Genomic DNA, 205412 nt, shown 5'->3' with positions numbered 1-205412 from the left:
ATATTGCAAGGTAGACCCAACAATAATACAACAGAGACCCCAACAATCACACTATATAAATAGCGCTATATAAATCCAATGCATTATTATTATTATTATTATTAACACATTGCAAGTGAGAAAGGTGGCTGAAGAAGAAATACTCAATACATCATGCGAATCCCCCAGCAGCCTACGGCTATTGCAGCATCACTAAGGGAGGATTCAGGGTCAAATGATCCAGCGAAAAGAAAAGTTTTAAGCCTGATCTTAAAAGTAGAGAGAGTGTCTGTCTGCCAAATCCAAATTGGAAGCTGGGCGCCTGAAAGCTGAAGGCTCTGCTTCCCATTCTACTTTTAAATACTCTAAGAACCACAAGTAAGACAGCAGTACAAGAGCAAAGTGCTTCAATGGGATGATACAATATTATAAGGTCATTAAGACAAGATGGAGCCTGATTATTCAAGACCTTGTATGTGAAGAGCAGGATTTTGAATTCAATTCTGGATTTAACAGGGAGCCAATGAAGGGAAGCCAATATAGGAGAAATATGCTTGCTCTTGCTGCAGCAATTAGGTTTATCTGAAGGCTTTTCTGGGAGTTTTTAGGACATCCTGATAATAACAAATTACAGTAATTGAAGACCTAAATGTAGTAAAACAAGACAAGGAAGCGGGATCTTAACGAAAGGCGAACCGATTTATTGGCTGATTCAAGGATAAGAAACAAAGGCATACGGAAACTAAGGCAACACTAACACTGACACTAGGGACAAGAGACAAAAAAAACCCTGAACATGAGATAGATTGAACGTGATACATGATAAAGAGATAAGTTAAGCATTACGAGACATGAGGAAGCAAAACAGAACCCACTAAACACAGCACATGACACTGTCAAAGTAAAACAGGAAACACAAGACGCAGACTAATCACACATCAGGAAGGAAGGAACGCTCAGGGAAACTGGACGGGCTGGGGAGACAACGAGCGGAGACACAAAGAGGGGAACACGGAAAACTGTTAAGGGAGGTGAGAGGTAAAGAGGGACGCGAAGCGAGAGAGACACAAGAAGAGCTGGGGAGAACATACACAAAGGACAAACAAGGAGGGAAACATGCAAACAGGAAGATAAGATAAGATAAGACTTTATTGATCCCACGGTGGGGAAATTTGTGCATTAGGGGAGATGAGACATACCGACAAGACAAAATGAAAACAGAAATATAAATAAACATAAAGGCAAAATCAGAACTAAAGCAATACTAAATAATAGAAAGTAAAACTTTACAGCACAAAGAAATCACAAAAACACCATAACCCAAAATGATGGGTCAAAATGACCCAGAACTATGACATGCAGTTTCTACCTGGAATCTTCATTCCTGCTCAAAATAATGTAACATCATTTATAAGACATATAGGCAAAGAACTCATTTGCAATATTTTAAATACTGCCATTCATTTTTTTGGCAAATAATGGAAATTGCAACCCACCAACAGAGTCTGAACTTAAAGCGGTAACAGAGGTAGTAATGAGCAGTCAGACTGTAGCCTCTGTTTCTACCTGTTTATGTACACAGTCTCTCAAAGTCTCTTTGCCCTCATCTTTGCTTTGATGGTTTTATGTTCATTTGTGTGGTCTTACTAGGACAGGAGTTTGTGTTGGTATGTGGAACTGTTGCCTCAGGTTTATATTGTTAGCTGATTATTATAGGGCCATGTTTCTTAGGTCATGTTATGGAGTAGTAGTGAGAAAGTAATGTAACAAGTTACTTTCTCTGAGTTATTACTCCATTATTGTGAAAAAAATAAACAATTTGTAATAGGTTACTTTTTTGAGCAACTACATCCTTGCCATGGTCGCAGAGATTGAATGTGTTCTTTGCTTAAAATTCTTAGAGAATGTAACTGAGGTTGAGTTGTAGTGTTGGGAGATTTTGACTCTTGTTTCAATTTCTGTATAATTCTTTGATTGTTGTTTTCATCTCTTGGTATCCTGGTATGTTGAACATCAGTTTTACAGTATTATTTGAATCTAGTTTAATGCAGTTTTGTGGAATTTGGGATGTCTGTTTTGATGATTTACCGATTTTGTCTTTCTTTGAGTTGGTTAACTGTGTGTTTGAACCTTTGTGCTTTCTTATTCATGCATCCCCTTTCTTGCATTTATTCACTTTTCTTTCTTGCATTTATTTACCTTTCTTTCTTTCTTTCTTTCTTTCTTTCTTTCTTTCTTTCTTTCTTTCTTTCTTTCTTTCTTTCTTTCTTTCTTTCTTTCTTTCTTATCCATCCATTTATTTTCTTCTGCTTATCCAATTCAGTTTCAATGGAACATTAAAGGAACAGTAAAGTGGAAAATTAAAGTACTTATTGTGTTGTGATGAGATGTAAACGTATTACAGAAAATTGTCATAGTGAACAAACAGGCACTACTACATGCTTTCAACATTCAAATTTAAGAAACTGTGAGCTAAATGGAAAGTGTCCTATAAGAAAAGAACTTCTTCTGTTTACATCTGTTTGCCCAGTCTTTAGGCTAATTAGGAGCAGTTCTCAAGTGTCTCCAGTATGAACCACATGCTGTGGGAATGTTTCACAACATCCTAAGCCCAGAATTAATTACACTCTTGTTATCACACCCCATTCCTCCCTCTATGTCTCTCCAGCTATCATTACTTATCTTCTTCTAACTGCCTCACCATTGTCTGCTTTACAGCTTTTCTGGACACTGTGCTTCCTTCTTTTTGTTTCCCTATCTTCTGATCCTGTTGTTTTGGGGGTACAGTACGAGACTGTTAAAGACAGAAAAGGGACAAAGCCAAATGTCAAACAGTTAAACAACAAAGAATCAAAGCAAACAATTACTTAAGCTTAGAGTGCAATTTAAACTATTTAGAAAGGATTATACGATATACATTTTATAAGTAAAATGTAATCTACGCTGAATGAAGACAGACTGTTTTTTCCATGGAAAGATGGCGCCGGTGTGTGTGGCTTACCATCTACCTCTGTCAATTTTGTTATTGTTTGCTCTGTTTCTGACAATTCTTGTCACCAAAATCAACTCACAACTGGTGCATGAACAACAAAAACTTTTGGATCTTCCATTTTTTGCCATCAGTTTTGAAAGCTCTAATCAGAGGGAACAAAGAACAGGGCATCCTCCACCCCTGGCTGATGTTCCTGATTACTTGCTATGTGGAGCGCCTCCACGCACTACCACAGATGCCGCGGTAAACATGCTGGTTGGATGGTGAAGCTTAAAGCTTGCCTTATTTTTTCTTCAGCAGCTGCTCCAGCTAGTTATGGCCCATCCCAGTGTGTCTCCTTTATCCTGTTATCTCCTGTCTGGTTCCTGTGGTAGGACTATGTGTCCATTACCCTGCTAGCTGCTGTTTTTCACTTCTTGGGAGTCGTGGAATAAAACTTTTCAATTTGCACCCATTAACTTGGGCTTCACAGACAACTTCTACCCAGGCTCTGGCTCCAATGAGGATGGCTCTAATACAGTCCCGATCAAAACTTTAAGACCACTTGAAGAATGGCAAAAATCATATTTTTCATGGTTGGATGTTACCAAGGTTCCAAGTAGAGCTTCAACATGCAACAAGAAGAAATAGGAGTAAGACGAAACATTTTTTGAAGCGTGCAACTTATTGAAAACAACGCTTAAAGTGAAACAGGCTGTTTTACAGCTGATTGAAAGTTTAGGACTGCATGCCTTTAAACGGCTAAATCTGTGCAAAAATGGGGATTCATTGTCATTTTCTGTCAGGTAGTCACACTGTCATGACTTTTTGATGGCAAAGGCAAAAAACCTTTCCCTTTTTGAATATGGTCGAGTTGTTGAACTGCATAAGCAGGGTCACTTGGTAACCTTGATGGCCCTCATGGTTTCCAACATGACAAGCGGATCCCACCTGAGATGATTTCTATGCGCCACAGTGGAGGGGGCACCATAATGGTCTAGAGCAGGGGTGCCCAATCCCAGTCCTCAAGAGCTACTGTCCTGCAGCTTTTAGATGCATCCCTACTCCAACACAGCCGAATCAAATGGTTTGATTACCTCTTCTGTATGCCACCAAGTTTGGCAAAGGCCTGATAACAAGCCATTCATTTGATTCAGGTGTGTCTGACCAAGGATGCATCTAAAAGCTGTAGGACGGTAGCTCTCGAGGACTGGGATTGGGCACCCCTGGTCTAGAGTGCTTTTTTGTCCTCCAGTGGAACAATGGAACTTCAGGAGGATCCCTATAAGGATCCAACCATGCAAAATATCATTTTTTGCCATTTTTTAAGTGGTTTTAAACTTTTAATCGGGGCTGTAAATGTGCAGTCCTTAGCAAATAAAACATTCATTCTTTATGATTAATTTTTGTTTTCTTCTAATGGATTGGATCTCCTTTTTGTGACTGAGACATGGATGAGAGTTGATGAATCTAGCATTATTTATGAAATGTTACTCTCCAACTGCTCATTTCTTAATGCTCCAAGGATGTAGAGGTAGAGGAGGAAGAATATTGACTATTTTTAAATATAACTTTCACCGCAAACTACTCCAGGTGCTGGTTTCCTCCTCCAGCTTTGAACTTGCATATTTGAACGGGGATGCTCTCAACTAGTAGTGTGTACAGAAATCTAATCTAATCAGGTTAACAAACATTTTTTAAATGACTTTCCATGATTTTTGGCTGAAATTGTGCCTAAATATTTTAATAGTTGGTGATTTTAATATTCATGTCAGTTGCCCTGATAAACTGTTAGCTTAGGAGTTTTTAAATCTTATTTAGTGTTTTAACCTTGTATAAAAGGCCCTACACATCAGCAGGGGCACACTCTTGACCTGGTGTTATCATGTTATATGTTTTATCTGTTTTTAATTTGAAAATTGGGGATTCAGTGTTTTCTGATCGCAAACCTGTTTTATTTGACATTTCTCTTGTGCAAGCTTGCGTTCCACCCAGGCTCTGCCGTACGTTTAACTCCGTTTATCTCTTCTACTCCACTTTTATGAAGAAAATCTTTAGGCCAGGCGCCCAAAATGTATTCCTCAGTCCTGGTTAAATTAATCCACCCGAGCAGTCAGGCATCAGTGTAAGAGAGCAGAGTGAAAGTGGAAGAAAGACAAATTGCAGGTTTCTTTTGAAATGTAAATAAAAGAGAAAAACAGAGATTTTTCTCAGATCACTCCGCCAAATTGTCATAATCCCTGTGTTCTTTTTAAGACTATCAGCTCTATTCTAAATGTGCCGCAGTCTACCACCCTGGAAGCCTCTGCTGACTCATGTAATCAATTCCTTTCTTTCTTTGTAAACATGTCGAGGTCAGGTCAGCAATAGTACTTCCAACATATGACCCACCCATGCTTATTCCCTGCTCAGCTGCTTTACATCAGTTTGAGCCTGTTTCATTTACAGTTTTCAAAGAGGTGGTTAGGCAAATGAAACCCTCTGGCTCTCGCAGGATGTTATACCTGCATGGCTCTTTAAAGAGGTTTTTCCCTCGATTGGAACCTCAGTCCATGCCATTATAAATAGCAGTATTACTTCCAGTGTGTTTCCTGATGGTTTTAAACATGCAGTGGTAAATCCTTTTTTTAAAAAAAAAACCTGGCCTTGACACTTCACTTTGCTCAAATTTTAGATCAATCTCAAAACTCCCATTCCTTTCAAAGTTATTAGAGAAAATAGTTTTTACCCAGTTGAATACGTTTTTGGATACTAATGGTATCATTGAGGTTTTTTTAGTCTGGTTCTAAACATTTACATTCCACTGAAACAGCACTCTTATGGGTTTTTAATGACATCCTTATAGCAAATGATTCTGGAAGCTCTGTGATTCTTGTGCTTTTAGATCTTACTGCAGCATTTAATACTATGGATCACAGTATTCTTATCTCATGTTTGGAACACTGGGTTCCAACTGGGTGGCTGAACATTTAGTGTTAATATTGAACATTTTTTATCCACCTCAAGCCTCAGGCCTAACAATACCTGACGCAACCCAGTTTTTAATTATGGTTGGCTTGGGTCATACATCAAACAGCATGTCACAAATCTGGTAGTCATTATGCACTTGGATTTTAAATTTAATAAACAAATCAGTTTTGTGTTGCAAAAAAGCTTTTTCCAGTTAAGGCAAATAGCACAGCTTCAGCCAGTTTTGTCAAGGCATGACTTGGAGAAAATAATACTTGCCTTTATCTCAACTCGGCTTGAGTATTGTAATGCACTTTATGCTGGAGTCAGCCAAGCATCCCTCTCACGTCTTCAGCTTGTTCAACATGCTGCTGCCCGTCTCTTAACTGGTACACACAGGCATGAACATATCCTGTCTTCTCTTCACTGGCTTCCTGTTTATCACAGAATTAATTTCAAAGTCCTAGTGTTGGCTTATAAATGCCTAAATGGTCTTGCTCCTCCATACTTTTCTGATGTACTTCAGCCTTATACTCCCTCCTGGGCCCTTAGATCAGCCAACCGCTGCTTTTGGTTTTCTCCAAAACTAGGCTGGCACTTAGAGGAGTATGATCTTTTTCAGTTGCAGCTCCCAACTTTGGAATATATTGCCTTTAAATATTAGAGAGGCATCTTCACTTCCTGTTTTTAAGTCTCTTTTGAAAACACATCTTTTTTCAAAAGCATTTGGACCAGTGTGAGTTGACATGCTCTTTTTATTCTCTTTGTTTTACTGATGGTTTAGTGGTTTTGTCTTTTGTTTTATCTCGTTTTGTTTTTGTACAACACTTTCGGCAAACTTTCTGTTTTTTAAATGTGCTATATAAATAAATTGGATTTGGATAAAGATGTTGTCAGTATTGCATAATAAATGTCATTTCAGGAAGTTTCAGTTATCTTTAGTGCACAAATTTTTTAGTTGACCACATTTTGAAATAGACTGTGAGTAACAACACATGGGAAATATATTATTCTGAGACAGAAATCATGGTGTTATGATGTGGAAGGCAAACGTCTTCAGTTAACACCACTTTCCTGGTGAGTTTATTGGATGAAAAGTTAATTTCACTTCTTGAGTGAAACAGTAATCTGTTTAGTTTATTTTGTAGGTGAGAGGTCTCATTAAAGTGAGAAGGGGGGTAAAGCACTGGGTGGTATGCTTATTGGTGAATGACTTATCAATGACTTGTCTGCCATTGCAGAGCAGAGTCTTGGTTTTCCACATCTGTGACATCTGAATAATAAAAAAAAATGATGCTCAGCTTGAGGCTTTGAAATGACACTTGACCAACGATGGTTACATCTGTCTTGTATTTACAGCGTACAGTTATCTCTATCCACACTCAACTCTGCTCCAAGGAGCATGAGCACAGTGGGAAGGTAGAGGACGCACCGGTTGTGTTAAGAGATCTGACTGGGCAATCCAGTGTCAGTAATGAAAATGAACAAATGGGCTGCTGTAAGTGCGTATAGGGTAGGTGCGCTGTTCAAGCTGGTCTATAGTCTGCATAAGTATATTGATAAAGAAAAAAATATTATTTTGATCGGCCCACAAGTGCGCTGGCACACCAGGCAAATATCCGGTATTCCAGATAACCAACATCTCTTGACCCAGCTGTCTTAGCTAATTATAGGCCAACCTTTGTTTTATCTCAAAAATTCTTGAAAGAGTAGTTGTAAAACAGAACTAATCCCCACTCCAACCACTCCAAGAAAGGCCAGCAACAAAGCAGGTGAAGGTGCTAAGCAGCAATTTATTTCCTTCAGATGTAAACAGTGTCCAAAAAACAAAGAAAAGGTTTCTCATTTTCCCTAATCTTCCCTATCAGAAAACAAAAGCAAACAAAAGACAATTCTCGAACCTAAACTCCTATCCAAAAACCATGAGAAAGAGGGTTCAACAAAAAGGGCTTCTTACTCCTACTAACCTGCTGCAATGCTCAATATATACAGTGAATAGGAAATTACAAGAAATGTTTACAATAGCTGTTTACAAAAACTCTTAGCTACAACAACATATCTGAATTACAAATGGCTTTCAGTTTACAAAAAAGACCGAAACTCGGGATTCTCACAGTAATGCTCAAAAGTACAAACAACTAGATGGCGCTTTATTGGTAGAGAGGAGACATGGAGAGGAGCAAGGTGGCTGTCAGCTGGAGGTTAACAGGCTGCTGTCCAGTCAATCATCCAATCCCATCTTCCGGAGCTTGCTTGAATCGGCCAATCACACCCAGCCTGGAGTCGAGGAGATAGAAAATACACACACCCACACTCACCCCAGTGGGAGGAGCCACACATCAAAATAGGCGGCATGTGATCACAAACCACAACATTGAATCATAACAGAACAGAAACAGCTTTAGTTAAGGTTAAAAATGATCTTTTTATGGCCTCTGACAGTGGACTCATCTCTGTGCTTGTCCTGCAGTGTTCAATATTGTTGACCATAATATTTTATTACAGTGATTAGAGCATTCTGTAGATATTAGGTATTCAAACCGCTGTACTGCAGTGGATTGGTAAAATGGTAAATGGCCTGTATTTGTGTAGCGCTTTACTTAGTCCCTAAGGACCCCAAAGCACTCTACACTACATTCAGTCATCCACACATTCACACACTGGTGATGGCAAGCTACATTGTAGCCACAGCCACCCTGGGGCGCACTGACAGAGGTGAGGCTGCCGGACACTGGCGCCACCGGGCCCTCTGACCACCACCAGTAGGCAACGGGTGAAATGTCTTGCCCAAGGACACAACGACCGAGACTGTCGGAGCCGGCGCTCAAACCAGCAACCTTCCAATTACAAGACGAACTGCCAACTAATACATAATACAGATAATACACACCAATTAGTTAAACTGTAGGAATACCTTAAATATAAAAAGACCTGGACAACCTAAAATTTTTTGCTCCTAAATTCAGATAAAGCAGAGGTTACTGTAGTCGCCCCTAAAAATCTTAGGAATATGGTATCTAACCAGATACTAACTCTGGATGGCATTACCTTGGCCTCCAGTAACACTGAGAGAAATCTTGGAGTCACTTTTGACCAGGATGTCCTTCAATGCAAATATTATATAGATATGTAAGACTGCTTTATTCCATTTGTGCAATATCTCTAAAATTAAAAAACATTCTGTCTCAGAGTGACGTTGAAAAAACCTAGTTATGTATTTATTACTTCTAGGTTGGACTACTGTAATTTGTTATTATCAGGATGTCGTAAAAACTCCATGAAAAGCCTTCAGTTGATCCAAAATGCTGCAGCAAGAGTACTGATAGGGATTAGAAAGAGAGCATATTTCTCCTATATTGGCTTCTGTTAAATGCAGATTCTAATTCAAAATCCTGATCCCCAGATATAAGGTCTTAAATAATCCGGTCCCATGTTATCTTAAAGACCTTATAGTACCGTATCACCCCTTTGCAGGACTTCGCTCTCAGACTGCGAGATTATTTGTGGTTCCTAGAGTATGTAAAAGTAGAATGGGAGGCAGAGTCAGCTTCTAATTTGGACTTGGGAGACAGACACTGTCTCTAAGATTAGGCTTAAAACTTTCCTTTTGCTAAAGCATATAGTTCGGGCTAGATAAGATGACCCCGAATCCTACCTTAGTTATGCTGCAATAAGTATGGGCTGCTGGGGGATTACCATGATTCATTGAGTATTTCTTTTTCAGTCACCTTTTATACTTAATATGTGTTTATACACCTGTCTGCATTGAATCATTACTTATTATTAATCTCTGGCTCTCTTTCACAGCATGTCTTTTGTCCTGTCTTCCTCCCCTCACCCCAACCTGTTGCAGCAAATGGGCAGCTCTCAGGGAGAGTACTGCCTCTTAGTCGCCAAAGTACTGCCTCTTAGGGGGTTAAATGATTATAGGAGTTTTTTGTGTTGGATTATTGTAGGGTCTTTACCTTACAATATAAAGCGCCTTGAGGCAGCTGTTGTTGTGATTTGACGAACTGTCACTGACATGTTGTTAGGGTGATTCTTGCAGATATAGAGATATTATGGTATGCAAATAGGGCCGATGGTAAAAATATTAATTACATATATAAGTTGCTGTTTATAAGTGTTATAATTGATTATAAAAGCAATACTAGCCAGCAGCTGATAGTGTTTGTACCACACTTAACATGTTAATAATTCTTAACAGTAAAAGCTTTACATCAATAGTGAATGAAAATCTGTTATATTTTTAATATTTACAAAACAGTAATGTCATACCTTTGGTAGGCCCAGTCTCCAGGACTAAATACAGTTGCTTTTTTCCTCTATACATCAACCCATTTCTTCTACCTTTTGAAAACACTCCTGATAACATGTAAAGATCACTTGGTGCACATTGGTCTACCCAATGTTTGATTTATTACTTATTGGTGCCAGAGAATAAGAATATGAGCTACACTTTAGATTAGACAAGTGTATCTTGATTTGCACAGTTTAAAATCACTTTAATAAAAATGTCTAATAGATCACCAAACAGCATACATGACTCAGGACCACATGCAATACATGCTTTAGTGTAGCTCACTCTGCTCAACTTGCATCATTAACTACACCATTATTTGACTTTTCCAGAAGAAGACTTAAGTAATAAAATGTTGTAAGTGTCAGCAGTCAGGCTGTGAGCCGTAACAGCTGAGGAGGAGGTTTGTCAGAGGAAGTAAATCTTGCTCTGAACTTAATGAGTTTTGCTTGGAAAAAGTGCTGTTATCATGTTACAATCAGCGCTTCAGCAAAAACTGTTATTCTTCTGAATAACAAGAATAACAAAAATGAAGCCGGTTTTAAAGGAAACCCACACTGCATCAAAAAATTGAAATGGGCACCCAAAAGTTCTCCCTGTACATTAAAGTGATCTTAAAGGTATTCTTGGTGTCATCATATAACAGCCTCACTTTTCTGATTTCATTCCACCACAGTCATGTCACCATTAAAACTGCTAAACATAACTTTGAAATACATTCATTTCAGCAGTGTAGTAGATTCCCTGGCAAGAACCCCCTGAGGGGTGATGACCCCAACCTGATCTGAACACTACACCTAAGAGACAAGGAAAAATAACTTTTTTGAAAGACTTATAAATATTTCTTAGGCTTGTCAGTTAGAGTGATTACTGTCATATTCCCATGAAAGGAAACTATCAAGACTTTGGAGAACAATTCAAAAGCAAGCAAAACGGTGGCAGATATTACACTGGATTATGGCCTAATAAACGTGTTGTATGTTGAGTGTTATCTAGCCTGGAATACTGACTAGCAACTGACTGTCAGTCATAAAGCCATGCATGTGAGTGTCTTCCTGTATAGACATCCTTTTTTGTGTTTTTAACCTCATAGATTTAAAAAATGTTATTGAAAATCTTTAAGCAAATATTTGGAGTCCAAACAGGATGAAGCTCTTCTGATGTTTGATCTCATTTTCACCATAAATTTATTTGACCTCCTTTGCAAAAAGGACATTGTTGTGGAGTATATATAAAAGATGGATGTAGCTACCATAATATCAACCACAGGTCAGTCCCATTCCATTTTGAAGCCTTGATTCTTGATTTATGAACACCACCAATTCAGCTTTTTGAAAACAGATGTGACAATATTTGGACTAAGAGTGTTGAGTGGCTAACACTAGAAAGTTTTGTTTTCAACCACTCCTCAAAAGTTGTAGATGCTCCACCAGTTTCCTCCTAGTACAGTGAACAGTTAGAAAAAAGTATAATTGGAGAATCTTTGTAACACAAGTAAGAACATACTTATAATTTTAACATGATTACTGAATTTAGTACAGCAATGTGTTTCATTACATTATCATTATTGCTTTACTTGAAAATGTAATGTGATTACAGTATACTGAACACTAACCTCCATAAAGATGAAACTGCTGTGAACCTTTACTGCGTGCATGTGTCAGTGCAACTTGTTAATACAGAATCCTATAGATTTCTATTCAAGTGAGTGCCATATTTTCTGTTAGTCCCTTTGTACTTCCATACTTGCTATTTTAAGTGCTTGTGTATTGACATTAGTTGTATGAAGTACACTGTAAGTATACTGCTGGCGTGCTTAATAAATATACAAATAAGACTGAACTGAACTTGATTTAATATTTTTTTTTAACAGTGAAACATCCATAGCTGACCGCAGTAGACCTTACTAATTTACAGTCAACCCAAAGAGAGCGAATAGACAGAAAGGGCAAAGCTGTCTACATTTTGTATTCCAGTTTGTGATTAACTACTCCAAAAATTCCTCCAAAATACATATATGTCGAGGTGAATTCTGCTAAATCTTACACTGAGGAGTTCAGCGTTAAAACCATCAACAGAAAGGAATAGTTTAATAGGGCAATAAAGTGGAAGTCTCACCACTTTGCAGCTACATTAAAATGATGCTATGTACTTTGTTTTTTCCCCCTGAAAAATGGTACTGTCATTGCTTTTTATTTTATTTTATTTTTTATTTTGTTATTAACCGTATCTAGGCATCTATCTTGTATTGTTGTATTATTCAACCTATTAATGTGAAATACAACTTCAAACTATTTTTTTCTGTGATCTGGTAATGTTTTTAATTGTTTTTTTTTTTTTTCATTTACACAATCCAGTTAATAGTCACCAGCAGTGTGGTGAGCAAAGGCTTCACTACATCAAACACTTTGAATTGCTTAAACTTGAATTTTATCAAAAGTTAAAGTTTGACTGCTATAAGTAATTATAAATATTACTAAATTTATAAAGGTCTGCTGAAAAAGTAATACAGTACACTGTACACTGAAATAGCCCAGGGTTGTGTAAATTCAAGCCTCAGACTCAGTTATCTGTGTATGTAGAGTGGAGTCCTTCAACAAAGCTCCTTTAACCAGAGCTAAGCTTCTGAAAAATGTGAATCAAACTCTGTCCGAGTAGAAACAAGCACTCCTTTCTGAGTCCAGCTCTCTAACCTGCCACTGATGTCTCCATTAGCCTACCTCAGTCAAAGTCAGACACACACACCTACATACATGCACAGGCTGACCGTTTGCTGGTCTGTTTACATAGCATGTGCTTCAAGCGTCACGCTCACATGTGGCTTCTTGAGAAAGCCACCTCTGTGCAGCCTGCTGTTCCTGAATGTGCTTGTTTTATTAGACCTAAAGAACTGGGTTCAAGCATGGAGAGGGGGTATGAAATACAAGCTTGGTCTGAGGCATGGAGGTCTGACACACAAATAGCTACAGTCAAATGCAGTACAGCGCTACTGGTTATTTTTTTTACTGGGCTTCCTCCTCCTGACAAAACTATAACACATCACTGATTGTACTCACCTTCATTTGACAAGTCCAAGTCTTGAGATTTAGACTCTCTTTTGTGAAGACCCATCGAGATAACTAGTGCAACCACTGGGAAAACATCCAGAGTTAACATACTAGAACCCACCATAGGTTCAGTAACAAGCAGCAATCCTAACCACTAATTAAATGGGGATTAATACTCCCAGTTGCTGGTTTCAAGTCTTCTTCAAAATGCATGGCCCTTATGTAAAACATGTGTCCATTAAGAGTAGAATGAATGACTAGAGGTGTGCTTTAAGGCATGTCTGTCATGATCCTTGCTTTTGTACCCACTGTTTTCTGTTTCATATATTCCGTTTGAATTTGTTGTAGTTTTCAGTTTAAAAGTGACCTTTGCTTAGGTTGGGTTATGTTTATTTTTTTCTGTCAAGTTTATGTGTGTAGTCTCAGGCTTTTAGCTTCCTGTTTTATTTTGATAGTCTTTCGTCCTGTTAGCGTTATACTCAGTTTTGCTTCCCCTGTTGTTAGTCAGATTAACGACAGACAATAATTACAGGAGATAATTACCGCCTGTGTATTTTTATGTCTTCTGTCTCCCTCTGTTCCTTGTCATGTTGTTCCCATTTGCTGTGTGTTTCCATGTGTTCAGTGCTTTCTATCAATTTTTCCTCATTCCCAATTTCTCATATTTGGAATTTTGTACTTTTGTATTTCTTTTTAGTCTAGCAGTTACAGAAAATAAATCTGACTCTCTTAGTTACTGCTTTGCTTCTGAGTGCTGTGTTTGCGTCCTACCTCTGCTTGCCACTGCCTGCTATGATGACAGTAACTGACGAGGTGCTACTTTGTTAGCATGTTTTCACATTACAAACTCAAGACCTTAGCTTACAACATCACAGGAAGGAGCCCAAGAATTTTCCATAAATAAAACTGTTAGATCCAACCCTTGTCTGTAAGGTCAAGTTAAAAAAAACAAACAAAAGAGGCAGCTAATCTAAAAATGCCACGCTTCAGTTTTCAGAAGTACATAAACCAGTGAGCGATGCCAATGACCCATCCTTTGGCCAATTTCTCTCATATGCTGTAGGTATTTGTTTTTCCAGACATTACCAAGAGGAGAAGATTTATGGAGGACATGCAGAGGAGGATATTGGAATAGTCATGGCAAGGCAAAATTTTCCAGAATTCTCGGGTAAACAGCCCGGGATTTTTTTTCCTCCAAATACTATTAAAAGCAGTGAAATAAGAACAACTACATGTCCTTTGTGTTTGTAGCTGATCATGTGTTCATGTGTTTTGACTTTTAAGACTGTAATTCATTTGGTCTGCTGTAGTCCATCTGTTATGTTTGTGAAACAATATTTTGCAGCAACAGCCCAATTGAAAGCCTAACAGTGAACTCTGGGTTTTCCACTGTAATGCTGAAACTATTTCTAGATTTGAATACCATTTTTGAAAGCTGCAGTGTCTACAAATTAAAGACCAAGCCACAAATTTCTATGACGATGAACATAAATCTCATAAAACAATAAACCTTCAGAGTTCTCTTAAAATGACAATACATAACGACAATCTATTTTCAATTATCTGAATCAAACACATCTTTAAACTCAACAAATAATTACTGGTCATTTAATCTCACCATGTTCAAACCGATGGAACATCTGTGCAGGAACAGTCGCACCCATCTCTTCTTCAGTATGATGCTTTACTGCACTCGAGGGAGCCCATTCACTGCAGCAGGGTGTAGTTTGGTTATGAGCCGTTTGTCATTTCTGTCATTTTGCTCATGCAAAAGGGAATGAAGCCTCTCTAGGTAGATTTACAAGAACCGTTTACGCCTGGTTGGACATCAGGACATTATCAAGTTAAGAAGAGACTTTGAGGAACAGAGATCCACTTTCTTTCCTGGGTGAGTGAGTGCTTTCCTTCCAGCTTCTATCTCAGCATACACATGTGAAACAGGAGACTCACTTGGAGATAACCAGAGACCCAGTGGCTCCTACTTCACACAGTGCTGTCACTGCCGGTGAGAACTATCTGTAGGAAGTTCATGACAGTGGTAAAGAAAGTCTTTGAAGAGACAACATTCACATGGACTGGAAAGATAAGCAAATCTAGAAAAGTTTTATCTGAAATGTCTGCATTCAGAAGAATTGTCAATGAATGAACCCCAAGCACTCTATACAATAAACGACATTCACCTACTCATACAGCTTTTATTATATGTGCTTAAGTATTTAAACACCTTGCTTCATCTATTGCAAATTTAGAACCAGCAGATAATGGAGGATGCATATTTTTGGCTGTGACTAAAATATCTGAAACACTTGTGATGAGATAAATGACAGAGATCATCTCACAAAAGCTCCCTATCAAGAGTTTTTTCTAATGTTTGATCATTTTACTGATTATACATACTTTCCAGACTTATCAGTCAGGAGAGTGTGTGTCTTGTTTGTTTTGCTTTTTAAGTTTCGAAACTTAAAACTAGTTTGTTAGAGTTAGTCAATAAACACTATGTTTTTAGGTTAATGTTCTGAGAACTACTTGGTTAGGTTTAGGGAAAGATAGTGTTTTGGTTTCATGGACGTTCCCTGCATGCCAAAAGATCATACGCTCCTCACAGCAATCCCATAACTCAGCGTGTCAGAGATCACTGCCAAAAGACACCTTGCACAGAAATGAGCAGTGTCTTTGGCAGAAAAGCATGAATTAACATCCTGGAAAACATGATAGGCGGATACTTATTGCCTTTTGCGCAGATAGTATCTCTTAGAGGGACTGTGTCAATTACATTTTTCAAGTTGGGTTGTATGGGGTAATTTTGTATGGAGTAAACTCTGTGTTTAGTTCATTGGCCTCCCCATTCATTAGGTCTCAGTCTCACAGAACACCTTTGGGAAGCGCTTAAAGATCTGCTTAACTGATGTGATGCAATGACATGCTAGCATATGTTAGCAGATTATCAAAGAAGGTTCACCTTTAATACAGAACTGAGTCTTTCTGAAAGTAAGGAGCCATTCCTAATATAGTGGCCACTGTGTGTAATATATTTGAGCAGTGCAAAATAACTGATGGGAAGCATAGCAAGCATTGGTATGTTTTGTTTCATAGGTGTTTCTCTATTGCTGAAGACAGAGGTGGCTCACATAAGCAGCACAAGAAGCCTCTGTCTGCTGTTCCACAGCTGACTGTTTAAGTTGAACTCAGTTCTACAAGAAACAGACTCAGTGGATGTCCTCAGGTGTGTGTCTCAATTCAGCTCTAACACTCTTAATGAGATGAATTTGTTGCTGTTATACACGGTGTTCCCATGTTTGGCTGACAAAAATAAATAAATAAATAAAGCCTAGTTCAATCTCAGTGAAGTTATTAAAAAGGTAGACCAGTTTTCTAATTTGGTTTGGTTTAATGTATGTGAAATATTAACTGCTTGCCTCAAAACAAATATGCAAATACTTTTTGCTAATGCAAGCTTTTATGGCATTTTATAGAAATTTTGGTAAGGAAAGCAAATCTTGAACCCACAGTGAAAATGCAGGCTACAACATGATGGAGGAAATAAGCATGAGATATCTTCAAGGTGTAAGTAATGTTCATTTGGAGCATAATCACAGCATAATCCCTCTGCTGCCCTAACAAAAGGCTCAGTGAAGAGAGAGGCTTTCTCATCATTATTGCAATACTCAGTTTTAGACAGCAGATGTCTTTATCTAATTTAGAGAAAAGACTGCAGTTTTTATCATAAGTGGTATACACTGTACACTGCTAAATAGAGATATAATAGAGCAATGCAGCTAATGTCTTGTAAGAGAAACTGTAGGTTTTGGCACTTAAAGCGCTGCCTTCATTTTTCATCCCTTGAGGTAATTAATACCTCAGTTATACAGTAATGATGGAGTACTAGGGGGTGGCTATGGCTCAGGCAGAAGAGGAGATTGAGTGCCAAGTTGGAGGTTTGAGTCCCACCTCTATATAGTTATGAAGTACTTAGAGCAGCATAAAGTATTGCATGCATGTGTGTGCCAGTGGGTATATGTGGCTTTTATAAAAGAAAGCTGTAAGTGTTAGAATTGAAAGTGTAGGTGATAGAAAACAGAGAAGCTCATTTGGTTAGCAGGAGAAAGATGCCCATTCAGGAAGTGCTGGGGATGCACCTGCTACTGATATCAAACTCATGTCTGCACCTCATCAACAGGTTCACACTATGATATCTGCAGACAAATAAAGATTCAGATTGAAGATCGTTAAAGTGTATGTATAAAATACATACACTTGAAGTGATCTTCTCAAACAATAATCCATACTTTGCATTTCAGAGAGAAACGGATTTTTCATTGCACAGCATTTATCTTATATGAAGGTAATTGTGTACAAAACACCTTAAAATATGTTAATTAAAAAAATTAATTGTTACAGATTTAAAAGACTCCTGCAGGGTTTCTGTTTGAAGTTGAGAGTTCTTGTTAAAAAGTCAATAAAATCTGAAAAGATTACAAAGAGACACAAATGACTAAAACAGACACAACAAACAAATGAAAAAACAACTACTGATTGCTGAAGAAATAAATAAAATGAAAATGTATTTTTTTATTCAGGTGGAGGAGGTCTAGAGTAGGAAGACCAGAGACATAAAATACACATATGTGAACACGTTAAAAATTTTCATGGTTCTAGATTTTCAAATATGAACATTTTTCATGGTATTCCATTTTCTTTTTGCATTGACTGCAAAGGTCCAGCATCATTTTCTAAATGCTTAGAAAAAAAATCAATAAACTTACCAAGAAAATATCAGCACAACAATATTAAAAATACTTTATTTATCCTACATAGGATATTCTTTTTGTTCAGCAGTTGAAATACTACTACTACTACTACTGCTGCTAAAATAATAATACTGATAATAATAATAATAATAATAATAATAATAATAATAATAATGTCAAGTAAATTTTAAACATTAATTTAAATAGTAATTAGTCACAGCCTCATATAAAATAGGTTTTAAACATAGCTGGCACACAATAAAATGCGCTAAAAAATACTCACAGGATCTTGTTCTATGGTGAATACTGTTCAGAATTATACTTAAATATTTACTACATTTTAGGGACCTTTACGTGTTATAATCCTCGTAGTTTAAATGATTTGTATTGATTTGCAATACACATGTGCACATCTACTGTATTGTTATCCAGTACAGCACACGTGTAGCTGGCGGCGATACTGCTCCGATCCGCTGCGATTGCACTAGAGGAAATATTAAAAAAAAAAAAAAAAAAGCAGCAGAAGAAGAAGAACACTCTAGCCAATCAGAAAGCAATTTGCTGCTGCCTGATGACCAGATACCAATAGGAAATGTGAATGTGAGCGCGGATAAACGGAATTGTTGTGTGTCGGCCTCGGTGAGATTGTGTTTGGTGACAGTAATAAGAGTAATTGTTTCAGGGCCGTTAAATCCCCTCACAATGAGCCTGTCTCTGAGGTAAGCCGGTTTGTCGCAGTTATTCCAACATCCCTCATACCAGCGCACAGAGCTAGTCGCTAGCTCTTTCACATAAGAGGCGCTAGCATGTTAACTTTGCAGCGTGTTTGCTGTGTTTGTTCGGGAGGGATATTGCATAGGAATTAGCTGGAGCTACTAATCAGTGTAGAGTCGACGTTAGCTGCTTACTGTTTTTTTTTTTTTTTTTTGTTTCTCTGAATGTGACTTGGACGACTACAATGCACTGTACTATAGGCCACATTTAGTTGCAAAACTACTGTTCAGATGCCACCCCTGTGCATCGTTTGTCTTTCATCCAATCCACTACAGACGTACACGTTCAGTAAGCATCGACCGCATAGCCACAGCAGAAAGTCATCAGTACCAGTACAAAGGAGCGTTTTTTCTCTTTTTTTTTTTTTTTTTAAACAAATGAGCATTCTTGACCAACATTGTTGCTGATTACATTTTATTCAGTGCACATACACTTTTGTGTATGTGTAGTGGAATTGTAAGGGGGAAACCTTATATTAAATATTATACATGGAGAATCTTGTGTTGAATTGGCACAGAAAGGGGGAAAAGGACCAAAAACAGAGAAAATCTAACCGAGGAAAGTAGCTGTATCAGCTGTCAGCCAAACACTTCACAGTGTTATGTGTATCTGACAATTAATGTTATAATGATACTACAGTCAATTTGTTTTGTTATGTTATTTTGTAATGTTATTGATATTTAGATAAACAGGTGTCAGAGTATTACTCTATCATGTGGTTAAGTTGCTGATAAATTAGATTTTACTGAATAAGTATTTGGTCGTAGATACTTCGTTACATTGCTAACGATATATGTACTGCACTCTGCTTGTGTTGCAAACACAGAGTGTAGATACTTGTAAACTTCAGTCTGTAAATAGTTACAGATTTTAAGTTCGTTTTCTCAGTTGTTAGGGTAAAACTGATCACAAGGCTGTGTACGTTGTCTAAACACTGAGTGCACTGCCTGCGTCTTTGTCTATTGTGTGTTTTGTCAGCCCTTCGCTACCTTCTTCTGTAAAGCTGTGGTGTTCTGCCATATGCTGTACAACATACTCTGTATTGAAGCTTTAATTTGGGGTAACAGCGGATAAATATGTCACTTAAGTTAAAGAAAAAAGTTTGCAGTATGATTGCAGCTGAAACCTGTGTACATTTGTGTAACATATGCTGCATCTGTCTCTCTCCAGAACGGAGCTCATGGCAGACAAAACAAAGCGTAAGAAGAGGAGAGAACTCACTGAGGATCAGAAACATGAAATCAAAGAAGCATTTGAGTTGTTTGACACAGACAAGGACAAAGAAATTGACTACCACGAGCTGAAGGTGAGCACTGGATGATGAGAGGAAAACAAGTTTGACAGCCAAAAATAGTCCAGTGAAGCGGTATTTAATCTGCTGTGTATAGTATGTTAATATGTGCCATATGTCTGTCATAATGAACTCAAAAAGCAGTTTTTCCTCACATGTTTACATCTGCTGTGCTGCTGTAGGAATACAGAAACATCTCACTGTCACAAACTGTCAACAGGTGGCAATGCGTGCACTCGGCTTTGAAGTGAAGAAAGTGGATGTTCTCAAGATCCTTAAGGATTATGACAGAGAGGGAAATGGGAAAATAACATTTGAGGACTTCAGTGAAGTTGGTAAGTTTGCCTTCCCTGCATGTGCCCCTGTGCAGACAGGGACCAAGAGGAAGAAAATCTCTGACATCTTTAACTGAAGTGTTTCAGTAACTCTGATACATGTTATGTATGGTTCTGCAGTGACTGATCGCATCCTAGAGCGAGACCCGAAAGAGGAGATCATGAAAGCCTTTAAGCTGTTTGATGATGACGAATCAGGAAAGATCAGTTTGAGGAACCTGAGACGTGTGGCTCGGGAACTTGGGGAGAATATCAGCGATGAAGAGCTCCGCAGCATGATCGAGGAGTTCGATACTGACGGAGATGGTGAAAGTAAGTCAGCACTTGCTCTTTTCTTCGACATTGACAATTATTGCTATACATTTAATCCCTAGAAGGGAAACGCGTTCAGTTTGTTTAAGTGAGCAGGAGTGGATGAACAGGACTTTTGTTTGTTTTGGTGTACATACAAAAGAGGCCTATGAACTAGGGCTGCCACAAACGATTATTTTGATAGTCGACTAGTCACCGATTAATTTTGCGATTAGTCGACTAATCAGATCATGCATCCGTTGGACGTACAACGCACTAGCATGCATCTGCTCTTATATAACTATTATTAGCTTACAGCTTTAAGTGTTTAAGGTATGTACTAACTAAAAATAAAGATAAGATGATAGTTTATTAAATTTTAGTGAAATTTGCAGATTGTTTCAGATGAAGTTTAATCTAAAATATAACAGGACACCGGAGTATATTCTCGACCATCTCACACTTCTGATAATCAGTTGTCTGCTTGACGTTTATTCAGCTGTGTAAAAACTATAACTTTAATCTCAGCCAAACCGATTTACTCAGGAACAAATAAAATACTGAAAAAAGCCAAACAATAACATTTTTAAGTTTTCTAAGTGACTTATATATCGTTTTTAACCTGAGTAGCGAAAGACGGTGGTGATGTTTGAAAACGATTTGCCGGGAATCTGGTGCTCTCACTGGCTTCAATGAGCCTTGAATCCCGGCTAGCTATCGAGCTGGTGGGTAACAGACGTCTCCGAAAACGTCGGAGCGCTTTTGAAAATATGTGGTGTCTTGATAAACTGAGCAGATATTTGAGGTTTACACAGCTACATTCTCGCCTGAAAATATGTTAAATGTTTATTTTGTGACCCAGAAAGAATAATAAGAGTAATATTAAAACTAACTAGCGGCCGCCATTGTTGGAAACTGAGCAGGGCCGCACTATGAATTCTGGGAGACAGCTTCTTCTTCGGAGTTTAACGGCAGCTGGCATCCTTCTTCATGCAGTGCTGCCATCTTGTGTTTCAGTCCGTTATTGCACTCTTAAATCCTACTACTTATTCCTGTGTCTTTTGGGATCTTACAAAGCTTCAAACGACGCGTCAACTATTAAATTAGTCGTCGACGATTTTGATAGTCGACGTAATCGTGACTCGTCGACTAATCGTGGCAGCCCTACTATGAACACCATTTATAAGGTGCTCGTATGGAGACACGACGTCAGGATACAGCAGTCAGACCTTGGATTGGAGTCACAGAAACGTGTCTGTTGTTTCCATTGCTGAGCTTGAAGGACCAATTTAAATGACAAGGGATTTCTAAAAATCACCCTGCAGTTCTTCAGCTGAGACACCTGAGTTAGAAAACACAAACACTGCAGTTGTCTTTTACTCGCGAGGGCAGTCATAGAGCGCTCGTACTCACAGACTCGCGCTGTATCACTGTCTGCGTTCTTTATTTATACAAGCTTATGTGTGTACAAAGATAACAAAGTTATTCTAAGAACTCAGAGCTGAGGTTCCCCTTTTCTAAGTCTGTATGTTCCAGAAAAGAGGAAGCTGCTAATTGGTAAATAAGTTTATCATCACAAAAGTTATTAGGTACAAAGTTACGTAGACATGTGGTTTACTTAGTGATCCATAAAAAGAGCACATTTCATGTAGCTGATCACACTCTATGTACAATTTTCTTTTAACATATTTATCGTCAAGTAGTTTGGGAAAAATACATATCTTAATAGTTTTTTATCTTTACCGTGTACGACTCTGGCTACTGGAGCTCCTCTGAAAAAGAAAGCCTCAAATCTAAAAAAATTGTTTGTGGTTCTGTTAAGCGCTATTGAGTCAATCATTCTTTAAACTTACTTAATAATGACTTCATGAGATTTTAAGTTAAAGATAGCGCTCTTTCTTTTCTCTTCCCTGTGAAACACAGCAGCTGGACCTGTAGCTAGCAACACACTGTGAGACAAACTGCACATAGTTTGTGTGTTTGTTGGACTGATAGAAACCTTGCATTTGAAATTACCTGACACAAATAGCTCGAACCAAATACATTAAAGCAAAAGTAATGAACCTGTTTTGAGTAAAAGTAAAAAGAAGTTGGAAAGATAAATACTGAAGTAGAGCAAAGATACCTGAAAATTGTACTTAAGCACAGTAATAAAGTATTTTTTACTTTGTTACTACTTCCTACCTTTGGAAGCTAGGTTGCACAGAGAGATGGGGGTGCTGGATTTAAATGCCTGCATGTCAGGAAAATGTGAAGAAACAAGCAAAAATGTAAATTAAGCAGCATCTGGCTGCATTTCAGTGATTTTGTGGACTGCAAAGCTTAGTGCAGAATTGATTAAATGGCTAAAGTGATACCCTTTCCATTTTCATTGTAGGGGGACAAAAGGTTTCAAACTGAATGGCAGAGATGTAGAAATGTCTGCATGTACCACTTTTTTTTTTTTTTTTTAAACCACTACAGTTTAAAACAAACAAACAAAAAAACCATTTGGGCAATCAGCTACCAGAACCTTTTCTCTAATTTTATTTCTTACAATTTAAATCCAAAGACTCTGTTGACAGATTTCTTTCTTTGTCACAGCAGCTGTTTCTTTGTCATGTAAAAGAACATAAATTATGTAACATGTTTACACTGTCAGAAAGAGGAGTTTCACTGCTCCAGCCCACTTAAGGTCAAAGTGGGCTGAACAGAGAAGCTGTAGTCAAAATAAAAGAATTTAAATAAACGAGATAAAAAGATTACAAGAAATTCATATATACACATACATGCAAAAACTAAAGGTTTTTTGTATTTTAGAGAACTGAAACTGTCATTTTTAAAACTTTTTTCTTTTGTTTTTGGTGCTCTCATTGACTGACTGGACTTGTTTACCCCCTTTCCAGTAAACCAGGAGGAGTTCCTTGCAATTATGGGCGGGGACTCCTGATGAGGGATTTCTCTGTTGCTGAGGACTTCTTGGTTGGATTGGTCGTCCAATTTGTGAGCAGTTAAGCGACTTGACTGTCAACAAGGACGCACAGCTTCCTCTGAAGCACCGCAGGTGGACAGAAGTTGTTTCATTGACCCTGAGGGTTGTACTTGAGTCATTCCATAAAAGCACTGAACTGTGTGACAGATTCAACGTCAGCCAAACTCATTTCTTATTGAAGGTGAAAGTTAAAGTATCAATATCATGCTAGTCTTTAAAATTAGCTAATCGTTGTTGAGTTTTTTTGTTGGGTTTTTTCCCCCATGTCATACCATCTTTGTTAAATATGTAATGTGTTTTGCAACCATTTCGCACCTTTCTGTAATTAGATCCTGTAAAAAGATCTTTTCACTCTTTTATAAACACATTAATTTACTGTTGGGGAAAATAGAGACAAGTAGGTGTAAAATGTTGTTGCTTTTATCAGAAGTGTCTGTATATTGTAAAGGACACACATATTTCATAAATGGCTATTTTGAATGGTTGTATTTCCAGTTTACATGTGCATGTTCAAGTGTTCTATTTATTTTTGACACAATAAACTGGTTTCCCAGTAAGTCACACCATTTTTACCATTTTACTTTCTCTGAGTGCTGGTAAGTGTGTCTCTGTTGTGGGACCTAGTTTTTAGTGATGGCCAAATGAAGCCTTGTGAAGTATTGAAGGTTTTATTGAAAAGTGGTTCATTACTCGAACCTTTTCAACACAGTCGTCTTTAGTGACATCTGGTGGGCAAAAATATGATGAACACCTTAAATCTACAACTTACAATGAACTACTTGCGCACTCTACAGAGCTGAATTGACAGCTTCTGTTTGATATCATGTGACAGTTCTGTCTGATATTGGGCTGACATGGTGCTTTGTTTAAACATGTGCCATAGTGTGTTCTGCTTTTGCTTGTGACTTCTTTAAGTTTTTTACTAATAAAAAAAACAAACACTATAAGATGTACAACACAACCTTATAATAGGTGTCTTGTGCTGTGAGGTCCCTGGCTCCACGTGATTATATAATTAGCCAATGGACAAGTACGCTTATATATAATATACTATAACTTCTCTAATTAGAGCTATAGTATGTGTACTTCTTATGTACATTTTAGACCTGGGAGCAGAACTGCTGATAAACTGGTTTTTATTTAGGAATAGGCAGAGCGTCCACTCTTCCTGGCTTTATGTCTGTAATTATGTCACACACTGGTTTGCTATCACACAAAATCACCACCAAAACACAGCATAAATCCCACCAATGATTCAATTCCTTAAAAACCACTAAATCAAGTACTGAAGCAGTTGCATGCCAAATGAAGCTTTGATCATGTCATTGATCATGTGACTCTTTCAGACAAACAAAGCCTCGACACAGTGTTTCTGAAGCAGTGTGTTGATTTTTTTTTTTTTTTTTTTTTTTTTTTTTGACACTTCAGCTTCAAACGCGCCATCACTTCTAGTTGGTGTTCGTATTTGGTACTGGAAGTTAGTGGTAGCTTAGTTGGGGTTCTCTGCCATTTCCTCTTTATGTGAACCTTTTCTTCTGTTTTGTGGCCAGGCACAGGCATAGTACTTTTTCTTTGGTCTTTACCTAGAATTTAGTGTGTTCTTCTTTTTCCAGGAGGAGTGAGGTTTTTGTTTCTTGTTTTGGCCTTGGAGATCCTGAAAATTAATATGCTTCCTTTTCCTCTCCTAGTTAAGTTAAAAGTGTAAAGAATTTGTAAATGTTTTTTTTTGGAAATTGTAAAATCTTTGACACTGTTTCTAGTCTGAGCTTACATATAGCTCGTGCTGTTGCCCTTGTTGTGTTGCACCCCTCATGAACCCTAGACTTTGCAGATAAGGGGGGGCGGTCATAAGGATAACGGCCCTCTGCCGGGGACTCTCTAAACATGTTTTAGCCTGTGGGCTCGGGTGTTCAGTTCAGGTCATACGATACAGAAAGTGGACTCCATTTTCTTAATTTTGGTTGTTTTGCAACCAAGGAAATGAGGGCTATTTTTGATCTTCTCACTGGGTACCAATTTGTGGTTGACAAGCCATTAGCCAATGAGCATGCAGTTTCAGTAAGAGCTGACCCTGTTCATCGCATCTGGTTTCGAAACACCAAAATGATGTCCTGCTAGCTATATCCATACTATACTGTAATGTGACTGGGATGAGCTTTGAACTCTTCTTCACTGATCCAACATGAATGACTGATATGAGGTGTGCATGACTGCACAACCAGTGAGACTGTGGATCTTGATTAAAAGGAAGCAGTGGATATTTAACGTGTGTGAGCAGGGAGCAGGATGTTACATGGTTCAGCTGTGCCCTCCTCTGGAGGGTGGGTGTTGTTCAGCTGCTTAGGGCTGCCGGTAACAGTGAGGGGATTGGTTGTTCATGTATTAAGAGTGGAGGCTTGTTGCATCGCTCGACTTCCAACCAGGGCCTCTTAACTTCATAGTTGAGTGATGCCTTACTCAATTATGTAGAGACTTGCTGTGGGATTTAGGAGGGATTTCACTGTGTTCAACTGAAAAAAAGCTAAGCATTTTCCTTGCATTTTCTGTGGTTGTTTTAATCACCAGTTATTGCAATACTGTCTATGCTCATGAGAGATGACTAATAAAAACAAATTTGGGCATAGATGTCAGTCCATCCATTCTATGTAGCAAAAATAAAGGGCATGTCTACTTATTTTTTATGTAGTTAAATACGGGCTAAAAAGGCAAGGCTTGTGGAGTGGGTACTGAAGACTGTTTCACTCTGGAAATTAAGCATGACATTTTGAGCATCGATTGTTAATCTCTTAACAGTTTATTTCTTTTTTAACCTCTCAGCCTTAAAATGCTGAGGGGGCAGGCGTGGACACCCAAATCTGTGAAAATGAATGGTAAGTGGTTTTTAAAATTTAAGTTTTCTAACATTTAGTGGGAAGTCCTCCTTTACTAGTAGCATATGTGATAGCATGGGATATCAAATATCTCCTGTATCTGTGCTCATGGGAGTGGAGCTGAAAAAGATGGCACAGTCCCTTGTGGAGCTCCTGTATGCACATCAGACATTTACTTGCATACTGTGCAGCTTATCTCTTTAGCAGTGGGTGAGGTGTGGGGTGTACATAGTTTTTCACAGGACTCTGTAGTCCTGTGAAAAACTTTCCACATGGCTGCATAGCAATATTCAAGGTCATGTTAGTTACACTAAATTAGGCCATACCTTTGCCTCGTGTACATTGCCTTGTAGTGGAATAAAATGACAATCAAAGTTAATGGTACACAATATAATTGATGCAGACTAATGTAGCAAAACCACAAATTACTACAAAAAAGCAGAGTATTTGGTATCAGTTACTTAAAATAATATGTAAATCCAATAGGTCTCCTGGCTCAGCAGTTATGAATAAAGCAGACAAAGTGGACTCTAACACAGAATGCACATTCACATGCAGTAGTTTTGTACAGCCTTCCTGCTGTAATTCGGTTGCCCACAAGATGGAGTGACGTGTGACAGCACGTTATGAACCTGATCACTGCATGCACTCTGTGTCCTTCAGGTCTTTGTGAGACAAGTGTGAGCACTGCTTCTGATAAAGTTTACATTTTAATTTTATTGTATACTTTTTATGTAAAAATTGAGATTAAAAAAAGAGGACAGTGGACACATTAAAATTTTAGTTCAGGTGCTTGGCATGAGTGTGATTAACAAACTGGAAATGATGTCATAGCATAAAGGCACTCTTCGCCAAAGCAGCTCATGTTTAAAACAATAAAGGACACCTTCCGTACTGACTATAATAATTAGAGACTGCTAAGAAATCTCATCTCATAATGTGACGTATGTGATAAAATAGTAACGGCAGTTAGTCAAGGCCTTTGTCACACACTGCACTTGTGATGCAGAATACTGCCCACAGAGCTTTTGGGCGGATCCTCATGAACCCCGTCACTTGACTCCCCACAGGCCTTTACATATTGGTTTGAATGAAGGCCTCTGGATAGCATTGCTTTACACTTCATCTGTCCCAGCCCCCATCAAGTACTCAGACGATTAAGAGGATTGGGGTTGAATAACCCAGTTTGCTTTGGTACTACCTTGTGCCAGTGAGTAAAGGATTCTGTGGTTTTTCTCTTGAGCAGTAGAGTTGAAGTCTGTAAATGGGACAAATGTAAGTGATGCTGTAAAAGGCTAAGAAACAAAGTATTGTATGTATGTACACGACTAGGCTGAAGGTCATCACTAATGTTGATTATATGAACGTGCATGTGGTTATCGCAGTGAGGCCCTGAGCTTAGCCTTCCTCTGGTACATGCTCAGCTGTCACGTCCTGGACTGGAGCAGCACATGCTCTAGAAATAACCCAACCTAGTTCCTTCCTAGTTACAACCTCAAAGCCGCCCCCCTGTGGTTTCCACTATATGACATTCTGCACTCACTCTCTTATATTGCTAGTAGTAATCTGTGCTGATGAGAATTTCTAAAGATGCATCAGATGGCAGACCAAGGTCTTATTGCTTTGTGGTTGGGGGTAAAAGCGTAGGTTACCTGTGGTTCCACATGTAGATGGGCTAATGGGCTTGGTTAAAAAGCTTTCTGGTTTCTATGAGAAGTAGATGGTTTAAGATGGTTTAATCTTGCCTTGCTTGAATTCATGTAAATAGTCTGTGAAGTCAGCAAACCATCTGATAAAATGTAATCTTGAAATAATTGCATAGGATCAAATAATTTAGGTCTTTATTCAGTTATTAACTGCATTTGTGAAAAAAAAAGTCTTAGACAATAATGATCGGCCTTACAACATTATTACCAACGAATGAAAATGGGCCTCTTGCACAGCATTCTGTGGTTTTATCTTGTCTACTATGTCTTAATGGTTAAAAACAGATGCTTCGTATGGGACACATCAGTGAGACTAACATGTTAGAATCGTTTTGAGGACTCAAAACAAGTCCTTCACTAGATGCTCCTCCATTTTTGTCTAGTATTTGGTTGTACTGAAATATACTGTATGGCTGTTCAGTTCAGTTGCTTCAGGTGCTCTGCTGGGCTCTTTTTCCATTGGTTCCATCAAGATCGCCAGAGGTCTCTGTTTTACAACAGCCATAGAATTCCGATGTTCATCTGGGTGTTAGGAGATGCCATCAAAAGAGTAAGCAACTGGACTGAAACACTGGCAAATCAGGGGCTTGCTGCAAAAACATGAAACATGTCTGCAATGGATGATATTCTTCTGAGCTAATACTTGATAAATCTTTCTTGTTCCTGTGATGGGTTTCAATGGTTGCATGAGTATGGTGTCATAAGATATAATGATAATGTAGTGTAAGTGTCTGCCATCCACAATGTCCTCACCTCTCAGCACAACGCGGTCTGCACATCTCTTCGCTGTCGCCCCAATGCCATCTGGGGCACCCTTGCCATGGGATGTAGGGAATTCCATGTTGCATTCTTGAATATCAGTTGGAGGAAGGACAGCAAAACTGTTTGCTTCGACCATTAGACCAGAAGTGAATAATGTGGCAATTTGGCATAAATATCTTTCAGGATATGATTCACGTCGGTCCATATGGCTGCTGCATCCTGGTGCTTGGACTCTGAAGTTGTGAAGAACCCTGCCTTTTCATGTTTGGTGTAAAACCTGCCTGTGTGAAGTGTTATCTGTAGGAGGTTTTGTCCACAATGGCAGGGTTGTGCTTCTGAGCTGAATTTACATTTCCAGGCCTCAGAAGTCGACATGCACAATAACTGTTGTTTCATTGCAACTTCTTATGTTCCTGTACTCCTCGTGTTTGATTTTGAAGTAGGTGGACATGGGTGGTTGTTTCACTTCTTAATTTGTCTTGGTTAAGAACCATAAACTCTGACAGAGTGCTAGTATGTTTCTGAAGTTTGGTGTTAAAGTGAGCTCTATCTTCTGTTCACCTTTGAATGCTTTAATCTCTTTGTAATGCATTTTTTCGAGTTATGTATCTTAATGATTCAGCAGCAAGTAGCTGCCTACTACTGCTTGGTTCCTCAAAACTGATGTCAAAGGAGTCTGTGGGTGCATGTTTACATCCTGCTGGACTTGTTGCTTTTTTCCTTCAGATCACCAGTGTTCTTTGTTTTTTCCTCTTTCACTCTATTTCTCCATCTTTCCCTTTCCTTTCTGAGTTTTGACTGGCTGTTAATTTTCTTTTTCATTTTTTGATACTCCCTGTTCTACTAAAAAGTTAAGTTTTGCCATTCTAGCCTGAAATTGACCATTTTATACTTAGTATAAATTTTTCTGACACATATTCATCCTTAAGTGTTATTTATATGCATATATACAGATTATGTATTAAGCAACAGATGCTATTACAATGAGACTGTAAAGCAAAATTATACTTTTGTTGTATAAACATTGCCTTGGTTTGTCTTTTATTTAACTGGGTTAAGACTTTTATGCATGTTTTAGCCCAAGAATGAAGTTTTATCTGGGGGACATGTTTTGTCCATTATTTCGAGAATCGCTCTGCTACATTTGGTTTCAAAAAACTTTAAAGACAATGGATTCAGTGAAAAGTCAGAAATTATTGAAGCATAACAGTCAATCACTAAAACTAATTTTTCAGGAATGCAAGTAAGTATCTGTTTTCTGGCATCTTAATAAAATGTTTTTAAAAAGCCAAATATTTTTACTTTACTTTTTCAGCTTTTTTTTTTTTTTTTTTAAAACAGCATGGATAATGACTATAATTAGATTTTAACATTGAAAATATCCTTTTGATTATACTAGTCAATTAACCATTACAGATAGATTTTTTTTTTTTTTTAAAGGAGTTTGGTAATTATCAATACTTTTAATTTAAGGCAGGCACTACAATACTTTAATTTTGGTGATAAATGGCAGACAAATATTAACAAATATTTTACTAAATAAAATATTTGTTTGGAATAATGCTTTGTTTAGTTGGATTTATGTATATCTGTTTGGACAAAACCAGACCAGTATTTAAATTTGTATGTCAAATGCCTCAAAACTCTGATGGGAAACCAGTGTCAGAGTTCAGATCTGGTGCCCACTTGTCATTAGGCGAGCTATCCCAACTATGTGACAACAGTCACCCTCTAACCCCAACAGGAGAACATGGGAGGAAAGACCGCTGGACTATTTACTGTTGTGCTTGGTTATATCTGAATGAAAATACACTTTATATATATACTATTTAAAAAAAGAAAACATAAGACAAATTTTACTAATGAGTAAATAAAAAGCTGGGGGGAACGTTTAAAAAGTCTTTTTAATATTTGTTTTCATGTCACATCTGTGACAGTTTTGATACATTACTATTTAATACACCAAGTCAAAAAAAGGAAACTATATTGAATCAAAAATTTAAACATTTTGAAAATTCTGGATTAGACTGTAAAACAAGTCAAAAAGTTAAAGCACATACAAGTAAGTTAAATCAAATGGTTACAAATTTAAGACTGTGATGTATAGCTATTGCTTAAACATTAAATATGTAAACGAAAATGTGGTCGGTGGGTTTTTTGCAGCTTATGAAGGCGAAAAGGGCAGTTAATCATGGATGGACAAAGTTGGGTATCATTTGCATAGCAATGAAAATGTATGCTATGCCTTTTAATCGGTCATATGTAAACAGAATTGGTCAGAGTTTGTATACAGTTCTTGCCTTATGTTTGTGTCCCCTCTCTTGCTCCCTCGTCATGTCTCTGTGCATGACTCAGTGTTAGCGATTTCCTGTTTTATTTTGGTAGTCCTTGTCCTGTGTGGTTCATGTTCAGTTTTGTTTCCCCTTGTCATTCAGTTCAGCTGCATTCCCATGTGCCTCCACTTCCCCTAATCACCTGCCTGTGTATTTATTGTCTCAGTCTCACCTTGTCACTTGTCCGATCATCAAGTCAACTTTCCTTCATGTCCTGTCTCCTAGCATCTCTAGTTTAATTTCCTTGTTCCCTTTTGCTTTTTGTGTTTTTTGCCTTATTTTTGTACTGGTCATCAAGCTTAACAAAAACAAGCTGTTTTATCAACACCTGCCTGTGAGTTGACATTTGGTTCCTTTACTCCACAACACCTGACATGCGTTCCTGTAGATCATGACATAGAGCTGGATCAGGTGACCCTGAATCCTCACTTAGTTACACTGCAATAAATATAGGCTGCTGGGGGATTCCCATGTGTTTGATTCAGTAACCTTTTTCAGTCACTATGTGTTTATACACCACTGTGCATGTAATCATTAGTTCTTATTAATCCTTTGGGCTTTTCCAAAGTGTGTCTTTGTGATTTGGCATTATACAAATAGAATTTGAATTGAATAACTATCAGGTAATTCAACAGAGGGCGTGCTCTGGATAAAGCATTTTAATGTCTTATTTCATAGCATAATCTCATCTAAATGTTTTTAAATAAATTGGCGACACAGAACACCACTGTCCATCCTCGAAGCCAACAGACATGCTGGGTCTCCAACTCCAACAAACACACATCACCTGAAGGACACAAAGGGAGGTACACAAATAAACACATAATTTTGCTGTGAGTGTTACACACACAGAAGACTCAGGAGACCCGAGCCATTGGCAACACCTCAAGAGGGCTGAAGACCCAAGGCCACACATCACGTTGACAACTATGCACTCACCCCAGCAGAGGGAAGAGGGAGGCCAATTGTGAATTGTAACAGGAACATAAAGTGATAATATATCACTGAGAGAGCCAAAACCAAGTAATGGCCCTTGAGACAATATTTTTGTTATGTTTTTTGCACAAGTGAAGACCATGAATTCACAAAATTGTTTTTTAATGGTCTTAAATGCCATATCTGTGTTTCATTTTGGGTGTGGTTTATGGCTCAGCTGCAGGGGAGGGGCGGGATCAGGGGACAGCGCCAAGGAAGGCTGGCTGGCACAGCTGATACCTGTCACGCTAACCACACCTTCCCCATTTCAGTACCTGCTGGGGCCTGGAGGTTCGAGCCCTGTGGTGTGAGCCGAGCTGGAGCAGAAGGCTGAAAAGCTGCACATACTGAGCTAAAAAATAAATAAAAATCACTGCCATCCAAACTGCCGAGCACCAACTCCTCCTTTTTACACACACTTGCAAATAGCTTACTGAGCAGCAGTGACACAGGGAAAAGTGAGACGCAAACCAGAAACAGACTGTTCACCTTCAAATAAAAAGTAGTGCCTTTTCAATTCATTTTTATTTATTTATTTTGTTTCTATGACTCTTCTACCTCAACTCAGAAGTCGGGAAAACTCACAGATCTTTTTTATGAACAGCTGGTTGTTCTGGACTATGGGAATAAATGGCATTTATGATTCTGACCACTTGTTCTTGTGCCCAAGGCATGACAGGCCTCCTGCGATGCGATATAATGCTAGCTAATACGGTTCTAGTCCTGGCTGGGGCATTTCTGCATGGAGTTTGTATTCTCTTTGTGTGGACTTCCTTCAGGCAGTCAAGTTTCTTCCCAGAGATATGCATGCTAAGTAAATGGTACTAAATAGGAGGACAATTTTGCAATTAATTAATTAAATAATTGACAATAGGCCAGTTGCATAATTGGGTATAAAAAGAGCATCTTGGAGTTTCAGAGAAGTAACGATGGGCAGAATTTCACCAGCGTGGCTTTGTAGTAGAAGAGTGCTGAACTAGGCTGCCTGCAGTCCAGACCTTTCATCAACTGACAACATTTGGAGCATCATGAAACCAAAAATGGGACAATGAGAAGCCAGAATCCTTTATCGGGCAAGAATTGAACAACATTCCTCTCCCAAAAGTCCAGCACCTGCTCTCCTCATTCCCCATGGACATGGGGACAGTATGGACAGTTGTTAAAAGAAGGGATGCTAAACAATGGGAAACATGGCCTCATCCCAACTTTTTGAGATTTTCTTGCATTTAAATTCAAAATGAGCACATATTGGTCATAAAATGGTCCACTTTCTCAGTTTAAACATTTGATTTTTTTTCTGTTCTTTTGTGAATAAAATATTGATTTATAAGATTCTAAAATCATTGCTACTCATCTCAACTCTTTTGGAACTGTGATGGAACTGTGGAGAGTTAGACAATATCTGTGCTATGCATGCTTTATATATTCACCATCCACCCCAACCACCTCTTAATCAAATACTGGATTTTAAAGCAGTGAATATGATTCTGAGACTAATGACTTTACATACAGTAGCATCACAAGTATTATGTTGTTCAGCAATTCTTTGCAATAAAGTATTTCATAAATTGTATTGTATAAGATAAAAGAAATGGTTAATGTTGATGGAAGAGCTGGAGGAAAACGTAGACACAGACATGAGGAGGGAATGTCTTGACACACGCAGTGGATTGTGGACTATGCTTGGCAGCTGGGTGAAGATGGATTTGTTTTCACACGCTCATGGATTTCACGGTAACTTCATCTCTCGACATCCCAGCTTCACCCAGCCACACTGCTGTGGACCCTCAATGGCACTGAAAGAAAAAACCAAATTCCTCCTAACAACATTGTAGTTTCCATACATTTGATCATTTTATTGGAATTTGGTAAAGTGATGGAGTGACTTTTCTATTACAGTGGCACATACTTTGCAATAAAGCACACAAAAAAGTTGTAGTTGGACAAAAATAAAACTTGCCTCTAGTAATATCATTTTTAGGATTATCTGTACACATTTGTTCTCTTCATAGTAAGCTAACTTCTTCTTTCTTTGCTTGTTCTTTGTTCTTTCTTGTTCTTTTCTTTGCATATGTTTATTTTAATGTAAGCACATTTTTCTTTTTACTGGTTGGGGGGCTTGCTGTTCTTGTTAATAACCGGTGGTGTACCTCTGCTATGCGCCTATTGTGGGGAGGGAGCCTGTGACCACTAGGAGTATTAGGAGGTGGTTAGAGGAGGTCTTAGCAGAACAGCAGAGCTGTTTTGAGGTTGCAGACTGGGAGACACTCTGTGAACCTCACCTTAAGGACATTAATGGGCTTATTGAGTGTATCACTGAGTACATAACCTTCTACATCGACTCCATTTTCCCAGCTCGGACTGTCCGTTGTTACCCAAATAACAAGCCGTTGGTGACTGAGGACATCAAATCACTCCTGAATGACAAGAATGGGGCCTTCAGAGTAGGCAATAAAGAGGAGGTAGCCTTACCCCTACAGCCTTACCTGTAGTCAACCAGCCACACCACTCTCTCTCCACATTGCACCATAGCCTCCTGTGAAAGTCCTGACACTCCTTCCCCACATTTAACTTTCATTCATGACCAAGTTCAGAGACAAATGAGAAGACTCCACTCAGGCAAGTCTACTGGAACAAAAGAGGTGAGTCCCCGTGTCCTTAAGGCCTGTCCCCCCAGCTTTGTGGAGTCTTTCATAAACTGTTCATGATGAGTCTGAGTCATTCCTGACACCACGTCCCAGTGGCCCCCAGGATTACAGACCTTTGGCACTGACTACTGGGTTGTGGTTAACTGCTTTATCACGTGGTGTGAGCTGAGTCATCTGCAGCTCGACATGACAAAGATCAAAGAATTGATTGTGGACTTTAGATGAACCAGGAAACCTGTGACCCCTGTTTCAATCCAAGAGGTTGATGTGGAGGACTATAAATATCTTGAGTACACACTGACTCTCTCTATTTTAGAATAGAATAGAATAGAATAGAATAGAATAGAATAGAATAGATCAGCCTTTTATTGTCATTGTACATGTACAACAAAATTGTGGGGGTTTTAGTTTTAGTTTTTTGCTTTTTCTAGAATAGAATAATTTTTTTGAGATGGTTGAGGTCTTTTAACATCTTTCAGACAATACTCAGGATTTTCAATGAGTCTCTTTTGGCAAGTTCCATCCTCTATGCCGTTGCATGCTGGGGCAGCAGGATGAGGGTCGCAGATGCCAACAGACTAAATAAACTGATCCGCAGGGCCAGTAACATTGTGGGGATAGAGTTGGACACCCTTAATATGGTGTCAGAGAGGTGGATGTTGTCCAAGATAAAGACAATGCTGGACAATACCTCTCACCCACTCCATGACCTGCTGGCCAGTCACAGGATCATGTTCAGAGAGACACTGAGTGGCACCACTGAAAGATCTCCACTGATTTCCCTGTTCAACTGCTCTATCTAATGTACAGTACATACTGCAATAGTTACACCCTTTTGCACATCTTCTACAGTGAAAATAACAAGTAGCAAAGTTGTACAGTTTGCAGTAAAATGTCAGTCATATATATTCTGTATTATTGTAATTGAGCTATTTGTATATATTAGACTATTTCTTAAATTTTGTAACTTATATATGTAACTTATACTCAATTGAATTTTCAATTCAATTTAATTTTATACAGCGCGAAATCACAACAACAGTCACCTCAAGGCGCTTTATATTGTACCTTTTTTTACTTTTTTTTTATATGTTGTACATATATTGGATATATATTGTATTATTTAATTTAGTTCAGTCTTTTACTGTTCTTATTGTCTTAGAGGAACTGTAGTTGTGAAAAGATTTTGTTTATTATTCAAATATGCTTTGCTTGTAATTGTGTAAACTCTGAATGACGATTCACCCTGATAAACATGAAGCCTTGCCTATGCTTATCAAATGCCTGTGAAGACAAGTTCCTGTGTAAAGAGGAACGGAAAGTTCCACTTAAGCAGATGTTTAGTATAGTATGAACAGAACGTTTTAGCAAGATATGCATTTGCAATCTATATTCTGAGAACAGGCGGAGACTGCCTCCGCCCTGTTGTGTAACCTACATGCCTATATAACCTGCAATAAAGAAGTGTACTGTGTGACTCTCTCTCGAGACGTTCACCCATGTACATGTGATTGATTATATTGTCTCACTGTGTCTCTGTTTTACTTTGGCAGCCTTCTATTTGGGAAATTTCCCCCGACAGTAGTCACATAATTTCCTTAGAGATTATTAAAGTATTGATTCTGATTCTGATGAGACATTACAGCACATGTAAAACACTGAGAGGCAATGTGACGCATGGGGATGTGTGACTTTCAAGAGCCCTGGGTCATTAGTGTTTATTAAGGATATCAGAGACAACAGAAGCAGCCTGGTGAATTTTCAAGTATATAAGTTCAAACTTTATGCTCACACTCAACATACGCAGCAAAGTTGACCAGACAGAACTCCAGGCTCATGAGAACATAGCAAAGAGAAACCGCCTTGTTTGATGAAATCGCAGTCATCAACTGAATACAAAAGCAATCACAAAGTTATTAATGTTAATGGTAGTACCAAACAATATTATATAGGCCAGTGTTGTACAGGGAGTGCAGAATTATTAGGCAAATGAGTATTTTGTCCACATCATCCTCTTCATGCATGTTGTCTTACTCCAAGCTGTATAGGCTCGAAAGCCTACTACCAATTAAGCATATTAGGTGATGTGCATCTCTGTAATGAGAAGGGGCGTGGTCTAATGACATCAACACCCTATATCAGGTGTGCATAATTATTAGGCAACTTCCTTTCCTTTGGCAAAATGGGTCAAAAGAAGGACTTGACAGGCTCGGAAAAGTCAAAAATAGTGAGATATCTTGCAGAGGGATGCAGCAGTCTTAAAATTGCAAAGCTTCTGAAGCGTGATCATCGAACAATCAAGCGTTTCATTCAAAATAGTCAACAGGGTCGCAAGAAGCGTGTGGAAAAACCAAGGCGCAAAATAACTGCCCATGAACTGAGAAAAGTCAAGCGTGCAGCTGCCAAGATGCCACTTGCCACCAGTTTGGCCATATTTCAGAGCTGCAACATCACTGGGTGCCCAAAAGCACAAGGTGTGCAATACTCAGAGACATGGCCAAGGTAAGAAAGGCTGAAAGACGACCACCACTGAACAAGACACACAAGCTGAAACGTCAAGACTGGGCCAAGAAATATCTCAAGACTGATTTTCTATGGTTTTATGGACTGATGAAATGAGAGTGAGTCTTGATGGGCCAGATGGATGGGCCCGTGGCTGGATTGGTAAAGGGCAGAGAGCTCCAGTCCGACTCAGACGCCAGCAAGGTGGAGGTGGAGTACTGGTTTGGGCTGGTATCATCAAAGATGAGCTTGTGGGGCCTTTTCGGGTTGAGGATGGAGTCAAGCTCAACTCCCAGTCCTACTGCCAGTTTCTGGAAGACACCTTCTTCAAGCAGTGGTACAGGAAGAAGTCTGCATCCTTCAAGAAAAACATGATTTTCATGCAGGACAATGCTCCATCACACGCAGCGTCCAAGTACTCCACAGCGTGGCTGGCAAGAAAGGGTATAAAAGAAGAAAAAAACTAATGACATGGCCTCCTTGTTCACCTGATCTGAACCCCATTGAGAACCTGAGGTCCATCATCAAATGTGAGATTTACAAGGAGGGAAAACAGTACACCTCTCTGAACAGTGTCTGGGAGGCTGTGGTTGCTGCTGCACGCAATGTTGATGGTGAACAGATCAAAACACTGACAGAATCCATGGATGGCAGGCTTTTGAGTGTCCTTGCAAAGAAAGGTGGCTATATTGGTCGCTGATTTGTTTTTGTTTTGTTTTTGAATGTCAGAAATGTATATTTGTGAATGTGGAGATGTTATATTGGTTTCACTGGTAAAATAAATAATTGAAATGGGTATATATTTGTTTTTGTTAAGTTGCCTAATAATTATGCACAGTAATAGTCACCTGCACACACAGATATCCCCCTAAAATAGCTAAAACTAAAAACAAACTAAAAACTACTTCCAAAAACATTCAGCTTTGATATTAATGAGTTTTTTGGGTTCATTGAGAACATGGTTGTTGTTCAATAATGAAATTATTCCTCAAAAATACAACTTGCCTAATAATTCTGCACTCCCTGTATATGCTAATGTGTAGTTCAAACCCTGAGTTCTTGCCATGGTGTTAGTCACCACTATCGTTATCATCCAGCCTGTTTAACATTGTGTGTGTGACAGGCTGTTGAAAAATAGGAGTACATATGATATTTTAGTTGATATTATAGTATTCAAATTCTTATCACCAGTGGTTGTTTTTAAATGTAATGGAACCAACTAGTAAATGTATGATTTTGTGATAACTCTAATTTCCATCTAAAATTTCAATGAATCTGCTTTGAAATAGTTGTCTCCAGTCTAGAAACAAGTAGGGCTGTTGTCTTTGGGGTTTTCAGACACTCAGCCTGCACCCATGTCTGACGGTTTCATAGACTAAGGAATTCAACCAAACACGCTTGTCCCCTTTCCTCCCTCTGCTCAGAAGTGACAGGAGTGGACAGCTGAGGTAATCCTCTGCTGCAGATGCTTGGAGTGCTGATATCTACGACATGCTCACAGGTTTGATCACTCTCTCTATCTCTCTGTAATGTGTAGAGCCGATGGTCTATGGGAAGTAATCCAGGGCTCTTACACCACGGCCCATGTAGGCTTCTGAGTGTCAGCAACACATTTCTGTCTCTGCAGCACACACACACACACACACACACACACACACACACACACACACACACACACACACACACACACACACACACACACACACACACACACACACACACACACACACACACACACACACACACACACACACACACACACACACACAGGTACCATCTGTGACAACTCAAATCTAAATATACCATGAGTGATAACAACAGGTGAGCCTGCTCCTTCACATACATACACTCAGCTGGCTTGGACATAGGGGGTCACTGGGTGTGTGTGTGTGTGTGTGCAACTGTGTGTGGTGGTGGAATGGAGTGGGCGGTGTTTGAGTGTGTGGGCTATCTGCTGCTCAGTGCAGAGAAAGAGCTCAGATCCAAACACTGCCCAGTTCTGGGTACCCCTTCTTCTAAGCCAGCTGGTCTGGCTTAAAATCTCTTCTCGTATTTGAGTTCTGTTTTTTCTTTTATAAAAAGAATCCTTTCTTGTTTGATACAAGGGATTGACTGAGCAAACCCACAGCTGGAGCTGCTGGGGAACCTTCCAGGTGAAGACTGAACCAAAAGCACTGGTGAGTTAGCAAGAGAAATATGCCTGTTAGTAATGGACAAATGGAAGGACTGAATTAAACTGGAACACTTGTTTAGAAGGTGATAAAACGTTGTTATTACACGGGAAACAAATATTAACTTTGAAGACAATACGTAAAGTTGAGGTGGAAGTGGTAGACTTTTGACCACTTGGTGGCAGCAGAAACAAGCCGTAAACATGCAAAATACAAATATCCATGAGATATGAAGCAACACTGACACTGATCTTAAGTCACTTTCTTCTTTATGTCTTTTTTTTGTTGTTGATGTCTATCCACTCCTGAAAAAAAAATGCTTTAGTTGCTAAATGACCCACTTTTTTAAAAGTATCTAATTTTAATATTAAAGCACAAAATGGTCTGTTTCAAATAATTATCTAATGAAAATAAACTATTATAGGAATTGTGTATGTATTTTCACAGGTGGAAGTATTTTCATGTTAAGGTAGTAGACATGTTAATTTTTCTTATTTTATATACTATTTCCTTTTTAATTATTACTAGAGCAATGTTTTATAAATTCAATTTTTGTATATGTGGAAAATATTTATTTTGATTGTAATGACCACTGCAAGCGTTTCATCTGACAATCACTTAACAGTTTTTTAATACATAATTTTATGTTAAATTATGTCATGAAATCTTTTTTATTAAGTTATCGACTCGACCATACATTTCACAGTTAATAACATAAGCTCCTCAGTGCTCTCTGGTGGACAAAAATGTAGAAAAAAGGCCTCGTGGGATTTTTGCTTTGTCTTATCTTTACTAGACACTTGTGCTGACATACAGTATATATAGATGAGCTCTATTAAACCAAACCAATGATCATTCTCATTGTGTTTGTCATTCAAGTGAGGCTCATTTGATTCAGTGTTAATACAAAAATACTGATTAGCACAGCTTTAAATATTGCTCTTTGTTCAGGATGTTTGATGGGCTGGGGTTCAATGCTGTTGTGTTTACTGCTCACGGAGTGAAATGCACAGTGTGTTTTTGAACTGTATCTGCTTTTGTATGTGCTTGTTATATAGATCAGTAATGTGTGAACTGTATATATTGTTATTTAAATTAACTTTTCCAACAAAAAATTCCAAATAAGTGAAAGTTTCTGAAATTTAAGTACTGACATACATTTAAAAACTCACTTCAATGAAGTCAAAATAAAGATACTTAAAAGAAAAGTTTTGCAGATAATACTGAACACAAAAGAATAATAGTATAAAAAGTGTTAAGGAGAAATTAAAGATGAGTAATATTATTTATTTTATTTAATGTACTTATTTATTTATGTGTATATATAGCACCAAATCACAACAACACTCACCTCAAAGCGCTTTATATTGCAAGGTAAAGACCCTACAATAATTTGAATCTTTTACTAACACCATGGTGTGTGTGTACACACACACACACACACACACACACACACGCACACACACTACCAGTCAAAAGTTTTAGAACACCTAATTTTTTCCAGTTTTTTAAGTTAAATTGGGCAACATGTGATTTCTTCTTCTATAATGTCCTCCTCTCCTTTCAAATCTCAAATTTGTTCACAGTATGAGCTGGATACATTAATGCATACATGCATAATAAATCATCTGTCAATCAAACTTTATTCATATAGTGCCTTGCACACAGGTTTTAAGGCTCTACAGCTGACTGAAAAACTAATAATAAGACAAGTAGATAAGTATAAGAAATTGGGAGTAATGCACAAGAGAAATAAAGTTATATAAATGAAAATTGTGGAATGATGTGCTGTGGTTAACAGCTAATATACAGACCAATGACAGGCAGACGAAAGTGTCACTAAAGCTGTTTATGCTGCCTGTCAGATAAAACAGGAAAGCTGATGACAATTACAGGAGATAAAGCCGTCACTCTATAATGTATCTGTTTATGGTGAAATACAACTAAACCAAGTAGATGAAGCCATGTGTCTTTGGGTTCATTCAAACAAGTTATGTAGTATTGTTTGTGACCAGCTGTTTTCATAAAAAAATTAAAATGATCTTATAATTATATGTGATATTGTACATGCTGCATAAGAGTTACAACATTTTTAACACTTTTGACTTTTTAAAAATTATACACTGTACAGGAACAGCTACCTAGTGATATGTACAAAGCAAACATAACCAGCATATGTCACATATGTCAGCATATGATGACATTAAATTGTTGCCATAAGGAATAAAGATCTAACAATATAACAGATAAAATATTTAAAAATATAACGGACACTTCTTCTGTACTTTTATGGAAATAATATAGACTTAATTTCTGAAAAGTCTTTCACTTACTTTCTCCATACATTGTCTGGCCTAAAAAACAACAACGAACATTATGAAAAGGGGAATACACAAATTTCCACAAAGGGATTTCCCAGTAAAATGTTTGGACTTGTCATCCTGTCAGCATTTTTGAGGGGACCTATTTGATGCAAAGCTACCCCAGTAGTCTCTACTAGAGTAGCTTTGTATCATAGTTCAACAGAATCCTTATTAAAGTTATACAGGGCGTTGGTGGAGCTTAGGTTCATGACTGAAGCCATCAGTTTTAGCTTGAGCTTCTGTTTTAAACAACTTTAAACAAAAGACTTGAACAGTATGTGGACCGTGAGTCTGTGCTCTTGAGGAGACCATATTAGAGATATACACTCTGCATGGCATCATATAGATCCAAGAGTAGAAAAAAACTGTGTAAAAATGTGTGTTTAATGCACCCTGAAGTGTTGGCTTTTTACTCAGTGATACTTACCTTGAGTTCAAGTGTTAAATATAAGCATTCACCAATAGAACAGGACATAGATGACAGAAGATAAAGTCCCTTTGAAGTAAAGACACTTAAATGTTAAGTTCACACTATGAGCAGCAAAGGCTACATTCTTACCGACTTGCTGTTATTGTGCTTGCCAACGTCATCTGTGGACTTGTGTGTTAGTGTGCCAACACGGCTTATGTTTCATCACAACTGCAACACTGAAAAATTATAGTCGAGGTCAGCTTTGTAGCTGTCAAACATACATTCATAGCTTCCACAGAAAATGAGTGTGAACACGTAAAAAACTCTTGAGAAATGAATAAATTATGACAGAAAGTGAAGAAAACAAAAACAGAAACTATCACCAAAAAGTGAAGCCTAATTAACAGGTGTAAATTATATTATGTCTTTGACAGTTCAAATTCTTAACTTAGTTGCCTTGATGCATGCTCAATCATCCAGGCAAGGAAATCCCCAAAGGTTGATTCTGTTCATCTTGACGTAGCATTTTCAGTGGGAGAAATGTTTTATCACTCACTGACTTCTTCATTCTTATCTGACTGCAGGTTTCCCCAACATTATAAACAGTCCATTTACATAATGACTGAAACTAGCACCACTGACGATCAATGGGCTGTGAGGCCAATTTCCTGATCATTAGTATGTAAATTATCATGACCACTAATCAACAACCACTCATCATGAGTACCATTTACAGAGAATTGGTGCACTTTTCAGTAGTTTCCACTAAGAGACAGTAGTGAGCCTGAACAAGAGTAAACAGTGTGTTCCCATGTTTGTAGACCTGTTGAAAGTATGAATTCAAATGGAAATAATTAAGAAACAATTACAAACTGTGTCTCGTCAATCTAGATTGTGTAACTAGAATCTAGCTACGGATTTATTTTTATTTAACCAATATATCTCGTTGTTTTCCCTCGCAAGTTTCGTTCATTTTATTTTTGTGTTTCTGCCTCTGTGTGTGTGTGTGTGTGTGTGTGTGTGTGTGTGTGTGTATGTGTGCCCGCGTGACGATGCCGCCTCCTGACGTCCAGGTGCTCGTTGACAGTCAGAAGCGCGTGCTCTAGGAGGAGACTCACCGATGGAGTGAACCGCTGGACGGAGGGAAGTCACAAATAATTAGACATGCGGGAGTGAGCGTGGAGGTAAGCTGCTTCACCTCACGGTACCTCTGCGCTTTGTGTGTGTGCGCGCGATGCTGGCTTGACGCGGCATTTGACAAATAAACAAGAGGAAGCAAACAGCAGCGGGTTATCCTTTTCTGTCTGCACATCGGATTCCACAGTCAGAGGAGGCTCGCCGGTTTCCGGACAACTTGTATTCCGGTGTCGGCTCCCTGCTAACTTAATTTAATTGTCTTTCTTTTGTTCGGCTTGGTCGTACTATCGCGTAGTTCAGAGTCCGGATCGGTAGTCGACTTACCCTCCGGTTCAGGCTGGTGGAGTCACTCGGGACCTTTCCTGTACCGTCGCCGCTCCGCCTCAGGAATGTTTCCGTTGTGCTGCAGCAGCGCAGGTAAGACAGCTGGAGTGAGTGCTTGGAGAAAGTTTGCAGCTGATGGAAACCACTGTACTTATTCATCCGCCTGCTTATCGAGGTGCTTATCTGGACGGGATGAATTCCTGATGAGGCAGGTTTGTTGTAAGTGACGAATATTAAAGGCTGAAGCTGTGTAACCCAGAAACTGACCAGCTGTAGCCAATATCACAAGAATCTTGATAAATAAATAATAGTTGAAGTTATATTTTAAGCCAAAATGTCTCTGGTACTGTATCTTCTCAGGTGATCTCGTTCACCAGTACAGGACCTAAAGTTGTTGTGTAAAAAAAATAATAATAATATCAGTGTATAATCACTGAAAACTTTTTAAAATAATAATATTTAAATTTGGAAAGCAGGCGTATATATATTTCTTTCTTTTCTTTTCTTTTTTTTTGCTCATAGCAACTTTTAGAATTACATTGGTCAGATTATAGGAGACAAAACTTAAGTTTACATCATGCATCCAGGAGGCATGTACAGAGGTGGTCACAGGGTGTCCCCCACAGTGAGAGTTTTTGTTACTTAAATTCTACTAGAAACACTGTCAAACCTAAATGAAGATGTGGTCCCAGCTAGTAATATACATTTATAATAGGGCACATAGCCGTACACGAGCCTGATGTTTTCCCCATTATATCTATGTAGTATTCTGAAATTCAGAATCAAAATACTTTATTAATCCCTGAGGAAATGATGTGGTCAGAGTTGCTCTAAGACAGTAAGAACAGTAACTGACTAAACAAAATTAAATAATACAAAGTGTTGAAATATATACACTACCGGTCAAAAGTTTTAGAACACTCCATTTTTTTCAGTTATTTATTGCAGTTCAAGTTGTTCAAGTCCAATGAATAGCTTGAAATGGTACCGCCATTGGTCTACTGAAGACTGGAAGAAGGTATAATGGACTGATGAATCAAAATTTCAAATCTTTAGTTCATCACACAGCATCTTTGTATGCCGTCCAGTAGGCAAAAGCATGGTTCTACAGTCTGTGGCATCAACTGTCAAATATGGAGGAGTAATTGTGATGGTCTCGGGCCAGCAAAACCCCATCAAGCTGGTTTGGGATGAACTGGACAGAAGAGTGAAAGCAAAGCAACCTACAAGTGCCACACATTTATGGGACCTTCTGCAACAGATATGGTCCCATAAATATTTGATTTCCATTGTAGAAAGAAAGCCACGGGTGTATTCAGCTGTTATATCTGCCAAAAGTGGCTACTTTAAAGAGTCAAAAGTTTAGAATACATTTTGGTCTATAAATGCATTCCATGATTTCTTTTTTAACTCCAATTGCTTATTTGTACTATGCTTTCATTTCAGAGTGCAATGAGCCATTAACTGCATCATTTTCAATAAAAAGCTGGAAAAATGAGGTGTTCTAAAACTTTTGAGCAATTTTGAGAAACGCTGTCAGCCAGGTAAAGTTTAGTAACTTCTAAAACCAACCAAGTTACTGTTTCACTTTTCATTTTAATTCCATTTTCAGCATAAACTTTTATTCACCCCATCTGACATAAAGAATGTTTCTGTGTTAAAGAGACGAGGTGATGGGGTTAAAAATGTTAAAAAAGAATCTGAAAGATTTTAAGCCATATGTCTTTCCTGATGCAAACCTAAAGAGATTTGTGTCTTCCAACAACCGAAAGAACTGGGGATCTTTTGCTTGTTAGGTGAATGTGTAAACCACTACACTAAGGAGCCACTAATTGGCCCAAAAGAGTAAATAGTACTTTATTAAATAAAATGTTAGAATTTTGTGTTGTGTGTTTCTGAAACAGACATTTACTTGCACTCCAGTTCATCATACCTTTGCACAGATAAATGTTAAACCCTTTAAAGATGCTGCAAATGTCTGTATGATGTCATTCCCTTATGCTGAGCATGTGTTTTAGTGTCTGTGCCACAAAGTGACTCATCTGCTGCTTATAGAGGGATGTCCCTAACCAAACCACATGTATTAGATCAGGTTACACATGTCTATATCTGGAGCCTTAAAAGGAACTTTAATCAGTAGTTTAGCCTTGCATACTTATTTGTTGGTAAAAGTTTATGAGAGACTTTGAACTTTGCTATCATATTGCTCTGCCTCGTATCAGGCACCCAAACATAACCAATATGCTTTTTGCACTTTTGAAGCATTGCACAGCTCTCCGACAACACACCAGCTGTTAGCCTGCTGTGTGCAGTACTCATGAGATTGCTTTCCTCCCAAAGTTCAAATTTGCCAATAGTAAAAGTCTTCCAACATTTTTTTAATGTCCACTTCCACAGTAGGTGGAAAATTGAACAAAGTATTGTACAGAGGTATCAAAACGCCTGAGATCTGAAATTATTTCTTAATGCCACCGCTGGACAGGACAGCCTGGATGTTTAAGTGTGCAATAGTAGTTCCCTTATCAGTGTTTCTGTGAGACAGGGCTGGGTGGAGCCAGGTGGTGTATGGAAAGTGGGCTTTCAAAATAAGATGCCCTCGACATTTCTCAGCATTTTTTCTGTTTATTAGGAGTAGGTCCTCTAAGAGTCATGAGACATCCATTTCTTCTGTAGCTCCATGTGTTTTTGTCAAAGTGCAAACACAAAACAGCTAAACTTGATTGTAGGTTTTTTAAAGTGTGAGCTTAGAAATGCTGTAAAAAAAAACCCATTAAAGTAACATTTTTATCTTTTGGGGGGGTTAAACATTCTCTCTGAATTTGCATTTATATCCTGGTTCTTCCAGGATAAATCCCCCCAAAAAATCTAGAACTTCAATTAAGATTAAAATCCAGCAGGGAGAAATCAAGTGAGAGTTCATTAAATGGGTTCCTGTGCTCCAAAATGTCTTTTGAGTACACACCATTTAAAAAAAACTACTGCGTGCTGTGTGTTACTGAGATATTTAATGATTGTCACATGGCTACACAACCATAAATACTTGTTGATCTTTGCACCACCATTGTAATGTGTTATCACTGGGTCTGTCAACTTAGCAACAGTATATTTGTACTAAATCAGTTAAGTTGCCAGTGTTATCTTCTACAATAACTTTCAGACAATATCGCCTCATAATAAAAATCATAAAAGTTTCTTAACAAGCAGCGTCTCGATAAGCTGGGTAAACTGATGCTCTATTTGGAGTTGTGTTCACTGTCTTTTAGCTCTTGTTTTGGTCATCACCTTTACAGGAAATCAACCTGTTAGGAACAATTTAGAAGAGGTCTAAGCAATTGTTTCTCTCTACCTTGAGGAGTGTTGCTAGCAGGAGCGAGTCCACACATTCAGAACCAGTTCTGGAACTGGAACTCATCAGGTGTAACTTGCTCCTGTTGCTGATGTCTGGTGGTTCTTGTGAACTGGGATGCCTGGAATGGAGTCAGATTTCCGGCATGATTTACTGCTGTCCTATGCCTCACTGTGTCCACCAGCTAGTCATTAAGTCTGCCTGCTGTTTGTTGTGTCTGTAGTGTAGCTTAAATGGAGTTTGTTTGCTGCGAAAACCCTGAGAAAACTGTTTGCAGTCAAGAAATATCGGAGAATTCCCATCTGGACCCGAGATTAAATATTTTCTATGTTTACAGCTAATTTCAAGCTTTGTGGCTTGTAGTGGAAAATCACATTTTGTGACTTTTGTTGATACCCATTTAGTAAAACATGGACAAATCCAGAGAACTGCAGTACCTGTTACTGAGAGAAGACTGATCACAGCAGGTGGTATTAGCAGAAATAACACTCATGCAGTCTTCTCAGATGACACATGTGATTCATTGCATGTTGATTCCAGCAGCCTTAGTACTGCTCACTCTATAGCAACTGTCAGCTGCTGCTTTTCAAATGATTCATTTCCAGGTTGATCTAAAAACACTCAACATTAGACTCACTGAAGGCAGTGATCACATGGGACCATTCAGAGTTGACCATCCACATCCTGTCTCTGTCAGACCCCTCACACCTGCAGTCTCCACCCACCCCCACCCTCTCTGGCTCTATGTCTCTATATAGAGACATGCGGTGTCCTGCCAAGAAATACAAGGGCATTGCCACATGTCAGCCATTAGCCATTCCTCCGTGTGATATGTAGCAAGACACACGCACACAGAAAAAGTGTACAGCGCATAGGCAATCACATACACACAGCCACACTCTGTCTGTGAGGGTTGGTGTGTAGGAAAATAATTGCCGAGGGAGCAGCTGAGGGCTGCGTGAGACGGCTGATTTTCATCTTTTCCTTTGTTTAACAGTTGTTCCTCTGTCTGCGAAACAGAAACCAGCCGTATTGTTGTTCAGGGTAAAAAGTTCATTCTTGTATTTTTGGAATCCTGTTTTAAAACGAGTCTAAAAATACCTGGGAGGTTCGTGCATGTGGGCGTGTGGAGGGTGAGCTGGGTGTAGATTTGCCGTCATCCAAGAAAAGATCAAACTCTGCGTTAAATCACTGGCAGACAAGTGCCCACATACTGATTTTTATTGTTTTACGCAATCTTCCTTCACCAGCTTACATCTCCATTTGGCCTAAAATTCCCTACAAGATGCTGACTGTGCTCGCCTGTGAGGCCCTAAATTTAAACCATGTTGTTCCTTGTAATGTCCTAAAATGAGGAAGGCTCACAGGCAGCATGACTCACACACTAGATATTCATGTAATGCTCTTTAGTCGGCATGCTGCTGCTTGCTGTGGACGATTTTGATACTGTAAAATAACTACTTAATTTTGGTCATTTGTTGTGGCAATACCAACAACAATTATGGGGCTTCAGCTGTCAGTTTGTTTTTGTCACAACAAAAAAAAGTAGACAATAATGGGGATGAGGTAAAGAAAATTACACAGTGTAAGTTTTTCCTCTATTGTATAAGTGAGAACTGAGGCGGAGAAGTTTGTTTGTTTCTCTGTCTACAAAGGAAGAAGCCTTTTCTGTGTGGCTGTAGCTCGTGAGGTAGAAATGGTCATCTACTAATCGGAAAGTTGGTGGCTTGATCCCTGGCTGCATCAGTCTGCATGCCAGACTTGGGCAAGATACTAACCCCAAGTTGCTCTCAGATGCATGCATTGGAGTGTGACTGTGTGTGTTAGATAGGAAAAAGGGCTTGTATGAATGGGTGAATGAGGTATGCTGTATAAAGCGCTTTGAGTGCTCCTTGAGAGCAGAAAATTTGTACAGTATATAAGAATCAGTCAATTTACCATGAAAAAAAGTTAAACTCTATTTAAGAGTGAACCCCATGAGATCAGGTGATACCTTATGATCAAACACTGGGTGAGGGCAAAGTCCCTTTTAACAGGAAGACCTCTGGCAGAGTATGGCTGAGGGAGTGGCGGCCATCTGCTGCAAACACAAAGCACTGAAAATTGTCTTCTTACTCTTTTTTCTTACTTTTATAACTCAGGCACACAGTATGAACCACTGAGGGGTTTTGAAGCACATGACGAGTGCAGAAGCGTTGTGATCAACATGAACAAACCACTAAAGTCAGCACTGCAGTTTCAGCTTTAATCATTTAAAGTAATGCTGTCTTTCTCTCCTGTTGCCAACAGCCTTATTTTATACAAAATCTTTTACTGAATTCTCAGTAGTCACATTGAGCGGTTGGTTGCTGTTTTATGTATTATTTATGTGTTATTTGTGACATCGCAGACTGATTCAGCTCACACATGTGAACTAACAAATTATACAAGAGTGTTTTGGTAGTAATTATTATTTGGAAGGATCTTCTCAGGGTGCAGTCACTCTTTGTTATTTTAGATTGTGTAACATGAAAACAAGTAGATATGTGAACACCAGAGCTGAAATGAGACGGAATTTTCATTGGTAATTAAGGTTCAGAACCTTCTGTTTTTATTTTTAGATTGGTTAAGCTGAAAAATAGTCACCACTACAGTGTCCAGTGACATACTCACCTCTCACCCCTGGGGCGGTCTATCTTTCAAGCTTGGTTCCTCTACCAGAGGCCTGGGAGGGTCCTGTGCAGCATTTTAGCTGTTGCTAGAACTGTGCTCTTCTGGACAGAGCTCTTGGATGTTGTTCCTAGGATCTGCTGGAGCGACTCACCTAGCTTGGGAGTCACTGCACCTAGCTCTCCGATTACCACTGGGACCACTGTTACCTTCGCCCTCCACATCTTCTTGAGCTCTTCTCTGAGCCCTTGGTACTTCTTCAGCTTCAAATGTTCCTTGTTCCTGATATTGCTGTCATTTGGTATCGCTACGTCTATCACTACGGCCATCTTCCTCTGCTTGTCTACCACTACTATATTTGGTTGGTTAGCCACCACCATTTTGTCTGTTTGTATCTGGAAGTCCCACGGGATCTTAGCTCAGTCATTTTCAACCACCCTAGATGGGATGTTCCATTTTGACCTCGTAACTTCCAGGCCATACTCAACACAGATGTTTCTGTATGCAATGCTGGCGACTCGGTTATGGCGTTCCATGTATGTCCTGCCTGCTAGCATCTTGCACCCTGCTGTTATGTGCTGGATTGTCTCAGGGGCATCTTTACACAGCCTGCACCTGGGGTCTTGCCTGTTGTGACACACCCCAGCCTCTATGGATCTTGTGCTCAGAGCTTGTTCCTGTGCTGCCATGATTTATGTCTGTGTGCTGTCTTTCAGTCCAGTCACTGGTAGGACTTTTGGATGTCACCCACTTTCTCTATCTGCCAGTGGTATGTACCGTGCAGGGGCCTGTCCTTCCATGATGGTTCTTCCTCTTTCTTGGGTTTCTGCTGCCTGAGGTATTTACTAAACATGCACTAAACTGGCCTTCCCTCCGCTTAGCATACAGCCTCAGGGTGCTGGACTTGGAGTGAAACCCTCCATGTATGGTCAGGAGCTTCCTTCTCTTGATGTCAGTGGCTTCTATCTCCTACTTTGACCTGCTTATTATTCCAGCAGGGTACCTGATCACAGGCAGGTCGTAGGTGTTGATAGCCCGAATCTTGTTCTTATGGTTCAGCTCTCTTCTCAGTACTTGCCTGACCCTCTGCGGGTACTTAGTGGTTGCAGCTTTCCTAGCGGCCTCTTCATGCTTCCCATTTGCCTGTGGGATCCCCAGGTACTTGTAGCTGTCCTCTATGTCTGCAGTGTTGCCTTCTGGTAGTGCGAACAACATTCCGATGTCATTGCTGTATATCCTGGTGATGCTGGTAGCAATGAATTGATGTCTTGTTCACTGTTGGTAGCACAGCTTGGCAAACCTTTGTAGATCCCGGACTTGATGGTGACTTGTGCTATGGGCTTGAAGTTGGCTGACTGCTCGGTCTACCAGTAGCTGGTGTTTCGCTCCTCTGGTATTCTTGCCAATTCCTTTCTGTGCCCCGCCATGTGCCTTTTCATCTTAGCTGCTATAATCCCCTAAAGGAGCTTCCATGTGGTACTGAGGCAGGTTATTGGCCGGTAGTTGGATGGGATATTTATATATGTATGTATGTATATGTATATTTGGGCCACTTTAGTTCCATGGTAGCCTTCATACCTTTTAAATAATGATGATGATGGTTATTAAGAGATGAGGCAAAAGAAGAAGTACACTGTGCAACAAAGTCATTCTAGCTTTTGTTCAGAGAGCACACACCTTCGTCATCGCTTACATCGGCATGAATTCTTATTTTATTGTTCGTTTCATCCTGTGTGCCCAAAGGCTGACACCACCTTAACAGTCACACCTCTTCTGTCCTCGCAGTGCTGCGATGACGATGATGGCAGAGAAGCTGCCAAGAGAACCTGCCGTGTGTGTTTGTTTGTGGGCGTCTGTTCCTGCATGTGTGAACATCCCGTTAATTCAGCGTGCTCTTAAGCGCCACCTCAGGAGTGTGACACAGGTCACATGGCATGTGCATTCTCTCTTACTCTCACACACACACATACACATACACATACACACACACACACTGCATTAACTGGTACTCTTGCTTTTATATTAAACATAAATTTTCTATATCCCGTGATTAGCTCACATCCTGTTTAATGCTCTGTGCAACACAAGTTATTAACAAACCCTTTGCTTAGATTCATGCTGCTAATAAAAACTGTCACATTCTGACCAAGAGGACAGGAGGCTCATTTCTCTTAAATGTGAGCTTTAGTAACACGACACCACATACTGCTCACTGTGATTCTTCTCACACACTCACTGCATGGTCAAAAGTATGCTCTTTGAGTTCAGGTGTTTTCAGTCGATTTGCGACAGGTGTCTAAAGTCAAGCACCTATCCATGCAGTCTGTCTTTACACATATTTGTGAAAGAACAGGTCATTTTAAAGTCTGTGCCTTTTTCCAGAGAATTAGATCTTTGCATGGGTCATTTAAAAAAAAAAAAAAAGCCCCCTTTCAGCTGCATTAGAGGCACTGGTACGTAACTTGCATTACATTTTGTGCAATTACAGAAACAATCACAAAAAGTCGGAAGATGCTTTCGCTCACTGTTAGCTTAAGATGATTTTCAGGAAATTAATTGGATTAATATTGTATTTTAACAACAAAAACATCTTGTGATTATTTGGAAGAAATGACATATGATGATGTCCTGTACCTGATTTTTGTGTTAACATTAGTCACAAGATAAGCCAGTAAAAATGCATGTGCAGGGAAAAGAAAACTGCCTTAGATATTATAGCGTTGAGCTTGAAGTAGGCAGGAGAGTATGGTTTTGTATGTGTAGAGTTTACAGTGTCCGCTGTGTGGGTTTTCTCTGATGTCCCACCACTGAAAACCTGCTACATTAATGTTTTATATATCGACGCTGCACACTCTAAACATCACCAGTTTCACTTCCTTATGTCCTTTGTTTTTTCTTACCGGAATAATGGCTAGATTCCTTCTTGCAACTAACTCCTCGTGGTAACAGTGGGTACCCTCAGAGGGTAGCTCCTCATGTTGCCAAAGCAAGTCCAGTTGTACAGAAATCACTTACTGGATCTGTGACCGCAGTCAGCTTTTGCCTGATCAGTTTATGGTCTTAGTTGATAGTTTCAAGTCTGACCAAATACAACATGGTGTTCATTTTGTAAATCATGGTCCTAGTTGGAGTCCTTTTGAACTAGTTGCTGCTATTTGAGTGTGGGTTGTTTCTCATTCAGTTCTGTCCTTTGCTCATCAAGATTTTGAAGGCTAGATTAAAGACGGTACAAAAAAACACAAATTATTGAATAACTGTTAGTTATGTAAGTTCTACTTGTGTTATCACTCTTTCAAATTGTAATTTTCATCAGTGAATTGTCCTTTTTTAAGCTCTGCTTAGGACTGATTTTCAAAGACACCAGTCTGAGGGTAAAGACCGTAGTTGGAGTTGGGTCGTGGTGTTTCCCGCTCTCTTGTCCGACTCAGCTCCACCCAAAGAGGAAGTTTTCTGGTGAGCGGTTGAGATGTACCTAATTCCAGTCTGCGACTGTGGTTTTTCAAACGTAGATATTTTTTTTATATACCGTATGACAGAGCCAGACTCCTCCGTCTTTATCATTTGCATTCTGACATGCCCAGTTGTTTCACTTCCTCCTGAGTGTACAGTAAACCCCTTGAGGAAGCTGGGTTTATGGGTGTGTCTGGGGGATACAACAGCGGTGACATGCAAACAGACAATGTGCTGCCTGTCCACGCATGCATGGCAGTTAAACTGTGCACTGTAGCATGAGAGGATACCCACTCACAATTCATTTTTTGGTAATTATTTCAATTATGCATGTATGTGTTCATACATGTTCCTGTTGGAGTCTCTTTTGGTTCATTGGGAGTGGGTTGAAATGTAGAAAACCACACAGACACACACATTTCTTTGTGTGTGTGTGTTTGTGTGTGTGTGTGTGTGTGTTTGTGTGTGTGTGTGAAATCACATTTGTAAAACAAAAACAGTTCTGAGTTTTGATCATCAACACGACTTACAGACAGTGAATTTTGTAGGTCCAATATAAGTATATATAAGTTTTGTTAATCTCGATTTGTTTATTGCTGTTTTTCTGCAGGAACCACACAACAGTTCGAAAGTGAGAAGTGAAAAAGCGTGAGGACTTGGAAGTAAATCGAAGGAACCTGAAAATACGACAGTTTTGAAAAAGAAGAAAAGTCAACGATAAAAAGATGGGGCGAAAGAAGATCCAGATAGCACGGATTATGGATGAACGGAACAGACATGTAAGTCATGTAAGACTCTGACAAGCACTTATTTCACAGTGTGCTTCCAGTTTATTATTTTAATCACTGAGATATGAAAGAACAGAATCTTATGAGGTACACTTTCGCAAGTTTAAATTCAATTAACCACTCCAGCCTCCATGCTGCCTTGTTGCAGGTAAAGGATAAACTAAGGAGCTGCACCGGGCCAAGTATAAGCTGAAGAAGGATTATTTGAATTGAATTGAGCTGGAAATGAGTATAAATCATGTCCTTTAAAGTACTTAAAGAGGTTTTTTTTTATATTTAGCAAACAGTTTTTCTGGCTCAGCCTCTGACTGAACTAAGGACTCATCTTCTTCCTGTGATTCCCCCTCAGTCTTTCCCCTGTTTATTCTCATCACAGCGTATTTATAGAACAAGTTCATTAAGGGTACATTTTTAGCTCCACTTGAAAACTTCACAACTCGAACTGAAGTGTTTCCATGTCAGTTTCCAAAGTTCCTGTGCATTGTTTAAAATAAAAAATAACCACAAAGGAAAAGCTGCTGCACTTAAGTAAAAATCAAAAATGAAAGGATAGGATCAAATCAAATAAAAAGATCATACAGCAGAAAGAGGAATTATACAAATTGATGGCCTCATTAAGAAAGGAGCTTCTGTGACATGCAATGAAACATTTAATCATGATTACTCTGAGCAAGAACCCTGTGCAGAGGGATGTCTGTGTTTAGGTGAACACATGAAACGCTGCTGTATATACACATTCACGCTCTGTTTCTTTCACCTGCTTTCACTTAAGTACAACACAAACCAAGAACACTTAATACAGACAAGCTAGCAAAGCCATGTCTTGTGACGCCCACAAACACGACTGTGTGATTGTGTGTGAGAATCATTTCAAAATGTGCCAGTACCATCTAGCTCATGGCAAAATAACTGGGTTATAACGACTGATTGTAAATAGGTGCATTGACACGCACACACAGGCGCAAACACACACACATATCTTTTCTGGGGGAGTGGTTCCTTTCTTCCTGTTATGACAGGAAATGCAGGCACATGTGCTTCCTGAACCCCCTGACAGGGCAGAACTGACCTCCCAAGTCCTTCCCTCGTCTGTACCAAGGTATACCAGTGCCTCTTTGTGTGTAGGCTTGTGCTGTGAACACAGTAAAAGTATGTCTATTTGGTCATTTTGATGACAATTATTCATACTGAAAAAATAACATTTCCTTTTTTTATGTCAGTGGCTCAGTTTATGATGGCTGACATGTGTGGAAAATAGCAGCAAGCACCAGCGATTGCTGACCTGACACACTTGTACTCCTTGTAGTGCAAATGCAAGCTGGTTTGCAACCCACCTCCACCCAAGCTACCAAGTTGTTGAGATCATCTAGTTGTCCTGATATTTATTTATTTATTTTTTACTTTTCTATGCTTTATTCCTGTCTTCTCTGTCCCTCTCTGACTCTGATTTTAACCATATTTTCAGCATCAAATCATTGGAACGTACATTTATCAGCACTGTGTGAAAGGCAATAACGTTACTTATCATAAACATTTGGCCTTCACTTGTCTATCCTGTTGACCGAGCAAGATTATTGGTAGCTGTTATGTGTTTTTGAAGATAATGTAAAAGAATTTGTTGTAATACCTTTGACAGTAACCTAGCCACAGAAACCTGTAATTGTTTTTTTCTGTTATTCTATTATTCTTTTCTGTTATTCTGTTAATTCTGTTATTTTGTCAGGGCCACAGCAGTTTACAACTGTTCAAAACCTTTATGGCTTTCCAAAATTGATGAAGATTATTCTGTTGCATACCTAAATCTTGTATTTGCATGTTTCCATACTTATCCATATATATGACCATATAAGTTCTATATAATATGTAATAGGGTTACAATTGGCAAAATGGTAGATGGACTAGACATTTCACGGTTCTCCTTTTACCTTCCTTTCTTCCAGGTGACTTTCACTAAGCGTAAATTTGGCCTAATGAAGAAAGCTTATGAGCTCAGTGTGTTGTGCGACTGTGAGATTGCCCTGATCATCTTCAACAGCACCAACAAGCTGTTTCAGTATGCCAGCACAGACATGGACAAAGTTCTGCTGAAATACACCGAATACAATGAGCCACACGAGAGCAGGACCAACTCTGACATTGTGGATGTAAGTAAAAAACACACACACACACACAATGAACATGTATTAGCTGTTGACTTCGGTCTTTTCAGTTTCCTGATTGATCGAAAAGAATTCTGAGAAACCATCCATTAATCTTTTTTTATACTATTCTTACTTATACTATTTGATGTGGACACCCTGCCACATCAAGACCACTTTCTCCCAGCTTGCTGCCCCTCATAATTGGAGATAAAGTATCAGAATTTCAGGAGCGGGACCACGCCTCCAAACATGCTCCTTCTGGTTCTCATCTATTTATGTTCCCCAGTTCTACAAGCTGTTTGTTCTCGTTTACGTGCCCCACCCTCCCTCCCCCTTTCAGTTTTTTAACTTCTTCACTTTTATTTAGTACGTGGGGAGCTTCCAGGCCTGGGAGCCACAGCCAGTCCCCTTCGAGGCTTTCCCCAAAACGCAGCTCAATTCATATTTAAGCCATTCACCTTTATCTACTAAAACGCTGTCAAACCTAAAATGAGGACGTGGGCCCAGCAAATAAAAGAGCAGTTTCGAACAACTGGTGGGTGGAGCTTATGTCCTCACAGCCAGTGTGGTGTAGCTAAAAATCTTTCTGTATAGTTTATTAATTGGAACTATAATGCTTTAAGGATCTGACCTCAGAACTGATTGTGTGCAAATGTGTGTGTGACACACTGTATAGCATTTCAGCAGCACACAGTACTAAAGTTTGTGCTGGACTGAACCTTGTTCTGCCTAATTTTAATAGTCATAGTACTAGGAAAAGAGCACAATAGCAACTGCTTCTGCAGACACATGCAAACACACACTCTGTGGAAACACGCACCCACATGTTGTGGACACTTGCTAAGCACACCATGACACCAAGGTCAAATCTAAGCTGTAAGATGTCAGAATCCAGGCAGTTCTGAATGAAACATGTGACATATTGCTAAACAACAGATTATGTTTAGGAAATGATGAGGAAAATGACTCAGACAATTAAATGTAAACATCCAAGGTTTGTTCTCATAAGCAGGACTATCCTGTTGAGACGAGAAGGCAGAGGACTGTGTTGATGCCGTTCTCTGCTCTCTGCCTGCACATGGACACACCGTGTGCGTGCTTTTCCCCCACATTGCCGACCACATGAACTTTCAGGCAACCCCATCAGAGCCAGCCTTACGCACTATGTAATCCTCTGTAATCTACTACAATCCTGTTTAGCTCATTACTATAATCTATACCTGTAGTCCCTTCATCTCTGTGCTGTAAAGACACAGTTTGAACAGCAGCGTTATTTACTGCTCACTGCTGTCACTGCCACTGTAACCTCTGTACAACTTTTCCTCCCTCGCTACTGTCCAGCTTCCTTTTCCTGTGTGTGTGGACACTTTTTCTTTTGCCTAGCCATGGCACTTTTGTTAGTTTCCTAAACTTTGTAAAACTGTTGTGGAAAGGAGTGATGAATGAGGGGATCTTTTTGATAAAGCCAGTGGAGTTTTTCTTCTCCAGACTCATTTTAATTCCAGCTCTGTATGTAAGGGTGCCATTGTTAATTTGTTTTGCCAAATGAAATGGACTGGGACTCTGAGCACTCAAAGCACTTTTACTAGAAGCCTCGCCCAGTGACACAAGTGCTTTTTTCAATACCTAAGCACCTTATCTAGCATACGCACGCACACACACACACACACTTAGATGGATGCACCAGGCCAACTCAGGGTTTCTTTAGAGATACAGTGGCTTGCAAAAGTATTCGGCCCCCTTGAACTTTTCCACATTTTGTCACATTACAGCAACAAACATGAATTAATTTTATTGGAATTCCAGGTGAAAGACCAATACAAAGTGGTATACACGTGAGAAGTGGAACGAAAATCATACATGATTCCAAACATTTTTTACAAATAAATAACTGAAAAGTTGGGTGTGCGTAATTATTCAGCCCCCTGAGTCAATACTTTGTAGAACCACCTTTTGGTGCAATTACAGCTGCCAGTCTTTTAGAGTATGTCTCTACCAGCTTTGCACATCTAGAGACTGAAATCCTTGCCCATTCTTCTTTGCAAAACAGCTCCAGCTCAGTCAGATTAGATGGACAGCGTTTGTGAACAGCAGTTTTCAGATCTTCCCACAGATTCTCAATTGGTGTTATAGTGAATTGCCATACACCCTAAACTGTGGCTGCACGCTCAGGCATGCAGTCTGAGAAGAAAGCTCTCACTTTAGCTGTCATACAAATGGCCTCACATTTGATTCTTTGGTTTATCGAAGAGTGCATGCTCCACTCATTGACTGCAAGCTTTCTCTGATCATTGTAGTGTGTCAGCCTGGGGTGAATATGTTTCACTCCTGTGAAGATCGTGATATTGTGTTAGCACACATCTGAATGCTTCAGTGCAGCAAACTGGCAAAAGTTCAGCTTTTCTGGAGGTGCACACACTCACTGATGATCAGTTAATCAAGTGAATTTGATTAACAGCGCCTGGCTGCTAGCTTCTCTCTTAATTCCTGTGGAAGCAGTAAGGTTCAGTAAGGAAGCAGTTCTTCATTTTTGATTGTCCTGTGAAGACTATCTTTCATGCAACTCTATGTCATGGTATAAATTATAGATATTAAAGACTAGACTTAACCACCATAACATCATCTATTGCATTTTTGACTGTTCAGTATGAATGCTTGGTATGTTTAGGTCTGTCTCAGGGTTGATTTTAATTATTTATTTACTTATTTTAGTGTAGGACTGATCATTTTTTGCCAGGTTTATAAGCTAACAAGCCAGGAAGTGTAGAAATGAACTTAACCCAGACTTCTTGGTCAGTCTATACCACACAGTAAACCATATCTTTTGTGTCCTAATCCCTTTAAAAATGCCCCAAAAGGGACCAACAGCACAAACAAAGGACTAGTATTCAAATGTGTGAGTTATGTAAAAACCTTCACCCACAGCCATCATTAAGTGCAGAGTGTCTATAAAGAGCAAGAGGATTTTTTAGTTCAAGTTTATTTATATAGCGCCAAATGACAGCAACAGTTACCTCAAGGTGCTTTATATTGTAAGGTCAAGAAGACCCTACAACGATACAAAGAAAACAGAGAAAAACCCAACAATCACATCACTCCCTATGAACGAAATGCTTATTTATGAGGGAGTATTGGAAAAACTGAGCTGGATGAGGAATGAAGTGTAAGTTCTAGATGATAGTATGTCCACATAGATGTGAAAAGACCAATGAAATATCTGGCAGGCAGGAATTTAGTAGAAGAGAGGCTCCTTTGTTTTGGTTATCATTTTTTGTTCTCATGTGCCTGTTTGTGTGTGTACAGGCTACTGGCCAGATAACTATCAGCTTATTGTTTTGTGTTCATTTAGCCTGGGAACATTGCTGCTATTTATAAGTCTGCATTCCTCACTTTTACTCTGTTAACCTTCTTTTGCTTTAGCTCGCTGTGTGTGTTTGTGCGTGCGTGTGTGTGTTAAACTGTGGATCCGTGCCGTGTTCTGATTAGAAACAGATGAAACCTACACTCACATATGCTTGCGGAGTAAGTCCAGTTCCTTTGTGTTGGCTGAGATCCCTCCCTGCTAAATGGCTGGAAACCGGTAGTGGTCTAAAAATAGCTCAGAACACAGCTAAGAATAGCCATGACGGGCAGTGAGTGTGTAATTGTGGTTTGCTGTGAATGACTGTGTGTGTGCGTGTGTGTATAAGTGTGTGAACCACAGGAGGAAAATAAAGAATAGGAAGAGAAGCAACTTCAGACTGAGTAACCACACTGAAGTTCCCCACAACCTCCTTCTCTTCCCTCCTTCCTTTTCCCCTCTCTGTCCAGTCCAGCACATACCTAACCAGAGGAAGTCAAGGACTTCATGTAAAAGTGTGTCCGATATTTATATATACACAATGAGATGTCCTTTTTTTTATTTCTCATTTAGCAGTAGTGGAGGAAAAGCTTAGATCCATAACTAAATATAACAGCAGCATTGCAGAAACACACTTGTGAGTTAAAATTAATACAGAAATACTGAAAATACCACATTAACAGTAGAGTGAAACTAATGTTACACTACTGTCTCACTTCTTTAGTGTTGTGGATGGAAATCTGTGTGCTGTTAATGTATTTAAAAAATAATCACACATATAAACATTTAGATGTTTATATGTGTGATTACGGTTTCATGGCCAGGTGTGGACTGTTTTTAGTTTTTCGTGGCAAATTAAGGGTCAGAAATTTATTCCAGGTGCTTAGTTATGTTATATTCTTTAAATGAAATGATCCCCTGGGCAGTATTGTGGTGTGGTCAGTAGCAAGATGGTTCTGGGTTCAAGTCCACCAGCTGGCTTGGGGCCTTTTTGTGCTGATTTCATGTTCTCCCTATGCCTGCATGGGTTCTCTCCAGGTATTCTGGCTTCCTCCCCAGTAACGTGGTCAATTAACATGGTCAGTGAATGCTTATATGTCCCTCTTTGTTAAACAAAGTGGGTTGGAGACCTGTTAGGGGTGTTCTCTGCATAGGTGGCAGTAGGATGGAGTGATTGATTTGATATGAATTTCAAAGCTGTTTTTTGGACTTCACAGTGTGTGGTCTAAAAAGGTACTGCTGCATCACTGAGCTGGAAAAAAAAGCAGACCTATCAGACAGAGCAGAAACTTTGGAGGTGATGAAAGCGACATTCTTCAAAAGAAAGGTAGCCAGACCTACCTTTCATGCGCAACATTACACAACATCTGATTCTACAATTAATATAGAAGCCATCATAAAGGGGACAAAACTGCTTAATGATATATGAACTTTTCCAGTACTACAGCATCATATTGTAGTTTTTCATATTGTAGTTTTTTCCTCAGCTATTTCTTCTCAAAGTTCCCATTGTCTCTGAAAGTAGCAGGGAAGACATCTAAAGGTGATGGTAGCATAATTCTTTCCTTAGTTAAAAAAAAAAGATGAGGATAGTTTTATAGCATATGCAATTATGGCAGCTAATGAAACAGTTTCACTGGTCCCTATTGTGATTGTGTCACTGGCGATAGAAGCAGCAGGATGAATTCTAAAGTGTATGAAGCTATGCTGTCTGCTCGGATTCAGTCCAGTGCTGTACTGATAGCAGGTGATAGAAACAGTCTTTCACATAGCCTGACCCCTCTCTACTGGAAGCATAAGACTATTGCACAGTGGAGAACAGGAGCATCACATGATCCAGTACAAATATCCACCTCTTTAAGGCGCTACTGCAAAAACAGAACTGCAGGATTCATCCTCCTGAGAACATGAATGTATGCAGAATTTTTTTTTAAACTGCACACGCAGGTGGAAAATCCAGTAAATGTGAATATTTCTAGTAATAAATGTCGACTTCAGGGCTGAAAAGCCAGTGTAGAATAAGGTTCCTTTATTGGCCTCTACAACCTGTCATTCACCAACCTCAGTCAGAAATAACAGGTTTACAGCTGATAGCTACATAGAAGCTATTTCTTAAGGAAATTATGAGGAAAGTTTCAGAGAAATGCGTGTAAAGTTTGGGATCCAAAACTTGAATGTTTACAGTTGTTTCTTGTGTCTTTGTAAATAATGTAGGTCTAATTTTGGACAAAACTGCCATCTGCTGCCTGCGATGGTGTAAAAGTTGCGTGTCATGTTCCTTGGCACATGCTCACTTTCAGAGCAACTGCGCACACACACTGGCGCTCACATAGATTCAAAGTATCGTCTGATGTTAAAGAGAAGGAGACCACCCATGAAAAGAGATACCAATGGAGCAAGTGAAGCCAAAAAGAGAAAACAAAATGGATGGAAAAGCGATGAATGGTGGAGTTGGGTGGGAGATGGGCAGCTGATTTGATATTATGGTATCTCCCTTTCCCTCTTTCCTCGTCAGCTGTCTCCCCCTAAGTTGCAAATGCCAAAACAGGAATCTGTTCCAGCCACCTGCCGTTACACATATTCAGCCCTGACAAACACACACTCCTCATCAGTGGTTGGAAATAACTAAGACCTCAGAACATGTACTTATGTATTTGCATTATTATGTGAAGACTGTGATATCGCTTACTGAACAGAGCACTGTCCAAATATCTGGTTACTTTGGAGCAGCCAGGGATCAAACCACCAACCTTCTGCTCTACCTCGTGAGCTAGAGCCACCCCCCAAATAATGCTTTTGAATTTCATTAAAACACAACAAGACTAAAGATGTAATTTAATGCTCTTTGTATTCAGACATATTTCGTACAAAGAACCTGAGAACCTTGCACCTGATTTAACAGCACTGTCTGACAACACCAGCTCACACCACTTAATGAATGTGCTGTGATCTTGGCTATATTTACAAATGATCACTGAGCGACAAAGTTAGACACAACAGAGTGACTCTCAAACAGGGCCTAGCTTTGGTGTGGGCACAGCTGCTGCCCAGAGAGAGAGCTGGAGGTCAATGAGGGCAAGAGGTCTGCTATAGAGCAGTACTCTCCATAGATATTTCACTAGGTGCCTTAAAAGAAAAAGGCACCTAATCCTGTATAAATGAAACAGAATTGAACTGTAATGAATGTTAGCTCAATAGTTGGGTACAGTTCTATTAGATCTCACCACTGATGGCTAAATTTCCCCACTACCTTTTACAAGTAATTGACTGGTTGAAAACCACCAGTTAAGTTTTATCCACTCAGTCTATACAGTAAGAAGCAATGATGTATATTGCAGTACCTAAAAGTATATGAATCTGTAACACATTAGCTTCATCTCGGCAAACTACAACACTAGTCCCTTGAAAGAATTTAGTGTATATTGTTTACTTGTATGTTACAACTTGAATTGCTTTTTCTTAAGTATCTCATTAGATGGCAGTAGAGATGGACAGGATATGTGGGGAGCAAATAGGATTCAGTCAGATACACTATGGAAAGATGAGTTGGATGGAATTTTCAATACAATTTTATTTATACAACGCCAAATCAGAACAACAGTCGTCTCAAGGCGCTTTATATTGTAAGTTAGATCTTACAATAATACAACACAGAAAACCCCAACAATCATATGACCCCCCTCTATGAGCAAGCGCGTTAGCGACAGCGGGAAGGAAAAACTCTCTTTTAACAGGAAGAAACCTCCAGCAGAACCAGGGTCAGGGATGGGCGACCATCTGCCGTGACAAGGGTGGGTGAGGGGAGGAAGACGGGACAAAAGACATGCTGTGGATTGGAGGTGGGTTTCAAAGCAGCTGTCATGTGCAGCAACTGTAGGCAAGCCAAAGCAGCTTAAATGATGTGCACTACTGAGATTTCTCTGCCGGAGCGGGTGTGGTTGCCTGGCTGCAGCTGAAGCTTGACTGCATGGCTGCTGATGTAGCTGACAAACAGCTACCGATACTTTTCTGTTAAAGAAAAGAAACTGCAGACTGAACTACTTGTGAGGCTTGTTAGCAGATTTGGCTGCTTGGTTGTGGAACCTTTTAAAATCCTGGAAAAGTTTTTTGTTTTCTTGTCAGTGATTGTTGTCTCTTAACAACAATCGCCTCGTCTTGCACACTCTCCCCACGATCACTTATTCTAATTTTCCGAGAGAGAGAGCGAGAGAAAGTGTGTGTGTTGTCTTTTTCTTGATCCTTGTGAACATTTTATCCACATAACCCTGGTGCTGTGACCTCAGAGGCTGATTGTACAGATGATTGTGCAGACTGCCAATTACTCATCAGGTTATCATCATTATTATAGAGGTAATTTTTCCTGTGATAATTACTGAGATTAATTTATCTCTCAGCCCTAATTACAATTTTGTTTTTCTTCTATCCTCTCAAATGAATCATTTCACAATCCCTTTGGAGTTGGGTCAACCCTAAATTTGAAACCAGCGGACTAAGACTAACTTTAACGCTTAAACACTGTTTACAGATGTAATATCAGCCACTAGGAGACCTCTACTTTACCTTAAATTCCCATTTTATTGCATAAACACATGAAGTATTTATACAGTTTGCTCCTTTAAAGTCAATCAGTAAAATGTTTCCACCTGACTTCCTTGCATTCAGTCTTTATTTCCACTGAAAAAGCAAAGAGGGGTGTAATGTAGTGCGTAGTAAGTGTGTGCTCTGTGTGTATTTGATGAGGGATAAGTAGGCTAGTGGAGTCGGTTTTATGTTTTAATAGAGCAGCCAGATTGACAAACTGCGAGGGAGAGACGAGGAGCACTGCGGAGCACAGGGGCAAAAAATAACCTTCTACGGCCATCCTTCCAGTAGCCACACTGGTATTGGTGGAAGCTGCCTCACCCCTCCTCTCACTGCAGACCCTAACCTCCCCCCCCCCCCTTTTAAAGCACAACAGGTGTACATGACTGGGATAAGTGGGATAGCTGCTCCCACAGTCATATTTGTATGTCTGTGTTTGAAAGAGGCACTGCCATGCTCATACAGCGACAGACTGGGCTAACGGGGTGTGAAGCGCTGAAGCAGGCCACCAAGACCCAAACCACACACTGTACAACACATAAACACACACATGCACAAACAGACGCACACAAACTCACACCACCACCATCATCATCATCATCATCCAATATCTGTGTAAGAGAAGAGATTTCCCAATATTCACATGAAGCATCTGACCTTTGAGACACACACACACACACACACACACACACACACACACACACACACACACACACACACACAAATTAAATTCTGTTTATTTTTCACACATAACATGAGTATAAAAATTCAGAAGCCTTTTTGTGAATGCTGTCACATGCTGGTGAAACGAGTATGTTGGGTCTGATTGTACTGCTTGCATTTTAAACTGCTGTCTGGCTTATAGAAGTCAGTTTGGAGGCTCACTGGTGGGATAGCTACTCATTTATCGCCCTCTTGTGGTTGGAAGTGTTTGTTCTAAGGTTAACCTCTTCATTAGAAGAAGAGTCCTGGTGCAAGATCAAAAGTTTCTCAGAGCAGATAAACTAATCACACAACCAGCGCCTTTAATTGATCAAAAATAATATTTAGATTGCATGTTTTATAGTTTTACAGAGCTACTAATTGTAGTAGTCACAAGTAGCAGTGCAGTGCCAGTCCTGTATAAATGGAGAGGCTACCATCAGGAATGGTAGTCATTGTTAGTTTGAATATGTGGGTCATCAAGAATGAGATTTCCTTACCAGATTCTTCTGGACCGGGTAACAATGACTGCCTCTGATGCTGTTGGCCAACAGGGTGCTGGTGGAAACTGCACTACTCCTGGCTGAATACGTAGGAACAGAAATAGAGGGAGGTGTGTTAGGAGGCAGCGAGAGAGAAGGAAAGGCAGGGGTGTGGAGTTGAGAGTAGGGACTATGGCTGCTAAAAGGAAAGCGTTAGCTGATATGATGGAGAGAAGGAAGGTCGATTTTGACTTTGGACATCAAGACAAGAAAGCAAGTGAAGGCAGACGTAAGGATTTAAATGATTTAAGTCAAAAATGGAAGAATTATGCACTTAGTTCAGGGAGGAGTTGAGAAAGGCTCTGGGTGGTAGGGAAAAGTTACCAGATGACTGGAAAAGTACAGTTGAGGGAAACTGCCAGAAGGTGTTTGGTGTATCAGGACAGAGCAAAGAAGACAATGAGTCTTGTTATTGGAATGAGGAAGTTTTAGCAAAGAAAAAGTGGGATAGCCATAAAGAGAAATAAAGTAGACAGGAGTACTGGAAGGCTAGATGTACAGCAGAGAGAAGGGAAGCAACAAAAAGGCTTATAGTGAGTATGGAGGAAAGTTAGCAAATGAAGAAGAGTTGGATGAAGATTTGGTCCAGGTGACATACCTGTGCAGTTATGCAGATGTCTGGGAGACAGGGTAATGGACTTTTAGACCAGACTGTTTAACACAATCTCGGAGATTGAGAGGGTGGACAAGCTTAGAAATGAGGTTTAGGACATGTGCAGAGGAGAGATAGTGGACACACTTTACAAAAAATGTTGAAGATGGAGCTGCCAGGCAGGAGGAAAAGAGGAAGGTCTCAGAGAAGATCCATGGATGTAGTACATACAGTAAAGTCACCCTGCTGTGTTTGTCTCTTTTGTTTGTCTTCTTTTATCCAGACCCTGCGAAAGAAGGGTTTAAACGGCTGTGAAAGCCCTGACATCGAGGCTGATGACTCTGCTGGCCAGAGCCCAGAGTTGGACGATAAATACCGGAAAATCAATGAAGATATTGACCTGATGATCAACCGACAGAGAATCTGTGTATGTTCACACCTGCTCTTTTTGATGCATAGTGTTGTTTTAAGCAGCTTCGTGTTTCCTTACTAGTGACGACTGGCTTTGTTTGTTTTATGTGCAGGGTCTGCCCTCCTCCAACTATGACATGGGTATATCCATCCCAGGCAGTAATCAGGGTGGGCTGCTCTACTCCCATCAGGGCATAGGGGGCAGTCTAGGTAACCATAGCCTGCTGCCCATCTCTCACTCATCTCTGCAAAGAAACAGCATGTCGCCTCAACGTCCTTCCAGCACAGGAAATGCAGGTATGTTTGTGGTCAGTAGCTTTTACTTCAGTCCTCATCAAAGACCTTATTAAATGTTCAGCTGTTTTGGACTGTAACACAGCTAGAGCTCAAAATGGGCCTTTGGGCAAATAAGCAGGCTGGTCCACACCTAGCAAATACTCGGTGTTAACCTACCTAGCACGTGTTTTCCTGTTTTTTGTCTTCTATTTAAAAATCTTTTCACGATCCTGCTGATTTTCCTTTCATAGAAAGCCTGACGCACTGCAGTGTTTCCAGATTTTCTATATGAGGAAAAAACCCAGTATTGGCCAACATTTGGTCCAGCAGTGACAAAAAGGTGTAGCAGTCAGGCATTAATGGCATTTTAGACTTAAGAATACAACTTAAAAAGTGACTCAGCCATGAGTGTTTTCCTACTTTTTGCTATGATAATGACAATCAATAGATATACTAAGGCCAGCAAAGGATAATTTTCCCAGTAATCTTTCTAACTTTGCATTTCCTAACACGGTTAATAAAACTACAATTTTGCCAACTGTGTTAGGTTCTCTTGAATCGTCCTTTTCTTTAGTGGAGACCTATATAGTATGTTCATTTGAATAATTATTATTCTTAAGAATGAAGACAATCTCTGCATATCAGGTTTGGAATAACAGCTGAGCTCTACATGATAAATAGTTTGCAAAAGTTCCTGATCAAGAATCTAACACCCAAAGTATTATGGCATGTATAATAAAAATGAGCAACAAAACCCCGATTGTGTACTCATTTGATGTGTGTGTTTCTGTCTGTAGGACTGATGGGTTCAGAGCTGTCGAGCACTGTTTTGTCAAGTGTGGGTAAGAACCCAACTCTGTCTTATTTCTTTATATATATATCTCTATCACTCTCTCTCTATAGATAGATAGATCTTCCTCATAACAGAGTAAACTGAACACTGTCTTTAGGTCACCTAAATATTAAATGACATAAACACGTGAAAAGTCAGATAACAGAGCAGCCATAACTACAAATGTAGATGAGGATATTTTATATATTAGTCTGTCTGGGCACTGAAAGAACAGCCAGTTCTTGGGGGGCTTCATCTACATTCCTCCACTCCCTCAGTTGTTGCTGCTGTGGTGAACATGATAGTGTAGTCTTCTAATGGAAACAGTTAAAATGTGAGTGTAGTGGATCCAGCCCTGCTGTTTTATGTATATGTTTGCGCCACCTTGTGCACAGTATGAGCAGAAATATGCCTGCTCTAAACAGTAGGTATTACCAGTGGTAAATGTCATCAGGGCACTGACTGCAGCAGCATTTCCTAAATACAGTTTTAGTTGCTAGAGATGCACTATAGTGCCTCCTGGAGGGCAAGGAGTACAGTAGCCATAGGCTCAAATACTCTGTCTTTAAGGGCTTGGTAAATCAGGGTGATGATTGGTAAATCCTGTACTGTAAATCTCCTCTCTCTTAAAAGTCTTTATTTTTCCAGCTGAAAACACACCATCCTCTTTCAGGCTCTTCTCACACACTAGGATCTTGACAAGATCAAAACTGGTAGCACTTGATTGGGTGTGCAACTTTTTTAAATTTTTTTAACCTGGAACCCTTTGGTTGCTAGGATATAGAACATCCATTGATGAAATATCTTGCAAGTATCTCAGCAGCTTACTGCTGCTAGACCCACAATTTAAAAAGGTGCTTCTCAGAGTGTCATTTTTCATTTCATGTCGTAATTTGAGGACCTACACAAAGAAAGCTGTAGCGTCGTAATGTCTCTTCTTGCTGTTTAGCACTCATGTAAGTCTCCTCCCCTGTGATTGGACAGCTAGGTATCTTCCCTGCATCCAGTTCAGATGAGGAATAAAGCGGTACATTGGGAGTCTGTCATTGCTCATTGTTCAGCTGCTTAAACTCTGAAAACCTTGCAGAGAATTAAAATATTAAATTCATTTCTGAGACAGACAATCTTCCCCCCCTGGTTATTGGCTTCAGCTAGAGTTTGCAGTTATAAAACTTTGAGTGGATGAGCTCGTTTTTAGTCTTTTTCATTGGAGTGATGGAAGTTGACACCTTCCTCAGAAACTTTTTAACGGAACATCTGGGGACAGAGTGCATTCAGTCAACTATACATCTGCAGATACTGAAGTTAAAGACACTTTTACAAGCCTCACACTAGAAAAAAGGGAAGATTCACCTATTTTATGTAAAAATGGTGTTACACAAAATCTTAGAACATCCTGCTAAAGTGGTTGGTCAGAATCAGAAACCAAAGTTTGAAGATAGCAATGATAAATATACTTCTATGAAATGTAGGCACAAATAAAAATGGGTTTGGTGTACAGTAGTGATTTTGTAGTCATTTGTAATCAGAGATACCTTTTTAAAACTTTGCCTGACCAGGAAACGACAGCTACAGCAACCACTGCACCTCCCCTGGACTGCTGTCTCCAGGAGGCACCCCCAAGAACATCCAGGATAAAAGTCCTTCAATGAACATGAGCCGTAAACCTGACCTGCGAACACTGATGCCCCCTTCCAACAAGTGCAACAACATACCAGCTATTGTAAGTGCTTCCTTTTGCTTAGTCTTTTGATTTGTTTGATTTCATAAGTGGATTTTTATGTGCGGACTCATTTGAGTTTGTGCTTTATTGCTGCCCTGCAGTGTGAGGACTTTGACCTGATGTTGGTAAGTAGCTCTGAAAAAAACCTGAGGATCAGCAGAGAGAACCATACTTTTCATGTATCCCCCCTTCTGCTAGTTTATAGATGATATATAAGCTACAAATATGTGAAATTAGGGCCAATGTCATTTACATTATTACCTTAAGTAAGGGAACTATTTGTACTTTAGAGATATTTGAAAAATTCTGACGCTGAAGTGATTTTAAGGAACCATGAAGAAAGGCTCCTGAAGATGAGCTTGAAAATTTAGGATCTCTAAAGGAGTTATTGGCATGACCAGGTTACCATGAATACCAGCAAATGCTAGAAATACCACTTGAGATTATTGATTTTCTAAAATGAGCAAATCATGATTACCGGGCCTGGCAGATAACCATAAAATGCTGGCCCAAAATCAGCTGTCACTGTTTAGCTTGGTGACATCTTACCTTTTCTTTGCAGAACCAGAGAATAAATCACTCCCAGACAGCTCAGACCTTGTCAACCCCTGCTGTCACTCTCTCTGCCACCACTATCCCCAGTCAGGGGATGGGTGGGTACCAGTCTGCACTTTCCTCATCTTATGGCACAGGTGATTACAACAAAAGCACACTGCTGCTGGACTCCACAGGTTTCCTCGTCTTTGCTCAAGTTTCTCTTTTTGTCCATCTTCAGATTTCTCCCTCAGCAGTGACCTGCCATCGCTGTCCGGTTTTGGAGGTTCTGTTCTGGGATCAGTGAACTGGCAGCAACAGCAGATACAGAATCTACAGCACTCAGCACTGGGACACATGGGGTAAGCAGCTGTGTATATTACCTTCAGGCCACAGGCCAAGCCTTAGAAATAATTGTCCAGAATCACTGCAATAATTTGAGCTGTTAGTGTCCTGGTTTATCCAGCATACACTGGAAAAAATGAAAATTAAAAAAAATAGTTTAATTGATAGTAATTGTTACTTAATTATTGAGAAATCCCCTTAAAAAACAGACATTTCCAGGAATCCAAGTGCAACATGATCACATTTCTGTAAATTAATGTTTCCATCCACTTGTATGTTCAATTGGAAACAGCAGCCAAAAACAAGAATCTTTATATTCTCACCAAAGGATTAAAACAAGCGTTTAAACGATATTTCCTCTGAAGACATTCTTAAAATTTGCTTTGCTCTGAGTTTAAGATGCTGTTTCTCTTGCTTTGATCTTACAGGAACTTGTGCCAGAACTCAAACCTAAACCTCTCCTCTGCCCATCAAAACGTCCACATCAAGTCTGAGCCAGCCTCTCCTCCCAGAGACCGGATGATTGGAACAGGACTTGAAGGAGGCATGACCACGGTTGGATACTCCACCACAGGCCGGGGGTCCCATGAACAAGGGCGTTCCCCTGGTGACAGCGTGTCCAGCTGTGGGAGCTCATATGAAGGCAGCGATGAGCGAGAGGATCACCATGGGAACGACAGCTTCCTCCTCCACCCCCTGTCCAGTCATGAGGAGCACCACAGCCCGTCAGTTAAACGGATGAGGCTATCAGAAGGGTGGACGACATGATCACAGCCTCTCTACAGCCAGGGAAGGAGTATTAGTAAAGTTACCGCATAGTGTTATTATCATTATTATTATTATTATTATTATTAACATCATATTCTTCTTGTACTGAGTGGGTGTGCTATATGTGTAACATGTACATGGGGGTGGGAGCTCCTATGTGTGGATACAGTGATTGCTCAGCTGTATTTCCAGCATATACTCTTGGTAGACTTCACACTAATGACTCCTTGAAGTTCAGAACCAGTTTTCAGACATCGAGAAAGAAAAGGAGGAAAACAGTTTGACTTAAATCCAACTTTTTACAGTTTTCAGAGCTTCATATTGTCCAAGGAAGTTTTTATTCATTTATTCATTTGATAGTAAAAGTGAACCAGGCCAATCCCAACCAGACCCAGATTCTAAAACATCCAAAAGCTTTAAATGACAGAGTTCAGTCAAATTAAAGAAGTGCTCAGTGAGTTAGACGAGACTGTTGTCTGGCCCTAAAAGTGTTCATAAACACTCACCACAGGCAGATGTTCATATCATTCATTTCCTGAGTTTCTGACGTTGAGGTCAGTGAATATATGAATAATCCCAGAGTCAAGAAAATGGGTGTATTAGAGGAATTTAGGAGCGTAAAAAGAACAATATAAAAATTCTCCTGAAAAGGAAATACTTCAGTAAATCACAAATATGTGAAAAAATTTAAAACTAGTTTAAACTTCAACTAGTACAAAGCAAAAAAGTAAGAAGGAAATATCCAATTGTTTTCATTCATAAGTAAAAGCTTGAAATTGTTAAGAGTTTCTTTTTTTTCCCCACCTTTTCTACAAACACTGTTGGTCCAGGATATCATTCGGGAGAAAAACATATTGAAGCTATCAAAGGGGCTGTTGGTGTACATGTATTGCTTGTTTTATGTGTGTGTGTTTGTGTGTGTGGGTATAAGCAAATAACGTATGTACATATGTGCCAGATATGTGCATATGTATGCAAAGCAACAAAAAGATCAAGGTGAGAAAATCTGGTACTCTGAATAGTGACGCTAATGGTGAATTTAATGTCAGGTGGCTAAATGGAGCATCAGTTCACTGCTGCAGGTACAATATATTTATGCACATAATCAATCACTCATGTAACCAGAACGTATGGAAAGTAAAGTGTGGCGAAGAAAATGGGTTGAAAAAATGGGAGTATGAGTAAGTGCAGGAAGAGAAAGTGATGTCGAATCATGAGAGGTTTCATTGTGAAGGAGAAGAAAGTGATCTGGAACAAGCTGGAAAACAAGCTTATTTGATGTGAAGACAATTTCAGAGCAAAAGAGGGGACTGCAGTTAATTCAGATATGATACCAAAAACATTAGAAAACACTGAAGCAAAAAAAGCTGTGATTGGAAGTAACTGAGTAATTCTGTCAATGACCCACCTCAAAGTACTTCAGTTAAAATGTCAGTCACACAGGCTACATATGCACAAAATGATGTATATTAGCAGAAGGAAGCTAAAAGATGTAGGAATTTTATTATTAATTAGAATTATATCATTAATTATTATTATATAAATAATAATAATTTCCTCTTAGAAATGAGGAAATTAGACCCAAAATCTGGTTCTATATGCAGTTAGTAAAATTAAACCATAGATTTACTTACTTTCTTTTTAAAATGTTCAAATGTAAGTAATCTGAAGTGAAGTGTAGTTCACAATTTGGTATCCAGTTTATAAAAAGACAATCTAAAAGTTGTTATTCCTAAGAAAACAAACGAGGTCGTGTGTGGAACCAGACAGCAGAGGGCGCTCGCGTGAGGCGACTGCAGCAATGAAACTGTTATTCGTGTCTTTGTAATTGATGCATGAAAGTTAGCATGTGCTGATAGCTTTGCAGGATTTAGCAGTCAGGGTGAGGATCCTAAAAGCCATATTGACTGGGACAAGTGATGCTTTGCTGCAGAGTTTGTAGTGTAGTGGTTTTCAAACTAAACTTGAGTCTTTTCTTGTTAGATCAGATTGATATTTTTGGATGTCTGCAGTCCCATTTAATAACAATGATATAAAAAGTAGCAGCAGAATGCACACATGCACACCGTTTCCCATCAGATGTTCAGGGAGACTTTACGTTTGCTCTAAGGTAGAAAAAAGTTTGTTTAGCTGGTGTCAGACCCAACGTGATCTCACAGCGACGATCCGTCAGAGCACAAAGGACAAAGCTCCTGTTTTCCACTTACCACTTTAATCATTTTTAAATACTAGCAGTGGTGGAAGAAGTCCTCAGGACGGTTAAGTTCAAGCTAAGTACCAGACAAAAATGTTACCCGTTAGACTGTCCACGATGGTTTAGTCTAGTGCTTCCCATGGTCAGTTTACAAGATTGTTCATGATTTTACTGTTTTATGTAACAGCAATAATAGAAGCACATGTGAATACATTTTAGGATTTGCCACCATATTTAGTAAAAAATGTACTAAGAACAAGAATTTTGTCCACCATACACTATAAGTTTATCTTTGGATATAATCTTGCAAAATAAAGAACAAAACATACATTTATGAAAAGTAAAAGTACTTGGCTACTTTCCACTGCCGCATGTTTGTGTTTGTGTAACTCTACAAGTGTACATAAATGACTGAGTTGTGCCTTGCATGTCAGCTGGGTCTGACACCAGCCACAGACAGGCTGAAGGACTGCAGAGTGAAATCCACTTATTTTTAGTTTTTAATACTGAAGAGATGCTGGTGGCTGAGGCTTGTTCACATTTGAATATTTTGGTTTTAAAACTGTATATTTGGAGCTCAAATCCTCAGCCACCATCTCTGCTGTAAATCCAGCGAATAAATTCACTCACTGAAAATCCCTGTTGCTGTGATGGGATGAAGTGATGTCTGTTAACCAGGGCAGAGCCCAAATGTGTTCACTTCTGCACCCTTTTCCTTTTCATCAAGCTGGTCTTACTGTACCACACTGAAGTGAGAGCCAGGAGCTCATCCTTGGGCTTCAAGTGGAGTGGATTGTGTACGGGTGGAGGTGAAGCTCACAAAACAGGGAGATGCAGTGTTGACATTGTGAAAGCCCCTCTGTATCTGTTTTCAGTTTGATTACTGCCTGTACCTGAAGCGCCCCAATGAAATAGTTTCATTTCCTCTTTTTGGCGACATCAGTGAATGTCCTCTGTACACTTGGAAATGTACACTTTTGGCTCTGTTATGCCATTGTTTCATGCACTAATGCTTCTAATAACTATTAAGTTAGATATTCAAAGAGATTGTTAGCGGCATAAGCTGGCCTTTGTCGCCAATTTGGAGACAATGAAAAACAAATTAAACACACCTCTGTTGTTGCAGATGTACAGCAATTCCCTCACTCAGAAATGTGGTAGTATTTGTATTTTGCAAAAAAAAAAAAAAATATATATATATATATAAATATATAGATATGTCTCTGTGTGATTTGTTATCGTTGCCTCCTGCGTTTCTCACATATTTCAGTTTAATTCAACTTTTTATCAGGATTGTGTGAAGACAGATATACTGCAGTTTCAGTCAAAATGATGAACCCTACTGAGTATGTATAGGTATACACATAAATAATTTTTAAACTTTCACATATAATAATATCAAAATGCATTAAAATGGTTTAGTGATGGCATAGTGGAATGACATAGTTGGACATTATTTTCTAATTATTCAGTTTCAGTTCAGTTTTATTTATATAACACCAAATCACAAGAGCAGTCACCTCAAGATGCTTTATGAGTAAGCACTGGGCAACAGTGGGAAAGATGACTACCTTTTAACAGGGTAACATATTTGTTTAGTATTAAATGACATTTCCTGGTCAAAAACAACTCCACCATTCCTCACAGTGTTACTGGAGCCCAAGGTAAGTAAGCATCTGGTTAGATACCATATTTCTAATTATGACATCCAGATCCCACAAACAACAGAAAATAAATTTTTATTTGAGGTCTTGATTTTTGCTGCATTGAAACAAGTTACAAACTAAATGTTTATTTAAAGGGGTTTTAAGGATTCAGCGAACTCCTCCAGACTTGGAAATAGAAACTCTTGTGATTCTCAAAGACTAGTTTGAACTCATTTTACACTAGAAGCACAATCTGTGCTGCAGCCTGCTCTGCTCCAGTATCTTAGCACATTCCCACCATACAAAGTTGTTCTTACTGACCCCCTTTATCCTACTGTAACAGATTCCTATTCTAATGGCAGTAATCTTTTTCAGGATGATGATTCCCATGAACAAATCCATTCACGCTCATCAGATCTCCCTGTGCCTGGTTCTGCCAGAGGTTTCTTCCTACTATTCCTTCCTTTATTATTGCAGGCTCTTTACCTTACAGCATAAAGTGCTTTGAGGTGACTGTTTTTATAATTTGGTGCTATATAAATAAAATAGATTTGAATTGAATTGACAGTGCTGAGAATGAAGAATGTTGTTCAACCCTCACACAGAGAAATGGAGAATTGCTGTGTAGGAGCATTAAAGCTGGTCTCACAGCTGTAGCTCAGGAGGTAAACAGTAAATGTACTTATCATAAGGTTGGTAGTCTTTCCTTTGTTTTTTAACTAACTAGTATTTATCTGGATAAATATATGATAATTGCAGAACCATCGTGAAATCCATACAGCACAAAGAAATCTTCATGTGTGTTTCAGCAGACTAACCACCAGAGGGCAGAAAAGACTGACAGCAGTATAATCATTGGTCCTCATTTGTTAGGAATTACACCCTTTATTAGTCCAGTTTCAGTGGCTATTTCTTGGTTTTAAAGCCACTTTTACTAATTGTGTTTTTCATTTGTTACTAATCAAGTGTTCAATGTCTTTGAATCCTGAAAAAGTATACATTTGAGCGTGGGTTCTAATTTTAAGAGTTGCATATGCATAATTGAGCTTTAGAAAAAATTAGGTCTATAAGAATGACCAGAAAGCCCTGTTTTGTTGTCACAACAGTCACCTCACTTTATATTTTAAGATAAAGACCCTACAATATTAGAAAGGAGCAGCTATCTGGCATTAGCAGGTGCAAGAAAAGAGAAAGGAACACAGACAGGACATAAGGCAATTTATAGGAGAGAGAGAGAGAGAGACAGAAACAGAGAGTTTAAAATGAATTGCTAATGATTAAATGCAGCTGTAAAAACACATGCCTTCCTTTTCTCTCTTTCTTGCTCTCTCCTGTCAGTGTTCGTGTGCTTGTGGACATGTTTTACCTTCCTTCAGGGGTGGCTCCACCTATGGTCTCTGTCTTCCTTTTGGCTGTGCACATTTTAGCAGATCAGCTGAATATTTAAGACTGAAGTGGATTCTAAGTCATCATGTCAGCCAGATCTCACCATGTACTCTGAGGCCTTATATGATTGAGCTTAATATGACAGTGTGTGTGTGCAGATTGGAAAAGCCTGCATACCTTCATCACCTCTCCCAGATCTTTAATGCAATCACAGATTGCTTTAACTCTACATTTATTCACTTACCTGTGAATATACCTGTTTAATCTTTCCCAGTACTTAGCAAGTGGGTTTATGATTCTGCCGATCCGTGACAGAAGACTCTGCCTAAAATTCTGCTTTTAAATACCCTAGGAACCACAAGTAAGCCAGCAGTCCTCTATTGTGGTGATACAGTACTATAAGGTCATTAATGTCTGTCTGCAAACTGTTTGTTACCCTCAAGCTATAGCTGTCTGTGAACATTGCCTGCTGACATACTCACTTTTATAAACTGATATGCAGTGACCAAAGTGGGAACTTAGGAAACTTATCATGGGGTTTTCATGTGTGGCTAACACAAGAGAAGCACCTATCTTCTCTACACATCTCCTGCTGTGGAAACATCGGCAGCCGCCCCTCCACTTAGTGCTCGGTCGCAGCTCACTGTAACACCACACTCCTCTGGTCCGGTTTGGCCACCTCTGGAGGAGATCCAGTCATCTCATCTGATCTCCTGGCTCTGGCTGATGAGATATGCCAAAGTCCCAATTGTGCTCTGCACCCTGCAACCCAGAGCCTGGTCCTGGTAAAGGACAGTAAGGAGCATACTAGCGAAACAAATCAACAAATTTGACCCACTGTAAAATGTTGATGTACCATGCTTTCCAGTGCACAACCACCCAAATAACCAGTTAAGTTCTGGTCAGCTGTCTGCTCTAAAGCGGTTGATGCGTCTGCCTCAGGGGCTACAGCTTGAGCACTGAAGAGGGGATGGCTGCCCGACAAGCCTCTCCAACATCTCTCTTCATCCTGCCACTTCTTGTGATAGCCTGGTTGCCACTGGGTTGGCTACTGCAGCTGTGTGCCCTCTGCACTTCCTCATCACTACACCGCTTAGCTGCCCTTTGTGGACATAATTTCACATAATTTCTCAACTGCACTGAACTTTTTAAACAAGATTGCCTTCAACAAATCCACTGGGGTTCAAGTATTCTGTCTGTAAACACTGAACTAACCCTTCACTCATATTGCACTCGTACAGCAAGACCTCTGAAAAGTTGTTATCTGCAACTCTATTACAGGTACTGATATTTTCTTACCATCACCACTAGACAATACTTCAGTTGACAAATTGCGTAACCACTTTTATACCACTAACACATGTTTTTCAAGTCTCAAGGTCATCTTTACCAATTCCAGTGATTATAAGGCATATTGTCTATATTTTCCCTACAAGACACAGACCCGCTCGATCGGGTCTACACAAATTTAATGAGAGTTTATGGGGCACATCTATCTGCCCACCTCAGGCTATCAGATCACATCTCCCTCACTCTGGATCTCAATGTATACACCACAGATCCTCAGTGAAAGACCTGCAATCAAAACCATAAAGGTGTGCAGTGAGGAAGCAACGTTAATGCCACAAGACTGTTTTGACAATATGGACTGGGAACTGCTTGCAGGTGAAAGCAATCTGGAAGACTATTCCAGTTCAGTTTGGGGATAGCTACATTTTTTCACTAAAAACTATGGTTTAACAGTAAGGTTAAGACTTAGAGAACTTTTAAGTTTAGGCTTAAAAATGTCCTTTTTGACAAAGCCTATAATGAGGGCTGGATCACGCGATCCTAAATCCTCCCTTAGTTCTGCTTTAGTAGGCTAGGCGGCTGGGGGCTGTTGTCTTTTGTCATGTCATCCTCTCCTCACCCCAAACCCCAAGCCCTTTCCTGATGCACAGACTAGAAACGGCACACAGAAGACCATTTTCATGATAACAACTCCTCATGGATGGGGATCAGTGGGCTGAAAGACTAAAAAACCAAGAGAATGCTACCAGATGATGATGCTACACTACCTGATTTCCTGAAAGGTTTCTCTAGCCGCTTTGACACCAGCAGAGGAGGGGAAGCACCAGTCATTGAGAGCAGTGCTGGTCCTTCAGCAGATTCAGGGAGCACTCTATTAAAGGTGTAAAATCGAACAATGATAGAAGTCATTTGTAATGAAAGATAAGAACATTTAAAATACAATCAGTTGAGGTAATGGTTAATGGGATATTTTTAAATTGGTGAATTGGGGCTGTGTACCAGTCCGTTGTTGTGAAGAGAGCTTTCCATAAAAGCAAAGTGTCTGGTGTCCTGCTGGATCAGCTGGAGGAGGTTGATGGGGAGAAGCTTAGAAGTTGTTGGGGAGTAACTCTCTCTGTGCAGCTGACACTAACACTCCCCAGCAAGACAAGACGGCACAACAGAAACTCTTCTTCTCAGGCCAAACATCCAAAGAAACGGCTGCAGAGAAGAAAGTATTATTCTACTATCTATAGTGTTGGGATGGACTCCATCTGTGCCATCAGGATGAAGAAGAAGGCTCACAGTATCAACAACAATGTCTCCCAAACGGTTTAAGTTTATTTTATGTTTAATTAATTACCTATTCTATTCAGTCTTTTTATTTAGTAATTTTTCTAATTTATTGTTAACACTATTTTTATCCTAAGATAAAGCCAAACTGACTTTGATTGTACTAGTAAAATGACAATCGACAAATGATCATTCATTCAAATTTACTGTCCACTTTTGTGTAATCAATTATTGTAAAATTAGGGAAATTGGAAGAAATAAATACTAAAACAATATAATAATACCCTAAGCCCCAAAATCAAGCAACCCACTTTGAGCAAGGGCAGGCACCTGTTGCAACTGGTTAGTGGTGACGGGAGGAAGACAGGACAAGACACAGACTCAGACTGCGCGTCCTTCTCACAGTCACCCAACTTGGGAGGGCCTGCTGAGGGACAGCTAACCAGTGCTAAGCTACTTTGGCCAACACTGACAACCAAGATCTAGTTAGTTATAGGATTATTTTCAACACAGTGGAGCCAGGACTCCAATTTACAAAGCTTGGCTTTCAAAGCAATGAACAAGCTACAATTATTACAAGTACCATTAGCTCTAAAATAGGGCAAAAAAACCCCAACCTAAACAGACTACACCTGAGTAAATCATTTAACAATATACCCATACACTGCATATAAAAAACAGAGAAAGACACATTTACTGTTTTGTAAAGTCCTGTTATGGAGCCTTGAGTTTCACCATAGCCTTGTTGGTGTGGGTCTGACTGAGAAACCAGGGGACAATGTAAATCATAGGTTAATGTCTTCCTCAATCAAAATGTAGTCTCTCCCTAAAGTGTTCCTTCCTTCACTATGCTCTTGACTCTAAGCAAGTGATTCCTGTCCTCCAGGAAAATAATCAAGAGCAATGATACTAACAATGTCTGTATGACATACACTATTAACAATGACATTTAAGGCACTGTTTAAAAAGTACATGCTTGCATTAACAACCGCCAATGTGTTATTGTACCTTGGCCCAGTTCAGTTCCTCTAAACAGGCCAAACCTTCTCCATAAGCCAGTCACTGATTTCAGCAGCGATAATATGATAATATGAGCATATTTTATGCCACTGTTTATAGACCCAGATCCACGCCAGTAAATTTTGCATCAACATAACTACATATTAATGCTTGTGTGGCTGTAATAAATTCTGCATCACAACTTCAGTGTGAACTCTGTCTCCTTGTGTCTCATTTTGGCAGTCTGGCTTAGCTTGTTGGTCATCCGCAGGTGAGCAGGATACTACAATAAAGGTCAAAGGTTCCAGTAAGTTTCATACTTGAAGTAAGATAAATTCGATGGAAATAAAATGAGCCACTGTGCACATTAGCTCAAAGATTAAAATGTATGTTAGTCCATGTGGTAACCTTTTTTTTTTAAAATAAAGCTTTTTTGGGCAGGTTCAGCAGCAGTTCAAAACACACAGATCTCACCCAGCAAACTTCAGCTGTGTTTAGAAGTCATCAAGGACAGGCTGTGAATTGGCCAACAGCCCAGATTCCTGTTAAGCACTTTGCATGAATGTGTACACGAGTGCCTGGACTTCACTGTCTGCAACATAGGCAACTTGCTAAAACACGCAGACACAGCAGAAAACAAGGCTTCATGCTTGTGTGCTGCACAATGAACAGACAGCTTAAACAAAGTTACACTTTAATTATTCATATTAGAAAGATGTCTGTTCAGAGGCATTGGACACAAGGTAACAAAGAGTCCTCCACTGGATGTTCTTAGATGAGCAAAACTATAATTTGTGCTCAGATCAATGCAGCTACAGATGATGATGTTATCTGTGCTACCTGTTATTAGATTGATGCACATTTCTTTGTACTTTGTTTTTATCTGTGTTCTCTTAAACTGTGCTGAGTTGCCGCACACTATAACTGCAACGCCAGAATCGTAATGCTGCACTTATACCTGTTTGTGTGTTTGAAAATGGTCGTAAAACAAACCTGTTTTCTTTTAAAGCAGTCCTGCCAGGCTAACTAACATGTGACTAAAGTTGGAATTATCTTCAACACTTTCAATACTGTATATTGTAAAGGCAACATCTCAAGTCAAATAACAAAGTAAGATTCATCTTTCATGGCAACACGATCAGGTCCTTTTAAAAATGTAAAGCCTATCTGTATGCCTGTCTCTTGGCACATGCCCTGCGTTGTCTCTGCCTGTGTTTCTTCATCCAGTTCAAACCAGTTTCTGTTTATCAGCCGGACAGAAGCCGCCTGTATAGCGGAAGCCAAAACGCTATTCATGTGACCTCTCATCATTGTGTACTGGGTGGGTGGGGTTGTTTTGTGTGTGTGTGTTTGTGTGTGTGTGTGTGTATGTATTGCTATGCGAAAGTCTTATGTAGTTAAGATTCAAGGTAAAACTGAGTGAACAGAGGTGCAGCCCTCATACACAGAGTGTTTTTCACTCTGTGTATGGGGGCTGTAGATGAAGAAGAACAGCCTGTTCTAAGCATGCAGGAGCTCGAGACTGAAAACTCCTTCCCAAAAGGTGGTTGGCAAGTCTTTAGTTCTAAGTCAGAACTCAGAACTGGTTGGATCAGAATGAAGCTGAATTGTTGTAAAATATTATTATCCAAAGTGTACCCTGCTCGTCTCCCAGTCACAGCTAGGATAGGTTCCAACTACCCTGTGACCTTGAGCTAGAAATGAGATATATGACTGATATTTTATCAGAATTAAAATTCTTGTTGTGCAATAAACCTTCTCTGTCACTGATGTAGTGATTTCAGTGGCTGCATGGCTCTGTTCTAAGACCTTCCTGTGCTTTGAATCACAGATGTGGAAAGTGTTGGATGGGAGTGTTGCAACTCACAAAAGTAATATATTCCACATTACTTGTGACTTTCCTTAAAATAAGTCAGCAATTACATAATTGCTTTTTGCACTACTCATTACATACACATATAGCCTAAAATGCATTGTTACATAAATACCAGCGAACAATATAAACCATACACTGACACACAAATCCCTATCTTAATGAGGACACACAGTTATGAAAACAAAACAAACAACAAAAAGCAAAGACGAAAACCTTAAACCAGCCCAAAGTGACTTTAAAGACTCTACAAGAATAGGTGTCAGTAGTTTCACTAGCTTATTAGCATGTCTGTGCAGATGTTTGCAAAGAGCTTGCATTATAATGAAGTTGTGTCTGTCCTGGACAGAGTTTGCATTACAGCATCAGACTCGTGTTTTTTGTACAAAACAAAAAAAAAGTAATGTCCTTATCTACACTCCTAAAAAGCTGTAGACCCACTGTTTCTCCTCCCTGTGCAGGAACTGAAAACAGCTCATTGTACTTGGAGTGCAGGAGGAAAGAAGAATGTTTGACTGTTTTTTTTTTGTTGTTGTTTCAATCCAAAGTGTGCAGAGAACTGAAGAACCTTAGTAATACAGGTAAAGACATAAATAAAGCTTTAATGTGATCTCTGAACTTAGTACAGTAACATGTTACATTATTGTGTTACTGAAAAATATAACAAAATTACTATCAGTGGCATGCTGTGATTCTTACAGAAAGGCAAGCAGAAACACCCTGAACACACACACACACACACACACACACACACACACACACACACACACACACACACACACACACACACACACACACACACACACACAAACATCTTTCTCTACTATTTAACATTATAACAAGCTACGTTGGATTAGATTAAAACATGCTTGTGCTGCCTATCTTCACATTTCCTTGAACTCCTTCCAGGCTGAAGAATTGTAAAATACTATTTCTCCTACAGATAAATATCTACTATATTCCTCCAAATTGCTTCTTTTTAGCTGAGAATGACAAATGGTAAAGGAATCTGTCAAACAATTTTCAAACCAGGCAATAAAATACTGTGAAAACACATGACTACCATAAAACTGCATTTTTGGAAATTTGTGCATAAAGTATCAAAAGTAATAATTATTCTCTGGAAAATTTGGATAGCTTGCCCAGCTCAAATTGTACCTGTACAGTGGAGACAGCTGCAATTTTTGCATGCACAAAACAAGCGGAGAATTCAGCAGCAGTAGCTGACTGCAGCTACAAGATGGCAGTACTGTCTTTACAGCACATGGATGCAAATAGGCAAGATGCTTTATGAGCGTGCTCTGAGATCAAAGGAGATCGCTTTACTTTGGTATGTTTTGTAATTCACACCTATTTTTAGATTTGACACTTGTCCTGCATTAATTACACTCAACACTGGTAACAGGTAGGCTACACACAGCTGATCAGACCCTTTGATTGCACTACATTGTTAACATGCTTTTAAATGCTATCAAGTTGTCTGTCTTAGCATTGGTTTCTTATCTGTAGCCAAAGTCAAGTGGCCATTCCAAGAAGTGCAGCTCTGACCTTAAAAATTTACTTTTACAAGTCGGATTCTGTCTATGTGAAAAACTGTAGGAGTTCATCATTTGAAATCCTGCTCTGCATGTTTTCAGCAGCTGACAGACAATCTTATCACAGCAGGCTGTGATGCAACATCAAAAGTCATCAAAAGAATGTCAGCCAAAGGCTGTGAGGTGTTTCCTGGGGATTCCATGAGTTAGTTCACACAGAATAAATGAGTGTTTACCCTCTACACACAAACACTTGGTGCATCTATTTTTTCATGCAAGTAAGAGTGTACAACAACAGTTTTTCAATTCAATTCAATTTAGTAACACAGCGCCAAATCACAACAACAGTCGCCTCAAGGGGCTTTATATTGTAAGGTAGACCCTACAATAATACAAGACTGTTTCTGAGAGAATGGAACAGAAACACATTCTCCAACATTTCTACTTACATCTGTTTCCCCGCGAAGCTATGCCACAGCTCGAGTGAAAACAGCATTAAGCAAAAGCTTGACTCTGTTTTTCCCTCCTTGCTGTTTGCCAGTGTGCAATGGGTAACTAGGTCAGCAGCTCATGTGAGCTCTGTCCTACATCTGCTTTGCTACATCTCCAGCAGGCTGCTTGCTGGAGAGGAGTCTTCAGCTGCAGTAACAAATCACAACAGGGTGTAACAAATATTTTTACACAGTGGCGCTACCTCCCTTTTTTGTTTTTTGTTTCTATTAATGTGACACATTTTTGCATTTTACACCATTACTCAGTGATGAAGGCCTCTTCTCCTTAGCAGTGCTTTTTTTAAACTCCTGAAATATATAAATAAGATACCAGTAAGTATTCGTACTACCACTTGGTAAAGAAGTCAAATCAACACAAGTTACAGAGCTTTACCTCCACTGGAAGAGCCACACGCCACATTATTTTTCTTTAATAAACGTTCTGAAACCAAGTCGTGACGTGTACCTTTAAGCAGGTTACACCTCCAAACAAAGGCACAAAAGCAGGCTTAGGTCAGCTAGAATTATGAAATTGCTGCACTCTGACTTGAGCATCTAGAGCCAGAATGGTAAGTTACATGCGTGTCAAGAAAAGATAAGAAAAATTATTTACAATTAGACCAGAATTTAGGCAGTATTGGTTGTCTACATGTCTGAACTTCAATAACTTTTTGTTATATTATTCATATTTTTATTGTTTGAACTTCTTAAATCGTGAGCAGACATACCTCCTCGTACATAATGCTAAAATTTAGGAAATTGTTTGTACTGTACTGCTTTCTGATTAATATTTTAAATTCTTGGAGAATTCCCTGCCCTTTTTTGCAGTTTATAATCACTGACCCACTGCACCTGGGTGTTATTGCAACATGTAAGAATGATAACAAATACTCAGATCCACCGTCTTATTTTATAAAATAAATCTTTTATTTTATCAAAAGTTGATCATGACAACAATATAATGCGCAAATGGAATAGACAGCAACAGAGTATATGAAAAACTAGTGCAAAAAAAAAAAAAAAAAATCACAAATACAAAAATATATTGCACTTGGTAATCTGAAATTTTACGTGGAAGAAGTCATGTTTGGACAACATTCTCAATTTGATATATGCAACTGTAAACATTTACCTTTTATGCTTTGCCTTTTTCTTTTTTTTTTCTTTTTTTTTTGCAAGCACAAAGCTTCTGGAAAAATCTACAGCGAGAGAAGCTCTAGTTTAGAGCTGAAACCAGCAGGCGACTTGTGGTATTTTATCTTAGTTAGTTGGAGTTGTGCTTTTGCTGTGGACCCAGTTGGGGTTTACACCTGGTCTCTAAACTTTCTTTCTCTCACACACACACACACACACACACACACACACACACACACAATGTGAGCTCTAAACGCTCGAGGTGGTCGTTGATGTGACACATTTCTGCATCAGTGATGCCATCTGTCTTTTTTTTTTTTCTTTTTTTTTTTGAATCTCAATGAATTTTCATCTTTGTTCACTAAATGAGACAGTTTCCACCTGAAGTCTGGATGGGGACAGTGGCAGCTTCAGGCCACAGTCACAAGTTCAGCCATCTGAACTACTGCAGATAGCTCTTATCCTGTCACTAATGTTCCCATTTAGAGTAAAATATTCTATGTATACATATATATATATATATATATATATATATATATATATATATACTGTAGCGTATAGGCCTGCGGCAATCTGCTGTATAGAAAACCACTGATAGAAAAACAGTAATAACGGCATGTGCAAAATTCACTGTGAGGCAGGAGGAGGCTTCTTCTGACCACTTGGAGTAGTATTTGTTCTCTGCCTTGTCAGAGTCATAAAGTGGTGTTAAAAAACTGTCTTTTTTTGCCATGTCTTGAGCACACGATATGGCGGATCCAGCACGGCTTGAAATCCCTGGTCCATCACTTCAATGGTCACCAAATACTCTCTCAGCTGACTTTCCCCGGGTCAGGCAGAGTCCAGCCTTATTTACGGTGATATATAATCTGGTGAGAAGCTGGCTGTGTGGGCCAGATGGCTGAGAGCAGCTCTGTCTTTTTGTGCACAGGCTTCAGCGATCCCGGGTTCTCCTCAGCGGGACGGACAGGTGTCAGGTCTCCTGACCTCCACAGTCCCTTGCACCAAGGGGTCAGGATAAGGATCGACCTAGAGGGTGGAAGGGGAAAACGCAGCTTTATGGCTACAGGATCCTCGTGAAGTGATTACTATAACATTGAAAAAAGGTGAAGTTTGTTTTTTTGAGGCAAATGTATTTTTGTGTGTTATTAGGCTTTATTAGTTGTGTCTACATCTTGTACCCATACAGGTGCTGCTTCCTAAATCATGCGGGAAAAGTTCTGTTTGTCAGTGATTTCACTTTGTTTCGGATACTTCTGAAAATCATAAAAGTGGTTCAAATTTTATCTGTGAATTGGGCGCAGTGAATGATATGTTATTTTAGATGTTTTTGTGTGTTGTCTGGATATTTTGTGTACAAAGACTGGATTTCATTCTAGGTCTGTTTATGTTGTTTGGGCACTTTTCCTGTGAGATTAAGACTGTGTGTGTGTGTGTGTGTGTGTGTGTGTGTGTGTGTGTGTGTGTGTGTGTGTGTGTGTGTATTAAAAGTACCTCAGAATACAGTGGCGGAGGCAGATATCTGAACTCTGTGATGTATGTTAGCAGAGACCCGCGGTCCTCACCCTCCGCGTCAGACCTATCACATCCCTGCAGATAATCCTGCCTGTGAGACTCTGATATGGCCAGATCGCTGTAGCTTGGTGGAGCTGTAATAAACAAACAGGCGTAAGTTCACATTCTGTACCCTGCGCACATGAACATGCACGCAAGCATCTGTATTTACAGTACATACCCTCAGGTCTCTCTGGCAGGCCCAGCCAGCTCAAAGTGCTGCAGTTGCTGCTGATGCTGGAGGTGCGGGTGGTGCAAGCATGAAGAGGTATGGTTCCTATCACCAACGGCAATGAGAGTGACAAATTCAAACCACCTGGAATGTCCACGTACACCTGCAAGCAGGAAGGAAACATGCAAAGGAGACAAGTGAATGAATGTTTTAGTGTTTTAAAAGCAGGTTTATGATGAGTTTATTATTGTTTAAGGTTATCTGTACATCACAAGGAAGTAATATGTCTTTTGTTTTGTACCAGCTTATTAGCCAGATAGTGCTAGGGTATTATAAAAAGGTTAGTCAATTAGTCAGATAATCAGTTCATATAATCAGTTAATCAGATGTCAGTAGCAAATAATTGTTTTTCTTTTCTTTTGTTTTGTTTTCTTTTTATTTTATGAAGGCATTTTTCATTGGATTTTAAATATACTTAAGTCCAACTAATTTACCAAGTTGACTTTGAATGGAATATGCAATTTTATCAGACAAATGTAACCTTGCAAATATCCTGCCCGTGTATTCTGAATCCTTTGTTTTATGCTCCTGTCAGTGTCCCTGAATAAAATCAGCAAAGGGAGGCTTGGCATCATATTTCATGTAACATATGAAAAAACATGTGAACTCACCACAAGGGCATATTCTACTTTGATGATGGGACAGTCCAGGATGGAGGGGGACACAGGAGGGATTTTGAGCAGTTTTCCCTCCCAGCTCTGGCTCTTCCCTTGTGGCAGAGGATCTCCTCGCACATTGGACACCAGCTGCTGGATCTCCTTGCCCTTCCCCTTAGCGAAGAAGGTCTGAGTCTGGTAAAGCGCTGCCTTAGGAACCACAACGCGTGATGAACAGTTCTCCACCTCAGCAAAGATTTGGATTGACTCACCTTGGAAAGAGGGGAGAAGAAATCAGCCTGTCAGACTGAGAGAGAAGCAAGATAAGTGAATTCTCAAAAATAGAAGAGAACACCTGGGGGAAGTTGTAGGAGGTGTGGCTTACCTGGTGTGTAGCCCTTTCGCTCTATTTTGGCACTGAGGGAGATAGGGCCTGAAGCACAGAACCAGCAGCACAGCGTTTTCTCCTTTGTACCAGCCTGGGGGGCCTGTTAACACATGTGATCTCTTTAAACTGCTGGCAAAAGATTTTAAAGAAATAGCATCCAACTCAGAACCTGGACCCTTTAAAGGAGCAGTTTAACATTTTTAAAACCACTGTTTTCAGCATGAGAACAATGCAGCGATGGAAGAAGAACTAAAAGTAACACCACAATAAAAGCTGTCTATTTGTCTTTTTATTTATGTGGATAAATAACATGTTACTTGTAGATGTGTTAGCAATGTTTCCAGTCTTAATGCTAAGCTAAGCTACCTGGCTGCAGTGCACTGGGAGTCATATGAATCTGAACTTGCCTCGTAAAGTGAACATGCTTACCAGCAGCAGCGGGGTGTTGATGTCGATGTGTTCAAACACAATGAACTCCTTCTTCACTTTGACGGGGAGCAGCCATGGACGGTGCAGTTCAGCTTTCACCCAGTACCTCACACTGCCATGCTTCCCTTCAAAGGAAGTCGCCAGAGTCCTGAGAGAGAAAAAGAAAAGGCGAGAAGGGAGGACGATTAAAAAGTGTGTGGGTGGTCTGTGGTTATGCTCTGTGTGCAACTTCAACATCCTTTCCTTCAGAATAAGAACCACTACAACAAGTCCTGGTGCTCAGAAAAAACATAACTGAAGGTCAGCGTCTCTTACTGCTGTCCCTCATTTTTAAATATACTATCAAAACCTAGGGGTCAAATACCTCCAAAGGGTCACAAGGTAAAACTCTGGGTCCTGGTATACAAATCTGTCTCTAATCTTTTTTTAATCTTCAAAAAAAAAAAAAAAAAAAAAAATTAGGTAACTGTACCTGTCTGGGCCTTCAAACAGTTATATAAACAAAACCATGTGACAAATACAGACGGCAACAGTTACTTTAGTAAAATTTGCTTATAGACATCTGAAACATGAAGCCTAAGCTACAGTTACACAAGTCACGGAGCAGGTTCATATTCGTGAGCAAATTCTGTATTTCAAAAGTAACCAGTAACCACGTTTTTGTGCCTCTATACTGATACTATTTATTTATCCAAACCCGCTCCACCCCCTTATTTTCCAAATTTTGTATTTCATCAGATACACTGGTCTGATTGCAAATGTTTTGTTATCCAAGTTTCAGATTTTTTACATCATCAACAAGATGGATTGATGTATCTCTTAATTACGTTGGTTATGTGAATATTAGAATGTAATATCTGTGGAAGATGTGTTTTTAATGAGACAACATCAAGAGTGAGACGACAGTTAGGTTAATGTAGATCGTACCGAAATAAGACTGACTGAAAAGTTTTATGTAATGTGAAATATTAGCTAATGGATACCACCATAGCAGTTTTGTATATTTTTGTATTACAGCAAAAACATATTGGCTTAAAAATGTTAATTAGACATAATCTTGTCCACGATGCGGAAGCACTCATTTGCAAAAATGTCCAGTGAAGAAGCTAAATGTCAATTTTGGATAATGTAGGAGTAAAACAGAAAACAGCTCCTCACAAAACACATTTTTTTCTGTGTTGCGTTACATTTAAGCTCCAGCAGAAACTTAAACCAAAAACAAACAAACAAACAAACAAAAAAAAACAGGAAGTAGACAAGTAGACTGTTTTCTTTATTAATGTATGCATTCATTTCTTCACAGTCATGTCAGCAACCATGTCATGAACATGTTTTCACATCACATTTCTTCTTATTGATCTTTGAGATTTTTTTTAATCCTTTTGTTAAATTTTGATTTTTTTTAAACAATTTTCTGAGTTTTCAATACAGTTTTAATCCAAATTATGTAATTAAATGACCTAAAATCAGGTGATTAACCTTTTAAATAAAACTGTGTGGAATAACTAGTTCACTGACATCAGGCAACAACTAAAGATTGTTTTATTGTAACAGGACAATAGTTCTAAATCTCAGGTTTAATCTTCAAATTTTTCTTCTCAAGACTGAAAAATTGTAAAACCTCAGCTCTGACGAAAATAAAGTGAAATGCAGTGAAGTAAAGAGCAGAATTAATGATGAAATTCTCATGTACATGTACTCACATCTGAGGCAGGTTGAAGCTGAAAGCAAACTCGTGCAAGCCTGGGTGCAGGACAGTCACGCCCTCCTCTGGACAGTCCTCATCTGAAAGACAGAGAACACGTCGCTGAGTACACCTGCACACTGCACCTAGCCTCCTACCTTTTAGTACAAGCTATGGATGCACAATGTCACGTAGCCTTATTACACAATGAACTCCAATTCACCTCAGAGGGATTATTAAACACACACGCACGCACGCACGCACACACACACACACACACACAAAGAAAGGCATTTGATCACGAGGAAGAAAAGGTTTGGAGATAAAAAAAAAAAATGGGACAGTTGGACATGGAAAAATGGCCTTAAAAGATGATTTTTTTTTTTAAAAAAAAGCAAAACTGCAGATTCTTGGTTTGTAGCTTCCAGATATGCTGCTCTTTGTCATATTAAACTTTGCTGTCAGCTGTTTTCAGCCTCTGAAACAAACAAGCCCTGCCTTACCTGTGCCTGTAGTGTCTTTACAATATAAAGCACCTTGAGCCAACCGTACTGCTAGGTAAATAAAATTGAATTGGTCTTTTATGCTTAATATATTTGCTTTGTTGGTCAATCACAACAATAATTAAAGATGCCACCCTGGAGACCTGGATTTTATGAGGTTATGCCCTAAAAAAATGGGTTGTTAGCTCTATCTTACACTTTTTGGGAAGCACTCACATCCACAGTCTTCTCTCTACCGTCACAAAATTCATTTGAGAAACTCCACTAACAGTTGTTTTGCCTGAATGCGAAAAAGCAGCTTGTTTGTGGTGTCAGAGGGCTGCTAAAACAACACACCCTGTGGGAGAAGCACCACTTCCTCATTTCATCTCTTATTGTTTGTATGTGATATTGCGTCTACATGCTCCCGCTGAACTTCAGCTTCCTTCCACCTCAGGTCTGCTTCATCCTCAATCTGTGCTGTTTGTGTACGTCAGTGTTTGCTAAGAGAACTGTCATCAACGGCCTGTGTGTGTGTGTGTGTGTGTATGTCAGTGAGCGTATAAGCGTGCGCCCTGTCAAGTCACCGGCAACACGGAGCAAGCAGGAGTAGACCGGTATGAACCAGACTGAGCAGCTTCCTTCAGCTGGAAACTCCAACTCACGTATTACAACTCGTCCTCCCATTGGTGGATAACGTGACATGAATTTGCAAGTCTCGCTCTGATTGGTTCAGCCCCGGCAAGCCCCTGCCCACAATTAGCCCAGCCATGTGGTGTGTGGCATGAAAGAGGAGAAGGTGGGGGAAGTAGAGAGGAAGGGTGTTGTAGACACAGTGACAGCAAACTCCAGGTAACCTGCCGCTCTCACGCAAACTCTGAAACCTCTGAACGGATGAAGGAAAAACGTCCTCCTCTACAGTCATGCCCTTTTATTAAAAGGCACACAGTTTCAGTTTTCATCTAGTTTCATCTTTCTTTTCTTACAGTCACTTTTGTGCTTAGAGAAAATAGATATGACCCACGTAGAAGCGGGGGGGAGTTTAGCGTTGAGGCTTTTGAAAAGGGTCCAAGCATGACCTTTAAGTTAATTTCACCAGTTGAGCTGAAATAATACTTAAAGTACTTATAGCAAGCAAAAATTATATGTCTCCAAAGTCACCTTTTAAATGCGAGTGGTTACATCATTAGACGCTGGATATGTTCTGGTTTGGTTGATGTAAACTGTAACAGTCATTATTCAACCGAGCAAAAGATGACAATAATAAAACTGGATTTTTTAACAGGAGATATGCATATGTGGACTATCCTGCACTTTCATTATCTGCCCAAACCTGACTATGTCCAGTCACATTTACCAAGGATTTTTTTTTAAATCAATGAAATGATAAATAAGCCACTTAAACTGAGTTTTCGATCTACTGATTAAAAAAAATTGCATTGTTCAAAAATACTGGCAGACCTATAGAAACATACAACGACTATTAATGGTAAGCTAACCAGTCAAGCTTAAACAATGCAAAATTTCTGATTCTTCAAGGCCCAGGCTTTTGAAAATGTGAAAACTTTTTGTGTTGTCACACTATTGTACTGTGAGTTGGCCAAAGTGAGATCTGCAAGGCCGTTTTGAACTCCTAGATATTGTAAAGATGTCTTTAACTTAAAACAAAGAGCCAAGCTGCATCTCCTGGAAGCTCATGAGATTCCCTGGAAGTCTTCAGAGATGAGCCACCAGGTGGATGCAGCACTTTAAGTCTAAAGACTTAGACTTAAAGTGCTGCATCTAAAGACTGCGAGATTGGACCTGTGAAACAGTTTGTATCTTTTCTTATCGACCTTTGACCTGCCACCATCCATCCTTGAGTAAACAAAGAGCAAAAGCTGTGCCTCGCTAGACTGCTGGGAAAAGAAGCTCTGTCCACAGACTAGACTCCTGCAGGCTGCATGGTTTCAGTTTTGAGATTATTCATCTTCCCAACCTCTAATAATTAAAAAAAAAAAACCCCAAAAAACCTGGTGAACAAACAGTTCACGTGTGACCTAAATGCTTGATGTGGCATGTTTTACTCATACCCAAATCACCTGGTCCTCCAACACAGGTATACAAGTGTTAGGAGCAGCAGCTGATTTTACAACACACACGCGCGCTGAGCGTCAGCCTGGTCCTCCCCCCTCCCTCTCTCGCTGGCAGTTTCTGAACAGGTTTGAACCGCTTCTAACAAAGGGAGTTGCCTGCGCTAGCCTAGTTGAGGATGTCATCAGTAAAAAGGTCCTTGTGCCATTAGTTCAACCAAAATGTTGCTCTAAAATACGAAGCGCCATCGACTGTTTGCGATTTTGCTCTTTTTCATCAAGTGTTTCACTGGAAGATTTCAACTTTTTCCCTCCTCACTGTGATGTCAACATCCAGACAGTCCGCATGTAAAAGCAGACTCCCTCATCCCTTCACGTACGCGTATCAAACGTTTACTTTAATAATTGGTTTTAAGTGAGGATGGATCGCGCCTATAGCTGCTGCATCAGTACCACTGCGCGGAGGGTCCGCTGTTCCGGGGCTCTGGCACATGACTACGCACTCCGCGTTAAGAAAGTTTGGGGACGAGCTTCTGTCAAAAGTTTGCAGTGATCAGTTGCGCCGCATCACTTCACACAGATCACGAAACAGCAGAAGAAAAAGGAGCAACTCCTTACCTCTCTCCTCTCCTATCAAGGTGTCGTAATGATGCAGGTATTCCACCTCCTCTGTGTAGTTCTGAGTATAAGCCGTGTTTGCTCCGGCGTTTCTCGACTCTGTCCACCGGACCTTGGCGACTCCTCTCGCGGTTATGTCCAACCTCTTGACCCGCACATCCCCAGTGACCTCCACAACAACCCTCCCCGACACCAGGTCTCCTCCGGAGAACACCGGCAGGTTGTTCTCATTCAGACTGTCAAAGTAGATCGCCAAGGCCCTCACTTTGCCCAGTACCATGATGACAACGAATGGACAAGTAAACAGGATGAGGAAAAGTGTCTATGGAGAACAAGTTGTGAGTAGAGCCGTGTGGCACAAATTCATGCGCCTCGCTCCGGGTGCCCAGCGCAGAGCCGGGTCTGCGGCTGTCAGTGATGGCTCATCTGGTAGCTGATGGTCCACAGGAGATCTGCGCCCTCCTCCGAGTGCGCCTGTGCTTCTCTACCGATCTTTGCTGGCGTCTGCTTCCAGCGCTGCGCTCTTAAAGCTTCCGTGCGCACAAATGACCTCACTGAGCATGTGCGCACGAACTGGCCAGCCTGCTTACACAGAAAGGAGCAGGGCTCAGCCTCCGCCGCTGACATAATCTGATTTACAGACAAGACGTTTTGTCTACTTGTCCCCACAGGGTTTGTCACAAAACGAAAGAGGGTTTTTAAAAATAATGTCGGAACGAAAAGACGGTTTGTGGAAACGAATACACAGGCACAGTGTGCAATAAAGAGTTTAACAAACTGTTTTAATGCTCACAGTTCCTTATTAATGTGACGTATTGTGACTTAGATGATTAAGTGACTGCTGCAACAGTCACTTAAATATCTTAGTGATTCCACCTTATCAGAATCATGTTAAGAACATATCTAAAATAATTTGACCTACACAATATTAGACAAATTAGATCATCACTGCCAAAAAATGCAGCCAAAATGTTTCTCTTTTCTATGATTTTATTCTCATATAGAATACTGTTTCAGTAATTGATCAGTGGCAAGTACACCTACTTTAAAACCAATAGAATCTTTATTTAGAAAGGCATTTAAAGTGTTAGACAGCAAACCATTTTCCTTCAATATCTAAAAAGAAAAAGTGTTAAAAACTGTAAAATATTTAAGTTAGCTTTTTCTGTTTATAAGGTGGTTGGGGGAGTTTATCATGTTTAAATGCAATATCAATGGAAGAGTATCCAGAGCCTCTACTAGAGGCTACATTTTAGACAAACAACATTCAGTAAACAGGTGTTATCAGTTAAAGGTAGTGAGATCTGGAACAATATTCGAGCTGTAATAAGAGAATGTGCTGCCTTCAACACATTTAAAACTAATGTCAAACGATGGCTAAAGAGGAATCAGATTCATGATCACTAGCTTGATATTAATATGTGTTATCTTTAATGTTGTATGTTTTTATTTATTTGTTGTTTTGTGTTTCATTGTATTTTAACATTTTTTGTTGTGATTTTATGTATTTGTTGTCTGGACTAGATTGTTGGACATTGCCTGATGGCGTGCTAAATTCCTTATTTGTTGCTTTTGTCTGACCTGCCAGGGACTGCAGATGAAAAGTAGCCTTTTAGCTCATTCAAGAATATTTACATTCATATATGTTCATTAATATCCACTGTCCCTTTTAAATAAATTATCCTACTAATGACACAGTTTTATCCAGGCTATAGCTGTCAGACAGATTTGACAGATCACATTTGACTCTAGAACACTTTTGTATACAGAGGAGTTTATGTTCCACTCAGTGACCGCAAGGTGCCCCAATCATCATCCCTTCACCAGCAGGCTGACAGTTGGTCTGAGGTGCTTGTGATATTTGGTTTTCTCCAAAGGTGTTGCTGTGCACTCTCGACAAACATCTCCACTTTGGTCTCGTTATTCCAGAGGTCTTGTGGTTTGTTCAGATGTAGCTAGGGATGGGAATCAAGAACCGGTGCTTGTCGAGAGCCAGTTCCCAGTAGTTCTATTCATTGGAAGTGTTAGCCTGCCTGCCTATCTATCCTGCTTATCGATTCCACTTGCACATGCACTACAATCAGCTGATTTAAGTTTGTGTGTTTGAGAAGTCAATTTAATTCAATTTTATTTATATAGCAACAACACAACAACAGTTGCTTTTTTACAACAACAGGTCATTTTACAGAGAAACCAGAAAGTAATATAACAAGAATTAATGAATTACTTTCTCCTGGGAGTACTTAAGTAACATAATCCATTACTTTTAAGAAAAGTATTTTGTGTAATATGTGTAATACATTTTTGAGTAATGACCCCAACACTGATTACAATAAAGAGAGGAACTACCTCCAACATGCACAAACATTTGATCAATAGCATGGAAATAGTTTGAATGATATAATGTTTTTCATATGTGAGTTGTGGCTTTCAAAGCGAAGCAGTTAAGAACCCAATGAGAATCAATAGGGAAACAAATCGATTAGAGATCTCGATAATTGAATTGGAATCACTATATTCGTATCAGTGCAAAATTTTGGATTTTGCACATGATTGACTAATCCAGTGCATTTGATTAGTAACGCCCAGCTGCTGCTTATCCTGTTAATTCCCGTGGAAGCAGTAAGGATTACATAGTTTTAACAGGAATGCACAGAGTAAACCTTATAGATCTACAATGCAGAGGCAGTCTCTAAAGCCTCTAAGGTACCACAGTCCAAAAAGACAATTTATAAAATCAGAGCTCTCAAAACACACACACACACACTTGAGAACCTTTATCACATTTTTACACACAGTCTGATTTCTTCAGAGTAGAAGAATTTCTTATTAAGCGAGACCTGCCCTCCGCTGGGAGATTGCACAATGATAAATTAACTAAAGAAAGAGCAGCTCGTGAATTAACAGGCTTATGTCTTCTTCTTTCACTCTAATTGACGGGGACTGACAGATTCCCAGGAGAGTGTTATAAGTCACTGAGGGAAGAATTGGTACCATTATTGCAAAAGATTTTTAATTATACTTCAAAACAAAGAGTCCATACCCCCGGAGTGAGGCAGTCATTTTGGTTATTCCCAAGAGTTGGTCTCAATAGAGTCTGTGTGTGAGTACCTGAGTGATGGGAGTTACTCAGACCATGGCCCAGATTTGTAGGCAGGGTGTGGGTGCGGGGTGCTTATGTTTGTTAACTGTCCAAGTGGCCCAGGAGAAGAAGCTGTTTGTGAGGCTATAGTTGCGTAGTCATTGAGGCTGTCTATTCTAGTCTTTTTGTTGTTGGGAGTGATGCTGGAGGCCTTCAGACAGGTGGGAATGGTGGCATGAGTCAGGGAGAGGTTGAACAACCTGGTGAGGATCCCTGCTAGTTGGTCTGCACAGACTTTGACCTATAGCATACCAAAGTGTTGCGCATATTGACCAGTCAGTGTAATGAGCCAGGATTTTAAAAATATACACAAATATACCATTCTAACAAAAAGACTGAAGGAAGTGATGCCCTTTTTAATTGATGAGGATCAATCCGCATTTAGAGCTCAATGTTATTACAATAAGGGAAATGGAGTATAAAATTTCTCTTCAAGCAGACAATACCGTGATCAGAATTCAGAACGAGGAGTTTCTAGATTAATTAACTTGTTGCAGATGCAGGGTATACTCTTAATATTAATGTTTAAACTTCCCCTAGTCTCTCAAGCTATGAAATACTAGGAGACCTTGGGAGCTACTTCTATATGTTATTTGGGTATAAGATTATGAATGTAGTACATTTTTATTGAAAATTATGCACATATCAATGAAAAGAGAAACGAGGCTGTTGATAGATGGGCTCTCCTGCCATTAGAACTTGAGTAGAATAATGGTGGGAAAACTAATATCTTGCCCAGACTGCTCTGTTTGTTCTAGTTTTGCTTATCCACATCCGTGATTATCAGTTTAGAGAATGAGACAAGGTGATAAATAGATTTATTTGGAAAGGTAAATTTCCTGGCGTGAATTCTAAAACTCTCCAGTATGACACAATGAAGGAGGGATGGACCAAATGCTATTATTTATCAGCACAAATAAAACTGTTATACTTTGATGTAGTCAGAAAAGAGGAAACCCATAGAGCTGTCTTTATTAGACAGGCCACTGCAGACGTTAACACAGTGCCATACATTTTATGGCAACCAAGAATTTATAGACTATCAATATTAAAACCATGTCAGACAGATGTGAAGTTGCTCATCAAGATTTCTTCTTATATCTCCAATTCAGACATTACTTTGAAAAGAATATCAAAGGACTCGTATTAAGTATATCAACTATTACATTATTACACTATTACATAGATGGCTTCTTTCACTCCTCTTCGAGTGACCCACACCTGTTTTCACACCTTATTTCATGTGATTAAGCAGATGATCAATAGCGGGTCAAAGACATTAAAGTACACTCCCAATAGGGCTTAAATCTGGGACTCTCCACCAATTGCTCATAGAACTGAAGAGGCTTCTCAAATGAACCATTTAAAGCTACAATGACTGAAAAAATTGGGGTGTTCTAAAACTTTTGACCGGTAGTGTATACAGTACATAATAGCTGAAATATCCCAAACATGAAATAAAATAAATGTGTTTATACTGATACACATGGAAGCTGTAGCCTATCCCAGGTGACTTTGGGTGAGTGGAAGGCTACAAGCTGGACAGATTCATCACAAGGCCTTTCTTGCCATGTTAAAGTCTTCTAAATGCTTGACATGAAGATTAAAGTAAGTCTGTCAATTCAAAAGCACACGAAATAAAAGTTTTACTTCTTTCATAATGGTAAGATAAAAAACAAAAAAACATCCCATTCTCCGTTTGTTTTCTCTTCCTCCTCACCTCCAAACTGGTCACTTCTGGGATCTTCTGTTCATGAAAAGGGATTTCCTTCTCACCACGGTCTCCCTCTCCCTCTCTCTTCTCACCATCCTCATAGGTGATTGTTGGGGTTTCTGTCTAATCCAGTCTTGACCTCACAGTTCAAAGTGGCCTGACATTCAATATTTTGGTGCTATATAAAACTGAGCTCAAATAGATGGGCAGAGAGCTAAAGAGAGACATCAGTTAAAATCTGGCTTCACCCAGTTTTGCCTGTTTTGGTACTTCCTCATTCAGCATGTGTCTGTATGCTTTCTAAACTAGTTTGCATGGAAGCGACATAACTATTCACATAACTTTCTTGCATATTGGTATGGTGCAGGCGTCTGTTGAAACGGCTTAAATCCACTGGTTTTTCACATTTCACACCCAGAATAATAACAAGATTTTCTTAAAAACATAAAACTGAAATATAATAATGTATTCAGAGATCACTCAGCAGGCTGCTCAGTTAAAGCAGTTACTTTAGCAGTGATTACATCTTCAAGTGTTGATGGGTTTGATGTGACAAGTTTTGCACAGCTGGAGTTTCGCTAACCTACCTTTTTCAGACAGTCTGTGGACAGCCACTTTCTGGTCTTGGAGCAGCAGCAGGTGCTTTTCAAGGCTCTGGGTGAAGCCATGCATGTCTGTGTGGTTGTTGTCCTCTTGTAAGGTGATACTACATAGTACCACAATCCTGAGATTGTAGTACTATGGAGCAGCTCTGATCTCTGAACTTCAGCTTTCTCAGAAGTGCAGTGCCACCATTTTCTCCAGACATGGCAACCAAAGTGAAGGCCAAATAATTCAATTCCTAGCCATTTTAAGTCTTTCAGCAGTTTTCAGTCATTTCAAGTCTCCTTTTCCCCCCTTTTCAAACTTTAAACACAAGGCACACAACACCTTGTGAAGGCAATCATGCTCACATCCCAAGTCTCAAATTTTGCTCTAAAATCTCATCAGACAGGCAGTGAGAACATTTGATCAGACTGACAAACTGAACTAAAAACATTTCCAGAACCTTGTTACTGAAGTATTAAGATTGTAGTGCTAACTGCTGCCATCCATTTATCAGTGAAAGTAAATTTTTAAAGTAATCTTTTAGTTGTTTTTAGTTCAGGCAGTGAGAACATTTGATCAGACTGACAAACTGAACTAAAAACATTTCCTGTATACACTGATTTTCTTTCAGGTGAAGTTGAGAGTATATAATAATGTTTCAGTTAGCTCCCACTTTCTTCTCAAAATGTAGCTTTTATTATGCTAGTGAATTTAAAATTTTAGCACATTTAGTTCAGTTTTAGTCAACTAGAAGTCAACTGATACTTCTTGTTAAATTGACTCCAACCCTTCTTCCACCATCCACCATGACTTAAGGGGTCCCCCTGCTGGTAGATAAATACAAAGCCGTTACTGGCAAAGGGAGTTCAAACTCAGAACCTTGTTACTGAAGTATTGAGATTGTAGTGCTAACTGCTGCCATCCATTTATCAGTGAAAGTAAATTTTTAAAGTAATCTTTTAGTTGGATGTTTGGGTTACAATCCTACCCCAGTGTTTCTTTGTGCTACAGTGAACTACTTAATAAAAAGAAATCACTGAATTAATTTCATAAACCAAAATTTGCAATAAAAAGTCAGAAGACTACAGCTTAAAAACCAAAATTTTACTTGCAACACAAATCTTTGAAATTGAAATCTTCTACTTTACTCTGAATTTAAGATTCACTTTTCTCATTAACACTATTTTTTTCTTGTGTTAATTTACTGAAAGTTAAAAGAACTCATTGGATTTATTTATTCTGTCAAACATTATCATCACTGACAGAGTGCAGGCAGTCACTGTTTCACAAGAAGTGAACAGGAAGGGTGTAAATCTGTCAGCTTCATGGTTTAGGCTGTTTTAATTTGACCAGAGAGAATCCAGCTCCCCCAGGCCTGTTCCCAGTAAGCCCTATTCATGAGTACCTCTATGCAGACACTACTTACCACCTTTGGAAATATAATGAATCTTTTTAAGAGATCTGCTCAAGCTCACTTTGTAAACTGCATATCAGACACAGAAAGCCATGTGGGTCTGTGTAGAAATATATTTTGCCAGAGGAATGCTACACACTTGATACAGTCTGTCCTACTTTTGGCTTCATTCCAACCACAGTAATTACTCCACAGCAGTAGATACAGATAGTGCAACAGGAAACAGAGAAAGATAATGTGCAGCGCGACAGACGTAATGTTCGGTGGTAAGAGTAAACAGTATCAGGTCAATGCAGCTTGCAGACACACTAGATAAACACATTCAGCACCTTGCATATAATTTCTGTTCAGTCATGCAAAACACATAACACCAGCAACTTACGCAGACATGCAGATCACATCCCGAAAACACGACTGATTAAAAAGAACAGATGACGAGTAAGTCGAGTAACACTAAGATGTGCTCCAAAAAGGCAAAAAACAAAAAGAAACAGAGAAAGCAAACTGGAAGAGGTGAGAAGCAGACAAAAAGAAAAAAACCCACTGAGCTGAGATGTTAGTATTCCATCTTTAGAAAGAAATGTTTCCTGAAAAAGATAATATTTCCAAATAGGAGATTTTATTTACTGTAGGTGTATAAATGCATGCAGCTCTATCCTCAACATAGCATGGGACACTGGCATCCTGTTTGAAATGGCACAAACATGTTGAGAGAAATAAAAAAGCTGGAGATGCAATGCTTACATGCAAACAGAAGCGCATCTTCATTACATGCAGACTCTGGGACACACTGTACATGTATACTCATGACAATCATTATTATTACCACTGTTACTTAGTTTGTGTGCAGTGTTCTTATGAGAAATGAGAGAGATTAAAAACATGAACAGGTTTGTCTTGTCTTTTAAAAGATTTAGAAAATCAGTGTCCTTCCTCAGTAACAAAAAGAAAACACTTAACAGTTACAACTTCTCATAATAATTAAAATTTACAAGAAATATATAAACAAGATAGTTTACATTGTTTACAGCTAGCTTAGGTTTGTCCTCCGGCGTTTGCTGGGGCTCTGCCCGGGGTCAACTTTCAGCTCGTGATACTGCATCTGTCCATCAACACAAACAGATAGTACTGTGACAACAGACAGACTCCAACTCTGGTTCATACAGTATAGAATCTACCTAGAGCAGCACCAATGACCTAATCTAACAACACAGGCCCAGCTTCACTTTCTTACAGAGAAAACACTGAGCTTTTTCTCTGGAAACAGCGTGTCAGCATGAAGGGGAAATGTGCAGTCAGAGGTTGAGGGCACCTGGGCAGGATCAGGAAATTCATTCTCTAAATGATTCCTAAGAGTTTAGATGGAGCACAAGAAAATCCAGGAAAGTCTCCCTCTGAAAAACCATTCCACCACATAAACCTGAAACCTGTATCTAACCACACCTGTACAAACGACCACAGAATATAATTTACTGATGTGTTTTTAATCAGGTTACATGCGTGTGTATGAGCAGGTCTCATGTTTTATGCTGTGTGATACCTGTAGATGTTTATTAAAGCCACACACAACACTAATGCTCAGGCAGCTGTCGACAGCAAACAAGACACCTGTGATGATTATGTGCTTCATCTATCACATGAATGTGACTTTAAAATGCTTCTCTATGAGTTAAATGAACATGCAAACACAGTAAATGACAGCTGTGTGATTCACTTAAGGAAACTTCTACATTTCCAATATTAACTGTGTCCATGCAGTACACTGACTGAGAACTCAGGGACTGAGGAGTGAATGCCTCGTAAATGACAGCCGTTGTAGCCTGAGGATTTGTTTTGTGAAAATTCCTGTTCTGAGGTTCTCCTACATACTATGTACCTCTATTTACATGCATCCTTCATGGATTACAAAATTACCCACCACTTGAACATCAGAGGGGACTCTGGAAAGGAAGTCAAGAAGCTCGTTGTTGTCGATCATGTATGGATCACGAAGTTTCTTGGTGAATTTATTCACACCTGCAGAAAAAACAAGAGAACTGTTTGAGGAATAGCAGAGACCAAGCAGTCCAAGCTGAGAACCGCAACTGAGTCTGCGTATATACAGTCTATGCTAAGATCCATCAGATAGAAACAGGTGGATGTTTATCTAATTGGATTCCCATTAGATTAGTTACAAGTTTATCCACAACCTTAAAATAAACAAAAATATGAGCACTAAGTATTTCATTAAACATCTAGAAGGGCTACAGAGACCTCATCCCCCTAAAGCCAGTGCCATATTTCATAATTTTGAGGTAAACGATCTAGAGCCTCACAAAAATGTAACTGAAACTTCCTTTCCTGTGCACCATCTCTCCACCAACATAGCGTAACATTTTTTGTCTGTCTGCGTAGTCATCTGTGTGTTGTGAAATCAGGACTCACCCCATGCAAGCACGAGGTATCGTAAAGGTATGAGGTAGAGAAGAAATGTGGCCAAACATAAGGCAGTGATTGCCAACCAGCTTAGAAAAGGCACTGTCCAGTTAAAAGTGCTGCGGGTAGAAAAGGACAAGCACAAAAGAGCTTCATTAAAAAAAAACGTTCAACTGGATGTATCTGAAAAATCACAAGTCACACCTAACAGTTTCACAACAAACAGCTGCAAAAAGAAATCAGACAGGAAACTTGTTAACCCAGAAAACGTACTTCTTCACTCTCTCTCCAAAGGACGCCACCTCATCCAGAGCATTCTGAACACTGATAAACACGTCCTGAATGGCATACAGTTTATCCATAAAGCCTTTGGGCTCTGAGTCCTGACAGGAACAGAAGAAACATCATGAATGTGGGTACATAGGCAGGACTGTCCAGATGGTGATTGTGAAGTAATCTTTCCATGTGTTTGTGTAGGGAAACACATCTTGACTTTGGAAGCCTTATCTTGGTTTTGATGAAGCTGAGACAGCTAGCTCGTTGTTCTTTCTAAAATGTCAGTCAGCAGCATCTAAACCTTCAAAATAATAGCTCTAAGGACCTTAAACTCTTTAAGGACTTGAACTCCGTAAGACTGTACACAAAAAGACTTTATCTGAAATGTGTGTAACACTTGGACTACATAACAAAGAGCTATTATTATTATTACGAGGTTAATGGTCACAAGAATGCCAGATGCTACTTTTGCATATTTGCCTTCATATTTTTTAGGAAACTAATATTATATAATGTAATATTTAGCATGCAGATAGGCAGAAACACATTTTTATCTTTGAAGGCCTAAAAGGCAATCTGGGATAAGCCAAACACCTGTGTTCCTTCATTAAGAAGTCTCTTGGTAAATATTACATATTAATGTTTATAGCTTTAAAACATTATTACCTTTTCCTCTTTATCGTCTTCATCAACTTCCCATTCAAACATGCCATCCATGGACTACAACAGAAAATGAAGCATTGATAACGTTGTCTGAAAGAGGAGCGGTTATAGAAGGCCTGGGTTTTACTTGTTTTCTCACCACATCAGCTCCATCCCTGCTAGAGCAGAAGAAGTAGTTCCACACAAGTAGAAGCAGCAAGGCTAGTGGCAGCATGTAGAGCTCAAAATTCCACACCACCACCACAAACAGCTAATAGAAAGCAAAACAACATGACACTCAGTAGATCATTCATCGGTCATGTGTACAGGGATATGTGTGTGTGTGCATTCGTGCTTTTCATACCACAAAGGAGACGATGCTTCTCTGTGCAGACTCCCATTCAAAGCAGCTGTTGATGAAGGTTCCCCAGCTAATCAGCACCATAATGCAGCGCTTGACTCGGTTGAAATTCTGCTGGAGCAACTGAAAGACACAAAGATGTTTCTAAACATTTTAGCTGTTACATGACCTAAGCTGTTCCCCGGGGATGTGTACTTGGACCACTCGTGTTTATCATTTACATACTGTCACAGATAATCCTCAAGCATGGCTTAACTTCCACTTCAGGCTATGTCTATGTTTACCAACAATGGTTCAAGTATTCTGATTCTGATATAGATACAAATATAGTATATACTTCCATCCCATCATCGGCCTTCCTTTCACATTGTCCTTTCTACTGGAAGTCCTGACAGCCCCAATGACTCTGCAGTCATGGTTCACATACACTCACATATGAAGTCCTGTCATACATCCACACTGGCTCCCACTAAAGTATCACAAAGACACTAGATCACAACAAAGTCTCTCTCCTCCTCGTTCAACATCTCTTGAACCTTGTTATGACAGATCCAGCCTTGGCACTTTGAAAAAGTTTTCCTCTTAACACCAGAAATCTTGAAATCTATGACCCACCCCCACCTTTTCAGAACTTTTACTCGTATTTGTATTGTACTGGGTGGTTGTTTTTTAGTCTGAAGTTATAGAAGAATGATAAGTTTTGTCACCAGTTTGAAAAAACATCAGCAGGAAATACTGATACATACTTGCTTGGAGACTTTTGGTTCTTCTTCAATGTATTTCTGTTCTGCAGGAACCACAGTCCTCAAAGCAGCTTTAACCTTAAACAAGAGAAACACACAACAAGGTCTGGCATAACATTTTCTGTCTGGTCCAGGAGTTTGTAAAAAGTGGTTGTACGTATTGTAGAGGTTTTACATTTTTATTGATTACATTTAGAAGCCAAAAACCTTCTTACGCATGACATAAAGAACTATGTCCTGAAGAACTATGTATAACCACAACAAAAGCCAGCCTAAAGTCTTGTTTTACTTAGTTCTAAAATGAGCATTCACAGCACAGCGTGACTCTCACAGCGTTGTAGATGACATCAATCTCTAGGTAGATGCACCCTTTGGTCGGTGCTGTCAGCTCCTTATTTTTCAGCAGGTATCCCTTCTGCTCGCCATTACGAACCTAAAACACAAAAACATAATTGGGTTTGGCTTTAGTTAGTTTAACTGGTTATCGATTGTGGGGGTTTGTGGGCGCTTTACCTTACAATACAATGCGCCTTGTAGCGACTGTTGTTGTGATTTGGTGCTATATAAATAAAAGTGAATTGAAACTGAATCGATTCTCTGTGATTCAAAAAGACTTTTACATGCTCAGTGGATGCATGTAAGACCAATCTAATGGGCATTCTGTGTTTTTTTAAGCACCTTGTAAACTTTCAGTTTTCATGCTGCCATTCAAGGTACTACAAGCAATAATAACAGTCCAGCTACACACATGACATTTTGATCATTTGAGTTTCTGAATAAGTTTAGTATACTAAACATCCACAAAACAGCTTCTACAAGAAGGAACTCTTTTTTTTTTCAAAGCCTGTCTGGGTTTGTTTTATTTCTTAAAGATAGGAGCATCGTAACGTTGGTACTTGTGCTAACTCAGGCAGCTGTAGAATTTCTGTGTTGATGGCTTCTTAACCCCTTTAATGAAATGATCAAACAAATAATATGGCTTGCCATGTGGTACTGCCACTCTAAGAACTGTGTGCTATAGATTTGGAGAAATTCCAATATTTTCTTTGTCTGATAGTTTGCACATTTTGCCTAGTGTCTGTTCATTACACCCATACAGCTGGATGCAACTCAACAACCAAACATGTTAGCACTTCACTCACACACATCGTGTGTCTTTCATATACTTTTATTACACTCACATTCAATAATGGAATTGCCACTTTTCCCAGGAAGTCTGCACTCCTGTCTCTGTCTTCATCAAACACTGTCACCTCCAACACGGAGTGAATGTCTTTGACATTACTGAGGAAAAAGGGGAAAAGTATGGTAAATGGTAAATGGACTGGTTCTTATATAGTGCTTTTCTACTCTAACTGAGCACTCAAAGCACTTTATGCAACTTGGCTCATGCACCCATTCATACAAGCACTTTTTTCTATGCTCTTACTATGTGACTGCTTTCTATCTAACATTCACACACATTCATATTTCGATGGATGCATCAGAGTGCATCTTGGGGTTAGTATCTTGCCCAAGGATATTTGGCATGTAGATGGGAAAGAGAAAGAGAGAACGGTTCATATGTGGAAATTTATTCAATATTTGGGAAGTGGCATCCCCTGCAGCTTAAGAAAAACTGTCCATGAACACTATAACTTTTCTTGAAATTAATAAACCCACCCTTCACACTTAATATAATGCTGTGTACCACAGCTTTGACCCTGATGTCAACTGTGAGTATGCTAAAACAAAAAGTTATCTAACTAGAGTTCTGTGAGAACGAAAAACAACAAGGCCAGAGGAAATGGCCGACATCCTGTTGTTTGATTTGTCTGACTGAAAATCAAATTTTGTTTTGTTTCTCATTGGCTACAGGAGGCTTTCAAAAGCAGCACTAGTTCCAGCCTCTATTGGCACCCACCTCAGGAATCACCAGTCGGTTTGGCTCTACTTCATATATTGCTCATGGAGAAGCTCATTCAGAGATACTCGTTCTCAGGGCTTCGTATCAGCTCTGATTTCTATAACTGATTGGTGATGCGATTCAATTCAGTTAGATTCAGTTTTGACTCAGACAGTCCAAAATATTATAATTTGATTATTTATCAGCACATATCCATATTTTACATCTATGTATAAAAACAAAGCTGCACTTATGAGACTTCATCAGAGGTGTAAGCATCACAGCAGATGCCTTTGTGTCAAAGTAACTGAGGATAAAACACAAAAACATAAAGGAGATTTTCCTGGCCTGGCTTTTTATAGCAGATAACCACCTTATAAATATTCTGTAGTAGATCAAAAACAGAGGAAAACCATGAATCAACATATGAACATCACCTGATGCTGCTGGAGTGAAATGGAGCAAAGTTACAGAGGTTTTATTAGAAACACAGCTAAGCATTTTGTAGTTTGGCATGATTTGTAAAAGTTTACATTTCTTTGGTATTAAACTGCAGAAATTAGGCTTTCTTATTGGAGGTCATTTTTTTAAAAAAGGGAAAAAAACAAAGCAGCGGCTGACAAATAATGCAGAAAATAGAGATTTTTTATGGTAAACTGGTAAATTCATGACAATGTTTTTCAAACATGACATGTAGTTTTGATCTTCTTTTGCTGCTGGTTCAATTAATTTTGATGGAAGTGACGAAACCTGAAGCATCAGAATCTGTGAGATGTCTCTTTTAGCAGGCTACGGCGTGTCTGTGTACGTGCCATCGTGCTGAATCTGCTTACCGGCTCTTTAATCATTTGCTGTTTTAGCTGTTTGGTGGTTGTTGAAATGCTTTCATGAGCTTTAACCTGAGATTCTGGCTTTACTGGCAAAATTACATTTATATTTAAAAATCGATTTGGATTTAATGAATCGATATCGCATTATTCAAATTAAAATCGATTTGAATTGGGAAATCGATTTTTTAAACCCACCCCTACCCATTCTACTCATCCAGAAACTTTTTCCTCTGACAGCCAAGAAGGCTCTATGTGTATCACAAAAAGCATCCTACTCAATAATCATCAACTGTGTCAACTGCTTTTTAATGAACTTGATTTGTTAACAGCTTATCTGCATTGAGCAAAGATTCGTGAAGTCACAAAATTGCCGTGAAGTCACTAGGGCTTCAGTAACAGCTAAAGGTCCAGGTTAGCAGCAACACACAACCCCAGAACAGTTACTAGAAAACCATAACCAATAAAATACGGCAAAGTGGCAATTTTCATGCATATATTTTTTTAATACAAGCAGTTGAGACAAAGGAAATAGTTTGCCTTTTTTTTTGCTGGTTTTCACTGATAAGTATCAACTCACAAGGTGAAGACTTTGTTCCACTCTGGATTGAGGTTCTTGTAAACGGTGTGTGTCTGCAGCCTGTCATTGTTCAGCTCCAGCACACAGAAAGGGTCACTTTTACCTGAGCGACCAATCAAGATAATGATAATGGATGAATCACAGTAAGAATGAAGAATAATGCAAAGTATTATGAGCAAGCAAAGGCAAGAAATCAGAGTCATTTTCTCATTTACCGGTTACATCTGCAGCCATGAGACCTTCTGCTCTCATCACCTTCACCTGTACTATGCCCACATCTTTTAAGTTAAAGAATGACTTCATCACACCCTGCACAAGAAAATTGAGCACAACAGTGTGTTAAGATGCTGTAGTTATTTCATCTGAGTTGCCCTCAGGGTGCTGCTTACATATCGTTGGAGTATCTCTCTACGCTCCTGTGGGTCATCCAGCGGGGTCACAGACAGGTCGGCGATAGAGACAGCAGCCGAAGCGGTTAATGTGACCAGCAGCACAACAAAGCCTCGAGACTCCTCTAGTGGCAGCTCCAGGTGATGCGTCTGCTCCTTAGCAAGAGTGGAGAGGTCCAACTGGCAGCTGAACCACATTCAAAACAAAACACACCGAGCTCATGAGCTGAAAATTTAAGTAAAAATGCAGTTTGAACCAAAAACTGTTGCTGTCTATATCTATCTATCTATCCACATACAGACAGACAAACAGACAGACAGATTGGGGGTCATTGCCCCCGAGTGCTCCGATCAGCACAGGTACCACTGTCACTGACCACTTCCTTCACCCCTTGGTATTTCTCAACTCTTTCTCTTTTCCTGTTCTTTCTCAAGTTTCTCATACCTGAGGTATTCACTAAGCACATAATCAGTTGTGGCCACTTCCTGATGTATTCATGGATTTTTGCTGTTTTATCTGCTGGACTTGGGGTGAAACCCTTCATGCATGGTAAGGAGCTTCCTTGTCTTGATGTCAGTGGCTTCTATCTCCTCCTTTGGCGGCCTTATTATCCTAGCAGGGTATCTGATGACTGACAGGGCGTAAGTGTTGATTGTCTGGATCTTGTCCTGACCAGCTGACTCCTCAGGACTTGCCTTACTCTCTGAAGGTGTTTGGTGGTTGAGTTTTTCCTAGCAGTCTCTTCGTGGTTCCCATTTGCTTTTGAGCTTCCAGTATCAGTATCTCGTTCGCTTCTGTGATACAGCTTGATGTCATCCATGTAGAGGAGGTGGCTAATGATTCCTCTTTTGTGTAGCAGTATCCATAGTTATGCTTGCTGATGTTCTGGCTGAGAGGGTTTAGGCCTATGCAGAACAGCAGTGTGGAGAGAGCATCTCCTTGGTAAATCCCTCACTTGATGGCGACTTGTGCAATTGGTTTGACATTGAACTCTAGTATTGTTCACCACATCCCCGTTGAATTCCTGATGAATGCTCTTAGGGTCCTGTTGATCTTGAATAGTTCTAGGCATTCCAGGATCCATGTGTTAGACAGTGACACATGGATAACGTAAAATCCACTTTCAAACTGAGAGAAATGACATTACATTTATACATTACCGTTTGTGAAATGTCAAATGTTCAACATGAATTAGAAATCAAAATCCTTTCTCCCAACAAAATAATGGCGCACATTTCTGAAGTATTGTGTCCAAGAATGAGAACACAGACAGAACATTAAACACCACCTAACTAATGCCACCTCACTAACACCTATTAGAAGGCAGTTTTTTCTCCGTCATGTTTGCCATCTGCTTCCTCCTAGGGGCCTGTTGGCTTGTTAGGTTTCTGTCTGCAATAATATAGGGTGTTTACTTTGATAAAGCAACATAATAATGACTACTGTTGTATTTGGTGGTATATAAATAAAGTTGAATTCACACAGAAATCATCCAAACATAAGTAGAGAGACTGACCGCCCAATGAAATCGTCCCTTCTTCCAGTGTCTTTGTCCCACACCGTAATATCTAGCACACCTCCTGTCTCTTCATACAGATGCAGGTCAAACTGCTCCCTCCACTGTGGGCTCAGGGTCTTTGGCACTGTCTACACACACACAAACACACACTTAGACACATCTACTCATTTGAAGGAGCTAGGCTTCAAACATGAAAGTATGACCTTAGTTGCACATGCTGTACCTTGCTCTTGTATTTCTGGGGTCCAAGTCTGAACTTGACGTACGGATCACTCAGACCATTGGGATCCATGGGCATGAGGTTTCGACCCTCAATTAGTGCGATGCTGACTATCCCTCGCCAGAGCTGGGCTTTTCGATGCAGCTCTGACAGACGTATAGACTGCTGCTGCTGGGCCACACACACACACAACTTTATTTGCCACATAGTAGCAACAAAGACATAATGCAGGGCTCTGTTCTTCCTGCTTTGAAAGATGATGATCAATCAAACCTCGAATCATGTTGCTCTGAGGTAAATACAAAAATAAAAAAAAACTGCCAGAATAGAGATAAAGTAGATAAATTGATAAAGTCCTACAGACTTGGGATTGGAGAAAAATAGATATTTAATTTAAGATTTTTGTGTGTTATCAGGATCCATAAAGTGAATTTCCTGAAAACTGGCTCTGTTTTTTAATGCACTTTATGAACATTTTATTGCACAATTAGAATATTTTAGTGCTGCAGTAGCAAAATAAAATTTTGTGTTCAGCTTATTAGACGGGTTCAGCACATGTGCTTTTTATGTCTTTACATACTACAGATGCGCACAAGTTTACTCAGCTGAGTTAAAACTCAATAGATAAATGCAGAAATGTTTTCTCTGAGCAGGTCCTTTTGTTTATGTCAGGAGGACAAACTGCTGGACATGCTCATATCAGGTAAAACAAACTTGTACTTGGTAAATGGACTGGTACTTCTAGTAACACCTTTCTACTGAATTTGAGCAGTTAAAGCACTTTCTATTACAAATCCCATTCAACCAGTCAAGAACACACATTCATACAGGCCTTTTATCTACCTAAGCTTTGTATTGCTTTCACACAAAATCCACCAACCTTTTAAATGGTAGACAACAAACTCTACCAGCTGAGCCACAGGTGCCCTAGTAATGGGATTGTTCCCAGTAAAACTGCCAAAGTGAGAGTAGGAGAAAAGTTGAGACTATACTAAACTGCTCTGATGGTCAGGTTTAGCCACAAGGCTAAGAGGACTGTTGTGGAGTGTTGGGTGCCAAAGGGGTCTGCATGTCTTTGTTCTTGGGAAAATAATATTGTCCTGCTCATTTCTATATATAATATAGATATATGGCTAAATAATGTAAAATAATACGATCATTTGAACTGAAAGTTATTCAACTCCTCTCTTGTTTTTTTGTTAAACTAAGATTAGGAAATCATCCAACTTTTATTTGAAGAAGTAAGGAGAATCAGCTTGGCCTGATAACACCATGTTAGCATGGATGAAGAACAGAGCCCTGGTGGCAGATAGTGGGTGGAAATGACAGCAGCAAGAGCAAAATATCTCAATACATAGCATGATAAAAATATGAACTCAGTAGGGAAAAAAAATCTTTGACACAAGATGGTAACAAGGCTGTCAAGGTAAAGACACAATACAGTGAAGAGCAGGGTGATAAGCATAAAGCTGTAAGGACAGTTAAAGGAAAGCTGTTACTTCATGCACAGGTGATGATGATGATGATGGGCATGGTGATTACTTACTTTAGTAGATCGTTTCCAGGACCTCCTGAGCAGCATAGTCTGAATATACATTAAAATAGATTATTTCTACTGACTTATGCATGGTGGAAAAGTTGAATGGATAGCTGTAACTAAAGGGCTGCAAAATGTGTCTGCATTTTAATAAAATAATAAGAAATGAAAACAGCCTAAACCTCTTTCATTTAAATAGGGTACCATTGTGTTTAAGCCACTAGGGGAAGCTGTAGGATGGGGTTTTGTTAACTAAACGGGAAATAAAACTAAGGGGAAATGTCCTGCTTCAATTAAGCTTTATAAATAAGGCACCAAAAATAGAGTCTACCAAAGAAAAATGATCTTCACCAGAACTGAGCATTCACTATATCTCAGCCTCAGCAGTGTGCCAATTAGAGCCAATGAGACTTTGATCTGTCCAAGCTTTGATTTGAGTGTGATGGTTTTCTGTCTGTTGTTGTTTGTTGCCTCCCTTTCCCTCCGTCTCCTTCCAACTCTCTTTTCATTGCCGTTTCTCTGCATCTGTATCTCTGGCTGCAGCTGGAGAAGAAATTCAGTCTTGGCCTATTATGAATTTATGTGTTGAATTAAACATGAATAAGATATGCTGTTTTTAATATCTCAGAGCTGAGGATGCAGTTGGAAAGCATCTCTTCATGCAGCTCCATTTAACTGAGCAGAAACTATAATCACAGCTAAGCAGACCAAAATAAATAGAATTACTGGGTTTATTTCAATACAGTGCAGTCTATGTCTGCTGTATGCAGCTGTTTAAAGAGTTCTCTCCAAAGCCATACTGCTACACTTCTTTGTACTGGATTATGTTAAAGGTTAGCCCTGTCAAGTTGAGCAACTTGATTCATTTCATATCAAGTATTATAGGGTAAGCTTTTGTTTTATCCAGAGTTGGACAGTATAGCAATGTTAGGAAGTCAGTACAGAAAGAGAAAATAATATGTTATTATCGTGTTATAATCATATTATACACTGCTTTTCTGAAACACAAGTAATATATAAAGATGAATGTCAAGACAGCTCCACCTAATGTAATACAGAAATGGGCACTCCCATCTCACACGGCTGACCCAATTGCAGCAAGAGCCAACTAGTGCTGTGGACAAGTTTCACAAGGTTGAACTTTTGCTTTTTACATGCTACGGAATCCATTCATAGTGAAACATTGTGGGGCAATGTCACCACATTTGTGAAACATTTAAGTGAATTTTCATTAATAAAAACTGAAGGCTCTAACTCTGTTCATTACTAAGATACCAACATGGCTGCTGAGCGGAAAGACAGGCCTAGATGGAGATGTTGATATGTAACTCTAGCAACCGAACTGTGCAAAAATACCTCCCCTTAATTTATTACATTTTGTTTGCAAGGATCTCTGTTCTCCAGATTTCTGAAGGTCTTTCAAAGTTTTTCACTGATTTTGGCTACGTTTTCACACACTTTCGTCTTTGTTCTTTAATTGAATCTATGGAAATGCCAGATGTTGGGGTTTGGGGTTGAATTTCACCCAGATTTTGGGGATTTTTTTTTTTCAGCACAGTAATTAACCCAAACACACTGCCAACACAGTGAGAGTTTACCTAGATGGGAAAAACACACAGTGGTACACTATTACTCATGCACTGGCCTTCCCAGAGTCTGAACCTAAGCAGTATTGAAGTAGTATGGAATGATCCTGACAAAAAAGAGAAGAAAAGGCAGAAACATGCAAAGAAAAGCTTTAAATGTCCTTCAAGAAGCCTGGAAAACTAAGGCTTTCTGAAGGCTCCTTAGAGAAATTAAAGAAAGCTGCCTCAGAGTTTACACTGTGCTTTTATTTTATTTTATTTTATTAATTTTATTAATAAAATACATTTTATTAATAATTATTAGTATTAATCTAAATATCTAATATGTTTGCCCACTAACAATTAAAAGATCAGTCTATAATTTCAGTGGTAGGTTTATTTGAACAGTGAGAGACAGAACAATAACAAAAAAATCCAGAAAAATGCATTTCAAAAAAGTTCTAAATTAAAGTTCTAAATTAATTTGCATTTTCATGAAGGAAATAAGTATTTAAGGCCTCCCTATCGATCAGCAAGATTTCTGGCTCCCAGGTGTATATTCTAGAGGTAATGATCAGATATTGGGAGCCTTCTCAACTTGTTACCTGTATAAAAGACAGCTGTCCATAGAAGCAATCAATCTATCCAGATTCCAAACTCTGCACCATGGCCAAGACCAAAGAGCTTTCCAAGGATGTCAGGGACAAACAAGACTGTGGACCTACACAAGGCTGGAATGAGCTACAAGACCACTGCCAAGCAGCTGGGTGAGAAGGTGACAACACTTGGTGCGATTATTCACAAATGGAAGAACCATAAAATAACTGCCAATCTGGTGTGGAGCTCCACGCAAGATCTAACCTTGTGGAGTTTCAATGATAACGAGAACGGTGTGGAACCAGTCCAGAACTACTTAGGAGGAACTTGTCAATGATCTCAAGGCAGCTGGGATCCTGTGGGCTGTGCAGGACTGAAATCCTGCACAGCCCGCAAGGGCACCAATTGAAGTTGCTACTGAACATCTCAATGATTCAGAGGAGTACTAGGTGAAAGTGTTGTGGCCGGATGAGACCAAAATTGAGCTATTTAGCATCAGCTCAACTCAACATGTTTGAAGGAGGATGAATTGCTGCTCATGACTCCAAGAACACCATCCCCACGGTCAAACATGGAGTTGAAAACATCATGCTTCAGGAGTGTTTTTCTGCCAAGGGGACAGAACAAGTGCACTGCATCAAAGGGAGTATGGATGGGCCCATGTACCGTCACATGTTGGGTGACAACCTTCTTCCCTCAGCCAGGGCATTGAAAATGTGTCATGGGTGGGTATTCCAGCATGACAGTGATCCAAAACACATGGGCAAGCCAACATGAATTGGCTCAAGAAGAAGCATATTAAGGTCTTGGAGTGGCCTAGTCAGTCTCCAGACCTTAATCCCATAGAAAATCTGTGGAGGGAGCTGAAGGTTTGAGTTGCCAAACATCAGCCATGAAACATTAATGACTTGGAGAGGATCTGCAAAGAGGAGTGGAACAAAATGTGTGCAAAACCTAACCAACAAGATATGTCTGACATCTGTGATTGCCATCAAAGGTTTTGCCACTAAGTACTAAAGCACTAAAGCAGAATTTTGCAAAGGGATCAAATACTTATTTCCTTCGTGAAAATGCTAATTAATTTATAACTTTTTTGAAATGCATTTTTCTGGATTTTTTTATATATATTGATCTGTCTCTCACTGTTCAAATAAACCTACCATTCAAAGGTAGGGTTATTTGAGGTTCTAATCATTTTTTCATGACTGTATGTAGAAAGTGTCTGCAGTCCAAAAAAAGTAGTGGAGCAGCATGTAGCTAAGGAGATCAGTATCGCCCTCAGGGATTGGTAGGCTCTAAAATCAGAGCACTGTAAATATTGGGTGATTATGTGAAAATAAATAACAGAACTCCATATGACTAGAAAAACACAAAAAATTGTGTTTCGGTGGTGTTTCATTCATTCATTTCATTTCATTTGGAGAGTTTTTGTCTTTCATGGAGTTTTTGGTGATTAATATCTCACCCTTTGTTTGCTTTTTTTAATCAACAGGCTGGCAGTGGCTGTAAAGGCAGTATAGTGTGAAAAGATGTTTTAAAGTCCTGCTCTGCTAACAACAGCTGATAACAAAAAGTATCACTAATCAAAACAACAACTGTGACAGTATTTATATGTCAGAAAATCAAGCCTACTTTGAGGAGGCTCCACATATTTGCCTTACTATAATCAGTTTTCTGATTATTGCGAGAGCCAATCAGCCCACAAAGACTCATGCATAAAGTTGGATTAGGAACTAAGATATTTGTTCTCTATAATCCCAAGTGAAACAACCATATGTTTGTGGTGTTAAAAATATTGAAATTTAACAGCCAGCAGATATATCAGAAAAGATGCTACCCGTTTGCACTTTGAGATTAAAACATTTGCTTCAAAATAACGTTTATGTAAAGAACCAGGAAGAATTTCATCTTAGCCTTTTGATCAGTGGTGCAGGAAAATATAGTAACAGTGTCTATAATTCATGCTGATTTTTATTTTATTCACAAGGGGTGCTGAGAAAACATGAAGTTAAAAGATGAAGATAAAAAAAATTGAGGAAACGCTTCCGGAAACCTGAAAGTAAACAGCGAAGGCTACAAAGACAAACTGACTGCGCAGAAGTCATTACTAGCCTATACAAGTCTGACAGATGACTCTACTGCATTGTGCTCTCTATCGTGACTCAAAGCAGCTACTCAACTAGAGGTGGCCTAGGAAAGGGTCAATCAAGGTGAAACTATGGAAAAGCACTAAGAGCCTGATCACCACTACACTTACTTTATGCACATAATGTTTCAGTCCATACTTCTTAACCTCCATCTGCAGCAGGAAACATAGAGACCCATCTTTACTGATGGACGACAAAACTAAAATCTGCTTCAAAGTTGATGTTTTTCTTATACGTGTGCAAACCTGGAAAGTAACTAAATGTTTTGGGTTTATTAATAATAACATAATTATTAGTAAGCTACTGTATTCCAATTTTTCAATTCAATTTTATTTATACAATGCAAAATCACAATAACAGTCGCCTAAAGGTGCCTATATTGTAAGGTAGACCCTACAATAACATACAGAGAAAAACCCAACAATCATATGACCTCCTATGAGCAAGCACTTTGGCGACAGTGGGAAGGAAGAACTCCCTTTTAACAGGAAGAAACGTCCAGCAGAACCAGGCTCAGTGAGGGGCGACCATCTGCCGCAAACAGTTGGGGTGAGAGAAGGAAGACAGGACAAAAGACATGCTGTGGAAGAAAGCGTTACTCTGAGACAGGATATTTCTAATTTTAGAGATTGTGCAAATGGAAGAAAGCAGTTCTACATATTTGTTTAATATGTGCATTGAAGGACATATTCTGGTCAATAATAACTTCAAGGTTCCTCACAGTTTTACTGGAGGCCAAGGTAATGCAAACCAGAGTAAGAATCTGGTTAGATACCATATTTCTAAGATTTTCAGGGCCGAGCACAATAACCTCAGTTTTATCTGAATTTAGAAGCAGGAAATTAGACCTCTAATTTTCTGCTTCAATTCTGCTTCCAGGTCTTTATGTCTTTAAGACATTCCTGCAGTTTCAAATCGGTGTTCGTTATCTGGCTTCATAGATAGATAAAGTTGGGTGTCATCTGCATAGCAATGAAAATGTATGCTATGCCTTCTGATTATACCGCCTAAGGGAAGCATGTAAAATGTAAACAGACCTGGTCCTAGCACTGAACCCTGTGGAACTCCATAATTAACCTTACTGTGTGAAGTGGACTCACCAAGGAGATGAACAAATTGGAGTTTGTTAGACAGATTTGATACAAACCATTTGCAGGGCACCTGTAATACCTACAGCATGCTCCATTCGCTAATAGAATACTATGGCCAACTGTATCAAACACTGAGGTCAAGCAGTACATGCACAGAGATGAGTCCACTGTCAGAGGCCATAAGAAGATCATTTATAACCTTCATTAAAGCTGTTTCTGTACTGTGGTGAGCTCTGAAAACTGACTGATACTCTTCAAATAAGCCATTCCTCTGCAGATGATCTGATAACTGTTTTACAACTACTCTTTCAAGAATTTTTGAGATGAAAGGAAGGATGGAGATGAAGCCTGGCCTATAATTAGCTAAGACCGCTGGGTCCAGAGATGGCTTTTAAAGTAAAGGTTTACCAACTGCCAGCTTGAAGGCTTGTGGTACATAGCTAATTAGTAGAGATGGGTTGATCATACTTAAGATTGAAACATTAATTAATGGTGGGACTACTTTGAAAAGTCTTGTAGGAATGGGGTCTAAAAGACACTTAGATGGTTTGGAGGAAGTAATTACTGAAATTAAATGAGAAAGACCAATTGGAGAAAAAGACTAAATAAATATCAGTGGTACTTAAAGTAGCTCTAGATAATGTTACTTCTGTGAGGTGATTATGAGTGATTTTTTCTCAAATGGTTAAAAATGTATTTGTGTTGTGAACTTCATGAACTTTGTGAAGAAGTTCATGAAGTCACTACTAGTTAACATTAAAGGAATGGTTGGCTCAACAGAGCTCTGACTTTTTGCCAGCCTGAAGAGAAACCTGGGGTTGTTCTTATTTTCTTCAATCAGTGATGAGTAGTAAGATGTTCTAGCTTTAGGAGGTGATTTTTTAGAAAGCAGCAAACTATTTATCCAGGCTAAATGAAGATCTTCTAAATTTGTGATATGCCATTTCCTCTCCAGCTTACGAGTTATCTGCTTTGAGGTGTGCGTTTGAGAGTTATGCCAGGGAGTCAAGTACTTCTGATTTGAGGCTCTCTTTTTCACAGGAGCTACAGTATCCAATTGCTTATTTCTATTATGCTTTCATGTCAGAATGCAATGAGACACTAAAATGCATAATTTTCAATAAAAAACTGGAAAAATTGGGGTGTTCCAAAACTGCTGGCTGGTAGTGTAAGTGTTATTAGGAAATGATCAGACAAGAGAGGGTTTTCAGGAAACACTGTTAAATGGTCAGCTTCTATGCCACATGTCAAAACAAGATCTAGAATGTGATTAAAGTGGTGGGTGGGTTCTTTTACATTTTGAGAAAAGCCAATTGAGTCTAATAACAGATTAAATGCTGTGTTGAGGCTGTCATTTTTAGCATCTACAATCATGTTAAAATCACACACAATAATGACTTTATCTGACCTAAACACTAAATCAGATAAAAAGCCTGAGAAATCAGACAGAAACTCTGTTTAAGTGTGTGCTGGAACAGGAAGTGATACTATACCGCAGAGAAAGCAAACACCAATGATGTTTAGAGAAGACATTGTACATCTATTGGACAGTTATAATATTTATGTTACAAATGAATACAATGGATTGAGAGTCCAAAATCACAAAATATATATCCAAGCTTCAAAAAGTCATCTCCATCATGTTTTTTACAGTGGGAGGAAGTAATGACTTAAAAGAGACAATAGATGTTTAGGTGCAACCCACATTTCAGCCTCCCTTGAAATTGTACTGGATGCAGGTGCCTTCAAGTAAAATCTGGTGTCTATCAAAAATGGTATATGGACTGGTTCGTATATAGCGGTTTTCTACTCTTCTGAGCACTCAAAGCACTTTACACAACTTGTGCATTTACCCATTTACACAAGCACATTTTTGTATGCTTTCTAACTAACATTCAGACTCCGATGGATGCATCGGAGAGCAATTTGGGGTTAGTATCTTGCCCAAGGATATTTGGCATGCAGACTAGGGGAAACCAGGAATCGAACCACCAACCTTCCGATCAGGCGATGACCTGCTCTACTGCCTGAGCTACAGCCACCTCAAAAACATGACAGACAGTTACTGTTGGTAGGATAAGTAGTTGGATGCATAGATGGAAATTCCATGCATAGGAACCAGCATATGCTGCGCTCTGAAAGTTGGTCTTTTCTTTGACTTATGCTGTGCAATGAAGTTTTCCTCTGCGCGAAACACAGCAACAGCCAAAGAGCAACTGCACATGCCACAAAATGGTATGACATACATTCACATGACCTATAGAAATGTACAGTGGCACATATAGTACATGTGAAGACCATTAGTGGTCAGTGCATCTAACAGCTACCTAGATGTAAAACTAACCTTCTTTCAGCCAGCAAAAGACATTTTCTTAGTGCTCTAAGCTTGTGTTTCCCCCGAAGTGAGCAAGTATGATGTCTCTATAACCGTTTTTATGCATTGTCTGTATCCTACTATGTCATTTGCAGAGATTTACTGCTCTTTCTTATGACAATTTTAATTTATGTGTTTTTTAAAAGCTAAGATAATTCTCACCATTTAATGCAGTGGTGGTCAATTTCTATTTTCAGTGCCTTTTGAAAAGTGAATTATTATAATTTGGGATAAATTAATAAAACTAACTTAAAAAAAAATACACTAAAAATGTAAAATTAACAGTACAAGTCAAATAAAATCAGGGTTGCAGGCAGGTGATTCAATTTGATTTCATAATGGGAAAACTGAATAACTGAAAAACAAGAAATACAAGGATGTTACTTTAGGCCATTCATAAGCCAAAGTATATTAGAAGAATATTAGTTAGACTGATCTCTATATAACATCATGATTAGATAAAAAAAATTTTCTCTACCTCAGCCAATCAGCTTATCCATCAGTGCAAGAAACAAGGACAAACAGTGGAATGCTTTTCTACATAAAACACTTTTCATTTAATACTTTTTTATACTAACAGACTCCCTCTAACAGAACATTTTCTATTTGTGTGTGTGTGTGTGTGTGTGTGTGTGTGTGTGTGTGTGTGTGTGTGTGTGTGTGTGTGTGTGTGTGTGTGTGTGTGTGTGTTGTGTTTAAGCTCTTTACTATGTCAACCAAATTTCACAGCTGAAATGTAAAAAACCTTTCAACCTGCCCTTAAGTTCTGACTGTAGTAACTCATGTCAATGTATCAGTTGTGGTGTTTTTGACATTTGTATCAAGTAAAGGAGGTCAAATTAAACTAAGATTTAAAAAAAGATCAAGTCAGAGAAATATCGGCTGACATAATCTGCGTACATACTGTTGAGTCTCGGCGTTCCTCGATGGGACTGTCTTTAGGTGTCAGGTTGACGGCCAGCTCCAGAGTACCGAGGTCCTGATCAGGGTACTGAGGGTCCTTCAGCACTAAAGTCACAGGTATCGTCCTGCAACACACAGTCATGAATATGTGCAGGTGTGTTTTCTGCTCTGCTTTCTGGCATGCTTTGTTTTTTTAATAAGGCCAGTGTCACCACACCATGATTAGGTAATAACATTCAGTAATTAGGTGCAACCTAATTTATTCGTCATTAAAGGTATCTGTCTATGTAACTACAAATCATATCTATCAAATAGACACCAATTTGTTCATGTAAATGGAGAGTCCTCTTCACACACACTAAGGTTAATTATGGAGTTCCACAGGGTTCCATGCTAGGACCAATTCTGTTTACATTATACATGCTTCACCTGGGCAGTATCATCAGAAGGCATAGCATACATTTTCATTGCTATGCAGATGACACCCAACCTTATCTTTCCATTAAGGCCAGATAATACACACCGGTTAGTTAAATTGTTTGAATGGCATAAAGACATAAAGACCTGGATGACCTCTAATTTCCTGTTTATAAATTCAGGGGAAAAAAAGACCCATTAATGTTTTAGATAATCAAACAAATTTAAATATTAGACAAAGATAACACAAGGAAACACAAAACGCAGTTTCTAAATCAAGGTGTTTATTATTACGCAGAAAAAAAACAATCCTACATGCCTCTTCATGAAAAAGTCATTGCCCCCTCCTATTATAACATAAATTAACAGTGGTGTATCACAGTGGTGTTGGAAAGTTCAGCTCGAATAGGACCTGCCTGACAAAGCCTGAAAAAAAATCTTCAAAAGCCTTGGAAATCCGCAAGACTTTTGGAAAATACTCTGTGGACTGACGAGATAAAAGTTGAACTTTTTGGAAGGTGTGTGTCCCATTACATCTATCATAAAAAGTAACAGCCTGTTAGAAAAGGAACATCATACCAACAGTAAAATATGGTGGTGGTACTGTGATGGTCTGGGGCCACTTTCCTGCCTCAGGAACTGGAAGACTTGCATGGTACATGGTAAATGGAACCACGAAGTCTGCTGTCTACCAAAACATCCTGAAGAAGAATATCCATATGGGCTCAAATTGCTGTCATAAATTTTTTGCACTTGTAAATCAGACTGCGTAGTTGTGAACTGACTTTTGTAACCTTGTAAACCAAAATACGTAGTTTTTTGCTTTGTATCTGTAACCAGACCTTGAAAAAAAAGTGTAACTTGAGTAAACAGTTTTTACAAACACAAATGTTTTTTGCACACACAAAATTTTAATCTATAAATGCACAAACATAAAATTTTCAGATAATTTGGTTTACAAGGTTACAAAACTCAGTTCACAACTATTCAGTTTGATTTACAAGTACAAAATATTTATGACCACAGTTTGAGCCCATATATCCGGCCATCTGTTTGTGACCTCAAGCTGAAGCACACTTGGGTTCTGCAGAAGGACAATGATCTAAAACACACCAGCAAGCCCACGTCTGAATCGCTTTTAAGAGACTTTGGAGTAGCCTAATCAAAGTACTGACCTGAATCCGATTGATATGCTGTGGCATGACCTTTAAAAGGCGGTTCATGCTTGAAAACCCAGTGGCTGAATCACAACAATTCTGCACAACCAGTTATTAGGTTTAGGGGTCAATCACTTTTTCACTCGGGGCCGTGCACGTTTGTATTTTTTTTACCTCTTAATATTAAACACCTTCATTTAGAAACTGCATTTTTTGTTTACTTCTGTTATGTTTGTCTAATATTTCTTTAATGATCTGAAACATTTAAGTGTGACAAACATTTTATCTGTGTTTATTCTGTCTTTTTTCATGTCATGAAACATGCAAAGAATCTCTATATTAAAATATTTCTTTATTATTTTGTTCTTGTTTTTCAAAACTCAATGTTGCCACTAATATCTGACATACCTCTGCTGCTCTAGAGACTCCAGGTAAAGAAAAGCAGAACCCATGAAGTCATCCTGAAGGCCGAAGTCATAGTCAAACACCTGCAGAAGAGCAACAAACAATCTCCACTGACCAATGTTCATTAAGAATTTATATGGAAAAGCTGTGTGTGTGTGTGTGTGTGTGTGTGTGTGTGTGTGTGTGTGTGTGTGTGTGTGTGTGTGTGTGTGTGTGTGTGTGTGTGTGTGTGTGTGTGTGTGTGTGCGTGTGTGTGCGTGTGTGTGTGTGTGTGTTAGTTCTAAGTCTTTACCTTCACATACAGAGGTTCATTCAGACTGTCAATGATTAAGGTCGTCTTCTCATCCCACACTGGGTTGAGGTTTTTATGGATGATTTTGCTCCTAAAAACCTCTTTGCCAGCAAGCTTGAACTTGACATATGGATCACTTGTTCCTACATTGACAAATAAAAATAGACAAATAAAGCTATCACACATCCATAAAAGCGAGAGCTGAAAAATGAAATTAACTACAGATATCACTGCACCTCCTCTGTCTCGGACAGCCAGGTTGTGTCCTCTTTTCAGCTCAATCTCCAGCTTGTACATCCCCGACCGAGCTTGGTCAGGAGAAAACCCAGAAGGACATGAAGTTCCCATCCCCTGTTAGCACAAATGAATGCATTAAATACATGCAATAAACTGCTTCTCTACAAAAGCCCTCTCAGCCACATTCTGACTTTAAACTCACCAACATTTTTTATGAGAAGTCTCTTCCAGCCTGTCACTGAAGTGTAGTTTTCACTACGTCGTGGTATCTATCTACATCCAAGCTTGCACACTTCCTCTGACTAAAGTGTCTAATTCAGCTCGGTATCTTGTCCCAGGGGTGATTACTAACAGGAAATTACATGAAAGAAGCTTCCTCCTATCTGTTACAGTGCTGAGGTGCAAATTGTTTTCCATTCCCTAAAACTTTCATTGCTGTTGCAGTATGATCACTTCTGTGGCAATGCAGAAACAAAATATAGGTAACAGCATGGACATGAGTGGCCTAACGCTGCTTTAATACCTGATATACAGTTTCTGCAAGACAGGACCGTTTAACTTCATTGAACATTTCTACACATATTGAAAGTGGAAGTGTCACAGACATCTGCACTCTGCCACGCCAAAATCAACTATACATGGATGATTTACAAAGGCCACAGATGGAGCTCAGTCCATGGGTAAGTGGGACGTGTTCCAGAGCCTATGATCAGGGAGATTAAAATAAGAACGACACAACTAGAGACAACAAATGACTACAAAAACGTCCATACAAAGAGACACTAAATGACAGATATATAAACCTGGTTTGTGGTCCCTACATTGGCTGTGTGTCATGACATGCTGCAGTTTTGTTATGATATCACTATGCATCACTAAAACGAAACCCTTCATTAATGCTGGTAAAGCCGTTGAAAAGATCAAAACAGGAAGTAAAAAATTAAAGAGTTTCTCAATGTCAGAAAGTCTCATCTTTCCAGCCGGTAGAAGCTCCTGCACTGATAAATGATTAAAATGATGCTAAAGACTGACCCAGTCTCATGTTTGTGTCTTCATCTGCCTGCAAAGAGTCGTTTATTGAGTTCAGTCACTAATCCACAACTGAAAGGCACAAAATAACTACAGAGACACACAATACAACCATGGGTTCATCACTGTCAGTAAAACTTTACGCATTAGATAATGTAATGTAATACGCAGTGCAGTTAGTCATTTAATTTCCTTAAAACACCATAAAGATGGTATAACTCATCTTATTTTTAACTGCTGGAATTATTTCCATGCAATATTAAAGCTAAGACACTTCATTGAAAACATGTATGTAAGCAACACTGACAATGAAACATCAATCTGCATCCATCATTTCGAATGTAACACAACTACTCTGCTGGGAGAGCAGCATCCTGTCAACATAAGCACTTCCACTCAGAGAGATGCTCTGATCAATATTTCTATAATATGATAATATATGAGCGCTTTACAGTGGACTCACTGGAAAACAAACTGAGCGTGTGGACTCTACTGCACACATATTCACAGACTACTTACAATATTTTTTTGTATTGGTGTGTATTGAATAATGTAGTGACAGCTGAAAGTAATTTTGATTTTTGAGTAACTTCTTGATATTTGTCTTGATTAATGGTGCAGTTTGACAACACTGTGAAAAACACTGTTAAATACCAAAATATCCACATTTATGATATAAAACAGAAAAAAACAACACACTGCAGAAAGAAAATCCAGGGATTGTTTGGCTACAGACAAATTCATGATCTAAGTTTTTCATTTATCTATTTGATTTAATTCAGTTGTCCTGTCTGGCAGCTTTTGCAATCAGAATTGTGATCTGAATGTATTGTGGTACCAAGCAAATTTTGCTTTTGCAAGAACAGCTATATAAAAACTCTATAGCCTCCTCTTTCTTATGTGAATCTTTTATCTGTTTATTTATTAATTTCTATTTGTGTTACTTCAGTTATCACATTTATAGGCAAGAGAGCAAAAAGAGGAGGTGGTGATGCGGTGGAGAAGAGAAATAGGGTGAGATAGAAACAAATAGAAATGCACAATGTATCGCCAACTCCAGTACCTGTTGGAGACAAAAACACCCCTCTAATACGAGTCGAAAACAGGGTCCCAGGGCCCCAGACCACCCGGCAGAGCCCTCACCCCCAATAAGGGGGAGGTCCAGGCCACCCAGGGCAACCATGGGAGCGGCCCAGCGGCCACACGAGAACATCAAGCCAGCACCTTATTGTTCTACACTTTGGGACCAGAAATAAAGAAGAGGAAGAAACTGAAACTCACTATGCAAAGAGAGTGAGTCATCAAAAAAAATTGAACCAGCAGACCGCTCCAACTCAGCGCTGTACAGGGATGCTAGGTTGAGCTGTGGTTCACCAATCAGCTCATTAGACCACTTAATTTGATTGAGTGAGTTTCTGTTCTTTAAAGATAAATCTCTAACACAGAGCAAAGGGATAAAATAAATTCAATAAAAGTACGATAAAATCAAACCATCATATTTTTTTTTTATTAGTTTGGCTAGTCGAAGTCTTGTCAAACATAATTATGAAGTTGCACACAGCTTCAGATATAGCTTTGAATTTTACAGCAAACTGTGAATTGAAAGAATTTTGTCAAATAAGTCAGAGATTTTGTGACTATAGTTTGAAATTAGGATTTTGTGGTTAGAGTTTGTTTTTGTTTAATGGTGGAAGGTTTCACATAACGTGTTTTAGCGAGGGTGAAATAAGGTGACTGAGTTACCTCTCCAGAACTCTCCAGATGCAACCCCGCATGTTTAAATCAAGACCTTAAGTCAAGACTATGTAAGTATACATTTACAGTACTTTAAAACTGTGGTAAAACTGTGGTAAACTCAGACGCCCTCTACAGGAAAGGGCAGAGCAGGCTGTACCTGCTGCGGAGACTCAGGTCGTTTGGAGTGGAGGGCCCACTCCTGAAGACCTTCTATGACTCTGTGGTGGCCTCAGCCATCTTCTATGGTGTGGTCTGCTGGGGAGGCAGCATCTCTGCTGGGGACAGGAAGAGACTGAACAGGCTGATCCGAAGGGCCAGCTCTGTTCTGGGATGCCCTCTGGACCCAGTGGAGGTGGTGAGTGACAGGAGAATGGTGGCTAAGCTGTCATCCCTGTTGGACAACATCTCCCACCCCATGCAGGAGACTCTGACAGCACTGAGCAGCTCCTTCAGTGGGAGACTGCGGCACCCACGGTGTGGGACGGAGAGATTTCGCAGGTCTTTCCTCCCCACTGCTGTCAGACTCCACAATAAAGACTTTTGCAGCTGATCAAACACACAAACCCACACATGTGCAATAAGACTGCTATATGTGCAATTCTTGTGCAATTCTTCTTCTGACAAAGTTGTATTTTTGTATTTTCCTACTCAGTTGTATATAGTATTTGTATTTCTATTTTGTTATATTGTATATATTATTCTATTCTATTTTATTCTATTGTATATAGTATTTTATTTTATTGTATTTTATTGCAATAAAATACAATAAAATAAAATAAATAAAATTGCAGGCAGCACGGTGGCACGGTGGTTAGCACTGTTGCCGCACAGCAAGAAGGTCCTGAGTTCAATTCCAACATCAGGCCGGGGTCTTTCTGTGTGGAGTTTGCATGTTCTCCCGTGTTTGCGTGGGTTCTCTCCGGTACTCCGGCTTCCTCCCACCGTCCAAAGACATGCAACTTGTGGGGATAGGTTAATTGGATAAACCAAATTGCCACTAGGTGTGAAAGTGCGAGCGAATGTGAGTGTGAATGGTTGTCTGTCCTTGTGTGTTGGCCCTGCGACAGACTGGCGACCTGTCCAGGGTGTACCCCGCCTCTCGCCCCATGACAGCTGGGATAGGCTCCAGCGCCCCCCGCGACCCTGAAAAGGAGAAGCGGAAGCGAATGGATGGATGGATGGATGTATTTTATTGCATTCCAGTGTTTTCTAATTTCTGCTACATAACTTTGCACTTTTGCTGCAACAAAACAAATTTCCCACCTGTGGGACTAATAAAGGTCATCTTATCTTATCTTATCTTAAAACTGTGGTAAAACTGTGGTAAAAGTGTGATTTTATATTAATGCAGTGATGTAACAACATAAATTATAAAGCACTTCTAAAGCTTCATAGCAGCAACTCCTACAGCTTTCCTGCTCAACTATAAATCCGTTAGACACATTATGAAACACAGGCTTGCTTTCTGAGGGTGAAACTTCTGAAGTGTGCCAAGTTCTGCTCTGGCAAGCTGTGGAAATTCCACTGGCGGAAACAGAAAACATGATAATAAAGTGAGTGAGACTATCCTGTGTAACATGAGGAGGCTGAGTGTGTCAAGCTGTCTGTGTGGAGGCTGGATTGTAGGAGGAGGGCTGTTCATGTCTTATGTAGCCTAGTCTCCACCCATAGCTGCATGTAACAAGTAGGGTAAGACCAGTTCAGAGCTCATGATGGTAAATGAAGAGATAAAATCCAACCAGCAGGCAACTTGTCTGAGAGGAGAGTATAAAGTTTCCTGTGTCAATTTTACATACTGTAAAATTACTGTGCATGAGTCTTGAGCCACTCCTCATATCTTTATATGAGCTTTCTGAACGTCTTTCAAAGTCTTTCTTTAGACACTGGCTGCTCTTTCACTCGCTTTCAGTCCAGTTTCGCAGGACATCGTTTTTTCTTGTTGTTTGTCAAACCACTTAACTCTGACCTTCTAACTATTCCCAGATCAGTGTGGGTTCATTTTGTCAGAGAATGGACCAAAAGGCAGCTAACATCCAAAGAAGAAAACAAAGTCTATGTTACCTTATAAACTGTATGTGTTTTTCTAAGTATATATTTTGAATAGCGAATGAAATGCAGCTCTCCTTTTGCTCATTTGTCAGTGGTTACGTTCATGATAAGGTTACATTGCATACTAAGCCTTTCTTGTCTGGATTTGGCTCCATGTGTCATGTCCTGATTACATTAGGCATGAGTGCCTCTTTTTTAAGTCATTATGAGTCTACTATTTGTGTAGACTCATAATGACATACTCATAAAGACATACTGTCTTCCAGAATGCAGCTTTAATGCACTTCCACGTTGGCTTTGGGTTCAGACCCAGAAACTGAATTGTCCATTTTTATTCTTTCTGTGATCCAGATCAAAGTACTGGATCACTGGTAATGTAGCCTTTTGCATGTTATTATCATCTTTTAAAACTTTGGGCATCAGAAGAGCTAATGACCTTTACACACCAAACACTTGAAACTCATACAAATATTTTGTGTATTAAAAATATTTCTCAGTTATTCTAAATGTAGCCATTTACACCAGCCATGAACTCTTGTAGAATTAATTTGCAGCATTTATTTTTCTGGAGTCAAGCTTGATTTTTCAGATGAGAATAAACAGATCTGACCAATCATACCACTGCATTTGGCAACAAGCACACTCATGGCTCAAAGCCCACACCAGTACTGAATATGCAATGATATGTAAATCTTTTTGCAAGCCATAACAGTTTCCCCTGTTTCAACTATTATGCTAAGCTAAGTGGATTCTAGCCTCAGCTACTTACTAAACACCCAGACAAACAAACCATAATTAAGTGTATTCCCAAAGTCTGTTCCTTTGAGTTGTGAGAATTCATGCCAGTTTTACACTTGGTGGTATTGGTGATTGTACTTTTGTTTTTAAAGCGTGACTGGAGAAAATCTGTGGTATGAAGACTCTTGGAAAATGTACCAGTCACATCTCCTGTGTGCTTCTGTTTGTTATCTCTCATCTTGTGACCAGGCAGTTTTAATAGTTTCCTTTTTCTTTTGTAGTCAACAGCAACCATCTGTTGCGGTGTTACTTTGCCTTTCATTGCAACAGCTCTCAGGTTTTACTGCTTCATTGTGACCCAGCACTAAGACGTCTTTGCGCACCCTGCATCCTATAACTTTGGCTGGTATGAAAGACGAAACAGATGAGTATGGAGGCAAGAAAGTGCACAAACCCAGTCCGAAGCTGAATCAGGATGTTTACATTACAGGAGTAACACGTTCTGCCAGAATTAACAAGCAGCTTAGGAAAGGATTAAATGTCCTGTGGTACTAAATCAGGAAGCAAAGCGCCAAGCTGGGAACACCCACCAGCTACACCGATACATGCCTATTTTAGGACTCGGCGTCCATGTTTAAGCACTCACCTCTACATCACATCTACAGACAGGTATCATATTTTAGTAATACAGTATTTTATCTAAAGTAATGCAGATGTAGTTGGTGTCACTGATACTACTGATACTATGTGTTGGTGTAAAGTAAGCATATCAAGACAATTGCTATTATATTACTATATCAGTACTGTTATACACTTCTAAGCTCACTAATTAATTTTAATTTTATAATCAAGTATGAAGGTCTGTAGTAATACATCTCTGATGACATGAGTATACTCCCTTTAACTGAAAGTAGTAGAATGGTTACTTCTTGGTTTTAGGAGATTTCACCCCAAATTTAAACTAACTACCTTAGGAGGAACCTCATGTAATACTTCTATTAGAATGAATTAACATCACATAGATAACAATAACAGCACTGTTTGTCTTTGTTCTTAATAACACTTTGGTTCTGATCACATACTGTTACAATGAGACAATCCGTCATCATTTTCACTCTGAATGAATCTGAAAGTCTTTTAGTTACTGATTGTCAAGCAGACAAGAGTTTGATCTGTAATGTGTAAAAAAGAAAGTTTGTTCGACAAATCTCTGGATTGTTATCAGTAAAGTTATATGGTAACAACTGCCATATAGAACCCAACCACTATAGGCAATATTTTGACACTAATACAAATATCTGATCATTTAAAAATCCAATTTTTTTCCTTTCAGACACAAAAAACATAAACAAAGTTCCCTACCATTTGATGCGTGCAGTTATGTCCTTGTTTACGCTCTGTTTACCCAACTGTGCTCAGCTGGTTGTTTTGTTTGTAGCATTACAAACACATTAGCAACAGGAAAAGTGCAGAGTGCCCTTTGGTGGACAAACTATGGAACATCAAAGAAACACTCTTTAACATTGTTTCTTCAATTTTTCATTTTTATTTATCAACTGTTATAAATGCTGATACAGGTAGTCGGGCAAACAGCTATGATCGGCAATCTCGTCCTACTAATAAACTGGTGAGGCTAAACTATGTGTGTCATCAATGCATCCATTCACCGTCTTGCACTTATGTGAAGAAAATGGGAAAATACAGCAACATTTTCCAATTTGTCCCTGAAAGTCCCAGAACTTATTGGTTAAAGCCAATAAGTTCTGGGTCTACCCTAGGGTGCCCTCCTAATTTTGTTTCCCCTCAACAGTTTCATTGTTGCGCAGTTTTGTTTGTCAAAAGGCTAATTTAATTTTTTTTTCTCTCTCTGTGGATTATATAGATAATTGAACAACTTATTACTGTTTAACTGTTTAATAACTGTAATGTGATTAATGAAATTTTTTACTAATAATAACATGTCACATCATAGAGTTACAGAAAAATATAATGGAATTACAGTAAAACAGTTCTTTGTAATACCCCGGCACTGCTAATAATCTAATCTTTGTGTGTACTGTAAGTATATAGTACACCTTTTAAGTGGCACTTACAGGTACCGTCTCATGAAGCTGAAAATGACTCCAATAAAACAAAAGAGAGCTGAAGGTCGGAAATGTCTTCAGCACTATATCTCCTTCATGTCCACAGCAGACCCCTCCTTAACATCTTGGCTTAACCCAATGTCCCCAATAACATAAATATCCCTGCTTATACAGACTGTGTGATCAATACAGTAACTAAAAGGCTGAGAACAAACCCGATTCAACAAAGAGAACATAGATGAGCTAAAGGAGTTCACTTTACACGTTTTTTCACAGCGCCTACAAAGTAGCTGGACTGAGGAAATGTGTGAAAATGTGTGAGTTGTACTCTTTCATATTCAGTTCAGTTATAGCCGCGTTCAATATGTGAGCTCTAACATCATCACGTGGTTGTCAACGCTGTGTGGTTAAAGTGACCAAGTAAATGGCTGCACCTGTGAGTGTGTGCACAGAAATGCACGCTTCTCAAACGCAGTTCCTCACGTACGCTCAGTAACCCCTAACACACACAGCAGATTTGTGAATTCTGAGGCTGCTTTCTGGGTAGCAGAACCACCAAATGTTGTGCTATTTGCAGCAGTATAAATGCTGCAATAACCTGAATGCCCAGGCACACAGTCAAGCAAATCTAAACACAAAAAAATTGGGTTTTTTTCTTGTTGTTGTCATGTGCAGCTAATCTCAAGCTTAAGAATGCTAGCCAGAATTGTTACTACTATTACTATCTCCTGTTTTTGAGAAATTACATATCTAGTGGAGCGTAAACCAGTTACCCACAAGATTAAAACCATCTTCTCCATCAGCATCTCTCACACCAGGGCATAGACGCAGGACTTCTGGGATTGTCCTGTGTTGGCTCACTGTGTATCATTGGCCCTGACTTGGAACTGGGGAGTATGAGACCAGGACAAATGTTTGGCTGTATTTCTAGTCCCTTCATGTCTGCTTGAAGAGACTGCAGTTGTCAGGGAGCTCTCTTTAGGTGCAGGTATGACTTGTGGTCTGTAACACTGGTTAGGTGGCTGGTATCCATCATATTGAGCTTTTCAAACAATTACTTGATACTAACTGCCTGGGTCCCTGTCTGAGTCACTGCTCATCTCATCATATTATTCAGAACCAGTTTCTTTCTCCTTATTTGTTTCATTTTTCAAAGTCAATTGCCCCACATAGTCAATAATTGACATAAGAATGCTAGTCAGAATTATTACTATTATTAATATTCCCACAAAAACACAGAAAAAAAACACAATCACAGAGCTGAAAGAAAGGTGGATAAAAACAAGTGATAGTATTAATGCTGGAATCCACAATGGCGCACATACTGAAGCACACATTCAAACAGCTCACCGACAGCAGCCTTCCACATGAGGAGACAAGGGGAAAAGAGTCATCCCTAGAGGCACAGCGGAGTAACCCCAGGATCGCTAGACGGGATTCTGCCACTGAGGCCTCGCAAAGAAAGCGATCCAGGGTCGAGCAGGGCACGGGAAGATTATACAGGCAAGGAGGTAAAAGGTGGAGTGAGGGGAGGGCAACTCTGACAGAGAAACTCCAAAGGCAGGGACTCTGAGGATACTTCCAAAGCAATTCTACCCTGGCAGATGCACAAACTTCAAAAACCAAAAATGTTTCTCCCATGAGAAGTGTGGCAGCTGAAAAGGAGCAGGTGCAGTAGAGGAGGTGAGGAGGCTGAATGAAAGAAGCAGCAGTGCATGAGTGGGAGGGAGCAAGGTGAAGAATCATCCTGGTTGGCTTGCCTGTAATCCTTCCCTGGTGGATAAGCCTGACTGATGGCTGTACTAAGGGGTACACTAAGGGAAAACAACACAAGAGGTGTCTTAAGGTCACAGACCAAATTAAGGCCGCAAAGCACAGCTCTAAACTAATATACATAAGACTAAGAAGTCTCACAGTCAAGCACTCAAACATTATTCAGAGATAAATGTGGCTGTGGCTCAGGTGGTAGAGCAGATCAGCTACTGATTGGAAGGTTGGTGGTTCGATTCCTGGCTTCTCCAGTCTGCATGCCAAATATCCTTGGGCAAGATACTAACCCCAAATTGCCTTCCAATGCGCTTGTCGGAGTGTGAATGTGTGTGAATGCTTATTAGTTGCACTTGAGTTTAGAAGTGCTTGTGTGATTTAGTGAATGAGGCATGTTGTATAGAGCACTTTGAGTACTCCGGGAGAGTAGAAAAGCGCTATATAAGAATCAGTCCATTTACCATAAATAAAACTACACAAATAGGCTGGTAATAATATTCAATTTCAATCGTGCTGGATTTGGAAAAACAAGGCCAAAAATTAAGCCTTAGAACTTTAGTGGAAGCACCAGCATTTACCCTGAAATCATGGTGGAGACATGATTTCATGCATGTTGAATACTTTGAACTGAATACTGACAAAATACCAGTCTATAGCCTGCAAACACACAGCCGCAATAGGTTAAATATAGCCTACATTTATGAACTCTGCTAACAGATGCTGTTATGTCTTACTTAATTCAATTCAATTTTATTTATACAGCATGAAATCACAATAACAGTCACCTTAAGACACTTTATATTGTAAGGTAGACCTTACAATAAAACATACAGAGAGAAACCTAACAATCATATGACCCCCTATGAGCAAGCACTTTGGCGACAGTCGGAAGGAAAAACTCCCTTTTAACAGGAAGCAACCTCCGACAGAACCAGGCTCAGGGAGGGGTGACCATCTGCCATAACCAGCTGGGGTGAGAGATAGAAGACAGGAAAAAAAACATGCTGTGGAAGAGAGCCAGAGATTAATAACAAGTATGATTCAATGCTAATCCATCCATCCATCCATCCATCTTCATCCACTTTATCCGAGGCCGGGTCGCGGGGGCAGCAGCCTAAGCAGAGAAGCCCAGACCTCCCTCTCCCCAGCCACCTCCTCCAGCTTATCCGGGGGAATACCAAGGCGTTCCCAGGCCAGCCGAGAGATATAATCTCTCCAGCGTGGCCTGGGTCTGGCCTCAATGCTAATCATACTTGTTATTAATCAAAAGTTTTCAACTAGAAACAATTCCTCAGTGAGAGAGATATAGCAGTATTCACCCTTTAATCAAATCGACCAACCTTAATCTAAAGTGACATTATGATCTTTTTTTAACTTGAGCCAGGACAGATATAAATGATACATATATCGTAGCACAGTAGCAACTGAACAAATACCCTGAAGTCCCTCTCCTAACAGTGTGACAAGATTTAGCTGATAGAGAGCCAGTCCGGTTTGACTCTTGCACTCTCATGCTTCAGTGGACTTGCACACACAGGAGAGTCAACATAAGCTAGTCTTGTTCAGAAAAGCTGGTACATTTACTGAGGGGATTGGTTTCCCTTAGTCGGCTGCTCTTTGTACCTTACAATATAAAGCACCTTAATGCAAGTGTTGTTGCTCAAACAGCTCAAACTCAGTAAGTGGCACTTCTGTTGCCCACAGGATAACACTATTTACTTGTATCCACAAAAGGAATCCACAATGCTCCCAAAAACAAAACTCCAGAACGCACCGTTGGGCTGTGTGAACAGAGCAGGACAGACACCCAGCAACAACCCTCACACATGGACCTCATCTCGCCTTTATAATGTCTGAGGGCTGTTTGTTGAGTGACCCCAGGTGGAGAAAATGAGTGGCAGCAGGGTCCTCGAGAGAGCAGCACCACACACACATACACCCACACAGCTCCACAAAATCTAACCAAGGCCCCTTTTTTAAAATTCTTGCATTGTAGTAATGGAGATTTGCATAATTCAGATTTTAAAATAAGTAATTATTAATCTTGTATTAATAGTGAGTTTAATTAGAAGTAAGAATTTCTGAGTTCCTAGTAAGGAACCCTTCTGTTTTAGCTCCTTGCCATTTAAGAACACCTTTCTTATAAGCCAAATTTTCCCCCTTGCAAACAGAAGGTGGTAGAGCTTGTGTGTGTGATATTCATCCACTCATCATGTGGATCTGAGATTAGAAAAAATACAGTCTGAAACCTGAGCCTTTGGCTCACAAGGATTAACTGTGCATACACTGACCTTTGACCAATGAGCATCTGTCCGCGGAACAGTGTATATATAAAGTGAAGGAAAACCATTAGCATCTGATTTACCAATAATCTTTTCTTATCTGCAATGACTATATTAATTTCGGCATACATGGATAAGTAAATGAGACTTTGGAACCTATCTTGCACAAGGAACCATGCAGACCACAGTAGGCAGGGTGATATGTGTGATATGATCCAAATGGTAAACTAAGATTTACAAACGTTAAAATGATTTGTGTGTGACTTTGGAGGACACACAAATGTGTTCATTGGGGTTCATTGAGTTACTGATTTAGTCTACTTAAACATGTTACTATTCACTAGCTACCAGGCCGCCAGGCGCACCTCTCTCAGTCTAGCCAATCCATTCTCACAACAATAGCAATAATATTATTTGTATAGCACTTTTTAAAAACACACAGTTACAAAGTGCTTCACTGTTGAATCACACATTCAAACATAAAAACACAGAGTCAAACACATGCCCTTAAATTCATTACAGCAGGCCCAGATTACCAGAACAATTATAGACAGAAATTAGAATGAATGAATGAATTAAAAGTTATTACATACAGTAAATAAAGGTTTGAGTTTTGCAATGCTTCTGACATGAAAGAAACAAACTGGGCGAGCTTTGAAATGTAAAATTCATAATGAAATGTTTTCTTAAAAATAACAGCAGCGTTCTTAGCAGATGATAGTGTGATAGTGTCAGTTCATTTAAAAGTGTGATGTGACCACAGTGAAGTCCCATTTTAAAGCATTTCACTCGCTAGGTCCACGTCCTCATTTGAGGTTTAACAGCATTTTACTAGATAAAGGTAAATGGCTTGGACATGAATTGAGCTGCGGTTTGGGGAAAGCCTCGAAGGGGACTGGGCCCTGGCCTGGTAGAAAAGTAAAGAAGAAGTTAAAGAATTAAAAAGGGGAGGGAGGGAGGGTGGGGCATGTAAACGAGAACAAACAGCTTGTAGAACAGGGGGAACATATATAGATGAGAACCGGAAGGAGCGTGTTTGGAGGCGTGGCCCCGCTCCTGAATTTCAGATACTTTATCTCCAATTAGCTGACTGTTTTGCCATCTTGGTATTTTGAAATCAGGTATGAGAAGCAAAAAGGTGACAGAAATATGAGAAGCAGGCCAGTCCTGGAACATATTCTGCTTTATTTATATTTTTCACTTTATTAGGGACCAAAATCAAACTCAACATCATTTCCGTTTGTTTATAGAGGTCATAGAGCAGGGAAGACAGGGATCATTTTCCCAGAGAAGCCAAAGTTGTCTGGATCCCAGCAAGGATTTGAGAGAGATCTAAATGAGAGATGTGATATTATAGAAATCCTTGCTTTTGTAAAATCAGTCTAAAGTGATGCCACTCACTTATGGCGTGCTGATGGGTGGGTCATTTGTCAAATGACCTAGAAATCTATTTCTCTCATAAGCCTTCAAAATACAAGAAGCCTACACTGTTTACATGAAAACAGAGCCAGTTATTGGGAGTATGATAGGTTTATAGCTTAACCCTATTCGCTGGAACGTTGAAGGCAATGTAATTACACAGCAAGCAAGACACGAGTAGGCAACATTCTTTATGTTTCTCGTGCACGGGAGAGAACTGGACAGGCGCCGTTCCTTCGCTTGACCCCAGTTGCTCTCGTCCGCTCCCCCGTAACACTGCTCTTTTATTGTGGTTACATGAATATGCATAGGGTCATTAACATATAACGGCTTACATAGGTATGCATGTGAACAAAGAATACCTTGTGTGTGTGTGTGTGTGTGTGGGGGGGGTCAAACTGTGACCCCAGGAAGACTCCCCAGAGCCATCCATCTAAACAAAAGGCACATACGTTTATCCTACCATAAAACAATAAGACAAGGTACGACCTCTCCCATGCTCCTAAAATGTGGGTGTGAAAGTCAGAGAGCTCTGGAATGCACACAAAGCTTGCAGACTATTAAGGATCAAACCTCTACCAATCTACACCTAATTATAAAACTCTAAGAATATATAAGTAGATATTTCTAAGCATAAATGGCAATAAACAATACAAATCTAACAGAGTATTATCACAGTTTATGGGTTATGGCTATTATTTAATACTATTTTCAAATATTTTAACTTATTTATTACAATGTATATAATTTTATTTTTTAAATCTGCACAACAAAAAAGCACAACAGAAGACGAATAATGCTAACTTCCACAAGAGGAGACTAATATAAGCTAATTCTATTCTATTTAACTGTCTGTGGACAAAGTAAGCACTATTTAATTAAGCTATCATGTGTATTTACAGGTCCAACTATTTAATAAAAGCACAAAGGAGGTCCCACTTTATCCTAACTAAATGTTGCATCATGAGTCTTTTTTTTGTAAATTATTTGTAGCTCATGCTGCATTTTATATACCTCGAATGTCAGTAGGTGATGACTGCAGTGTGTTATGTTCCTGACAATCACTGTGTTAGTACAAAGAGTGATACTCTGCTCTTAGTTTAAGTAAAAGGATTTCATGCAAGACAGAAGTTACTAGTAAAGATGCAATTTAAAGGTCAGAACTTATAACTTAGCTAAGTTACATATAATGTTTTAATTAACTTTTATCTTCTTTCCTCTCCAGTTTGTGTTATGTCCTGTTTGTTGTTTATGGTATTGCTTCTCATCTTTGTTCCTGTCTTTTCCCTCACCCTCAACCAACCAAATCTCCTGAGATCTCTTCCTGTTAAAGGGGAGTTCTTGCATCCTGTGATTGCTTAGTGCTTCTTCGTACTCTGATGGTTAGGGCTCTCTCCGATAAGAATACTACACAATAATTAAATACTTTATACAATGACTACTCTTAACTACTTAAAACACAGTAATGTGATGTAAAATGTAGATCACGGAACAGTTTTTATGTTGTCATTATCTGTTAACCTATCAGATTTTGACGCATATGCCATTTGACACTTATCGCTTTACAAATCTTGTCATGTACTTGCTTGTTTCCGCTCACACACTCAAAACTTGTGATCGTTAACCTGTCAGTATTACTGAGGGTTAATCTAATGATTACTAAACTGGATATCTCAGACATATATTCAGTTAAAAACCCAAATCATCGAGGCAGGAGCTCACCAGCTGATCCTCACTGCTCTCCAGATGTGTCTCCTCCGCTGCGGCAGCTGTTGCTGCGTCGCCCCCGCCATCGCCGCCCGGAGGTTCGGCCAGCCTCTCCAGGCAAGCAGACCCCAGAGATGAGCTCTTGTGGTGGGACTGCACCAGCTGAGACACCGTGGGTTTGTTTGGGCTGGTGGACTTGTGCTTGATCGAAAACTGCAGCTTGTCCCGGCCGACTGTTTTGCCGCAGAGCTGTGCCTCCTTAATGTCCACATCAGCCGGAGAGGAGAAGAGCAGGTCGGGCTGTGAGGAGGAGATCACCCGGTCCAGGACGACATTTTCCTTCCGCTTCATCTTCTTGAACATCCACATGCCTCGCTCCTTCTTGTCTTCTGGCTCTCTGGAGCCCAGCTTGGGGCTGAGCAGCGGCTTGGCTTTGGCTTGAAGCTGTTTCCACATCGTGTTTTGTTGGGATGAACTGCTCTCATTCTCGTCCGCCTCGCTCCGCTCCATTCCCGCCTCTACTCGGAGCTCCGGCAGGCTGTCACATCGGTGGACAGGACCACTGAACTACCCCGTTTGTCCTATTTCGTCGCATCAGACGGCTGCAAACACGCCGAAACCTGTACCGACATGCACGGAAATACTTACTCCAGCCAACAGGGCTGTACGTAGCTCATCTGAAGACCTGAAACTAATGACGTAGTGCCCCTTACCCTGCACCATCAAACAGTCTACCAATAAGATCAGTTTACCATTAAACTTTAGATACTTTGTAGCACAGAAAGTTTATCTGTACACCAGTCTTTCATTGACAAAGTATATAACTATATATGAAAAATAAATGTTTAGACCTCAGTTTGGTTGGATAAGGCTACCCAAGTAGAAAATGAAATAATATCAACAAAGAGATGAGTTAAAATATTCTCACATGAAACCCTCAAAAATATATTTGTAAAACAGTCTTTTGAAGACCAAAAATAAATTATACATTTTTTATGCTCATATGAACATCAACATACAATTTAACCCCAGCAGAAATATATCTTTATTTAGTCTCTTTGCTTTTTATACAGTGAAACTACATTATTTACTCTCCTGCACTGAAAAAAACCTTTGTACACAGTCTGGAGTAACGTAAATTTTTTCTTTGAACATTATTTGCATTATTTTAAATGAAACCAAATCATTAAAATTCATTTTACGGGACCTTAGAAACAGTTGGTCAGTGTAATAGCATAAATAATAAACAGTCTTGTTAATGACACCTATTACTCTTTTTGGATGAGAGGACGAGCTCAGTGTCTAACTTAAGCCTGAACGCAAATGGTTGGGGTATTTGTCAGTTGGTGTCCTCAGGATGAGCACCAGACACAAGCGTTAAAATAAAAGGGACATTCGTCTTGTGCCAAAAGAAGGTTGGCAATGAAGCAACAAATTATGAAAAAAGCATCCATGAACCCCTGACTTTAGTGTGATGCATGTCCTTATGAAAGTTTAAATGGCAAAGAAACACTTTCAGGATCTAAAGTTGTTTGATGAATTTCAGTTTCAGTTCAATTCACTTCATTTTATATAGCACCAAATCACAACAACAGTTACCTAATGCCACTTAATTCTGCAAGGAGAAGACCCGACAATAATACAGAGAAACCCCAACAATCAAAATGACCCTCAAACAAGCACTTTGGCAGCAGTGGGAAGGGGAAACTCCATTTTAACTGGAAGAAACATCTGGCAGAACTAGGCTCAGGAAGGGGCAGCAATTTGTCAAAATAGGTTGGGGGTGAGGGGACAACCCAGTATCACGGCAAAGCGTGTAATAGACACGCCGGTCCACTGTGTCCATTTCACGCTTTGCCTCTCCAAAGCTTGAAGTTGCAGTACCAGCAGGGGGAGATGTTTAAAGGTAAGAAGTCGCTAGTGAGCAAAGTAGGTATGAAGTGCAGGTTCCTTAAGATTTCCAGATTTCCCTCTGCAGGTACTGCAACTTCTGCATGCGTGTCCATTTCACACTTTGGAGGCAGAATACTTTATCTCTGAGGAAATTATTTGGTCACAGTTGCTCCAAGACAGCAACTACAGAACGTAACTAAACTAAATTCAATATGAAAATATATTAAAAAATTACAAAATATAACGAAGTGGTTCTAATAGATACCAATAGCTCTAATTATAAATATCCCAGTTTATTACACAAATTAAATATATCTGGTTGACATTGAGGTGCCCCTTCTTATCATACTGTACTTTATTTTCTCTGTAAAGGATGTTTAAACTGTAGGGTATGTAACTACTGCAGTGTGTACTGTGCATTAAATGGAGGAGGTTTACAGAGATATCCACATGATTCCTATGTCGTCCAGTGGTGCACTAATCTCAGTCTCTCACTGAGTATGCTCCTGTGACTGGCCAGCACATCATGAAGTGGTTGGGAGGAATTGTCCAGCATTGTCCTTATCTTGGACAGCGTTCACCTCCCTGATACCACCTTAAGGAAGTCCAGCTCCGTCCCCACAGTCTGCAACCCTCAACTGGCTTCCCCAGCATGCAACAGCATAGAGGATGGCACTGGCCACAACAGACTCATAGAAAATCCTGAACATTGTCTGACAGATGTTAAAAGACGTCAGCTGCTTCACAAAATAGAGAGGACTCTGGCCCTTCATGCAGTGTCCAGGGGTGTTTTTAACTCAGTCCAGTTTATTATCAGTGTGTACTCCAAGGTAGTTATAGTCCTCCGCAATGTCCACATCGACCACCTGGATTGAAACAGGGGTCACAGGTTTCCTGGTCCTCCTAATCTCCACAATACATTCCTTGGTCTTTGTCACGTTGAGCTGCAGATGATTCTGCTCGCACCAGTGAACCACAACCCAGTACTCTGTCTTATCACCCTCACCGATGCATCCAACCACTGCAGAGTCATCAGAAAACTTCTGAAGATTGCAGGGCTCTGTTCAGAGACTGAAGTCTCGGGTGTAGAGGGAGAATAATAAAGAGGAGAGGACAGTCCCTTGTGGTCCCCCAAAGTTGCTGATCACCTTGTGAGACACACAATGCTGAAAGTGTACATATTGTGATTTTCCTGTCAGGTAATCAACAATCCAGGACATGAGAGAGGCATCTACCTCCATCGCTTTCAGGCTTGATGGTATTGAATGCACTGGAAAAATTAAAAAAACATGATCCTCACAGTGCTAGATGGACGTAGACATGATTGAACAGGTAGATGATGGTTTCCTTAACTCCAAAGCACTGCTGGTAAGTGAACCGAAGGGGGTCCAGATGTTGCCTGAGCTGAAAACGTTTATAGTATGGAGAAAGAGCAACAGAAACAGACTGCATGCTGCTTCGTTCATATGTCTGCAATAACAGTGGAATGTTTCCATGGTAAAATAAGAACACAGACACAAAATAATTTTACACAAAAGAATTGTTTTATTTGTACTTCTATTGGCCTTATTATACTGTAAATCACTGTGTTACACTGGTCCTGAAAAGGGCTATGTTATAAAGAAAACTGTATCATCACCATATAATAAAGCTAGTATGTTACAAATATGGGATGTAGAACAATTTTAATTTAGGAACTATTCTCTAAAGCATTTTCAAAACCCCTGACATGACAGTCCATAAAATAACATCCGTAATATGGTAAGCATTAGTGTTTCTTACACAGTAAGGATGTCGCCATTTAACCATGAAATTAAAAATAAAATATTGAGTCATTAATGCACATATGACAATATCATAGTTGTAGTAAATAGTTGTACAAAAGATCCATATAAACAGAAAAAGTAACTAATGAACAACAGACACAAAAAGCCAAACAACACAGCGTTCCTCTAAATCCAAAAACAATTTGCATAAAACTAAATCCTCAGTTGAGGAATTATAGCCAAAGACGCTTGGTTTAAAGAAGTACTCTGACTGAGCCTTCTTCCTTTAATGTTTATATTATTCCTCGTACTGGAAGGTTCACCATCACTTGTCTGATCCTGCATGTAACATTTGATCTGTGATTTTTTTTTTAAATAATGATTGAAAAGACTGATGTTTACCAACATATATGTTTTTATTATAACTATATTCTGTTGGTTAGAAACAAAGCGTTGATTCTGTTGGGATTTCTTTGACCTTTTTCCCATATTGTTTTCATCTTCTTACACAGCCACAAACACTGAAACAGTGTTCATCTGTCATAAATTAGAGTTACCTGTTAATGATTTATGGTAATATATACAAGCTGATTTTTAATCTTGTGTGGGGATTTCAGTATTCCAAACTTTGGTTCCATATATCTTGTTTATAATGTAAAATCTCTGATGAACATGTTGTAAAAAGATTATAAAGCTCTGATATGATGGCTTTTTATTGTTTTTGTACAGTTTCAGTGAAAGTCTCATCAGCTCCATGTATATGTATTTTGACTTTAAATGCATACATAAAACAAAGTTCCAGATGAATCTGACTGATAGTATTATTGCTGTAATTATTATTACCGTTACTGTTATTATTATGATAGATATTGCAACTTTTTTGTTACCATAGCAATCATGAAATAGAAATCTGATATTGCAACAGTCCAGTTGTATATAATACAGAAACTATCTTGCACTGAAATGCAAAAAGGCAACATGAAATACACCTGATAACCCACAAGTGATTATGTCTTACTGGATTCAAGTTGGTCTTGAAGTCAATTTATGACTATCCCTCTATAGTAGTGGCCACTTGGTATATGATCAAAACTAATTGTAACATTTGTAACATACAACAAGCTACGAGGACTGCATGAACAGCATACTCTGCTTGTGGCTGAGGCATTTTAGACTTAGTGCAGACAGCTGTAAGTAGGAAATACTGGCAGACTCTGTCTGCTCATTCAGGTATATCTTTTTGCCAAACAGTGGAACTGCTTCATCTGTTTTGATGCTGCAGACCAACACTGATCATTCACTGTGAATGTCATGAAAGACAAAATAAATTAGAGATGGTTTTATTTTTCTTTGTGTGGGATTGTAGAAATACCAAATATTCTTTAAAAAAAAAATAAAAACATAAAAAGTTGAATTTTGCATATTATGTCCCCTTTTAATACATGGATTTAAAAAGCATTTTGGCATGATCTTGTTTACCATGCAATGCTTAAAAGAGAGCCTATTCTGCAAATTTCCAGCTTTACTTTTATTTTTCTACAAACCGCTAGGACAGGTAGGGGGCGGTTCTGTATTCACGTCTGTGTGCACCAGATGATCACATTATGAATACCCACTCTCACTGACATCATACAGAGCCAAAACCAGAGCTCATGTGAAACTCTGGCCATGTTTAAATAAATAAATTCAATTGTGTGAACATCGAAGACTATAACAGCACTGAAACAAAATAGGTCCCCTTTGACTTTTTAGGATTGATATCTTTTTAGGTTGAACATTACTCTTCCTCGTCAAAAATGCCTAGATTATTCACAATGCAAGACAACTGCTGACAGATGTGTGGGAGACTGTAATGTGCTTATTAACTGTACATTATATAAAAGATGGATGCACCGACAGGTTAGAAAAGTTCAGCCAATGCAGAAGAGTCTTGATGTGTAATACCCCACCCAACCATCTCTGGGTTTAATAGAAACCCATTCAAAAACATCAGCATGTTCCCTTAAATACTTTATATTATAATTTCAGTATTATGGGAAATAAGTTATTAGACTACTCCTGATCCTGACTCCTGATCAGGACACTGATTATATTAAGCCTGATTAAGCAGCTATTAAACCTCAAAGAGCAGTGTGTTTCTCCAGTCAGCATTTCAGTTTCACTCACTGTATAATCTGACCATTGTAGGAAAACCCCACATTCAGAATTAGTATTATTAGTATTGGTATTATATTACCAGCAGCTGTTCCAGCTGTTTGTCAGTCCACAAGTACAGTACAAACAATCAGTGAATAAACTACTTAATTCATTGAGGGCATACATGGAGTATTTCAAGTAAAACTAACCTAACCCTAAGCCTGTGATCTAAAGATAACAAAGTGCAAGCTACTCCCTATTGCCTAACAAGACTCACTTGGCTAATGACTGCACTTTATCAAATGGCAAAAACATCATGCTGTCATTCATCTAATGTATTCTCTGTGACCAGAGTTTAAAGAATTGGGTGAAATATTGACACTGAAGAATTTTTCATCTCAACCCCTAAAAACATGGCATCGGTGAGGGATCACTGCCATCTAAATAAAGATATAAAGGGACAGAGATGCTGTGGGAGAGGGGAGTCACAGTTCCTGTTCATGCATCTGCTGCTGCATCTTCTGGAGCATCTGCTGCATCCTCCTCAGCTACAGACACACCAGATAAACACAAGACAGAGACAAGGGAGCAAGAGGAGCATGAAAGACAGCTTACATAATAACACATATGGGTCATCAATTCACATCAGTGTCTTGGTTATATAACACCTACTGTAATGTATTATTCAGCATCTGAGGTATATCACAGAGTCACAGAGTCATGTTTTTGACACTCACTTCTTCATCTTTCGTCTTGATAAGCTTCTCAGTCTCAATATCTGGTGTAGATAGTGGCAGAATCGGGTTGGGGCTCTCCACACGCTTATCTGCATTCATCTTACTGTAACAGGACACATAAACACGAGGGATGAGAACAACAAGCTGCCGGCTTCCATTTGTTTCACAGTCATCCATCACAGTGAACACTGGATATTTTTGTCACCAAGACAGGAAAATGAGCTAACTTGTTTTTCTGTCTCACAAAGGAAGCACAAAGTGTTAAAGCCTTTACTAACAGGATTGTTAGCTGGTAATAACTTCATTTGAATTATTATGATGGTAAATTCAAATGCAAACAGAAACCAAGGCTACAAAGTAAAATTGATGAGATAACAAGTCAAACTTTTGACTTAGTAATAAAGTCACATAATTTGGCTACGCAACTAATGACACAAAATTATGAGATTAAAAATAAATGTTATGTTATTAAGTAAAAATGTATACTCACATTTGGAATATACATATATATACTGACTGCTCAATAAAACTTTAAAAAATTACAAGAAAATCATGGTCTTAAGAAGAGTAATGTAATGACATGAACTTTTTGTCACATACTTTTTGAATATGTCAAAGTTCTACTAATCGCCCTGGTTTTGTTCTCCATATCTCAGTTTTACTCATAATTAACCTTTTATTGTGACCATGTGTAGGTTTTGTCATGTTCACACCTCGTCATGTTCTGGATGCACTGTGCCCTGTAGTTCTCATAGTGACAGTCACTGGTGATGTCCTTCAGGTCGTGCATGTGAGTTCTTATCAGCATGGTTCTCAGCTTCACAAAGTCGCAGTGAGACGGGTTCTCCACTGCACGCAAGAAAGGATGAACGTGAGGGTGAATCCAGACAGACTGTTGGCCAATCAGAATTGGGAAAGACAGCCGCACAGCTACAACCTCCAGTTTAGAGCTGCTTACCCTCCACAATGCCCCAGGGGTAGACCCTCCCTCTCACTCTATGACCTCGAGCCTCTACCACAGTGTTGCTACCAATCACAGCAAATGGAGTGCTCTCCTGCATCACAAGCAGCAGCCACAGAGGAAAGATTCAGATTCCTAATGTCAGAGTGAAAGTACAAATACTACTGTTTTATTTAGCGGTACTTCATTCCAAATAAGTGTTTTGAATTTTATGTTTTTATTCAGCTAGAAGTAAGATTGTATTGAAGCAGGGGTTAGTTACAGCTATCATCTGAAAACAGAAAACCATAAGGAAGGAATATGTCTGTGAAGGTTCTCAGTCATCCAGGTCATTGTAGTCTAAGGAGCTTGGAAAGAAAAGTGTCTGAACTTCTTTGAGTTGCTTGAAGACGTTTCACCTCTCATCCGAGAAGCTTCTTCAGTTCTAAGGGTCAATGATGGAGAGTCCCAGATTTAAACCCAGTGGGAGTTTCCCCCCAAAGAGGGACAAAGGACCCCTGATGATCCTCTACCTAATCACATGAGCCAAGGTGTGAAAGTGGGTGTGGGTCCCAATCAGCCAGGGTTTCGGGTGAGCTCATTGTGAAACCTGGCCCCACCCTATCATGTGATTTCCTGAGGTCAGATGGCCTAGGATGTGAGTGGGCGTTAAAGCGTCTGGGAAGGGATCTCAAAACTGGATTATAGATGGCAGACAGTTGGTGTCGTAAACCACCACCTCTGTTCAAAGATGGTCACTCACAGTGGACATAGATGGCCTCTTTCACTCCTCTTTCAAACCATCTGTCCTCTCTGTCCAAAATGTGAACGTTGGCATCCTCAAAACAGTGACCTTTGTCCTTTAGATGCAGATGAACTGCTGAGTCTTGTCCCGTGGAGGTGGCTCTTCTATGTTGTGCCATGCGCTTGAGAAGTGGCTGTTTGGTCTCTCCGATGTAGAGGTCTGGGCATTCCTCGCTGCACTGTACAGCATACACCACGTTGTTAAGTCTGTGTTTAGGAGTTTTGTCTTTCGGGTGAACCAGTTTCTGTCTGAGTGTGTTGCTGGGTCTGAAGTACACTGGGATGTCGTGTTTGGAGAAAACTCTCCTGAGTTTCTTTGATACACCAGCTACATAGGGGATGACAATGTTGTTGCGTCTGTCTTTCTTATCCTCCCTCGCTGGTGTCTGATCTTCTTTTCTGTGCATCTTTGCTGACTTTATAAACGCCCAATTAGGATAGCCACATGTTTTCAGTGCTTCCTTTACATGTGTGTGTTCCTTATTTTTCCCTTCAGGCTTAGAGGGAACATGTTCTGCCCGGTGGTGTAGGGTCCTAATTACTCCAAGTTTGTGTTCCAGAGGGTGATGGGAGTCAAAGAGGAGGTACTGGTCCGTGTGTGTGGGCTTCCGGTAAACTTCAATGTTGAGGTTGCCATTCTCTTCAATGTGCACAGCGCAGTCCAGGAAAGGCAAGCAGTTGTCCTTTGTGTCTTCCCTGGTGAACTTGATGTTTTTATCCACGGCGTTAATGTGCGCAGTGAAGGATTCCACTTCTTGTGTTTTGATTTTGACCCAGGTGTCGTCCACATATCTGTACCAGTGGCTGGGTACTCTCCCTTTAAAAGAGCCAAGAGCCTTTCTTTCCACTTCCTCCATGTAAAGGTTGGCTACAATAGGTGACACGGGGGAGCCCATGGTGCAGCCATGTTTTTGTCTGTAGAAGCCATCGTTGTATTTGAAGTATGTTGTGGTGAGGCAGAGGTCTAACAGTGTGCAGATCTGATTGGGTGTGAAGTTGGTCCTGTCTTCCAAGGAGCTGTCTTCTTGTAGTCGTTTCCTGACAGTCTCCACTGCCTCCGTAGTGGGTATGCAAGTGAAGAGGGAGACTACATCAAAGGACACCATGGTTTCATCTGGGTCCAGGGTAAGTTTCTGGACCTTGTCGGTGAAGTCGGTGGAGTCCTTGATGTGATGTGGGGTGTTCCCCACAAGAGGTGCTAGGACGGTAGCAAGGTGTTTCGAGATGTTGTAAGTGGCTGAGTTTATGCTACTGACAATGGGTCTGAGTGGGACACCTTCCTTGTGGATCTTAGGAAGTCCGTAAATGCAGGGTATGGCATCCCCTGGGTAAAGGCGGTGATATGTAAGGCGGTCAATGATTTTGTCCCTTTCAAGGTCTTGAAGGCCAGCTATAACTTTCTTTTTGTAGCTGCTTGTGGGGTCTCGCTTTAAGGCTTCATATGTATTGTTGTCACTGAGGAGAGTAGTGATCTTTGTGTGGTAATCCGTTGCCCACAGTTGCCCACAGTGATAGGGTGGGGCCAGGTTTCACAATGAGCTCACCCGAAACCCGGGCTGATTGGGACCCACACCCACTTTCACACCTTGGCTCATGTGATTAGGTAGAGGATCATCAGGGGTCCTTTGTCCCTCTTTGGGGGGAAACTCCCACTGGGTTTAAATCTGGGAATCTCCACCATTGACCCTTAGAACTGAAGAAGCTTCTTGGATGAGAGGTGAAACGTCTTCAAGCAACTCAAAGAAGTCCAGACACTTTTCTTTCCAAGCTCCTTAGACCATAAGGAAGGAAATTAAAGACCATGTTTTGGACATATTCAATGTGAATCCTGCTCACCTTCAGCTCTTTATCTTGCTGCTTGAACTCTTCATCTTCATCCGAGTCACAGTGAGGGAACTGATAGATCTTTATCCCATATTTATCGATCTCTTCCCTCACCTGGAAGAAAAAACACATAAGAGATGTCATGGATAGCAGCAGAACCACACACATACATACTCCCACAGAATGAGAAAATTTAGCAGGAAGTCAGTGCCCTTCTGTACTGTATATGAAGGCTTTAGAGAGATGTATGAATCATCCAGTGCTAAAAGAGCTTAAAAAGATTTGCATGTCATCACAGAACTGGACCACAATTTAGGCTTCAAAAATGAGAAAAAATGGATCCTTTATTTTATATTTTTTTGTTATGTATTAGAAAAAAAATAAATAAAAATAAATCACCAAAAACAAAAAGATTTGTCCAGCTCAGACATCAAAGGTACACTTTTTATGAGACAATGTAGCTGTTGTGTGCTATGCTTGGAGCACCCAATACCAATAAAAAAGTAAATTTGAAAAATTTTGTTTAAGAAATTGTTGATTATTTTGTTATGTAGATTATATATATCTTCATATCGAATACTCTTTCTTTGAGTAATTTTGTATTCAGGGCCACAGAAATGTTGTTTAATAGTATTTTATATGTTTTTAACATTGTAATATTTGTTTAATTCCTATGCTTACAATGTCATAACGCAATGCTAGCACTAGGGTAAAAAATTTTGTGTTGTTTCAAAAAGATGCTAGCTGTGGACTGTCACATAAATAAAGGAAGTAAATGTTCAAATGAATTTGTATTCTTTTGATAATGTGGGTAACAGGGTTGCATTGATTGAGTGACACTCAGAATAATCAGAAGAGATGAGAAAAACACAAAATATGTCAAAGTGGAGCCCATCAGGTTAACACAGAGCTCAATCATGTCACTTCCTTTCTGCTATGTATTTAATGTCTACTTTATGTCTGTTTATTTAACATTTATGTGTGTTTTTCTTGAGTTTTTGGTTGATATTTGGTCTCCAATTACAGTGCCATAATACTAGCAAAAGCATCTCCTAGTGAAAATGCAATGTGAATGCTGAAACTGTGAAGATTTTGCCTGAAAGGTTTAAAAATATTTGAAACATTCAAAGCTCAACTTTCAGAATAAGCTTATTTGCATAAGATTGCCAACATATCAGCCAGCTTAAGTGAAAACAAAAAAACAAAAAGAAACAAAAGTACCAAAAACTGAAAATGTGCTAAAAAAAAAAAAAATACACAAAGTAATCTTAATTTGTAGTCTAAGGAAGACTACAATGACCTGGATGACTGAGAACCTTCACAGACATCATCTTAATTTGCTTAAATTTGTGTAAAAGAAAGAGAAAGACATTTTTCCACCCTCTTAGAGCAGGTGATGTCATCATGAAGTGGAGGAAAAAATTTCATTAGCTCAATTTTCATGTTTGTAAAGTTTATTCATGGATGTGGAAGGGATTACTATTGCAAAAATAAGTAATTAGATTACTGTTACTTTCCCGTAAGCAAGCTGTGTCACTGCGTTACTAAACCATGATTTTGTTTGTGAGAGTGTCTCATGACAATGACGTAAGCGACGTTCATGGTAACATATGTGTGCAGATCAACAATGGATAATATATAGAGTGCGGGAGAGAGTACGATCATGCAGCTTTTAAAGCTTAAGTGCTGACATTACTTTGAGTTTGACTCCGTAAAAGTCACAAAAACATTAGCGTCTGCTGTTCACTGTGTGGGAAGAAAACTTCTTTTTACAGTGAAAAAAACCCCCTAAACTTCTAAGCAAGTACCGAGCACGCTGCCACGGGAATGTGAAATTCGGATTTCCTCCCACTGACATGACCGCTGCAGCACCAGGCAAACCTCCACCAGCCCCATTACTGCTAAACAGGTGAAAATAGATTTAAGAGCGACAGGACTCAGTGCCGCTGAGTCTTTGATTTCATTTATTTACTACTGTGTTTTACTTGCATCTATTTGAAAGATGCAAGTAAAACACAAAACATTATTTTATTTTATGTGCTGGAATATGCAGAAAATAGGTTTAAATGTTAAACAAATTTCTTCAAGTCAAAGACTGTTGCATATAATTTAATTTTTGCTTGATACAATGTGCATAAGGTTAAAGGATTAAAACTAATAAAACAAGTTTTAAAAAGAGACTTTTTCATTTGATTACATTTTATACGATGGATTATTCAGAAAAAGAAGAATTGGACTGAAAGGTCTATTGCTTTATTACCTATTCAGGTTGTGTATCATGTTTTCAATTTTTTTACAGTAGGTAATGACATCATGCAGTGGTGGGGAAAATGCCATGAAAAATTAAACTCTTAAAACTTAAACTGTAACTGTTTGAAAACTGTAAAAAAAATACAACAAAAATGAGGAATACATTAATACTCGTTTAGAGTTTAAATTTTGTGCTGAACTAGTTAAGTTTCAAGTTAGGGTGGATTTAAAGAGGATTTAAAGATTTCTCCATTAATTTGTCTGTAACATAAAGTATACACAAGTAGTTAAGTGCTAAAAAGGGTCTCAGTAGTGTGAATGCTTGAACACCATTCACATTAATAAATAATAAAGATTTGAATAATAATAATGTAAATGATTAAACAGCATTCACATTAATAATAAAGGTTTGGATCTCAATAATGTGAATTTTTAAACAGCATTGACATTAATTTGGGACTTTTCATTTATTTTACAGTGAAAATACTTCAGCATAAATTCACTTTTTATTTTCCACATATAAAGCTGTCATAATTGCAGTGAAATCATGTGTCTTTATGATCTTACCCTTTCTTTGAGTTTCTTTATCTCAAAGGGAGTGAGGCAGTCAGCTTTAGCGATGAGAGGAACCACATTAACTTTATCCTGTAGGGCCTTCATGAACTCTATATCAACAGGATGAAGCCTGCAGGAAGATACGAACTTCCCTGAATCTGTGTATGATACAAGTGTGCATATGTGTGTATAAGAAAATATATATATATTACCCATGTCCGAATGGGGGTATGAAGTAGAGGCAGCAGTGCACTCTGTTGTCCTGGATGTTCTTCCTGTTGAGTCCGCTCTCATCTCTGAAGTACTGTTCAAACTGCTGGTCGATATAATCTGTAATGGGCCTCCAGCTAGAAAATAATGGCATATTTGCATATTTACATGTTTTGTTAAAAAACCCATCTACTTTTCTAAGGAGTCATTTTGATCTAGAAGGTGGTTTGCTTAGCTTACAATAATAGCAAGTTTGTGTCTGTCCGAGCTAGCTTATTCAGTTCATTCACTCAAACATGGTCCAAAGCAGATAATCTGACCTTATGAAAGGAGAGTCTAAGTGGATTTAATCAGGAGGTGATATTACAATGGCTCTACATAAGCCATATATTGACATTAGTGCAAATCATGAGAGGACCACATTTTCAATTGTGGACACATGTTCTCACTGTTCAGTTCAACTAAGTTACTAAACATCTCTCGGTGGTATGGAACAAGGGAAGATAATTCCTGTATGGTTGCAGTCTCTTGCAGACACTTTTTGATGAAGATTAAAATACAAAAAGTAGGACAAAAACACAGTTCAAAGGTGGTTTAAAGGCATAACATGTCCACGCTGAAAGGTTTTAGCCAGGTCTGTGGTGCTTTTTCAAATTCTTCACTCTGTATTTAGTGGTGAGTCAAACAAAATTCCATCACCGATACAAATTTTGGTGACAATAATTTAGATACAGCCAGAGAGTGTAACATTGCATTCATAGTGATATGCTGAAATACCGATTACATATACATATACATTTTTTTAATTAAACTTCTAAAACATTTTTTTTGAATATACAGGTATTAACAGTCGCTTTATGTATGACCATGTTTGGTCAAAGTTTCATTCAGATTGTTCAGATGGTTCATTCAGAGACAGGGAAGATCATTTTTGTAAGAAGGGTTTTCAAAAAATTTCTATGAAATTCTAGCAGTTTATTAAATTGTTACTTACCACTAATCAGAAGATACAGTCTGTGGATTGTACCTGTACAGTTTATAGGTACAGCCTGCTGACCAAGCTCTCCAATCTTAGTTAATAACTCCACCCTCTTGTTCAAATATTATCATTTCAATATCATTCCAAAAAACTAACATGGGCACAGCCAAAACTTTAACACTAGGCTTGACGATTAATCCACACCCAGTGGGTTACATCCAGTCCATGAAACATACAAAATAAGAATGGCGTCATCTGCAAACTACAGAGCCCAGACCTTACAAATAAAAAAAAGTGATCAGATCTGTACTACAATTTCCTACATCTTTGCTCTTACATCTTTGCAAGCTTTATGAAATTCAGCTAGGTCGTTTTTACATAATCTTACTGGCAGACAAGCAGAGAACAAAACAAATAGAAATCATTAATACTTTCAATTCCTTAACAGTAAAAGAAAAGCTAAATGTTGGAAATAGAGTATAAGGATGGTACATCAGTGTCAGATAGTGTCAAATGTACTGTCAAATGTACTCACTCTACACCTATGACTGCACAGCCACTAACAACTCCAACATCATTGTGAAGTTCGCGGACGACACTACAGTGGTGGGTCTTATCACCAACGGTGATGAGACGGCCTACAGGGAGGAGGTCAGCACCCTGATCCACTGGTGTCAAGACAACCATCTCACCCTCAATGTCGCAAAGACAAAGGAGTTGATAGTGGACTTCCGGAGATGCAGAGAAGTACACACCCCCATCACCATCGACGGCGCTGCTGTGGAGAGAGTGAGCAGCTTCCGCTTCCTTGGTGTACATCTGGCTGAGGATCTTACGTGGTCAGGACACATAAACAAAACAGTGAAGAAGGCGCAGCAGCGCCTCTTCTTTCTCAGGAGACTGAAAAGATTTGGCATGAGCCCCCGCATCCTCAGGACCTTCTATTGCTGTGCCATTGAGAGCATCCTCACTGGATGCATCACCACTTGGTATGGCAACAGCACCGCTTACAACCGCAAAGCTCTCCAGAGAGTAGTGCGGTGCTCTGAACGGATAATTGAGGTGAGCTTCCTCCTCCAAGACATCTACAGGAAGCGGTGCCTGAGGAAAGCGGGAGGATCATCAAGGACTCCAGTCACCCCAGCCATAAACTCTTCAGACTACTTCCATCGGGAAGGAGGTTCTGCAGTATCCGGTCCCGAACCAGCAGACTGAGAGACAGCTTTTTCCACCAGGCCATCAGACTGCTGAACACGTCATAGACACCTCACCTTCACTACTTGAACTTCAACATTATGCACTCCACACTGTACATTAATGCCACTGTTTTGCACATGTCCAACTACCAACCTCTGTATATTTTATATATTTTATTTTATTGTTTACTCTATTTAATTTGTAAAATATGTATACATACACACACACACACACACACACACACACACACACACACACATAGAAAAACATATTTAGTATACACATCCAGTAATGCATATACTCTTATATATTGTACATATATTTATTACTTTCAGATTTAGCCATTCTTATATTTTGCTTGTTTTGATTTGATTTGATTTGATTTGATTTGATTTGATTTGAAATGTAGCGGCCATATAGTGGCCAAATGGATGTGAATGGGTGAATGAGGCATGTTGTATAAAGCGCTTTGAGTGGTCAAGTGTAGTAGAAAAACGTGATATAAAAATCAGTCCATTTACCATTTACCAAAGCAGTACAAGAACTACACTGTCGTTAATATAAGTGGGTGAGGTGAAAAGGCAGGCTCAGATGATTAGTATGTAAGGGTTTCTAAGTAAAGTCCACTTTACTTAGAGAAATATGAGTGCTTCTTCCATTTGATGTTTATCACCATGCTGATTTTGTTGGGTACAAACTCAACCCTTACCATGCCGTGTTGTTGACAGCATCTCCAAATCCTGGGGTGTCCACAATAGTAAGTTTCAACTTCACCCCCTTTTCCTCAATGTCCACAGTGTGCTTTGTAATTTCCACTGTCTGACTGATGCGCTCTTCAGGGCAGAACAGCAAACAGATATGGATATTAAACCAGAGAGTTATACAATGACTCTGTAGTCACTGTATAACTGATGAAAGAAACAAGAAGAATGGTGTGAAGACGTCTAATAGATTAGTCACTCACCTTCAGCGTTGAGCAGCTTTCTGTCTTTATGAAGATCAGTGAGGAAGAGGCTGTTCACCAGAGTGGATTTACCTAGGCCAGACTCACCTGTAGGATACATACTGATCAGTACATCAGTGTAACAGGCTCACTGTAACATAGAAACTAATTTTATTCTCAGTTAAAGCAAGGCAGTAAGAGGAAGACATATTTTGCTTATTGCAGTGCCCACTAGCTGTCAAACACACAGGTTTGGTGTCATTACATGTATTTGGTAACTTTTGCTTCATGTTAGATCAGCTGTAATTTCAAACTTGTCTTATTAATTAGTGAGGCTCGGATGAAGATTATCTGGGCCAATTCTTGTGAAGACTGAAATTTCTGTTGCTTGAATCTGCGATTTGACATGTTTACGGCAACTCTTTTTGCAGCTCATCTAAAGGCAAATAGTCTCACACACCAAAACAAATCCCTAGCCTAATGAGAACACACGCATGATCTTTCTCTTAGAATTTAGGTATGAACAAAGTCAATAGCACAAAGCAAATATAAAAACCAGCAGAAAGACGCTTTAAAGTGATCACTACGGTGATTCCACCTTAGAAACATGAACAGGTAGAAACAGAGAATGCAGCCTGACTGCTCATCAGTTTGTTGTTACCTTTTGAAGTTCACAGTCTGGTTGCTGGGCTGGGGTCAGCATTCCCTCAGCTTTTCATCAGCCTGCACCACTATTTCCCGCCTTCAGCACAAAACTGAACTCAGTTGATTGTAGTGCATGTACAAGTAGAATCAATAAGCGGGCTCGATAGGCAAGCAGACTAGCAATTCCAAGAAATTGAACTACTGGGTACTGGTTCTCTACCACAGCTGGTTCTCAATTTCCATCCCATTTTTTGGTGTGTGTCTGCACATTGCCAAAGTGATAGTTAAATCACACAAGCATATCAAGCATATAATTGAAGTGCAATCTCTCAGCCTTAACTCAAGGGCTTTAGCAAAAGATTTGTATTAATTAACTTTTCTGTTTTATTACTCAGTTACTTGCCATTAAATATCAGGTATCATCAAGGGGTTGCAGCCATATAGTTTATGGATGCAGCTGGCTATTGAAGTTTGCTAGCATTAGCTGATAACCTAAAAATGCAAAAGCCATCTTTTATTTGCAGTCTGTGCGATACACACATTGAGCATTGATTTCTCAACTGATCAGGTAATCTCCAAAGCTATTCCTTAACAGGCAATATCAATTTCCCTCTGTCTTTATAATAACAGGACTGTGGGTCAGATATCCATGAATCTGTTCATCAATCCATCCATCAACACCTACTCTATAAGGCCCCCAGGAGGCATTCTCATTAGATGCCTGAAGCACCTTGCCTATTTCCTTTCAATGTGGAGGAGTAGCAGCTTCTCTGTCTAATGCTGAGCAAATATACTTTTTGATGTTTTCGACTGCTTGTAGTCATAATCTCATTCTTTCTACTCTTCACCACCCTGAGCTTGTGACCATAAGTTAGGGTAAGAATGTAGATTGATCACCACAACAGACTGCAGAAAATACACCAATCCATCTGTCAGTCTTCAATCCACATTACCGCACTCATGAACAAGACCCTGAGAAAATCCTCCCCTTGGAACAGCAACTCATCCCCAACCGAGAGGGAGCTTTCCACCTTTTTCCAGTTTAGAACGATGGTTTTACGCTTGGAGGTGCTACTTCTCATTCCAGCGGTTCACACTCAGCTGCAAGTCTCTCAAGTGCAAGTTGAGGTCATGGTTCAATGAAGCCAACGGAACTACATCATCTCCAATAAGTCGAGATGATATATTAAGACCACAAAACCCAACATCCTCTACCTGTTGACTGCACCTAAAAAAATGATGAACAGAACTGGTGACAGAAGACACTCTTGGTGGAGTCCAGTACCAGTGGGAATGAGTCTGACTTATTGCTAGCAATAAAAAACAAGCTGTTACTACACCAAGCTCCCACAACAATGTGCATGATACCTCACATGAACTTTGATGGCTGTGAGTTCTGGCCCTGATATATTGATGGACATATTCTGAAATACCCACATATATACTAACTAGTCAAATTTTTAAATAAAATGCGACAAACTACTGTTAACCTTTTGCCTATAATATGTAGCTTGTTAGATGGCAATTCATATTTAAACAGGCTGTGCAGAAAGTGTAATGGGAAAGTTTGATATAATGACATCCTGTCTTGGTTTGACACTTTTGGTACATGACAAAGTTGTGTCCTTTTAAACCTCATACCTGCCACCAAGAGTGTGAAGTCAAAGCCTTTTTTCACTGACTTCCTGTGCAACTGGTTGGGCAGCGTGGCAAAACCAACATATTCTTTTTCCTGGAAACAACCACACAGATAGAAAACAGAGCAGCAGTGGTTAACCCAGAAACTTTAGTCGACAAAGAACCACCTGTGTACACCAACACAGTGGATTTCAACTCAAACAATCAAGATGTGATTGAAGTGCAGATTTTCAGCTTTAATTTAAAGGCTTAAACATCTTTCTATGGCAATAATGAGTACAATATGCTTTATGTCTTAAAGATATGCCTATAGTTTAAAAAGTCGGTATATGTCATCTAGCTTCATAGAAAGATAAAGTTGGGTATCATTTGCATAGCAACAAATATGCATGCTATGCCTTTTACTGATACTTCCTTAGGGAAGCATGTATACAGCAAAACAGAAATGGCCCCAGCATAGAACCCTGTGGAACTCCATGACTAACATCTGTGTGTGAATAAGATCCCCCATTTACATGAACAAACTGTAGCTTGTTTTATTATACGTGCAAAATCTCCAAGTATTCATAATACAGTATAGCAGGCAGTTGTTTCACAACAGGAGGGGGTGGAGAGAGTGTACAGTGAGTGCAGAGGCATACACGTGTATCTGGAAAGATGGGGGAAAAAGGAACAAGAACCTTCAAACAGAGGCTTGAAAGAGACAGATGTCTCTGATACGAACTCAGTAGCAGGTCAAATATAAATCCAGGCTATCCAATCATACATTAGATTTTCTCCAAATGTTTTCATCTGAGGATATTGCAAGCTTTTAATATCAAATCTTATACACAGTGCATTAGCTGTGTTACTGAGTAGAGGCGGCTCTGAAGTTGGAGAGTGTTTTTTATGTGTGTGTGTGTGCCTGCGTGTTACTGCTTTGCTTGCATATTGACAGTTTGTCTGTGAATGTGTTTGTAAGTCACACCCACACACACATCATAAAATACAGAGATGCAGACTGCTGCGTCTGTGTTGGCTGCTCTGACTCAGCCTCAGCGTTGCGGTCCAACATGGCACCACAACAGAAAACAGTGAAGCAGGATGAAGGCAAAAAAAAATCAATTATTAACCACTCGTGGGATTTTAGAAATATATATCTGAAAATAAAGAGTGAAGAGTGGCTGCTGTATGTAAGAGCTGTCAGAATATCTTTTTGTGAAAATAGTGTTGTGGCGGGGTGTTGATCAGCTGCAGGGGAGGGGTGTAGCGGCAGTTCAGGAGGCTGGTCAACATACACCTGGCAGTAATTGTGGGATTTCATGACTCCTATTTCAGTAGATGCTGGGACCTGGAGAGGGGTGCTGAGCCGTAAGCAGGAAGCAGTAACAGAGACAGGATGATACGCCAGACACTGTCGGCCTGTGAAAATCACTGTACTTGTGTGCATAGTGTAAATAAACTTGTCATCATTGCAACTCTTTGGCTGAGTATAAGGTTGTTATGCCACAAAAATGTTCCCTCGGTTGTCTCTGATTTTCAATCCCTAAATCTCTGAAAAGCATTCATTTACCTAAATGAAATGCTACTCCAAAGAGACTAACATAAAGTGATAAGAAACATTTTTGGAGTTGAATTCATTTGGTTATGTTATGAAATTTTCATCCAAATCATCTATGTTAAATATTTTTCAGCTTTGAACAGCTTGTTACAAAAAACACACATCTTCTGACTAACGATATATTCTGCTCAAAATAGCTCTATACTTTCATGCTTGGACACTAAAAAATGAACTTTGCATGATTCCTAAGTCATAGAAGTTGTTCTTTATCTCATACTGAGTTCATCCTCCAGATGCTCCATGCTGTAATCCTTTAAGCTCATTTCCTTTCATTGACTGTGTGTTAGAAAAAGAAGGTTTGCACAATATAGGATGATTTTTCCAAGTTCCAAGATCGGGCTGGATATCCCTAATATGGTCATCTCAGTCACACAGCTCTGGATGAGCACAGAAGCTAGACCCACATGCTGTCAAAACTTATCTATACAAGGGGCACTCTGAACAAAGGTGGCTTAAAGGGGAAGAAACTGAAATAACTTTTCAATTCACTACCACCATAGTTAGCTGAAATAATTAACTAATCCAGTTGTACAGGATGTTTTCTAAGCAGAAATGGCAAAACCTTTGTAATTCTAGCTTCTTAGTTCAATTCAATTCAATTCAATTTTATTTATATAGCGCCAAATCACAACAAAAGTCGCCTCAAGGCGCTTTATATTGTACAGTAGATAGCACAATAATAAATACAGAGAAAAACCCAACAATCATATGACTCCCTATGAGCAAGCACTTTGGCGACAGTGGGAAGGAAAAACTCCCTTTTAACAGGAAGAAACCTCCGGCAGAACCAGGCTCAGGGAGGGGCGTACTGCAAGTAGTGCAAGGGTTTTTTTTTCTGTTTCACATCACTCAGGATTAACTTGGGATCTTTAAGACTTGGAAAAGCCCAAGATGTGGAGATGTCACTGGACTAAACAGACTGACTCATTACTGAAAATTTTTAATTTTTATTAAAAACATTGACAGCCCTGCCAATGAAAGAAAGAAAAAGGCCCAAATACTGAGAAGCTGGACTCAATGAGATGATGATCAGACCAGCATAAAAGACCAAAAGTGTTCACAGAGCTGTCCAGCAGAGCCATGCTTACAGATGTGTGCAGATGTTACAAACTGCACACATCTCCCTGGCAAGACTGTCCTATGTTATTTATGTTATTTTTCCCCACCCTGTGAAAAAACTCTGGAGGCACCCATGCGGAAGTGGGGTCTCTGTTACTGCTGACCTGTAATATGCAGCATCGTTGCTGCATATGCCACTGATCTTTAAGACAGGAAGAAGCGTCAGGATCACCGTCGGCAGGAAATACTACAGCATTTCACCCGTGCAGGTGCTACGCAGAATAGGGCTTTTATATATACATGTACATATATATATATATATGTACACACACACACACACAGTGCCTCTTACCTCTCCATCATCTGAGACGTGAAGCCAAATTCCATCAGACATGAGGCAGGGATGGCAGGAGGAGAGAATCCGAGCAAACACACGTTAAAACGCTCACGCGCTTCATGGAGGCACCACTAAGCAGCCTTGCTGAGAAAGCTTACCTGTCTGGGGCGCGCGGCTCTTGTACCTGCTGTTGGCAGTCATGCTGGACACAGCTGGTGGAAAATGCGTCCGGAGTGAATGAGAGAGGCGGTCTGAGCCGGAGCTCAGTGGGCGGAGGGCTTCAGCACGAGCTCTGACATGTGCAGAAGTAAAAAATCATAAGACATAAAATAGATAAAAACCCTCTGTCGTCGTGTGCTACTCTCTCTCCCGCAGGCTTGCAGCATATTTATTGTGTAGAGAAAAAAATGGATTGCAGTTCACGTGAAACCCCAGGGGGAGGCGTCATAACCCCATTATTGCGCAAAGAACGTCAGGTTCTATGTCATCTGTCCCCCATTCCACTGTCCTTTGTCCCCTTGACCCACATTTTGAGATGATGTGCCCCTGCTTAATAATAGACACGTCCGGCAGGGTAGGCTGCCTTCGTGGGTCAATGCAGGTAAAAAGATCAGCCTGCTCTGCTGTGCCCACAGGCGACTCACAGTCACGTGACACTGGCTACATATTTCGGCCAGTGTGATAAATGAGTACAGAAAATGCAGCTCCAGTAAACAATGGATTACTGGAGCTGCAACAAACTCAGGTATCACGTGACAGTTAAAAAGGGAGAGGGGGATGATGGGATGAAATGCATTTATGCTCTCAGAAAGACTGTGCTGCTTTCAAAGAATGATTGTCACTTTGTTGGTGAGTCAGTGTGATATCAGGTTACTTTGCATCTTTCACTTGGAGGAGTGTGAATGTGCATATTGAACAGGTATGAACAAAATACAAACCTATGCCTCCTAAATGCGGTGGCTCCCAGCCCAGGGATTTAGGCTTTCAAAGGGTCAAACCTATCACTGCAAGGTTGACCAGCTGGAGACAAAGCTAACAAAAAAATCCAAGTGTGGAGTAATTTATTATGGGGTTGTTTTTTTAATGAAATACTGGGAATTTCAGTTAAGTGAAAAATGACTACCACTGTAGTAAAAATATATGTTTAACTTTATGCTTTCTTTAACTTCATTTTTAGCACTCATCATCTACTGTGCCAGGGGTGTCTGAATATTATTTAAATGACTGGGGATTACCATTTTGACCTTAAGGTCAGAGATGCAACATAATAACCTAGAGCTCAGTGATTTAATCCCTGTTTGAAGAAAATACCGTGAAAACACCATTACAGAGCCCAGCCCCCCCTAAGATCTCTGATAAGTTTGCTACTGAACACAGAAACTGTATTAATGTTTAGTGAAATTTAAATACATTTTATATTAAATTCATTTTTTTTGTTTAACACAGTCATTTAATTATATTTTAATGGCATTTTCATATAAAATGCTAAGTGGAATGAGTATGCTGTTGTTCTATATGGCAGTTATTTACATTGATTTTATTATATTAATTGAATCAGTTCCAAAAAAGCACTGCTGAACTGCTCGCATGGCTTATAGGGTGCTGCCTAAAGTGACTGTCAGGTGTCACAGCTATACTTACTGAGAGAAAAATAACACAAAAACAATAACAAAAAATCCAGATAAATGCATTTTCATGAGCATCTCAGGGGGGATTTTGTCCCACACCTCTTTGCAGATCCTCTCCAGCTCATTAGTGTTTCATGGTTGATGTTTGGCAACTTGAACTCTCAGCTCCCTCCACACAGAAGTGTGTGCAATGTGTGCAAAACTTGTGGTCAACTACAAGACACATCTGACCTCTGTGATTGCCAACAAAGGGCTTGCCACCAAGTACTAAAGCACGTTTTGCAAATCAAATACTTATTTCATTCATGAAAATGCAAATGAATTTGTTCTGTCTCTCACTGTTCAGATAAACCTACTACTGAAATTATAGACTGATTACAAAATCAGCAGGTGTTCAAATAATGTTTTTCCCTGACGGAACATTTATATATAAGTTATGACCAAAGTTCATTTTGTTTTTTCCCTTTTCTTTTTTGTGCTGGTGGAACATATATGTACTGTAGATATGTAGCTTTCTGAGCATATGAGTGCATATACGTGTTTCCTCCTTACAGACGGAAGTACAGTCCAAGGTCACACGGTGACTTTAGGAAACAGGCTAATGCAGGAAGGCTGGAGCATAGCTCAGTACAATGGCTGATCACACATGTTTTCTGTTGATTCCTCTGATGCTGCTGAGCGCACCGCTTTGCGGGAGGAAGTACTTATTGTTCTGAACAAGTATTTTCCCCTCTCTCTGGCAGGTGGACAATGGTATCAGTAGAGAGTAGGGGAGAGATAGCCGCAAGAAGCAAACAGTTTTATTTGTTCCTTGTAAATGACGCAGGAATACCAAGAACATTTTTTTATTAAGATTTACGGTCAGCATGTTGGGGCTCATACAGAAATTAGCTTTGTTTCTTGCTCACTCTAAAGGAACTATGTGGGTCAAAATACCATGATTAACCACTGATAATAACAGTAGCAGACTAATTTTTAATTTGTCACACCAATGTTTAATCTTTCAAGATTAGATATGAATGAAAACCTGAGGACAAGATGCAGAGAGACACAGAAGTAGGAGAAAAGAGAATGAATAGAAAGAGAAACAAAGATGAAAATGGGAGAAATGGTTTGTTTTTTCTGTAATCGCTCATGGTGCTCCACAGAGACAGGAAATGGTGCTGTTACACATAGGAAATGACCTGATGAGATAGATAAAGGCTCCGGAAATCAAAACAAATCTTGGCAGATACAGCTGAAGGGGCACAGCTCACAGAAACATCTGAAGCCACTTCCATAGTATGATTCACGGTCCACATAGGGAAGAATAGAATCAAATAGAACAGAAAAGTCCTTTATTATCCCTCATTGGAGAAATTAAGGTGTTCCAGCAGCAAATTAACAGGCAGATAGAGCATGCAATTTTACACAAAAATAAAGAATATAAAAATAAAAAGTAAGTTATAAGAGACTGTAGAGTAAGGGAAATTTTTTAAATGTACAAAATGTTCTGTGTATTTGTGGTTAAAAGAACAGACTGTTAGCAGAAAATGGAAAAACTGTGCAAATAACACTTTTTGCATAAAATGAGTATTACAATTGTTCAAAGCTTCTTTGTTTTCATTGTTAAAAGAGTAAAAATTTGTTAAAGTTTGTAAATGCTCAAAGAACTAAGCTGAGTCTCACTCAGGACAGAAAAAAAGAGAGACCCATCCATCCACCGTGACCTCCTTTTGCTGTGGCTTCCTCCTACACATTTGATTGTGGAAGGGTCAAAAGAAGAGATTAATACTGACAACTGACTTAATTTTTTAAACATAAAGTTGAGGCCTCACACTCTAGAGGTGGAAATCACCAGACAACCCACAACACAACGTTATCACAATACTTCACTTATGATACAATATTATTGTAATATATTGTCAAAAATCTCTGGGCAACCATTTAGTCATGTTGCAATAGGCCACAAAATGTGAAAAAAAATCAGCAGGATGTTGCTGTCCTAATTTTTCCTTGTGTGAAGGGGGGGGTAGGTATGTGTCAGTGTACATGCGTATGTGTGCGTGTGTGTGTGTTCTGTGCTCAACCAAGAGAAAGTGTCCCTTCACCTGGTTAAGCAAAAGTCAACAATCTTCGATCAACGCGGGTGGCGTTGAATGAAGGAGAAGAAAGTCACAACAGTCTTATTATTTAAGGGAGAATTTCTTATTCCCGCCAGCTTTTGCCTTGAGCATCCAGCTGGCACCAGGGGGGCTGCGTGAGATGAAGATGGTAGTTGTTTTGGTTAGTGCGAACAAACTGCTTCCAATTTTACAGTAGGTCTAATGTCCGTCACTGGTCACCAGGTCTCTCAATTCCCGTTGTTCTTCTTCAAGATCTTATCTTGAAGAGTTCTGAAGAGTTCTGGCTGATGCGACCGCCTCCGTCAAGAGCCAAGAGAAGAAGAATATTTGGTGTCCATCTATTAATACATAATTCCCACTGGAAATATTGTGACTATGCAGTATTTTTCCCACGCCCCATTATCCTGCCACTCCAACAATATTTGTCCCTGTCCCTGACATGAAGGAACATGTCATGAGGCAGCAGCCTAAGCAGAGAAGCCCAGACCTCCCTGTCCCAGCCACCTGCCTGCCAGGCCAGCTGTGAGATAGAATCTCTCCAGCGTGTCCTGGGTCTGCCTTGGGGCCTCCTCCCAGTGGGACATGCCCGGAACACCTCACCCAGGAGGCATCCTGGTCAGATGCCTGAACTACCTCAACTGACTCCTTTTGATGTGGAAGAGCAGCGGCTCTACTCTGAGCCCCTCCCGGATGGCCAAACTCATCACCCTATATCTGAGGGAAAAGCCAGCCACCCTTTGGGAAAAAAAAAGCTCATTTCTGCCACTTGTTTCTACAATCTCCTTCTTTTGGTCACTACCCACAGCTCGTGACCATAGTTGAGGATAGGGACGTAGATCAGCTTGTAAATCAAGAGCTTAACTTTTACACTCAGCTCTCTCTTCACCATGACGGACCGGTACAGCGTCCGCATCAACATGCAGCCACAGCACCAATCCATCTGTCGATCCCTCGCTCCTCTCTCCCCTCAGTCTTGAACAAGACCCCAAGATAGTTAAACTCCTGCACTTGGGGCAGTAACTTTTCAATATTGTAAAAATTGAAAATATTATGTCGGGGTTTTGGAGCCAAAAGAGCCAAAATGCAGAGTCAAACATAATATTGCAGAGTAATTCACTAATAAAATACTAGAACTGACTCACAGTTCACAGACTAAAAACAGAAATATTTTTAGTGAGTCCGATAATTTAATTATAAATGCTCCAAAGGAAACAAACAGTACAAATGCTGTGAAAGAGTACCTGGCTGGCTGAAAACATGTTTCCTGTTGGAGCCAGCTTAAAGTGTCTCCAAACGTGCTACTTTGCTGTTTGACCTGGGTCCATGTTTGGACTAAAAGTGTTCAGGCCAAATTTAATACTTAACGTACTTAAGGCGTGTACTGATGTATTTTCTTGGTTTGTTTAATTAATTTTTTAATACCACCATTCTGGCTAGGTGACCCTTAATTATGAAATCTAAAATCTCAGTTGGATTTACCAAATAAAATAAAAGTTATATGGTTCTGTGTCATTTGAACCAGTGTTTTGAGTTTTGTGTGTTTTGGTGTCTTAGGCGTATTAGTAGTCTTTAGTTTGTTCTGTTTGGAGGTTCTTAAGTTCCCTGTTTGGTTCCTTGTCCATTTAGGTTCTCCACCGTCCTCTGTGTCCCTCTGTGTGTGTTTGTGTTTATGTGCGTGTGTGTGGGCTTGTGTCTTGTTTCTCTGTTCTGTCCCCATGTTCCCCCTACTTGTGTTCATTTCATGTCTCCCCAGCCTGTCATGTCTCTCTCCCTCTCTCTGGTGTCCCCTCTCGGTCCCTTTCTCTCGTACCCCTGTTTGCCTCCCTGTTTATCCCTGGTGTGGTGTCTTGCCTGTGAGTCTTAGGTCTGCGCCTCGGTGTTTCTTGTTTTATTTTGACAGTCTTGTGTTCCATGTCCAGTGTATTTCAGTGTTGTTTCCCTCTGTCTTGTTAGCTAGATCATGTTCAGCTGTGTTCCCTCCAGTGGTTTGTCCCCTCGTTTGCCTCGTGTGTATTTATCTCTCCATCTCCCTCTGTCCTGCATTGTGATCGCCCTCATTCATGGCTGTGTGTTTCTGTGTGTTAGTTTAGATTTCGGTATTGCCAGTTTAGGTTAGTTTTGTATTTCTATGACATCCCAGCAATAAAAGCTGTGTCTTGAGTTCAAGTCCTGTCTGCGAGTCTGCATTTGGGTCCGATTCTGCCTGCTCCACACACAGTTCATGACAATAATAATATATAAACAGACTGTTTTGCAACCAGAATAGTCTGTGAAAACTCAATGAAAACAAATTAATTACGTCATGGAAACATTCATAATTATTTTCTTGAATATTCTTATTCTATACTGTTATATTTATAATAAAATCTTTCGACTTTGTACTGCTGGTTTAGTAAAAAAAAATACAGCATCTTGGGGTATGAAAATTATGAGCAGATTTCAAACAATTTTCTGCTATGAAAACATAAAGAAGCTGAAGAAAACAATAAAATCATCCGTGGCTGCAGCCTTGTTATGGTATTTGTAGTGTGTGGTGGTGTCATAATGAGAATACAGATGTACAGAGCTGAATTCGTACAGGATGAGTGTGCTGTGAGCTAAATGAATGTGTCATATCCACCTTTTGTTAAAACAAGTAGAACCAGAGGATGAAAAGATTCAGAAGTCATGATAAACCCAGTAGTGCAGAACATCTGTGTCTTATCAGGGCAGGTTGGTGACTTTCCAGTGCTGGGATTTCCTCCAGTGTGAGTCACCAGCTTGTTAAATCTGTGACTAAACTAATTAAAGTCATTATTATGGAAGCTGTACTCCCTTGGGTCATATGTGGAGTAGTTTATCACAAGAGCAACAGCATTAGTAATTTCAGCCAATTGACATTGAAAATGTTTTTTTAAGAGGGACCTGCCCAAGAGGGAAGGAGAAATTAACGATAGCACTAGTTCTATAAAGATATTTTAAGTAGAAAGGACTGGATTGCTTATTATGTAGATAAAATAATGCAGTCATTAAGCTACTTGCAAAACAAGCAATTTCTTTATTTTATATATAACCCCTTTGTAAATCCTGTTCACTGAAGTCTATTTATCAAAATAAGTAAAGCGATTCTCATTTTAAAAAAACAAAACACCTGGACCCTAGGCATTATGGTCAGGGACCATTAAAAAAAATGGCGATCCAGGATCACTGAGTTGTACACATTAAAATAGTATAATAAGAATATTCTAATAAAAGCTAGAGAAGGTTGGAAATCGAGTGTCAGTGTCTCCACTGTGGCTGTCCTGTGAATCCTAGCGGTGCTAACTTTATCTATAGATAAAGTAAAGATATACTGAGCTAAGGTAAAAGAAACAATAAAATAAAACAGGATAAGCGGTGGTCCTCCTGGGGCTCTCGTGCTCTGGGGGGGCCTCTGGATGTCTGCAGCCCAGTTCTCCTCCATGCCTACTTCGTGTCCTGGGGGCAGGGCTGTAGTTCCCTACACACACTATTAGAAACTTAAACCTTATGAAAACAAGTATGCTCATACACACAATTTGACTAATATAATATCACCATCATATTTGTTGGGCATTTTTTTGGCCTTCAAACAACAATTCTGATAGCTACACTGCCGGACAGGACAGGCAAAAAAAGGAGGGGGAAACTGATGTGTTGTAATTGCAATAATTGCAGTAATTGTAGTAAACCGGAACTGGATGTACTCCACGCCGGATGACACAGAATTAATGTGTCATAGAGACCCGAGAGCAGTTGTGCTTTTTCCCTAACGGCAAAAAGGAATTCGAATTTGAGAGGAAGCTAGATGCTGAAAAATGTAAACAGTTAGTGGAAAATATAAAGCAGCAAAAGTAAGAGCAAATTAGAGAAAATTGGACATGCACACATGATTGCGTGGTTAGAAGAAGCTGAAAACTTAAGCAAACTAAAATTGAGGGCAAAAAACAATCTGAGGCTGGAGGAGATACGACCCTACCAGAGCCCACGCAAAAATCTCAACCCACACTGTATCCTCCAGTCACCCAAGCCTTTGGGAAGCAAGAGGATGATTACACAAGCCCCCTGTAGGCCCAAGGCTTCATCCTTCCCCGTGCTGTAGCGGAGGACAATCACCAACTGCCCCATTGCATCTATTTCTACCACAAAAATCTCTACTACTATCAGTAAGCTGCCCGCAGTGGACAGCCACCACCTCTCAGTACACGCTATGTAACAATACAAAACCCTTTGCCAAGCCAACAGATTCATCTCTCCCATTCCATTTTTGGATGTTAAACAGGGAAATCAGAGGAGAGGAAGAAGCAGGGGAAGGCCAAGACAAAGCAAGGTTAGAGGTAGAAACTGCTACAACTGTGGCAGGGGCCGACACTGGGCACGGGACTGTACTGAAAGGAAAAAGGGCAGGAGGAATGATGACCACCAAGTGAGGTGGGAAGCAAGACTAGATGGGGGGAAGTGAGAGTAAAGGTGCTCTTTTGTGCTTATAATGTATAAAAATTGTGAAATAAAAAATGTGATGAAATTACAGAAACAAAAGTCTAGCATAGCTAATCCAATAGAGGGCAAACAACTCAACATCAGTAAAGATTCTCCACAGCGATCATCCTGATTAGGTAGGAAATAAGCAGGGATAAAGAAATGAGGGTCTTAGTGTTGCTACTGACTGTAACATTAGGTCTGATAACAGTGTGGGAGAAAAGGGGGACACAGAACTAAATTATGTAGACATCAGCACAAGTCAAACAACGGGCAAATGTAATGCATGGTGTTTTGTAGCAGCTAATAGAGGTCATGATTGGGGATACATGCTAAAACACAAAATAAAGAGTCACCTCACCATTGTAAAGAAAGTGGGCCAAGAACATAGGGTCATAAGATCTTTGAAAAATGCTGAAATAGGGGACAGAGGGTTGGATGCATTAGGCATTTGGGCGTCAGGCACCAACCCATTTGAAGTGTTTAAAATACTAATCACTGACACAGATCCTGGATCTACATACCGGTTTACACTGCAACACATACCACAAACCTCACAGGAGTAATGACCATAAACATAATAAACGTATTAGAAATAGAGACAGGTTACACTGACAAAAATAATGTTAGATTGTGTGTTTTGGACTGCCTACCGAGCTAATGTTTCTAGTTGTGGCGTGTGCACTTGTTAGGCCAATCCTGGCCACATCACCATTTCAGCTGACATCCAGCTAGTTTAGCATGTATTCTCTGGTTGTTTGCTTGCACTTCAGTGCTCCTGTGTGAGACTTGTTTGCATTGTTTGTACCCACCTGTAAAACCATAACCCCTCCAAAACATACCATGGAAATTATATCTGTTTTTATAGGAATGGGCAAGGTCGGGACCTGCGTGACTGAAGCTGGTGCAATGTCACCCATGACATAACACAAGCCAAGGACTCTTACCTCAATGATTAGTTTGTTAGCCATATTACTGGAAGAGCTGATGTGTGGTGGCTTTGTGGGGATCGTAAGCTGAGAGCTAAACTCCCTGAATGGAAAGGAACCTGTGGACTAGTTCCCTAAAAATGCCTTTTAAGTTTTTTATCCTCCCAGGCATTAAGCAGCTGACCCAAGCTATAAAGAGCGAGGAATCTGAAGAACAAAATGGGAGTTGTATTCCCGAGAGTCTGGAGGTGGGTATGCGGATGCCATCAGTGTTCCATGGAGAGTCCCCGATGAGTTTAAAGCTAGAAATCAAACAGAAGCAGGGTTTGAGTCAGTTTTTTCCTGGAGGTTGACAATTATTAAAAATTAGATTGGATTAATTAACTTGATTACAATCAACAGAGACTGGCCTGAAAAAATTGGTCCAGAGGCTGATCGTCACTGCTCTAACCAAGACCATCTAAATGTAAAAATAAAAATGCAGAGTGCAAGGATTCTTTGGCCATAAACAACTATAACCTAAGACAAAATTAATGAAGGTGCACCATGCAATGACCTCAAAGGTCACTGACGTCATTCCATGGTGGGGTTTGGGGGGTCATTCCCCATACATATGGAATATGTAACGGAGTGGAGACTCTGAGATGTTACACCCATAATATTGCATTGTAGCAGTCATTAGTGGTGTGCGATACTGCTGATTTGGGGGAAAGCAGTGTATCATGATTTATGGCATGAATCATCGTAAGTTTGCAAATTCTGAACACGTTTTAATTGTTACTAAATCACTGTGATTCTGCAATAATGAGTTAACACAATAAAAGCACATCTTTCAGCCTTTCATGGAAACTGGGTTTTTTGGAGACCTGAAATGTGAATGGGTATGAGCTATAAGCTATAAATAAAATAGACCTGACAGTCAACACAAAAAGATTCAGATATTTTTCATTATGGATGTTTGAGGTATATTATTTTTAATTCCACACAATTCAGTAAACATAGATAATAGAAACAAAGTATCGATCCTCCCGCACTAGCACTAGTATCGATCCAATACCAATACTAGTGTTGTTATCGATACTATCAATATATGTATTTGCCCACCTCTAACACTCACTGGAGTTATTTATGAGGAACGCAACGCCAAAGCACCAACACTTTACTTTAATATGGCCCAACACTAGAATTTTAACTCTCATGAATTTGCTGTTTTACATTCAAATGTCTTTAATTACCTCTGCCAAGGAAGTTATTTTATTTGGCTTGATTGGTTGGTTGTTTGGAGTAGGCCAAACAACCAACCGGTTTAGATCCGGATCTGGATCAGGATCCCGAAAGGTTTGCAGGGTTTTTTTTAAACTGTTGTTAGACAGGGCAAATTTGGACAGTTCGTGTTTATATTTTGAGCTGAATTATGCCCAAAACAAAAACACAGACACACACACACACACAGGAATACCAACAGTGAAGACACCAAACTGCTGGCTCACATGGCAAACATTGGTACCAGGACAATAGTGAAGTTACCACAACAATGTGCCAAAGTCTTACACCTCTAAAAGTGCCAAAAACTCACAGCAGCTGACATTTGATTGTGGATTATAAAAGAGTTAAAGAGAAAAAGAGGAGAGTCCCCACAATGGTTCAGAGAACAATGAGCAACAAAGGGAAGTGATAACAGACAGGACATCCTGACAGTACTAGTGCTTCTAGCACGTCACAGCAAAATACCGCCAGGACAAAGCATACAAGTAGTCACAACAAAGCCCAAAAAGATACCTCCTCATGAAGATATTCATTCTAAATTTTTCAAGCTCAAGTAATTATATTCCAGACAAGCCTCCACACACCCTGTAAAGTGAAATGAATTGGAGCTGTCGTTAGAAATGAGTCAAGTTCAGTGAAGTAAAGTGATTCAGACCTGGAAATGAGTTCAGCTGGGATCTATGGATTAAAGTCATGTAAACCAAAGTTAAGATAAGGTGTGTTAAATAAAATTAGCAAAATGCACAGTGCCCAGCGCACAGTTGAATAAGAGTTGAATTCAAAATTGACTTTGAAGCTGAGCTGAGCTGACCAAAGTGAGGAGCAAGTGAAGTAAGTATAGTTAGTTAGGTCAAGTCAGTTAAATTTATAGCACAGTTAAAATGACAGGAGTGTAAATACCTTAAAGACAAATAAAATAAAGACAAATAAAATCCAGCAATAGAAAAAAGACAAAATAAAAGAGCAGTAAGAAAATGTTCACAGTGGACTCCACAAAACCACAAACCACCTCATGCTTTACACAGAGACAAGTTGTGACCTAGAGGAAAGATCTGGAATTCTGTGGAGTGAAAAGTGGGAGTAATGTGAATTAGAGTGGAGCTGGGGCTGAAACTAGGTTGAGCTGAGTCCAGTGCAGTGAAAGGAAGTGGAAATATGCAGCGCTATACTTAGCTATGCTAAGCTGAATTCAATAGTGCAGAAAGAAGAGGAGTGCAGAAAAATACAGTCAGGTAACCTGAGTTGTGATCATCAGAGTCCAGTTAAGTCGCCTCAGTGTCTCCTGGCATCTTTGGTCTTATTTATATTTCTTATGTTGGACTAATCTTCACAAAATGTGATTTTACTCACCGAAAGTAGACCTCAGTGTTTGTTCATCAGGAATTATGCTTGCTGGAAGCATTTCTGTGTGGCTGTAAACACAGAAAAAAAGGAGGAAGCATCTGGAATTCTGAGGACACACGTGCATTTTACACACATTATGTAGACAAACACACACACACACACAGTTTTTTCAATAACTATTCTTTCTGCTGGCAGTGACAGCAGTCAGAGTTTTGATTAGAGCAGCGGTTGCTATCGTGTTGTTGAGCCAACAGGAACCCAATTTACATGACCCACTCACCTACTACGTGACATCATGACTCTTCTCCTTTATATGCATGTGTGTGTGTATGTGTGTGTGAGAGAGAAAACAGCTCTTGTAGTAATGAGTTTTCCAGGCTGAGAGCTGATTATGTTTTTCCTGAGAAGGGTCATTTGTCGGCATGCTGACGTCCAACCTGGACCAGCACCTGCTACCTCTGCCCTTAATCTGAAAACGTGATCATGAATTGGCCATCACGTTTTCAGTAACAGCAAACATTTTCTGTTTGACTGTTTTCATCTTGCCCACACATTAATCTACCTCAGTTTAGATCAGATTTACTCCTGTTCTGGTTGAGCCCGTCTGTAACGGTACTACAGCTGGTAGAGACAAAAAAGATTTAACTGCTGGAATCTGGAAACTGCTTAACCTCTGCCAGGTGACCTATTAAGGTTAGGAATAGTGTTTGGTTCATTTCTCGTTATAGAACATTTCACTTGAAAAAAAAAATCCACAGCCAAAATGTATCAGACAGTTTGCCCACTTAACACATGGCTAAAACTAAACTCAATCTCAACCCAAGCCCCTGATGTATGTTAAGACATTAACTGTCCAATCTGATTCAACGAAGCTCAGCAATCCCTACATCATGTTAGTCACTATTTTCTATTTTAGTGGTTTGGAGATTTGTAGAAGGTCTTTATTACAATGCCTCTTTTCTACCTCCACCCCATTTGTGTTTATTTACTGTGTGGCATACAAATATGTGAATCAGCCCTTCTTACCCCCCTCCACTCCCTAATAGCACTGCTCCCCCTCTGTCTACAGTGGGACATCGAGTAGGTTTGTAACTAAAACCTAAAACACTGATGTTCTGGGACCCCACTGGTGGTAGAGTAATTACTATAGGTGTGGTCCAGCTTCTATCAGCATGCATCATTTTCTCTGCAGTAAACACACACACACACACACACACACACACACACACACACACACACACACACACACACACACACACACACACACACACACACAGAGGCTATGTTAACTTCTGTTTTCCCATTAAGAAGCTGATAGAATCAACCCTGGGTGTGACCTCATTCAAACATTTCACATAACGGTCTCTGCTTTGATTCTGGGCTTCATATTTTAGAAGTAAAAAGATCTTTGTAGAGTAGGAAGAATGATGTATTTACAAAGATACTTAGTCCAATGTACAGCAAACTCAGGGATCATTTTTAAGACCACATGTGACTGCTAAAAAGTTTGAGTATATCCATGTTTAAAGCAGGGTTAGCCAGTCAGAGGCAAGGACTTTCTCTGACGCTCGCTTTGAACTTCAGCCAGTTGTTTTCACTGTGTCTACATGACTAAATGCATTAACTCACTACCATGGGGAATTAGATATTTGTATTAGTAACATCTGTATCTAATAAAGTGGTGAGTGTATGAAGGTCAGTCCTATGCAAAGCGAAAGGTTTTTATTGGTGACGCCAATATAATGCAATTAAAATATAAATTGCAGTGAGGTGCATAAATATATAAAGGCATCTCTGACTATTGAAGGCATCTGTCTTTATGTAATGGCACTCAAGTCAAAGTATGGGGTGGGAACTGTCAGTTTTAAAATCTTGACTTCAGTGAGGGCGTTTGAGGAAAGACAAAAATGGAATCAGGGTAAGCATTTCAGTCATTTAACTGGCAGGTTTGGTTCACTTTGAGAGAATCAACAGATTTCAAAATTTTAAACTGCTCAATCCAAACTTTAATCTGACTAATTAAGATTCAAATTCAGACCTTCCTTTTTTCAATTAACACAAGTTAATTATCGTACAAGTCATTCGTGAAGAATTAAGATATTTGCCTATTTGTATCAATATGTGGTTTCTAGTGTTTAAGCCATCCCACAGACTGAACTCCGGTTCGCTGCACACAGGAGCGTGCCTGCTGATGCACGCTTGTAATTGGCTGAGACAAAGATGCATTCGTAGCTGATTGGCTCAAAGTTTGTGGCTTCTGTTTTGCAGGAGGCTGAGCAGCAGTGTGATAAAAGAGCAGCCTGAGAGCGCACACTGTACAAGGCGTCAGGACAGGACAGTAGAGAGCAGACAGCAACCAGAAGACTCCGTCGCTTCTCCTCCCACATAAAAAAACATCAGAAGAGCTGCAAGAAGCCATGCTCACTGCTTGCTTGGAGGTCCTGGGCTTGGCGCTGTGCGTCACGGGCTCTCTGCTGGCGATGGTCGCCTGCGGGCTGCCCATGTGGAAGGTGAGCGCCTTCATCGATTCCAACATCCTGGTGGCTCAGACCCTCTGGGAGGGACTGTGGATGTCCTGCGTGGTGCAGAGTACCGGCCAGATGCAGTGCAAAGTCCATGACTCCATGCTGGCTCTCGCGCAGGATCATCAGACGGCGCGCGCCCTGACGGTCATCTCCGGCGTCCTGGGGATCGTCGCCCTAGCGGTCACGGTGGCCGGAGCGCAGTGCACCAACTGCATCAGGGATGAGACGATAAAGTCGAGAGTGGTTCGCGCCGGGGGGGTGATCTACATCATCAGCGGACTCTTCATGCTCGTCCCGCTCTGCTGGATGGCCCACCGCATCATACTGGACTTCAACAACCCCAACATCCCTTCCTCCAAGAAGAGAGAGATCGGAGCGGCAATCTATGTGGGCTGGGCGGCGTCCGTGCTGCTGCTGCTCGGCGGGACCCTGCTCTGCTGCTCCTTCTCCCAGATGGTCAGGGGCGCAAATTCCATGAAATACACTCCCACCAAGACGATCGCAGTGAACGAAGAGTTCCACAAGAACCTGTATGTGTAAACTGGAAGACACTGTATACAGGACACTTTGATTTGTAGCAGTTTTGCCAGAATCTCTGAAAGATGCGGCGCCTCTATACATACTGATGTGACGTACTGAGGGCGCTCATTTGAAGCTTAACTGTAACTCCTGAGCACGATCGTGTCACATATGCGAGTTACTGTTCTGAATGTTGTGTAATATTTGTCCAATAGCGGAAGTAGTCAACAGTTCACTCCTGAGAAACGCAGTTTAGGATTGAACAGATGTTGAATTTGTTGCCAGGAGCCTTTAAATACCATGTGGCTGCTGAGGCTGAGTGCTGAGCCTCGGCCTCTGAACAGCTTCGGTATAAATATGTTTTCCTCTTTCTCTCTCAGTCAGTGGACTTATTTCGATGCTTGTGAGATTTCGCAGGGTTGGCAATGATTCCAACCCTGCGCACCCAGGCTCTAATCAAGGGGACAGTTTGTATTTCTCATTATGTCTTCTGGTCTTTTTTTTAGAGTACTTTTTCTAATAAAGAAGAAAAAAAACCCACTTGTCTGCCTTTACTATGTATATCTCGGTCAATCAATCACTATGCATTTGCCTGCTGTTATCAAAAAATCGAGAGGAAAATAAATGAACTATTTCAGTTGCAGAAAATTCTAAGGTCCGTTTTGTAAAAGCAAATTAAAACCTTTAATAATAAAGTGATCGAAATAATGTGACAAAACAAGTGCTTCCGATTTCTGTCCAAAACATCTGTGTACAGTGATGAAGAGAAATGAAGCTGAACTAGGACCAGGATGTGTGTTCGTGTAATACCACTTTGGAACACAAGATGGTGCAACAGTTTTTCCCCCAACTAACTACGCTCAATATGTTTTATAAGAACATTTGCTAGCTATTCTAATTTTATCCTGTAAGGAAAACACATTAAAAGAGCTAACTGATGGTGAGGCATTGAAGAAATACAAGGTGTTGTTTCCTTCTCGGGGGGACAAGAGAACCCAAAGCACACAAGCAAAATACCCTCCACAGCACAAGAGAGCCACCACACCCTCTCACTGAAGCACTCACAGTTTCAGGGCTTTAATGTCTTTTGTTTCCCATTTGGACCAACAAACCAATCCAGAATCTCGAGTATAACAAAGACAACCGTCACAGAGCAGCCTAACCCGGGATGGGATGTTTACTGGCTGTTGGTTTAGGCATCTCAGTGGGTGCTTTAAAAAGATCTAGACTGTTGCTGTCACTGTACTAACATGATGGTCCACACGCTCTGATATTACCATGAGCTTCACTTCTTTTATAAAGGTCTTCTGGCCTTCTGGTACTTTCATAAAGTAGGGGTGACAGTGTCATCAGCAGGTTTGTCTGTAAAGGAAACTAAAAATAGAAAAATGATGGCAAATAATCAGATTCCTGGTTCTTACACCGTAACAGAGTGGTACATGGGAGAGCCATTTGTACAGTGCATCCAGCACATCATTAGGGTCTGTGCAATCAAAAGGGTGCAACTCCAGCAACAGGAAGTTTGGCCTAGATCTGGGAGAGTGGAGCAATTACTGCCCTCATGTGCATAAACAGAAAAGAAAAGCATGCACACAAACACCATCAGAACAACAACCCCGCACAGCACACACACACACACACACACACACACACACACACACACACACACACACACACACACACAGAGTATGTGGCCAATCGCACGAACATTTCCCCTGTGACTGAGATTCCAAGCAAGTAGAACAACAACTTCCACTTTTCAAAGAGAAGCCTGTGTGGGTTTTAGTGTCGCTTAAAGAGAATGCAGCCAAACCCACTACACTGTAAATACTATAAGTGTGTTTAGACAACAAAAGTCTAGAAGATCAATGGTGCAAACTTGGAGTTAGCTGAGAACTTCAAAGACCAAGAAAAAAAAAAACCCTGACAACTGAATGTAATTACCTGAAAAAAGATAAAAGGTTCTGTTTTTATCAGAACCTGAAGAAAGAACTATTTGATTAAACACATGTCTAAGCACGTTAACGCCAGAATTCTATCCAAATGATATAAAAGCTAGAAATGACAAGGTAAGAACACTATTCTCCTGCATTCCCAGTGCTTCCAACTATACATCATTCTAAAACATGGATAACACTGGGACTAAGCTCAGTACACAATCAACATGTTTCCACTGATCTAGTAAGTATTCAGTGTTCAGAAAGCATTCACGATAGCCCAAGAGAGCAAAGACAGTCATGAATGTTTTGCATGTTTATGTAGACTGTATATAAAAGATGGAGCCCTGTCTTCTTTGTCTTCCAGCTGCTCCCTTTAGCGGTTGCCACAGCAGATCGTCTGCCTCCATCTCATGCTGTCCCTAGCTGTCCTCCTTCACTACTGTGACATCATTTATTAGTTTCATAGGTCTGTCGTAAGGAAACAGGGATACCGTGCTCCATGATAAGTTCTCGATCACAATTATGACTGACTTTAAACTTTAATATGAGTAATTTAAAAACTGAAACTGTCTGCAATCCAATCCTTTTTTCAGCTATGAAGCTTCAATTTTAAAGTTGGACATACTAACATGAAAGTCTGCGGGGACTGATTCACTTTTAGGGTGGAAGTTTTTGGCAGTAGTTGCAGTTTTATACCCTTAGTACCAACTGAGCATCATGTAAACCCCACAGCCTACCGGAGCATTGTTGCTGATGTCTTTTATGTGACGGGACAAAATTTACAGTTTTTATTCACTCACAAATCATTTTTATGGCACCATCAATTCTTTATTATCAACATCTGCACACTATGCGTTACGATAAAATATGTACAAGTCACTGAGGCACAGGAGGTATGTGAGGCAGATATACAGGAGCTTATTACACAACCTCTAACATTCACATATAAATCAAAAAAGTGACCACCTTCAACCCTTTATTATCTTGACAAAACTGTAGTCGGCAAGTGGGAGTACGCTGATCATGTGTCTGTGATTATAGTGCAGTGATTGATGACTCAATCAGTAATTAATGGGCTACAGATGAAGGCACTCTGTCGCCCACTGGTGGCTGAACCTCCTCATAGGAGGCACAAAAAAAGTTATTTGTCCTCCAGTTCACGTATGACACACCATCGAAGGTGGGTAATATTCATGATCCCAGAGAGTTACGTTACACAGTGTTTGCTCATAGCACCAACCCACACTGTGACAAGTCCAATAGTAACCAATGACACACCATCGAAGGTGGGTAATATTCATGATCCCAGAGAGTTACGTTACACAGTGTTTGCTCATAGCACCAACCCACACTGTGACAAGTCCAATAGTAACCAATGAAAATAAAGGTCGTCATATATGGAGAGAGAAATATGTCTCAAAATGGTTGCAAACGCGTACAATACACATAATACGCTCTGGGTGTGTTCAAAAAGTACCTTCTGTTTCCTATTCCCAACCTCTCTTCCTTCCTACTACTTTTCCTTTTTTTAAAGGTAGGAAAATTGCTAAGGACTTAGGAAAAGTGAAGCGTGGTGAGCTTAGAATTGGAACAGCCTTTCACTTGTTTCTCCTCATCGGCGTGACGAATGTCCACTATGTTGAAACTACAATATGCGCACCTTACAGCGCCAAAATGTGTTCGAACACTGTTGTTTATGGAGGTCGAATAAACAAGAACAGCCTGTGAAAAATATCCCACGATTACAAAGGTTGGCAATTTCAAGGAGGAGGAAGATTTAGTGCCAGACTAATATCTACGCATATTACGCTTCTTAACGCATTAAAAATCTGCTGGGTTTAATAAAGAGGCTCAGTGTCTGTTTGTGACTGACAGTTGTAAACAGGAGAATTTTTGTGGCTGGTCATACGGCAGATGTATTTGTATGAATTTGACATTCAGGAGAATTTTTAATCGAGTCACGCAAATGTGAATGAAAAAGTCTGTGACAAATGAAAGTGCCAGTGTGTTAGAGTATAGCCCGAATGTTGCACTGTGCGGCCACAGCTACTTCACACACATGGCACAGCCACACAGTGACAGGGACGGCTGTTTTCAAAGAGGCGCTCGTATTAAACATGAGGTCACACTGGATTACTCTGGTCGATGGCCTCTCCCTGCTCTAAGCAGAATGGTGGCTTTTACTAAAGTGAACTGGCTGCATCTTTGTATAGAAATTACAGCGGTTCACCCTGCGACGTCCCAGTGATTGCCTATAAAATAGAACGCATCTTATTTTCTCATATTTTCCTGCTACGATCCAGTGGAACTTGTTTCCTCCTCCATGTTTATGGCTTATTTGATTGCCTTTAATTGTTTTAATGAACAGTCAGATGGAAGCAATAGAGGAAGCATAGAAGCTCCTTTCCTTAGTATTTGTATTATTATGTACATGATCTTAGTATTACGACCACCACACAGATACTTCTGGGTCACATCTCTCAGTGAGGAACCTTTATAAGCACAACAGATTTTTGGAACGCACTCTGCCTTTATTCATTTTCATTTCACCAATTATTTTGTAATTTTTAGTGTTTTGCAATTTTCATACTTTTATTTGCATTTGTAAACCACTCTACACTGCCATGTTTATGTTCCTGAAATCTGAAGCTTAAAGTTTTCTACTATATTTCAGGTCTGTTTGAGATTTGATGCTTCTTGGCATGGATTCTCCAAGTCTCTGGAACTGCATTCATATCCAGAAGAGATCCCCCAGTTGTTTTTGACTTTAGCAGCTTCGATAAGGTTCTCTGTGGTGGTTCATATCCTAAAATCACTTAGGAAGAAAATGTGGGTGAACTGACGCTTAGGTCAGGCTAGGTGGGCAGATTAGTGGATTTGAACTGGTTCCCGTTTTCCCTTCAGCCATGACGGCATAAAATACCCTGAAAAGTGTCATCTCCAATCTAACTGGCTTCAAAGTCGTTCCAATGCTGTCAAGTAAGATGAGAAAGGCCTCTTTGTCTTAAAGGATGAGGTGGAGTCTGAGCTGACTGATCACACATCAGAGGTAGACAGACAGCGATAGCAGTCCATTTATAACTGGTATTCTTTCAGCAGCTGGCCGGCGATCACCAGTCTCTGGATCTCGCTGGTGCCTTCGTAGATCTCCGTGATGCGGGCGTCACGGTAGTGCCTCTCAGCAGGCATGTCTGTCACGTAACCCATCCCACCCAGAACCTGGATCGCCTGATTTGAAGTGCAAAAAGAATATACGACAATAAGAAGAAGGGTCTGTATGTGTTCATTTCTTGACTCTGCATTACTACTGCTTTGTTACCTGGTGTGAGCAGAAAGTTGCAGCTTCAGACGCTGCTAGTTTGGCCATTGCAGCTTCCTGCAGGAGAAGAAGAGCCAACAGTGATGTCTGATATTCTCTATCAAATGCAAACCTTAACTCAGAGGTGACAGTACCTTAGTGAATGCTTTCTTTGAGTCTCGAAGAAGCGCAGCCTTCCAGGTGAGCAGTCGAGCGCCCTCTATTGCCACAGCCATGTCTGCCAGTTTGAACTACATGTATTAAAAACATCAAGAAAACTACATTCAGCACAACACTGCCAAGCACCATATATACTGTATGCCCTGCAGTGAATGGGAGGAAGGTATACAACACACACTCGCCAGCCACTTTATTAGCTATGCCTTGCTAGAAACTAGATGGACCATTCTAAGCCTGCAATCTGAATGCAGCAGCAGAATACTGTACTGAAGCCGTTTCTAATTTTGCCCTGAATTTGATTTGAACTGAATTACAAACAGTTTTATTTCTATAGCTCCAAATATCAACAGTTGCCTCAAAACCCTGGAAGATTTCCTTTGTGTAAGCAACTAAATTGGATAAACTTTCGTCTGACTTATATTAGCTAATCCTAGCTTACTTGCTAACCCAAATGATTCACTAGCTACCCAGCATCACAAGCAAATGCCCATTTAGTCCTTGCGTAGCATTTGTGTGTATGCACTAAATTCAGGAGATACTCCAAAATCATAGTCAGAAGCAATTATTGCATTCTTGCACAAAGAAGGAAAAGACCCCAGAAACTGTACAAGTTAATGACCAATAAGCCTCTTATGTGTAGACTACAAAATTTTAACATCCATCCTAGCCTGTAGAACTCAAAAAATTATATATTTAAAAAAACAAAACAAAACAAAACAAAACAAAACAAAACCACACACACACACACACACACACACACACACACACACACACACGTGAAATGTGACCAAACAGGATTCCTTAACAGCCATCAAGGTATTATTAGTAAAAAGAAAGCTCTGAATTTACACTCAACAGGAGAAAGAGACAACACGCCTTCAATGTTTTCATCTTGGATGCCAAGACAGCGATCAACCAAGTGGATTGGGTGTTCCTGGAACAAACACTGATAACAATGGGATTTGGAGAAACATTTGCTACATGGATCAACACTCTCTATAAAGATCCTAGCTCAAGGGTCAGGGTTAACGGATGCTGCTCTGATTTATTCAAGATAGAAAGCGGCGTGAGGCAGGGGGATTCTTTATCACCCATCCTTTGTGCCATTAGTATAGAGCCCCTGGCCAAAGCCATAAGGTGTAATATACAAATGTAAGGAATAGAGGAGGAATAACCCATAAGACAGCTCTTTTTGCTGATGATATTCTACTTTTTATTATAAACCCACCTCTTTCCATTCCAACACTTATGCTATGTCTACACATGTCTCAGGATACAAGGATTTAAGTATCTAGGAATTACACTCAAAGCAAAATTCAAGCAATTATTTGAAGCCAATTATATTAAGGTCATTAGACAAATAAAGAAAGATTTAACACGATGGAATATTCTGCTCCTCTCTTTATTTGGAAGGGTCGAAGTAGTGAGGATGAACCTTCTGCCCAGACTTTTGTTTCTATTCCAATCATTACCTGCACGATTTCCTGTGTTTACCTTTAATATGCTAAATGCACAAATCTCCTTAATACAATAAATCAATTATCTAACAAAACAAAGCTCAAGTCATTTAGGAACAATTCCAACTCCCCTCTAAAGACTTTTATAGATATTTTCAAATAAGACACTACATCCTGAACAATAAAGAATGCGATATGAATCATAAAGCTCGGAACAACACGTTTCTCATATATACAAAAGGTTTATAAATGAGCCCCTACCATCCATAACACAATGGAAACAGAGACTGATACATTACATGAGAAATGGAGCATCTAAAGTTGATGAGTACAACCTGGTCTTCCAGTATAAATATACTTCTGGCTTTACTTTGAATATCTTAAAATAAAAAGCTTTGTGATTTTAGCATACTGTCAGAGGAAACGTGACATCAAGGCTTCCCGTGAACTCGAATAAATGTTCCTTCAGAGACAACTGCTACATGCTAAAAATCAGGGCTTTGTGTAGAAATGTGTCCCAAGATAAACTTCTCAACATCCAGGCAAGCAACAGAAGTGAACATCAGTGAACATCACTTAGAAATGTTTTAAATACAGTAAAATAACAGTTGTTATAACTCTCCTGTTACCTGAATGGCTTGCAGCTTGCCAATGGGAGCTCCAAATGCAGTTCGTTTGTGTGCGTAATCAGCAGCACATTCCAGAGAAGCCTGAGCGATACCGAGAGCCTGAGCTGCAATGCCGATCCTCCCGCTGTCCAGCGTTTGCTGTGCAACACAAAGATGGGAGGTTACGGTTACTTTTTTCCCCCCTGTATAAAATGGGAAAACTGTAACAATGCACACAATTCTGAAAGCGTCGGGAGAGAAAAGGCTTCACCTTGTTTTATATTAAACCATGTCAAGGAGCCATGTCCAAATATACAATGGTCTCCAATGATCCATCAAGTATTTTGAATAATTCGATATTGTGTGTGTGTGTGCGCGCACACACACACACACACACACACACACACACACACACACACCTCTATATATACACATATCTATCTATATAACAACAACATTTAACATGGCAGATAACCACAAAGGGTTTTGTTTTTGTTTTGTTTTTTTCCCCACAAATGAATCAGATGAGGAATGAAACAAAAAAACATTGATTTCCATTTTAGAAATGGCAATCAATGACCAGTTTGTTTTGAAAGACCTGTATTTTTTCTCTTTTGAATATTTATCATTGCTGATTAATAAGGGAAAAGTATTTCTTATCCAATTACTTCATTCATAGATTGATTATTAAATTACTAAAATATTTGATAGCTGCAGCCCTACGAGGGCCCATTACCTGTATTGAATGGTTTTTGCCAAAATCTGAATACATTACAATGTAACTTAAAAAAACACTGATGTGGCTTCAGTCAGTATTTTGCTGCTAACATTAGTGAGTAAGTAGACCAAGTTTTGCCATCTACCTATGCTGTGTAAGTGGGTAAGCTAACATTAACTAACAGTAGCCAGGAAATGTCAGGTATTTTCTAATAAAGCCTGTCCTTTATTTCTGTTGTTACAGGACAATGAACCCATCTTGTTTGCAAACATGATTCCCAGCAAATACATGTTAGTGGAAATACAAGCTAGCAGTAACTTAGCTTCACAACATACATATGGTATGTCATGTCCAAATAAACTTTGTTCCCACTGTAATGACAGTATCTACACACACACACACACACACACACAAGTCTCCCAGTTGTTATATGCATGTGTTATGTGCTACTAGGCAGGAGAAAAAGAGCAAGACCCAAAATGAAGTGAGTCACGAGTAAGATTGAATAAAATGATTAAATGAAATTCTAAAAATGCAAAGTCTGCCTCCACCAGCCTTTCACATTTATAAAAAAAAAAAAAAAAAAAAAAAAAAAAAAAAAAAAAGCATCATTGTCTGTTTCATTACATCTCTACCAAGAAAATATCCAGAGCTAACCATGGCGATTTTGAATCCTGATCCACGTGGGCCCAGCATGTATCCCAGTGGTATCCTGCAGTCCTCCAGGATAATATTAGCAGTGGATGAGGCCCTGATGCCCAATTTGTCTTCCTTTTTCCCCAGAGAAAGCCCTGGGTGTGGCATGGGGATAAGGAAAGCACTGATTCCCTACAGAATAGAAACAGCATTCCCCATCATTACAGGTGTACATCATCTCTGCAGTGAGAATGCGGAAATGTGCTGCGTCATGCCTTGTGTTTCAGTGTCTTGTCTGTGGTGGCAAAGACAATGGCAGCAGAGGCATCCCAGCTGTTGGTGATCCAAGCTTTGGTTCCATTCAGCACCCACTCATCTCCCTCCTGATGTGCTATGGTGGAGGCTGCACCCGCATCACTGCCATTGCCTATAATTTTAATTCAATTACTTTAGTTTGATGAAAGAAAGAAAAATATGTGCTAAAATTTGGTAATGTCCTGACAACCCTTAAACATATATCACATTCACATATATTAGCGGCTGTTGTTGTGAATTGGTGTTATACAAATAAAACTGAACTGAATGAATTGAGTATATACAGGCATATTCTCATCTACCATGATTTTTTGACTTACTATGTACAGCGGATCAGACATAGGCAATTAACTGTATCCTTCACTCCCACAGGGAGTGGATCCAAACTGATCACCTCAAAGCTGAGATTAGTCTGACCTAGTACCCCTCAGCCTCCTACTAGATGTTTAGTAGTTGCACCTATGGTATCAATTTCAAAATCCTATACTTCCACCCCAAAATATTGATTCTGTTCATCCGGACATTGCATTTTCAGTGGGAGAAACATGAACTGAAACTAGCCCACTGTGAATGGTGCTCAAGGCCAATGATCAACAACCATTGATCAATGATCAACGGTCTTTGATCAGTGGCTGTTGATAAAGGGTCATGACAATTTGCATATTAATGATCAAGGAACTGACCTCACAGCCCATTGTTCATTCAGTGGTGCTAGGTTCAGTTATTGTGCCAATGTACTGTTTATAAGATTGGGGAAACCTGCAGTCAGCTGAGACTGAAGAAGTCACTTGGATGAGTGACGAATTGTTTCTCCCACTGAAAACGCTACGTCCAGATGAACAGAATCAACTTTTTTGGATTTACTTACCTGGATGATTGAACATGCATCAAGACGTATACCTCCACATTCTCGAGTAATCATATTCACAGTCTTGTCCATGCCGCCTGCCCTGGTGGCAGGCAGCTGTTTTTCTTCTACTACACAACTCAAAATTAAAGCAGACTTGTGTCAGACAGGTCACATTTACCTGGCTCACTGAGGGCAAAGCAGCCCACCTTCTCTCCTGTGGTGAACGGCTGGATCCACTGCTTTTTCTGCTCTTCTGTACCAAACTTTAGTATCGGTCCAATGTACAGAGACTATAAGCCAAATAACACAGAACAGGCAGCAATCAGAAGACAAACACAGCCATGTTCACGCTCGGCTCTCTTTGCTGACAGATTGTACTCACATTGTTAACAGAGACCACGACTCCAGTGCTGGCACAACCTCTACTGATTTCTTCCATAGCCAGACTGTACGCCAGGTAGTCCATCCCAGCTCCACCCAGCTCCTCTGGTACCTCCATGGCCATCACACCCATTGCCCCCAGCTCTTGAATCTGGACGACCAAAAGAATATTTACAGCTAAGCATTTACTGACCAACTCACTGAATCTCTATTACTATCTCGCACTATTATTATTCTTCATAATTCCAAAGTTCTTCCACTTCTCAGTTTTATAGTGAATTTAAAAGTTGTGTATTTCATGAACTTCCTGGTCCCGGGTGAAGCCTATTCGCAGTCTAAGAACCTGGACAGATGGATGTTAAAGATGAACTCAGAAACTTTCAGAATTTGAGAAAAAAATTTAAGTGTTGGTATCTTTATCTTTGTGGTTATGATAATAGTCACTGTGCAGCTTTGTGTGGTTACCTGTTTAGCGGGGTAAACATGCTCTTTGTCTAGTCTGGCAGCGATGGGGGACAGCTCTCTGTCAGCGTAGTCTCTGCAAGTCTGTCTGAGTATCTGATGAGTTTCTGGTAACTCTGCGAGCTGAGACAGGCTTCGACAACCAGTGAAAAACGAGCTGAGAGCTGAGGAAGAGAAGAAGAAAAAGGTTTTGAATACTCAGTAAATCAACTTTATCAATATTTAGTCATGCTAGTGGTGTGTGCTATAGGTGACAGCATCATCCCACTAGCCACTTGGAGTCAGACTGAAAACCCTCAAAAGCTGTTAAGACATTCAGCAGTCCGTTAATAAATCACTTTATAGTGAGTGTAGAAACCATCATGATCCCCAGAGGATGAACCCTACTAACTTTGAAGGACATTCAGGGCCAGCAGCAGTTACATAAGCACTTTTTCCGAAAGTCATGTGAACTTTAATTAATTGGTTTGATGGTAAGACTTAATAATGAGCCCCAGCTGCAGCTTCAAACATACCCCGGGCGAGCCAGATGTGACATGTTATTATTACAAGTGTAATGATTCATAAAGTTCAGTTTTCTTGCTATGCTATTACATGAACTGTCAGGACAAAGGACAGCTGAAAGTGCAAAGCTCATTAACTACACTGACATATCATCAGTGCTATGATGCATTAACAGTGCTTGTTGTAGCAGTCCCACAATAACACAGCTCTGTAAACACTGCAGTCTTAACAGCCTGAAAAATGGCTAAAACAAGCCCATATTATGAAGAAGGTATCTTACTGCCACATCATATTCCATCTGTTCAATTCAATTTTATTTTATTTAATGCATCAGAATTTGGTGGAAATTTTGTCAAAAAAAGTTAGTGGAAATATAATCCCGTCCTGTTTCGCATCCCCTCTTTTTTTCCTGTGAACTCAGGAGAGCAGATGCTGGACCTTCGTCCACTTCTAGAGGATTCTAGCTGCTCAGCAGTCTTGGGTCTACTTTGTCCCATTTCTGGTTTCATGTTCACATCCAAATGTTTTCAGTTGGTGAAAGGCTGAACTCCAGGCAGGCCATGCTATTGGAATAGATGCAGGATGTGGTTCAGCATCATCTTCCGTGTTTAAAACCTGTGCAGCAGCTGCCAGTTCCATAAGCACTTTTGATAAAAGGCTTCTTCTCTGCATTTGCACAGTACAGTAAGCCGTATTCACAGACAGCAATTTCTGGAAGTCTTCTTGAGCCATGCATTGATTTCATCACAGAATCATACTCTGTTTTAATGCAGTGCTGTGAACAGAGTGGAGTGGGTGGAGATGAGTGTCAGGGATTTTTGACAGAAGGATAGCAGCAAGAGCAAAAGGAGTGATGTATGGTTTGGAGACAGTGGCACTGACACAAAGACAGGAGACTCATCTACAGGTGTTCAGATCTTCATTGGGAGTGAGCAGGATGGAGAAGCTTAGAAAAGAGGACATCAGAGGGACCGTATAGGTTGAGCAATGAGGAGATAAAGTTAAAGAGGTAAGGCTGAGATGGTTTTCGACATGCATATCATAAATACATTGGACAGAGGATGTTGAAGATGGTGCCGCGAGGCAGGAGGAAAAGAGGAATTTCTCAGGGAGGGATGTAGTGAAGGAGGACATGCAGAGGGTCGGTCTGACAGAGGAGAACAGGGTGAGATGTAGGCAGACGATCCACTGTGGCGACACCTACAGTGAGCAGCCGGAAGAAAAAGACAGGGCACCGGCTCACCACTAAACGTCACGTTATTTAGGTAAAAGGTCGAGCTCACCATCGCCTGTTTGACACTTCTAAAAATCCTGACAGAAGAAATCTCTCTCACTCAGACTCTGATAACACAAAAGCCTCAATTCCTCTCGAAAATGTTGTCGGTGCTGTTAGAGTTATTGATCACAGCTAGACGACTTTAACTTGTAACCCTTTTAGCCGAGGAGCTAACAGTAACAAACATACTTACCACTACGATACGTCGCCTTTTATATCAGTTATTCAAAGCTGGGAAACATGTGGATTTTTACTGCCATATATAGTGTCATATATAGTGTTCAATGATGGAAACAGATATGTTTGGCATAACATAAGCATGTGACCAGTGGTTATGTGTTGGGCTAAGCTAACTTGGTTTGAATTTTCCGTTCGCGCACAGCTAACATTAGAGAAATATCGTCTTCTAGTGACAAGTGCATTTTCTTCTGAAAGTCCTTCATTGTTCGGTCTTTTCTTTCATAATGTACCTACCTCTTCTTGCTTTGAAAAGTGCAGCCATGTTACCTTCCTCTCTGCTGGAAGCACAGTCCTCGAGCCCACTGCTGCATTCACGTACTGTCGGATACTTTGCTATGAAGAAGAAACCCTTTTTAACTTCTTCTTCTTCTTCTTCTTCTTCTTCTTCTTCTCCTTTGTCGTTTTTTGGCGATTGGCAAACAACGATGTGGTGCATTACCGCCACCAAGTGCCTTGGAGTGTGGACAAGAATTCGCTCATACCAAATAATCAAAAAATAAATAAAAATAAAAATAGACAAAATTAATAAATTGCCTTCCATACAAATTAGTCTGTTTTAGAAACTGAAATAAAGCCATAAAACTTTCCCATCTGGAGTTCCTTTGCAATAAATCCTTTATATCTAGCTTGTTTTTCCCCAGGTTTTGAATTAGTCTAGCTTCTTCCTTCCTGATAATTTTGACAGTGCAACAGACCATATTCAGTGGTTTCACTAATTCCACAGCGACTACATTTCCCTGTTTGATGTTTCCCTATAATGAATGGTGAGCTGTTTAACCCAGCGTGTCCAAATCTGAATTGAGATATAATTGTCTCTTCTCTCCTGGTTCTCCCTGTGTTTTCCTCCTCCTCCCACTGCTTTTGCCATCTTTCCCTCATTTTCTGTTTTACCATGCTCTTCATTTCAGCTTTACTAATACTGATATTTAAATCAACTGGATCTCCTTTAGCAGCCTTCTTTGCAATTTTATCTGTCACCTCATTGCCAATAACACCATAATGTGCTGGTATCCATACGAATTTAACTGTCAGTCCCATCATATTTAATCTCAATTAAAATGTCTGGTCTTTCTACACCAATCTATTATTAATCATTCTCTCTATTATTTTGCATATGTTAGAAGTCAGTGCTATTGGTCTATAATTATCTGGTTTTGTTTCATCTTTCCCTGGTTTGCATATCGGGACCTTCCCTAACAGGAAGCCCTGGATGACCATGGAAGTCTAGGCCCTACTGAGGAAGTGTGATAGAGCATTTTTTTCAGTCGGGAGACAAAGCACTGTACAGCACAGCCAGATAACCTAAAAAAAAGGCATCAGACAGGCAAAAACAGTATTCACCAGGTCGTCTTCACATCTTCAAGTCTGCAAATGTTAGAACAGCACAGTCTCTGTGCCCAACAGCTCACAGATGTCTTCACAGACATCTTTAACGTGTCTCTGTCGAAAGCCATTGCACCTACCTGCTTCAAAAGTGCCATCATCATTCCTGTGTCCAAGCAAGGCAATATTAGCACCCTGAATGACTTCAGACCTGTGGCACTTACTGCCATCATTACCAAGTGTTTTGAGAGGCTGGTGATGACGCAGATAAAATCTGCTCTTCCCTCCAACCTGGAGCAGTATCAGTTTGCCTAGCAGCCGAACAGGATGCTATCATCACAGCCCTCCGCACAGCACTGGAGCACTTAGACAAGAGAGAGACCAGTGTGAGAATGCTTTGCATAGACTATTGTTTGGCATTCAGTACTATTGTCTCCTCAACCTAGGCCTCAGCAATGCATTGTGTGCATGGATTAAGGATTTCCTATCAGACCACCTACACACAGTCAGACTGGGTTCACATCTATCCTTCAGTCTGTCACTCAACAATGATGCACCACAAGGCTGCATGCTGAGCCCACTGCTTTACTCCAGCTACACATATGACTACACCTCCACCCACTTTTCAAATACAGTAATAAAATTTGCAGATGACACAACCATGGCAGGTAGGGCTGCAATGATTCATCAAGTAATTAAAATAATTAGATTATAAAAAATGCAATACTTCATTTAATGCACAGCTCTGTAGCACGCTGATGTAATTAATGACGTAAACCCAAGCGTTTCACATTTGAAACAAAAAAACAGACAAAGTGGATGAGCAGCTGGTATACTCTCCACTTGTCTCAGAAACATTAACTTTTTACACATTAGGCACTAATGCCAAAGTAATATTGCTGTGCTTACTATCCTGACTTTGTTTGTGTAAGCATTACATTGCTGTCAAAATCAAACATTCAGCAGATTAAATCAAAAATTCAGTCAAATAGTTCTTTATATTTTATTATGTTGCAGATTTAACTCATTTGCTCTGAGTCTTCTTGTAGGTCAGTTGTAGAAAAGGGCCCGCCCAGAATTTAATGACTTTTAAAGTACTGATGATGTCATGTCTGACATCACCAGGTTAAACCAAGTGGAGGGGTGTTTCTTACCTGTTTTTCAATACAAGTGTCAATGCTTCAGAAACCTTTATTTGGCCATCACTATCAAAATGTTTGCTGAGTATGTTTACCTGCCACCTTCTTTGCCACTGGAGTCAGACTACTTTACAAATGGTGGCAACAGGGGCAGTAATACAGAAAGGGGCTAGACCAAAAAAGCACCAAGCACCAATAGATTCTGTGAGAGATGAGCCTCCAGACATCAGTCAGCTAGAGACAGTAGAGCAAGAGCAAGCCATTGAACCACATAAACCTTACTTAACTTTCTAACCTCCTGTGTGGCTTTATGAGGAAGCAAAATGACAGCAAGGCACAATGGGAACTGGATAAGCAATGGCAGAAGAGCATTGATAAAAAAGATTCAGCACAGTTCACTCAGCTCCAGCAGGAAGTGCCATCAGAATGCCGAGAACACCAGCTGCTGTTGGAAGGTGCAACTGAAACACATCTGAGTCCAACTTTGGAGCATCCTGCAATGACTCAGACAGAACTTAATTTCATCAAGGCCACTACAGCAGCTCAGTCTTCCAGTTTAACGAGACAGTCTGTTTAGAAAGGTCCTAAAATGCAGCCTTATAATGAGGAAGAAGACAGTAAACATTCCCTAAGAACTTTTTAAAGGATTCCAAGTGGATGTCAGTAGCCACAGGAGTATTGGGAACTACAGTGTGCTCCCCTTCTCACTGGTAAGGCACAAGGTGCTTTTGTAGCCATGGACATTGGTGAGATTCTGGATTATGTAAAGGTGAAGAAGGCTGTTCTTGAAAAATTTGAAATATGTGCGGAGACGTACAGACTCAGATTTCGCTTTACTATGCTGGAGGATAGTGAAGCACATGAGAGATCTGTATGACAAGTGGATAGTTCCAAAAGAAAGGTCAAAAGAGTCCTCACAGCACAAGCATACTCCCAACATATTATAAGACCCCCCCCCCCCGCCCAAAAGAAAAAGCAAACAACACAAAAAAAACCAAAAGATGTTCAAAGCACCACCTTGTTAGCCTGATATCACAGAGACTCTGTCAACTGAGCTCTGTAGAATGGGCAGTTAATGAAGCAGTTTATTTCAAGCTGCTCTCCACACAGCTTTTGCTTTTAGCCACAAGAAGGCACCACATAGGACTATGTTGAAGAGCTTCAAGTAATGAACCCTTTTTCAATACATGCTTCAATGCTACAGAAAGCTTCATTTGGCCATGACTACTCAGTCACATGGTGCTTTATATATTATGTTGGAAACTGAACTCATTTGTAGGGTTGGGAAGGTTGAAACAGACGTTTCGATACTGCATCGAGCTTCCGAAGCACAGATGTTTTGAAACACTGCTCCGAAGTGTGATTCAAAACATGTGACCACTTTACCCCAGTTTCAACTGGGGCATACCTGCTGCTTCTAGGCATTGCCAGGTGCAAGGATTCCCTTTTTCCTTTTTATTTACAAGAGTCTTTTGAACTGGGCCTTGTAATCACTGAATTAATGCAAACCGCAGTTTGTTTTACGCAGCAAAAAATCTGCAGTAAGCCTCCAGAAGTTGCATTAAAATATGGAAATTACAGATTACAGATATACTAGACTGGTTAAATCATACAGCTTGCTGAAGGCTAACAGCAGCCGTCCTATTTTACATTGAAGTGATCCTTTCAACAAACATGTGGGAGTCTAAAGGGTGGTATTGAGTGTTACACCATATTAATTTTAAGGCTTTTGTAACAATTTTTAAATTGAAACTGTATTCTGCTGTGTGCACCCAACCACGCAGCAGAATACAGCCATTGTAAGCGGGGGAAAAGTAATGATAATTTCCATGTAAAGTACCTATCAGCGATTGGATGTGATCGTTACGTCCAGTATGGCGGACAGCTCTTGAGTGACATGCGCATGACATCATGTGCAAAACCTCTATAACAGCATGGTACGCTGACTGCACAGAGAACCACAAGAAATCCCTCAAACGAGTAATAAGAACTGCTGAAAGAAATAATTGGACTCCCTCTGCCCTCACTGGATGTTCTTTTCATGACCCGCTGCCTCTGCTGAGCAAACAATATTGTTCAGGAGAAAAGACACTCTGGGAACTAATTTGATTTTACCGTGCACCAGGTTGCAAAACAGTTTTATTTGCCCAGTACCATTACAAAACTGAACTGACTCCACCTCTCATGGAGTGTTCCCTTGCCCAGAACAATTGCAGTGTTCTAAGTATTATTTTATAACTTGGATTAAATTTTGTTAAAAATTAAGTATTTAAACTTTTGTGTAAATAGATCTGTGTGAATGTGGGTGCTGATCTAGAGGATGCACAAGGCAATTTCGTTGTGCTATAGTTTTTATCACACTGTGCAATGGCAATAAAGGTGATTCTGACTCTGAAAGTCAGTGCAAGCTATTTTGCAAACCCATTGGTTTATTTACTATGAAGAATATCTTCTAGTTACTTTATTTTTAATTATCCATATTGCTGGTATTAATTTGTGTAAAATTCAATTATCACTTCTTCTTCAATACTGCATGTATATCTATTCTTGTATTTTAAGATTTGAGAATAAACTGAATACTGTCCAGTCTTTTTTTTTTTAATTTAAAAAGCCATGCCAATAAAAGAAATCTAAAAATAGGAGCCTGAATTGCAGTGTTAAATCTAGCATATCAAAATTGCCTACGCTTCATATATTTCTGTCAGAACATTATCCGAACATTTTTCTGAAAAATGAATAAAGGTAGTCTAGGCAGGAAGGGTTAGGTTTTTCACAACATGTTTATTTTTAGCACCATAAAAAGTCACTTAATGTTGTCCAGTGTGTTTGCTCTCATTCTGTCTTTCCTCTGGGATGGAGCGATGATGTGGAGATAAAGGAAAGCACTGGAGACTGGAGAAAGGGCTTGTTTGGAGAGATAAAAAGCTGAGAGGGCTGCATGGCTGCAACAGCACCGGGCAGCCAGCAGATGTCATTCACTTGCTGGCGGAGGTGAAGGTGAAGCATCCTCTCTGGTGGAACTGCATGTCCCTGATGCGGCGCATGGACTGGATCTGGGGCTGGAAGGCGCAGAAGTCATTGTAGTGTCTGTAGTCACCGCACTCAAACAGGTACTGGTAGCCTCTGTATCCAGGGTACTGGTAACCCACCCACCTGAGAGAGACATGATAGGGTAAAGGTCATGGTTGTGTGTTTATTATAGGATGTACATGTAGTGTACTATTGGCTGATATCCACACAAATAAAAAAAAATGGTATATGACATTATAGGGTTAAGATAGAGAATATAAGATATAATATAATAGAGAATAAGACAGTTATAGTGCTAAGTCCTAAGACATTTAATGTTTACTGTTGAAGTTCTTGTGGTGAAAAGATTCTACTGATCACTTGGGAGACACCAGAAGTGAATTAGGAGGTCTGGAGGACATTGGAGATACCACATGTCTTAATGAGGTTTTCTGATGAGTCCATAAGGGAGTTCTAGAAATGCTTAAGTTAAGGGTTAAGTGGACATTTAGGAGCCTGAAGAGTTCGGTTAAGGAGGTTCAGTTAGTCGTCAGTGAGGTTCCTGGTTCTCCTTCCAGGGATCTCTTAAAGGATTCTGAGTTCCTTTTTAGGAGAACCTGGGGTTCTTTTACAACGTTTTAGCTGTCTAACAGAAGGTTCTGGAAGTCCTTCGAGGGGTTGCAGTGGTAACTAGGAGATTCTGAGTTCCCCTGAAGTGGATTTATGGGAGCATTACCAACTCCAATAATGAAGAATTAGATTTGTGAATGTTCTGGTAAGGATGGCATTTATCTAATCCAGAGAGTACAGGCTTTTAAGGTGTATGATAAAGGCACTGAAGCTGTTCTGGAGGCTTTCGGTCAGCAATACTAATGAACAGATTTGTATTGGTGACTTAGAGGACATAATAAAATGAAGCAAATTTTTTGGCTAAAAAAAGATCTGTAGACAAAAGGACAAGCCTTTTAATGACATATCATCCCACTTGTTATTTGTAGTATAATCCTCTAAGGTGTGTCTGAAACCATGCTGGCAGTCCATTTTATATATGGAAAATGTACTTTTTACTATGGTAATATGATGTACTACAAAATTTACTTCCACAGTGTGTTCACAGGCCTTAACACAGGCCTATTGATGATATTCGTGATATTCTGCTCATTTGTGTTTTGTTTTGGGAGAGAGTACTAAACGTGTCTACTCACGCTCCTCCTGGCACCCTCACGCTGCCCACTCTGTCGCAGAAGCCATGCGCCCAGAGTGTGGGCACATCGTCCTCCTGGATCTCCATCTTGTTGCCCTTGAAGTCAGAGAGCTCATACAGGCAGATCTTGTGCTCCATGCTGTCCTGCAGGTAGGAAAGGAAGAATAAAATGTAGTCTCTATACAACATACATTACATGTGCATTCTCTGCTTTTTCATTCATTGCATTTTGTAAGAAATTGTCTGTGGATGGCAATGTTGAACTGTTTCCATGAGCAGTTAGTGGAATCCATGAATGGATTTCCTGCTAAACTAGGGGCCAAAGCCTACTAATGTCATGCTGATGATGTGATATACTATAATATCAGCATACGAAAAATATTGTTGATTTTTTTTCTTTAGGAATTGTCTTGATAGTCACTTAACCTTTTCAGTACTTTTTCAAGCATATATGTCAAACTTTTTCCTGTTTCCAGTTTGTCATATTTGCTGATTTGCTGCTTTTCTTTTCTGTAAGTTTAGCTCTGGACTGTTACTCAGTCAAAACGTAGAATCACGATATTCTCCCATTTTATGAAAAACAAATGAAGGTCATTTTACCATTCGGATGGGCCTGAGGGACATGAGGCAGTCGCTGCGGTAGGAGTTGCTCCAGGTATCCCAGCGAGGATACTCTCCCTTCTCCAGGATGAACATCTCCCCACGGAAGTTAGTCTGCTCAAAGGCAACAAAGCTGGAGAACGGGGGACACCATGGACAGGATGGGGGGGGGCAAAAGGGTTAAGTGGGGAAGGCACAGGAGAAGAGTTGGAAGAAAGATAAAAGTGACATATACATGAATAGAGAACATATGCAGGCAGTTGCTTAAATCAAGTGTGTGTGTGTGTATTCACTTACGGGCCACACTCCACAATGATACTACGCACTCTATCCATGCCACGGTCACACACGTTCATACACTCATTCTGGACCTCGATCATCCTGCCCTGGAAGTTCTCCTGGTCGAACAGCATGATCTGCACAGAGGAGACATTGCAACCACTCACTACAACCCACTACTCCCATTTCTTTCACTTTATTCTTTATTAAACAACCAGTTCCTTTAAGATTAAAGTGACAGGCTCAGAAAATATAGCTTTAGTTCACATGGAAGGTTTTAAACTAATTTTGGACTTGGAATCACTTTTGGATGGAACATTTAAAAAAGGCAGCTTTTAAAACAGCAATTTCCCCTTTAAACTCCTCAGCACTGATTGAACTTACATTTCCAAAATGACCTTATACTTTAGAAACATGTCGCTTTTAACATGGCTACGTGTAAAATAATGCCAGCATGAAAGATTATGAGCTTACAAATATACATTATTTTTCACTAGACTATAGTATATGAGGTCATTTAATTTTAGCTCCAGCTCAGAGACATTTCTAAAGCCCTGTGAGGCGGTAGCTTTCAGAAAAATCGTCTAAAGTATACAGGTACTCAGATCAGAAAGAATAGCCTCAATACATTTTGGATTAAAAAAAAATCTGTACTGCTCAACGCATCAGTATCTAAATTCAAAGTGGCAATTTTTGGTCTTTTAACCAAGTTTCTACATGGAGACATTGCTGTTCTTTATCATTCACCTCCATAGTATCTGAAATTCTAAAGTCTAATTCAAACCTTCAGTAAACAAACATATAACTGCCCTGCTAGATAAAACACATGGGACAACATGCAGTCTACTTTCTTTGCCCTTCAGGAAAAATAAAATGCACACATTCTGTCTCTGCAGTGACTCACTCTGAAGGATCCCATGCCAGGCTCGCCGGTCTTGGTGGCCTTGCTGGAGGCAGCTGGAGCTGGGGCTCCCTTGTCCTTGGCATCAGTGCCCTGGCTGGAGGCGGACTTGGCAGTCTGAGACATGGTGAGGGGCTTCAGGAGAGTCTGGGTGAGAGATGGAGGAAGACAAGGGGATGAACAGAAATAGAGGTGTAAATTGAAGTGACAGGGTTTCAGAGGAGAAAGTGAAAGGGAAGGAGAAGTGAGGTTAAATGTGGCCCAGGCAAGGTGTCAACATAGACAGAGGGTTGGTAGACAGAAGTGTTTGGAGGGTTTTGGACTAGTAGCACAAGTCTGAAGTTTATGTTGGAGGTTCATTTGGGTGTTGTTTTGGCCTTTCCCCGGGACGGTGGAGTTTAAGCTGGGAGTGGTGGGCAGGGAGTGGGCCCTGGCTCTGGATGTGTGGGTGTCCTACTGTACCATGATGGATGCTCTGGCCTGTATGTCTGCGTCTGTGTGTGCTTACCTGCGTCAGTATAGCTTGCAGTGCCGTATGAGGGAGGCTAGCTCGTGCTGGTCCCTTCAACGCTCAACCCAAGCTTTTATACTCTGGCAAAGGCCAAACGTAGAGGCTCACAGCACAATAGAAAGCCTCTCGTCATCACTGTTGGCCTGGACCAAAGCCAGCAGGTCATCGCATAGCCTGGAAACGCTGCTGGCCCCTCGGGCCTGCCTGTAAGCATTTTGCTGTCAAAGGAAACCACTGACACAGCATTCTTTGCTATGTGTTGGGCTGGTAGGCCTGTGAGCTGTAGTCGCATGTAGAGTTGAGGAATGCAATCCAGGTAATCCACACTCTCTGTCACCTACACAGAAAAGGCACGCACACAAACACAAATACAACATACTCTTTAGCTCAGACTTTCTACTTTAAATCACTGCCATTTCTTGATTTTGGAGAATCACCACAACAGACACAGACAGAAAACAAAAAAAGGCAGTGATCTATTTGTTCATGTTGATCTTCTATGTGTTCTCCATACAAAGAATCAAACAGCATTTCAAATGAAGTGTTTTTGTTTTTTGGACATTTTGCTGTGTGAACATTAATAAACTATAAGCTAATTGAGTTACTGGAGATTCTCTTTCTCCCACTGAGATCCAGGTTCACCAGAGCTGTTCCACTAAATGCTTTGGCACTACACTAACACTTACTACTGATATCTACTTCTAGTTCTGACTAGTGTTAGCCAACTGCTTAACAGATGATAAACACATTCATATCGCAAAAGCATCTTTCCAATCAACATCAGGTTTGGCATCTGACATTTTCCAAAACCAGCATCATGTTTGTTTAGCCAGATATTAAATCTTTAATTCTTGTACCAGAAACCAAAGACAATTTGTGCTACTCAACACAAGACAGTGTACTCTTGTTGTTGTTCACAGGACACAATAATCATGTATCACAGTAACAATCATCATCATCATCATCATCATATACAATATGTAATGTATTCTTACAGCTTCAGTCTGTTATTGCTCCACTATGTGGAGGTAAGAAAAGAGGCAGAACTTGAGTTTTTGTTCTGTGCATGGTGTTTCTGTAGCTTCTCGTGTGTAACACTCTGAATGTCCAGACATCTTCCTTTCTTTGTCACAGTTTCTCTCTGCACTGTCCATGTTTAGATGTTTTTGTGGAGAACCTGCTGTTAAATTTGGGATTTGACAGCAATTTTACACTTTTATTATGAATCCAGTGCCCGTGTAAAGCAGGTGTTTGTCAAAGAGAGCATAGGCAGCATTTTTTCAGTTATTCTGTGGTATCGTGTTAAATTAACAGTATAAATGTAAAGTAGGGTAGAAGCTTGGGTTTTACTAGCCTCACCCCAACCTTACGCTTTACATTTTATCCAGGCTGTCATTATAGCCGGTACATTAAGATAAAGAGGGCATACGCAGCATGTTCACTTCCTTTAACTTTGCTAGGATAATATTTAGTAGTTCTTGACTGGTGGGTAATCTGGACAAAAAAGCACTGCCACACAACTGTGCATGAGAATTCCTCCTGGTCATCTTCAGAGGTTGAATAAAGGTCATTGTTGCTGGTAATAATTATGGGATTATGGCGAATGGATTATGCGTGGATTATATCACTTCAGCTGAGATTGTTTCCACGATGGAAGGAGGATTAAATTGCGTTTGATATGTGAACTAATCCTGCAGTGTAATCTGGGTGACTTCCATGCTGTGATTTGTTGTAATTTCTGCTGCCCTCTTGGTCAGGTCTTTCCTGAGAAAGGGATTTTTAATCTTAGTCAGACTTTTTCCTGATATTTCAGAATGCCACACAGACACGGTTTCATTTGTAAGAAAGAAAAGTCACCAGCATTTTTAGCAAAGTAACTCATAAAGACAACAGGGGACTGACATTAGTGAGTATTCAGACAGCAGGATTGAGTATGTGGAGTTTAGTTGAAATAAATGTGTTTGGGGTAATAAACGAACATGTCACCAAACGGACATTGTCTTGACTGTGGTCTCTTTTTTCATACAGAAGAAAAGAGTGGTGCAGTGCTTACTGTAAAGAATATACACTATTGCTGTGATTCAGTCCCATTATGGAGACTTTACATCTTTCCATCTAGCCTCACATATCTGATCCTACTTGGTAGGGCTGACTTTAAACATTTTAGCATCAAGTGGGAAAATAATATTAAAGACTGCACCAAAAGCAAGTGCATCTCCATAGATCCACAATGCAGAAGTTTCAAATGCAGAAGTAAGGAGCATTAAAAAGCCTGTTCACGGTCTGGTACAAAAAGCAGAAACTTTCACTACTTCAGGCTTGCTGTGTCTTATGACACACCCATGAAGCTTTGGTGAGTGAAATTCTGCTATTTTATTAGTCTCTTACTACTAACAGGTATCTGTACCTGTGTGTTACACCTGTACCTTTTGCCAGTGAAGCTGACAACATAGCATAGCACACTTTAATGCAAATATTGTAACCAAAGAGATTCGTTCCTTTAACAGTTAGAACAAACCATTGTGTGAGCGTTCCTCACTAATGATAGCTAATGCTAGTGCTGCTGACATCATTAGGACGAAATAAAAGAGAGCAAGAGCTTATATCTGTGACTTCATTTTACGATGATAATAATTTTGATGATGATACTTGCCAAGTCTGAAGAAGATTGGATGAGTGGTTGTCACTGCTTTACACTTTTAGGCAGAAAACACACATGGACTTTTAAATGCATTGACCATTGTCACTAAAACACATCTGTTTAGACAGGCATTTGGGTAATGTTCGTGTGTAATATGTTGTATTATGCTATATTTATACTGTACTATTGCTTTGTTTGATATGCTTTTATACTTCCTTAATATTGCTATATTGTTTGTTTGACATGCCTTCATTCCCATGTGAAGCACTTTGTAACAGCTTCTTGTCTTAAAAAGTGCTATATAAATAAATTTTACTTACTTACTTACTTTTATCTTCTGACACTGCCACAAAATGTCCTGCCAAATGAAAGGAACCTATTGATTTTGACCAGCCCTTGGCTCTTTCATTCTTGTTGGTCAATTTTCTGATGACTGCCAGGGGTCTCAGGAGCCCTCCCCGGCTTTCTCAAGAAGAAAATATTTAGTCTGTTTTTCAGAGGGGTTCATCATTATCATGGCTGATTGCACAAGTCCACTGGTAAGTAAACATTGTCCTTCTAATGTAAGATGAATCAGATCAGTTTTTTCTCTTGTTGTGTAAAAAAAAAAAAAAAAAAAAATCTGATGAGGAAACCTGTTTGATATTTTTGAAATTTGACTCTTTTCAGGCAGTAAACATTTTGGTCTCTGTTCAAAAAGTTGATTCTGTTCATCTGGACATAGTGTTTTCAGTGGGAGAAATGTTTTGTCACTCTTGTAAGTGACTTCTTCATTCTCAGCTGACTGCAGGTTTCCCCAACCTTAATGATCATGTAACTGACCTCACAGCCCATTGTTAGTCCGTGGTGCTAGTTTCAGTTATTATACAAAGATACTGTTTATAAGGATGGGAGAAAAAAAGTCACTTGGATGAGAGATGAAACATTTCCCCCACTGATACATCCAGATAAACAGGATCAACTTTTTGGGATTTGCTGGATACGGATGACTGAACTTTCATTGAGACTTTTGGTCTCTCTGAACTACAATTTCTGTTTTGATTTCAGAGAAATTAACTTTTATTAAGCCAGGCTTGTATATGAAGATCTGAGGCAGTGAATTATGTCTAAAAGTTGCAGATAAGCTGAAATTCCTTTAGGCTCACTGGAAATAAGGACAAATTTGTGCTGTCCATACAAGTGCCTCTGCTCTCCTGTTTACAAGTGGTTGATTATGTAAGCGCACACACACACACACACACACACACACACACACACACACACACACACACACACACACACACACACACACACACACACACACAAGACACTCACTAGCCCACAAGTCCTATCTAGTGCATTACACTACAGCATGCAGGTTAAATCTGTTTTTACTATTGAGGGCTTTTTTTTAATTTTTTCATTAAACTGTTAAACATTTGATAAAATGTAGGCTTTGTTACTGTAATTATGAGTATAACAAAAAAATAAAACACACAAAGAAAGAGTGCTGCTATGATCTGTGTGATCAACCACGTATTCTTACTAGAACACTTCAAATGATCAGATTTCAGATGTGGAGACGTGTTTCATGTTAGAAAGCATTCTGGTGTAAGTATTAGTGTTTGCCATAATTGGATGAATGACTTCATCTGTACTGGTTAGATTTCTCACTGCACACATTGGAGGCTTTCATAAGAATACTATCTGCACTGAAAATCTGCTTTGACACATGCATGAGGTTGCTTTTTTTCTGTTTTTTTTTTTTTTAAATTTATTTTATGTAGCCAGCCTGCTACCTGCCCGAGCACCTGAAAGTGACATCAAAGCGACTGAGAACAGATTCCAAATAATGATCTTGCAAATAAAAATCCTTTGTTATAACCATTTTAAAAACTTGAGGTCTTTTTCCTTAAGACTTAGCTTTAGGTTAAATAAGCTATATATCAGACAGAGCCATCTAGTACTCTTCCTATTTTCTGACACTAAATTGCAAAAAACAATCATAGCCATTGTAATTAGCCGTCGCAATTAGTGCTTTAACTCTGGTACCAACCTTTTTTAGTAGATATAACGAATTATTGTCTTTATGTCCGTAAAATCGTCAAAGGATCTTGCGATTCTCTTAACTTTCTTTCTGTTGTACTATTTTCAAACATGTTGTGGAAAAAAACACATCCTCTGAGTCACCATCAACGCTTCACCGCTGTTACCAACATGAACAGGCATGCACACAGAGCTCATTCTGTCTGTGTGTGTTGGCCTCACATCATCAACAAATTCTAATGGTATGACAGGCCATTATTATATTTGCAAATTTCACACATTTAATGGCAAAAATGAAACACCATTTAACTAAGAAAATGACTGGTCTTTACTTGCAGACATAAATTGAAATAAAGAGTTAAAGAGCTTCCAGCTGCGTTTTTCTCTTCCCTCTCTGATGCCGTTGGCTCTCAGTATTTTCTCAGCTTGCACTCTATGTTTCATTTCTTATATTCCTGGTCTCTGTGTCCACTGCCCCCAGTGATAATGTGGTGTCTGCACTTCTGGCCCTCCATAGATTAACGATGCTTTTGTCAGGGAGGGACAAAGAAAAGCCCCTCCCTGCTGCTGAGCCGGGGCTTTCAGCATGGACCCCTGCCAGGGGAGGCTTTAAAAGGGTGGGGGCGTGTGGCTCCTCTCACTCTCACGGCAGGACAACCCAAGGGCATCAAGCAAGGTGAGTTCCTGTCCCTCGCCCAGCCGCCACAGCCATCCAGCACGGCCAGCCAGGGTACCACAGCCAGGGTATAGCATCCCCCATATTCACACATCCATATCTACTCCCACTCCAAACACACACCATCCAGGCTCCACGGCTGAAATCACTGCACCCAGTGGCTGAGATGAACAGTGACGATGATGGAACAATCTTAGAAATGGGCAGAAAAACTAGAAAGAGAGAGAAAGAAGTTAGAGTAGCCAAATGAAGCCTGTGGCCTCTGTGACCCTCTTCTGTTTGGTATCCAAACTATAAATAGACGTTGGTGCTTTCCATCTAGCAATTACAAATTCAGGCTGCTTCCAGTATCCTGCCCATTATGTGTAAAGTACACACTGTACCTGGGACACAGACTTGTTTTTTCATAGGTCTGACAATAGAACCGATCTCCTGTTCTTCACTTTTTGGATTTCTGGTTCACACATCTGTCTTTACTGGTTAGCTTCTGGCTAGTTTCTGCATCAGAATAAAATGACTGCTAACCTCTCAGAGTGTGTGGCTTCCCTGTTGTCACTGCTGTCTATTCATTGTTAGCACTCATGGATAAAATTCTTTCTTCCTTCCAGACAAGATGACTCACCATTGCACCAAGTTCTCCGGCCACTGGAAGGTGAGTCTGCAGATGGAAGAGCAGCTTTATTCATCAGCACCTTTGAATTTTCCCTCAGATGGGACCACGAGCTGCTTGTTGTAAAACGCCTCATACAGTTGAGCATCAGGGAGAGTACCCAATGAAGTCACACCACATTAGGACGCTATAAAAACTTCATTAGGATTGTAATATCACACAGTTGTGCATTAGGCCTTGTTAAAAGTGGTTTATCTCCCAGTTCAGAGCGATTAGCTTAGCTAACATAGTTTTATATGTTTGAGGCGAGCTGCTGAAGTGATTTCAGACATCACACATCAAGTTTAAGTGGATGGTGTGTGATAATACAGCCATCAGCTGCATGTCCTTTTTCCCATTAGATCATTGTCTTCGATGAGGAATGCTTCCAGGGACGCCGCCATGAGTTCACCTCTGAGTGCTGCAACGTGATGGAGTTTGGCTTTGAGACCGTTCGCTCCCTCAAGGTGGAGAGTGGAGCGTGAGTAAACAGATATGTGCGCATAGAAAGAGCAGTCTTACATGCAGCAGAAAACCAACATTAAGTGACATACAGTTAACATGACAGGATGTTATTAACCTCCGTATAAGCGGATTTAAGAACTTTTGGGATGATGTAATAATCTTTTTTTTTCTATGCTTCCTTCCAGCTGGGTGGGTTATGAGCATGCCTCCTATCAGGGACAGCAGTTCGTCCTGGAGCGGGGAGAGTACCCCCAGTGTGATGCTTTTGGAGGTAGCAATGCCTATCACATTGAGAGACTGACCTCCTTCAGACCCATTGCCTGTGCTGTAAGTTATCTCTCAGCTTGTTTTCACTGAAAAACCTGCATTATGTGCAAATGCTGCTGTGACAAATCATTAATGTAGACTTGCATGACCTGAAAAACTACTCAAATGTATTCTTTTTTTACCTCCCCCACCTCCAGAACCACAGAGAGTGTCGTATGACTATCTATGAGCGTGAGAACTTCCTGGGCCGTAAGGGTGAGCTCAGCGACGATTACCCCTCCCTCCAGGCCATGGGTTGGTGCAACAATGAAGTTGGCTCTCTAAGGATCCATTCTGGAGCGTGAGTGTCCCCAGCTGCTTATTTGCCTCCTTTTCCCCCCTCCTCATTCTCTCAGCAGTTCAAAAAATAACCCTACTCAGATTTTCACAATATGCTTTGCAACATTTGCATTTCCACGTCTGTCATTTCTCAACAGATTTGTGTGCTACCAGTATCCTGGTTATCGTGGATACCAATATATCATGGAGTGCGATCGTCACTGTGGGGAGTACAAACACTTCAGGGAGTTTGGCTCTCACTGCCAGACCCCTCAGATCCAGTCCATCCGCCGTATTCAGCAGTAATAACTTACACCAAACCCTTTCTAGCATGTGACCCTTCACCTTTGACCCCTGCTGCTTGCCCGTGCTAAATAAACTGTTTTTCTTAAACCTTACTGACTTCCACCAGTGTATGTGCTTATCATATGGACATACTAAATCACTTATACATCGCACACTTGTGTTTTCCTCTGAATTGCGATCACTTCTGTATAATTCACATGACGGTGTACAGCGGTTACCTGCTAATAAGGGTGAATGTGAGGAAAAAAATGCCATTTAGAACCAAGTATTTAGCTTATTATGTAACTGCTCAATGTCAACCAGATTAATAAATGTGAACCAAACTGTAACAAATATTTGCAAGTCCTTTCACATATCTTTTTCTGAGATATGTGCTAATCAAACATTGCTGTCTTATTAAAGAAGAAGAAGCTGCTTTCCTTTGTGACAGTGGGCAGCCCCATGTGTTTGATTTGGAAGAAACCCCCTTTCCTGGCACAACTCCAGGGGGGATTTGTGTCCACTACACTATGGAGGGACAAATGCTGCTGTATTATTATCTTTGATAATTCAATAATCAGTTTTGATAAGTCAGTAATCACTAATGGTAATTATTCCAATGTTTAAAATATAGTTTTAAATGTAAAATTCACGAAAGCTATCAATGAACTATGAAGAAGCAACTGTTATGATTTTATGCTCAAAACCTGCTTTAAAGATATCACCTGCAGTTGTCCTAAAGCCAGGCTTCACTATTGTATAATACCACACTTCACCACAAGAGCAGCAAATCACATTAACCTGTGGACTTTAACCAGGCAACTCATTAAAACATATTTTCATTTAGAATAACAGCCCAAAAAGGCAACACCTCCCAGCACATGGGGGTGAAACACGGTCCTTTCAGCTGCTCTCAAAATTTCTATGTGGTTACCACAGCCCATTTGATTTATTCACCACATTTCAACATAAGAAAATTACACAACCTTCTGCTTATCCATATGACATTGTGCAAAACTCAGAAATACACTGGGGACCTTGACCACAGTGCTGCTGGAATTCATGCAAAATTACATTTCCTGAAATAAGCAAGACCCTCTAAAAAGAGGCCTGGATGGCAGCGTGACATTCCAAACACTGTGTATATAGTTTAGCATTAAGAGCGCCTTCCAAGAAAAAAGGTGGTTGTCAAGTAAATGGTAAAAATAAGGAATCAAAAAATCACAAACATATTAGTCTATACATTGAATAAATATGACAGTTAAAATTAGCCTGGTTTAAATTATATTTGAATTTAGCCATTTAGAAATGATTAAAATATCTGTGTTTAAAGCCGTTTTCTGACTCTTACCAAAGAAGGGAAAAAAAATCTCGTTTAAGATATAGATTGATAGATAATTGATAGTTGATTGATAATTGATAGATAATAAATAATGTTTCCTTCCTTTTTCCTTCTTGAAGGAAAAAGCTTTTCTTTGGATTCTTCTGTCTCTTGTTCTGTTCTCAGCCAGGATGAGCCCACACTACTTCAATAATGTTGAGGTTGCTTTGAAAGGTGTTTGGGGCCACTCTTATGCTGAAAAAAAAAAAAAGAACGATCAGATATTTTGCAGATGATATAATATGGTGGATGAAAATCTGATGGTACAACGTTGACAAGCCCTCCAACACCAAACCATGACAGTCTCCACCGTGTTTTTCAGATGTCTGCAGACTTTCACTGTTGGACCTCTCTCCTGACAGCCTCCATACATACTGACAAGATCTGAAGCAAAAAAAACAAACTAGAAAGCGAAAATTTCAGAAGAAATTTTAAGTGTGCCTATGCCGCTGCTATTCAGTGTAGTTTGCCATTCATACAGCTACAGAGAGCAAAACTCAGAAGAGCACCCATTCTCCACCATGAACTATGGTAAAAACAAACACCGCTCACGCTTCACAGATAACAGCTTACAGTTTTGTGTAAAGATGAAGTTACTTCGTACAGCGCCGATTTGCAGACGCCAGCACACAGGTTCATGAGCAGAAGTCCCATTGTACCGCGGCAGATCCGACAATGTTTGCATGAACACGCTTTGAAGCATTACGTTATGGACCACTTTTCACACATGGTTGGTGTACCCAAACAGCCGGCTGTAGCTTTTCAACTCACAGCCCGACACACACCTAAAAACAGCCGAGAGAGCACAGACTACGCCCGAGGCGTGATTGCAGGTGCCGCTCAGGTGGGTCCACCTCCCTGCAGCGGCACTGCAGACCACGCCCGCCACACACATCAAACACGTAAAATAAATATTTATGCACTTTTGCATTCACTTTTTGTTTTTGTTATTTTTACACAGTGTTCTGAATGATGAACAATGGTCTACAGCCAATCTTGTGTATTATTATACAAACTTTGGTTGTAAGATTCAGATAACTATTTAATAAAAGCTAAATAGTTTATATGAGAGTAAGAAAGAAAAGTATATCTTTGTGTCCACCTTTCTCTGTTAATGCCCTACCTGGCCCCCTGGCAAAAGCTTTGCTAGATCCGCCCCTGCACAGTTACCAGCTGTCAGCTACACAAAAATGGAGCTTGGTGTATATTTGTTTCTCAGAAACAGTTCATAACTTCCTTCAACTCATTCATGTCACCTAAGGGTAAACCTGTTTCTCCATCACCAGTTCAGCTCTGATGATTCAGTAAGGACATCTGGTTTGGAACAGCCGCTTTACAGCTGTGGCTGCAGCAAACATCAGCTGATACTAGAAATTAAAAGCAAATGAATTCTAACAACAGCTGATCAAGCTTAACGCGTGTGCTGCTGTTGTTTAGCGCGATAAACAAACAAGAGAAAAAGCCGATCATTGATCAGTTTCATGACTGAAGTTTCAATAGGCGAGAGAATGACAGGGGAGGCTGTCATAAAGTTCAACATCGGTAACATCGGTAACTTAGGGGGC

The 205412-nt window shown here is 39.7% G+C and overlaps 9 protein-coding genes and 1 long non-coding RNA gene across 21 annotated transcripts; 4 read left to right on the top strand and 6 right to left on the bottom strand.

Annotated features, from left to right (window-relative positions):
* Nucleotides 1–18547: 18547 nt before the first annotated feature.
* cetn3 (centrin 3) lies at nt 18548–24224 on the top strand. Of its 2 annotated transcripts, XM_031751313.2 has the most exons (5): nt 18548–18713; nt 19939–20074; nt 20280–20394; nt 20515–20706; nt 23571–24224. In XM_031751313.2, exons 1-5 carry the CDS (start codon nt 18697–18699, stop codon nt 23612–23614), a joined length of 504 nt encoding a protein of 167 aa, XP_031607173.1. In that variant the 5' UTR covers nt 18548–18696; the 3' UTR covers nt 23615–24224. The 2 variants fall into 2 exon arrangements, with proteins under 2 accessions (XP_031607173.1, XP_031607172.1); XM_031751312.1 differs by lacking the exon at nt 18548–18713 and having other exon boundaries at nt 19916–20074.
* A 15209-nt stretch (nt 24225–39433) lies between these two features.
* LOC116329301 (myocyte-specific enhancer factor 2C-like) lies at nt 39434–74285 on the top strand. Of its 6 annotated transcripts, XM_039615301.1 has the most exons (13): nt 39434–39629; nt 43472–43582; nt 43831–43952; nt 53915–54083; nt 56033–56236; nt 66274–66417; nt 66515–66698; nt 67475–67519; nt 69069–69232; nt 69334–69357; nt 69795–69924; nt 70008–70128; nt 70540–74285. In XM_039615301.1, exons 4-13 carry the CDS (start codon nt 54030–54032, stop codon nt 70877–70879), a joined length of 1410 nt encoding a protein of 469 aa, XP_039471235.1. In that variant the 5' UTR covers nt 39434–39629; nt 43472–43582; nt 43831–43952; nt 53915–54029; the 3' UTR covers nt 70880–74285. The 6 variants fall into 6 exon arrangements, with proteins under 6 accessions (XP_039471235.1, XP_031607158.1, XP_031607160.1 ...); XM_031751298.2 differs by lacking the exon at nt 43831–43952; XM_031751300.2 differs by lacking the exons at nt 43831–43952; nt 69334–69357.
* A 354-nt stretch (nt 74286–74639) lies between these two features.
* LOC120441278 lies at nt 74640–83643 on the bottom strand. The gene is made up of 4 exons (XR_005613954.1): nt 83524–83643; nt 78395–78595; nt 78163–78266; nt 74640–76887 (listed from the first exon to the last, which is right to left on the bottom strand). It is a non-coding gene; the product is annotated as an uncharacterized LOC120441278 (long non-coding RNA).
* Nucleotides 83644–84729: 1086 nt separating this feature from the next.
* On the bottom strand, nt 84730–93487 carry arrdc3b (arrestin domain containing 3b). The gene is made up of 8 exons (XM_031751316.2): nt 92755–93487; nt 89602–89683; nt 87899–88046; nt 87467–87569; nt 87097–87353; nt 86435–86588; nt 86194–86348; nt 84730–85728 (listed from the first exon to the last, which is right to left on the bottom strand). Exons 1-8 carry the CDS (start codon nt 93032–93034, stop codon nt 85654–85656), a joined length of 1254 nt encoding a protein of 417 aa, XP_031607176.1. The 5' UTR covers nt 93035–93487; the 3' UTR covers nt 84730–85653.
* A 6220-nt stretch (nt 93488–99707) lies between these two features.
* mctp1b (multiple C2 domains, transmembrane 1b) lies at nt 99708–137679 on the bottom strand. 5 transcript variants are annotated; one of them, XM_031751318.2, is made up of 21 exons: nt 137020–137679; nt 122192–122306; nt 121956–122098; nt 121667–121746; nt 119686–119809; nt 111017–111055; nt 109474–109641; nt 109248–109378; nt 107731–107917; nt 107557–107650; nt 107342–107444; nt 105231–105333; nt 104381–104482; nt 104053–104127; nt 103310–103429; nt 103106–103216; nt 102970–103023; nt 102301–102410; nt 102037–102146; nt 101531–101628; nt 99708–100714 (listed from the first exon to the last, which is right to left on the bottom strand). In XM_031751318.2, the coding sequence occupies exons 1-21, from the start codon at nt 137512–137514 to the stop codon at nt 100643–100645; spliced, it is 2634 nt and encodes an 877-aa protein (XP_031607178.1). In that variant the 5' UTR covers nt 137515–137679; the 3' UTR covers nt 99708–100642. The 5 variants fall into 5 exon arrangements, with proteins under 5 accessions (XP_031607178.1, XP_039470805.1, XP_039470804.1 ...); XM_039614871.1 differs by lacking the exon at nt 137020–137679 and adding an exon at nt 131180–131611 and having other exon boundaries at nt 109474–109638; XM_039614870.1 differs by lacking the exon at nt 137020–137679 and adding an exon at nt 131180–131609.
* A 2782-nt stretch (nt 137680–140461) lies between these two features.
* sept5b (septin 5b) lies at nt 140462–158945 on the bottom strand. Its single transcript, XM_031751338.2, has 12 exons — nt 158676–158945; nt 158533–158543; nt 155525–155615; nt 153260–153346; nt 153005–153128; nt 150122–150256; nt 149922–150039; nt 147117–147218; nt 144495–144591; nt 144250–144385; nt 143537–143639; nt 140462–143347 (listed from the first exon to the last, which is right to left on the bottom strand). Exons 1-12 carry the CDS (start codon nt 158716–158718, stop codon nt 143285–143287), a joined length of 1110 nt encoding a protein of 369 aa, XP_031607198.1. The 5' UTR covers nt 158719–158945; the 3' UTR covers nt 140462–143284.
* A 13606-nt stretch (nt 158946–172551) lies between these two features.
* Nucleotides 172552–174017, top strand: cldn5b (claudin 5b). The gene has a single exon (XM_031751322.2). The coding sequence runs from the start codon at nt 172683–172685 to the stop codon at nt 173328–173330; it is 648 nt and encodes a 215-aa protein (XP_031607182.1). The 5' UTR covers nt 172552–172682; the 3' UTR covers nt 173331–174017.
* Nucleotides 174018–176055: 2038 nt separating this feature from the next.
* Nucleotides 176056–186544, bottom strand: acads (acyl-CoA dehydrogenase short chain). The gene is made up of 10 exons (XM_031751303.2): nt 186409–186544; nt 184158–184318; nt 183694–183843; nt 183490–183601; nt 182422–182573; nt 182168–182338; nt 180814–180951; nt 178703–178798; nt 178569–178625; nt 176056–178477 (listed from the first exon to the last, which is right to left on the bottom strand). Exons 1-10 carry the CDS (start codon nt 186434–186436, stop codon nt 178325–178327), a joined length of 1218 nt encoding a protein of 405 aa, XP_031607163.1. The 5' UTR covers nt 186437–186544; the 3' UTR covers nt 176056–178324.
* A 4853-nt stretch (nt 186545–191397) lies between these two features.
* Nucleotides 191398–195227, bottom strand: crybb1 (crystallin, beta B1). Its single transcript, XM_031751323.2, has 6 exons — nt 195138–195227; nt 194633–194776; nt 193747–193865; nt 193450–193582; nt 192851–192993; nt 191398–191789 (listed from the first exon to the last, which is right to left on the bottom strand). Exons 2-6 carry the CDS (start codon nt 194753–194755, stop codon nt 191612–191614), a joined length of 696 nt encoding a protein of 231 aa, XP_031607183.1. The 5' UTR covers nt 194756–194776; nt 195138–195227; the 3' UTR covers nt 191398–191611.
* A 5216-nt stretch (nt 195228–200443) lies between these two features.
* On the top strand, nt 200444–202805 carry cryba4 (crystallin, beta A4). Of its 2 annotated transcripts, none has more exons than XM_031751330.2 (6): nt 200444–200482; nt 201091–201134; nt 201494–201612; nt 201782–201923; nt 202061–202203; nt 202340–202805. In XM_031751330.2, the coding sequence occupies exons 2-6, from the start codon at nt 201096–201098 to the stop codon at nt 202485–202487; spliced, it is 591 nt and encodes a 196-aa protein (XP_031607190.1). In that variant the 5' UTR covers nt 200444–200482; nt 201091–201095; the 3' UTR covers nt 202488–202805. The 2 variants fall into 2 exon arrangements, with proteins under 2 accessions (XP_031607190.1, XP_039471535.1); XM_039615601.1 differs by lacking the exon at nt 200444–200482 and adding an exon at nt 200889–200961.
* The last annotated feature ends 2607 nt before the right edge of the window (nt 202806–205412 follow it).

The sequence above is a fragment of the Oreochromis aureus genome, linkage group 7, assembly GCF_013358895.1.
Source record: "Oreochromis aureus strain Israel breed Guangdong linkage group 7, ZZ_aureus, whole genome shotgun sequence".
NCBI lineage: Eukaryota > Metazoa > Chordata > Actinopteri > Cichliformes > Cichlidae > Oreochromis > Oreochromis aureus.
The sequence above is the reverse complement of the archived record's forward strand: the minus strand, read 5'-3'. Positions and strand labels throughout refer to the sequence as shown.

What these genes read in the sequence shown, in the direction of transcription:
- mctp1b (XM_031751318.2), bottom strand. Translation starts at nt 137,514, where the DNA reads ATGGAGCGGAGCGAGGCGGACGAGAATGAGAGCAGTTCATCCCAACAA. An exon ending in GAGAGATACTCCAACGATAT is followed by an intron (nt 107,651 to 107,730) that starts GTAAGCAGCACC and finishes TTTCTTGTGCAG; the next exon opens with GGTGTGATGAAGTCATTCTT. An exon ending in AAGACGATAAAGAGGAAAAG is followed by an intron (nt 102,411 to 102,969) that starts GTAATAATGTTT and finishes TGTTCCTGTCAG; the next exon opens with GACTCAGAGCCCAAAGGCTT.
- arrdc3b (XM_031751316.2), bottom strand. Translation starts at nt 93,034, where the DNA reads ATGGTACTGGGCAAAGTGAGGGCCTTGGCGATCTACTTTGACAGTCTG. An exon ending in AAGTAGAATATGCCCTTGTG is followed by an intron (nt 86,589 to 87,096) that starts GTGAGTTCACAT and finishes TCCTGCTTGCAG; the next exon opens with GTGTACGTGGACATTCCAGG. An exon ending in CCTGCCAGAGAGACCTGAGG is followed by an intron (nt 86,349 to 86,434) that starts GTATGTACTGTA and finishes TGTTTATTACAG; the next exon opens with CTCCACCAAGCTACAGCGAT.
- cldn5b (XM_031751322.2), top strand. Translation starts at nt 172,683, where the DNA reads ATGCTCACTGCTTGCTTGGAGGTCCTGGGCTTGGCGCTGTGCGTCACG.
- crybb1 (XM_031751323.2), bottom strand. Translation starts at nt 194,755, where the DNA reads ATGTCTCAGACTGCCAAGTCCGCCTCCAGCCAGGGCACTGATGCCAAG. An exon ending in ATCATTGTGGAGTGTGGCCC is followed by an intron (nt 193,583 to 193,746) that starts GTAAGTGAATAC and finishes CCCGTTCTCCAG; the next exon opens with CTTTGTTGCCTTTGAGCAGA. An exon ending in CCCTCAGGCCCATCCGAATG is followed by an intron (nt 192,994 to 193,449) that starts GTAAAATGACCT and finishes TCCTACCTGCAG; the next exon opens with GACAGCATGGAGCACAAGAT.
- cetn3 (XM_031751312.1), top strand. Translation starts at nt 19,916, where the DNA reads ATGCTGCATCTGTCTCTCTCCAGAACGGAGCTCATGGCAGACAAAACA. An exon ending in TTGACTACCACGAGCTGAAG is followed by an intron (nt 20,075 to 20,279) that starts GTGAGCACTGGA and finishes AACTGTCAACAG; the next exon opens with GTGGCAATGCGTGCACTCGG. An exon ending in TACTGACGGAGATGGTGAAA is followed by an intron (nt 20,707 to 23,570) that starts GTAAGTCAGCAC and finishes CCCCCTTTCCAG; the next exon opens with TAAACCAGGAGGAGTTCCTT.
- acads (XM_031751303.2), bottom strand. Translation starts at nt 186,436, where the DNA reads ATGGCTGCACTTTTCAAAGCAAGAAGAG. An exon ending in ACTTTTCAAAGCAAGAAGAG is followed by an intron (nt 184,319 to 186,408) that starts GTAGGTACATTA and finishes TCTCTTCCTCAG; the next exon opens with CTCTCAGCTCGTTTTTCACT. An exon ending in ACAAGACACTGAAACACAAG is followed by an intron (nt 182,339 to 182,421) that starts GCATGACGCAGC and finishes TCTATTCTGTAG; the next exon opens with GGAATCAGTGCTTTCCTTAT.
- cryba4 (XM_031751330.2), top strand. Translation starts at nt 201,096, where the DNA reads ATGACTCACCATTGCACCAAGTTCTCCGGCCACTGGAAG. An exon ending in AGTTCTCCGGCCACTGGAAG is followed by an intron (nt 201,135 to 201,493) that starts GTGAGTCTGCAG and finishes TTTTCCCATTAG; the next exon opens with ATCATTGTCTTCGATGAGGA. An exon ending in CTAAGGATCCATTCTGGAGC is followed by an intron (nt 202,204 to 202,339) that starts GTGAGTGTCCCC and finishes ATTTCTCAACAG; the next exon opens with ATTTGTGTGCTACCAGTATC.
- sept5b (XM_031751338.2), bottom strand. Translation starts at nt 158,718, where the DNA reads ATGACTGCCAACAGCAGGTACAAGAGCCGCGCGCCCCAGACAG. An exon ending in GCTGTCAACAACACGGCATG is followed by an intron (nt 150,257 to 153,004) that starts GTAAGGGTTGAG and finishes ATTATTTTCTAG; the next exon opens with CTGGAGGCCCATTACAGATT. An exon ending in TGCATCCAGAACATGACGAG is followed by an intron (nt 143,640 to 144,249) that starts GTGTGAACATGA and finishes GTCCTGTTACAG; the next exon opens with TAAGATGAATGCAGATAAGC.
- LOC116329301 (XM_031751298.2), top strand. Translation starts at nt 54,030, where the DNA reads ATGGGGCGAAAGAAGATCCAGATAGCACGGATTATGGATGAACGGAAC. An exon ending in TGGATGAACGGAACAGACAT is followed by an intron (nt 54,084 to 56,032) that starts GTAAGTCATGTA and finishes CCTTTCTTCCAG; the next exon opens with GTGACTTTCACTAAGCGTAA. An exon ending in CCAACTCTGACATTGTGGAT is followed by an intron (nt 56,237 to 66,273) that starts GTAAGTAAAAAA and finishes TCTTTTATCCAG; the next exon opens with ACCCTGCGAAAGAAGGGTTT.